We start from the raw sequence: 242,460 nt of genomic DNA, 5'->3' as shown, positions 1-242,460 counted from the left end.
CCAAATTTTCTATCTTGCAACATCCCCACTCTCATTATGGGGGACTTTAACATCCCAACTGGCGATCCCCTTTCCCCATCTGCCGCTCACCTTTTATCACTAACCTCCTCCTTCGGCCTTTCACAACTTACTAATACTCCTACACATGTAGACGGGAACACACTGGACCTGATCTTCTCCCGCCTCTGCTCAGTACATGACTTTACTAACTCTCCTCTTCCGCCCTCTGACCACAACCTTCTTTCGTTCTCTGTCAAGAATTGTAACCCTACTCATGACACCCCCACTTTCCACACTTATAGAAATATACGTGCCATTAACATAGTTACATAGTTTATAAGGCCGAAAAAAGACAAGCGTCCATCCAGTTCAGCCTATTTCTTGTGCACTGCAGCATTTCCGCAGCGTTGATCCAGGGGAAGGCAAAAAAAAACCATGCGGTATAGGCCAATTTACATCATTGAGGAAAAATTCACTTCCCGAATCCAATCTGGCAGTCAGATTAAATCCCTGGATTAATTAACTATCACTAAGCATAAGATGTAATTTTATTGTTCTCAAGAAAAGCGTCCAGGCCTCTCTTGAGAACATCACCACTTCCCCTCCCAGAGAGTTCCAGAGTCTCACGGCTCTGACCGTAAAGAATCCCCTTCTATGCTGGTGCAGGAACCTCCTTTCCTCCAGACGCATAGTGTGCCCCCTCGTCTTTGTCACCATCCTTGGTATAAACAGGTCATGGGAGAGATCTCTGTACTGCCCCCTGATGTATTTATACATGTTTATGAGGTCTCCCCTAAGCCTTCTCTTTTCCAACGTAAATAGGCCTAAATTTGACAACCTCTCTGGGTATTCTAGTCCCTCCATTCCCTTTATTACCTTAGTCGCCCTCCTTTGTACCCTCTCTAGCTCCAATATGTCTTTCCTGAGCACCGGATCCCAGAACTGTGCCCAATATTCTAAGTGCGGCCTTACCAGCGATTTATACAGAGGAAGAACTATGTTCTCATCATATGCCCCTATTCCTCTTCTGATGCATGCCATGACTCTATTTGCCTTCGCAGCTGCTGCCTGACACTGGGCACTCCAATTTAATTTGCTGTTAACCAAGACGCCCAGGTCCTTCTCCATGTCAGATTTCCCCAATTGTTTCCCATTTAATATGTATGGGTGACTGGTGTTTTTCTTTCCCATGTGCATGACCTTACATTTATCAGCATTGAACCCCATTTGCCATTTTTGGCCCAACTCCCCAATTTATCTAAATCCTCCTGTAGCTGTGCCCTATCCTCATCTGTATTAACTACTTTACAAAGTTTAGTATCATCTGCAAATATTGCTATTTTACTATGCAACCCTTCCACTAGATCATTAATAAATATATTAAATAATATAGCGCCCAAGACAGACCCTTGAGGCCCCCCGCTAGTAACCCTGACACACCCTGAGCTTACTCCATTGATAACCACCCTCTGCTTTCTATCACTCAGCCAGCTATTTACCCACTTGCACACATTATCCCCCAGACCAAGCATTCTCATTTTATATACCAACCTTTTGTGTGGCACGGTATCAAACTCTTTGGAGAAGTCCAGGTCTACAACATCCACTGACTCTCCCCGGTCCAGCTGTGAGCTCACCTCCTCGTAGAAGGCAATCAGGTTTGTTTGGCAGGAGCGATCCCTCATGAATCCATGTTGATATGGAGTTAGACAGTTATTATCATTAAGATATTCTACAATAACATCTCTAAGAAATCCTTCAAACAATTTACCCACAACAGACGTTAAGCTGACTGGTCTATAGTTCCCAGGGTCACTTTTAGACCCCTTTTTGAATATTGGTACCACATTTGCTTGGCGCCAGAGATTTATGAAAACGTTGCAATCATCATTGGCCACAATCTCCTTCCTCTCATGTCCTGACTCTGCATTGAAGCATTATAAGGAAATATTGCAATGCGCCCTGAATGGAGCCGCACCTCCTACATATAGAACAACTCGGCGCAGATGAGGACAACCCTGGCACACACCGCAAACACGTTTTCTCCAGCGGTGCTCCAGGTGTGCCGAACAGCTGTGAAGAATATCTAATCTGGCCGAAGATTTCATCTAGTATAAATTTATGCTTAAAACATATAACTCTGCGCTTCACCTCTCCAAACAAACCTACTTTAAGAACCTCATCATCTCATGGTCCAATAATCCTAAACGCCTCTTTGACACTTTTCACTCTCTCCTTACTCAAACAGCACAGGCCCGACCACCGACCTCAGCGCTAACGATCTGGTCAATTATTTCAATGAAAAATTTGATCATATCCGATAGGAAATTTTCTCCCAATCCCCAAATGTTATGCATGCTGCTCCCTCCCACAGTGCATCTTGCGCACTTTCTGACTTCAAACCAGTCACGGAAGAAAAAGTGACCAGGCTTCTTGCATCTTCTCACCCTACCACCTGCACCAGTGACCCTATTCCCTCACATCTCCTTCAGTCCCTTTCTCCAGCTGTCACCACTCACCTAACTAAAATATTCAACCTCTCCCTGTCATCTGGTATTTTTCCCTCCTCTTTTAAACATGCCAGCATACATCCATTAGTTAAAAATACTATTCCTTGACCAGAACAGCGCTACTATCTACAGACGTGTTTCCAATCTTCCCTTTATCTTTAAACTCCTGGAATGCCTGGTCCTCTCCCATCTAATCCGCTATCTCTCAGATAACTCTTTTCTAGAACCTTTACAATCTGGTTTCCGCTCTTTACATTCTACTGAAACTGCACTCACTAAAGTCTCTAATGATCTACTAACAGCTAAATCTAATGGTCACTACTCCCTGCTGATTCTCCTGGATCTCTCTGCAGCATTCGACACTGTGGATCACCAGTTCCTCCTCACTATACTCCGCACTATTGGCCTCAAGGACACGGTTCTCTCCTGGTTCTCCTCCTATCTCTCTGACCGCTCCTCTGTATCTTTTGCCTGCTCCTCCTCCTCTCTCCTTCCCCTTACTGTCGGGGTTCCTCAAGGATCAGTCCTAGAGGCCCTTCTTTTCTCCTTATACACTGCTCCTGTTGGACAAACAATCAGCAGATTTGGGTTTCAGTACCATCTCTATGCTGATGACACCCAATTATACACCTCTTCTCCAGACATCACCTCTGCATTATTACAAAATACCAGTGATTGTCATTCCGCTGTCTCTAACATTATGTCCTCCCTCTATCTAAAACTGAATCTGTTAAAAACTAAACTACTCCTATTTTCTCCCTCCACTAACCTACCTGTGCCAGATATTGCTATTTCCGTTTGTGGCTCCACCATTACTTTCTAGCAACAAGCCCGCTGTCTTGGGGTCATCCTTGATTCAGATCTTTCTTTCACTCCTCATATCAAATCACTTGCTCGCTCGTTCATGTCATCTACACCTCAAAAACATCTCTAGAATCAGGACTTTTCTTACCTTTGACTCGGCAAAAACTCTTACTGTAGTTCTTATTCATTCTCGTCTGGACTACTGCAACTCATTACTAATCGGTCTCCCTTTTACTAAACTTTCCCCTCTCCAATCCTTCCTGAATGCAGCAGCCAGGATCATATTCCTCGCCAACCGCTACACCGATGCCTCTTCCCTATGCCAGTCATTGCACTGGTTACCCATCCACTACAGAGTTCAATATAAACTTATCACGCTTACTCACAAAGCGTTCCATGCTTCAGCATCGTCCTACATCTCCTCCCTCGTCGCAGTCTACCACCCTACCTGGGCCCTCAATTCTGCCAATGACTTTAAACTAAAATCCTCCATAATCCGAACTTCCCACTCTCGTCTCCAAGATTTCTCATGTGCTGCACCAATTCTTTGGAATGCACTACCCAGGACAATTCGATTAATTCCCAATACCCACAGTTTTAAGCGTGCCCTAAAAACCCATTTCTTTAGACTGGCCTATCACCTCAATATACTTATCTAACTGTCCTAGTTTAGCCCATATTAAAATTTTCTTCAAATTCATGTTCATACCATCCATGCACTTAATAGTCTGTAATGTATACGTACTGGCTGGCGAACAGTTCATGTAGTGTTATGTACATACCCTATTTATACCAGCAGTTGGTGCCGAAAACCGGGACCTCACGCCGCTACTTTGGACGGGAGAATTGCAAGCTGTATGCTGGCTGGACAGGTGGATCACTACTACAAAAGCGCGCTGCAGGTGACAGTGGTATTAATATTGCACAGCACTCTGAGCAAACATATTGGAATAACCAGATAAAAATACGGTTATTGTCATTAATTGTTTGAACTAATAACTTAGTTTAGAAAAATAAGTTTGAAAAGTGATAAGAAACTTAGTATCATTCATATATATACAGTTACACTGAATATTGTTAACTCATAAGTTGGTCTGACGAGACCCACATTTATTTCCTGTAATAAAATAACTCCAAAGAGGAAATGGGGAATGTCCATAGCAATTGTGCTAAACCCGGCAAAACCCCACAGAAGGAAATTAAATGTGTACAATACTCAGAAGGGAGTTCCGATGATTTATATGATTGATACATATGGGCAACCAGCATTCAATATATGGACTAGATGGAGATCTGTTTTGCCTGATCTACCAATCGAAGGCACATTAGATGTTACTCTATTAAAGACTATATCACCTTGCTGTATCAGTGAGGAAGAACAGAAAATGTACTGTTCTTGGTTAGAAGTAGCTGCATCTACCACTAATCCAGTATCCGTGACTCCTCTTATGCCTCGTGCCCCACCATCATATTATTCTAGTAAACCAAAATTATTAAATATGATGGATTGTGATGATGAACAAATGATAGCCTGCGTGGCCCAGAGCCTGATAGACCAAGCCCGGGCTGCCAGAGTTGCACAAGCAGCTCAGCCTTATGCATCCGTAACCACACCTTCCCCATTGCAAGCTTCTGCCCCGATAGGTCCCGATGCACCTTTATCCATGATCACAGATACTGGTTTTATAAAAACGAGCCCATCATCATCATCTGGTGCTAGTATAGATGAGAAGGTGCAGGAAGGAACACTTGCTAGGACCACTGTAGTATGAGAAGAATTATACCCAAATAGGGAATTGGAAGAATATTCTGACAAAACACCAATAATAGATAAAAATTATACCAATGTAAGCACAGATAACATTATAACTGAAGGTAGAAGGCGCCTACAAAACAATCCCCCCTGCTCAAATGTACCCCATGCAAGAAATCACAGGCCCAGGTAACCAGTCATGGAAGATGAGAAAACCTTACACTTGCACTGATTTGTTTGAGATAAATAAGCAAGTGGGTGAATATAGGAAAAATCCCAGAAGATCTTGGGAAATGTTAGATAAGATCTTTCATACACATCAACTATATGGTCAAGATAGTCTACAAATCTTGCATACTGTATTTACACCTGCAGAGGTTGTAGAATTACTTAAGAATACTCAATATACTGGACCTAATCCAGAGTTCAAAATTGATGAGGTACAAAATCAGTGGGATAAAATTCGTCACAATTATAAGGAAATGTTTAAGCAAACCCCTGATTGGAATACTATAAGCAATATCCAACAGGGGTCAACTGAATCAGTAAGAGAGTATTCACACAGATTCAGTCAGTTGGTGAAAAAAAGTCTATTTGAAGTTCCTGAAGTAGCTATAATTCTTATCCAAACATTTGTTGATGGGTTAACTAAGGTGTTAAAAAGCAGATTAACCACTCATTGGAAAACTTTTAACTATGGATAGTGTGTTAGCGGATTTATATCATCACGAGAAAAATCTAGAGGGTGCACAAAAGAAAGATTAATGCAGTTACAAATATCTGCTGCAGAGAGGACTCTGAAAACCACAGGCACTGCTAACAAGGATGACAACTCGAAAAGAAGGGATTTTAGGTGTTTCAATTGCAATGGGAAGGGTCACATTGCCAGGTATTGCAAGAAACCAAAGAAACAACAAAAGCAGGAAGAAGATAAACAGAGTTGGACTAGACTCCTTGATTGTATGGGTCCCCCAACTCTGTGTATGCACTGCTCAACTGCCAGAGGACCAAGCATGTCACCCAGGCCAGACTTACCAGATGGGAAGTGACACTCTTACAGCCAAGTCCCATCACTTTACGCAGATGTTCCCAGTTGAACCCTTCTACTTTACTACCATATGAGACACTCTTGTCTCAGAGAGAGGGAGTGAATGGCGAGACTGGTGAATTTGACACAGACAGTGAGTTTGACAGAATGGCATGCCCGGATGAACATGATTGTGTACTTCACACGCAAACATTGACACTGCCTAGGGCAGATTTACAAGAAGAACCGCTGCAAAACCCAGATGTGGTGTTTTACGTTGATGGAAGTTGCCACAGGCAAACAGACACAGGAGAATTGAATTCTGGGCTTGCAGTAGTGGATGACCACCATGTGGTCCATGCTGAAGCATTAGGAACACCACACTCAGCACAAAGAGCAGAACTAATTGCACTCACAAAAGCATGCCAGCTAGCAGAAGGACAACGTGTTAACATTTATTCAGACTCAAGGTACGCATTTGGTGTAATACATGATTTTGGTACTATATGGAAAATGAGAAATTTTCTCACTACTAGTGGTTCTCCAATAAGCCACTCAGGAGAAATTGCTCAGTTACTTGATGCAGTGAATCTCCCAAAGGAGATTGCTGTCATCAAGTGTCAAGCTCATACCACTGGACAAGATCCAGTAGCAAAAGGAAACAACCGAGCTGATGCAGTTGCAAAAACGGCAGCAAGCAAAACTTTAAACACCCATATGATGAATCTGATTGAAATCCCAAATTGGGAAAAACTGCAAACAATGCAAAATAATTGTTCTCCTCAGGAAAAGGCCCGATGGAAGGAAAATAGGATGCACCCAGGATTCAGAAGGCCTCTGGAGAAACGGTGAAGGTAAACCAGTGGCCCCAAAATCTCTGCTGACAGCGTTAGCAGATGCTGCACATGGTTTAACCCATGGAGGTAAAACCGCGATGCGAAATTTGGTATATACGTACTGGTGTGCACCAGGTTTCACAGTTATTGCAAAAAGAAAATGTTTGTCTTGTCAAACATGTCTCCAGCAAAATGCTGGAGGAGCTGTGAAAGCCCCACCTTCTCACCTCCCATCCACCACGGGTCCTTTCCAAATTCTGCAGATTGATTACATTCAACTACCTAAAGTCGGTAGATTGCAATATGTCTTGGTATGTGTTGATCAATTCTCAGGGTGGGTAGAGGCTTATCCAACAGCCTCACAGACAGCAGAAGTAACTGCTTCAAAGATATGTAAGGAATTTGTGTGTAGATATGGTATTCCACAGATAATATCTAGTGATCAAGGTCCTGCATTTACAGGTAAAGTGTTCCAAAAAGTATGTTCAATGATAGGAGTAAAACAACAATTGCATACTCCTTATCACCCACAAGCTAGTGGGAAAGTGGAAAGGTATAACCGAACCATAAAAGAGAAACTAGCAAAATGTTGTAAAGAAACAGGTATGAAGTGGCCAGATGCCCTACCTTTGGTATTAATGGATATCAGAATAACACCACGAGGTCTTTTACAGTTATCACCTTTTGAGATTCTGTATGGCAAGATACCTAATCACCCACTTTCACCCCCAGAAACTGCCCAGGCTGCTCAGAATACCTTGAATGTGGACTACGTCTTACGCTTGCAAAAACAACTAAATGACATTGCCCAGAGTGTACATCTACAGCAACCACAAGTCACTTTGTCCTGTCACGAGGTGCAGCTGACGCGCCCCTGGGCCTGCTGTGTCGCGCAGCGTCTCGCGCACGGGGGCTTACCCGGAACCGGATCAGATGTGGGTTGTAGTCTCCGAGTGGCGGGGACCCGGTCCGTGCCCAGGGAGTCAACTCAGTGTGTGGCAGTCTTGATAGATGTTATTTGAGTGTCGACTACGCCACCCGTTGATTTGCAGCTATGGAGCTGCCGCTGCAGGGCAGACCGCTGAGGCCGGTGTAGAATTGTGCAGCATGATGGTATAACCCCCAACGGGAGGGGTATGGCCTCAGGGCAGCCAACGTGGAAGATGAGGGTAGCAGGAACCACTCAGAGACGGTGCGGTGTAATTCAGGGTCTTTACTGGTAACAACGATAGACCCTCCCGGAGTACTTGCTAGCGAACGGGGCCTGGTCAGTCCTTGAGCAGATGGGATCTCCCCTGGCCAGGCGGAGTTGTAGGCCTCCCAAACTGACTGTACTCTTCTGGCTACCTTGCTAGAAGCGGATATAAGTAGCCCACGTCCCTGAGTGTACCGTGTGGTGCTCACCCGTATGGCCGGTGACTCGCGGCCTTCTAATGGCTTCCGCTCCACGATGGCGGCGCTGGTCCCACGCGTGTGACCGTGCCTTCGGGTTTCTGGGCCTGAGGACCTGAAATCCCCTGCCGGTCGGCTTCTGCTGCTGGGTAAGAGTTAGTCCCCACAGCCTCGGACGCCGGGTCCGGTAAGAAAGCTTCTCAGTCAGGGCGAGCTCTGCAGCTGCCAGCCCCTGACTTGTAGTAGTATTGCTCCCACTGAGCTTCTGCTGTTTCTTCCTGTGACTGTTTCTTGTCTCTACTCTCCTTGACTCACTAACCCTGCTTCAGCCCCGGGTTTATATAGGGGAAGGTCTTCCCCTCCCAAGACTGGGCAGGAGGTGTGGCATGCACAGGATCCCTGGCCAAGAGACCTCCCACCTGCTCTCAGACATAACATTGCTTGTTACTGTGGAAACCAGACCCCTGGGGTGCCACATTCCCCCCTAGTGAAATTTAGTACTCCGGGACTAAACATATTTTAGAAAAACATAACAAGATATAACAATAACAATACAATAAAGAAACACATAAAGGTGGTCACGGCATGTCCGTAACCGGGTGCAGTCTTTGAAGAAACAAAGGTGTCCATTTCACCAAAACAGGGAGACGTAACCAGGTAGGGGTCTGTCCTACCCCGAGTCCTTAACAGTCTCTAGTCCATCCTGGGTTACGCTCCAACTAATTGTACAAGGATTCCCGGTAGATCCACCAAGGATTCCTAAAAATAACTAGAAACACAAAATTATACACAAGCAACAATACACAGGTAAACATAAATAAAACAATTTATACACTTTAAATCCTCCAGCGTGCGGGTAACTGGCCTCTAGTGGCCCTAGTGGACCTACGGAGCTGACTGTCTAGCCCTGAACTACTGTCAAGGGTAAACTGGGCAGCTGTCTACCGGCTCTTTGGCTCACTAGGGATATGGCAGGCTCACTGCAAGCAGAGGGTTGATCCTCCTGGTCTGCGGGTGTGGGGTCTTCTGCCTCCTGGACCGGCTGTTCTTCCAGCTCTACCTGTTGCTCCGTAGGTGCTTGGGATGCTGGTTGGAGGAAGGTGAGTACGGGTACCACAACTGCACCATCGACTTGAGTCCAAGACCGAGGGAAGTCCCCGAGCACAGTACTAACCATATCTTCCCTTTCCTCTACGGGTCGATGGTCTTCTTGTTCCTCTTCAGGGTTCCTCAGTTGTTCGGGACACTTCTTCAGGTGGTCCCGGGATACAATGGCTGTAGTTTCCCCTCCGTCTTTACTGATGGTACAAACCTTCGGGTTCTCGTGGCTTGAGGGCAGTACGGTGTACGGGTCCTTCTCCCACTGGTCGTCCAACTTGTGGAGCCGTCTCTTCCTCTTCAAGACCTGCTCTCCGGGTACCAGGGGAACAGCGGGAGCATACTGGTTGTAAGTTTTCTCTTGTCTTTCCCTAGCCTGACAGAGACTTCGCTCCACGCTCTCCTGTACTCTCCGGTACTGCTGCTGCCTCTCTGTGTCCCAGTCTGCTTCTGGTGAAGTGTCCTCGGGTGTCAGGACTCCCATTTCCAGGTCAACAGGTAACTTACCAGGTCTTGCCCTCATTAGGTAAGCCGGGGTACAGTTGGTGGAACCTACCGGGATGTGGTTGTATAGGTCCACCAGATCGGGCAGCTTCTCAGGCCACAGACTGCGTTCTTCCAGGGGCAACGTTTTCAGAAGATCCATTACCACCTGGTTCATTTTCTCACAAAGTCCATTAGTTTGCGGATGATAGGGTGTCGTCCTTATCTTCCGGCAGCCATACAGAGTGCAGAATTCTTGGAAGACCTCCGCTTCAAAGGCAGGTCCCTGGTCTGTCAACACTTGGTCCGGGTACCCGTGTGGACGGCAGAAATGCTGCTGGAAGGCTCTCGCTGCTGTTCGAGCTGTTAAGTCCTTGACGGGGACGACAACCAAGAACCGGGAGTAGTGATCCACGATGGTTAGTGCGTAGACGTAGCCACTTCTGCTTGGGGTCAGTTTTACATGATCCAAGGCTACCAGTTCCAACGGCTGCCGGGTGACGATGGACTGCAGGGGAGTCTTCTGGCTGACACGGTCCTTCCTTCTTAGGTTGCACGGGCCACAGTCTCTGCACCACTTCTCAATGGTTCCCCTCATGCCTACCCAGTGGAATCGCTCGCGCAGCAGGAACTCCAGCTTCTTCCACCCGAAGTGTCCAGCTCCGTCGTGGTATGCCTCCATCACCATGGCTGCGTCTCTTCGTGGCACCACTACTTGCCAGAGTAGTTCATGCGTCCGGGAGTTAACCATTCTGCGGCACAACTTCCCCTTGTAAAGGAACAGTCGACTCCTCTCTGCCCATAGTTGTTTGGCTTCCTCCGGAGCGTCTGGTTCAAGGCAAGCCTCCGGGCGAGTCAGCATCTCCTTCACCAGTCGGACGGCAGGGTCGCTGTCTTGCGTTTCCGCCCAGTTGTAGTGAGGTAAGGGGTTCAACGTAGCAGCCTGCTTACTCCTTACCCGGTGGGAGTACTGGATAGTCCCATGACGGTGGAACGCAGGGAGTTCAACTTCTTCCAGTCCCTCCGGATCTTCTCCTTCGTCCGGCAGGTTGGGCATCCTGGACAGGGCGTCCGCGTTGGTATTGGAGCGTCCGGCCCGGTATTTGATTGTGAACTCGTAGTTGGACAGACGGGCCATCCACCTCTGCTCCAGGGCACCGAGTCTTGCCGTGTCCAGGTGTGTCAACGGGTTGTTATCCGTGTACACGGTGAACCGGGAAGAAGCGAGGTAATGCTTAAAGCGCTCGGTGACTGCCCATACTACGGCCAGGAACTCTAGCTTAAATGAGCTGTAATTCTCGGGGTTCCTTTCGGTGGGTCGCAGCTTTCGGCTGGCGTAGGCGATTACTCGTTCCTTCCCCTGCTGGATCTGGGACAGTACGGCTCCTAGCCCGATGTTACTGGCGTCGGTGTAGAGGATAAAGGGCTGGCTATAATCCGGGTACGCCAGGATTTCGTCCCCCGTGAGGGCCATCTTCAGCTGGCGGAAGGACTCTTCTTCCAGCTCCTCCCATTTGAAGGGCGGCTTCTGGTTCTTGGCCTTCCGGGACTGGCCTATCAGGAGGTCCTGCATAGGTGCTGCCTTTTTGGTGAAACCGGGAATAAACCTTCGGTAGTAGCCTACCAACCCGAGGAACTGCCGCACTTCTTTTACGCTGGAGGGGCTTGGCCATTCCTTAATTGCGGTGATCTTATCAGGGTCGGGAGCCACTCCGTCAGCGCTCACCACGTGTCCCAGGTACTGCACCTTTGGTTTCAGGAGGTGACACTTGGAGGGTTTCACCTTTAGGCCGTAACTCGCCAGAGCTTCGAACACTTCCGCCAGGTGTTTCAGGTGGTCCTCATACGTCTTGGAATATACGATGACATCGTCCAGGTACAACAGGACCGTCTCGAAGTTTCTGTGGCCCAGACAACACTCCCTTAGTCGTTGGAAGGTTCCTGGTGCGTTGCAGAGTCCGAACGGCATGCAGGTGAACTCGCTAAGTCCCATCGGGGTGGTGAATGCGGTCTTCTCCCGGTCCGCCTCTGCTACAGGAACCTGCCAGTACCCGCTAGTGAGATCCAAGGTAGAGAAGAAGTTAGCAGATCTTAAAGCAGCCAATGACTCTATCCTTGGTAAGGGGTACGCATCCTTGTGTGTGATACGGTTGATTTTCCGGTAATCTACACACATCCTCATGGTGTTGTCTTTTTTTCTGACTAAGACTAGTGGAGCTGCCCAGGGGCTACAGCTATCCCTGATCACCCCAGCCTCCTTCATGTCTCTAAGCATCCCCTTGGCGTGTTGGTAGTGTGCAGGGGGTACGGGTCGATACCTCTCTTTTATGGGAGGATGGTCTCCCGTGGGGATGTGGTGTTCTACCCCCTTGACTCGCCCGAAGTCTAACGGGTGTTTACTAAACACTCTCTCGTACTCTTGAACCACCCGATAGACTCCCTGTTTCTGATGTGAGGGAGTGGAGTCAGTACCCAAATGTAGTTGCTGACACCAGTCCTCCATTGTTTTCTTAGAGCCGTTACCTTCCTCCGGGTGAGATGGAGGCAAGGGTTCCACAGATTGTATAGCATTTTGGTTAATGGTATATAATTTGGCTAGCGTGGCATACCGGGGCAGGTACACTTCCCTCTTCCCGATATTGATTATGCGAACGGGCACCCTCCCATGGCGTACATTAACCACCCCCCGTGCTGTCAAGATGGTGGGCCTACTGTCTGAGTAAACTGGTTCTACCATTGCCTGGTAATCTCTACCTCTCAGACCAATAGCTGCCCGGCACCAAATCATCATTTCACTTTTTGGGGGCATGGCAATAGGAAAAGGGTCACACATTCTTACGCTACCAATCTCACCGCCGGAGAGTTCCACCTGTTGCCGTCGCATCAGTGCCCGGATCTCTTTCTGGAGCACCCGCTGCTCGCCGGAGCTGGCGTTCTTGGCAACCTGCTGTAAAAGGAAAATCACCTCTGCAAGACAATTTTCAATTACATTAGTTCCTAGAGTTATTTTTGGGTGACTCTCATGTTTGTCAATATCTACAATGATCAGTCCCTGTGCTGCCAGTTCGACTCTACCGATTTTGATGGTCACCTCTTTAAATCCGATCTGTGGCACGGGCTGGCCATTGCTGGCGATGATACTCAAGTCGTCGTCAGGGTAGCGGGTAATATCCGAGTCATTCCAGTACTGCTTAAAGAGCACGTACGGGATGGTGGTGACCTGTGACCCGGTGTCCAGTAGGGCACTCATGGGAATGCCATCCAGTACCACAGGCAAGACTGGACGTCCTCCCACATATCTGTCGCGCCAGTTCGATGGGCCTGGTGATCTTTTTCCTGGGGGTTGGCCCTCTACCCCAGGTTGTGCCCGTTTAAAGAACAGTACCTTGCCATATGTCCGGGTTGATTGCAGCGGCGGCAGATGGGTCGTCCGTCTTCGCTGTATCGGTCACTGGGTCTTCCTCTGGCCGGTGGGGTCCTCCTTGGTCGACGCCACGGGATGTCCTCCGGTCCGGATGCCAGCTGGATCTTCCCTGGGGTGGAAACCTGTAAAGACTGCACAGTTCGGGTTAGCGCAGCAACGCTCTTAGCTAGCTCTTGGACCTGATGGTGTAGGTCTGGAGCCGGGTCATTGTCCAAAGCCTGCGCATTAGCTCCCACAGGCCCTGCCGACAAGGGCACCGCCTCCTGGTGGTAAGTGATAGCTGGGCGCCTGTGGGTCACAACGCCACCCGGTGCCGGTTCTCGGAGCACCCGGATGGCTCTGTCCTTGAACTGTGCAAAGCCCAGATGGGGATCCTGTAAGGCCATCGCCCGCAACTGGGTTCGGTGGGCATTACAATATAGTCCCTCTATAAATTGTTCGGTCAACAGCCTGTCCTCGTTTCCCACTCCATCAGGGTCGGTCTGCTTAATGGCCCTCAGGGCCTCTTGTGGGTTTAGTGCATAGTCCCTTATACTCTCATGCGCTCGCTGCTTGCACCCGTAGAATCTAAGCTTAATCTCGGCTGAGGTGCGGGTATCAAAGGTATCCTTCAGCCGGGTTAGTATCCCTGCGACAGTCTTCCTCCCAGGTGGCCAGGATTTTACTTCCCTTTTGGCTGCCCCGGTTAGTTGGGCCACCAGGATGCTCACTTTTTGCTCTTCTGTGAGGGGGTACACCTGGAAGAGGCTATCCAGCTTTTCTCTAAAGTCATGCAGGGTATGTGACTCCCCTGAGTACTGGGGTAGCCAAGCTGCTCCCGGGATATAGGGCATGGTGAAGGGCATAACTGCAGCAGCGGTGGCGCTGGCGGGGGTTGAGGCAATGAAGCTTTCCTCCGCATCCGACATCTTCTTCCCCCCTAGTGGACCGTGGCCTACCTTGCGATGATCCTGTTCCGTAGGCCGCGGCTCCGCAGTAGATCGTCAGGGTTGAGGACCTTCCGTCGCGCTCCGGTGACGTCGGCGTCTGCTGGGCTCCTTCCAGGACCTTACGCAACGTCCGGACGTGAGGCGGGGCTTCAGTTCTCGCGCGCTTTCGGAGTCCACGCCCCTCTTCTTCCCGCGCGGCGTCCTCAAGATGGCGTCCAACGGCGGGAAAACTCCACGGATGGCGGGAAGAAGGCAGAAGATGGCGCCGGATGGCGGGAATCTCCACAGATGGCGGGAAGAAGGCTGAAAATGGCGCCGGATGGCGGGAATCTTCACCGATGGCGGGAAAACTTCACGGATGGTAAGTTTTAAAAGTCTCTTTTTCAGGCACGCAGTACCCGGTGATTGCGAGCACGAAATCCTGCCGACTACGCCAAAGTTGACGCGCCCCTGGGCCTGCTGTGTCGTGCAGCGTCTCGCGCACGGGGGCTTACCCGGAACCGGATCAGATGTGGGTTGTAGTCTCCGAGTGGCGGGGACCCGGTCCGTGCCCAGGGAGTCAACTCAGTGTGTGGCAGTCTTGATAGATGTTATTTGAGTGTCGACTACACCACCCGTTGATTTGCAGCTATGGAGCTGCCGCTGCAGGGCAGACCGCTGAGGCCGGTGTAGAATTGTGCAGCATGATGGTATAACCCCCAACGGGAGGGGTATGGCCTCAGGGCAGCCAACGTGGAAGATGAGGGTAGCAGGAACCACTCAGAGACGGTGCGGTGTAATTCAGGGTCTTTACTGGTAACAACGATAGACCCTCCCGGAGTACTTGCTAGCGAACGGGGCCTGGTCAGTCCTTGAGCAGATGGGATCTCCCCTGGCCAGGCGGAGTTGTAGGCCTCCCAAACTGACTGTACTCTTCTGGCTACCTTGCTAGAAGCGGATATAAGTAGCCCACGTCCCTGAGTGTACCGTGTGGTGCTCACCCGTATGGCCGGTGACTCGCGGCCTTCTAATGGCTTCCGCTCCACGATGGCGGCGCTGGTCCCACGCGTGTGACCGTGCCTTTGGGTATCTGGGCCTGAGGACCTGAAATCCCCTGCCGGTCGGCTTCTGCTGCTGGGTAGGAGTTAGTCCCCACAGCCTCGGACGCCGGGTCTGGTAAGAAAGCTTCTCAGTCAGGGCGAGCTCTGCAGCTGCCAGCCCCTGACTTGTAGTAGTATTGCTCCCACTGAGCTTCTGCTGTTTCTTCCTGTGACTGTTTCTTGTCTCTACTCTCCTTGACTCACTAACCCTGCTTCAGCCCCGGGTTTATATAGGGGAAGGTCTTCCCCTCCCAAGACTGGGCAGGAGGTGTGGCATGCACAGGATCCCTGACCAAAGGACCTCCCACCTGCTCTCAGACATAACATTGCTTGTTACTGTGGAAACCAGACCCCTGGGGTGCCACACAGCCAGGAGACTACGTGTTGGTACGTAAATTCTTGAGATCTGGTTCCCTTACAGAACGGTGGGAAGGTCCATACCAAGTCCTGTTGACAACCCCTACCAGCGTTAAGGTAGAAGGAAGAGGGACGTGGATCCACGCATCTCACTGCAAAAGAGTGCAACCCACTGCCGAGACGACATCTTCATCTGCGCCAGATAAAGAAGATCCAGCTGACATCATCTGTACCACACACCCTGAGCTGCACCCCTAAGTAAGTTTTTGTGGTCTGAGACAAAGCAGAAATACGCTTCTCTCAGGCTGCCACCTAAGTCGCTGCTGTAACAGCTGAAGATAATTCCAGCGCTGTTCTTCCATCGTGTGAACAGGATAAAACAAAGAAGAAGATGTCACTCTATGAGCAGTTATATGGACCACATGCGAGCAAAAGACTCTGGGGAGCGGTGATCGGCCTATGTAGTCTTTTGGTGATAATGGTGTGTTTACACAGTTTAAGTGAATGTTCTACGTCCACAGATACTGATAATCCAATAATACCACTAGATCCATTCTTGGGAGGGAGGAAGAAAAGAGGTATCCCAGATGTTCATGACTGTATAGAATACTATTGTAAACCTAATGGTTATGAAGCCCGGTGCATAGTTTGGTGTTTTGATGATAGAGAATTCCTTCGAGGTAAACGGGAGTTACATGAACACCTACAAGAGCCCTGGGACAATAAATTGTTAAATATGCATGACACTATAGCCAAGCGCACAGGAACTAAAGATTGTTGGATATGCACTCATTCACCAATATCCTCAAAATCTATGCCTTTCTTAGCTACTCCTGTACCAATGGAGGAACTTATCCTGTCATTGGAAGAAACTTTCACATTCCCCACAAATCTAAGTGCTTCACGATATAACAACACTCGTGTGTCCCTTCCAATAGCAGGATGGACAGCTCCACCATGGTGGGTAGCGATTCGAGATCTATCCCTCATTACACCCCACAGCATAGCTATATGTGGCCCAGGATCTACCAGCATACGATGTAATAGAATTAATATTACAAATAATGAGTTGGGATCCATACCTGTTAATCTAGAATCATTACAGGTTATATTTCTACCAAGTCATGTCCCCTATACATCAGAAAATAATGAAGGATCTACTATATTCGGGGGCCTAGTATACGAATTAACCGAAGGAACATCAGGTTTGTTGCATGATTTAATAAATAGTTCAGGATATAATGAAGATACGAATACATGCAATCAAACAGTAAGAGGAATACTAAGACACCCCTGGTGCCCGTCCCCGAGGTTACAACCCCTCATATGGTATGCATCTGAAATTTCTTATAGGTTACTATCCCATTTAGGTGGAGAACATATCATTCTTCCAGAAAATATGTATTATGTTTGTGGAACTTTTGCTTACAAATTTCTACCTTATGATGGCGTTGGTACATGTACCCTAGCAAGATTGACCCTAGCTACATGGACCATCGCCCATGATGAGATAGACCTTGATCAGATACCAAGACATATGATGCAGAAGAGAAGAGCTAAAACCCAGCCTTTGATACACACTCCATGGTACACAAAGTTTGGACTCACTCTCACAATTACAGGATTGGCCATCCACAATTCTCATAACATTGAACAATTAGCAGAATTGTTTGATAATGTCACAGATGAAGTATTCGATGCCATCCTAATACTAAACAATCAAACTCGGTTTCATGCAAAAGTACTAAATCAACATACTATAGTATTGGACTATTTAACGGCCAGTCAAGGAGGTATGTGTCAGATAATCGGTCCTGCCTGTTGCAACTATATAGTGAGAGACAGAAACTCAGATGCAAACAACACAGTGAAGATAAATCTAATCCCAATGGACCCATGTTATTGCATATAGGACTAATAAAGAGAACGGGCCATCATCTTGTAACAATAAAGATAAGGGGGGATTGTTCCTCTGTGAAGCAGAGAAACAAAAAGATGGCCACACAAGTTCAAAATTGTAAAGAAGTAAGAAAATTCCTTTATTAACACATGTAGTAAACACAAATTACAAAGATAAATGCGGACGACAGAGTGGACACAGAGTGCTGGATCCACATGAATAAAACAATGTTAAAAACTGTGACACAGCGCCCGAAAGGTCAGCCTATATAGCAAGTGGAAATATAAGGGGGACAGCAACAGGGTCACATGTATTAATAAATATATACCACCCATCATGAATACCTTTTACAAATAGTACCCCCAAAGCAATAATATCCCATCACAATCAAAATACCCAGAAACAAAAGGGTTAAAACCCTTATACAGATGGAAGTAATACAACCAATTGGTCATAAATAAGCTAAAATAGCTATGTACCTGGGTAAGGCCACCAGACAGGCTCTGCTACCGTCACCCCGACGCACGTTTCGGTAGGAAAACCTTTTTCAAGGGAATTTTCTTACTTCTTTACAATTTTGAACTTGTGTGGCCATCTTTTTGTTTCTCTGCTTCACAGAGGAACAATCCCCCCCTTATCTCTGTTGCAACTATGTAGATGCCAAATTTTCAGTCAGAGTAGATAAACACATCGCCAAAGCCATGGAATTAAAAGAAAGATTCAGAGAAGAACATTCCCATGATGATGAAACCATTTTTAGCAGTTGGTTACAATGGTTGAACCCTGCTAACTGGTTTAAAGGTATAGGAGGATGGATTGTCGGTGTAGGTCACATGTTCCTACAAATTTGTCTGTTTGCGTTCATCATCATATTGCTCATAAAATTATGTAAGTGGGCCATAAAGAAAATCCGAAGACCCAAGAACGTCTTAAACGTTCATCTCCTTCCGGCAAATGAAAATTCTGAAATACCTCCTTTTCGGAGAGAGGGCAGAAGATACTATTCCTTTGGCTACAATAAAACTTTCTTTAATCTACAGAGAAAGTGTGTGCACTCATCCTTTGGGAGACTGAGACGTTATTCCATATCAGTATATTATGGCTATATTATATAACATATGTACATGATACCTTTTGTGTACCTCCTATGTCCTCATAGACTGTAAGCTTGCGAGCAGGGCCCTCACTCCTTTTGATATGAGTTATGCTTATTCTGTAACGTCTGTATTGTCTATATAAGTCCCCCCTAAAATTGTAAAGTGCTGCGGAACATGTTGGCGCTATAAAAATTATTATTATTATGGCAGTTATCACCAGCTGTAAACATTGCTACATACCCAGACATCGGCTTTGCCTCATTCCTGAGGAATCTTAGCCCAGTCTTTATCGTTAACTCCCTTCGGTTCATTAATATTCTTGTGTTCTCGAGAGTGGTCGAAAAAGTTGTGAAGAGACCATTGCTTATTAGAAACATGGATAAGAATACAAAGGGATTGCAAAGACGTTGAACTTGTAAAGACTGCTTCCAGCTGTAACTCTAAGAACATTCAAAGTCCCAGGAACACTGGCTACACTACCTGGACTTGAAGGAAACATGACCCATCTCCAAGAAGTACACCTTCACTGACCCAAAAGCACAAGAGTTGTCTGCTCTAATACTGTCAAAATCATGTCAATAAGTCACAGAAATTTGGGGATTCTGTCCTGTCGAGCGATGAAACAAAACTGAACATTTTCAGGCCTATGGATAAAAATATTATTGAAAGAGGATGAATGAAGCAAATGCTAAAAAGAACACCCTGCCTACGGTGAAGCATGGTGGTGGCTGGGGGGGCACTTCCAAAGATTTTACAGTACCAACCTTCAAAAATGATGGACACCTAGAAACTGTTGTGGAGTCATTCCCATTTAAACCATCAGGAACTGTTTGTGGAATGACTCTTTTGGTTGTACTTCATAAATACCTGTCTTTGTGGGAGTCAAAGCAGGATTTTGCCAACTTCCTTCTCAGATTTACCATTCCAAATTAATTTGATTCAGGTTTCCTCTCATCCAATGGTACTAGATTTCACCTCTGCAAAGCATCAGTAATGAAAGTTACAATCTTAGCTATGACTACTTTCTGCTCTTGCATATATTCTTGCCTCCTCTTGACGTACCATCCTACTCAAGTGAATGAGAGAACCATTACTATGAGAGAGAGTTCCACTGAGCAGCTGATTCTCTTAACCCTAATCAACATCTTCAATGGATATCGCGCTTTTCGCAAGGATCTTATGAACAAGTTTATTCGACCTGTACAGGTATTCGCACAATTTCTCCCTCTACATTTCCGCCCTCTGTCAGTCACTGCAATGGAGCTGAGCTGCAGTGGCCGCAAACAATAGTAGCCAAGCTTAAGTAGCTGGTGTTATATAGATTGTAAAAAAAAGACTCCGGTCCATCAAGTTCAACCTTCCTCCACCAGTTATACATTCTCTATCACTAGATTATGTAAAACCCACAATGCCATTTGTTGTGATAAAAATATTCAGCCATTTTTTAAAAACTGTTCTAGTGTCAGCCACAACTACCTCTTGTGGTCGGCATTCCACAGTCTGACTGCTCTAACTGTAAAGAACCCTTTCCTATTTAGCTGCCGGAATCTCCTTTCCTCCAAACGTAATGAGTGCCCGTGGTTCTTGGAAGGAATAAGCCATGTGCAAGTTGTACCGCCGGCATCTCTGCCTCCTGGCCCTCTCCCCCGGCAGAGACGCCGACCCCCTTACCGCTGCGGCCCCCGCCTAGAGTGTCCCACTCCTCCGTCCTCCTTACACACTGACACTGCCCGGGGTACACGCACAACTAACAGATCCCCGAGTACTGTGCTTGGGGGGCACGCGCACTCCCTGCTTCTTAAGGGGCCGCACGCAATTCTGAAGTGTCCCCGGCCAATGACTGGATTACACTAACTACTTAAGGCACCTCCTCCAACATGGAGGAGCCTGTGCAAAGTTGTAAGTTTGTTTGCTACACACTCTTGTTAGTTCTCAGGTCCCAGTGCATGTATCTCCATTTACCTGCCTGTTCATCAGCATGCCTGTCAACCTGCCATGCCCACCTGCCTGTCTATCAGCCTGCCTGTCTACCAACTGTGCCTGCCTGCCTGTCCACCAGCCGTGCCTGCCTCTTGTCACTTGGGGGTCATTTGCCATCCTCCCGGGGTCAGTCCTGGAGTAGCACGTTGTCCACATTCCTCGTCCCTCCTTGGGTCACGGAGTAGACAAGCCGCTGTAGATACCAAGTTGGATTTGGTGAGGTCTCTAGTTACACCCCTAGGCTCTCCTCACACCATGGCACAGTGGTTCCACCACCCGTCCCGTTACACAAGTCCTTTGTATTGATCTCACGTGTATTTATACATATAAGTGAGATCTCCTCTGCAGACGTCTTTTTTCTAAGCTAAACAAGCCCAACTGTTCCAACCCCTCATCATATGAGAGGCCTCCATCCCTTGTAATAATCTAGCTGCCGCCTTTGAACTAGCTCTAACTTCTGAATATCTGTTTTAAAATGCGAAGCCCAAAACTGGATCCCACATTCTAGATGTGGCCTCACAAGTAATTTGTAGTGACTACTACAGATTAAATGCAGCTATACTTTGCAGCTTTGCTCTTAGTGTTTCTAACCTGCAGACACCAGAACAAATAACAGTTGATTACGGGGTTGTTAGATGTTGAACCCTACCGATCTCCTATGGATGACCGATCCAATGAATCAGTATTCTGTGACCAAACAACCACTTTAATCATCTGTACTCCCCATCATGCTGAGTCTTCACAAGTTGATTCACAAGCTTGTGTATAATGGTGATGAACATCATCTGAGCTTGCCCATCATCTGAAGCCTCAGTTTTCCGCCACTGGACACAACTCTCCATATTCACCCCAGTTCTTTTGACACAGAGGTAACTTGAACATTCTTCAGTCTTGTAGCCATTGTGCAGGTTTGAGTCCTCTATCGGGGTCATTTCAGGAACCACTAAAGCTTATCTGAAGGTTTTATTATGGGGGGTATATGGTACAAGAAAACAAACTGGGACTTTATTGTTTAACCCCTTCTTGTGATGTTTATTACCAGATAAAGACAGTTTGGCAAAGTATATAATCCTGAGAACATTGCTGTAAGGCAGGGATGTCAAGATCCAACACACAGAGGCCCAAAATGAAAAAATAGGACAAAGTCACGGGTCAACCAGTATACAGTATGATGGGCTCCATATAGTTCTCCATACAAATAATAGCCCCACATGGGGGTGGCGGTTCTGGTGTTGCGAGCCAAATATAACAACCCTGCTGGCCAGATTTGGCCCACAAGCCAGAGTTTGACATGTATGCTGTAAGGCATATAATATTCACGGAGTATGGAAGGTACGATACAAGCTCATACAACAATGGCAGATGTGGTTGGGTTTTTCAGCTTTACAAAATTGGCTACGGGGCTCCGTACGCCTCGTACACGCACGCCTCTGCTCCGTACACATGCGGCTCCGCTCTGTACACCTCGTACACACGTGGCTCCGCTCCGTACGTCTCGTACACGCGCGGCTCCGCTCCGTACGCCTCGTACACGCGCGGCTCCGCTCCGTACGCCTCGTACACGCGCGGCCCCGCTCCGTACGCCTCGTACACGCGCGGCCCCGCTCCGTACGCCTCGTACACGCGCGGCCCCGCTCCGTACGCCTCGTACACGCGCGGCTCCGCTCCGTACACCTCGTACACGCGCGGCTCCGCTCCGTACACCTCGTACACGCGCGGCTCCGCTCCGTACACCTCGTACACACGCGGCTCTGCTCCGTACACCTCGTACACGTGCGGCTCTGCTCCGTACACCTCGTACACACACGGCTCTGCTCCGTACACCTCGTACACGTGCGGCTCTGCTCCGTACACCTCGTACACACGCGGCTCTGCTCCGTACACCTCGTACACACGGCTCCGCTCCGTAAACCTCGTACACACGCGGCTCTGCTCCGTACACCTCGTACACACGCGGCTCTGCTCCGTACACCTCGTACACACGGCTCTGCTCCGTACACCTCGTACACACACGGCTCTGCTCCGTACACCTCGTACACACGCGGCTCTGCTACATCCACACTGTAAACCCCTCCTGACCCCACACATAAACTTCAGCTCATCCAGCACCATGACAACCAGCACAGCAGAGTCCTGCATCCACTGAGGCCCCTGATCATGTGACCCCTGACTCCTCCCCTCCTGTGACCTCATCACAGCTCCTGTGCGCACAGAGCAGCCATCTTCCTTCCATTTAGGATCCTGTAGATTCAGTCGTTCTCATCATTATCTTCCATCTTCTAGAAAATTTACCTTAAACCTTAGTGGATGGAGAAGGAGAAGAAGAAGATGGCGGAGAGGATATTCCACCTCAGCCTAGAGATCCTCTTCCGGATTACTGGAGAGGTGAGAGATTCTGATGACGTCACATTACATCATTCTTATCTATGGGAATAACAGATGGACAGAACTGGAGAGGTGAGGACTCTGGAAATGTCTGGAGGGAGATTTATTAATGTGTCTCTCCATAACCAGGATTACACAGTAGTGAAGAAGACCTCTAGTGGGCGCTGTCAGGACCCTGTGTCTGAGGGATGGGAAAGACCTCTGAGCCCAATCACGGGGCCTCCACCTCACCCCCTGATACATGAGGACATTAATACCCAGAAGATCCTAGAACTCACCTACAAGATGATTGAGCTGCTGACTGGAGAGGTGACACTGCTGGGAATGCTGGGACATTATACAGTAACGCTATGAAGGGATCGGGGGGGTGACGGTATCATTGTATGTGTCAGGTTCCTATAAGATGTCAGGATGTCGCTGTCTATTTCTCCATGGAGGAGTGGGAGTATTTCGAAGAACACAAAGATCTGTACAAGGACGTCATGATGGGGGATCCCCAGCCCCTCACATCACCAGGTAATAATAATAATAATCTTTATTTATATAGCGCCGACATATTCCGCAGCGCTTAACAATTCACAGGTTCATATACAACAGTCATAAGTAACATAGCTAAAGATAATACAATAGTTACAGCAAAAATAATGACAACCCTGCTCGTAAGAGCTTACAATCTACAATGAGGTGGGGGTGACACAACGGACAATGGCTTATTTACAAGGATGGTCCGGCCATCTTGAGGGGATGAGGGATAGATAAAGGCTGCATGAGCTCATCACCAGCCAGTATCTGTAGTGCTTTTGGGTTCGGTGGAGACTTATGTTTGGAGAAATAAGGGATGGGCTATAAGAATATAAAAGGACTTCTATTAGGGAAGGTGATAGGCTGCTTTAAACAGGTGTGTTTTTAGGGAGCGCCAAAAACTGCGTAAGTTGTGGTTCATCCTAATTTCTTGGGGTAGAGCATTCCAAAAAATAGGTGCAGCTCGGGAGAAGTCTTGAAGCCGGGAGTGGGAGGTACGGATTAGTGCGGATGTTAGTCTAAAGTCGCTTGCGGAGCGTAGAGAACGGGTGGGCCCATAAACAGAAATGAGGGAAGAGATGTAGGGGGGTGCCACACTGTGGAGGGCTTTGTGGGTGAGAATAAGCAATTTAAGTTGGATCCTATAATTCATGGGTAGCCCGTGCAATGACTGGCACAGAGCGGAGGAGTCTGAGTAACAGTTAGCCAAATAGATGTTCCTGGCTGCAGCATTAAGGATGGACTGGAGGGGGGAGAGTCGAGTGTGGGGGGGGGGGGGGGCAATTAATAGAGAGTTACAGTAGTCAAGGCGGGAGTGGATCAGGGCAACAGTGAGGGTTTTTGTTGTTTCCAAGGTGAGAAAGGGGGGGATTCTAGAGATGTTCTTCAGGTGCAAGCGACAAGAGCGGGCAAGAGATTGTATGTGGAAGGTGAAGGAGAGATTGGTGTCAAACACAATGCCCAGACAACGCGCCTGCTGGCTCGGCATAATTGTGGTGCCACACAGAGAGAGAGAGATGTCAGATTTAGAGAGGTGAGTAGACGCCGGGAGTAGATGAAGTTCAGTTTTGGAAAGGTTCAGTTTCAGGTAGAGAGCGGACATGATGGTAGAAACTGCGGCCAGACAGTCCCTGGTGTTCTGTAGTACAGCAGGGGTAAGGTCAGGGTATGAGGTGTATAGTTGTGTGTCATCAGCATAAAGATGGTACTGCAAACCAAATTTGCTGATGGTCTGTCCAATTGGGGCTGTGTAGAGAGAGAAGAGAAGAGGGCCAAGGACTGAACCCTGAGGAAACCCAACAGTGAGCGGAAGAAGGGAAGAAGTGGAGCCAGCAAACGATACACTGAAAGAGCGGTCAGATAGGTAGGAGGAGAACCAGGAGAGAGCAGTGTCTTTTATGCCGATTGAGTGGAGCATAGAGAGTAGGAGGTGGTGGTCAACGGTGTCGAAGGCAGCAGAGAGGTCAAGAAGAATGAGCAGAGAGTGATCGCCATTACGTTTTGCTGTCAGAAGGTCATTGGTTACTTTGATGAGTGCAGTTTCTGTAGAATGTAGGGGGCGGAAGCCGGACTGTGATGGGTCTAGAAGAGAGTGAGTGGAGAGGTAACTGGTAAGGTGGGAGTAGACCAGGCGCTCCAAGAGTTTAGAGATGAAGGGAAGATTGGAGACTGGTCTGTAGTTGTTTGTTCAGGAAGGGTTAAGAGAGGGATTTTTTAATGATGGAGTGTTTGAAGGAGGAGGGGAAAATACCAGAAGAGACGGAGAGGTTGAAAATTTTAGTTAGGTGAGTAGTGACGACTGAAGAAAGACACTGGAGTAGATGAGAGGGGATGGGGTCAGTGGTGCATGTAGTGGGATGAGAAGAAGAGAGGAGCCTGGAGACTTCGTCTTCTGTGACTGGGTCAAATGTGGAGAGTGATCCAGAAGTGATGTGGGGGGGGATGGGAGTCAATGCACTTGGTGGCTGGGAGCTGATTTCCTGACGGATGGTGTCTATTTTCTCTGTGAAGTAGGAGGCCAAGTCCTCGGCACAAATGTCCGTGATGGGGGCCTGTGCTTTAGGACTGAGGAGGGAGTGAAAGGTATCAAAGAGTTTTTTGGGGTTGTTGGATAGTGAGGATATCAGGGTGGTGAAGTAGGTCTGTTTGGCGAGGTGAAGGGCAGAGTTATATGTTTTTAAAATAAATTTGTAGTGGATAAACTTTTATGGTGTCCGAGTTTTCCTCCATAGGCTTTCGGCACTTCTAGAGCAACGCTGGAGAAATCGGGTTTGCGGTGTGAACCAGGGCTGTTTTACTCTGTGTTTAGAGGTTCTGAGGGTGAGGGACGCTACTTGGTCCAGCGTGCTTCTGAGAGTGTCATTGTAGTGGTTTACAGCCAGATCAGGACAGGAAAAAGAGGAGATTGGGGACAGTGATGAGTGAAGGGAGTCTGTAAGTGTATGAGGGTTAATGGCTTATAGATTTCTGAATGTGTGATAGATAGGAGTGTGCTGGGGCGGGCGAGGATTTGTGAGCGTGGAGGAGAGAATGTTATGATCAGAGAGGGGAAGAGGAGAGTTATTTAGGTGGGGGATTGAACTAAGCCGGACAAAGACCAGATCAAGGGTGTTTCCATGTTTGTGTGTCACAGAGGTTGAAAGCTGTGAGAGGCCAAGAGAAGTGGTTAAAGATAGAAGCTGGGATGCGGATGAGGAGGTGGTGCTGTTTATGGGGATGTTGAAGTCTCCCAGGATAAGGGTCAGTAAATCTGAGGACATGAAGTGCGGCAGCCAGGCAGAAAAATGGTCAAGGAACTGGGTGGGTGAGCCTGGGGGACGGTATACGACCGCTACTCTGAGGGAGAGGGGATGGAAGAGCCTGATGGTGTGGACCTCAAAAGAAGGGAATGAGAGTGATGGTACAGGGGGGATGACCTGGAAGGTGCAATGTGGGGACAGGAGTATGCCGACCCCACCACCAAGTCTGTTTGCAGGTCTCGGGGAATGGGAAAAATGCAAGCTACCATGAGAAATAGCGGCAGGGGAGACAGTGTCAGAATCCTCGATCCCGGTTTCAGTGAGGGCCAGCAGATTGAGAGAGTTGGTCAGAAAGTAATTGTGCAGGAAAGGAAGCTTGTTGCATATAGACCGTGGATTCCACAGTGCGCAACTGAAGGAGGGAGACGAAGGAGTACAGCTGATGTTAATAAGGTTAGCAGGGTTTCGATATGAGGTGGGGGGAGGGTTCAGGTTGGCAGAGGGTGGTCCGGGGTTAGGAGAGATATCCCCTGAAATGAGTAGTAGCAGTAAAAAGAGAAAGAGCAGATAGTTTTTGGATTTGTGACATGGTTTCTTGTGCAATACCTTTGGATGAGACAGAGTGAGATTTGTCATGAAGTTCAAAAGAGCATGGGAGCTGTACATGGGAGAGGGAAGGAGAGTGGGGCAGATATGGATGAGTGGTGATGGAGGGAGGATAGGGCGGTGAATGTGGATGAAAAAAGCACACAGGAATATGGAGGCAGGAATAAAGTACATAGTTAGACGAGAGTACAAAGTGTGAGTTACCTGACTCCTGCCCTGAATGACTGCCATTGAAATGACTGTCAGACATTTGTCGAACAGGACACTTTGCTGAAGAAGACACGTGCATGCACCCCACACCAGGTAATAGACAGGACTAAATACACACGGCCTATAAGTATCTGAATGTAAAGAATGAATTCAGTCCCTGTATGTGTTTCCTCCAGATCTATCCAGTAAGAGGACAACACCAGAGAGATGTCCGCGTCCTCTTCTTCCACAGGACTGTAAACAAGAAGATCCCAATGTTCCTCAGGATCATCAGGTAGATGGAGAGAAGGTGTCATGAGATCTCCCCTATGATGTGTAGACGGCTGTGAAGGTCTTATTCTCAGTCTTGTTTTTCCCCTTCTCCCATGACAACACCACCTGAGAGAGAGGGTATCCGCTAATCAAGGACAGGAAACCTACTGAACAAAAGGATGGTACCTCTCCTCCGCGTCAGTTTGGCTTCCTGTCCTTGAAGGAACTTAAAGAGTAAAGGAACTCTACGATTGAACTTACCCAAGTCTGGTTAGTGTCCACAAGGATCCGGGATGCTGACAGGTATGGAGACGCCACTGCCGGCCAGGAGGTTGGGGTGTGTGGTTACATGACCTCATTGTTGACCTCCATCCGACACGCTGTCCCTTGTCTATGCATGCCGGGGCACCATGTGGTTGGCATGCCATGTGTTGAGTGCGCAGGCTCCACGGCAACCCGGGTCTGTGCAAGCGCGTGGCACGCTAGTGAGATATCCAGTGTGGCCCTGGTGATGAAGCGTGCCAGAAAGCAATGAAGCAGTAAAATGTTGGGTCTACGCATGCGCAAGGCTCGCCAGTCGGCTCCCTGCAAACGACGCGCCGAAAGGAAAAGTCTGACCCGGAAATAATGTGAGATTTCTGGGTGAGGTCGGGAGCGGACGTTGGAGATGTGGCTGTGGCGTCCCTCTGGTATATAATGGAGGGATGACTACCGGATGGTGGAGGTGTGCAACTTTCTTCCTGATGCCATAGACATGCTGGAAGAGCAGCCATAGCCACCATGGCAGCTGCAGCGTCATCATCAGAGACGCAGCAGCGGCGGCCATACAAGTGGCCAGAAGAACAAGGTAGATGGATTTGGATATATACGTCACTCTCTGTGGTATTTGGTGCACAGAAAGGAAACTACTCCTTATGATATAAAGGATAAAACTCTTTATGCAGAAGAGAAGATAATTTATTCGGAACCTGCAATCCATTATATGTGTAACGTTTCGGCCATAACATTCTGACCTTCATCAGACTACAAAAAACAAAATAGAAAATTAAACAAAGAAAAAGAGAAAAAAAATTAAATAAATATTACATAGGATAATGCGCTCCATCGAAACTATACAACTTCTTTTATTCAGTAGCAATATAGGCAAATGTTCATAGAAAATGATAGAATGCAGGTATTCTGATGGTAGGGACTTCAGGGTGCTGTAGATTTCCAGTCATTGTCAATCATGGCATGAAATGAATCAAGTGTTTGTTTAATCACATCATATGGGTGGGAGGCATGTAACTCAGGTCATTCTGAATATGTATGAAATATATTTATGAAAATTGCGGGTGTGATGAAAATTTTTTTTTGAAATACCATATTTTGCGGATTATAAGACGCATCGGGTTTATAAGATGCTCCCCAAATTTTGGGGAGAAGAATAGGAAAAAAATGTTTTTTAATAAACCAGTGCATGTTATAATGGGCTTACCTGGGGGGCTGAGGTGTTGGGTGGAGCGGGGTCCCAGGTGGCAGGGTTGAGGCAGGAGTCGGGAGATCGGTGCTGCCGGAAGTTTCAGCCTTCCGGCAGAGGCAGGAGTCGGAGGATGGCTGCGGTCCCCTGGCTTGCGATGCCCTGGGCTGCTGTCCCCTGACTTGCCTGCACTGTCTTGCGGTCCGGCAGGTGTCGTGTGGTTCGGGGGCGCCGCTGACATTTTGTAAACGCTGGAGCCCCGCACCTTCCATACTGTTACATGCGGCGGGAAATGGCCGCCTCAGGCGGCGCATGCTCAGATTGAGATCACGGCACCGAGATCTCGGTTGCGCATGCGCCGCCTCCTACGGCCATTTTCCCGGAGACCGCTGCATGTAACAGTATGGAAGGTGCGGGGCTCCTTTGTCTACAAAATGTCGGCCCGCACCACCAGGCTCCTACCAGACCGCAGCGCAGGGAACCGCAAGCGCAGGGCATCGCAAGTCATCTTCCGACTGCAGCGATCCTGGCTCCATCAATGCCGGTGATTTTGCATTATAAGACGCATCCCCATTTTCCCCCCAAATTTGGAGGGAAAAAAGTGCGTCTTATAATCCGAAAAATACGGTATATATAAAAAAAAAATAATAAATGGGATAATGATCTACGTATAGTAGTCTAGTTTGTTAGAAAAAGAAAGAAAAGGGGATAAAAATGGAGAGGGAGGAAAAAAAAGGGGGGGGGGGGTGGAGAGGGAAATCTCCAGGGGAGAACGGCCATGTGAACTGATCCAGCCTCCATCTCCGGTACCCTAGACTGAATGGCAGAGTGGTGAGTGATCTTCATATATGTTCACCATGTTAAATAGGTCCCCAGGCTTTCAGGAAAGATAGTTCCTTGTTTATCTCCTACCAAGGGGTTAAAACGGGGCTTAAGGTTGCTAAGTCCACCATAACTAGGTGGATCAGGGAGGCTATTACCCTAGCCTATGTCTCCAGCGGTGACAAAGCGCCACAGGGGTTGAAGGCTCACTCTACCCGAGCAGCGGCAACCTCATGGGCGATGGAAGACATATGTAAGGCTGCTACCTGGTCTTCTCCATCTACCTTCTATAGGCACTATAGACTGGATTTGGGTGTTTCATCTGACCTCACATTTGGGAGAAGGGTGCTCCAGGCTGTGGTCCCTCCCTAGACTTTTTTATCTCTGCAATTCTCTCGTGGTGCTGTCATGGTCGACCGATAAAGTCATAAGTTACTTACCGGTAACAGGATTTTTCGGAGACCATGACAGCACCCTTATATTCCCTCCCTTCACTTTATGGGAGCACTCCTCATCTATTAATTACAATTTTTCTCACTTAGTGGTGTTGTATAAAAATATTATTTCTATGATTGTTTGCTATGTCTACTAACCTGGTGGTCCTCTCAATGCTCTGTAATCCAAACTGAGGCGAGAGAGAGCGCCGCCCCCTTTTAAGCCTGTAGGTTTCCTGTCCTTGGTGGGCGGATCCCGTCTCTCGTGGTGCTGTCATGGTCTCCGAAAAATCCCGTTACCGGTGAGTAACTTATGACTTTCTCTCTGTGATCTTTGCTAGGAGGGGCCTAAGAAGGCGCTGTGCGGGGATAACTTACCCAGCACATATATGAAGAGACTCTGCCCTGATTGTATTCTGAAGACCATCTCCGAAGAAACCCCCAACTTTGCCATGGATTTAAAATCCGTAATTGGGGTGGAATTAATTCACTGATTCAGCAGGAAAGAGGTAAAAGGGAGAAAAGATCCAAACGGCAGGCAGCTGATTCAGAAGAGTCGGTAATATCTGAGGATAGAGAAGAATCGGACTCCTCTTCATCCTCCTACTCATCCATTGATAGTGAAAGACGGGGTAGGTCGTGTTTTCCTGCGTCACTTACAGATAGAAAACAGATAAGTTGGTAAAGGCCGTTAGAACCACTATGGGCATATCCGATCCTAAAACCCCAAGAACAGTCCACGACATTATGTTTCGGGGTTTAGAACAAAAGAAAAGAAGCAGATTTCCGAGAAAATTAAAATGTTCATTAATAGGGAATGGAGGAAGCCTCAGAAGAAGGATCCGCTGCCCTCGTCATCCAAAAGGAGGTGTCCGATTGTTGAGGAAGAAGCGGCCATGTGGGACAAAACCCCCTAAAATAGACATGATGGTGGCCAAGTCATCCAAAAGATCCACACTGCCCTTTGAAGATCTGGGAACTCTTAAGGATCCTCTTGATAAAAAAGTGAATGTGTATCTGAAGCAGACATGGATGTCTTCAGCAGGGGCATTAAAACCAGCAGTTTGGGCAACCTGCACGGCCAGATCAATGCTGATTTGGTTACAGCAGTTAGAGGATGAGATTAAGAACAACGTCCCTAGGGATAAGATCCTGTCTAATCTCCCGTTAATGTAAGAATCGGCTACCTTCCTCGCAGACGCCTTGGAAGATTCAGTGAGGTTTGCAGCCAGGTCGGCAAACCTGTCAAATGCTGCCCATAGAGCACTATGGCTCAAGAGCTGGCTGGGAGATGTTCAGTCCAAGGCCAAGCTATGCTTGATTCCATGCGAAGGAGAGTTTCTCTTTGACGAGTACTATATGATATACTGGACTAGGTGGGAGACAAGAAGAAAAGATTTCCCAGTGTGCCCATGCCACAATATAGGAAGTGCTTTCATAAAAGAAGGCATAATCGAAACAAATCCCCTAAGGAAAGATAGGAAACCAAAAAGTGGAAGTTTCATGTTTGGGGGCACTTCCTCTGAGACAAGGAAGACTTCCAAGTGGCAGGCTTCCCCAGGTAGGAGGAAGGCTGTCCCACTTACTGCGTGCCTGGGAGAAGATTTCATCCAGCACCTGGATTCTTGGGATAGTACGATCAGGGCTAAGACTGTGATTCAAATCTGATCCCCGGCACACCTTCAGAATATCATCTCCCTGGGGTCCCAGGGAATAATTGGTTCTGGAGGCGGAAGTTTTGAACCTGGTACAGAAGCAAGTGCTGACGGAGGTGCCAGTGCAGGAGCAGGGGAAGGGATTCTGTTCCCCTTATTCCTAATAAAAAAAGAAATAGATGGCACCTTCAGGACCATAGTGAACTTGAAAGAAAGGGGAGATCAAATTTCTAGTTTACAGGCCCTTCAAAATGGTGACCATAAAATCGGCCATAAAAATGCTATTTCCAGAGTGTTCTATGAGATTGCTAGACCAGAAGGACATGTATTACCACGTCTCAATCTATATGGAAGAACAGAAATTCTTGAGCTTGGCCTTGTATATAAACTAACAAGTCTGGCACTTCCAGTACAGAGCGCTACCCTTTGGCCTATCTATGGCTCAGAGGGTATTTACAAAAATTATACGGAAGTCGCAGCGCATCTTCGGGAGCAGAATCTATATATATAATTGTCTTATCCCTTCTGTCTGTCTGTCCAGGAAATCCCGCGTCGCTCATTGGTCCGGCCGCTGTCTGTCCAGGAAATCCCGCGTCGCTCATTGGTCCGGCCGCTGTCTGTCCAGGAAATCCCGCGTCGCTCGTTGGTCCGGCCGCGGCCAATCAGCGACGCGGGATTTCAGAAAAAAGATGGCGGCCGTTAGTGGCTCATCTGCCGCACGGAGCTCAGCGGCAATGCAGCCGGGAGATGAGCGGCGCTAGAAGCAGAACTACCCCGGCGGCGCCGCTAACCTCCATGTGGCTAAAGTCGGGAGATCAGCGGCTTGGCCCACTGATCTCCCGACGGCAAGTGCGAACGGAGGACCGGGGAGCGGCGCCGCCGGTCGAGATGCTTCTGCTGCGAGCAGCCGCTCATCTCCCAGCTGCTCGCAGCGGAAGTACCCGCACAGGCAGCGCCGCTCCCCGGTCCTCACTAATACGAAGCTGATTGGTCGCGGCCGCGATTAATCAGCGATATTGGCGTGAAATTTAAAAGCCCGCTTCTCTGATTGGTCGCGTCCAGCCGGCCGCGATCAATCAGCGACTCCCGCAGCACGGCCGCAAATTGGCGCCGGATTTTAAACACGCAGGCCACCGTCGGGAGATCAGCGGCACTAGTATTGGCGCCAAATTTAAACCCCGCGTTGCTGATTGGTCGCGACTAATCAGCGATTTTGGCACCAAATTTAAACATGCTCTCCAGTCCTCACTAACACGGTTCGCTGATGGGTCGCGGCCGCCGCCCGCAACCAATCAGCAGTATTGGTGCCAAATTTAAACACCGCTCTGCTGATTGGTCACGGCCAGCGAACGTGACCAATCAGCGATTATGGCGCCAAATTTAAACATGCTCTCCAGTCCTCACTAACACGGTTTGCTGATTGGTCGCGGCCGCCGCCTGCAACCAACCACCGATATTGCCGCCAAATTTAAACACCGCTCTGCTGTTAGCGCCCGGTCGGGCCACCATCTAGTACCCTAATAGTCCTGTACGTGGACGATATTCTAGTGGTGGGCAGGTCAATAGAGCACTGCCGTTGTCAACTGATAACAATCAGGACCATCCTGACCAGGCTGGGAGGACTACTAAACCTGAAAAAATCAAAACTGGAACCACAGAGGGTTCAATCTTTCTCAGGACTTATCTTGAACGCAAGGGAGCATACTTATCTACTGCCGGAAGAAAAGAAGGACAAGTTCATAGTCTAAGTCTCAGCAGCAGTCACAAAACCTGTTATGACTCTAAGAAGGACAATGTCACTACTAGGGACAGTGACTTACTGTATTCCAGCAGTTCAATGGGCCCAGATACACTCCAGGATTTTACAACAGGACATTCTAAGGGGCGAAAAAGACTCAAGGGCTGTTTGGAGGGAAACACTTTCCCCGGTGACTATCGATTCCATGACATTGTGGTCGGAACTAGAGAATCTGTCACAGGGAGTCCCTTGGCCATATCAGATCAAGGATACAATAACGACAGATGCAAGCTCGGATGGCTGGGGTGCACTTCTGAGGGATTGCGTAGTCCTGGGAGTCTGGTGAAAAACCGAAAAAGGTTATTCGTCAAATATGAAGGAGTTGCTTCATATTAAGGAAGTAAGGAACAGTAACAGTAAGGAACACAATAATGAAGTTCCTTTATTTCCTGCAAGGGCATCATGTTTGCATCATGACAGACAACCGGACAAGAGTCGCCTACATCAATCATGAAGAGGGCACAAGATCCCGCTCTCTAATGGTGGTGGCAGAAGAGATCCTTCAGTTTGCGGAACAACATTGGTTGATACTGACAGCACTTCACATAAAGGGGAAGGAAAACGAAAGAGCAGATTTCCTGAATCGAATCCCACTAAAACAAGGGGAATGAGAACTAAATACGGCAGTATTCCAACAGATTGTGGATCGTTGGGGTCAGCCAAATGTAGACCTGTTTGCAAACAGACAAAACAGGAAAATAGGGAAGTTCTGTTCTCTAGATCCAAGAAATAAAACCTACGCAGTGGATGCTCCGCAGATTCCTTGGGACTTCAACCTGTCCTCCGGATTTCTCCAATTGATGTTGATTCCCACGGTGTTGAGGAAAGTCAGGGAGGAGCAAGCGCGGATCATTCTGATTGCTCCATTCTGTCCCAAGAGACCAAGGTTCTTATGGATAAGGATGATGTCATTATCGGATCCATGGATCTTCCCAGATGTTCCAGATCTCCTCAGTCAGGGTCCAGTTTTCCATCCGCAGAGATCGAACCTTCATTTGACGTCCTGGAGTTTGAAAAGGCATTCTTGATTCACAAGGGTTTCTCTCTGAACTTAGTCACTACTCTGCTTAAAAGAAGAAAACCAGTAACAACTAAGATATATGGTAGAACCTTGGTAAAGCTTTGGGCTAGGTCGGGACAAAACTTGGGAGGTGAAATACCAATAAATGCCATATTACAATTTCTCCAGAAAGGTATGGAAATGGGCTTAGCTACTAGTACTCTTACGGTGCAGGTGTCGGCCCTATGGGGCCTTATATAACTATAATTAGGTGGCTAACAGGTGGATTATTAGATTCATCAAAGCATGTGACGGATGCAGGCCAAAACCTGCCCCAAGAATACCTCCCTGGGATTTACATCTTGTCTTGGAAGCATTAACTAAAGCCCCCTTTAAACCACTAAAAGGATTGCCAGTCAAGACAGATGGTGATATTGGTAGCTTCGACCCGTAGAATCAGCGACATACAGGCGTTATCGGTTAACCACTCGTTTACGCAGATTGCTGATGATAGGCTGGGTCTAGTCTTAATACAACTCTATCTTCTGAAAGTGGCCACCAAATTTCATAGAAGCCAAGAAATTGTTCTCCCCCCTCCTTTTTTTAGTAATCATTAAAATGCAGAGGAGCAGCGGCTTCACCCCCTAGATGCTAAACAGGTTCTGGTTGAGTACTTGGCTGTGACAAAACAGTAGAGAAAAAAATTAAACTTTGTTTGTTTCCTTCCAGGGAGTTAGGAAAGTAACAAGGGGTACCCTAGCTGGATGGATCAGGGAGGCCATTAGGTTAGCCTACTCCTCTAGTAATAGGTCAGTTCCAGAGAACTTGGAGGCTCATTCTACTAGGGTCGTAGCGACCTCCTGGGCAGAGGAGGAGGAAGTGTCTATCGGCAGGATATGTAAGGCGGTTACATGGTCCTCTCCTTCCACCTACTATAAGCATTACCGACTTGATGTCTTCCTCTGATGATCTATCCTTTGGAAGAAAGGTGTTATAAGCGTTGTGATCCCTCCCTAAGGTGTTTGTTCTATATAAATCTCTCAGGTGGTGCTGTCATGGGAGAAGGGGAAAAATTGTAGTTACTTACCGGTAACGGGATTTTACAGAGCCCATGACCGCACCCTTATATTCCCTCCCTTTTATCACTGGTTGGTGTGCTCTACGTTATTGGGTGTATAGTTGGGAATATTTTGGTTGGTGATGATTGTATTAGTAACTGTCTGGAGGTCCTCTCATGCTCTGAAACCCAACTGATGCGGAGGAGAGGTACCGCCTATTCAGTAGGTTTTCCGTCGTTGATGGGTGGATACCCTCTCTATCAGGTGGTGCTGTCATGGCCTCTGTAAAATCCCATTACCAGTAAGTAACTAAGATTTTATCCCCCAGTATTATATGTTTTATACTTGAGAACGGTGGAGATGGCAGGATTAGAGCTGATCATAGATGGGACTTCTCCATCTGTCTGTGACTTTTACAATATTTGTTTCAGGGTGAAGATCTGGCCCATATTAATACTACAGAGACATATGTGAGGGGTGATGAGCGGTGTAAAGAGGAGATTCCTACATATGACCACCCAGGTGAGTAGAGACCACTAAATGCATAGAGGTCACAGGTGAAATAAAATCATGTAATAATCTGTGTCCTGACCGGATTTGTTATCTGTATATTAATTGTTTCTTAAAGAATACTGCGACTTAGATGACTTTATAGAAGGCCGACATGGATACTGTTCTTGTGGCAAGTGCTGCAGGTCGAAAATATCTGGAATGAGTTTTGTAAACTTAATTGATGAATTATATAAAATGAATGCCCCTTCAGGGCCGGCTCAAGGTTTTTGTGGGCCCCAGGCAAAAGAGTCTCAGTGGCCCCTTTAACACATACCACGATTCATGATGCACAGATACCGCAGAGAAATATATATACAGTGGGTACGGAAAGTATTCAGACCCCTTTACATTTTTCACCCTTTGTTTCATTGCTGCTATTTGGTAAATTCTAAAAAGTTCATTTTTTTTCTCATTAAAGTCCACTCTGCACCCCATCTTGACTGAAAAAAACAGATGTAGAATTTTTTGCAAATTTATTAAAAAAGAAAAACTGAAATATCACATGGTCATAAGTATTATGACCCTTTGCTCAGACACTCACATTTAAGTCACATGCTGTCCATTTCCTTGTGATCCTCCTTGAGATGGTTCTACTCCTTCATTGGAGTCCAGCTGTGTTTAATTAAACTGATAGGACGTGATTTGGAAAGGCACACACCTGTCTATATAAGACCCCACAGCTCACAGTGCATGTCAGACCAAATGAGAATCATGAGCTCAAAGGAACTGCCCAAGGAGCTCAGAGACAGAATTGTGGCAAGGCACAGATCTGGCCAAGGTTACAAAAGAATTTCTGCGTTACTCAAGGTTCCTAAGAGCACAGTGGCCTCCATAATCCTTAAATGGAAGAAGTTTGGGACCACCAGAAGTCTTCCTAGACCTGGCCGTCCAGCCAAACTGAGTAATCGTGGGATAAGAGCGTTGGTGAGAGAGGTAAAGAAGAACCCCAAGATCACTGTGGCTGAGCTCCAGAGATGAAGTAGGTAGATGGGAGAAAGTTCCACAAAGTCAACTATCACTGCAGCCCTCCACTAGCCGGGACTTTATGGCAGAGTGGCCCGATGGAAGCCTCTCCTCAGTGCAAGACATATGAAAGCCCACATAGAGTTTGCTCAAAAGCCCATGAAGGACTCCCAGACTATGAGAAATAAGATTCTCTGGTCGGATGAATTGAAGATAGAGCTTTTTGGTGATAATTGTAAGCGGTATGTGTGGAGAACACCAGGCAATGCTCATCACCCGCCCAATACAATCCCAACAGTGAAACATGGTGGTGGCAGCATCATGCTATGGGGGTGTTTTTCAGCTGCAGGGACAAGACGACCGGTTGCAATTGAGGGAAACATGAATGTGGCCAAGTACAGAGATATCCTGGATGAAAACCTCTTCCAGAGTGCTCTGGACCTCAGACTTGGCCAAACGTTCACCTTCCAACAAGACAATGACCCTAAGCAGATGGCTAAAATAACAAAGGAGTGGCTTCAGAACATCTCTGTGACAATTCTTGACTGGCCCAGCCAGACCCCTGACCTAACCCAATTGAGCATCTCTGGAGAGACCTGATAATGGCTGTCCACCAACGTTCACCATCCAACCTGACGGAACTGGAGAAGATCTGCAAGGAAGAATGGCAGAGGATCCCCAAATCCAGGTGCGAAAAACTTGTTGCATCATTCCCAAGAAGACTCATGGCTGTACTAGCTCAAAAGGGGGCTTCTACTCAATGCTGAGCAAAGAGTCTGAATACTTATGACCATGTGATATTTCAGCTTTTATTTTTTAATAAATTTGCAAAAAGTTCTACATTTCTGTTTTTTTCAGTCAAGATGGGGTGCAGAGTGTACTTTAATGAGAAAAAAAATGAACTTTTTAGAATTTACCAAATGGCTGCAATGAAACAAAGAGTGAAAAATTGAAAGGGGTCTGAATACTTTCCATACCCACTGTATATATAGTACAATGCCAAAGATTTCACTTCTTACATTATATCAGTGATATCTATTGTAAATTCCACAATAGCTCAGAAACTGGCGAATCGTTCCATACAGAATACTGGTCCCCATAAAATGCTCCATACAGGATATTGGCCCCCATATAATGCTCCATGCAGGCTGTGCCCCCATATAATGCTCCATGCAGGCTGTTACCCCCCAATAATGCCCCATGCAGGATGTCACCCCCCCTTATAATGCCCCATACATTATGTCACCCCCCTTTATAATGCCCCATGTAGGATGTCCCCCCCCTTATAATGCCCCATGTAGGATGTCACCCCCCCTCCCTTATAATGCCCCATGCAGGATGTCACTTCCCCCCCCTTTTAATGCCCCATGCAGGATGTCACACCACCCCTCCGTTATAATGCCCCATGCAGGATGTCACTTCTCCCCCCATATATTGCCCCATGCAGGATGTGACTTCCCCCCCCCCCTTTCAATGCCCTATGCAGGATGTCACCGCCCTCCCTTATAATGCCTCATGCAGGATGTCACCCCCCCTTTTAATGCCCCATGCAGGATGTCACCTCTCCCCCCCCCTTATAGTGCCCCATGCAGGATGTCACTTCCCCACCTTTTAATGTCTCATGCAGGATGTCACACCCCACCTCCCTTATAATGCCCCATGCAGGATGTCACTTCCCCCATATAATGCCCCATGCAGGATGTCACTTCCCCCCTTTTAATGCCCCATGCAGGATGTCAACGCCCTCCCTTATAATGCTCCATGCAGGATGTCACTCCCCCCCCTCTTAATGCCCCATGCAGGATGTCACTTCCCCCCTCCTAATGCCCCATGCAGGATGTCCCTTCCCCCCCCCCCTTTTAATGCCCCGTGCAGGATGTCACTTCCCCCCCTCATAATGCCCCATGCAGGATGTCACTTCTCCCCCTCTTAATGCCCCATTCAGGATGTCACCCCCTCCCTTATAATGCCCCATGCAGGATGTCACTCCCCCCCTCCTAATGCCCCATGCAGGATGTCACTTCCCCCCCCTCTTAATGCCCCATGCAGGATGTCTCTTCCCCCCCTTTTAATGCCCCATGCAGGATGTCACTTCCCCCCCCTCTTAATGCCCCATGCAGGATGTCACTTCCCCCCTCTTAATGCCCCATGCAGGATGTCACCCCCCTCCCTTATAATGCTCCATGCAGGATGTCACTTCCCCCCTCTTAATGCCCCATGCAGGATGTCACCCCCCTCCCTTATAATGCTCCATGCAGGATGTCACTTCCCCCCTCTTAATGCCCCGTGCAGGATGTCACCCCCTCCCTTATAATGCCCCATGTAGAATGTCACTTACTCCCCCCCTCTTAATGCCCCATGCAGGATGTGACCCCCCTCCCTTATAATGCCCCATGCAGGATGTGACCCCCCTCCCTTATAATGCCCCCATGCAGGATGTCACTCCCCCCTCCTTTTAATGCCCCATGCAGGATGTCACCTCTCTACCCCCCCTTATAATGCCCCATGCAGGATGTCACTTCTCCCCCTCTTAATGCCCCATTCAGGATGTCACCCCCTCCCTTATAATGCCCCATGCAGGATGTCACTCCCCCCCTCCTAATGCCCCATGCAGGATGTCACTTCCCCCCCTCTTAATGCCCCATGCAGGATGTCTCTTCCCCCCCCTCTTAATGCCCCATGCAGGATATCACTCCCCCCCCTTTTAATGCCCCATGCAGGATGTCACTCCCCCCCCTCTTAATGCCCCATGCAGGATGTCACTTCCCCCCTCTTAATGCCCCATGCAGGATGTCACCCCCCTCCCTTATAATGCTCCATGCAGGATGTCACTTCCCCCCTCTTAATGCCCCATGCAGGATGTCACCCCCCTCCCTTATAATGCTCCATGCAGGATGTCACTTCCCCCCTCTTAATGCCCCGTGCAGGATGTCACCCCCTCCCTTATAATGCCCCCATGCAGGATGTCACTCCCCCCTCCTTTTAATGCCCCATGCAGGATGTCACCTCTCTACCCCCCCTTATAATGCCCCATGCAGGATGTCACTTCTCCCCCTCTTAATGCCCCATTCAGGATGTCACCCCCTCCCTTATAATGCCCCATGCAGGATGTCACTCCCCCCCTCCTAATGCCCCATGCAGGATGTCACTTCCCCCCCCTCTTAATGCCCCATGCAGGATGTCTCTTCCCCCCCCTCTTAATGCCCCATGCAGGATATCACTCCCCCCCTTTTAATGCCCCATGCAGGATGTCACTCCCCCCCCCTCTTAATGCCCCATGCAGGATGTCACTTCCCCCCTCTTAATGCCCCATGCAGGATGTCACCCCCTCCCTTATAATGCTCCATGCAGGATGTCACTTCCCCCCTCTTAATGCCCCATGCAGGATGTCACCCCCCTCCCTTATAATGCTCCATGCAGGATGTCACTTCCCCCCTCTTAATGCCCCGTGCAGGATGTCACCCCCTCCCTTATAATGCCCCATGTAGAATGTCACTTACTCCCCCCCTCTTAATGCCCCATGCAGGATGTGACCCCCCTCCCTTATAATGCCCCATGCAGGATGTGACCCCCCTCCCTTATAATGCCCCCATGCAGGATGTCACTCCCCCCTCCTTTTAATGCCCCATGCAGGATGTCACCTCTCTACCCCCCCCTTATAGTGCCCCATGCAGGATGTCACTTCCCCACCTTTTAATGCCCCATACAGGATGTCAGCCCCCCCCTCCATATAATGCCCCATGCATTAAATAAAAAAAAATCAAATACTCACCTCACTTCTCACTTGCTGCCGCTGCTCCAGACCCCTCAGCGTCGCCGGCGTCTTCCTGCTCTGCGCTGTGACTGCTCAGAAGAGAGCACGGTGTAAAGACGTCACCGCACCCTCTGACCTGAGACGACAGTCAGAGGACGCGGTAGAGACCGGAGCTGCTGCAGAGGCACGGGGAGAGGTAAATATTGTGCCGGGGCCCTGAGCTAGCGGGGGGTGGCGGGCGCTGACACCGCTCTCCTCCACTCATGGGTCCCATAGCTTGGCTGGGAGCCCGACGGCGAGTGGGCCCCCCCCCCCGCCTGCTCTGGGCCCCGGCACTTGCCCGGGTGCGCCGGGTGCTGACGCCGGCCCTGTGCCCCTCTATTGTGCCAATATATTTTTTCTAACTAAGAATCTATTCTGGTTCTGCGCTGTATTATCTAAACAATCAATTACATTATTCTGAAAATAAAATCTAAAAAAAATTGTTAAGCAATGTAGAAAAATGCCCAAATTCCCAATTCTGCCAATAAATTAAAAACCACAGCTCTTTATGCAAAAATAATTCCCCATATACAAGTAATAGATCACGTAGGCAGAGGCCTGTCAATCCAAGACAGCGGGCGGAGAGAAGCCGCCGGGAACCCGCCTGTCCGACTAGTCTATTAAAGTATGAATTTCTCTGAAATACTGCAGTGTTTCAGAATGAAACGTACCTGGCTGACATCATACAGCCAGTGTCTTCTGTACACTGTCCGCGCATTGGGAGCCACTGGGGACTGTGTAACAAAATTCCTACACCGCCTCGACCGCATGGCATAATTTTACATTATGTGATTGCAAATAGATTAAAAAATAAGTTCAGTCTTGCATCACGTTCAATGGCAGTGCTTCTCCATTCATTACCATACTGCTCCACCTCGCTGCCCAGCTCCACCGCTTCCCTGTCCCACCGCGCTGCCCTGCTCCACCGCGCTGCCCTGCCCCTCCGCTCTGCCCTGCTCCACCACACTACCCTGCCTCTCCGCTCTGCCCTGCTCCACCGCGCTGCCCTGCTCCACCACGCTGCCCTGCTCCACCACGCTGCCCTGCTCCACCGCGCTGCCCCTCCGCGCTGCCCTGCTCCACCGCGCTGCCCTGCTCCACCGCGCTGCCCTGCCCCTCCGCGCTGCCCTGCCCCTCCGCGCTGCCCTGCCCCTCCGCGCTGCCCTGCTCCACCGCGCTGCCCTGCTCCACCGCGCTGCCCTGCTCTCTGCTGAAGTGCATTTAACGGTCAACTGTGAAATCAGAAAACTGCTAGAAAACTGTGTAGTGCCCTAATATCAGTATCTTGCTCTATCGATAGATTGAGATCTATTTTGACATCACACTTTTAGTTGGTTAATAACTGAATTTTGCTATTTCATATAGAAATACTAATAAATATAACATTAACAATATAAAGATACAGTTACATTATTACAAATATATTTGTTTTATTCTTGGCAGATGTCTTTACCGGGAACTCAGAGAGACATATGATATCCTTAGATTTGAAAGCCGATGATCACGGTATCACACCAGATACATATGAAGAGCATGCCATTGCTTCAGATATAACCTCAGCTCTTCACAGAAAAGATCTATTTTATGATCAAGTGGTCTTATCTTCTGATTCATTACAGAATGCTGAGCAAAGTAAAAGTCACAGAAAGGAAGCTAAGGAGCGGAGAGCTCACTCAGGGGTGAAGCCACTATCATGTTCAGAATGTTGGAAACCTTTTCATTATAAATCAGATCTTGTTATGCATCAGAGAATTCACACAGGGGAGAAGCCATATTCATGTTCAGAATGTGGGAAATGTTTTATTCGGAAAGCGCATCTTAAGAACCACCAGAAAACCCACACAGGAGAGAAGCCTTTTTCATGTTCAGAATGTGGGAAATGTTTTATTCGGAAAGCGCATCTTAAGAACCACCAGAAAACCCACACAGGGGAGAAGCCTTTTTCATGTTCAGAATGTGGGAAATGTTTTACAGAGAAATCAAGTCTTATCAAACATCAGAGAACCCACACCAGGGAGAAGCCTTTTTCATGTTCAGAATGTGGGAAATGTTTTATTCTGAAAGCGCATCTTGATATCCACCAGAGAACCCACACAGGGGAGAAGCCTTTTTCATGTTCAGAATGTGGGAAATCTTTTATTCGGAAAGAGCATCTTGATTACCACCAGAAAACCCACACAGGGGAGGAGCCTTTTCCATGTTCAGAATGTGGGAAATGTTTTATTCGGAAAGCGATTCTTGATATCCACCAGAGAACCCACACAGGGGAGAAGCCTTTTTCATGTTCAGAATGTGGGAAATGTTTTATTCGGAAAGCACATCTTGATATCCACCAGAGAACCCACACAGGGGAGAAGCCTTTTTCATGTTCAGAATGTGGGAAATGTTTTATTCGGAAAGAACCACTTGATTACCACCAGAAAACCCACACAGGGGAGAAGCCTTTTCCATGTTCAGAATGTGGGAAATGTTTTATTCGGAAAGCGGATCTTGATATCCACCAGAGAACCCACACAGGGGAGAAGCCTTTTCCATGTTCAGAATGTGGGAAATGTTTTATTTGGAAAGCGAATCTTGATATCCACCAGAGAACCCACACAAGGGAGAAGCCTTTTTCATGCCCAGAATGTGGGAAATCTTTTACAGAGAAATCAACTCTTATCAAACATCAGAGAATCCACACAGGGGAGAAGCCTTTTTCATGTTCAGAATGTGGGAAATGTTTTATTCAGAAAGCGGATCTTGATATCCACCAGAGAACCCACACAGGGGAGAAGCCTTTTTCGTGTTCAGAATGTGGGAAATGTTTTATTCGGAAAGCGGATCTTGATATCCACCAGAGAACCCACACAGGGGAGAAGCCTTTTTCATGTTCAGAATGTGGGAAATGTTTTTATCGGAGATCAAATCTTGTTGAGCATGAGAAAACTCACACATAGGAGGAGCCTTTTTCATTTTCAGAATGTGGGAAATGGTTTCGCTGTCAATCAGATTTTGTTATACATCACAGAATTCATACGGGGAGAAGCCATAGTGATGTTCAGAATGTGGGAAATGTTACAGGGGTAAAGTAGATCTCGTTACACATCAAAGAAGCCACACAAGGGAAAAGCCATTTCATGCCCAGAATGTGAGAAATGTTTTAGCAGGAGATCAAGTCTTATACACCATCTTAAAATCTCACATTGTGGGTAAATCATAATTATGTTTAGTATGTTGGAAATGTTTACCCACACAACTTCATAGTATTCAAAGCGCTCACAAGGGGAAATAATCATTTTTATTTTTTTAAACGTATTCATTTGACAGATCATACAAAAAATACAATAGTTACCGGCAAAGTAGTCATATGCCAAAAAGGTTCTTAAACTGCAGGAGTCTAGAGGAACTGAAGAGGAGACGGGCTGGTATTGGAGGGAAGGGGGAGGACACACTGGGCAATTTTTCAAGGTTCTCACTCTCCTAGGAGCCATCAGTATTTCTGTTCTGAGGTTAAGACTGCTTAAAGACCTTTGGTGACATCACGGTCATGTGAGTCTATAGGGACTGAAGAGGAGATGGGCTGGTATGTACCGTATGTGCTATATGTGTGTGTACAGTGGGGAAAATAAGTATTTGATACACTTCCAATTTTGCAAGTTTGAGACTTGAGAGGTCTGTAATTTTTATCGTAGATACACTTCATCTGTAAGCGACAGAATCTAAAATTAAAAAACAGAAAATGACATTGTATGATTTTTACATAATTAATTTGCATTTTATTGCATGAAATAAGTATTTACTACAATAGAAAAACAGAACTTATTATTTGGTCCAGAAACCTTTATTTGCAATTACAGAGGTCAGACGTTTTCTGTAGTTCTTGACCAAGTTTGCACACACTGAAGCTAGGATTTTGGCTCACTCCTCCATACACATCTTCTCCAGATCTTTCATGTTTCAGGGCTGTCCCTGAGCAACATTGAGTTTCAGCTCCCTCCAAAGATTTTCTATTGGGTTCAGGTCTGGAGACTGGTTAGGCCACTCCATGACCTTGAAATACTTCTTACGGAGCCACTCCCTTCAAAACGGTGCAGTCGTCTTGTCCACTTTGCAGAAAAGCACTACCAAAGTATGATGTTTCCTCCACCATGCTTCACTGTTGGGACGATGTTCTTGGGGTTGTACTCATCCTTCTTCTTCCTCCAAACACAGTGAGTGAAGTTGATATCAAAAAGTTTTATTTTGGTCTCATCTGACCAAATGACATTCTCCGATGCCTCCTCTGGATCATCCAGATAGTCATTGGTGTCCTTCAAGGGGGCCTGGACATGTGAGGAGCCATCATCAAAATAGCCTGCTGGTCCCAATCTGGCTTCTCTGAATGTCTCCATGGGTTCCAGGTGACCTGAGGGTCCCACCAGGCAACCCCAAAAACATATCCATTGGGCCAGATGACTTCATCGCCCTAACCTGGTCTCCCAAATGTATCCATAGGCTCTCTGATGGTCAATGGAGCAGATCCGTATCTTTCCAGTCAGGGTAATTTACCGTTAAGCTGGAATCATGTAGAATCCAAATCTGTGTCTCTTTGGATAAAGCCATGCTATCAAGCTGATGGTCTGATAGCATAACCCTAACCCTTGTAAAGTCTCTTTCAATTCTCTGTTTCAAATATGGCTGCTACAGAGGCATATGTTACCTTAAATAGTTCACATTTGTTCTTCCAAGTACACATCCAAAGGGCAAGGGATGAGGAGGGTATTATTCCACAGGGCTCAGGTCTCATTGTTTGAGCGTTCAATAAACCCACACAGTCGTCATAGCAGGGGGGGCTCTTTAAATCAACATCTAGCAGGCTTTAGTATTATATGCAATTAGCATGGTAACAAACCTCATTGTTTCAGAACCAAGAGAAGACAACAATCAGGGTTATACAAATAGTGGTCTGTCCTTTTTTTTTTTTTTTTTAAATCAAATGTTTTTTTATTGATTTTTATAAAGATTCTCAAAAAGGTAAAAATAAAAAAAAACTCAACAAGACAAACATTGGAGAAGCACAGTTCTCCACCCCCAACATACAGAAACATTAAACATGAGTTATTTATACATCTTGGCTCTGCAAAACCAGCATAATTAGACTGACGAATATTTGAACATAATAACGATAGTCAATCCAACCAAACATAACTTGTGGAAGCAATAATAACATGCTTTTTAATATTCAGAGAAGTTTGATTTGAGGATCATATAAACGTAACTCAAAGCGAGCCAAGGTGACATCTCCTCAGTTCTCTAGACGTGAAACCAGAGCCATCTGTTACAGATCCGGGTGGTGGAACCTCTGTGCTGCGGTGCAAGGAGGGACCAGAGGGGCGTAACTAGGTATCAACTCAGACTGACCAAGGTCGCACGGCGGCTCAATAGACTCCATGAACCAGGGAAGGACCGAGCAGAGGGACCAGGTGCTACTCTGGGCCAGTTCTTGTATGAGAGCAGGTGACTCCCACGGGTAACTGGCAGAAGCCTCCAGGTAGGCTGGCTGGTAGGCACGGCAGGTAACTGGTAGGAGCCTCCAGGTAGGCTGGCTGGTAGGCACAGCAGGTAACTAGTAGGAGCCTCCAGGTAGGCTGGCTGGTAGGCACGGCAGGTAACTGGTAGGAGCCTCCAGGTAGGCTGACAGATAGGCACGGCAGGTAACTGGTAGGAGCCTCCAGGTAGGCTGGCTGGTAGGCACAGCAGGTAACTGGTACGTTCTCCGGGTAGGCAGGCAAACCTGGCCCATAGACAGACTGGCGTATTTGGATCGTAGGCCGACCGTTTGGCTGGAGAGTACACTTGGCTGGCGGAGACAGGTAGTCAGGCTGGCGGACAGGACTGGTAGTCAGGCTGGCGGACTGGACTGGTAGTCAGGCTGGCGGACTAAACTGGTAGACAGGCTGGTGGACTGGACTGGTAGTCAGACTAGCAGCGGGACCTGAGGGCTGAAGCAGAGTTTAGAACACAAAGCTACAACCTTGCACGGGCACCTCCATTTTGGAGGAGGTGCCTTTTATATGAGAGGTCCTCCAGCCATTGGCCGGGGACTCCTTAGGACGGCGCGCGCGGCCCCTTTAAGAGGGAGGGAGCGCACTAAGCACAGTGCCCGGGAAGCTGCGCGCCGGCAGCAGCAGGAGAGCTGGAAGACGCCGGGCAGGGAGCGCAGCGGTAAGGGGGACGGCGTCTCTGCCTGTCAGGGGGCAGAGACGTCGATGCTACAGTACCCCCCCCCTTTACACCCCCTCTTTTTAGGCCGGAAAGAAATTTTTTAAGGAGAAGCGGGGCTTGGATGTTCTCCCTGGGTTCGCAAGTTCTCTCCTCTGGGCCAAACCTCTTCCAATCCACCAGAAAAAAGGTTTTTCCTCTTACCCTCTTGGTGTCCAGAATGTTCTCTACCTCATAGACGTCCACAGCGGAGACCGGAGCTTGGGAGGTAGCTGGATTGTCGGAAAAAGAATTAAGCACAACTGGTTTGAGGAGAGATACGTGGAAGGAATTGGGAATCCGTAAGGAGGTGGCCGGGAGTTTTAACTTGTAGGCTACTGGATTGATTTGCTTGAGGACTTCAAATGGACCCATGAACCGTGGACCCAACTTATAGGAGGGTATTTTGAGAGTAACATGTTTGGAGGAGAGCCAAACCTAGTCTCCCGGATGGAATTGAGGTGGGTCCAGGCGTCTCTTATCAGCATGTTTCTTAATCCGCTCGGAGAATTGAAGAAGTGTGGATCTAGTGTCCTCCCAAATGGTGGAAAATTCGCTGACCGGAGACTCCGCGGCAGGGTTGTCCACTGAAGTGGAGACGGGAAACGGAATCCGGGGATGTTGACCGTAGACCACAAAGAACGGGGACTTGGAAGAAGATTCGCTCTCATGGTTGTTATAGGAGAACTCGGCCCATGGTAGGAGCTCTACCCAATCGGTATGGTGAGCGTTGACGAAGTGCCGGAGGAAGTTGGTAAGGATCTGGTTGATACGTCCCACTTGGCCATTGGCCTGTAGATGGTAAGCAGAGGAGAAATCCAGGGTGACATCTAGCAGCTTACATGTAGCTCTCCAGAAACGTGAAGTAAACTGGACCCCGCGATCAGACACAATGTGGAGGGGTAGGCCTTGAAGACGAAAGATATGATGGATGAAGTCCTTAGCCAGCACAGAAGCAGACGGGAGACCAGGCAGGGGGATGAAGTGGGCCATTTTAGAAAAGTGGTCAGCGACCGCCCAAATGACAGTACAACCGGCAGAAACAGGGAGATCAATAATAAAGTCCATAGCAATGTGTTGCCACGGGGCAGCAGGTACTGGAAGAGGCAGGAGACGGCCGGCTGGAAGATGTCTGGGAACCTTGTTGCAGGCACAGGACGAACAGGCCGTGACGAAGTCTACAACATCCTTGCACAGGGTAGGCCACCAGTAATGCCGGGTAATGAGCAGGAAGGTCTTCTTCTGGCCAGCATGGCCGGCTAGTTTAGATGAATGACCCCAGTGAAGAACCTTCTTACGATCCGGAACCGCTAAAAACGTCTTACCGGGTGGGAGACGAGACAGGTCCAAGGGAGCCACATTCATCACTTTGGAGGGATCGATGATATGCATAGGCTCCTCCTCTTGATCGGAAGACAGGAAGGATCGGGACAAGGCGTCGGCTTTAACGTTCTTGTCCGCAGGGCGGTAATGTAGGGTAAAGTTGAAGCGGACGAAGAACAAAGACCACCGGGCCTGACGCGGATTGAGTCTTTGGGCATTCTGTAGATATGCCAGGTTTTTGTGGTCAGTGTAGATGACCACCGGGTGCAGAGCCCCCTCAAGCAGGTAACACCACTCCTCCAGTGCCAATTTGATGGCTAGCAGTTCTCGGTCTCCTATGGAGTAGTTGTGCTCGGACGAGGAGAAGAGCTTGGAGAAGAAGCCGCAGGTTACAATTCTCCCGGACGGAGATTTCTGGGTGAGCACCGCTCCGGCTCCGGAAGAGGAAGCATCAACCTCCAGAAAGAACTGTTTGTTGCAATCCGGACGGTGCAGCACTGGGGCAGAAGAGAAGGCTTGTTCTAAGGAGAGGGAGGCCTCCTCCGCTTCGGGCGGCCATTCCTTAGGATTTGCTCCCTTACGGGTGAGCGCAGAGATGGGAGCAGTCCGGGAAGAGAAATGTGGGATGAAGAGACGGTAATAGTTGGCGAAGCCCAGGAATCGCTGAATCGCCTTCAACTCCTCCGGACGGGGCCACTTTAAGACGGCAGAGACCTTCTCGGGGTCCATCCGTAGACCTGTCTTAGAGATAATATAGCCCAGGAACGTAAGAGAGGTCTGCTCGAAGAGGCATTTCTCAAATTTTGCGTATAGGTGATTCGGCCTGAGCCTAAGCAGGACCTGACGAACATCCCTCCGGTGTGTGGGAAGATCCGGAGAGAAGACCAAGATGTCGTCCAGGTACACCACCACGCAAGAATATAAGGTCACGGAAGATGTCGTTAACTAATTCTTGGAAGACGGCTGGAGCATTACAGAGGCCGAAGGGCATCACACGGTATTCATAGTGGCCATCCCGGGTATTGAATGCCGTTTTCCACTCGTCTCCTTGGCGGATCTGGAACAAGTTATACGCCCCACGAAGATCGAGCTTGGTGAAGATCTTCACACCTTTAAGGCAGTCGAACAGCTCAGAGATGAGCGGCAGGGGGTATTTGTTTTTGATGGTAATCTGGTTGAGTCCTCTATAATCGATACAGGGGCGTAGTGAACCGTCTTTATTTTTTACGAAGAAGAATCCGACTCCAGCCGGGGAGGTAGATTTCTGGATGAATCCCCTAGCCAGATTTTCTTTGATGTACTCCGACATGGCCCGGGTTTCGGCCAACGACAACGGGTAGATATGCCCACGGGGTGGAGTGGCACCGGGTACCAGGTCGATAAGGCAATCATATGGCCTATGAGGTGGCAGTGTCTCTGCTTCCTTCTTGTTGAAGACATCTGCATAGGACCAGTAAGGTGCCGGTAGACGGAGGTCGAGCCGGGCGAACCGGGACCAGGCAGGTCTCATGGCAATCCTGCCCCCAATGGAGCACCTCACCAGATTGCCAATTCAGAACGGGTTCATGTCTCTGTAGCCAGGGTAGACCTAGCAAAAGGGAGTGAGAGAGTCCAGAAAGCACATGGAAGGAAATCCTCTCTGAGTGCAGCATTCCCACCTGAAGAGTTACGGGCTCAGTGATGAGCAAGATGGTCACCGGAAGGAGTCTTCCATCCACGGAAGCGACTGCCAATGGTTCAGCCAGAGGTTTGGTAGGAATCTGATACTTCTCTACAAGGGACTGGGAAATGAGATTCCCAGCGGCTCCGGAATCCAGATAGGCGGTTTCAAAGAAGCGGTTCTCTCCACAGGAAATAGAGATGGATAAAGTCAAGAACGGAGAGGATTTACTCTTGCCTAGGATGACCTCTCCGAGCGGTCCTAGACACTGGAGTTTCCCGGCTTCACCGGACAGGAACGGATCAGGTGCTCCTTACTACCACAGTAGAAACAGCTCCCCTCGGCTCGGCGTGTTTCTTGGCGAGACTTGACCATCTTGATCTGGTCGATCTGCATGGGTTCGGGCGAGCGTGCCCGGGGAGCTGCTGGTTGGGAGGCAGATTTCTGGAAAACAGGAGCAAGACAAGGAAATCTTCTCTCCCGGGTAGTCTCCTTAGCACGTTCTAGGAAACGGATGTCAATCCGGGTAGCTAGTGACACCAGGTCATCCAGGGTAGTAGGAATGTCCCGGCCGGTGGACACCAGGGCCTCGTTGTTCCAGGCAAGCTCAGAAGCGAGGGTATGGAACTGTATGGCATACTGGCCCACGGTGAGACTCCCTTGGCGGAGACGGAGCAATGAGGAGGCAGTAGAAGTCCTAAGTCCGGGCTCATTGAAGACCCTCCGGAAGGCAGTGAGGAAAGCCGGAAGATCAGACACCAGGGAATCCCCTCTATCCCATAGAGGGTTTAGCCATGCCAATGCTTCCCCGGTGAGGTGAGACATGATGAACGCCACCTTGGCCCGGTCGGAGGGAAACTGATGTGCCAGAAGTTCAAAGTGCAGCGTGCACTGGTTCAGAAAATCCCGACATAAGATGGGGTCACCCCCAAAACGAGGAGGCGCAGAAAGCCGGGGTCCTAAGCTGGATGCCGTGGTATTGGTAGGGAGAGGCGCTGACGGAGCGGGTGTCGCTCGGCTCAAGGCGGGCACAGGTGGGACAGACAGCGTGTCAAGGCGAGAGTTGACAGACCGCAGGTAGGTCAGGATGGTTTCTTGTTGGGATCTCTGACGAGAAACCTCCTGGTACAGGTTAGCAAGCGAAGGAGCCTGGGGGCCACCGGGTTCCATGGCCCGTGCAAACTGTTACGGATCCGGGTGGTGGAACCTCTGTGCTGCGGTGCAAGGAGGGACTAGAGGGGCGTAACTAGGTATCAACTTGGACTGACCAAGGTCGCACGGCGGCTCAATCGACTCCGTTAACCAGGGAAGGACCGAGCAGAGGGACCAGGTGCTACTCTGGGCCAGTCCTTGTATGAGAGCAGGTGACTCCCACGGGTAACTGGCAGAAGCCTCCAGGTAGGCTGGCTGGTAGGCACAGCAGGTAACTAGTAGGAGCCTCCAGGTAGGCTGGCTAGTAGGCACAGCAGGTAACTGGTAGGATCCTCCAGGTAGGTTGGCAGATAGGCACGGCAGGTAACTGGTAGGAGCCTCCAGGTAGGCTGGCTGGTAGGCACGGCATGTAACTGGTACGTTCTCCGGGTAGGGTGGCAAGCCTGGCCCATAGACAGACTGGCGGATTTGGATCGTAGGCAGACTGTCGGGCTGGAGAGTACATTTGGCTGGCGGAGACAGGTAGTCAGGCTGGCGGACTGGACTGGTAGTCAGGCTGGCAGACTGAACTGGTAGTTAGGCTGGCAGACTCAACTGGTAGTCAGGCTGACAGACTGGACTGGTAGTCAGGCTGGCGGGCTGGACTGGTAGTCAGGCTGGCGGGCTGGACTGGTAGTCAGACTAGCAGCGGGACTTGAGGGCTGAAGCAGAGTTTAGAACACAAAGCTACAACCTTGCACGGGCACCTCCATTTTGGAGGAGGTGCCTTTTATATGAGAGGTCCTCCGGCCATTGGCCAGGGACTCCTTAGGACGGCGCGTGCGGCCCCTTTAAGAGGGAGCGCGCATGCGCCCTAAGCACAGTGCCCGGGAAGCTGCGAGCGCTGGCAGCAGCAGCAGCAGGAGAGCAGGAAGACGCCGGGAGCACGGCGGTAAGGGGGGCGGCGTCTCTACCTGTCAGGGGGCAGAGACGCCGATGCTACACCATCAATCCATAAACACCATATCTTGTCAAATTTAGCATCTCTTTTTAGGTATATACCTTTTCCCAAATTTACTAGCCAGTTAACTTTATCAATAAATTCTGATATCATAGGCTCCTGATCTGCTATCCATTTTTGGGCTATCGATTTTCTTGCCATGTATAACATACCTTCCACCGCAATTGTGCCATACTCATCAGTAGTCAGATCTTCAACATATCCCAGTATACATACCAATGGTGAAAGTTCCACATCAGTTGAATAAACCCTGTTAATCATTGCTACAACACTCTTCCAAAAGGACACCAAGTTAGGACAGTTCCCCATCATATGAAGCATATCTGCTATGTTAGTCTTGCATCTAGGACAGTGGGGACTTGAGCGAAATCCTATGCTAAATAAGAATTGAGGTGTCCTGTATACCTGGTGTGTCACATATATATGGGACAGTCTATGGGATTCACTTAAAGACAGTTGTGGAACTCTTTCCAGTATATCTGACCAGTGATTTTCCTCTATGGGTCCCATTACACTCTCGATTTCTCTTTTGATCGCATCGGCTGGTTTGTCAATATAATGTCTAAGAGAATGTTATAAAGTAATGAGATCAGTCCACGAGAACTGTGTAGATTAGCTATTCTCTGTATTATTGAGTTTCGAGGTATCCCTCCTTCCAGAACAAAGCCTTCTGCATGCCTAAATTGTAAGTATTTATAGGATTCAGAGGGAGGTAACCCATATTCGTTTTGCAGCTGTGAGAAGTCCTTAATCACATCACCTGTCAGCACTTGATTAAGTCTGTTTAATCCCTTGGCGCTCCAGGAACCAAATCCCACCAATTGGTATAGGTTTGGATGCCATGGAGTGTTCCATAATGAAGTAAATTGCGAAACACCATTTTAATCCTTATAATTTTTTTACCTTCCCTCAAAGTTTGTGACATAACAGCATAGACGGTATTTTGGCTCCAAGTGTCCCAAACTTATGCGCCTCCAGTACCTCATAGAGTTTATCTGATTGGAAATAATGCTGTAGCAACGTATGCTGAGCTCCCCCTCCCCCAGGGTCGTCGCATCTTCACATACGCTGAGCTCCCCCTCCCCCAGGGTCGTCGCATCTTCACATACGCTGAGCTCCCGCTCCCCCAGGGTCGTCGCATCTTCACATACGCTGAGCTCCCCCTCCCCCAGGGTCGTCCCATCTCCACATACGCTGAGCTCCCCCTCCCCCAGGGTCGTCGCATCTTCACATACGCTGAGCTCCCGCTCCCCCAGGGTCGTCGCATCTTCACATACGCTGAGCTCCCCCTCCCCCAGGGTCGTCGCATCTTCACATACGCTGAGCTCCCCCTCCCCCAGGGTCGTCGCATCTTCACATACGCTGAGCTCCCGCTCCCCCAGGGTCGTCGCATCCCCGGATATGTTGAAGCTGAGATGTCATATAATATACCCATGGGTTAGGAAACGCAAGCCCTCCCATTGTTTTGTTTCTTTGCAATGTTTCCAGTTTAATTCTGAGTCTGTTTGACCCATATTAATTTTCTAAACTCCTGACTGACTGAAAAGTGTCCGATTTATCCATATTGGGGAGTTGTGTAGAACATACAGCAATTGTGGCATCCAGATCATTTTGACCAGTTCAGCACGGCCCACCACCGACAACGGTAACTTAGACCAGGCGCCTAGTTTACCTCTAAATTTAATTAAGACTGGATCAAGATTCAACTTCTCATAATCATTTATTTTTGCCGATATATTGAAGCCTAAACTCCGATACCACTTGTAAACCTGAGTTAATGTAGTGGGAAGCATTCTCATCTGTATTATCCAATGGAAGTATGACTGATTTGCTCCAGTTTATCTTCAGACCAGAGTATTTTCCAAATGTTTATATCGTTTCCATTGCTATAGGAAGGGACTCAGAAGTTTTAGCCAAAAATAATAGAGTGTCGTCAGCGTATAAAGTGACCTTATCTTCGCTGTTCCCTCTACGAAATCCAACTATTCCTGGATGCTCCCTGATAACCGATGCCAGGGGTTCAATGGCCATTGCAAAGAGCAGGGGGGACAATAGGCACCCCTGCCTCATTCCTCTACTCAATCCAAAAGCCAAATTCTAGCCACCGGCCTACCATACAGGTTAACCCATGAAATAAAACTAGGTCCTATACCAAACTTTTCCAACACCGCCCATAAATATTCCCACTCAACAGAATCGAATGCCTTAGCGGCATCCAGAGAATGTACAGCTCTATCACCATCCACCGGCAATTGAAGATTAAGAAACAATCTCCGGATGTTAAGAGCTGTGGATCTAGCCGGCATGAAGCCTGACTGGTCAGTATGGATAACTGTAGAAATTACTGTATTCAATCTAGATGCCAGAACCGTCGCAATAATTTTAACATCAGTTGATAACAAGGATATGGGCCTGTATGAGTCAGGGATTAAAGGGTCTTTACCTGGCTTAGGTATGACTACTATCACCGCCTCTTGCATTGAATGGGGTAGGGTTCCCCACCTCACCGCTTCCTCGAATGTAGCCAGTAAGTGGGGAAGTAGAATATCTCCAAATTTCTTATATATTTCTGTGGGAAGCCCGTCAAGTCCTGGCGATTTGATACTCACCAGCGACCACATAGTGACGCAGCAATGATCCTTGCCAGGTCGTATCGTTGTCGGCATCGCTGTAGCATCGCTAAGTGTGACGGTACCTTAAGTGTCCTGCCTTCTCCACCTCCTCGAAGAAGGACGTGGATGTGCTTGCTGAAGGTGCTAGTTGAGAGTGTGCAATGACAGGTGCAGGGCAGGAGGCATCTTCGCATGCGCCATGGACAGGGATTGGCTTGCACGCACAACAGCAGAAGAAGCAGTGATGCCACCCGCAGACACTGTTCCTGGACCCTGGGGTTCTGCCCACTTAGTGGGGTGCTTTGCTGCTATGTGCCGGATCATGCTGGTGGTGGTCAGGCTGCTAGTTTTGCTACCCCTGCTGATGCTAGCCTGGCAGGTGGTGCAAATGGCCTTTTGGGTTAAAAAAACAACCAAACTCAGGAAGACCTAACAGTTGTACTGGCAACTTCCGTCATGTTGATGTTACTGGGAACGGTTGCCCGCCTTCTGTCTTCAGCCACCACACTGCTTCTTCCTGCCTGTTGTGGTGCTACGCCTCCCTCCCCCATGTGTGCTGCTGTCCTCGCTCTGTATGTCTCCCTGCCAGGTTGGGTCAGTTACTATATCATCCACCACCTCGTCTTCCACTTCCGCACCCTGGTCCTCCTCCTGATTTTCTGGCAATTGTGTCTCATCATCGTCCACCTCTTGTGACAGTTTCCCACCGTCGCCTTCGTGTGACCGTGGCTGCTCAAATATTTGGGCATCACTCCATGCAATCTCCTCTTGCCTTGCTTCAAGTGGACCGCACGAGAGGCCCGTATCTATAAATGGGAAAAGTGAACAGCTCTTCGGAGTGTCCAAATGTGGGATCAGTTGTCTCCTGGCACTCGGCATGGTGGGAGGAAGGAGCATGAGGGTGAGGAATATGCGGTCCAGACTCACGGCTACTGACACTTGACCGTGTGGAAGACAGGGTGGTGGTGGTGGCTAAGTGACTGAAAGCATTATCTGCTATCCAACCAATAACCTTTTGACACTGCTCTGGGTTCAATAGTGGTGTCCTGCGGTCCCCTATTAATTGGGACAGGAAGGTCGAGCGAGAAGATGTGGGTGTTTGTTGTGGTACAATTTCAGCTAGTCCACTGCCTCTTCTTCTGCATGCACCATCATCACCATCACATCCACTTCCCCGTCCCTTGCCACGCGCCTTGCCCATTTTAAATGGAGGACAATATTTTCCACATTCACTACAAGTGGCTGGATTTGAACCACAGTGATATGTGATACATGTGATGGAAAACCACAGTTTTAAATAGCCTGTAGGTAACTATTTTTCACAGCAGACTGGTGTCAATAACTTTGCTGACACACTGCAACAAAATTTCAATGGAGGCCAGAAATGGCAGAATTTTCAGCGCAATTATATGTGATCCGTGTGATGGACAAACCACAGTTTTAAATAGCTGGATTTCTAGCGCTGTAATATGGAAAGGACCTGGCTGTATTCTGCAGTGCCAACAAGCAAATGGTGCAGAAAAATCATGTTCTCTGGATTGCTTTTTAAGCAAATGATCAGGATTAAGATCCCAAAAGAAAAATTTCTGACCCTTGATACCTGGGGCTATTTCTAGAAATATCTGTAAAAGCACCAGCAGCAGACAGAACTGGAGCTCTTTTATTATAAAAATATAAAACAAACCATAAAAACACACTACACAAATAACCAAGACACAAACCCCAATGAAACACAAACAAATCCAAAATTATAATGTCCAGTATAAATTATAAAGCAAAGCAAAAATGTCCTACAATGTTCATAATATAAAGTCCATTTCCCAAAATCCCCCCAGCAAGGGAAGACCTTAAACCTTTTTTTTCCAAAAATATCCCCTTCACTCCACATTCATACCTAAACCCCCAAAACAAAACAACAAACTGGCCCACTGCCAAAAACAAAGAAATAGGCCACCTGGCCGAAACAAAACTTACACAGCAAACCTTTTTTTTTTTGTAGTTTTTTTATTTATTTTTTTTTTTTTTTCCACCACCATTTTTTAAAACACCCAAGGTCCCACGAAAGTCTGTGGCCTTATCACAGCATCTCTTTTTAGGTCCCACGAAAGTTTGTGGCCCACAAATAACGGGTCCTTTTTCCCGCATCCCGTAGGACGTCCATTCTCCCAAAAACCCCTCCCCCTCCCCCCCTGAAACCCCCCACCCAACCTACACTAAACCCCCCCGTGCGCAAATTACACATACATACAATACACAAAACTATACATATATATATACAGTACTCAACATAACCAAAGCAAGCACAACATAACAATAGCACAATATAAACAAATGACCATAACCATGAACAAAAGTCAGACCCAAGTTCAGTACTTGCAAGCCCTATATTCGGGTTTCCAATACCGTAAAACAAAAAACTATAATGTGAGGGGAGCAGCCCACCACCAGGAAACTGGAGACTACCGAGGTTCTCACCCTAATCTAGCACACAAACACCCTGTCCCTCCCTATTAAAGAAAAAGAAAAACCTGTCCCTACCGCCCTACCAATCTATCCCTACCTGTCCCTACCTGTCCCTCTCTGACCCTCACTACCAACCTAATGCTAACTACCTATCCCTAAAGACTGTCCCTACCTGTCCCTCCCTGACCCTACACATCCATCTGACCCTACAAATAAATATAAAATATAGAAAGGACTAAACTAACCCTATCACAGACACACATACCCTAACTCTCCCTAGGGCACATTAAATGAGAACCCCCTCCATAGAAGGGAAGCCCTCCCTGCACCCAGCCTCTCATACTCCAGCGAGCGCACTTTTGCCAGGTCACCCAGGATGTTCCTAATCACCTCTTCCCGGGGGAGGACTTTATGCTGGGTGGACACTAAACACCGTGCATTCCACGTGTAAAACCTAGTCACTAAACTAACTAAGAAGACAGTGCCCCGATCTCGGCCACCAAGGGACCTGAATGCCCCATAGGCCCACTCCGCATAGGAAAGGCCTGCCAGCCTAGGCCAGCCAATGGAAGCACCCACCCTACTGTAGACCTCTGTATTAAAGGGACATTGAAGCAGGAAGTGCTCCATGCTTTCAAGCATGCCGCCACACTCCTCGCGGGGACAATCCCGGTCATCAGAGTTCCTGTACTTCAGGTTGCCCCTCACATACAGTCTCCCATGGAAGCAGCGCCAAGTCAAGTCCCAAAACTTCAAGGGGATCCGCTTAGAGTTTAATAACCCGAGCCCCACCTCCAGATCCCGGCTTGGGCAATCCTTGAGGGCCAGGGGCTTCTGGAAGTGGGTCAACAGAACCCTATTGTCAAGTAACCTCCTTGACAAGGTCCTGATCTCCCACACTCCCAGACCCCACCGGCGGATTGCCTTCACAACCAGGGTAGCATAAGCCGGAAGATGCCCATGAGGCGTGCGAAGGTCCTTCACCCGCCCTCCTGTCTCCCATTCCTGGAAGAAAGGCCGAAACCACCCCCTACAGGAGAATACCCACGGAGGAGCCCTCTCTAACCAGAGGTTGGCGATGTTTGCCTTAAGAAAGGTGTTTACTAGAAACACCACCGGGTTGACCATACCCAACCCTCCTAGTCTCCTCGTGCGGTACGTGACCTCCCTCTTGATCAGGTTCAGCCTATTCCCCCATAATAGTTGGAAGAACAGGCTGTAGACCCGTGTCCAAAGAGGTTCTGGCAAGATGCAGACGCTGCCCAGGTATATTAATAAAGGGAGCAAAAACCCCTTGGCCAGGTTAACCCTTTCCCTCAGGGTCAAGGACCAACCCTTCCACTGATCCACCTTCTGGGCGGCAATCTTAAGTCTGCCCTCCCAGTTTTGCTGGGGATAGTCCCCCGGGCCGAAACTGATGCCTAAAATTTTTGCTGTGGCCTGAGGCCCTGGAAGGGTGTCCGGGAGATCGAAACTTGGATCTCCCCCTCCCAGCCAGAGACTCTCACACTTATCCCGGTTGATCATGGACCCAGAAGCCACCGAGTAGCGCTCAACTTCAGACATGACCCAGTCCGCCTCCTCTCTCGAGGATACAAAGAGGGAAACGTCGTCGGCGTACGCCACTACCCTCAAGGTGGCCTCTGGCTCCGCCCGGTCCATCCCGACTCCCACCAACGGTCCGCGTTCCACTCTCCTTAAAAAGGGGTCGATCGCGAACACGTATAACAGTGGGCTCAGAGGACAGCCCTGGCGGACACCAGACCTCACCTCAAAAGGGGGTCCGACCCAACCGTTCACAAGCGGAAAAGTCTCTGCCCCATTGTATAATACTCTCAACCAATCAACAAACCTCCCGGGCAGACCGTACCTCAGAAGGACGGACCAGAGGTACTCATGGTTAACCCGGTCAAAGGCCTTCGCCTGGTCTAAGGACAGCAAGTACCCCTTCCAGAGACCTGCCCTGCCCTGCTCCACTGCCTCTCGGACACCGAGCACAGCACTAAAAGTACTGCGGCCTGGAACAGAGCAGTGCTGGGCCCCCGAAAGGAGCCGGGGTGCAAACTTCACCAACCGATTGAAAAGCACCTTTGCCAGAACCTTTCGGTCCGTATCGAGAAGCGCTATGGGACGCCAATTCTCAATACGGGACGAGTCTTTACCCTTTGACAGGATAATCAGGGCGGACTTCCTCATTGAACCGGGAAGAATGTCCGAGGAGAGACATTCATTAAAAACCTCAGTCATGAGGGGGACCAAAGAGTCCCTAAAAGTCCTGTAAAACTCGGATGTTAAGCCATCCGGACCGGGCGATTTTTTGGGCCGGAGCCCATCAATGGCCCGTCTCACTTCCTCTTCCCTGATTGCTTCTGCCAAACCATGAAGAGAGGGGTCATCCCCTGGTTCAGGGATGGTTTCAGCCAGGAAAGCCGACATCTCATCCCGATCTGGATCCCTCCTTCCCAAGAGATGCGAGTAGAAGGATCTGACCACCTCCAGGATCCCTGATTTGGATCTGTTCAGGGAACCTGTACTGTCGATCAGTCCTGTTACCATCTTGCAACTCACTGACATCCTGCAGTTCCTGTAGGGGTCGGGCGAGCGGTACCTCCCGAAATCCCTCTCAAAAACTAAGGATGTGTGCCTATCATACTGGCACCCCTTGAGCAAGGCCTTCACCCTGGAGATTTCCTCACGGTCCCCTCCAGTTGAGACGAGCTGCTCGAGTTTCCTCCCCAGCTCCCGATACAGGCGGTACCTGTTCAGGCCTCTGAGGCTCGAAAGCTGACGGAAGAACCCCGCAACCCTTGTTTTGAAGATCTCCCACCACTCAGACTTACTGCTACAGAGACCCAAGAGAGGTACCTGGCTCTGAAGAAATTCCTCAAAGGATTGTCTCACATCCGCTTCTTCCAACAGGGACGAATTCAGCTTCCATAGGCCTCTCCCTATCCGGGGAGTCTCTGCAACATTCAAAGAAAAGGAAATGAAACAGTGATCGGAGAATTCCACCTCAACAGCGGACACTGCAGAAGAGACGGCTTCCTCCTTTAAAAAAAACCTATCTATCCTAGACCTACAACTACCCCTATGAAAGGTGAAACCCCCGTGACCTGGGGTGTGCCGGATGTGGACATCCACCAGGCGAGCTTCGCTTGCTATGCTGTTAAGGGTATTACTATCAAAAGCCAGCCTTCGGTCTCCGGGGCCTCCCCTATCACGGGGTCTAGTTATAGTATTAAAGTCCCCACCGAAGACCACCTGTCGGCTGGTAAAAAGATAGGGCTTGATCTTCAGGAAGAGACATTTACGGTCCCACTCTGACTGTGGACCATAGATGTTAATGAGCCGGAGCTCCTGTCCCCCCATGAAGACGTCAAGGACCAAGCACCTCCCCATTTCTACCTCGATCACCCGTCTGCATTCCACCGAAGCGGCCTTAAAAAGGACCGCTACCCCGCTATACAGCTCGGCCGCAAGAGACCAGTATGAGGGCCCGCACCTCCACTCCCTCCTTGCTTTGTAAATGGCCCCCATGTCCGTTAGTCTGGTCTCCTGCAAAAATAAAATGTCAGCCTCAACTCGGTTGAAAAAATCAAAGGCCATAAATCTGGCCGCATCTGACTTTATACTGGCGACATTAATCGACGCCAGAGTCAACGGGGTAGGTTCCGCCATCATGGGTGATTGAGTTAGACGGCCTTTTTTTTAACCGTACCCCCAGATTTTTTGTGCTCACCTTCAGAGGAGGAGCCAGACTCTCCCCTCCTCTTTAGTGACACCGAGGTGTCCATAGCACCCGTCACCACCTTCCCAGTACCGGGTTCCTCACCCCTGGACCCCAGAGCAGTCCCCCCCCCAGAGGAAAGTGAGCCCTCCGGAGGACGGACCCCGCCGCTCCCTGAAGGCACCTCAGATGTTACCGCCGGTCCCTCACCCCCGACCTCCGACACAGCAGAGTCATCGAGGGCATGGAACCGGTTGGAGAGGGGGATCAGAGGGGAGCCGGTGAGCCCTTCCGTAGGCACCTTAGTGGCCAGGGGGGGGGCCTTAGATGTTTTTGCCCCCTTTCGGTTCCTCCTCCGACTCTTACTGGTCTTACTGTCACCTTTTGTTTTAGGCTGCTCCACCACCTCCTCGTCCAGACTTTCATACTGGGAGGAGTCATCAGAAGCAGCCACCTCCTCCCTCTCCATCCTCCTGATCTCCTCGCTCACCGCCTCCTCCCCCAGGGCCTCAGGGGCACTGGCTGCCGCTTCCGAGGAGGGTACAGACATCACCCCAGTCGCCTGGGGCTTATCCTGCCCCCTACCCCCACGGCGCCTCACCTGATGCCACTGGTGGGCAGATGTACTGGCCACGCCTTCCTTCACCGGCCCCTCAGCTCCTCTCCCGCCCCCACCTCCGGCTCCAGCAGAGGATGCACCACTGGGGACCCCCCCATGGCTCTCCCCCGCCTGACCAGAGATGGTGTTAGAAAAGGAGCGGGGGCAGCGGCTGTACGGGTGACCTAGGTCACCACATAGGTGACACCTAATGTCACCACAGGCCGCGGCAAGATGACCTACCCCGCCACACAAGGCACATTTCTGCACCTTGCAGCCCGCGCTGAAGTGGCGGGGATCACCGCACCTGTGGCAGACCTTTGGTTGCCCCTGGTAGAAGATCAGGATCCTGTCCCTCCCCAGGAATGCTGAGGAGGGGATGTGGGTGACAGTACCGCCTGAGACCTTCAACCTCATCATGAAGGTCCAGCCCCCTGACCAGATGCCAAACTCGTCCCTGTTCTTTTTTGGGACGTCCGTGACCTCCCCATAGCGGGAAAGCCACGTCATAATATCGACCCCAGAGAGCGACTCGTTACTAGTTAGAACGGTCACTCTCTTTACTCCATTTTGGCGAGACACCGCCTGCACGGCAAAGTCTCGCCAGCCGGGCTCCCCCTTCACCAGTTCAAAATTCGACCAAAAAAGCTCTAGGCCCTCCGGCCGAACAAAACTGATGTCGAAGATGGGGGTACCAAAAGGATGGATCAGGGCAAAGATGTCAGTCGCCCTGAAGTTCATCTTCAGGAGGAGCTCCACGACCCTTGCTCTTGGCGGGCACGCTTCACTGCCCCTCCACCGAAGACGAACTACATTCCTCCTGGCCACCCCCTGCCCGGCTGTCGGGAGGGACCACGCTGTCTCCCCCTCCTTTTTATCTTGGAAGGCGGCCAGGCCATGTCTATCTAGCCAAAAGGCCAGGTCCACCTCTCTTCCCTCTACCTGGATCGTCCGTTCTCCCTTCTTGAGGGCCTCCAGGAAACGGCGTCGCAAGTCACCATCCCTGAGGTCCAGAGGTGAGGAAGCCCCCCGAGAAGACCCCGAGGCCCCGGCTACTACCCCCGCAAAACTCCGGGGACCAGCAGCCGGGGGGGCAGATGGACCAGCCCCACCCCCACTCCCCCCACTAGCAACAGACACGCCAGCACTTGCTTCCTCCACCACAGACACATCCATACCGACAGTCACCCCACTTGCCCCACTCCCACTCACATGCACACTGGGGTCACAGTTGTTTTTCTTCTCCACACACTTTCTGCCAGCAGGTTTTTCAACAGCATTACTACTGCTGCCACCTGCTGGCAGCACCTTCCCTGCCGGGGGGTTTTGGGAGCCTGGTGCTGCAGCTATTTTTGCCGGCGCCCCTGCCCCAGATAAGCCCGTGGGCACAGAGGACACCGGCAGGCAGGCACCACCTCCATTTTTAGCCACAGCTGTGGCACTACTGCTCCCAGCAGCTGCCGGCGCTAAGCCCCGCCCCTTTTCGGGTGAAGCCACGCCCATTTGTGCGGGATTTACCCGCGAGGACACGCCCCCTGCACCAGGCAGCACAGTGGGGGCCCCAGAGGCCACTCCCACCGGTGCCTTGGGTGACAGGGAGGCCACGCCCCCCGCACCAGGCAGCACAGTGGGGGCCCCAGAGGCCACTCCCACCGGTGCCGTGGATGACAGGGAGGCCACACCCCCCACACCAGGCAGCACGGTGGGGGCCCCGGAGGCCACCCCCCCTCGTGCCGTGGACGGCTGGGAGGCCACGCCCCCCGAAGCCGGCCGCGCCGGGACCCCCGAAGCCGACCCGGAACTGGGTCTACTCACAGGGGCCCCTGGACCAGCGGCACCAGCTCTCAGGGGCATAGCACCCCCTACCGTCACACCCTTTACGACAAACAGCCTGGCCACCCCAGCTCCGGCGGCCGGCCCCAGGCTAGGCCACTCCCCCTCGGCACCCAGCGGCGGTGGAGCCCCCCGCGCTGACCCATTACTGGGCCCCTGCGCAGGGGGCCCCGACCTCGCCACGGATTTTGCCAGGGGAGCAAGCCCCACCTTTCCTTTATGAGCCGGCTCTGCCGGAGCCGCAGGCCCCGCGCCCTTCACCTTACCAGGTCTCTGGGTCCCTGAAAGTGATCCAGATTTAGTGGATCCGTGCGTGAGGGACCCAGACACCCCAGCACACGCCGCCGGAGATGCGGCCCCGGCTGTCGGTGCGCCGCCAGCAGAGCAGGAGGCAGCGGCAGATGTACAAGCCGCCCCCTGCACGCCAGCAGGCGCACCAGGTGCCAGGCCAGACCTCCCTTTTACAGGGGATCCAGCCTGAGCACCACCACAGATCACACCCACCGTTGGGCCGCCCTCCGCGCCATGCTCCATATCAGACACCTTGGACCCACTGCCTCCATTACCACAAACAGAGGCAGCGCTCTGCGTGCCATGGCCTATGTTCTCCCCGCTCCCTCGCTGTGGACCCACAACAGAGTCCAAGCCGGGGTGGGTGGCGGGTGCCGCACAACGGGACAGGGGGGCCCCAGAGAGGGGGACATACACAAACTTGTGCGCAACAGTTGTTTTTCTCTTTTTTTTTGCTTTTCTCTTCATCCCCCTCACGGGTGCCTCATCCTCGCAGATCTCATCCCCGAACGTAAGCTGACCAAAACGTACCGGGGACTCGATCTGCTGGATCTGCTGCATGATAAGGCAGCCCCCCTCACTGCTACTGCTCCCATCCTCCTCATCCTCCCCCTCGCTCCCGCTGCCCTCTGAAGGGCTAGAATCAGACGGGAGAGCCATCTGCTCAGGGGCTATCCCGCTATGCGATGCCTGGAGATCACTTACCAGGCCACCAGGCGGTGGGTAGGGTGCAGCCTCCTCCACGCATACCTCTTCTTCCTCCTCCTCCACCGCCTGGCTGGGGCCCTGCGACCCCTCCAGAGCCCCACCGGTCATGGCTCTGAACCGGTCATCATTAAGCAGCTTCTCCATGAAGGGTCCACTTCCTGCCAGTATGGTGCTCCTGCGGTCTTCCAGGTCTTGAATGGCCCGCTTGATCTTCCGGACCGCGGCGGATAGCTCAGGCTTCTTACTGCCAGAGGCCCTCACGGACCTCTCCTGAGCCACCCTCAACTCCCCCCAGAGGGAACTTAGCTTCTTTGTGGCGTCCTCATACTCGCAGAGGTGCGCATGTATACGGGAGGCATAGGTGACGGTTGCCTCCCTCGACGCCTTGGTACCCCAATCAGGGGGCACCGCTGCAGCACCTCCGCTCGTACTCGACCCACCTCCGGAGGGAGGAGCCGCCGCGGTCATAGCCTCGGGGGTCCTCCGGGTCCTCATGCTGGAACCCCTGCTGCCTTGGCCAGATCTTGTTGCCTTAGCCGGCTTGGTGTTTCTCCCACCCCCCGCCAGCTTGGACCGGGAGGTGGGAGCCGGGGGCCCAGCCCCGGAGGCCAGTCCCACCACAAGCTTTCCTTCCTGGGAAGGGGGCAGACAAAAAGTCCCAGATAGAAAAAAAAAAACCTCCCTTCCCAGGAGCTCTCTCCACAGCAGCACTCAGTCCAGGAAGCACACTCAGCACAGCTCACTGCAGGCTCCACCTCCACCACTTCCTGTAGGGAACTGCAACAGGCTGAACTGGAATGGAGCCTCTTGCTATGTGCACTGCAGTCTGCTATATACCGTGCCTGCCTGCCTAGCACTGATATCTATGCAGCTGGATTAGTCCTCAGAAGGACTGTTAGTTGCGATGGATATGTGTCTCTAATATAGTTTGATACACCTACACTAACTAGAAACAAGTGAATCTCTCCCTAGCTCAGCAGCAGCTCTCCTTACACTGTCTGATCCGGAGTGACTGTGATGAGCATGGCGGCGCCAGGTCTGATATAGAACTGACGACGCTGTGCGGCCAGCCAATCACTGTAATGCCCACAACCAACATGGCTATGGCATTACAGTGCATGGCAGGCAATCCCTGCATGTTCATTGGCTCTCTAAACAGCACCAAACATGCAGGGAGGGGACCCGAGCTCCTGCGCGAACAACCCCGGAAATTCTCGGCGAGCTCCGAGCATCTCGAGTAGTGAGATACTCGGGCGAGTAGCGAGCATGCTCGCTCATCACTAGTTAGAAGCTGTGATCCCTCCCTAAGGTGTTTGTTCTATATAAATCTCTCAGGTGGCGCTATCATGCGAGAAGGGGAAAAATATTAGTTACTTACTGATAACGGGATTTCACAAAGCCCATGACCGCACCCTTATATTCCCTGCCTTTTATCACTGCTTGGTGTGCTCTACGTTATTGGGTGTATAGTTAGGAATGTTTTGGTTGGTGATGATTGTATTAGTAACTGTCTGGAGGTCCTCTCATGCTCTGAAACCCAACTGATGCGGAGGAAAGGTACTGCCATCCCTGATTTGCCATGCTGTCACGCAGAAGTTATCTATTCTGAGGTTAAGACTGCTAAAGACCTTTTGGTGACATCACGGTCATGTGACCATAATGTCACCCAAGGTCCTTTAACTGCAGGAGTCTAGGAACTGAAGAGGAGCCAGGCTGGTATGTACCGTATGTGCTGTATGTGTGTACAGTGGGGAAAATAAGTATTTGATACATTTCCGATTTTGCAGGTTTTCCAACCTCCAAAGAATGGAGAGGTCTGTAATTTTTATCGTAGGTCACTTCATCTGTGAGAGACAGAATCTAAAAATAAAATCCAGAAAATCACATTGTAGGATTTTTACATAATTAATTAGCATTTTATTGTATGAAATAAGTATTTGATACAATAGAAAGCAGAACTTAATATTTGGCCCAGAAACCTTTGTTACAATTACAGAGCTCAGACGTTTCCTGTAGATCTTGACCAGGTTTGCACACACCGCAGCAGGGATTTTGGCCCCCTCCTCCATACGGATCTTTTCCAGATCTTTCAGGTTTCGGGGCTGTCGCTGAGCAACATTGAATTTCAGCTCCCTCCAAAGATTTTCTATTGGATTCAGGTCTGGAGACTGGTTAGGCCACTCCAGGACCTTGAAATGCTTCTTACGGAGCCACTCCTTAGTTGCCCAGGTATGTGTTTCGGGTCATTGTCATGCAGAAAGAGGAGGGAAGGAGGTTTTTGGCCAAAATCTCCCCATCCATCCTCCCTTCAATACAGTTCAGTCGTGCTGTCCCCTTTGCGGAAGAGTACCCCCAAAGTATGGTGTTTCCCCCACCATACATCCCGGTTGGGACGGTGTTCTTGGGGTTGTACTCGTCCTTCTTCTTCCAAACATGGCGAGTGGAGTTGATACCAAATAGTTCTATTTTGGTCTCATCTGACCACATGACCTTCTCCCATGCCTCCTCTGGATCATCCATACGGTCATTTGTGAACTTCAAACAGGCCTGAACATGTGCTGACGTGACCAGGGGGATCTTGGGTGCCCTGCAGGATTTTAATTTTAATCCATGACGGCGTAGTGTGTCACTAACAGTAATGTTTGAGACTGTGGTCCCAGCTCTCTTCAGGTCATTGACCAGATCCTCCCATGTAGTTCTGGGCTGATTACTGACCTCTCTCAGAATAATACTTACTCCATGAGGTGAGTCCCAGACCAAGGAAGATTGAGGTCATCTTGTGTTTCTTCCATTTTCTAATAATTGTGCCAAAAAATGTTGCCTTCTCACCAAGCTGCTTGCCTATTGTCCTGTAGCCCAACCCAACCTTGTGCAGTTCTACAATTTTGTCCCTGGTGTCCTTGCACAACTCTTAGGTCTTGGCCATGGAGGAGAGGTTGGAGTATGATTGAGTGTGCGGACAGGCGTCTTTTATACAGATAACGAGTTCAAACAGGTGTAATTAATACAGGTAATGAATGCAGAGTAGGAGGGCTTCTTAAACCAAAAAAAACAGCAGAATTCTTTCTGGTTGGTAGGTGATCAAATACTTATATCATGCAATAAAATGCAAATTAATTATGCAAAAATCGTACAATGGGATTTTCTGTTTTTTATTTTTAGATTCTGTCTCTACCATTTTATGAGCTGCCTTGAATAATAACCAAGCTTATTCTATGGAAAAGTCTTATTTGTACAAGTACCCTGTGAATTGTAAAGTGCTGCCAAATATAAAAGTACTTATTATACATATAGTTGCATTAAAAATTATTCACCTTCCTTTCCAAATTCCGTTTATTTCCAAAATTTACAAACGTTTTGCTGTTTGCAATAAACTAATAAAACAAGAACAATATAAAAAGCTCAACACAACTAATATAACATGTGGTTTCTCTAAATTCACCACAAAATTGGACGTTTAATGATTCCTGCCATCCAAGAATGATTCCATCCCTTCATGAGCTGCATCTTGAGTACTTAGTAGAACCCTTTCCCTGCTACATTCAGAAACCCTGCTAACCTCATTAATATTCCTTGCATGCCTTCTGTCTCTTTCAATTGTGCCCTTTGAAATGTGCAGTCAGCATGTAATAAACTCTCCTACATCCATGACTTTTTCCTCTCAATTCCCTCAACCTTCTGGTTCTCACTGAAACATGGATCCCAGCAGTTGGATACTGTCACGCTGTCTCTGTATACTGGAGGTAGGGGGCCTAAGCTGACCCTAAGCTGGGGCCCTGACTAATCCCTCAACCTGGAGGTACTGTTAAAGGTACAGAGGTCCAGGCCGCCAGCGTAACCCCTACCTCCTGAGGATCCCTGCACCTAAGTAATCTAGTCCTGAGAAGGACCCCGATCACAACAAAAGGGGACAAGTAATAATATGCCCACACACAGTACTTAGACGAACGAGACAGTACAAGGGAAAAACCAAAACCACCTTGCATACAAAAACTACACAACTACAACAGAGGGAACACCAACGGGAAAGGAGATAAATGATAAAGCGAGGAAGGGAAAAAACACTCCAAATACACTTATCTCTGAAACTCCAAATACCACGATCCGCTCTGTTAGTCTGCATGAAATGCTTTCACCGACACTTCCCTAACAGACCAGCAGGCATTTGAAGGAGTCTCACTACAGCAGCATTGATTGCAGCTGGGCGAGGCTGGACCTCGTCTAGCACAGAGAGAGAGAGAATTAACTCCCTCACTGCCGAAAAACACAAAGTACCAAAAAGTCAGCTGCGAGAAGTCAGGCTGTGTAATCGTGACGATCTTCGTGGCGACACACCCGTGACAGATACCACGGCCGCTGCTGCTCTCTCTCATATGGTGACCTACACTTTTCTCATACCCCGAGAACTGACAACAGATCAGGCGGAGGTGTTGGTCTGCTCCTTTCAACAAAATGTACTTTTCCCCCCCAGTACCCTCCCTTATCTTCCCTTTTTTTGAGGTCCAGACTGTCAGACTCTACCGGCCTTTCTCCCTGCGAGTGGCGGTTGTTTATCACCCTCCGGGCACCTCCAGTCAGTTTCTGGATCACTTTTCCACTTGGCTTCCAAATTTTCTATCTTGCGACATCTCCACTCTCATCGTGGGGGACTTTAACATCCCAATTGTCGATCCCCTTTCCCCATCTGTCGCTCATCTTTTATCGCTAACATTCTCCTTCGGCCTTTCACAACTTACTAATTCTCCTACACATGAAGACGGGAACACACTGGACCTGATCTTCTCCCGGCTATGCTCAGTACATGACTTTACTAACTCTCCTCTTCCGCCCTCTGACCACAACCTTCTTTCGTTCTCTGTCAAGAACTGTAACCCTACTCATGACACCCCCACTTTCCACACTTATAGAAATATACGCGCCATTAACACCCAGAGATTTATGAAAACGTTGCAATCATCATTGGCCCCAATCTCCTCCCTCTCATGTTCTGACCCTGCACTGATGCACTATAACGAAATATTGCAATGCGCCCTGAATGAAGCCGCACCTCTTACACATAGAACAACTCGGCACAGACGGCGACAACCCTGGCACATGCCGCAAACACGTTTTCTCCAGCGGTGCTCCAGGTGTGCCGAACAGCTGTGGAGAATATCTAATCTGGCCAAAGATTTCATCCAGTCTAAATTTATGCTTAAAACATATAACTCTGCCCTTCACCTCTCCAAACAAACCTACTTTAACAACTTCATCATCTTACTGTCCAATAATCCTGAACACCTCTATGACACTTTTCATTCTCTCCTTAATCAAACAGCACAGGCCCCGACCACCGACCTCAGCACTGACAATCTGGCCAACTATTTCAAAGAAAAATTTGACCATATCCGATAGGAAATTTTCTCCTAATCCCCAAATGTTATGCATGCTCCTCCCTCCAACATTGGTATGAAGTCAGAAAATGAGCAAGATGCAGTCATGGAAAAAGAAGTGACCAGGCTCCTTGCATCTTCTCGCCCTACCACCTGCACCAGTAACCCTATTCCCTCACATCTCCTTCAGTCCCTTTCTCCAGCTGTCACCACTCACCTACCTAAAATATTCAACCTCTCCCTCTCATCTGGTATTTTTCCCCTCCTCTTTTAAACATGCCAGCATACATCCGTTACATAAAAAACTATCCCTTGACCAGAACTGCGCTGCTAACTACAGACCAGTTGCCAATGTTCCCTTTATCTCTAAACTCCTGGAATGCCTGGTCCACTCCCGTCTAATCCGCTATCTCTCAGACAACTCTCTTCTTGACCCTTACCATTCTGGTTTCCGCTCTTTAGACTCTACTGAAACTGCACTCCCTAAAGTCTCTAATGATCTACTAACAGCTAAATCTAATGGTCACTACTCCCTGCTGATTCTCCTGGATCTCTCTGCAGCATTCGACACTGTGGATCACCAGCTCCTGCTCCCTATGCTCCGCTCTATTGGCCTCAAGGACACTGTTCTCTCCTGGTTCTCCTCCTATCTCTCTGACCGCTCCTTCTCTGTGTCATTCGCGGGCTCCTCTTCCTCTCCCCTTCCCCTTACTGTCGCGGTTCCTCAAGGATCAGTCATAGGCCCCCTTCTTTTCTCTCTATACACTGCTCCTATTGGACAAACAATCAGCAGATTTGAGTTTCAGTACCATCTCTATGCTGATGACACCCAATTATACACCTCTTCTCTGGACATCACCCCTGCATTACTACAAAAGACCAGTGATTGTCTTTCTGCTGTCTCTAACACTATGTCCTCCCTCTATCTAAAACTGAATCTGGCAAAAACTGAACTCCTCGTATTTCCTCCCTCCACTAACCTACCTGTGCCCGATATTGCCATTTCCGTTTGTGGCTCTACCATTACTCCCAGCAACATGCCCGCTGTCTTGGGGTCATATTTGATTCAGATTTTTTCCTCTCTCCTCACATCAAATCACTCGTTCGTTCATGTCATCTACACCTCAAAAACATCTCTAGACTCAGGACTTTTCTTACCTTTGACTCGGCAAAAACTCTTACTGTAGCTCTTATTCATTCTCGCCTGGACTACTGCAACTCTTTACTAATCGGTCTCCCTCTTTCTAAACTCTCCCCTCTCCAATCCGTCCTGAATGCAGCAGCCAGGATCATATTCCTCACCAACTGCTACACCGATGCCTCTTCCCTGTGCCAGTCATTGCACTGGTTGCCCATCCAATACAGAATTCAATATAAACCTATCACGCTTACTCACAAAGTGCTCCATGCTTCAGCACCGCCCTACATCTCCTCCCTCGTCGCAGTCTACCACCCTACCCGGGCCCTCCGTTCTGCCAATGACTTTAAACTAAAATCCTCCATAATCCGAACTTCCCACTCTCGTCTCCAAGGTTTCTCATGTGCTGCGCCAATTCTTTGGAATGCACTACCCAGGACAATTCGAAGCAGGATTTTGCCAACTCCCTTCTCAGATTCACAGATTTTCCATTCTCTTGAAAATTAATTTGATTCCTCCCAGAGTCTCCCATCCAATGGTACTAGATTTCACCTCTGCGAAGCATCAGTAATAAAAGTTACAATCTTAGCTATGACTACTTTCTGTTCTTGTATATGTTCTTGTCTCCTCTTGACGTACCATCCTACTCAAGTGAATGAGAGAACCATTACTATGAGAGAGAGTTCCACTGAGCAGCTGATTTACTTAACCCTAATCAACATCTTCAATGGATATCGCGCTATTCGCAAGGATTTTATGAACAAGTTTATTTGACCAGTACAGGCATTCGCACAATTTCTCCCTCTACATTTCCGCCCTCTGTCAGTCACTGCAATGGAGCTGAGCTGCAGTGGCCGCAAAGAATAAGCTGAGCTGCAGTGGCCGCAAAAGTGGCTGAGCTTAAGTAGCTGGTGTTATATAGATTGTAAAAAAAAGACTCCGGTCCATCGAATTCAACCTTCCTCCACCAGTTATACATTCTCTATCACTAGATTATGTAAAACCCACAATGCCATTTGTTGTGATAAAAATATTCAGCCATTTTTTAAAAACTGTTCTAGTGTCTGCCATTACTACCTCTTGTGATCGGCATTCCACAGTCTCACTGCTCTAACTGTAAAGAACCCTTTCCTATTTAGCTGCCGGAATCTCCTTTACCCCAAACGTAATGAGTACCCCTGGTTCTTGGAAGGAATAAGTCATGGGCAAGTTGTAGAGCCTGCGTCTCAACCTCCTGCCCCTCTCCCGCGGCAGAGACGCCGACCGCCTTACAGCCACGGCCGCCGGCTAGAGTGTCCCACTCCTCCGTCCTCCTTACACACTGACACTGCCCGGGGTACACGCACAGCTAACAGATCCCCGAGTACTGTGCTTGTGAGGGGGGGGGGGCACGCCATTCTGAAGTGTCCCTGGCCAATGGTTGGATTACACTAAAAGGACAACATCTGCAAGGAGTTTGTGTGGGTTTCCTCCGGGTTCTCCTATTTCCTCCCACACTCCAAAAGACATAATGATAGGGAATGTAGATTGTGAGCCCCAATGGGGACAGTGCCCATAATGTCTGTAAAGCGCTGTGGAATTAATGGCGCTATGTAAGTGAGTAAAATAAATAAATAAAATAAACTACTTAAGGCACCTCCTCCAACTCGGAGGTGCCTGTGCAACGTTGTAAATTTGTTTGCTAAACACTCTTGTTAGTTCTCAGGTCCCAGTGCATGTATCTCCATTTACCTGCCTGTCCGTCAGCCTGTCTACCAGCCGTGCCCGCCTGCCAGTCTACCAGCCATGCCCGCCTGTTCCTGCCTCCTGTCCCTTGGGGGTCAGTTGCTATCTTCCCGAGGTCAGACCCGGATTAGCACCTGGTCCACCTTCCTTGTCCCTCCTTGGGTCATGGAGTAGTGAAACCGCTGTACATCCGAAGTCTGATTTGGTGAGGTCCATAGGTTATGCCCCGAGTCTCTCCTTGCACCACGGCACTGTGGTTCCACCACCCATCCCGTTACACAAGTCCTTTTATTGATCTCACATGTATTTATACATATAAGTGAGATCTCCTCTGAGGTTTCATTTTTGTAAGCTAAAAAAGCCCTACTTTTCCAACCTCTCATCATATGAGAGGCCTCCGTCCCTTGTAATAATCTAGCTGCCGCCTTTGAACTGACTCTGTTTTAAAATGTGAAGCCCAAAACTGGATCCCACATTCTAGATGTGGCCTCACAAGTAATTTGTAGTGACTACTACAGATTAAATGCAGCTATACTTTGCAGCTTTGCTCTTAGTGTTTCTAACCTGCAGACACCAGAACAAATAACAGTTGATTACGGGGTTGTTAGATGTTGGACCCTACCGATCTCCTATGGATGACCGATCCAATGAATCAGTATTCTGTGACCAAACAACCACTTTAATCATCTGTACTCCCCATCATGCTGTCTTCACAAGTTGATTCACAAGCTTGTGTATAACGGTGATGAACATCATCTGAGCTTGCCCATCATCTGAAGCCTCAGTTTTACGCCACTGGATACAACTCTGGTAGACTCCATACTAAATAAGGAAGGAGTCACTGACTGTGGTGGCCCCTCCCCGGGCCGTGGCGATTGGTGACCCCCCTTCGCTGCCCCTTACTGACCAGTGATCCTGAAGTCCCCGGAAGGGTCCAATAGAGCGGAAGGGATGGCTGCTACAAGCCGTCCCATGGATACATAAACACCGGGACATCCCACCTTCCTCCCTTTCTTTGTTGGTCCCGGAGTCGAACATCGATATGGACAATCCTGGATCAGGTCAGATTGCTGAGGCCCTCCAGGCTGGGTTTGCACAGGGGGGCGAGCGCTGGTTACAGGCCCTAATGTCTGGGCTCAGCGCTCATCCTCCTGGCCCCAGCTTTAAATCCCCGATCACCCTGCTCCAGGCCCTCAACCTCTCATGGGACTATCTTGCTCCCCAGACCCAGTCCCCTCTCCCCTTGGGCCCACTCACCCACTCCAGCAGGAGGAATTACCCACAGTTTGCCGATTCCCACACCTGGGACTTGGGGCTTCATTCCTGTCCCCCGTTCTCGCCTGGCCACTGTAGCCACACAGCGGCAGAGGTCTCAGGTGGCTGCGCGCCCCGGCGCTGGGGAGCTGGCGGCCGTTTTGAAGCGTCGTGCGCGCGCTGGTGCCGGGGAGCGGGCGGCCGCGTCGGTCCGACGGGCGCATGCCGGCGGGGGCGCTCAGCTGCGGCGGTGCGACGGGCACTGTTCGGCGAGGTGCTGGGGGGTTTTGCGCCGCGGTCACGCGCAGGAACTGGGGAGCGGGCGCGCGACTCCTCTGGCCCGGATATGCTTCCTGGGGGAGGCGTGACTAGAGAGCCTGTAGCGCATCACGTGACTCGGCAGGCCGCGCTCCCCAGTCCAGGATGCTGCGGGGCAGAGGAGGAGGCTGCTCCTCATGCGGCGGCGGGCCCTGCGCCTCACTCACAGCGGGCGCAGGGCTCCGCTGCACTAATACCTGAAGGTGTGCTGTCTGCAGGGTCTGCGGCGGGCGCAGAGCGGATTCAGGGCTCCTGCCCGCCGCCAGCTCTGGGGACAGCACAGAGCCCATTGTTCCCCACCCCCAAGACCACTCCTGTCCCACATCCTGCCGAGGAGCGCCCTGGAGAGCAGAGGTCCAGCCGGCACTCCCGCCCTCCAGAGCGCTTTAGGCACAGCACCTCGCAGCCTCACAGAAAAAGCTGCTGGCCAGATATTACACAGTCCTCACCCCCTCAGCACACAGCAGGGGCTGTGGCAGAGCAGAGCCCCAGACAGGAATCCTCTGCCGGGGGCTGTGCTCTGCCTCCCCCCCAAACACTCCCCCGCAGAAACCCCTCTAATAAAAATAACAGAAAAAGTTCCCAAAACAGAACACATGACATTACACAACCAGGGGACATAGCGGCCCCTGTAATCACCGCAGCCCATCTATCGCCCATTCCCGGTATCAATACCCCCCTGATGGACACTACGCGCAGCTTAAACGCTTCAGCGCCCATCCTCGCCTCCTCCATGTACCCCTATAATAGCGCAGCGACGCACGCGCCTGACACCGCTATAGCATCGCAGCGCCCATTTGATCATTTATCAGTTAATGTTCCCCTGACCCCCTCCAGCTGGCCACAAATAGCACCAACATGTCCCGGCGGGACGCTTGTAAATGGCGCAGAACCCCCCATACACCCTCAGGCACAGAGAGACTCCAGGCATACTCGCTCCAGGCGAACTCGCTGTAGTTCCTCCTCCGACAGATCTACGCCATCGCACACAAGTCACCGGCGAAGGAAGCGGTCGTATCAAACAAAGCGGAGATCGGCATCCCACAGGAGGGGTCGCAGGTCAAGGTCCTCAAGGTGGCGCTCACCATCCTCCATTTCAGAGATGTCGAGCGCATCGTCAAGCCCCTATAGCCGCCTGCTCCGATCCCGTCCTCCGTGGGACAGAAATAGTACAATGGCACCCTCCAGAGCTTACAGCCTGCACGATGCATCGATTTCACGCAGGTCTGCGAGCAGAGGCACGCCGCTCACCCCTCTCGAGTCTGGTGCCGGAGTTCCTCCACACATCGGAGTCCCTCCTCCAGCCGCAGGAATTGGTGAGTGCAATATGATGATAACTGAAATGGGAAATAGTAACAGCAACTTAATAGCGGCCCTTAAGGCCCTGGTCGAACAACTATCCGCGCCACCAGGAGCAATACATAATTCTACGAAAACAACTCCACCATTAGCCAGTATACACAAGGACGCATTCTTTTGCGGGATTAGCCCACTAGGTTCACACATAGACGAGGAAACAAGAATTAAAATTTGGAATAATGACTACATCGACATTTGGTCACTAGTATCCACGGACCAACATACTATAGACAAAGAGAGAAGGATAGATGACAGACCATTCGACAGAAACAGGCAAAGGGTCGCAAAGACAATGAGTAACTGGTTACAAGTGTTCTCAGTGCTGGGTTGTATAATGGGCCAAAAGCATCCGGAACGCTGCTCGGAACTATTCATACACCAGGATACAGTGTATAACTCGTACAAAGCCCACGGCGGTTCAGCATGGTGGCGCTACGATGAAGAGTTCCGGAGGCGGTTGGCCCTGCAACCACAGCTGGGCTGGGGGGTAAAAGCTACAGACGTATGGTTGCGACTAATGCTGTCACAGAAACACCATCCCTTTCCAACTACGACTACTGGACAACCGGCAACAGCAGGCCAAAATTCAGTGGTCGTACGTAGACCAGGGGCCTGCTGGAAGTACAACGAGGGACATTGTCGCTTTTACGCCTTATCCAGATACAAGCATGAATGCTCAGCCTGCGGAGGAGCCCACCCTGCAGCGAGATGTTCTCGCCCCGCAAGCAAATTATCAATTAAACTCCCACAGTCAGAATCCAAGGACCCCGGTGAGCGTAAACGCGATGGGCCCCTGGCTAGACCAATATCCTAAGAAAGACGCGGCGGGGCAGTTACGTTTTGGTTTCACATACGGTTTTTTCATCCCCTTCAAACTTAATAAAATGTCCACCTTTGCAAATAACCTTAAATCTGCAAGAGAGCACCCCGAAATACTTAGGAAAAAAATACAAAAAGAAGTAGCCCTAGGCAGAATAGCGGGCCCCTTCCCAACACCACCATTCAGTAATCTAAGAGTTTCCCCTCTGGGATTAATCCCCAAAAAAGAGGCTCATTCCGTCTAATCCATCATTTATCTTACCCGAAAGGAGAGTCTATAAATGACGGTATTTCGTCTGAAGACGCCTCGGTCTCCTACGCGTCGTTCGACAGAGCAGTAATGTTAGTACGCGATGCGGGGCCCGGAGCGCTGCTCGCTAAATCCGACATAGAATCCGCCTTTCGCCTACTTCCGGTGCACCCAGATTGCTACCACCTGTTAGGATGCCAAGTGGACAACGACTACTTCTACGACACTTGCCTCCCAATGGGTTGTTCAATATCTTGCTATTACTTCGAGTTATTCAGTTCCATCCTGGAATGGGTGCTGAGGTATGAAACTGGCAATAGGTCCGTCACACATTACCTAGATGACTTCCTATTCGTCGGACCCAAAGACTCAAATCAATGCCAATCACTACTGAACTAATTCACAAACATCTCGTGAAGGTTCGGAGTCCCTTTATGCCCAACAAAAACCATAGGCCCCACAACAAAGCTTTCGTTCTTAGGCATCGAAATCGACACAACGGAAAGGTTGTTCCACCTCCCAACAGAAAAAATTCAAAAAACGCTGCACCTCATCGAGGGATTTTGCGCGGTACGGAAAGTAACACTACAGCAGATGCAAGTGTTACTAGGCCTCCTCGTGTTCGCGAGCCGGGTGATGCCAGTCGGAAGGGTTTTTTCTCGTCGCTTATCCCTCGCAACAAAACGTGCATTAAAACCGAGTCATAGAATCAGAATCACCAGGCAGCTTCGGGCGGACTTAGAGGTGTGGAAAAACTTCTTACAATCATTCAACTGGCACATGTTATTTATGTCAGAGGAGCAGTCCAACATTGAATTAAGATTATTCACCGGGACGGCAGAATCAGGCGGATATGCAGCGATACTAGAAAACCAATGGAGCACAGGCTTATGGCCTCCGTATTGGTCTGAACAAGGGTTTAGAAGTAACCACACACTACTAGAACTCTTCTCAATAGTGGTAACAATAGAAATATGGAGTACGCACCTGGCGAACAAAAATATACGCTTCATAACAAGAAACACCAGCCTAGCGCACTTCATTATTAATATGGCATCATCGTCTCTCCCAGTGCTAGGCCTACTACACCGGCTAGCATTCCTGTGCCTAAAACATAATGTATGGGTCCGCGCAAGCCACGATGCTGAGGGGTCTAACGCTGCTGCTAACGCTTTATCACAATTCAATTGGCAGGTTTTCAGAGAGCTCCTCCCCAACGCACATCCGTCGGGCACCACTTGCCCCCAATCCCTCTGGGATTTAGTGGCGAACAGCTGATGCCATTAATAAGAGCGTCAGTTGCCCCGTCGATGTGGCAAGCATACGGTAAGGCATGGGAAGAGTGGACACGACTAGTAGCATGCAGACGGGTTGACCAATGTGAACAAGCCAGATCACAAGTCACCATAGAATTTCTCCACCAGTTAGTGATGAGGGGCATATCAGGGGCGTCAGCGCAGCGGAGTCTGACCGGAGTAGCATTTCACTTTCAACTACTGAATTGGGGAGATGTGACAAAGAGATTCATCATTAGACAATCCATAAAAGGGTGGAAAAGGGGTCAGCCAAGTCAGGAGTGTAGACGTCCCGTCCCGTGTCACTAAAACTGATTTCTCACATCATATCCCTAACACCATTAACATGACACTCACAATTTGAAGCAACACTACTGTCTACTGCAATTGCGATCGCCTTCTTCGGGGCGCTACGCATAAACGAATTAGTCCTTCAATCCAAAATCATCACCAGTGGAGGCTTATTACACCAGGACGTAGTCATAGCCAATAATGCAATATGCATACGCATGCGCAAATCCAAAACGGACCCAGCGGGCAGGGGCACTTGGGTACTTCTACAACCCACAAACGGTACGCTGAGTCGGGTAACAATAGTAAAAAACATATACAGCCATCAGGCCACAAAGTAATTTCTTCCTATCACACATTGACGGAACTCCATTATCAAGATACCAGTTCCAATCTATATTTAATAAATGCCTAACATCGGCAGGGAACCACCCCAAAGATTACGGGACACACTCATTTCGCATAGGCGCAGCCACGGATGCAGCAAGAGCAGGACTGTCAGAAACGGAAGTGCAGAGGATAGGGAGATGGCAATCCGCGTGTTTTGCGAGATACATAAGACCGGACTTGTTGTCCTAACGTCATTTGTTTCTTTTACAGGTCACACAAAGCCAACAGTTTGGGTGATAGGCCATTCGTATATATACTGGGCAGAAAAAAGGGCGAGTCCGCCCAGGCGGGAGGAATATGGGGTTTCATAACACATATTTCAACTGGAGAGATATTAGAGGCCTGCTATGGCCACAGGTGCTAATGGAGGTGATCGAGATAGGGAGAGAAGCGACAGGTCCGGTCATATTAGTGATACATGCCGGGGGAAACGACCTAGGTCATCACAAGAGCGCAGAACTAATGGCAATAATGAAGCTAGACACTGAGCGCTTCAAATAATTTTTTAGAAAACTAACGATAGTATGGTCTGAGATGGTGCCGAGAGCGGTATGGTGAGGTGCGCGAGACATCACGGCCATCGAACGGACAAGGCGGGTAATAAATATTCGGATGGCAAAATTTGTAAAAGAAAGAGGTGGTGTAGTGATAAGACACCGACAACTGGAAGGAGATAAAGCAGGCCTCATACGGCCCGACGGTGTTCACTTAACAGATATTGGACTGGACATATTTCTGTCAGGACTCCAGGACGGAGTGGAACAAGCGTTAAGAGTGATGGATGGGGGTCAGAGTCCTGCATACGAGTACGCTGGATCCTCTGTGGCCTGGAAATAGAAAGGACATGTTGGAGAGTTACACTTGTTGGCCAACTTGCCGGTGTGGAGACACAGGGCATGCTGCAACAAGCCGAATTATTGTGGAATAAAATGCCTTTCTAATGGAATGAGTATAAAGAATTAATAAAGCTGTGACCGATCCTCACCCATCCAGTTGTAAGAGTTACATTATTGTATTGTTAAAGGGGGGAGAGCGGTAGGGGGGCTGAGCGTCGGGGTTTGGTTTGGGGTCCTCACAGTCTCCATATTCACCCCAGTTCTTTTGACACAGAGGTAACTTGAACATTCTTCAGTCTTGTAGCCATTGTGCAGGTTTGAGTCCTCTATCGGGGTCATTTCAGGAACCACTAAAGCTTATCTGAAGGTTTTATTATGGGGGGTATATGGTACAAGAAAATAAACTGGGACTCTATTGTTTAACCCCTTCTTGTGATGTGCATTACCAGATAAAGACAGTTTGGCAAAGTACACTGCTCAAAAAAATAAAGGGAACACTTAACACAATGTAACTTCAAGTCAATAACACTTCTGTGAAATCTACCTGTCCAGTTATGAAGCGACTGATTGTGAATCAATTTCTCCTGCTGTTGTGCAAATGGAACAGACAACCGGTAGAAATGATCGGCAATTAGCTAGATAAAGGAGCGGTTCTGCAGGTGGTGACCACAGACCATTTCTCTGTTCTCATCCTTTTTAGATGTTGTTTTGATCACTTTTTCATATTGTCATTGCTCTCACCCCTAGAGGTACAGTAGCATGAGACGGTGTCTACAGTACAACCCACAGAAGTTGCTCAGGTAGTGTAGTTCATCCAGGATGGCACATCAGTTCTAGCTGTGGAAAGAAGGTTAGCTGTGTCTGTCAGCACAGTGTCCAGATCATGGAGCAGATACCAGGAGATGTGGAGGGAGCCATAGGAGGGCAACAACCCAGGAGCAGGACCACTACCTCCTCCTTTGTGCAAGGAGGAACAGGAGGAGCACTGCCAGAGCTCTGCAAAATGACCTCCAGCAGGCCATAAATGTGCATGTGTCTGCACAAACGGTTAGAAACCGACTCCATGAGGGTGGTATGAGGGCCCGACGTCCACAGATGGAGGTTGTGCTCACAGCCCAACACCGTGCAGGACGCTTGACATTTGCCACAGAACACCAGGATTGGCAAAGTCGCCACTGGCGCCCTGTGCTCTTCACAGATGAAAGCAGGTTCACACTGAGCACATGTGACAGACGTGACAGAGTCTGGAGACGCCGTGGAGAGCAATCTGCTGCCTGCAACATCCTTCAGCATGACCGGTCTGGCAGTGGGTCAGTAATGGTGTGGGGTGGCATTTCTTTGGAGGGCCGCACAGCCCTCCATGTGCTCACCAGAGGTAGCCTGACTGCCATTAGGTACCGAGATGAGATCCTCAGACCCCTTGTGAGACCATATGCTGGTGCGGTTGGCCCTGGGTTCCTCCTAATGCAGGACAATGCCAGACCTCATGTGGCTGGAGTGTGTCAGGAGTTCCTGCAAGATGAAGGCATTGAAGCTATGGACTGGCCCGCCCGTTCCCCAGACCTGAATCCGATTGAGCACATCTGGGATATCATGTCTCGCTCCATCCACCAACGTCACGTTGCACCACAGACTGTCCAGGAGTTGGCGGATGCTTTAGTCCAGGTCTGGGAGGAGATCCCACAGGAGACCATCCGCAACCTCATCAGGAGCATGCCCAGGCATTGTAGGGAGGTCATACAGGCACGTGGAGGCCACACACAATACTCAGCCTCATCAGGAGCATGCCTAGGCGTTGCAGGGAGGTCATACAGGCACGTAGAGGCCACACACAATACTCAGCCTCATCAGGAGCATGCCCAGGCGTTGTAGGGAGGTCATACAGGCACGTGGAGGCCACACACAATACTGAGCCTCATCAGGAGTATGCCCAGGCGTTGTAGGGAGGTCATACAGGCACGTGGAGGCCACACACAATACTCAGCCTCATCAGGAGCATGCCCAGGCGTTGTAGGGAGGTCATACAGGCACGTGGAGGCCACACACAATACTCAGCCTCATTGTGACTTGTTTTAAGAACATTACATCACAGTTGGATCGGCCTGTAGTGAGTTTTTCCACTTTAATTTTGGGGGTGACTCCAAATCCAGGCCTCCATTGGTTAATAAATGTGATTTCCATTGATGATTTTTGTGTGATTTTGTTGTCAGCACATTCAACTTTGTACAGAACAAAGTATTCAATGAGAAGATTTTATTCATTCAGATCTAGGATGGGTTACTTGAGTGTTCCCTTTATTTTTTTGAGCAGTGTATATAATCCTGAGAACATAAGGCAGGGATGTCAAGCTCCAACACACAGAGGGTCAAAATGAAAAACTTGGACAAAGTCACGGGTCAACCAATATACAGTATGATGGGTCCCACCTAGTCCTCCATAGAAATAATAGCCCCACATGGGGTTGGCATGTCAGAGTGAGGAGACTTATAAGCCATGCATGCTCCTCTGGGAAATTGTGGAGCTAGAGCTCTAGTCCTCTTCCTCTCTGAAGAGGCTGCTTTACAAAAGTAATTGATAAGTAACACCAGAACTTTCCTGGCACAGTCAAAAGTGTTTAATCCACGAAAGTGTGTAAAATGACCAGACCGCGCTCCTAAAGTTAACTTACACCCAGCTCACTTCAAGAGGTTGCACTAAATTGCGGAGGAGCCATCATCAAAATGATTGGGGCGACAATAGACTACCGTAAGTGCGTTGTGCATCATTTGATGATACAGGGGCAAGTAAACAGAAGACCCGACCAGAAGCGCACTAATGCTTAAGAAACAAGCATTCCTTACATGTATTAAAGCTGTCAAACAGTCGCAAATCATGCACACGGGAGTGATACGCTGAAAATACTCGGTACTCGCCCGAGCATACTCGCCGAAAGGGTTAACTGAACATACTCGCTCATCACTAGTCAGCACACTACGGCCCCCTCCAGGGCTCAACACCCTTATCGACCCATCTTTCCAACACAAGGTTTGGCACATAGAGAGGTAGGACATATAGTCGTTAGGGACCATCCATATTAAAAGGTCACCTTGACGTGGTTGGAAGCTTTGTGCTTGTTGATCAAAAACCACTAACTAAGCACCTAATGTTTACAGAAATATTGGAGTTCATGTAATCAGTAGTCGCAGTGCGCTGACACATCGAGTATTAGTATGTTGGTATATTGGCCACATAGAGGATTAATTAAATACTAAAGGTGTGCGGGTCCTATTTTTTTTGTATTATCCATTGTACAATATTCCACAGCTACGACTCTCTCATTTCATTCAACAGAAGCCGCCTATGTGGTCAATTCGTTTCATCATTTATACCTTATTCAGGACATTCTGCAACAACTGGGCGTCGCCTTACTGGAAAGGGGCGTGGTCTAGAGCGAGGCACCGCGCACTGAAAGATGCTGCAAAACGGAAGCACACATTCCTGGCACAAAGGAAGCGCCACCTAGTGGTTTGTGTAAACTTAGCCTAAACACGTGCACATTGATCAAACAGCATGAACCTGCGATAAATCTGCCCCATCGTCTCCACTGCCTCAATGAAGAGCTCAGCATGGATGAAATAAAGGAGGCGCAGTGTCAGGCCTAGGGCTCGTTCACACCTCTGCTGTTCACGTTCATGTTCTATCCATGTTTTTGACAGACAGAATATAAACACACGTGGCTCCGCTCCGTACACCTCGTACACACACGGCTCCGCTCCGTACACCCCGTACACACACGGCTCCGCTCCATACACCTCGTACACACACGGCTCCGTACAGCTCGTACACACACGGCTCTGCTCCGTACAGCTCGTACACACACGGCTCCGCTCCGTACACCTCGTACACACGCGGCTCCGCTCAGTACATCTCGTACACACACGGCTCTGCTCCGTACACCTCGTACACACGCGGCTCCTCTCCGTACACCTCGTACACACGCGGCTCCTCTCCGTACGCCTCGTACACACACGGCTCTGCTCTGTACACCTCGTACACACGTGGCTCTGCTCCGTACACCTCGTACACACACGGCTCTGCTCTGTACACCTCGTACACACACGGCTCTGCTCCGTACACCTCGTACACACGTGGCTCCTCTCCGTACGCCTCGTACACACACGGCTCCTCTCCATACACCTCGTACACACATGTGTGACGCCTACTCACTCGCTAGCCCACCCTGAGAGACGGGGGTACTCGGAACCGGGCCTCCAGGTAGAGGGTGGATGCAGTCGTGGCCTAGGCCCGGCCCGTGCCCAGGGTTGTCACATCAAAATAAGGGCCAGGAGGGACGGTGGTAATCGAGTGGATGTATTGACTACTCCACCTGTGGAGTCCGGTGATTCGCCACCAGCGCTGCAGCAGTCCTCTGAGGTGGGGATGTAGTGGCAGCAGAAGATGGTACTACTCCCCACAGGCGGAGCAGGGCCTGAGGGCAGAGAGGACGGATCAGAGGGAGTCGTAGTGGGTGGTGCGGTGTTGCGCTGAAATAAGGGACCGGAGGCTGTCTTCCAAGCTTTACTCACGTTGTTAGATGTCAGCTGCAAGGCTTCTCCTTGCTCCTCGCGGCGCGCTGCGGCCACCAGGAAGGGGTTCAGCACACTCCGGGTAGTTCGGGTGCATCAATCAGTACCCCCTGCACCAGAGTGTTCCTAGACTTTCCCACTAGGTCCTCTCCTGTCCGTATGTGGTGCGTGTTGTAAGGCTGGGTCTCCCTCTGGCTATACACAGAACAAGGGTACGGGTAGCGACTCCGCTCCATCCGTTACCCAGCGGGATCCTCTAAGCCTCCGGGCTTTTCTGACTAGGACATGAAGTAGCAAAGCCAGATTTCGGGGGGCGGTACCCCTTTTGCAGCAGGAATCCCTCTGACTAGGCCAGAATAGTGAGGACAGGTGGCGTATGCCGAAATGTCTGCATCCCCCTGGGATCCTTTTGCCTGTGGAGCTTGTCTCCTCTGCTCCCCTCCAGGCCTTCTTAGGTAGGGACCTTGACCGGGTAGAGACAGCCTTTAACTCTAGCCCGCTCCTCGTCTCAAGGCCAGAGAACGAGGACCGTTTATCTTCAATAGGCTGCAGGTTCACACAGAAAGCCACGTTCAGTGATGAAGATCACAGTCAAAGACCATGAACTTAAGATGGCCGTTTATTAAATATGAATTTTGTGGTGTAACCTAAAGTGCGTCCTCCACTACATGGTTCCCCCTATCTTTTGGTTCCCCCCATCTCCTCTTATCCCGGCTGGGGCAGCACCCAGGTGCATATAAGCCCCCCCTCAGGTGGGAGAGGTGTAGTGTTGGATGGATGGCTGAGTCCTGAGAGGTGCTCCTTCCTTACCTCGGAGAGGAGATACCACACCTCGGTCTGAGGTGCAGTACTCCTGTGGTGACTGAACCCTCAGGGGCGCCACAATGGCTCCGCTCCGTACGCCTCGTACACACGCGGCTCCTCTCCGCACACCTCGTACACACGCAACTCTGCTCCGCACACACACGGCTCCTCTCCGTTCACCTCGTACATGCGCGGCTCCGCTCCGTACGCCTCGTACACGCGCTGCTCCGCTCCGTACGCCTCGTACACGCGCCGCTCCGTACGCCTCGTACACGCGCCGATCCGCACGCCTCGTACACGCGCGGCTCCACACACCTCGTACACGCGCGGCTCCACACACCTCGTACACACGCGGCTCTGCTCCGTACACATCGTACACGGGCGGCTCCGATCCGTACACCTAGTACACACTTGGTTCTGCTCCGTACACTTCATACACACATGGCTCTGCTCCGTACACCTCGTACACATGGCTCTGCTCCGTACACCTCGTACACACACGGCTCCGCTCCGTACACCTTGCACACACACGGCTCTGCTACATCCACACTGTAAACCCCTCCTGACCCCACACATAAACTTCAGCTCATCCAGCACCATGACAACCAGCACAGCAGAGTCCTGCATCCACTGAGGCCCCTGATCATGTGACCCCTGACTCCTCCCCTCCTGTGACCTCATCACAGGTCCTGTGCGCACAGAGCAGCCATATATGTGGTGGCGGCTCTGCAGGTGGAGGTATGTGGAGTCTCCATTATTCGCAATCAGGATTAGCCGTTATTCACACTCGTGCGTCTATTTTGTGTCTGCTTTTCTTGCATGGTGACATAAATCATCCCTCTGATTGACAGCTGGCTGCTCGCAGGGAGGCTGCTGACAATCAGTGTGATGTCGTCAGTCACGTCCCATCAAGAAGCAGAGCCAAAGAGAAGCCGCTGCTCTGTCTACGTGACTCATCAGGAGCCGCAGGAGCAGTCCATCACCGCTCTGTTCTCGCAGACATTGAGACAGGCTGTTAGGAACTATCTGCCTTTTACTTTTAATATGTCCGTGTTCACACCACGAGTGCAGCGTTCAGGCCAAACCTCCTCTGGTCCTCAAAGCGAAGCTCATTAATGGCCGCCATAAAAATCCACTTCTTCTTCTTCTTCCGACATCATCCAGGATCAGATCCACAGATTACTGCTTTATACCAGAATCAGTGATTGTATTATTACATAGAATTATTGATGACGTTACATCTTCTCATCTTCTTCTCATTCAGGTCTCTACAATATCGGATCCTCTCAGTGAATATCTTCTATAGAAGAGAAGTCTCCTCGACGGATAGGGACAGAGACAAGATGGTGGAGAGGATATTCCACCTCACCCTAGAGATCCTCTTCCGGCTTACTGGAGAGGTGAGAGATTCTGATGACGTCACATTACATCATTCTTATCTATGGGAATAACAGATGGACAGAACTGGAGAGGTGAGGACTCTGGAAATGTCTGGAGGGAGATTTATTAATGTGTCTCTCCATAACCAGGATTACACAGTAGTGAAGAAGACCTCTAGTGGGCGCTGTCAGGACACTGTGTCTGAGGGATGGGGAAGACCCCTGAGCCCAATCATGGGACCTCCACCTCACCCCCTGATACATGAGGACATCAATGACCAGAAGATCCTAGAACTCACCTACAAGATGATTGAGCTGCTGACTGGAGAGGTGACACTGCTGGGAATGCTGGGACATTATACAGTAATGCTATGGAGGGATCGGGGGGATGACGGTATCATTGTATGTGTCAGGTTCCTATAAGGTGTCAGGATGTCGCTGTCTATTTCTCCATGGAGGAGTGGGAGTATTTAGAAGGACACAAAGATCTGTACAAGGACGTCATGATGGAGGTTCCCCAGCCCCTCACATCACCAGGTAATAGACAGGACTAAATACACACGGCCTATAATTATCTGTATGTAAAGAATGAATTCAGTCCCTGTATGTGTTTCCTCCAGATCTATCCAGTAAGAGGACAACACCAGAGAGATGTCCCCGTTCTCTTCTTCCCCAGGACTGTAAACAAGAAGATCCCGATGTTTCTCAGGATCATCAGGTAGATGGAGAGAAGGTGTCATGAGCTCTCCCCTATGATGTGTAGACGGCTGTGAAGGTCTTGTGGTCAGTCTTGTTTTTCCCCTTCTCCCATGACAGCACCACCTGAGAAGAGAGGGTATCCGCTAATCAAGGACAGGAAACCTACTGAACAAAAGGGTGGTACCTCTCCTATGCATCAGTATCGTTTCCGGTCCTTGAAGGAACCTAAAGAGTAAAGGAACGGTACGATTGAACTTGCCCAAGTCTGGTTGGTGTCTGCAAGGATCTGGGATGCTGACAGATCTGGAGACACGACCGCCGGCCAGGACGTTGGGTGTGCGGTTACATGACCACTTTGTTGAACGTGGTTGGCGTGCCCCGTGTCGAGTGTGCTGGAGTTATGTCCACCCAGATCTGCGCAAGCGCGAGGCGCACTAGTGAGGTGGTGCTTAGGAAGTGTGCGAGAAAGCAATGCGGCAGTAAAATACAGGGGCTGTTTATGAACAGGGCTCGCCGGTATGCTCCCTGCACACAGCTCGCTGGAAGGAAAAGTCTGACCCGGAAATAATGTGAGATTTCTTGGGGAGGTCGGCAGCAGACGCTGGAGCTGTGGCGTCCCTCCGGTATATAGTGGACGGATGACTACCAGATGGTGGAGGCTTGCAGCTTTCCTCTTGATGCCATGGATATGCTGGAAGAGTAGCAGCAGCCACAGCCACCACGGTAGCAGTGTTATCGTCAGAGACGCAGCAGTGACAGCTGTACAAGTGACAGATTAACCGGAAGAACTAGGCAGTTTGTGAGTCCACCACCTCCAGGGGAGAACGGTCATGTGAACTGATCCAGCCTCCATCTCCGGTACCCTAGACTGAACGGCAGAGTGGTGAGTGATCTTCGTATATGTTCATCATGTTGAATAGGTCCTTTTCTCTCTGTGTTCTTTGCTAGGAGGGGCCTAAGAAGTGTAGCGCCAAGCTAAAAGATAAAGAATGTGCGGCGATAACTTACCCAGCACATATATGAAGAGACTCTTGTATTCTGAAGACCACCTCTAAAGAAACCCCCAACTTTGCCATGGATTTAAAATCCATAATTAGAAGTCAAAGACTCCATTAATTCACTGATTCAGCAGGAAAGTGGTAAAAGACCCAAACGGCAGGCCGCTGATTCAGATGAGTTGGTAATAACTGAGAATACAGACGAATCAGACTCCTCTTCTTCCTCCTCCCCATCCTCTGATAGTGATACAAGGGGTAGGCCGTGTTTTCCTACGGAAGACACAGATAAGTTGGTAAAGGCCTTTAGAACCATTATGGGCATATCAGATACTAAAACCCCAAGAACAGTCCAGGACATTATGTTTCGGGGGTTTGGAATAAAAGAAAAATTGCATATTTCCCGTTAGTGAGAAAATTTAAATGTTCATTAATAGGGAATGGAGGAAGCCTGAGAAAAGGGATCCACTGCCCTCATCATCCAAAAGGAGGTGTCTGTTTGATGAGGAAGAAGCGGCCATGTGGGACAAAACCCCTAAAATAGACATTGCGGTGGCCAAGTCATCCAAAATATCCACACTGCCCTTTTGAAGATTTGGGAACTCTTAAGGATCCTCTTGATAAAAAAGTGGACGTGTATCTGAAACAGACATGGAAGTCTTCAGCAGGGGCAATAAAACCAGCAGTTTGGGCAACCTGCATGGCCAGATCCATGATGATTTGGTTACAGCAGTTAGAGGATAAGATTAAGAACAACGTCCCTAAGGATATAATTCAAGGAGCAGCTACCTTCCTTGCAGACGCCTCGACAGACTCAGTGAGGTTTGCAAACAGATCGGCAAACCTATAAAATGTTGCACGTAGAGCACTATGGCTCAAGAGCTGGCTAGGGGATGTTCAGTCCAAGGTCAAGCTATGCCCAATTCCATGCGAAGGAGAATTTCTCTTTGGACTGGCACTAGATGATATACTGGACTAGGCAGGAGATAAGAGAATTTCCCAGTGTGCCCATGCCACAATATAGGAAGTCCTTTCATATAAGAAGGTATAATCGAAACAAATCCCCTAGGGATCAGGGGAAATGGAAAGATAGGAAACCAAAAAGTGGCAGTTTCATTTTTGGGGACCCTTCCTCTGAGTCCAGGAAGACTTGCAAGTGACGGGCTTCCTCGGGTAGGAGGAAGGCTGTCCCACTTCCTGCCTGCCTGGGAGAAGATTTCATCCAGCATCTGGATTCTTGGGATAGTACGATCAGGACTAAAAGTGGAATTCAAATCTGTTCCCCGACACACCTTCAGAGTATCCTCTCCCATGTGTCCCAGGGAACAATAGGCTCTGGAGGCGGAAGTTTTAAACCTGGTGCAGGAGCAAATCCCGACGGAGGTGCCAGTGCAGGAGCAAGGGAAGGGATTCTATTCCCCCTATTCCTAATAAAAAAAAAAACAGATGGCACCTTCAGGACCATAGTGAACCTGAAAGAAAGGGGTGAACAAATTTCTAGTCTTCTGGCCTTTCAAAATGGAGACCATAAAATGTTATTTCCAGAGTGCTTTATATGAGATTGCTAGACCTGAAGGACGTCTATTACCACATCCCAATCTATATGGAAGATCAGAAATATCTTGAGGGTGGCCTTGTATGTAAACGAACAAGTCGGGCACTTCTAGTACAGAGCGCAACCCTTTGGCCTATCTATGGCTCTGAGGGTATTTACAAAAGTTATATAGAAGTCGCAGCCCGTCTCCGGTAGCAGAATACCCTAATAATCCTCTACTTGGACGATATTCTAGTGGTGGGCAGGTCAATAGAGCACTGCAGTTGTCAACTGATAACAATCAGGACCATCCTGACCAGGCTGGATTGACTGCTCAACCTAGAAAAATCAAAACTGGAACCACAGAGGGTTCAGTCATTCTTAGGACTTATCTTGAGCGCAAGAAAGCAGACTTGTCTACTGCCGGAAATAAAGAAGGACAAGGTCATGGTTAGTGATGAGCGAATTTGTTCGGCATGTCAAATTCGGGTTCGTATTCGGGGTTCCGACTTTTTCGCGCCAAAAAATCGTCTCTGCCCACGAACATCCCTGATTTGCTATGCTGTCACGCAGATGTTATCTCCGGTGGGGCGTAATCTCGGCCTCCCAGGTTTCCTTGGCGATGTCTAGGAGACCCCTTGGATGCCGGCCATATAGAAGCTCGAATGGAGAGAAGCCAGTGGAGGCTTGGGGAACTTCTCTAACGGAGAAAAGTAGAAACGGAAGCAGGTAGTCCCAGTCTCGACCATCCTTCTCAATGACCTTTTTGAGCATCGCTTTCAGGGTCTTATTGAAGCGCTCCACCAGGCCATCAGTTTGCGGATGGCAAACGCAGGTTCGCAGCTGAGCAATCTAAAGCACTTTACACAGCTCCTTCATCACCTTGCTCATGAATGGGGTTCCTTGGTCCGTCAAGATTTCCTTCAGCAGGCTGGTCCTAGCAAAGATGTTGACAAGTTCCCGAGCTAAGTTCCTTAAGGGTACCGCTTCGGGGTACTGGGTCGCATAGTCCATGATGACCAAGATGTATTGATGGCCCTGGGCCGATTTAAATAAGGGACCCACGAGGTACATGGCAATCTTCTCAAAGAGAACTTCTATCACAGGTAGTGGAACTAGGGGACTACGGATGTGGGAGGTGGGCGCGGTTATCTGGCAGGTGGGGCAGGACTTACAATAGTTTAAGATCTCCCGGTAGCATTCTGGCCAATAAAACCTCCTCACTATTCGCTCCTGAGTTTTTTCAACCCCTAGATGTCCCCCCCTCCCCCAGAATATGTGAGTGGGCCATGTCTAATACCCTCCGATGGTATGGCTCAGGAACTAACAGCTGTTCCACTACCTCTTCACCTTTCAGTTTGGTTACCCGGTATAACAGCTCCCCCTGAACGGCAAAATGTGGGTACCGCCCCCGACTCTTGGGCAACACCATTACAAACCGTAACATTGTCCCACGCCCCTTTCAAGGTCAAGTCCCGAACTTGAGCTGCCCCAAAGTTCTCTCCGGGCACCTCTAACTCAGGGAGGTCGGCCTCCTCAGTCACAGTCTCGTCCTCCTCACCGACAAGGACACACAGTGGAAACCCATCCACTTCCGATGTCGACCGAGGTATTTCTAGGGTCCTGGCTATTGTCTCCGGATGGAGTCTGGATCTTTTCCCCCACAAATCCCAGAACAAGGGAAAATCACGCCCCAATATGACAGAATGTATCAGGTCCTTGACCACCCCGACCTTGTGGGATTGGGCGCCACAGTCTGTTTCGACTGTCACTCTGGCCACCGGGTAGTTCTTAGCGTCCCCATGTATGGAGCGGATGCCCAAAGATCTGGCGGGGATCAGCTGATGGGGAAGGGTGGCACTGATCAAGGTCACCAGAATCCCGGAGTCCAACAGCCCCAGGTTCATCATTCCTTTAACGGACACGGCACACACCTGCGGCCCCTCGGCGGGTTGACAGTCCACACTGCAGGCTGGGTAAGCATAGTATGAACATCGTCTGCCTAGACTGCAGTCCATTGGCTCAGCAGACGTATGACACTGGGTGGCTACGTGTCCGGATTGTGACATCGCCAACAGATCACATCCTTCACAACAGACCTTGCAGCCCCTTCAGTGGAAGTGGAATGCCCCCCAGTTGTGGCTCTTAACCCCTTCCGTGGTGAACCCACTCCCTTTTGGGCACTCCAGTAAGGGGAGCTGGCTATCTCGGGTATCCCCAGGGATTTTTGGACCACTTGGAATCTCTCTACCAGACCTATGAGGTCGTCTGCATTCCGAGGGTCGCCCTGGGCAACCCAGGTCTGCACCGGCCTGGGTAGCGAATGGATGAACCTGTCCATCACCACACGCTCAACCATCTGGGCAGGAGAGGAAGACTCTGGCTGCAGCCATTTCTGGACAAGATGTAACAAGTCAAACATTTGTGAGCGTGGAGGTCTGTCGCCAGCATACGCCCAGTGGTGGACCCTTTGTGCTCTGACAGACATAGTCACTCCTGAGCGTGCCAATATTTTGGTTTTTAATTTGGCATATTCCTTTGCGTCCTGTAATGTCAAATTGTAATAAGCCTTCTGAGGCTCCCCAGTCAAATATGGCGCCAGAACCTCCACCCTCTGCTCCAGCGGCAATTTCTCCCGTTTCGCTACCCTCTCAAAAACAGTCAGGAACCCCTCAATATCATGCCCCAGGGTCATCTACTGTAACGCTCTCCTTACTGTCTTCCTGACGTATGCGTCATCACCCGGACTTGACGGAGCCGTCGCCTTGCCACGGATTGACTCTGCAAGTAACTCGATCTGCTGTTGCTGTTGGTGATGCTGATCCTGTTGCTGCTGTTTCTGGAGCTGAACTTGTTGTATCAGCAGCTTAGTGGTCTCTTGTTGCTGCTGTAGCTGCTCACGGTGCTGCTGCTGCTGCATGCTCTGCTGCATGCTCTGCTGGCTCTGCACCAGGTGCTTAATTAGCTCTTCCATGCTGCCGGATGTCTCCTACTGGCTGGCAGCCTTTACCCAAAACATCCACTGGTCTCTGTAGCAGGTACACGTGTTCCTGGAATCTTGCCCGCATTCTCCACCAGTTGTGGTAAGATAAGACGCCTCACTCGGTCGCTTCTGGAAGTAGACTCAGGAACCATGTTTTCTCTGCAGGCTTTATTTAGTGGCATAAAACTCTGCAGCTCCAGCAAAAATAAACACAGCCTTACTTGCAAAACAACAAAACAAAATATAAACGATAGCACAGTCCATAGCAGTGTGGGATTAGCCACACAGGTTGTAGTCCCAGCATTCAGCTCCTCTCTGAGCTGTGGTCTTTCAGTCTGGAGTCTTTGCCACTCCAAACTCACAACAGAGAAAAAAACAGGACTGAACATTTAAACGTTGTTCAGCCACACCCTGAGGTGGAGGTATGGGGAATGACATCCCTCCCATCTCTATGTCATTCCCATAAAACCACGCTTTTTAAAAGAGTCAACCCCCCAGCATATAAAATGCTGGCAGAAATTTTATTGGTTCTAGTTCACACAGGCTAGCAACCTGTGTGACACATACCTCCCTTCATATACCATACCAGTGACTCTGGTACAATAGTTAGATCTTTGTCTCAACACTGGTCCAAGTTTCACGCTATGGGAGGAACTTGTCAATCACTGGGAAAGTCCTGGGCCAAATCTTCTTTTTTTGGGGGGGGGGGGGGGAGTGTGAAGACACGAGGGTCTGTGGGTGGTCTCGTTCACTGGCCCGGCTGTCTTTAGATAGACCGCATGGGCCAGGGCTCATCCCATTGAACTCCCACACTCCTTCCCCATGAGCATAATATTACTGAAACATAGGGTAGGGTAAAACAGTGTGGCAATACTTTATTGAACCACCAAACTCGCCGGGATTAGAGCAGCTGTGACTTCAGGGCATCCAAGGCCTACTAACCCAACCAGTAGCACCCAGCTTTTACCGGGCACCCACAGAGAGGACGTAGCGGCAAGTTTAGGAAGCTAACCGAGTGCAGTGAGGTATGTGGCCAGGTGACCTGATTATCAAAAAAAATCACAGAAAAAGAAAAAAACAGCCTTACCAACACCAGGTCAGATCACCAAAGCACAAGCCGGATGCGGCAGACCCCATGATAAAGGTGGGGGCCGCACAGTTGCAAAACACCGATGCAACAGCCACCCCCTCCATGAATTGGCAGATATGTGAGTGGCTGTGTAGCATCAACATTGCACACAAATGCAGCATTTGGTGATCTGACCTGGTGTTGGTAAGGCTGTGACCTGATTGTCCCAACCTGGATTCTTAAAAACGTTTTTTAAGGGTTAGGTGATGGTCAATTGAGCAGATCTGAATTCTTCCAGCTAGGGCTGTAGTCCCTTAAGCTGGCATCCTGTAGATTCTCTGTCTGGGGAACAGAGGCAGATTCCCCCCCCCCCCCCTTCAATAGGTCACAACTATCCTTCAGGCCATCATCCACAGGTCCGGGGGAAGGTGAGATGTGGTCAACTCTCATTGTTTGAGCATTTAATCAATCTGCATAATTTGTCCTTCCCTGCTTGCAAGTAAACAAGTTGCATGGACTGATACAATGGTAACAACATATTAGCAAAAATCTATTGTTCAATGACCTGCGCTCCTGTCATCCAAGGATAGCAAGACAATACGTATGCTGAAACAAAATTCAGCTCAAGAGTCAACGTTAAGGCTCATATAACAATGGCCTATGTCTCTTGACCCACCGAACAAACATGTCTGGCCTAATCAAGAACAAATGCTGTGTTGTCACATTGTACAAGAGCTCGGGAGAGAAAGTGCGATAGGGTCTTATCCGGTATGAAATAAAATATTTTTAACAGGGTTATGCTAACCTGGTATGGCTGTGTTCACAAAACGGTTATCAAGACGTGGGTAATCAGCTGCTGCAGATCCACAGGTTGTCAGACCAAATCAAAAGAGATGGAGGAAAAACATGGATTGTCCGCGCTGCTGGTAGATTGGCGAAAGGATCCAGGATACACAGAACTGTATTAATTGTCGTTTTATTATCGACACCTTTCGAAGTTGACACTTCTTAAGGATATAACCACATGTAGACACATATAACAGTCAGACAGCTTTATAAGAGGGGCATTCAAATAATGGCGCCAAAGAGGCCCATGATGTGTCAAGGTTCACCTTTTACCGTTATGACAACTCTGAAAAACCAAACGCTGATGAAAATCTGATCCAAAACACTGAGGAAAATAAGACTGGATTGTTAAGTATGAGAAAAATCACTGACGTCTGAATGAGGCCCTACACTGAAAAACCTGTGAAAGCCTACCTGAGATAAAATGGAGGAGGCTCTCCTGGTGTACCTGAGATAAAATGGAGGAGGCTCTCCCGATGTACCTCGGATAAAATGGAGGAGGCTCTCCCTGTGTACCTCAGGTAAAATGGAAGAGGCGCTCCCCATGTACCTCAGGTAAAATGGAGGAGGCGCTCCCCGTGTACCTCAGGTAAAATGGAGGAGGCTCTCCCTATGTACCTCAGGTAAAATGGAGGAGGCTCTACCGATGTACCTCAGGTAAAATGGAGGAGGCTCTCCCGGTGTACCTTAGATAAAATGGAGGAGGCTCTTGGTGTACTTCAGATAAAATGGAGGAGGCTCTCCTGATGTACCTCAGCTAAAAAGGAGGAGGCTCTCCCGGTGTACCTCAGGTAAAATGGAGGAGGCTCTCCCGGTGTACCTTAGATAAAATGGAGGAGGCTCTTGGTGTACTTCAGATAAAATGGAGGAGGCTCTCCCGATGTACCTCAGCTAAAATGGAGGAGGCTCTCCCGGTGTACCTCAGGTAAAATGGTGGAGGCGCTTCCGATGTACCTCAGGTAAAATGGAGCAGGCGCTCCCGGTGTACCTCAGGTAAAATGGAGCAGGCGCTCCCGGTGTACCTCAGGTAAAATGGAGCAGGCGCTCCCGATGTACCTCAGGTAAAATGGAGCAGGCGCTCCCGATGTACCTCAGGTAAAATGGAGCAGGCGCTCCCGATGTACCTCAGGTAAAATGGAGAAGGTGCTCCCGATGCACCTCAGATAAAATGGAGGAGGCTCTCTCCTGGTGTAAAACCAGCTCACCATAAAAGCCAGTAAAGTAAATAATATAATTAAGTGGAGGAGGCTCTCTTTCTTTCTTTGAGCAACTCAAATAAAATCTCTCTGTTTACAATTGAAAGAAAGAAGGAGGCGACGTAACATGGCTCCGCTCCGTACACGCGCGGCTCCGCACGCCTCGTACACACGCGGCTCCGCTCCGTACGCCTCGTACACGTGCGGCTCCTCTCCGTATGCCTCGTACACGCGCGGCTCCGCTCCGTATGCCTCGTACACGCGCGGCTCCGCTCCGTACGACTCGTACACGCGCGGCTCTGCTCCGTACGCCTCATAAACTTGCAGCTCCGCTCCGTTCGCTCTACCTCCATCCCTCAAACCTTCTACAGTCCCACCGCCTACTCTTGGAAAAACTCCACTTCTGCACCCCGTCCTCAACAATCTCACATGAACAGTTCCCAGTGATCACCAGATCACATAAAGTGGGGAAAAATAGTATTTAGTCAACCCCCAATTGTGCAAGTTCTACCCCTTAAACAGATGAGGTCGGCCTGTAATTCACATCATAGGTCGACCTCGACTATGAGAGACAAAATGAGAAAACAAATCCTGAAAATCACATTGTCTGATTTGGGAAGAAATTTTTTGCAAATTTTGGTGGAAAATAAGTATTTGGTCAATTACAAAAGTTCATCTCAATACTTTGACATTTATCCTTTGTTGGCAATGACAGAGGTCAAACGTTTTCTGTAAGCCTTCACAAGGTTGGCACACACTGTTGCTGTTATTTTGGCCCATTCCTCCATGCAGATCTCCTCTAGGGCAGTGATGTTTGGGGCTGTCACTGGGCAACATGGACTTTCAACTCCCTCCAAAGGTTTTCTATAGGGTTTAGATCTGGAGACTGGCTAGGCCACTCCAGGACCTTGAAATGCTTCTTACGAAGCCACTCCTTCGTTGCCTTGGCGGTGTGCTTGGGATCATTGTCATGCTGGAAGACCCAGCCACGTTTCATCTTCAATGCCCTTGCTGATGGAAGGAGGTTTGCACTCAAAATCTCACGATACCTGGCCCCATTCATTCTTTCATGTACATGGATCAGTCGTCCTGGTCCCTTGGCAGAGAAATAGCCACAAAGCATGATGTTGCCACCCCGATGCTTCACAGTAGGTATGGTGTTCTCTGGATGCAACTCAGCATTCTTTCTCCTCCAAACATGACGAGTTGTGTTTCTAACCAAACAGTTCAACTTTGGTTTCATCTGACCATATGACATTCTCCCTATACTCTTCTGGATCATCCAAATGCTCTCTAGCAAACTTCAGACGGGCCCGGATATGTAATGGCTTAAGCAGGGGGACACCTCTAGCACTGCAGGATCTGAGTCCCTGGCGGCGTAGTGTGTTACTGATGGTATCCTGTGTAACGTTGGTCCCAGCTCTCTGCAGGTTATTCACTAGGTCCCCCCGTGTGGTTCTGAGATTTTTGTTCACCGTTCTTGAGATCATTTTGACCCCACGAGGTGAGATCTTGTGTGCAGCCCCAGATCGAGGGAGATTATCAGTGGTCTTGTATGTCTCCCATTTTCTAATTATTGCTCCCACAGTTGATTTCTTTACACCAAGCTGCTTTGGTCTTCGCCATAGTGGAGTTTGGAGTGTGACTGTTTGAGGTGGCGGACAGGTGTCTTTTATACTGATAACAAGTTCAAACAGGTGCCAGTACTACAGGTAATGAGTGGAGGACAGAGGATCCCTGTACATAGTATATAATGTCAGTGTACATGTAATACACTGACTCACCGGTGACGTCTCTAGGTGAAGTCGTTCATCTTCTCTTTTCTCCTTCATCCAGCACAGACCGTCATCACTTCTTCCAGCCAGGACTTGTCTTTGAATAAAATAACACAGTTATCTAGAGCACATTCCCCAACTTCTACATTACACAGCTGAATACGGATGTGCACCCACCATTAATATATAATTAGTCATTATGCAACCCACCATTCCAAATATAATTGTAATCCACCCCTGCGCCCCCACTAACTGTAACTAGACACTTTCCCCACCTAATAAATATATAAATTAATTAGAGCCTTTACTCTTTCCCCCAATTTATTACCAGTCATACTCCTTCATCCACAACGCCCCCCACTCTATACCTCCTGCTCCCCCGATTCATTATATTTACATGCACCCTCTGCCCCAATTCATTATGTCCTGCTCTCCCCACCCCCACCCTCTATTCATCATTTACTCTCCCTCATTCCCCATTCACCATTTGCTTTCCCCACTGCATTCCCAAGTCATCATGTGCTTTCCCCACTCCCATTTTCCAATTCACCATTTGCACTCCCCACCCCTAATTCACCATGCGCTCTTCCCACCCACCACTCCCAAACCACCATGCGCTCATCCTCCCCCCACTCACAATCCTCCATGTGTAGCTCACCCCCCCCACTCCCAATTCCCCATGTGCAGCTCATCCCGGCCCACTGCCAATTCCCCATGTGCAGTTCATCCTCCTCCCCACTCCCCATCATGTGCAGCTCATCCCCCCGTCACTCCCAATTCCCCATCACGTGCAGATCACCCCCCCCCCATTGCTAATTTTCCATGTGCAGCTCATCCTCCCACTCCAAATTCCCCATCATGTGCAGCTCATCCTCCCCCCACTCCATTTAATTAAAAAAAATAAAATAAAATTGTCATACTTACCCCTCATACGATCCCTGCAGCATCCTGGCGCTCCTGTTGCGACGAGGAGATGCACGCCGTTACTGGGTCCTCCTGACTCCTGAAGTCTGAAGGAGCTGCTTCAGCTGCGCAGCTCCAGTAAGGAACTCGGCGCCAAGATGTGCGCCGTCTAAGGCGGTGCGCGCCCCAGTGCTCGGCACTTTATTACAGCATGGAGTGCCGTGATCATAAGCACAAGAGGGGGGCCCTGACTGGACCCAGCCCCCCTCTGTACTGCTGCTCATGGGGCCCCAAACAGCAGTAAGGGCAGTGATGCCCTGATGGCGGCCCTGTCTGCAGGTGGAGGTATGTGCAGATTCCCCATTATTCTCTCTCAGAATTTGCCGTTATTCACACTATGCGTCTATTTTGTGTCTGTTTTTCTTGCATGGTGAAATAAATCATCCCTCTGATTGACAGCTGGCTGCTCGCAGGGAGGCAGCAGGGAGGCGGCTGACAATCAGTGTGATGTCGTCAGTCACGTCCCATCAAGAAAGCAGAGCCAAAGAGAAGCCACTGCTCCGTCTACGTGACTCATCAGAAGCCGCAGAGTCACCGTCAGGAGCAGTCCATCACCGCTCTGTTCCCCAGACATTGAGGCAGGGCAGGCAGGCAGTTAGGAACTATCTGCCTTTTACTTCTTCGGCCCATAGTTATAATAATAATATAGTCCTGGATAAACTCTTTAACACACAGATATCATCCGTGGACAGGCTGCTCTTTTTCGTGGACCTATTCACTTGAATAAGCGAGTTTAGGGCAGGACAAGAAAATATCCCTAAATAATCTACTATGTCCGTGTTCACACCACGAGTGCGGCGTTCAGGCTGAACCTCCTCCGGTCCTCAGAGCGAAGCTCATTAACGGCCGCCATAAAAATCCACTTCTTCTTCTTCTTCCGGCATCATCCAGGATCAGATCCACAGATTACTGCTTTATACCAGAATCAGTGATTGTATTATTACATAGAATTATTGATGACGTTACATCTTCTCATCTTCTTCTCATTCAGGTCTCTACAATATCGGATCCTCTCAGTGAAGATCTTCTATATAAGAGACGTTTCCTGTCAAAGGTTGATGTGGACAGAGACAAGATGGCGGAGAGGATATTCCACCTCACCCTAGAGATCCTCTTCCGGATTACTGGAGAGGTGAGAGATTCTGATGACGTCACATTACATCATTCTTATCTATGGGAATAACAGATGGACAGAACTGGAGAGGTGAGGACTCTGGAAATGTCTGGAGTGAGATTTATTAACGTGTCTCTCCATAACCAGGATTACACAGTAGTGAAGAAGACCTCTAGTGAGCGCTGTCAGGTCCCTGTGTCTGAGGGATGGGGAAGACCCCTGAGCCCAATCACGGGACCTCCACCTCACCCCCTGATACATGAGGACATCAATGACCAGAAGATCCTAGAGTTCACCTACAAGATGATTGAGCTGCTGACTGGAGAGGTGACACTGCTGGGAATGCTGGGACATTATACAGTAACGCTATGAAGGGATCGGGGGGATGACGGTATCATTGTATGTGTCAGGTTCCTATAAGGTGTCAGGATGTCGCCGTCTATTTCTCCATGGAGGAGTGGGAGTATTTAGAAGGACACACAGATCTGTACAAGGACGTCATGATGGAGGTTCCCCAGCCCCTCACATCACCAGGTAATAGACAGGACTAAATACACACGGCCTATAATTATCTGTATGTAAAGAATGAATTCAGTCCCTGTATGTGTTTCCTCCAGATCTATCCAGTAAGAGGACAACACCAGAGAGATGTCCCCGTCCTCTTCTTCCACAGGACTGTAAACAAGAAGATCCCAATGTTCCTCAGGATCATCAGGTAGATGGAGAGAAGGTGTCATGAGATCTCCCCTATGATGTGTAGACGGCTGTGAAGGTCTTGTGCTTAGTCTTGTTTTTCCCCTTCTCCCATGACAGCTCCACCTGAGAGAGAGGGTATCCACCCATCAAGGACAGGAAACCTACTGAACAAAAGGGTGGTACCTCTCCTATGCATCAGTATGGTTTCCGGTCCTTGAAGGAACCTAAAGAGTAAAGGAACGGTACGATTGAACTTACCCAAGTCTGGTTGGTGCCTGCAAGGATCCGGGATGCTGACCGATCTGGAGACACCACCGCCGGCCAGGAGGTTGGGGTGTGCGGTACCTCTTTGTTGAACTGTCTCCAGCAGGCACGCTGTCCCGGATCTACGCAAACCGGGGCACGTGGTTGCCGGGTCTGCGCAGGGCTCGCCAGTAGGCTCCCTGTACACAGCTCGCTGGAAGGAAAAGTCTGACGCGGAAATAATGTAAGATTTCTGGGGGAGTTCGGGAACGGACGCTGGAGCTGTGGCGTCCCTCCGGTATATAGTGGACGGTTGACCAACAGATGGTGGAGGCTTGCAGCTTTCCTCTTGATGCCATGGATATGCTGGAAGAGTACCAGCAGCCACAGCCACCACGGCTGCAGCGTTATCGTCAGAGACGCAGCAGTGGCAGCCATACAAGTGGCAGTAAGATTAAGAAGAAGAACAAGGCAGTCCATGAGTCCACCACCTCGAGGGGAGAACGGCCATGTGAACTGATCCAGCCTCCATCTCCGGTACGCTTGACTGAACGAAAGAGTGGTGAGTGATCTTCGTATAAGTTAAATAGGTCCTTTTCTCTCTGTATTCTTTGCTAGGAGGGGCCTAAGAAGTGTAGCACCAAGCTAAAAGATAAGGAATGTGCGGCGATAACTTACCCAGCACATATATGAAGAGACTCTTGTATTCTGAAGACCACCTCTGAAGAAACCCCCAACTTTGCCATGGATTTAAAATCCATAATTAGGGTAGAAGTTACAGACTCCATTAATTCACTGATTCAGAGGGAAAGGGGTAAAAGACCCAAACAGCAGGCTGCTGATTCAGAAGAGTCGGTAATATCTGAGGATAGAGACGAATCGGACTCCTCTTCTTCCTCCTCCTCATCCTCTGATAGTGATACAGGGGGTAGGCCGTGTTGTCCTGCAGAAGACACAGATACGTTGGTAAAGAACTACTATGGGCATGTCAGATACTAAAACCCCAAGAACAGTCCAGGACATTATGTTTCGGAACAAAAGAAAAGTTGCATATTTCCGGTTATTGAGAAAATTAAAATGTTCATTAATAAGGAATGGAGGAAGCCTGAGAAGAAGGATCCGCTGCCCTCGTCATCCGAAAGGAGGTGTCTGTTTGATGAGGATGAAGCCATCATATGGGATAAAACCCCCTAAAATAGACATGGCGGTGGCCAAGTCATCCAAAAGATCTACCCCACCCTTTGAAGATCTGGGAACTCTTAAGGATCCTCTTGATAAAAAAGTGGATGTGTATCTGAAGCAGATATGGATGTCTTTGGCGGGGGCATTAAAACCAGCAGTTTGGGCAACCTGCACGGCCAGATCCATGATGATTTGGTTACAGCAGTTAGAGGATGAGATTAAGAACAACGTCCCTAGGGGTAAGATCCTGTCTAATCTCCCGTTAAAAGAAATTTGTCACCCCCCGGGACCTATCAGACCTCTAATATGGGCATACAGGTGATAGACATGTGAATCTATACTTATGAAAGCAGCAATAGGAGTTTCGTAAAGCAACCACACAAGCCAAAGCAAAACAAGTGGTGAAAAAGTTAAAACGTAACCTTCACTAATAAATAGACAAAATATTACACCAAATATAAAAATTCACACTGACCATAAGTGCAAAAATGTTCCTGGTACACTACCCTAATAAAATATATTTTCTTCTGTATCAAGAAAGTGGCATAGGATAGATACATATGTACAGCCCACCTGAACGACGGATGAAAGAATGGCAGATGTTAATAGAGCAGCTGTGAGGAGCATAAAAAAAACAAGAACCATATGTGACATGCGATAGTCAAACATGAGAGTTCACACTTTAGCTTAATAATGGAACAATCTCACCATTTTTCGATGTCTGTTCAAGATATTGCTCTAAACAGCTCTCAGAACTGGGGCATTACATATCCTCAGCCACCAGTTGTATATGGGACCCCACTCCCGACGCGTGTCTTCACATCAATGGATCATCAGGGGAGATGAGAGGTGGTGTGTCATAACACGCATAGTGTTCCTTACAGTCTGTCGCCGGTCATCCCAAAAATACGGCGCAACTTATGGATAGTATCCATCCTCTTTTTATAGCTCATAGGCAGCGGTTGCGTCACTTCCGGTTGCGGACCATTCACTTCCGGTCTGTGGAATGCATATCCCGTCGGTGACACGCACTAGTCCGGTCCTATGTTGGATAAATAATAGCCACGTGATAACATGATTAAGGGTTGAACAATTTAATCAAAACAATATCCCAATCTAATTTATAGTCATCACCCTAAAAACCAGAGTTTCACCCCTCCTCTCGTGCACGTCACAGGGCCCTGTGACATGCAGGGAAGGTGGGGTGAGTATGGAAATGTAGCTGGTAGGCGGGGATTTCTTGGCGTCCCCCAGACGCGAAGCTTGGCAGAACAAATTTAATAAAAAAGTATTTCACAGCAATCAGACTGCTAATATGGGACATACAGGTAAGTATAGATTCACATTTCTATCACCTGTATGCCCATATTAACGGTCTGATAGGTCCCAGGGGGTGACAGATTCCCTTTAATGCAAGGAGCAGCTACTTTCCTCGGAGACGCCTTGACAGACTCAGTGAGGTTTGCAGCCAGGTCGGCAAACCTATAAAATGCTGCACATAGAGCACTATGGCTCAAGAGCTGGCCGGGGGATGTTCAGTCCAAGGCCAAGATATGCTCAATTCCATGGGAAGGAGAATTTCTCTTCGGACGGGCATTAGATGATATACTGGACTAGGCGGGAAATAAGAGAATTTCCCAGTGTGCCCATGCCACAATATAGGAAGTCCTTTCATATGAGAAGGTATAATCGAAACAAATACCCTAGGGATCAGTGGAAAAGGGAAGATAGGAAACCAAAAAGTGGCAGTTTCATGTTTGAGAGGACTTCCTCTGAGTCAAGGAAGACTTCCAAGTGACGGGCTTCCCCGGGTAGAAGGAAGGCTGTCCCACTTCCTACCTGCCTGGGAGAAGATTTCAACCAGCATCTGGATTCTTGGGATAGTACGATCAAGGCTAAGACTGGAATTCAAATCCGTTCCCCGGCACACCTTCAGAGTATCATCTCCCTGGGGTCCCAGGGAACAATTGGCTCTGGAGGCGGAAGTTTTAAACCTGGTAGAGAAGCAAGTCCTGACGGAGGTGCCAGTGCAGGAGCAGGGGAAGGGATTCTATTCTCCCTATTCCTAATTAAAGCAAAAGATGGCACCTTCAGGACCATAGTGAACCTGAAAGAAAGGGGTGAACAAATTTCTAGTCTTCAGACCCTTCAAAATGGAGACCATAAAATGCTATTTCCAGTGTGTTATATGAGTGTGCTAGACCTGAAGGACGCCTATTACCACGTCCCAATCTATATGGAAGATCAGAAATTCTTGAGGGTGGCCTTGTATGTAAACGAACAAGTCAGGCACTTCCAGTACAGAGCGCTACCCTTTGGCCTATCTATGGCTCAGAGGGTATTTGCAAAAATTATACTGAAGTCGCAGCGCATCTCCGGTAGCAGAATACCCTAATAATCCTCTACTTGGGTGATATTCTAGTGGTGGGCCAGTCAGTAGAGCACTGCCGTTGTCAACTGATAACAATCAAGACCAGCCTAACCAGGCTGGGAGGACTACTAAATTTGAAAAAATCAAAACTGGAACCACTGAGGGTTCAGTCATTCTTAGGACTTATCTTGAACGCAAGAGAGCAGACTTGTCTACTGCCGGAAGAAAAGAAGGACAAGGTCATAGTCTTTAAGTCTCAGCAGCAGTCACAAAACCTGTTATGACTCTAAGAAGGGCAATGTCACTACTAGGGACAGTGACTTCCTGTATTCCAGCAGTTCAATGGGTCCAGATACACTCCGAGTTTTTGCAACAGGACATTCTAAGTGGCGAAAAAGACTCAAGGGCTGTTTGGAGGGAAACACTTTCCCCGGTGACTATCGATTCCATGACATGGTGGTCGGAACTAGAGAATCTGTCACAGGAAGTCCCTTGGCCATATCAGATCAAGGATACAATAACGACAGACGCAAGCGCGGATGGATGGGGAGCACTTCTGAGGGATTGCGTAGTCCTGGGAGTCTGGTGAAAAACCGAAAAAGGTTATTCGTCAAATATGAAGGAGTTGCTGGCAGTAAGGAACGCAATAATGAAATTCCTTTATTTCCTGCAAGGGCATCATGTTTGCATCATGTCAACAGTCGCCTACATCAACCATCAAGGGGGCACGAGATCCCGCTCTCTAATGTTTGTGGCGGAAGAGATCATTCAGTTTGCGGAACATTGCTTGATGCTGACAACACTTCACATAAAGGGGAAGGAAAACGAAAGAGCAGATTTCCTGAATCGAATCCCACTAAAACAAGGGGAATGGGAAGTAATCCGGCAATCTTCTAACAGCTTGTGGACCGTTGGGGTCAGCCAAATGTAGACCTGTTTGCAAACAGACAAAACGGGAAAATAGGGAAGTTCTGCTCTCTGGATCCAAGAAAAACACCCTATGCAGTGGATGCTCCGCAGATTCCTTGGGACTTCAACCTGGTCTACGCCTTACTCCCATTGATGTTGATTCCCGCAGTGTTGAGGAAAGTCAGGGAGGAGCAAGCGAGGATCATTCTGATTGCTCCATTCTGGCCCAAGAGACCAAGGTTCTTATGGATAAGGATGATGTCATTATCGGACTCATGGATCTTCCCAGATGTTCTGGATCTCCTCAGTCAGAGATCGAGCCTTCATTTGACGGCCTGGAGTTTGAAAGGGCATTATTGATTCAGAAGGGTTTCTCTCTGAACGTAGTCTCTACTCTGCTTAAAAGCAGATAACCAGTAACAATTAAGATATGTGGTAGAACGTGGGCAAAGTTTTAGGCTAGTTCGGGACAAACCTTGGAAGGTGAAATACCAATAAATGTCATATTACAATTTCTCCAGAAAGGTATGGAAATGGGCTTATCTACTAGTACTCTTAGGATATCGGCCCTAGGGGCCTGGTATAACTAGGTGGTTAATAGGTGAATTATTAGATTCATCAAAGCATGTGACAGATGCTGGCCAATACCTGCCCCAAGAATACCTCCCTGGGATTTAAATCTGGTCTTAGAAGCATTAACTAAACTAACTTTGAACCACTAAAAGTATTGCCAGTCAAGACACTCACCTTAAATATGGTGATATTTGTAGCTCTAACATCGGCGATGTACAGGCGTTATCGGTTAACCATCCATTTACGCAGATTGCTAATGATAGGCTGGGTCTAGTCTTAATACAACTCTATCTCCTGAAAGTGGCCACCAAATTTCATGAAAGCCAAGAAATTGCTCTCCCCCCTTTTTTAGTAGTCCTAAAGATGCAGAGGAGTAGAGGCTTCACCCCCTAGATGTTAAACAGGTTCTGATAGGGTACTTGGCTGTGACGAAACAGTGGAGAAAGAGTGAAGCCTTGTGTGAAGACCCGGGGTCTTCCGTGGGCGTAATACTACTCAGACAACAGGGGGTGAGGGTAAAGCAGAGTGGCAATACTTTATTGAACCACTAAACGGACAATAAACACATAAACAGTCCCAGCTAATACCCAAGATGGTACAACATTACACAGTCTCAATCTTCTGCTGGCCCGCCTGGGATAGAACAGCTGCGACTTTGGGACTTTCAGGGCCAGCTTTCTCTACCAGTGGCCCCCTGCTTTTGGCGGACCCCCATAGAGAGGAGGTAGCAGCAAACTTAGGAAGCCGACAGTCCATCGAGGTACAAGGCCAGGAGACCCGAGGGTCCCAACCTGGCCTCTCCGAGAGTTTCCATTGGGCCAGATGACCGGCTAGTCCCAATCTGGCTTTTCCGAATGTCTCCATGGGTTCCAGGCGACCGGAGGGTCCCACCTGGCAACCCCTAAAAACATATCCATGGGGTCAGATGACTTCATCGTCCTCACCTGGTCTCCCCAAATGTATCCATAGGCTCTCTGATGGTCAATGGAGCACATCCGTATCTTTCCAGTCAGGGTCATATACCCTTAGGCTGGAATCATGTAGAATCCAAATCTGTGTCTCTCCTTCTATTAAGCCATGCTACCAAGCTGATGGTTTGAAGAGAGTCTGATCTTTGATTCTCCTTGTAAAGTCTCTTTTTCAATTCTCTGTTTCAATTGTGCCTGCTACAGAGGCATATGTTTCTTTAAATAGTTCCCATTTGTTCTTCCAAGTATACATCCACAGGGCAAGGGTTAGGGAGGGTATTATTCCACAGGGCTCAGTTCTCATTGTTTGAGCGTTCAATCAACCCACACAGCCGTCATAGCAGGGGGGGGCTCTTTAAATCAACATCTAGCTGGCTTTAGTTTAATATGCAATTAGGATAGGAACAAACCTCATTGTTTCAGATCCAAGAGAAGACAACAATCAGGGTTATACAAATACTGGTCTGTCCTTTCTTTTCTTTTTTTTTTTTTTAATCAAATGTTTTTTATTGATTTTTTTATAAAGATTTTCAAAAGGAAAAAATTTAAAAAAACTCAACAAGAAAAACATTGGAGAAGCACAGTTCTCCACCCCTTTAACATTCAGAAACATTAAATATGAGTTATTTATACATCTTGGCTCTGCAAAACCAGCATAACTTGGTGGACGAATATTTGAACATAATAACGATAGTCAATCCAACCAAACATAACTTGTGGAAGCAATAATAACATGCTTTTTAATTTTCAGAGAAGTTTGATTTGAGGGATCATATAAGCGTAACTCAAAGCGAGCCAAGGCGAAATCTCCTCAGTTCTCTAGATGTCAAACCAGAGCCATCAATCCATAGACCCCATATCTTGTCAAATTTAGAGATAGCATCTCTTTTTAGGTATATACCTTTTTCCAGTCAACTTTATCAATATATTTTGATATCATAGGCTCCTGATCTTTTATCCATTTTTGGGCTATCAATTTTTCTTGCCTTGTATAATGTACGTGCCACCGCAATTTTGTCATACTCATCAGTGGTAGTAGTAGGCCACGCCCTCCACTGTTCTGCTCTTCTTGACCAGCCACAGAAATACACTTACATTCACAAGTCAACGCAAACACGATAGGGTATTTCTCTTGGCTTAACAAATCTAGAAGTCTGGCTGATTAAGATTAGAAGCTGTGTCGTCACACCTTGTTTGTTTCCTTCCAGGGAGTTAGGAAAGGCCTCAAAGTAACAAGGGGTACCCTAGGTAGATAGATCAGGGAGGCCATTAGGCTGACCTACTTCTCTAGTAATGTCCCAGTTTCAGATAACTTGAAAGCTTATTCTACCAGGGTCGTTGCGACCTCCTGGGCAGAGGAGGAAGTGTCTATCGAAAGGATATGTAAGACGGTTACACGGTCCTCTTCTTCCATCTTCTATAAGCATTACCGACTTGATTTGTCTTCCTCTGATGATCTATCCTTTGGGAGAAAGGTGTTAGAAGCTGACCATAGATGGGACTTCTCCATCTGTCTGTGACTTTTACAATATTTGTTTCAGGGTGAAGATCTGATCCATATTGATACTACAGAGACATATGTGAGGGGTGATGAGCGGTGTAAAGAGGAGATTCCTACATATGACCACCCAGGTGAGTAGAGACCACTAAATGCAGAGAAGTCACAGGTGAAATAAAATCATGTAATAATCTGTGTCCTGACCGGATTTGTTATCTGTATATTAATTGTTTATTAAAGAATTCTGCGACTTAGATGACTTTATATAAGGCCGACATGGATACTGTTCTTGTGGCAAGTGCTGCAGGTCGAAAATATCTGGAATGAGTTTTGTAAACTTAATTGATGAATTATATAAAATGAATGCCCCTTTATTCTGCCAATACATTTTTTATAACAAAGAATCTTTGTGAACTTTTCTGGTTCCGCACTGTATTATCTAAACTGTCAATTATATTATTCTGAAAATAAAGTCTAAAAAAAAAAGTGCTAAACAATGCAAGGAAAATCCCCAAATTCCCAATTCTGCTCCACCGCGCTGCCCTGCCCCACCGCGCTGCCCTGCTCCACCGCGCTGCCCTGTTCCACCACGCTGCCCTGCCCCACCGCGCTGCCCTGCCCCACCGCGCTGCCCTGCCCCACCGCGCTGCCCTGCTCCACCACGCTGCCCTGCCCCATCGCGCTGCCCTGCCCCGCCCCATCGCGCTGCCCTGCCCCACTGCGCTGCCCTGCTCTACCGCGCTGCCCTGCCCCACTGCGCTGCTCTGCTCCACTGTGCTGCCCTGCCCCTTCGCGCTGCCCTGCCCCTTCGCGCTGCCCTGCCCCACCGCGCTGCCCTGCTCCACCGCGCTGCCCTGCTCTGTGATGAAGTGCATTTACGGATCAACACTAAAATCAGAAAACTGCTGAAAAACTGTGTAGTGCCCTAATATCAGTATCTTGCTCTATCGATAGATTGAGATCTATTTTGACATCACACTTTTAGTTGGTTAATGACTGAATTTTGCTATTTCATATAGAAATCCTAATAAATATAACATTAACAATATAAAGATACAGTTACATTATTACAAATATATTTGTTTTATTCTTGGCAGACGTCTTTACCGGGAACTCAGAGAGACATATGATATCCTCAGATTTGAAAGCAGATGATCATGGTATCACACCAGATACATGTGAAGATCTATTTTATGATCAAGTGGTCCTATCTTCTGATTCGTTACAGAATGCTGAGCAAAGTAAAAGTCACAGAAAGGGAGTTAAGGAGCTTCACTCAGAGGTGAAGCCATTTTCATGTTCAGAATGTTGTAAACATTTTAATTATAAATCAGATCTTGTTATGCATCAGAGAATTCACACAGGGGAGAAGCCATATTCATGTTCAGAATGTGGGAAATGTTTTATTCGGAAAGCGCATCTTCAGAACCACCAGAAAACCCACACAGGGGAGAAGCCTTTTTCATGTTCAGAATGTGGGAAATGTTTTACAGACAAATCAAATCTTATCAAACATCAGAAAACCCACACCGGGGAGAAGCCTTTTTCATGTTCAGAATGTGGGAAATGTTTTATTCGGAAAGAGTATCTTGATAGCCACCGGAAAACCCACACAGGGGAGAAGTCTTTTTCATGTTCAGAATGTGGGAAATGTTTTAATTGGAAAGCGCATCTTGATATCCACCAGAGAACCCACACAGGGGAGAAGCCTTTTTCATGTTCAGAATGTGGGAAATGTTTTATTCGGAAAGAGCATCTTGATAACCACCAGAAAACCCACACAGGGGAGAAGCCTTTTTCATGTTCAGAATGTAGGAAATGTTTTATTCGGAAAGAGCATCTTGATAACCACCAGAAAACCCACACAGGGGAGAAGCCTTTTTCATGTTCAGAATGTGGGAAATGTTTTATTCGGAAAGCGGATCTTGATAGACACCAGAGAACCCACACAGGGGAGAAGCCTTTTTCATGCTCAGAATGTGGGAAATGTTTTTATCGGAGATCAAATCTTGTTGAGCATGTGAAAACTCACACACGGGAGAAGACATATTGATGTTCAGAATGTGGGAAATGTTACAGGGGTAAAGTAGATCTCGTTAGACATCAAAGAAGCCACACAAGGGAAAATCCATTTTCATGCCCAGATTGTGAGAAATGTTTTATCGGAGATCAAATCTTGTTGAGCATGTAAAAACTCACACAGGGGAGAAGCCATATTCATGTTCAGAATGTGGGAAATGTTTTAATTCAAGATTATATCTTGTTAATCATCAAAAAAAATCACACAGTAGAGAAGCTGCATTCATGTTTAGATTGCGGAAAATGTTTTAAACAGAAATCAACTCTTACTATACATCAGAGAATTCACACGGGGGAAAAACCATTTTCATGTTCAGAATGTGGGAAATGTTTTAGCCATAAATCCACTTTTGTTATACATCAGAGAAGCCATACAGGGGAGAAGCCGTATTTATGCTCAGAATGTGGAAAATCTTATAGGGCTAAAATAGATCTTGTCAGACATCAAAGAAGTCACACAGGGGAGAAGCCATACTCCTGTTTAGATTGCGGAAAATGTTTTAAACAGAAATCAACTCTTACTATACATCAGAGAATTCACATGGGGGGAAAACCATTTTCATGTTCAGAATGTGGGAAATGTTTTAGCCATAAATCAGCCTTGGTTATACATCAGAGAAGCCACACCGGGGAGAAGCCGTATTCATGTTCAGAATGTGGGAAATGTTATAGGGCTAAAATAGATCTCGTCAGACATCAAAGAAGTCACACAGGGATGAAGTCATTTTCATGCACAGAATGTCAGAAAAATAGGAGATCAGATCTTATTGACCATCAAAAAAACTCGCATAGGTGCTATGTTATGATTATATTCGGGATGTTTAGAAATGTTTTACCCACATATAACTTCATGAACATCAAAGAGCTCACACAGGAAAGTATGTTTTGTTTTTCTACTCTTGGACAATGAAATCACTTTGTTTCTTCTGCTACATTTAAAGACCCACAACATTTTTATGTTTCGATCGATTGAAATGTATGGTGGCTTTCGTATGAATAGTTTTTATTGGTTGCATTTTAGGAAAAGTATAACTTTTTGATCAGTTTTTATTCTGTTTTCCCGATAAACTGATTCAGCTGTAATAATTTTTTTTTAGCTGGACAAAACCGTTGTCTGCTCTAGAACTAAGACAGCCGGTATGGTTAAAATTTCAATTGTGATGCTTGTTTGGCTATGTGCACATGGTGTCTTTAAGATGCCGTCCAAGTCATTTCAAGAAAAATCTGGCTGTCTTTTTCTTGAAGCAGCTTTGCCATAGATTTTTTTGCAGTGGCTCAGCCACTGGCATCTGTGATCTGTACTTTCAAGTATATAAAGTGGGCATCTTGCAAACAGCTGATGAATAAACATGTTACATCTTTTATTCAAGATTTCCGAACCCTGAAGTGGTTAAAAGAAGTGACGCGAGACAGAACAGTTGTGGTCAAAATTATTCAACCTTCATTGCGAATTAGGTTTATTGGCAAAATGTAGTCTTGTAAACAAAGCGCAGATTAGAGGTCATTTTGGGAGAACCAATAAAGCCTAGCTGATGTTTTTGGTGGGGGAAGAAAACACACCGGGATTCTATAGTTAAACGTTGTCTTAGGATGTGTATTACCAGATGAAAACAGTTTGCCAAGGCATATACTGCTGACAACATTGCTGTAAGGCATCTGTGACGATACAGCTTATAATCTTAATCAGCCAGACGATAAGATTTGTTAGTCCAAAAGAAATACACTATTGTGTTTATGATAAAATGTGAAGACCCGGGGTCTTCCTTGGGCATAATACTACTCAGACAACACAAAATTCACCAAATTTCATGAAAGCCAAGAAATTGCTCTCCCCCCTTTTCTAGCAATCCTAAAAATGCAGAGGAGCAGAGGCTTCACACCCTAGGTGTTAAACAGGTTCTGATGGGGTACTTGGCTGTGACGAAACAGTGGAGAAAGAGTGAAGCCTTGTGTGAAGACCCGGGGTCTTCCGTGGGCGTAATACTACTCAGACAACAGGGGGTGAGGGTAAAACAGCGTGGCAATACTTTATTGAATCACAAAACGGACAATAAACACATAGAACAGTCCAAGCAAATACCCAAGATGGTACAAAATTACACAGTCTCACCCTTCTGCTGGCCCACCTGGGAATGGAACAGGTGTGATTTTGGGACTTCCAGGGCCAACTACCTCAACCAGTGGCCCCCCCGCTTTTGGAGGGGCCACCACAGAGAGAAGGTAGCGGCAAGCTTAGGAAGCTGACAGTTCATCAAGGTACAAGGCCAGGAGACCCAAGGGTTCCACCCTGGCCTATCTGAGAGTTTACATGGGGCCGGATGACCAGCTGGTCCCATTCTCGCTTCTTCGAATGTCTCCATGGGTTCCAGGCGACCGGAGGGTCCCATTGGCAAACCCATACAACATTTCAATGGGGCCAGGTGACTTCATAGTCCCAAACTGGTCTCCCCAAATGTATCCATGGGCTCTTTGATGGTCAATGGAGTATATCCGTATCTTTCCAGGCAGGGCCATATACCCTTAGGCTGAAATCATGTAGAATCCAAATCTATGTCTCTTTGGTTAAAGCCATGCTTCCAAACTGATGGTCTGATTAGTTTCCCTCTGATTCTCTGTTTCAAATCTTTTTTCACAAGGATAGAAAACCCCTTTTTATATTTAAATATGTGGCTAAGGTAATCAGTCACAGGTCAGAGGTAAAGGTGCAGGGCTCACTCAAGTCTCATTGTTTGAGCTAATCAATTTACATGGTTGGTATAGCAGGGGGCTCTTAAAATCAACATTCAGCTGGCTTTAGTATAATATGCAATTAGCATAGTAACAAACATCATTGTTCACAAACCAATAGAAGACAACATTCAGGATTATACAAATACTGGTCTGTCCTTGACCCAAAGAAACACACAGCAAGTTCTAAAGTCTACACAAACACAATAGTGTATTTCTTTTGGCTTAACAAATGTAACCGTCTGGCTGAGTAAGATTATAAGCTGTATCGTCACAGCTGCTTTCAACTATCCTTGCTGGCCACTGGGTATTTTAGGAGTCTGACACGAGTCTAGGAAAGTCTAGGAGAATAAAGTTCTCTTAGCTACTGATCTACAGTCTAGAGATGAGTAAATCAATTCAAGGTAAGGAAGGAGATAAAAACAAAATCTCACCTTTCTCAGGTCTTTGCACATATATTCCTTTATAGGGTTTTCATCTTCCTTCTGGGTCTCTAGCTATTCCCGTTCCCTAGGCCCCATGCCCACACTTTGGGAGAGAAGCATGTCAATGACGTATGCTACACCACACGTGACTGTATGCAGTGTGGCTCACAATATTAACATGCCATGTGCCTGAAGTGATGTTGTGAAGATATGAGGTTGTGGGATGTAAATATTCACCTAGGCAGGTTAACGATGCAACAATATTTTATTCCTTACATCAAAGTTTTACAACAACTCCAGATAAATGTCCAAAATACAGTTGTCTCAGTCCACAAGATCCCCTCCCCGGGACGGTAGTTCCATTGCCTTTGTACCATGTGATACTCACTGTCTTCCAACTTTTGGTTGGCCCACAGATTTCGTATCTCCAGCCAGTATAGTCTGTATTCACATTCCACAGTCCTCCAGACGACCTATAAAATGATGGAAGAACAGGTATCCAGTTGCAACAGTTCTTTAAGAAAGTTTAAATCCAAACAACAGATCCCACAACTGTAGCACGTTTATCCAGCCCAGTCGGTAACTGATCTCCAACACTCCATAGGCCATCCATCCCTGGGCTCCAAGACCTCAGCCTCGATCCTATCCCTTCCACATCATTACACCAACTCACGACTAAACATGTGGCTTATTGTCCTGCCTCCCTGGGATCAGCCCCCTGGGTGGGCAGAAGTGTTCTCCCTCTCCCCCCAAAACTAACTGTGTAGTAGTGGAGGTATTTTTTCTCAGACCGAACCCATCGCCTGGGTCTGCATCTGAGACTTCCTGTGGTGACGGCTCTGCTGGGTCTACTTTTTCCATCCACACAATGGGACTAGTGGCTGATAGAACAATAGCTTAAGGCTCCTGAGATACGGCCCAATCAGAAGAGACCCAAATGAAAGATAGAAGATCCGATTGACATGACCTATGGTAGTGAGACAAGTATGGGGAAGGCTGCGTATAAAGGTGTGGGGTTTTTTTTTGCTGAGTTTTTAAGTGCAGAAACTCTTTAAAGTTGCAGAGTTTCTGCTGTGAATTTGGTTAAGGAGTCAATTTTTACCATCGGTTTTTCATCACTGATTTTCTTGAATGAGAAAATAACTAAATTGCAAAGCTTCTCCTCTCAAATATACAGTGAAGGAAATAATTATTTGATCCCTTGCTGTTTTTTGTAAGTTTGCCCACTGACAAAGACATGAACAGTCTATAATTTTAAGGGTAGGTTAATTTTAACATTGAGAGATAGAATATCCCCCCAAAAAATCAAGAAAATCACATTGTATAAATTAGATCAATTTATGTGCATTTTGCAGTGAGAAATAAGTATTTAATTCCTCTGGCAAACAACACTTAATACTTGGTGGCAAAGCCCTTGTTGACAAGCACAGCAGTCAGACGCTTTTTGTAGTTGATGATGAGGTTTGCGCACATGTCAGGAGGAGTTTTGGTTCACTCCTCTTTGCAGATCATCTCTAAATCATTAAGATTTTGAGGCTGTCGCTTGGCAACTCGGAGCTTCAACTCCCTCCATAAGTTTTCTATGGGATTAAAGTCTGGAGACTGGCTAGACCACTCCATGGCCTTAATGTGCTTCTTTTTGAGCCACTCCTTTCTTGCCTTGGCTGTATGTTTTGGGTCATTGTCTTGCTGGAAGACCGAGCCTCGACCCATTTTTAATGTCCTGGCGGAGGGAAGGGAGGTTGTCACTCAGGATTTTACGGTACATGGCTCCATCCATTCTCCTATTGATGTGGTGAAGTAGTCCTGTGCCCTTTACAGAGAAACACCCCCAAAACATAATGTTTCCACCTCCATGCTTGACAGTGGGGATGGTGTTCTTTGGGTCATAGGCAACATTTCTCTTCCTCCAAACACGGCGAGTTGAGTTAATGCCAAAGAGCTAAAATTTTGTCTCATCTGACCACAGCACCTTCTCCCAATAACTCACAGAATCATCCTGGTGTTCAATGGCAAACTTCAGACGGGCCTGCACATGTGCTTTCTTGAGCAGGGGGACCTTGCGGGCACTGCAAGATTTTAATCCTTTAAGGCATAATGTTTACCAATGGTTTTCTTGGTGACTGTGGTCCCAGTTGCCTTTAGATCATTAACAAGTTCTGTCCGTGTAGTTTTAGGCTGATCTCTCACCTTCCTCATGATCAAGGATACCCCACGAGGTGAGATTTTACATGGTGCCCCATATCGATGTCGATTGACAGTCATTTTGTATTTCTTCCATTTTCTTACTATTGCTCCAACAGTTGTCTCCTTCTCACCCAGCGTCTTACTTATGGTTTTGTAGCCCATTCCAGCTTTGTGCAGGTCTATGATCTTGTCCCTGACATCCTTTAGAAAGCTCTTTGGTCTTGCCCATGTTGTAGAGGTGAGAGTCTGACTGATTAATTGAGTCTGTGGACAGGAGTCTTTTATACAGGTGACTATGTAAGACAGCTGTCTATAATGCAGGTAACGAGTTAATTAGGAGCGTCTAACTGGTCTGTAGGAGCCAGAACTCATAATGGTTTGTAGGGGATCAAATACTTATTTCTCACTGCAAAATGCAAAAAAAATTATCTAATTTATACAATGTGATTTTCTTGATTTTTTGGGGGGGATATTCTATCTATCAATGTTAAAATTAATCTACCCTTAAAATTATAGACTGTTCATGTCTTTGTCAGTGGGCAAACTTACAAAAACAGCAAGGGGTCAAATAATTATTTCCTTCACTGTAATGTTAAAAACAGAGCACATGGATGGCAGACCAGTAGACTTGTGTGAGTAATATTGCTCTCAGACTTGGATCAAAAACTGACCTGTCGCTGTCATTTTTTTTGCACACACGATCAGCAAAAAAACAATTAACAAATATTGGAACGAGGCTTAAAAGTTTATTTTCTTTAACCCTTTGCTGGTGGATTAAATTTTCATCAAATTTATTCAGTGCAAATCAAATTTTCCACCTGAAGTGAGTAAATTTAGAGGAATTAAATTTTGGAAGATTCAAACTTACTCCAGTCACTGGTGTTATATGCGAGGGGAGGTATGTGTCACTCCGGCTGCTAGCCTGTGTGAACTGAAACCTACAAACGTTCCTCCAACATGTTACATGTTGGGAGTTAATTCCCTAAAGGGTGTGGTTTTATGTGAATGGCAAAGAGGGTGGGAAGTCATTCACCCTACCTCCCCTCAGGGTGTGGCTGAGTAAGCTTAAATGCTCAGTCACTATTTTTTTTCTGTTATGTTGGAGAGGCATGGTCTCCAGACTGGGAGGCCATAGCTGAGGAAGGAGCTGAAGGCTGTGATACAACCAGTGTGGGTGAACCCCACAATCCTATGGACTGAGCTATTGTTTATCTTTTGTTTTGGCGTTTTGACAGTAAGGCCGTGTTTGTTTTTGCTGGAGCTGCAGAGCTTTATGCCACATAATAAAGCCTGCAGAGAAAAACCCGGTTCCTGAGTCTACTACCGAAAGCAGCCAAGTGAGTCGTCTTACCACAGTTTGTGGAGAATGCGGGCAAGATTGTCCGGCATCATGGAGGATCTAATTAAACACCTGGTGCAAAGCCAGCAAGCACAACACCAGCAATTATTGCAGCAGCAACAAATGGTGCAACAAGAGATCACCAAGCTGTTGATGCAATACATCTGGCTCCAGAAACAGCAGCAACAGGAGTAGCATCGTCAACAGCAACAGCAGATTGAATTACTTGCAGAGGCGGTCTGTGGCAGGGCGACGACTCTGACAAGTTCAGGTGATGACTCACACATCAGGATGACTGTAAGGAGAGCGTTACAGCAGATGACCCCGGGGGATGATGTTGAGGCGTTCCTGACCGTTTTTGACAGGGTGGCGGAATGGGAGAGATTGCCGCGAGGTTCTGGTGCTATATTTGACTGGGGAGCCATAGAAGGCCTATTACGACCTGACTTTACAAGACGCAAAGGAATACGCCAAATTTAAAAACGAGATATTGGCATGCTCAGGAGTGCTATGTTTGTCAGAGCGCGAAGGGTCCACCACTGTGTGTATGCTGTCGACAAACCCCCACGCTCACAGATGTTTGACTTGCTACATCTAGTCCAGAAGTGGCTGCAGCTAGAGTCTTCCTCTCTCGCTCAGATGGTTGAGTGTGTGGTGATGGACAGGTTCATCCATTGCCTATCCAGGCCAGTGCAGACCTGGGTTGCCCAGGGCGACCCTCGGAACTAAGACGACCTCGTGGGTCTGGTAGAGAGGTACCAAGTGGTCGAAAAATCCCTAGGGAAACCAGACATAGCCACCTCCTCGTATTAGAGTGCCCAAAAGGGAGCGGGTTCACCATTGAAGGGCGTCAGAGACAAAACTGGGGGGCGTCCCACTTCCACTGAATTTGCTGCAAGGACTGTTGTTAAGGATGTGGTCTGTTGGCAGTGTCACAATTCCGGGACACACAGCCGCCCAGTGTCATATGTCTGCTGAACCAATGGACTGCAGCCTAGTCAGACGATGTTCATATTATGCTTACCCAGCCTGCAGTGTGGACTGTCAACCTGGCAAGGGGCCGCAGGCGAGTGTTGTATCCGTTGGAGTACCATGGAGTGATGGTTCTAGGGTTGTTGGACTCCGGGAGTCTGGTAACCTTAATCAGTGCTACCCTTCCCTCCAGCTGATCCCTACCAAATCTGTGGGCATCCGCTGCATACATGGGGACGCCAAGAACTACCTGGTGGCCAGAGTGACAGTCGAAGCAAACAGTGGCGCCCAATCCGACTAGGTCGGGGTGGTCAAGGACCTGATACATCCCGTCATATTGGGGTGCGATTTTCTCTTGTTCTGGGACTTGTGGGAGAAGGGATCCAGGTTGAGTCATGTGGACAAAAGCCAGGACCCTAAAGAAATACCCTGGTCGACATTGGAAGTGGATGAGTTCCCACTGTGTGTCCTTATCGGTGACTTGGACGAGACTGTAACCAATGTGGCCGATCTCCCTGAATTAGAGGTGCCCGGAGAGAACTTTGGGTCAGCTCAAGTTCGGGACTTGGCCTTGAAAGGGGCGTGGGATGTTACTGTTTGTAATGATGTTGCTCAAGAGGCGGAGGCAGACACCAGGTGACCACACTTTCCAGTTCAGGGGGAGCTATTATACCGGGTGACCAAACTAAAAGGTGACGAAGTAGTGGAACAGCTGTTAGTTCCAGGGCCATACCATCGGAAGGGTATTAGACATGGCCCACTCACATATTCTGGGGGGACACCTAGGGGTTGAAAAAACCCAGTAGAGAATAATGAGGAGATTCTATTGGCCAGGATGTTACCGGGAAATATTAAACTATTGTAGGTTCTGCCCCACCTGCCAGATAACCATGAGCCACCTCCCACTTCAGTAGTCCCTTAGCTCCACTACCTGTGATAGAGGTTCCCTTTGAGAAGATTGCTATGGACCTTGTGGGTCCCTTAGTTAAATAGGCCCGGGGCCACCTATACATCCTGGTGTTCATGGACTATGCGACCCGGTACCCCTAAGGAACTCATCCAGTAAAAGTATTGCCTGAGAGCTGGTCCATATTTTTGTTCAGACAGGTCTGCCAAAAGAGATTTTGACAGACCAAGGAATCCCCTCCGTGAGCAAGGTGATGAAGGAGCTATGCAGAGTCCTTTAGATTGCCCAGATTCGGACCTCAGTTTACCATCTGCAGACGAACGGCCTAGTGGAACACTTCAACACAACCTTAAAGGCGATGCTCAGGAAGGTGGTTAAAAGGGATGGGCGAGACTGGGACTACCTGCTCCCATTTCTACACTGCTCAAAAAAATAAAGGGAACACTTAAACAACAGAATATAACTCCAAGTAAATCAAACTTCTGTGAAATCAAACTGTCCACTTAGGAAGCAACACTGATTGACAATCAATTTCACATGCTGTTGTGCAAATGGAATAGACAATAGATTAAATTATTGTCAATTATCAAAACACCCTCAATAAAGGAGTGATTCTGCAGGTGGGGACAACAGACCACATCTCAGTACCAATCCTTTCTGGCTGATGTTTTGGTCACTTTTGAATGTTGGTTGTGCTTTCACACTCGTGGTAGCATGAGACGGACTCTACAACCCACAGAAGTTGCTCAGGTAGTGCAGCTCATCCAGGAGGGCACATCAATGCGAGCTGTGGCAAGAAGGTTTGCTGTGTCTGTCAGCATGGTGTCCAGAGGCTGGAGGCGCTACCAGGAGACAGGCCAGTACACTAGGAGACGTGGAGGGGGCCGTAGGAGGGCAACAACCCAGCAGCAGGACCGCTACCTCTGCCTTTGTGCAAGGAGGAACAGGATGAGCACTGCCAGAGCCCTGTAAAATGACCTCCAGCAGGCCACAATTGGGGCCTGACGTCCACAGATGGGGGTTGTGCTCACAGCCCAACACCCTGCAGGATGCTTGGCATTTGCCACAGAACACCGGGATTGGCAAAGTCGCCACTGGCGCCCCGTGCTCTTCACAGATGAAAGCAGATTCACACTGAGCACATGTGACAGATGTGACAGAGTCTGGAGACGCCGTGGAGAGAAATCTGCTGCCTGCAACATCCATCAGCATGACCGGATTGGCAGTGGGTCAGTAATGGTGTGGGGTGGCATTTCTTTGGAGGGCCGCACAGCCCTCCATGTGCTCGCCAGAGGTAGCCTGACTGCCATTAGGTACCGAGATGAGATCCTCAGAACCCTTGTGAGACCATATGCTGGTGCGATTAGCCCTGGGTTCCTCCTAATGCAGGAACAATGACAGACCTCATGTGGCTGGAGTGTGTCCGCAGCTCCTGCAAGATGAAGGCATTGAAGCTATGGACTGACCAGCCCGTTCCCCAGACCTGAATCCGATTGAGCACATCTAGGACATCATGTCTCACTCCATCCACCAACGTCATGTTGCGCCACAGACTGTCCAGGAGTTGGCGGATGCTTTAGTCCAGGTCTGGGAGGAGATCCCACAGGAGACCATCCGCAACCTCATCAGGAGCATGCCCAGGCATTGTAGGGAGGTCATACAGGCACGTGGTGGCCACACACAATACTGAGCCTCATCAGGAGCATGCCCAGGCCTTGTAGGGAGGTCATACAGGCACGTGGAGGCCACACACAATACTCAGCCTCATCAGGAGCATGCCCAGGCATTGTAGGGAGGTCATACAGGCACGTGGAGGCCACACACAATACTCAGCCTCATCAGGAGCATGCCCAGGCGTTGTAGGGAGGTCATACAGGCACGTGGAGGCCACACACAATATTGAGCCTCATTTTGACTTGTTTTAAGGACATTACATCAAAGTTGGATCAGCCTGTAGTGTGTTTTTCCACTTTAATTTTGGGGGTGACTCCAAATCCAGGCCTCCAGTGGTTAATAAATTTGATTTCCATTGATGATTTTTTGTGTGATTTTGTTGTCAGCGCATTCAACTTTGTACAGAACAAAGTATTCAATGAGAATATTTCATTCATTCAGATCTAGGATGTGTTATTTGAGTGTTCCCTTTATTTTTTTTGAGCAGTGTACTTTTCTCCGTCAGAGTAGTTCCTCGAGCCTCCACTGGCTTCTCTCCATTTGAGCTCCTGTATGGACGGGATCCAAGAGGTCTCCTAGACATCGCCAAGGAAACCTGGGAGGCCGAAGTCACGCCCCACCAGAGTATCATCGAATATGTCGCCCAGTTGCAGGAGAGAATGGTGAAGGTGATGCCCATTGTGAAGGAACATCTCCTCCAGGCGCAGGAAGCCCAGGCGAGGGTGTATAACCAGTCGGCAAGACTGAGTCCGTTACGCTTGGGGATCGCGTTCTGTTTCTCATTCCCACCGTTGAAAGTAAGTTCCTGGCCAAGTGGCAAGGCCCGTATGAGGTGGTGGAGAAACTCGGTGAAGTGAACTACGGAGTCCACCAGCTTGGCCAAAGAAAGCTGCACCAGGTGAACCGTGTAAACCTGCTCAAGCCGTGGGGAGATCGGGAACCCGTGGGAACTCCTTCCCTGGGAGCCACCCCCGAAAGCCAGGTGGAAGGTGTCATGATACCGGAGATCCTTTTCGCCAGCCCAGAAGCAACAGTGTCGGCAACAGCTCCAGCAGTATGGGGACCTGTTCACAGAGTTGCCGGGGCATACTCAGGTTGTAGAACATGACGTGCTAACAGAGCCGCATGTAAGGGTGAACCTGAAGCCGTACAGGATTCCTGAAGCACGCCGGGAGGTGATCTCAGCCGAGGTGAAGAGGATGTTAGACCTCCATGTGATAGAGGAATCAAAGAGTGGATGGTCGAGCCCCATCGTCCTCATGCCAAAACCCAACGGCGAGTAAAGGTTTTGTAACGACTACCGCCGGCTGAATGAGGTGTCCAAGTGCGATGCATACCCGATGACCCGCGTTGAGGAGCTCATCGAGAGGCTGGGAACAGTGAGGTATATTACCACCCTCGACCTGACGAAGGGTTATTGGCAGATCCCCATATCCCAGACAGCCAAGGAGAAGATGGCTTTCTCGACACCTGATGGATGCTTTCAATACACTTGGATGTCGTTTGGACTACAGGTGGCCCCAGCCACCTTCCAGATGGCTATGGATCGGATCCTAGTCCCACATAAGAAGTATGCCACAGGCTACCTTGACGACATTGTAGTCTTTAGCCCAGACTGGGCTAGCCATCTACCTAAACTACAGGCCGATCTGGATGCTCTGAAGAAGGTGGAATTTACTATAAATCTCGAAAAAAATGTGCAGTTGGAAAGGAGGAGGCCAAGTACTTGGGCTATGTCGTCGGGAGAGGCGAAATAAAGCCACGAGTCAATAAAGTGGAGGCAATCCAGACCTGGCTGCAACCACTCCAAGAAGCAAATGAGAGAGTTCCTGGTAATGGTGGGATATTACTGGCGGTTTATCCCAAATTTTGCCATGATGGCCGCATCACGTATGGATCTCCTAAAAGGTACCAAATCAACCATTGTGAAGTGGACAGAGGAAATAGAGACGGCGTTTCAACAGTTGAAGTTAGCACTATGTAAGTAGCCGGTTCTGGTCACACCTGACTTTAAGAAAGAATTCGTGGTCCAGATGGATGTTTCAGAAGTTGGCCTAGGAGCCGTACTCTCTCAGGAGATAAATGGAGAAGAACATCCCATCCTCTATCCGAGATGGAAACTCTCGTCCTGCGAGAAAAACTACTCAATAGTAGAAAGAGATACACCGTAGATACACTGAGATACTAACTACTAGGCCGGAAATTTAAACTGGTATCAGACCATGCCTCTTTGAGATGGTTGAGAGAAAAGAGAGGTAAAAATGCCAGGGTAACTAGATGTTTCTTAGGTCTCCAGGACTTTAATTTTCAGGTGGAGCATTGGCCTGGGAAGTTACACGGGAACGCTGATGCCCTCTCTAAAATCCCCTGCCTGGTGTCTGAAGGTGCCCAAACCCCCAGCTTTGGGTTGAAGGGGGGAATATGTGACAGACTCACTGGTGTTATATGCGAGGGGAGGTATGTGTCACTCCGGCTGCTAGCCTGTGTGAACTGAAACCTACAAACTTTACTCCAGCATGTTATATGTTGGGGGTTAATTCCCTAAAGGGTGTGATTTTATGTGAATGGCAAAGACGGTGGGAAGTCATTCACCCTACCTCCCCTCAGGGTGTGGCTGAGCAAGCTTAAATGCTCAGTCACTATTTTTTTTCTGTTGTTGTGTTTGGAGAGGCAAGGTCTCCAGAATGGGAGGCCATAGCTCAGGAAGGAGCTGAAGGCTGTGATACAATCCCATGGACTATGCTATCGTTTATCTTTTCTTTTGTTGTTTTGCCAGTAAGGCAGAGTTTGTTTTTGCTGGACCTGCAAAGCTTTATGCCACATAATAAAGCCTGCAGAGAAAACTTGGTTTCTGAGTCTACTTCGGAAAGCAGCCAAGTGAGTCGTCTTACCACATGCTCTATGGAACTCATACACCAGCCTTGAGCTAAATACTTGTTGAAATAAGGTAAAAGTTATTACAGTAACTTGATTTTCAATTCTTCATACAAAAAACACTCGTGGTCAACGTGTTTCATCAGTTATGCATTATTCATGTTGTTTTAGGCCGGTTTGCTCGGCTGTACACGGAGGTAGACATGGAACACTTTAAGGTTTGGATTGGTTTACTAAAAATGTCATAAACCAACCTAGAGTTCATAAAGTAAACACAGCCCAATTGGCATAGCGGCAAAGCAAAATAAAAAAATACAGCACAGTCCTTATATCGGCCGGGGTTCGGCCACTCAGGGTTAACAATAGTACACAGTCGAGGTTAGCACAAAACACAAGCTCCTCTCTCTCAGGAGCTAGCTTCTCCATACACTGAACAACACCTGAGGCAAAAGGCTGGCTATATAATAGCCCAGACCACACCCTGGGGTGGAGATATGGTGAATGGCCTCCCGCCCGTTCACAAGCAAAACATGCCCTGATTAACACTCTCTGCACATACCATGCAGAAGACTTCCACATTTCACATCACTGAAGCCAATAGCCTCAGTGAAACATATCTCCCCTCCAGCACTCTGCCAGTGACTGTCACAATGCCCAGTCTTCCATGCACAATATTTATTATGAGATTTAGACACTTTCTGTGCCGTGTCAAACACATAGGCAAAGCCTTGGTGGGAAAAGCATGGCCTAGAGTGAGATACCACCGGCTTTATTCATTCATTTGTTCATGATTAAAAGAGTTTGAAAAATCACACAATTTTTGCGAAATATGAGACTTGTCATTCACCACCAGCAGGTGGAGACACGAGGGCCAGACGGTGCTCTCGTCCACTGGCCCGGCTGTCTTTAGAAAGACCATATGGACCAGGGCTCGTCACACTGAACTCCCACACTCCTTCCCCATGGGCATAATATTACTCAAATGACATAGAAAATACACACGCGGCTCCGCTCCGTCCACCTCGTACACACGCGGCTCCGCTCCGTACACCTCGTACACACGCGCCTCCTCCCCGTACACCTCGTACACACTCGGCTCCGCTCCGTACACCTCGTACACACGCGGCTCTGCTCCATACACCTCGTACACACGCGGCTCTGCTCCATACACCTCGTACACACACGGCTCTGCTCCGTACACCTCGTACACACACGGCTCCGCTCCGTACACCTCGTACACACGCGGCTCCGCTCCGTACCCCTCGTACACACACAGCTCCGCTCCGTACACCTCGTACACACGCGCCTCCTCCCCGTACACCTCGTACACACGCGGCTCCGCTCCGTACACCTCGTACACACGCGGCTCCGCTCCGTACACCTCGTACACGCGCGGCTCCGCTCCGTACACCTCGTACACACGCGGCTCCTCCCCGTACACCTCGTACACACACGGCTCCGCTCCGTACACCTCGTACACACGCGGCTCCGCTCCGTACACCTTGTACACACGCGGCTCTGCTCCGTACACCTCGTACACACACGGCTCCGCTCCGTACACCTCGTACACACGCGGCTCCTCCCCGTACACCTCGTACACACACGGCTCCGCTCCGTACACCTCGTACACACACGGCTCCGCTCCGTACACCTCGTACACACGCGGCTCCGTTCCGTACACCTCGTACACACACGGCTCTGCTCCGTACACCTTGTACACACGCGGCTCTGCTCCGTACACCTCGTACACACGCGGCTCCGCTCCATACACCTCGTACACACGCGGCTCTGCTCCGTACACCTTGTACACACGCGGCTCTGCTCCGTACACCTCGTACACACGCGGCTCCGCTCCATACACCTCGTACACACGCGGCTCTGCTCCGTACACCTCGTACACACGCGGCTCTGCTCCGTACACCTCGTACACACACGGCTCTGCTCCGTACACCTCGTACACACGCGGCTCTGCTCCGTACACCTCGTACACACGCGGCTCTGCTACATCCACACTGTAAACCCCTCCTGACCCCACACATAAACTTCAGCTCATCCAGCACCATGACAACCAGCACAGCAGAGTCCTGCATCCACTGAGGCCCCTGATCATGTGACCCCTGACTCCTCCCCTCCTGTGACCTCATCACAGCTCCTGTGCGCACAGAGCAGCCATATATGTGGAGGCGGCTCTGCAGGTGGAGGTATGTGGAGTCTCCATTACTCTCTATCAGGATTAGCCGTTATTCACACTCGTGCGTCTATTTTGTGTCTGCTTTTCTTGCATGGTGGAATAAATCATCGCTCTGATTGACAGCTGGCTGCTCGCAGGGAGGCTGCTGACAATCAGTGTGATGTCGTCAGTCACGTCCCAACAAGAAAGCAGAGCCAAAGAGAAGCTGCTGCTCCGTCTATGTGACTTGTCGCGCCCCCGGGGCCGTGGGGTACTCAGCAGCCGGGCCGTCAGATGCTTGGGGGATTTTCACGGTGGCTGGCCCGGTCCGTGGCCCAGGGCGGACAACTGAAAAGAGGGGAATGTATATTGGGATAATAGGTTTGTAAATGTTTGTGACGCCACCTGTGGTGTCTGGTGAGGATCACCAGCGCTGCGGCAGTCCGCTGAGGCCGGTGTTGTGGCAGCTTAGATGGTATCGCTCCCCACAGGTGGAGCAGGGCCTCAGGGCAGCGTAGGAGGGGGGGGACCCAGCCGGGTCAGAGCAAGAATAGGAGCACACACGAAAGTCACTTCAGTACCTTTTACTGATGGAAATTCAGGCACGTCCCAGAGCACTGTAGGGTGAGGGGGTGCACGTCCGGATTCTCCCCAGTGAGCGGGTGTACGGCCTCCTGTCTCTTGCCTTTCTGTAGTAAGTTTCTGACCTGCCTGGAGCTAGGCCTAACTTGGTTTCTGTTCAGCACCTGCTAACTTGGTGATAGGGCCTTCTGTTGGAGATCACTCTCCCTATTCTTTGGGGTCTCCGTGATTCCTGACCCTGGTACGTATCAGCTTTTGGTGATCCTGGGACATGTAGTTCGCCAGGGGTTCCGGTTGTTTTCTACTGGTCATGAAGATCCACGTAGACTCGGACCCGGTGTCCGGTATATGCCTCGGGGTGAGCTGGTTAAGCTCCTCTGCCCCCTATGTTACTCACTTTCCACTCGCCTTCGGCCCCACTCGGGTCCTCACTAGGCTACACACACTGCAGCTGGGACGCTGCTCTTCTTCGCCGCTCTCAGAGTGTCGGCACACTCCTAGCTCTCTATCCTGAGCTCTGTGAGTTCTAGTCTGGACTCACTCTACAGACTATACTGAACTCTTTCTGCAGGAACTGCTAGGCTCTGGCTCGACTGCACTGACTCCTTCTGTGTCTGAGCAGGAACTGGTGAATCACTGAGCTGCCTAGCTCCACCTTCCCTATTTATATCCCTATTGGGCTCCCTCTGGTGGTCTGAGGTGGAAGGTGGAGGTGTGTGTATGCTGTGGGGGCCTCTTGTGGAGAAATCCGGTAATGCACCCCTCTAGGATCTGTGGTACCAAGCGCAGCTGGGTGCCACAAACTCATCAGGAGCCGCAGAGTCACCGGCAGGAGCAGTCCGTGACCACTCTGTTCCAGGCAGACATTGAAGCAGGGCAAGCAGGCAGTTAGGAACTATCTGCATTTTACTTTTAATATGTCTGTGTCCACTTCTTCTTCTTCCGACATCATCCAGGATCAGATCCACAGATTACTGCTTTATACCAGAATCAGTAATTGTATTATTACATAGAATTATTGATGACGTTACATCTTCTCATCTTCTTCTCATTCAGGTCTCTACAATATCGGATCCTCTCAGTGAAGATCTTCTATAGAAGAGAATTTTCCTTGATGGATAGGGAGCGAGACAAGATGGCGGAGAGGATATGCCACCTCACCTTAGAGATCCTCTTCCGGCTTACTGGAGAGGTGAGAGATTCTGATGACGTCACATTACATCATTCTTATCTATGGGAATAACAGATGGACAGAACTGGAGAGGTGAGGACTCTGGAAATGTCTGGAGGGAGATTTATTAATGTGTCTCTCCATAACCAGGATTACACAGTAGTGAAGAAGACCTCTAGTGGGCGCTGTCAAGACCCTGTGTCTGAGGGATGGGAAAGACCCCTGAGCCCAATCACGGGTCCTCCACCTCACCCCCTGATACATGAGGACATCAATGACCAGAAGATCCTAGAACTCACCTACAAGATGATTGAGCTGCTGACTGGAGAGGTGACACTGCTGGGAATGCTGGGACATTATACAGTAACGCTATGAAGGGATCGGGAGGATGACGGTATCATTGTATGTGTCAGGTTCCTATAAGGTGTCAGGATGTCGCCGTCTATTTCTCCATGGAGGAGTGGGAGTATTTAGAAGGACACAAAGATCTGTACAAGGACGTCATGATGGAGGTTCCACAGCCCCTCACATCACCAGGTAATAGACAGGACTAAATACACACGGCCTATAATTATCTGTATGTAAAGAATGGATTCAGTCCCTGTATGTGTTTCCTCCAGATCTATCCAGTAAGAGGACAACACCAGAGAGATGTCCCCGTCCTCTTCTTCCACAGGACTGTAAACAAGAAGACCCCAATGTTCCTCAGGATCATCAGGTAGATGGAGAGAAGGTGTCATGAGATCTCCCCTATGATGTGTAGACGGCTGTGAAGGTCTTGTGTTCAGTCTTGTTTTATCCACCAGTATTATATGTTTTATACTTGTGTAATGAGAACGGTGGAGATGGCAGGATTAGAGCTGATCATAGATGGGACTTCTCCATCTGTCTGTGACTTTTACAATATTTGTTTCAGGGTGAAGATCTGACCCATATTAATACTGCAGAGACATATGTGAGGGGTGATGAGCGGTGTAAAGAGGAGATTCCTACATATGACCACCCAGGTGAGTAGTGACCACTAAATGCAGAGAAGTCACAGATTCTTCTCAGTCACCAGCTGAAATTATTTAGTTACATTTTTTATTCTGCGTCTGTGATGCCGAGTCACTTCTCGGACAAGCCGTGAGGCGGGGAAGTCAAGGAGTCAGAGGTCAAAGACACAGGGATAAGACAAGAAGATAGTCAGAGGCAAAGTCCAGGGTCAGGAAACTAAGGTCAGAGTACGTCAAAGGCAAAAGGGATAATACAAACAAGTAGCCAAAAGGCAAATCCAAGGTCTAGCAACAAAGATCAGAAAATGAGAACAAACACACCACAGAGCTTAGCTACAACTGGCAATGTTCTGACCCTTGCCAGCCAGGTAATCATCCTGGTGATACCTGGAGGAAACCCCACTGGCCCGGCCGGATTGGAGAGCTGGATTGAAAGAAGAAACCCCTTTTAATATGCTCCTCTATGACCTTGGTCTCTTCACAGAGAGGAGAAAGTCACAATAGGAAGAGGAGAGGAACAATGAGGACACGGCCTTAGTGTGGACTCGTAAGAACAAGGACAACTTAGGTGTGATATATGATGGGAATCTTGACAGAAATTTGACTGAGCTCATTATAGTCAGTGGGGAGAGTCGGGCTTCGCTCCTGTGCATCTAGTGATGAATCCGTCCCCAGTCTGTTTTGCATTGCTTTGCTCCTATAAAAGAACAGGGTAACAAGAGGGTTTAGCAGTAGTGTGAACATGGCCTTAAAGGGGTTGTCCATTATTTTCTAACATTTTCCTTATGTGGGCAAGGTAGAATGAAATGGTAAGCGGGTGTGGTCAACAGCGTGGTCGGAAATTTAGCCTCATAATTTGTCCCACTTTCTCTTCTTTGAAAGTCGGGAAGTATTTGGCCCCATTCTAGAAGTAATACCCCCACGGTGCTCCTCTTACAACTATTTTGAAAAAAAACAATCGATTCTCTCACCTGTCCCAGCAGCTACTGCAAATGGCTCAGCCTTCTTCCTTCTACTCCCGACTGGCTCCCGACCCCTCAATTCCTCTACTGCTGCAGTCCTATCAGTCGTCCAAGAATTTCTGCAGGCCTAACTGGATTCTTTAGTTGAAATTAAAACATGTTTTTATAAAGCTGATGTATCCAGGATATAACATATCAAATTATAGATTATAATATATATAATATATTCTCCCCTTGGAGCTCAACTCCTAACTCTGTATAATGTAGTGTGTAGGGAAAAGTATAAGTGACCACGCCATTTTTGTATCCACTTTTGCATCTAATTGAATAAATAAATTCTGTATTATAACATATATTTAACGGTTTATTCCCACAATCACCATGAAGTTTCACTTAGCTGGCTTACTGCTTTGTTTCGGGACATGTATAGCACAGAGCTTGTATTGTGAAGGATGATATCATGAAAAAGCTTACTTCATACCAGGAAACAACAATGTGCTGGTAACTAAGCGAACGATATACTGCAGGATGGGGCTGTATATAGAGGTGCTGAGAGGATAGCTATGCTGCAGGAGGGGGCTCTGTATAAAGGGAAGAGAGCTAAGATTATAATGCAGGAGGGGACTTTGAGAGTTAAGATGAGAGATCTACTGCAGAATGAGGCTATACTTAGGGGGGCTAAGAAGAAAGATATACTTCAGGAGTGGGCTGTATACAGGGGACAATAAAGATACATACTGCGAGAGGTGGCTCTGTGTACAGGGGGCTAAAAGAAAAGATCTACTGCAGAATGGGGCTCTAGAGATAAGCTGAGATTAATTGAGCTGTGTTTTTTTTTTGCCTGCTGCCTAGGGACTTCAGATACTGCTCTGTTGATGCATATAGCAAAGGATTATCTTCTGTAAAGCTTCATTTTTAGTTTCACAAATTGATCTGTCATCAGCAGGCAGCTCTACACTGCCATTGTGGAGGATTACAGTTGAGTTGAGCTGTGCTGTAACCAGCGGCAGATGTAAAACCACACAGCCAGCTTTAGTGTTTTAGGTGTCAGAAGATAAAATCGATCAGGCAGGGTTCTGTACCGGAGCAGAGAGTGCACATTATTACAAAATAAGTCTGTTTTATTTTTGGTAGATGTCTTCACTAGGAACTCGGAGAGACGTCTGATCTCTTCAGAACTTAAAGCAGGAGATTGTCGTATCACATCAGATACATATGAAGACAATGCCATTATCTCAGATATACCCTCAACCCTCGACAGCAAAGATCCATCATCTGATCAACAGGTCCTATCTTCTGATTCATTACGGGATGATAAGCAAAGTAAAAGTCAAAGAAAGGGCGTTAAAGAGAGAAGAGGTCGCACTGGGGTGAAGCAATTTTCATGTTCAGAATGTGGGAAATGTTTTAATCAGAAGTCAAATCTTTTTACACATCATAAAATTCACATAGGGGATAAATCATTTTTATGCCCAGTGTGTGGCAAATGTTTTCACGTCAAATCTACTTTTGTTTCACATCAGAGAATTCACACAAGGAAAAAGTCATATGAATGTTCAGAATGTAGGAAATGTTTTCATAGGAGAGCTGATCTTGTTAAGCATCAACATGTTCACACAGGAGAGAAGCCATACTCATGTTTAGATTGCGGAAAATGTTTTAAGCAGAAAGGAACTCTTACTATACATCAGAGAATTCACACGGGGGAAAAACCATTTTCATGTTTAGATTGTGGCAAATTTTTTAGCCATAAATCAGCTTTTGTTATACATCAGAGAAGCCACACTGGGGAGAAGCCGTATTCATGTTCAGAATGTGGGAAATGTTTTATCCAGAAATCAGATCTTATGAGACATCATCAAATTCATACGAAAAAAAAGCTATCTTCATTTTCACGCTCTGAACGTGTGAAATGTCTTAATCAGAAGTCAGATATTGATGAGCATCAAAAAATTAACACAGGGGAGAAGCCATATTCATGTTCAGAATGTGGGAAATGTTTTAAACAGAAATCAAATCTTATTACACATTATCAAACTCACACTCAGAAACAGCCATCCACATTTTCATGCTCAGAATGTGAGGCACTATTTAAATGCAAATCAGATCTTTTTACACACCAGAGAATTCACACAAGGGATAAACCATTTTTATGCCCAGTGTGTGGGAAATGTTTTCAAGATAAATCTACTTTTGTTTCACATCAGAGAATTCACACAGGGAAAAAGCCATATGCATGTTCTGAATGTAGGAAATGTTTTCATTGGAAATCAGATCTTGTTATACATCAGAGAACTCACACAGGGGAGAAGCCATATTCATGTTTAGATTGCGGAAAATGTTTTATCCAGAAAGGAACTCTTTATATACATCAGAGAATTCACACGGGGGAGAAACCATTTTCATGTTCAGAATGTGGGAAATGTTTTAGCCATAAATCAACTTTTGTTATACATCAGAGAGGCCACACAGGGGAGAAGCCGTATACATGTTCAGAATGTGGGAAATGTTTTACCTGTAAATCATCTTTGGTTACGCATCAGAAAAGCCACACCGGGGAGAAGCCATATTCATGCTCAGAATGTGGGAAATGTTTTACCCAGAAATCAGATCTTATTAGACATCATCAAATTCACACCAAGAATAAGCCAACGTAATTTTCATGTTCAGAAAGTAGGGCATTATTTAAATGGAAATCAGATCTTTTTACACATCAGAGGATTCACGCAGAGGAAAAGCCATATTCATGTTCAGAATGTGGGAAATGTTTTAAGGGGAAATCAACTCTTGTTATGCATCAGAGAATTAATGTTCAGAACGTGGGAAAAGTTTTAAGGGGAAATCAACTCTTGTTATGCATCAGAGAATTCACATAGGAGAAAAACAACTTTCGTGTTTAGAATGTAGCAAATGATTTAGCCATAAATCAGCTTTAGTTATGGATCAGAGAAGCCACACTGGGGAGAAGCCGTATTCATGTTCAGAATGTGGGAAATGTTTTAATAAGAGATCAAGCCTTACTGATCGTCAAAAAACTCACATAATGGCTTAGCCACAATTATATTCTAGATTTTGGTAATGTTTCCCTCATGCGTAACAACTTTATAAGCTTTAAAGAGCGCACACAGATATGTTTATCTACTTACGTACAATAAAACCAGACCTTTCGCTGCATTGAAAGACTCAAAACACTTTTTATTTTTGAATTGATGGAAATTCATGGTGGCAGAAGCTGCCCAAGGAATGAACGTGCTTCTTCTTTTAACAGCTCCATGGTTTCCGAACTCTGAAGCGCTCACAAGAAGTAAAACAACTCAACATAGCACAGCAATATCATTTCTACATTGCTGTGCACTATGCTCATTTTCTGCGGTACTTTTAAGGCGCTTTTTAAGGCTGGTTCCTGGTGGAATCCACCTGAGAAAGACTGTGTATAAGGTATTTTAGGTAGATTCCATTTATTTTCCACCCCATCCAATGAACATAATGGACATTATTGTCAAACGAAACCCTGGTAGCCACCCAGCTCGCAGCATTCCATACTTACCCCTTCGCTCCCCTGATGAGTGTTTACCACGAAACGCGTCGGGAGTTGGTGGTCTATACACGGGTGAACATCCACGATTATGTCGTCGTAATAGTAGATGTAGCAAGTGTACTAATGTGCACCACCTCCAGGACGATGGATGAGACTGTTCCATCTTTATAATTCCTCTGCTGTTCGTTTCTGTGCCGATATTGGTGAGAATACGCACAGGGATTTATTTTATTGCACATAAGCATATGTATTGTGTATATCACCGAGAACCTGCCTTTTGGTGATTATATTTACTGTGAGACATTGCATTGTAAGAGACGTGTACATGTCGAATATCACCAAAAACCTGAGGTCACAGGTTATTGAGGGCTTTGCTGTGGTCATGGTGTATAGCCACTGGTCTAGATGTCACCAGGGACTACGGAAAATCTAAGTTTATTGCTATGCGGGCAATACTATGAATGTTATGGTTGACCAAGTTATCGATTGAATGCTAAGCACACTGCTCAAAAAAATAAAGGGAACACTTAAACAACAGAATATAACTCCAAGTAAATCAAACTTCTGTGAAATCAAACTGTCCACTTAGGAAGCAACACTGATTGACAATCAATTTCACATGCTGTTGTGCAAATGGAATAGACAATAGATGTCAATTATTGGCAATTATCAGCACACTCAATAAAGGAGTGGTTCTGCAGGTGGGGACCACAGACCACATCTCAGTACCAATGCTTTCTGGCTGATGTTTTGGTCACTTTTGAATGTTGGTTGTGCTTTCACACTCGTGGTAGCATGAGACGGACTCTACAACCCACAGAAGTTGCTCAGGTAGTGCAGCTCATCCAGGAGGGCACATCAATGCGAGCTGTGGCAAGAAGGTTTGCTGTGTCTGTCAGCGTAGTGTCCAGAGGCGCTACCAGGAGACAGGCCAGTACACCAGGAGACGTGGAGGGGGCCGTAGGAGGGCGACAACCCAGCAGCAGGACCGTTACCTCCACCTTTGTGCAAGGAGGAACAGGAGGAGCACTGCCAGAGCCCTGCAAAATGACCTCCAGCAGGCCACAAATGTGCATGTGTCTGCACAAACGGTTACAAACCGACTCCATGAGGGTGGTATGAGGGCCTGACGTCCACAGATGGGGGTCGTGCTCACAGCCCAACACCGTGCAGGAAAACCATTCAACTGCACTAGTCCTCGACATTTCATTATTAATCGGCAAGGGCTGTGAATGCCACTTTATTCTTTAAAATGAAGGCAGTAAAGACATTATTCTACTTTTGTCAAGTCTCCTCTCCGTGTTGTGAAACCTTCAGTTTCAAAATGTCGTTTCACAATGAGGTTACATACAAATCTATTTAGAACTAAAAAATTGAAGGCGCCGCTGGAGGAAAAGGCACCTTATTCAGCGTTTGTCTCAATCTGCAAAAATGCAGATTGAGATTTCCCCCAAAAGGGCCAAATAATCAGCCAAAGATCTAAATTCCATCCAATAATACCAGGTTTGGTAGAAACGATCATAAAAGTTATTAATCTTTGAAGTGAGCTCCTCCATTAACACCTCGGTCATCTTCGTAAACCAGAGGATTGTCGGAGCGGTATCTTTTTTTCCACAGTAGATGGATGTACGATCTTGCAGTCGCGATTAAGTGTCTCAATATCGAATGTTTGTAGGTTTTCATTGGGATGTCTCAGTGATGGAGAAGGATGAGAGCCAGGTCTGTAATCAGATCTTTGATTTTCCGTATCACTTTCTGTAATTTTTCCCAAAAAGGAGAGAAAAGCCTCCAAGACCAGAAAATGTGGTCACCCTCCTCCTCCCCACATCTCCAGCACATAGGACTTGGCTCCAGAAAGATGAAGTGTAGTCCAATTGGGACCCTTCTATACCACCGTGAGAGCAATTTGTAACCGGCCTCATGAAAACTAGAGCAGATTTATGCGTTAAGGTGAAACTACGCCTCCACTGCTTCATCGATAGGGAGAGGCCCAAATCGTCTTCACATTGAGTTTGAAATCTGGTAATAGGTGGGTCTGGGGGTTCAATCAGCAGGGAATATGGGAAAGGTTATCATGGAAGAACAGAGATTTCTAGATTTTATTGAATAAACAACATAAGCGACAAGATAAAATCATCATAAAACCTATTATAGCAGACAAAGTGCGCTTCTGATAAAGTGCATAGTGGGAATGCTCACGTAGGCGACCATATATTGCACCCAGCCCTAGATATACATATAGCAATAAATAACATGCATAGGGTTAATAAACCGAAAAGTGCAGGTACAATAATATAAATTGTATGGAATATAAATAGATGCCAATATCTCTTAGTACACAAATATAATAGTAATAGATGATACCTATATTTCCACCATCTCATTCACCCCCCCCAACTGACCTATCTATCAACGTCCATGGCTGTTCACTCTCCCCAGTCCCACAAGCTCGCTGCCTTGGGGTAACCCTGGACTCCGACCTCTCCTTCACACCACATATCCTAGCTCTTTCCACTTCCTGCAGACTCCAACTCAAAAACATCTCCCGCATCCGTGCATTCTTCAACCACGAATCTGCAAAAACACTAGTGCACGCCCTCATCATCTCCCGCCTCGACTACTGCAACCTCCTGCTCTGTGGCCTCCCCTCCAACACTCTCGCAACCCTCCAATCTATCCTGCTGCCCGACTAATCCACCTGTCCCCCCGCTATTCCCCGGCCTCTCCTCTCTGTCAATCCCTTCACTGGCTCCCCATTGCCCAGAGACTCCAGTTCAAAATCCTAACCCTGGCATATAAAGCCATTCGCAACCTGTCTCCTCCATATATCTCTGACCCAGTCTCCCGGTACCTACCTGCACGCAACCTCCGATCCTCACAAGATCTCCTTCTCTACTCCCCTCTTTTCTCCTCTTCCCACAATCACATAAAAGATTTCTCCCGTGCATCCCCCTACTCTGGAACTCTCTACTCCAACACGTCAGACTCTGGAAACCTTCAAAAGGAACCTGAAGACCCACCTCTTCCAACAAGCCTACAACCTGCAGTAACCAGAGCTCCACCATACCGCTGCACGACCAGCTCTACCCTCATCTACTGTATCCTCACCCATCCCCTGTAGATTGTGAGCCCTCGCGGGCAGGGTCCTCGCTCCTCCTGTACCAGTCGCCGTCACGTTTTGTTAAAGATCATTGTAATTGTTCATGTATGTATACCCCTTGTTTCACATGCAAAGCGCCATGGAATAAATGGCGCTATAATAATATTAGTACAATAATGATTTAGCCACATACGCCTAAACCCTGATACCAAATCCACAATAAAAGTCAGACTGATGTCAATATGACTTGACCATGCATACAAGTATAAACAACCCAGCATCTATTGGTTACCTGCTAATAGGATCCCCTATAAATGTAGTATATTACCTTAAATGCCATGGCCATGCATTGTGCGCTCTATAATCTCAAAAGTCACCACAGGACAACCCACAAAGTCTACTCCCACAACACCCATGACGAGATGAAAGGGGTTAATTCCACCTGATGAAGGCAGCAGACCGCTGCAGAAACGCGTTGTGGGCATAAGAATGTCTAAATAAAGAGGTTCGTTTCTTTTAAGTAATCTGTCCCAGGTGCTTAATTCAGTGTCCGGCGCCCGAACTGACCACAATACTTTGCACATTGAGACGAAAGGGGTGTCCTCATCTGTCGGAAGTGCCAGTATTGTGGATCTTTGCCAGTAGTGGTTGCAGTAGATGCCTCATGTATAGAGTAAGGGCCCCGTCACACTAAGCGATGCAGCAGCGATCCCGACAACGATACGACCTGTCAGGGATCGTTGCTGCATCGCTAATACATCGCTGGTGAGCTGTCAAACAGGCAGGCTCACCAGCGATCAGGGGAGCAGCGATATCGTGGAAAGAATCGTTCCACGATGTCCTGCTCCCGTTACCAGCCTGCTGCAAGCAGGAGCAGGCTGGTAACTATGGTAAACATCGGGTTACTAAGTGCGCGTGTGCCCCTAGTAACCCGCTGTTTACCATGGATACCACTCTGCTACGGTGCGCGGGAGCCTCCGTGCACCGTAGCAGAGTGGTATCCATGGTAAACAGCAGGTTACTAAGTGCGCGCGTGCCCCTAGTAACCCGATGTTTACCATAGTTACCAGCCAGATCGTTGGTCCCGCTGGTCACACACAGCGATGTGTGCTGGCCAGCGGGAGGGCAACGACCAAAAAATGATCCAGGACACTTTGCAACGATCAGCGACCTCACAGCAGGGGCCTGATCGTTGCAAAGTGTCACACACAGCGACATCGCTGGTGAGGTCGCTGGTGAGTCACCAAAACCGTGACTCAGCAGCGATATCGCTAGCGATATCGCTATGTGAGACGGGGGCTTTAGACTGGAGACGTCAGAGAAGAGGTTGATCACAGCATCATCCATGAAAATAGAGTTAATGGCCCAAGCACAGGGTATCTTCCTTATCAGTGTAGTAGGGGAGTCTGCACAAAGCATTTCTTGGTTTGTTACGGTCAAGAGGCCCCATTCTGTCGATAACATAGGAAGCGACTAGAGTCTCTGTGTAACCTTGTTAAATAGGGGAGTAATCTATAGTCTGAGATCTTCCTGGCCTTTTATGTAACCCTTTTATGCGAGTGTTGTATTTTCGCCCCCTAACTTCTTGAACGTTGAGGAGCAGGGTTAGGTTTTGTACTTGAGAGTTGAGGGTCTCATGTTTACCCTCCAGGGTTTAGATTCGGTCCGACAAATCCCTAGCTCTATTCTGTTGTCCTGGAGGATAAAAGGTTAATATTCTCCCGTATTGAATCAATAGCCGGTTGGTGTGAGGCTTCAATTTCTCTAGACTAAGGAGTCAATGTCCTGCTTTGTTGGTAGGGCTTGTGTTAGATCTCTGAAGATCTGAGTGCATCGGAGAGAATGTCGTTTCTCTGTGAGAGGTCACGGGGCGCTGCATTCTTGTCTGTGAGGACTGCAATGTGTCAAAGCCCCCCATGTCAACTGCGCGGGAAGAGGCATCCAAGGATAAGGGAGAAGAGGTGCCTCCTACAAAAGTGTCACTTGCTGTCTTGTGAGGGGTGTTTTTGGGTAATTTGGCAACTCCTCGCGAGTGAGCTGGCGGGTTAGGCATCAGTACCATTTGGCCAAAGAGGAACTAGCCGCTTCCCGGGTGGCACATTTGAAGAACCGTCCAATAATGTTATTCTGCAAGTCTTCAGGATAATAAATTGATGACGAGGGTATTAAACCATAATCTCAGAGTTTTCTGGGCATCCCCGAGGGTATTGTTAGATGAGAAAGTCCATGTCAGGTGTCTGGACCCATTGAGCACCAGTAGTGTGTTGTCACTCCATAGCGGTTATGCCCTGTATCCAGTCCAGCTTATTTTCAAGGTAGAGGTGGTTATGGTTAATTTATTCTGACAGTTAAGAGTTAACAGTGTAGTTCAGGGGACGCCACTAGGAGGCAGCATCACAGATCTTGCAGCTTAGGACAATTGTATTTGAAGGTGTAATTAGACAGGACAGCCACGAGATGTCAGTGGTGTGTTGTAAAGGCAATGCTAGCGTTAATTAGTTAACCCTTAGAAAGTATGAAAGGTCCCAGGTCTGTTCTAGAACTGTAGGTTAAGTCCAGCTTGTAAGGGGATGGCCGTGACTGGGTTATGCCTCCAAGCCTGAGGAGGGCTCCCAAATGAATGGCGGCGTTCCCGACTGTCACCCTATCAGAGATGTCCGGCAGTATGGCAGCTGATGGAAACAGGGGAATTTCAGCCCTAAGCAGGGCTCTCCGGGTGCCCTGGGAGGATCAGAACAGGGGAGCTTCAGGCTAAGAGCTCTCCATCAGTAGTGCAGAGAAGGGGGAGACTCCCGACAACAGGCAGCATGCGCTCGTTGCGAGATGCGGGGGCCTCGGCCACACGTCAGGGCCGGAGACCACTCAGCCTTCACATAAAGAGGCGCGAGAATTCCTCGCTTGGGATATCAGGGTATCTCCTACTCCCGGGACTCCTCGTCGCTGATCGGTTCCACACCACAGATGGAGCAAAGTAACTGTTGCTTGACCAGAAGTGAGCAGAGGCCGGCAAGAAAGTCTGTGGTGGCTTCAGGGCCCAAGTAGGCCTCGACTTGTAGGGAAGGAGCAGAGACGTCGGGGTGAGAACAAATGGGTGCTCTTGGTGCAGTGGGGTCAGGGAAGGTGCCCAGATCGGTAGATGGGGTCTCAACCCAGCCGGATTGAGACGACTGATATTGATGGTCACAGAGCTCCTTCAAACACGTCCAGCTCTCACAGCTTTTGGACATGCCCCGCTTCTGAGACATTTGATAAAATCATCTGTCCTCCTTCCTCTCTGTCTTCCTTACTTCTTATTCTTTTTCCTTAAAGGGTTATATGTTATAGGAAATTTTTATTAAGCTTTTTTTTTATTTCATATTTAGATACAAAATATTGTTTTCTTCAGGCAGCGATCAGAGAGAGATAAGGGGTCTGAGAAGTGCAGCACAGTAATCTCCGGTTACCATTGCTGTAAAGTCATCTTATAATGATAGGTGGAGGATTAGAATAAAGGTGCGTTCACACTGTTTGATCCATGGCAGTTTTCTTAGCATTTGCAGCACTTTTTGTACTTATTATCATTGAAGTGCAAGCCAACTTTCCTAGTATTCTCAGAATGTCCAGTCGTGGTCAAGAGTTTTGAGACTTACACAAATTTTCGCAAAATTTGCTACTTCAATATTTTTAGATCTTTTCATCCATTTTTTCTATGGCATAGTCATTCCCCAACTTGGGAACATCCAACTTACAAGCTATTAAAAAGAAGAAAAATTAAGGTTCACATAATCACTCACCTCTCAGATCCTCTTCCATCCATTGTTACGTGACGCATCTCCAGCCTTTGAGTAACCTCTGAGGCCTGAACGCAACTGGAAGTCCTGGCCTATAGTGAAGAGGACATGGATGCAACGCACAACAGATGAAAGAAAAGTCCCGGACAGAGCGCAGTAAGGCGGCCAGAGAAATGAGGTGAGTATTGGTAAAAAAATAATAATGCTTCTTCGTCTACCCCGCTGCTTTCTGTCTGGTTCTCTTCTTTCCGCCATCGCTTACCACATCTCGGTCATCTTGAGTATAGGCCAGGACTTCTTGATGTGTTCAGGCCTCAATGGTCACAGCGTGTTGTAAGGCCACAAATGTCTAGATGTGCGCCGTGACCTTAGGACGCAAAGTGACTTTTGAGGCCTCGACGCAGGAGGAAATCCTGGCCTATAGTGATGAGGACTGAGACGTTGAGCGCTACAGCAGAAAGAAGAGCAACTTCTATAGACAAAGGCATCAAGTTTATTCAATGTTTACTGTGTTGATCCTTTTTTGTCAAGACTTTTGCAATTTACCCTGAGATGCTGGATATCAGCTTTTAGGCCAAAAACCTTGACTGATGACCACCCATTCTTACCTAATCCGTTTTTGGAGTTTACGACAATTTCTGTATTTTTGTTTGTGCACCGGCTTTTTGAGGATCGACCTCAGGTTCTCAATGGGATTGAAATATGGGGAGTTTCCTGGCCATGGACCCAAAATGTCAATGTTTTGTTTACCAAGCCACTTCTCCATCATACTGGAAAAAGGATTGTTCATCACTAAATTGCTCCTGGACCTTTGGCAGAAGTTGCTCTTGGAGGCTGTTTATGTACAATTTTTTATTCATGGCAGTGTTCTCGTGAGTGAGCCCACTCCCTTGGATGAAAATCAAAACTACACATGGATGGTCGCAGGATGCTTTACTGTTGGCGTGGAACACAACTCATGGTTTCTCTCACCTTTTCTTGTCTGGAAAATTATTTTTGCAGAAGTCGCAAACAATCTGAAGGAGCCACATCAAAGAAAACAACTTTACTTCAGTCCTCTGCAGTCCAATCCTTGCACTTCCTCTAGTATGTCAGTCTGTCCTTGATTTTTTTTCTTGGAGAGAAGTGTCTTATTTGCCTCCTTTCTTGACACCAAAGTCTCCAAAAGCCTTCACCTCACTCTATGCGCAGATGCCTGCCTGCTACCATTCCTAAGCAAGCTCTGCACTGGTGTTGAATCAATCCCGTAGCTGAGTACTCTTTAAGAGACGGTCCTGGCACTTACTGGACTATTTTGGATGTTTTGAAGCCTTCTTCACAGCAATTGATTATTTCTCTTTGAAGTTCTTGATCAGCTGATCAGTGGTTGATATGGGGGCAATCTTACAGGGAGCAATGTCCTTGCCTGTAAAGCCCTTTTGCAAAGTAATGATGACTGCACGTTTCCTTGGATGTATCCATGGTTAACAGAAAAATACAACGATTAAAAGCACCAGCACCCTTTCAAAGCAACCAGCATGCTCTTCTAAATCAATCAGCTTGACAGAGTGATATCAACTGATTTATCCTGAGTCAATGGCATGATGTAAGTAGGTCATTTTGTGGCAAGGCTGAAATTTAGTGAAAATGGGTTTTATTTTATGAATTCATTTTTATGACAAGGAAGGAGTTTGGAACTTTTTCTGCAATTCATCTTATCACTCTTCATATCAATCCAGAGTTAAATGACTTGTCCCACGAACAAAGTACATTTTAATTAATAAATCTTGAAATAATAATAATAAATTCTACAATTGGATGTGTTAAAAAAATGTTCCTGTGCTGCGATAATCTTATAAATGTGTCCTTGCTATGTACTGTGTAATGGCTGTGTCCAACTATGCAGAGCTGCTCCAGTTCGTGGTCAGCACATAAAACAACTCCTGGCCAGGGATGGGTAAGAGTAATTCACTTAAGTGAGTATACAGACAAAACAGCAGTAGAGTGCACAGGATCGGGCTGGGCCCTGGGGGCAGAGAGGCAAATTCCCACCAGGTCACCACCCAAGCAGCTGTACAGGGCCTCTAGGCCACCTGTTGTTTCATCGGCCCGGGTCAGCACTGCACCTTTAAATGTGTTTGCTGCATCACAGTTCAGCAGACACGACTGCGCAGTACGCTGTGCGGTCGCGTGACCTGCCACATGACTCACTGACGTCATCGCAGGTCCTTCACACCACCGCGAGACACACCGGGAGACCCGACGGAGCGGAGAAGGAGACCGCGGGCCATCGGAAGGTAAGTATAATCTTTATTTTTTACCATTCTTATTCATTTTTTTAACTATTACTTGGTCACACTATATAAAACCATGCCGGTTGCATGGATTTATATAGTGTGACCAATTTGTCAAGCACTTTTCCAAGTGATGCTAAAATCGCTTGTCAACCCGCATGCGGAAATGCAAGTGAAGAACGCTTGACAAACGCTTCTACCTGGTGGGAAAAATGCATGTAATATCCGCATGCGTTTTTCCTGCCAGGGAGAAGCGTAAAAAATATGCAGCATTTCTGCATCGTGGGCACATAGCCTTAGATAAGATAGAGGATGCTCTGTCTTCTTCAGATAAAATGGAAGATGTTCTGTTTTTTTCAGATAAAATGGAGGATGCGTGGTTTTCTTTAGATAAGATGGAGGATGCGTGGTTTTCTTCAGATAAAATGGAGGATGTTCTGTTTTCTTCAGATAAAATGGAGGATGCGCGGTTTTCTTCAGATAAAATGGAGGATGTTCTGTTTTCTTCAGATAAAATGGAGGATGCGCTGTTTTCTTCAGATAAAATGGTGGATGTTCTGTTTTCTTCAGATAAAATGGAGGATGCTCTGTTTTCTTTAGATAAGATGGAGGATGCTCTGTTTTCTTCAGATAAGATGGAGGATGCGCTGTTTTCTTCAGATAAGATGGAGGATGCTGTTTTCTTCAGATAAAATGGAGGATGCGCTGTTTCCTTCAGATAAAATGGAGGATGCGCTGTTTCCTTCAGATAAAAAGGAGGATGCGCTGTATTCTTCAGATAAAATGGAGGATGCGCGGTTTTCTTCAGATAAAATGGAGGATGCTCTGTTTTCTTCAGATAAAATGGAGGATGCGCTGTTTTCTTCAGATAAAATGGAGGATGCGCTGTTTTCTTCAGATAAAATGGAGGATGCGCGGTTTTCTTCAGATAAAATGGAGGATGTTCTGTTTTCTTCAGATAAAATGGAGGATGCGCTGTTTTCTTCAGATAAAATGGTGGATGTTCTGTTTTCTTCAGATAAAATGGAGGATGCTCTGTTTTCTTTAGATAAGATGGAGGATGCTCTGTTTTCTTCAGATAAGATGGAGGATGCGCTGTTTTCTTCAGATAAGATGGAGGATGCTGTTTTCTTCAGATAAAATGGAGGATGCGCTGTTTCCTTCAGATAAAATGGAGGATGCGCTGTTTCCTTCAGATAAAAAGGAGGATGCGCTGTATTCTTCAGATAAAATGGAGGATGCGCGGTTTTCTTCAGATAAAATGGAGGATGCTCTGTTTTCTTCAGATAAAATGGAGGATGCGCTGTTTTCTTCAGATAAAATGGAGGATGCGCTGTTTTCTTCAGATAAAATGGAGGATGCGCGGTTTTCTTCAGATAAAATGGAGGATGTTCTGTTTTCTTCAGATAAAATGGAGGATGCGCTGTTTTCTTCAGATAAAATGGTGGATGTTCTGTTTTCTTCAGATAAAATGGAGGATGCTCTGTTTTCTTCAGATAAGATGGAGGATGCTCTGTTTTCTTCAGATAAAATGGAGGATGCTCTGTTTTCTTCAGATAAAATGGAGGAGGCTCTGTTTTCTTCAGATAAAATGGAGGAGGCTCTGTTTTCTTCAGATAAAATGGAGGATGCGCTGTTTTCTTCAGATAAAATGGAGGATGCCTTGTTTTCTTCAGATAAAATGGAGGATGCGCTGTTTCCTTCAGATAAAATGGAGGATGCGCTGTTTGCTTCAGATAAAATGGAGGATGCGCTGTTTTCTTCAGATAAAATGGAGGATGCGTGGTTTTCTTCAGATAAAATGGAGGATGTTCTGTTTTCTTCAGATAAAATAGAGGATGCGCTGTTTTCTTCAGATAAAATGGTGGATGCGCTGTTTTCTTCAGATAAAATGGTGGATGCGCTGGTTTCTTCAGATAAAATAGAGGATGTTCTGTTTTCTTCAGATAAGATGGAGCATGCTCTGTTTTCTTCAGATAAAATGGAGGATGAGCTGTTTTCTTCAGATAAAATGGAGGAGGCTCTGTTTTCTTCAGATAAATTGGAGGATGCGCTGTTTTCTTCAGATAAAATGGAGGATGTGCTGTTTTCTTCAGATAAAATGGAGGATGCTCTGTTTTCTTCAGATAAAATGGAGGATGCGCGGTTTTCTTCAGATAAAATGGAGGATGTTCTGTTTTCTTCAGATAAAATGGAGGATGCGCTGTTTTCTTCAGATAAAATGGTGGATGTTCTGTTTTCTTCAGATAAAATGGAGGATGCGCGGTTTTCTTCAGATAAAATGGAGGATGCGCTGTTTTCTTCATGAAAATGGAGGATGCGCGGTTTTCTTCAGATAAAATGGAGGATGTTCTGTTTTCTTCAGATAAAATGGAGGATGCGCTGTTTTCTTCAGATAAAATGGAGGATGCGCTGTTTTCTTCAGATAAAATGGTGGATGTTCTGTTTTCTTCAGATAAAATGGAGGATGCTCTGTTTTCTTTAGATAAAATGGAGGATGCTCTGTTTTCTTCAGATAAAATGGAGGATGCGCTGTTTTCTTCAGATAAAATGGAGGATGAGCTGTTTTCTTCAGATAAAATGGAGGATGTTCTGTTTTCTTCAGATAAAATGGAGGATGCGCTGTTTTCTTCAGATAAATTGGAGCATGCTCTGTTTTCTTCAGATAAAATGGAGGATGAGCTGTTTTCTTCAGATAAAATGGAGGATGAGCTGTTTTCTTCAGATAAAATGGAGGAGGCGCTGTTTTCTTCAGATAAAATGGAGGATGAGCTGTTTTCTTCAGATAAAATGGAGGATGCGTGGTTTTCTTCAGATAAAATGGAGGATGTTCTGTTTTCTTCAGATAAAATGGAGGATGCGCTGTTTTCTTCAGATAAAATGGTGGATGTTCTGTTTTCTTCAGATAAAATGGAGGATGCTCTGTTTTCTTCAGATAAAATGGAGGATGCTCTGTTTTCTTCAGATAAAATGGAGGATGCGCTGTTTTCTTCAGATAAAATGGAGGATGAGCTGTTTTCTTCAGATAAAATGGAGGATGAGCTGTTTTCTTCAGATAAAATGGAGGATGCGCTGTTTTCTTCAGATAAAATGGAGGATGAGCTGTTTTCTTCAGATAAAATGGAGGATGTTCTGTTTTCTTCAGATAAAATGGAGGATGCGCTGTTTTCTTCAGATAAATTGGAGCATGCTCTGTTTTCTTCAGATAAAATGGAGGATGAGCTGTTTTCTTCAGATAAAATGGAGGATGAGCTGTTTTCTTCAGATAAAATGGAGGAGGCTCTGTTTTCTTCAGATAAATTGGAGGATGCGCTGTTTTCTTCAGACAAAATGGAGGATGCGCTGTTTTCTTCAGATAAAATGGAGGATGCGTGGTTTTCTTCAGATAAAATGGAGGATGCTCTGTTTTCTTCAGATAAAATGGAGGATGCGCTGTTTTCTTCAGATAAAATGGAGGATGCGCTGTTTTCTTCAGATAAAATGGTGGATGTTCTGTTTTCTTCAGATAAAATGGAGGATGCTCTGTTTTCTTTAGATAAAATGGAGGATGCTCTGTTTTCTTCAGATAAAATGGAGGATGCGCTGTTTTCTTCAGATAAAATGGAGGATGAGCTGTTTTCTTCAGATAAAATGGAGGATGTTCTGTTTTCTTCAGATAAAATGGAGGATGCGCTGTTTTCTTCAGATAAATTGGAGCATGCTCTGTTTTCTTCAGATAAAATGGAGGATGAGCTGTTTTCTTCAGATAAAATGGAGGATGAGCTGTTTTCTTCAGATAAAATGGAGGAGGCGCTGTTTTCTTCAGATAAAATGGAGGATGAGCTGTTTTCTTCAGATAAAATGGAGGATGCGTGGTTTTCTTCAGATAAAATGGAGGATGCGTGGTTTTCTTCAGATAAAATGGAGGATGTTCTGTTTTCTTCAGATAAAATGGAGGATGCGCTGTTTTCTTCAGATAAAATGGTGGATGTTCTGTTTTCTTCAGATAAAATGGAGGATGCTCTGTTTTCTTCAGATAAAATGGAGGATGCGCTGTTTTCTTCAGATAAAATGGAGGATGAGCTGTTTTCTTCAGATAAAATGGAGGATGAGCTGTTTTCTTCAGATAAAATGGAGGATGAGCTGTTTTCTTCAGATAAAATGGAGGATGCGCTGTTTTCTTCAGATAAAATGGAGGATGAGCTGTTTTCTTCAGATAAAATGGAGGATGTTCTGTTTTCTTCAGATAAAATGGAGGATGCGCTGTTTTCTTCAGATAAATTGGAGCATGCTCTGTTTTCTTCAGATAAAATGGAGGATGAGCTGTTTTCTTCAGATAAAATGGAGGATGAGCTGTTTTCTTCAGATAAAATGGAGGATGAGCTGTTTTCTTCAGATAAAATGGAGGATGCCCTGTTTTCTTCAGATAAAATGGAGGATGCCCTGTTTTCTTCAGATAAAATGGAGGATGCGCTGTTTTCTTCAGATAAAATGGAGGATGCGCTGTTTTCTTCAGATAAAATGGAGGATGCGCTGTTTTCTTCAGATAAAATGGAGGATGCGCTGTTTTCTTCAGATAAAATGGAGGATGCCTTGTTTTCTTCAGATAAAATGGAAGATGCGCTGTTTTCTTCAGATAAAATGGAGGATGCCTTGTTTTCTTCAGATAAAATGGAAGATGCTCTGTTTTCTTAAGATAAAATGGAGGATGCTTTCTTTCTCTATCTGCCTTAAATAATTCGCTTTAGCTCTGTCTACCTCAGATGAGGTTCTCTAGTTTTCACTCTTCTTGATATAAGATGGCGCTCTCTTTCTCTCTCCCTCGGTTTACCTCAGATGTCATGGAGGACGCTGTCTTTCCACCTCAGATACGATGAAGGATTCGCTTTTTTAGTCGGCCTCAAATAATATGAACGACGCTCTTTCTCTGTCTACCTCGGCTAATATGGAGGTCACTCAGACAGACGACTATAGTGGATTATCTCATAATCTTCCTGACAGGACTGACATCTATTCAGCTTTTCTCTTTTCCCTCACTTTTCTACCTCCCGGGGGATGATGGGAGATGTAGTTCTGTTCACTGCAGGTTTAGAGAAGTAACACAAGTCCTTTCCCTCCACTAAATGTTTGTGACAGGACTGAGGACTCATCTGGTTGTTATATATACTCCTCCCCTGACTCCTCCCCTCCTGACCCCACACATAAACTTCAGCTCATCCAGCACCATGACAACCAGCACAGCAGAGTCCTGCATCCACTGAGGCCCCTGATCATGTGACCCCTGACTCCTCCCCTCCTGTGACCTCATCACAGCTCCTGTGCGCACAGAGCAGCCATATGTGTGGTGGCGGCTCTGCAGGTGGAGGTATGTGGAGACCCCATTACTGGGCGCAGGGGGCATTAACCCCTTCAGCATGGAGACTCTTTTGGGGTCTTGTGTTGCCCTTTTATAAGAATCATAAGGTTTTTGTTCTGTTTCCTGTAATAGATACATACGACCCAACTATGGAGACAGGAAGGCAGGAAACGTATTGTGCTCATAGTACAGGACCCCTTTACTGGCCCCACAGTGTAATGCCCCCATTATGCCCCTTATGCAGGATGTATGATGCCCCCACACAGTGTAATGCCCCAATTATGCCCCTTATGCAGGATGTATGATGCCCCCACACAGTGTAATGCCTCCATTATGCCCCTTATGCAGGATGTATGATGCCCCACACAGTGTAATGCCCCCATTATGCCCCTTATGCAGGATGTATGATGCCCCCACACAGTGTAATGCCCCCATTATGCCCCTTTTGCAGGATGTATGATGCCCCCATTATGCCCCTTATGCAGGATGTATGATGCCCCCACACAGTGTAATGCCCCCATTATGCCCCTTATGCAGTATGTATGATGCCCCCATTATGCCCCTTATGCAGGATGTTTGATGCCCCCATTATGCCCCTTATGCAGGATGTATGATGCCCCCACACAGTGTAATGCCCCCATTATGCCCCTTATGCAGGATGTATGATGCCCCCATTATGCCCCTTTTGCAGGATGTATGATGCCCCCCACAGTGTAATGCCTCCATTATGCCCCTTATGCAGGATGTATGATGCCCCCACACAGTGTAATGCCCCCATTATGCCCCTTATGCAGGATGTATGATGCCCCCACACAGTGTAATGCCCCCATTATGCCCCTTTTGCAGGATGTATGATGCCCCCCACAGTGTAATGCCCCCATTATGCCCCTTATGCAGGATGTATGATGCCCCCACACAGTGTAATGCCCCCATTATGCCCCTTATGCAGGATGTATGATGCCCCCACACAGTGTAATGCCCCCATTATGCCCCTTTTGCAGGATGTATGATGCCCCCATTATGCCCCTTATGCAGGATGTATGATGCCCCCACACAGTGTAATGCCCCCATTATGCCCCTTATGCAGTATGTATGATGCCCCCACACAGTGTAATGCCCCCATTATGCCCCTTATGCAGGATGTTTGATGCCCCCATTATGCCCCTTATGCAGGATGTATGATGCCCCCACACAGTGTAATGCCCCCATTATGCCCCTTATGCAGGATGTATGATGCCCCCACACAGTGTAATGCCCCCATTATGCCCCTTTTGCAGGATGTATGATGCCCCCCACAGTGTAATGCCCCCATTATGCCCCTTATGCAGGATGTATGATGCCCCCACACAGTGTAATGCCCCCATTATGCCCCTTATACAGTATGTATGATGCCCCCCACAGTGTAATGCCCCCATTATGCCCCTTATGCAGTATGTATGATGCCCCCACACAGTGTAATGCCCCCATTATGCCCCTTATGCAGGATGTATGATTCCCCCACACAGTGTAATGCCCCCATTATGCCCCTTATGCAGGATGTATGATGCCGCCACACAGTGTAATGCCCCCATTATGCCCCTTATACAGTATGTATGATGCCCCCATTATGCCCCTTATGCAGTATGTATGATGCCCCCCACAGTGTAATGCCCCCATTATGCCCCTTATGCAGTATGTATGATGCCCCCACACAGTGTAATGTCCCCATTATGCCCCTTATGCAGGATGTATGATGCCCCCACACAGTGTAATGTCCCCATTATGCCCCTTATGCGGGATGTATGATGCCCCCACACAGTGTAATGCCCCCATTATGCCCCTTATACAGGATGTATGATGCCCCCACACAGTGTAATGCCCCCATTATGCCCCTTATGCAGGATGTATGATGCCCCCACACACTGTAATGCCCCCATTATGCCCCTTATGCAGTATGTATGATGCCCCCACACAGTGTAATGTCCCCATTATGCCCCTTATGCAGGATGTATGATGCCCCCACACAGTGTAATGCCCCTTATGCAGGATGTATGATGTCCCCACACAGTGTCATGCCCCCATTATGCCCCTTATGCTGGATGTATGATGCCCCCACACAGTGTAATGCCCTCATTATGCCCCTTATGCAGTATGTATGATGCCCCACACAGTGTAATGCCCCCATTATGCCCCTTATACAGTATGTATGATGCCCCCACACAGTGTAATGCCCCCATTATGCCCCCTATCCAGTGTGTATGATGCCCCCACACAGTGTAATGCCCCCATTATGCCCCTTATACTGGATGTATGATGCCCCCACACAGTGTAATGCCCCCATTATGCCCCTTATGCAGGATGTATGATGCCCCCACACAGTGTAATGCCCCCATTATGCCCCTTATGCAGGATGTATGATGCCTCCACACAGTGTAATGCCCCCATTATGCCCCTTATGCAGGATGTATGATGCCCCCACACAGTGTAATGCCCCCATTATGCCCCTTATACAGTATGTATGGTGCCCCCACAGTGTAATGCCCCCATTATGCCCCTTATGCAGGATGTATGATGCCCCCCACACAGTGTAATGCCCCCATTATGCCCCTTATGCAGTATGTATGATGCCCCCACACAGTGTAATGCCCCCATTATGCCCCTTTTGCAGGATGTATGATGCCCCCCACAGTGTAATGCCCCCATTATGCCCCTTATGCAGGATGTATGATGCCCCCACACAGTGTAATGCCCCCATTATGCCCCTTATACAGTATGTATGATGCCCCACACAGTGTAATGCCCCCATTATGCCCCTTATGCAGGATGTATGATGCCCCCACACCGTGTAATGCCCCCATTATACCCCTTATGCAGGATGTATGATGCCCCCACACAGTGTAATGCCCCCATTATGTCCCTTATGCAGGATGTATGATGCCCCCACACAGTGTAATGCCCCCATTATGCCCCTTTTGCAGGATGTATGATGCCCCCCACAGTGTAATGCCCCCATTATGCCCCTTATGCAGGATGTATGATGCCCCCACACAGTGTAATGCCCCCATTATGCCCCTTATACAGTATGTATGATGCCCCCCTTATGCAGTATGTATGATGCCCCCACACAGTGTAATGCCCCCATTATGCCCCTTATGCAGTATGTATGATGCCCACCACACAGTGTAATGCCGCCATTATGCCCCTTATGCAGGATGTATGATTCCCCCACACAGTGTAATGCCCCCATTATGCCCCTTATGCAGGATGTATGATGCCACCACACAGTGTAATGCCCCCATTATGCCCCTTATACAGTATGTATGATGCCCCCATTATGCCCCTTATGCAGTATGTATGATGCCCCCCACAGTGTAATGCCCCCATTATGCCCCTTATGCAGTATGTATGATGCCCCCACACAGTGTAATGCCCCCATTATGCCCCTTATGCAGGATGTATGATGCCCCCATTATGCCCCTTATGCAGGATGTATGATGCCCCCACACAGTGTAATGTCCCCATTATGCCCCTTATGCAGGATGTATGATGCCCCCATTATGCCCCTTATGCAGGATGTATGATGCCCCCACACAGTGTAATGCCCCCATTATGCCCCTTATGCAGGATGTATGATGCTCCCACACAGTGTAATGCCCCCATTATGCCCCTTATGCAGGATGTATGATGCCCCCACACAGTGTAATGCCCCCATTATGCCCCTTATGCAGGATGTATGATGCCCCCACACAGTGTAATGCCCCCATTATGCCCCTTATGCAGGATGTATGATGCCCCCACACAGTGTAATGCCCCCATTATGCCCCTTATGCAGGATGTATGATGCCCCCACAGTGTAATGCCCCCATTATGCCCCTTATGTAGTATGTATGATGCCCCCACACAGTGTAATGCCCCCATTATGCCCCTTATACAGGATGTATGATGTGGTAGCGGCTCTGCAGGTGGAGGTACGTGGAGATTCCCCATTACTGTCTGTCAGGATTAGGCTTCATTCACACGTGCATGTCTCCAAAAAAAATATTTTTTTAACCCTTTTTTCACATACATTACTTTTACACAAAAATTACAATTGATCCGTATATAATAGACCACACACAGATGTCGGACACAGTCCATCACCTTCACGGACCCTTTCACTTCAGTAAACGAGCTGGTCAACTAGTTTCCCAGAAATGTCAATATCCCCAAATAATATAATATGTCCTTGTAAGGTCACACCGCGAGTGATCGGACCTCATCGAGTCCTCAGAGACGTCTTTTCGGTCCTTATTCTTCGGAGTTCATCCTTTGTTCTGTTCACTGCATGGTACAAATCACAGGAGGACATTGATTTCCACATATTCATTATCTCCATGATCTAAATCTTTTGTGACCCAACCGATAAGACAAAGGCACTTTGTGTCTGAGATCTTCATTTATGGGTCACTTCACCAGATTTTATAAGCATCACCGTTCCAATAATGGTTTTTTTTTTTTGCCTATTTTGTATGAATTTATCAATCAGGTTTCTGATAAATGCTAACTTTTTTAGTTGATATCTTCTCCAAAATTTACATTGATGCTTCAAGGATGGATATGGACAGAGACAAGATGGCGGAGAGGATATTACACCTCACCCTGGAGATCCTCTTCCGGCTTACTGGAGAGGTGAGAGATTCTGATGACGTCACATTACATCATTCTTATCTATGGGAATAACAGATGGACAGAACTGGAGAGGTGAGGACTCTGGAAATGTCTGGAGTGAGATTTATTAATGTGTCTCTCCATAACCAGGATTACACAGTAGTGAAGAAGACCTCTAGTGGGCGCTGTCAGGACCCTGTGTCTGAGGGATGGGGAAGACCCCTGAGCCAAATCACGGGGTGTCCACCCCTTCCCCTGATACATGAGGACATCAATGACCAGAAGATCCTAGAACTCACCTACAAGATGATTGAGCTGCTGACTGGAGAGGTGACACTGCTGGGAATGCTGGGACATTATACAGTAACACTATGAAGGGATCGGGGGGATGACGGTATCATTGTATGTGTCAGGTTCCTATAAGGTGTCGGGATGTCGCCGTCTATTTCTCCATGGAGGAGTGGGAGTATTTAGAAGAACACAAAGATCTGTACAAGGACGTCACGATGGAGGTTCCCCAGCCCCTCACATCACCAGGTAATAGACAGGACTAAATACACACGGCCTATAATTATCTGTATGTAAAGAATGAATTCAGCAATTGGTTAATTTTATATTTTTACATATTGGTCTTATATGGATGTGACGAGACCAATTATATACTTTTTTTTTTTTTTACAGTTTATTATTTTTAACAGGTGAAAAATGGGGTAATTCAAATTTTTATATAATTTGTGCCCTGATGTGCCTTGTTATAAATGCCGCCCTGGTGACGTCACATCTGAGCACATGAGTTCCCTGAGCTCAGCGCTGAGGCCGATTTAGTCAGCACAAGACATAGAGATCAGTGATCGGCTGCAGCGGTCACAGACGCTACAGACGTGATTTCACTGGATCAGCCTGTAAATAAGACCGGAGCAGCAGTAGAGAGCCAGCGCTGGATCGGGGGGAAGGTAATGCTGATTATATTATTTGTAACTCAGGGACAGGAGATTGTACAGAAGATTGAAAGAAGGAAGCCCTTTTAAGATGCTCCTCTATGACCTTGGTCCTGGGTATATTGTGACGTTCATATTTACAATGTTCCTTGGCCTGAGGACAGCGAGGAACTCTGAGGAGACATCCTGAGGACAGCGAGGAACTCTGAGGAGACATCCTGAGGACAGCGAGGAACTCTGAGGAGACGGCCTGAGGACAGCGAGGAACTCTGAGGAGACGGCCTGAGGACAGCGAGGAACTCTGAGGAGACGGCCTGAGGACAGCGAGGAACTCTGAGGAGACGGCCTGAGGACAGCGAGGAACTCTGAGGAGACGGCCTGAGGACAGCGAGGAACTCTGAGGAGACGGCCTGAGGACAGCGAGGAACTCTGAGGAGACGGCCTGAGGACAGCGAGGAACTCTGAGGAGACGGCCTGAGGACAGCGAGGAACTCTGAGGAGACGGCCTGAGGACAGCGAGGAACTCTGAGGAGAAATATGATGGGAATCTTGACAGAAAGTTGACAGAACTCATTATCGTCAGTGGTGACAGTTGGGCTCCGCTCCTGGGCTTCTAGTGGTGAATCCGTCCCCAGTCTGTTTTCCATAGTTCTGTTCCTACAAAGGAAAAGGACAACAAATAGGTTTAGCAGTTTTTAAGGTTTTGTCCATCATTTTCTTTGTGTGGAAGGTAGAATGAAATGGTAAGAGGGTGTGCTTAAAGGCGTGCCCAAAAATTTTGTCTCATAATCTTTCCCTCTTTCTCTTCTTTGAAAGTTGGGAAGTATTTGGCCCCATTCTAGAAGTAATACCCCCACGGTGCTCCTCTTATAACTACGCGTCGGGAGGGATTTTTTTCTGGGGTAAACATCATTAGAGCTCTACTTGGGTGCAGTTCTTGTTCGGATGCGGCACGACAGGATCATTATTTTTGCTACCAGAGGAACCCCATGGAACGTGACATCCGTACAGCTTGTAATTGATGTGTTCTATACCCACACATAGGCTTATCATTTACCAATATATTGATGTAGGCCTTATTTTTGGGTCAATTTTGTTGTCATGGTCTTTTCTGGCTTGGGTAACTCTTAATTATATAATTATTAAAAGTTATGTTTTAAGGAATCTTGGAATGCCGTATGGATTATATATCCTGAGAGTTTAGCTCCTGTAGGTATTAACAGGTATCCAAGCTATACACCAGTTCTTACTCTACTTCTGTATGGAGATTATCTTTGTTGAAATGTTATAAAACATAATATAAACCTTAAAAGGATTGTTCCCTTTTCGAAAATCCCAGACCACAGATGCAGTTTGTTATAAAAAAATAAATAATAACCGTCCCCTTGTTCACCGGTGAGTTTTTGTCAATGGTCCAAGAGTCTGATATTAGCTATAATACTAACGTCACGTCATCAGTGCTGCAGCCAATCAGTGAGAACAGAAGTGCTGAGCAGGGCATGCCGTCAACACGAGCAGAGCCAACGAGATTGTCAACTTGGCGTCAACGCTGCGGCCAATATCAGACCCCGCGATCGGAAGAAAATAATCACCCTTGGTATTAGAGATGGTGCTTAAAGAACACTTTGCTGGGATCGTGAGTAAAATGCACAAACTGCACCCAACGATCAGGCTTTTCTGAAAGGTGACAACCCCTTTAACAATAAAAAATTACGGTTACGTTATTACAAACTAACTCTGTTCTACTTTTGGTAGATGTCTTCAGTAGGAACTCAAAGAGACATCTTATATCTTCAGAACATAAAGCAGGAGATCATGGTATCACACCAGATACACATGAAGAGCATACCATTATCCAAGATATACCCTCAATCCTCGACAGCAAAAATCTATTGTCTGGTCAACAGGTCCTATCTTCTTCATTACCGACTGTTAAGCAAAGTAAAAGTCACAGAAAGGGTGTTAAAGAGAGAAGAGGTCGCACACGGGTGAAGCGATTTTCATGTTCAGAATGTGGGAAATGTTTTAATTATAAATCAGATTTTCTTATGCATCAGAGAATTCACACAGGGGAGAAGCCATATTCATGTACAGAATGTGGGAAATGTTTTAAACAGAAATCAACTCTTACTGTACATCAGAGAATTCATACGGGGGAAAAACCATTTTCATGTTTAGAATGTGGGAAATGTTTTAGTAATAAACCAGCTTCTGTTATACATCAGAGAAGCCACACTGGGGAGAAGCCGTATTCATGTTCAGAATGTGGGAAATGTTATAGCACTAGAATAAATCTTGTTCGACATCAAAGAAGTCACACAGGGGAGAAGCCGTATTCATGTTCAGAATGTGGGAAATGTTTTATCCGGAAAGCAAAGCTTATTAGACATCTTCAAATTCACACCAAGATTAAGCCATCTGCATTTTCTTGTGATCTATTTACACATCAGAGCATACACCCAGAGGAGAAGCCAAATTCATGTTCAAAGTGTGGGAAATGTTTTAATTCAAGATCAGACCTTGTTAGGCATCAAAAAAATCACACGGTGGAAAAGCCACATTCATGTTTAGATTGCGGACAATGTTTTAGGTGGAGATCAGCTCTTGTTATACATCAGAGAATTCACACGGGGGAAAAACCATTTTCATGTTCAGAATGTGGGAAATGTTTTAGCCGTAGATCATCTTTGGTTACGCATCAGAGAAGCCACACTGGGGAGAAGCCGTATTCGTGTTCAGAATGTGGGAAATGTTATAGGGCTAAAATAAATCTTGTTAAACATCAAAGAAGTCACACAGGGGAGAAGCCATTTTCATGATCAGAAAGCAAAAATTTTTTTACGATCGTGTCTTACTGACCATCAAAAACCTCACATAAGGGTTCAGCCATAATTATATTATGGTGCTTTTTTTAAGGGGGGCTGGAACAGTTTTTATTGGTTCCATAATGGAGAAAGTATAACTCAATTTTTTATTCTGTTTTACTGATACTGAGGTGTGTCTGCCTAAGATTTTTGTCCGGTGGAAAAAAAACTGAATGCTGCTGGATCCATTTGTTACATTCTCTTTGACTGCAATGATTTATTAGTTTTATAGTATATAAATTTTTTCATTAGTTTGAAATTGATCTAGTTTTTTTAGTTCACTGGATCCATTTCTAATGGATGAATACTGGACATGTAAATTATAGAACAAGGACAGCATGTGTGGGGAAAAATTATATTATAATGATAAGGTAAAGAATATTTATACCGTGTTAGCCAGTAGATAGAACAATGTTGGAATCTGAGAGTCCTCAGTGGTTGATACCTTTTAATGGCTAACTGAAAAGATGGTAAACATAGCAAGCTTTCGAGACAACTCGGGTCTCTTCTTCAGGCTAATAATCTATTATTAGCCTGAAGAAGAGACCTGAGTGGTCTCGAAAGCTTGCTATGTTTACCATCTTTTCAGTTAGCCATTAAAAGGTATCAACCACTGAGGACTCTCAGATTCCAACATTATTATAATGATAGTTACTGATGTATTCAGAAAAAGAAAAACTTCAAAAAGTTCCCAAAGGTGGAGCATTTCCCCAAGCAGTTTTTATTTGAAAAGTTGTCTTTTTCTTCATGTCAAAATGCCCAAGGAAACACCATGGCTCCGATTCATCAGAGCAGTTAAACTAGAATTCTGGTGTAAATTTCTTTGAAAAATTTTTGCGCAATGTGGAGTTGCACAAAATTTTTTGATACTTTTGTAATTTTCTCACCAGTTTTGCCCAGCTGCACCGAAATGGGCTGAGCAGGGGTGTGACGCCACCGCTCATTTAATTCATGATGACATGTGTCTTTTTTACATTAGAAAGAGTAAGATTTGTGGCTAGACGCGCAACAGTTTTCACACGAGCCGGATTCATCAAGACCGACATAAACATCGCAGGTCTTCTTTTAGCCACTTGATGTTTTCCGAAGCGGAAAAAGAAGTACCAAAAGTCAACATGTGCACACAATATCGTTATGCTCATTTTGGGCGTCAGTTTTGAGGCACTTTTTCAGGCTGGTTCCTGGTGGAATCCACCTAAAGAAAGGATTTTGTGTTCTCATACCTGAAAGCTATGTGTCCACAACGTCTTTTTTTTAGACAGATTCCACCCAAAATCCACCTAAAAAAGTGCCGCAAAAGCACTCCATCAAATTAACAAACATAATGGACAGCTATGCCAAAATGAAACTCTGGAGCTTAATTGTAGTGACTCTTGAACCAGTCCACTGCATCAGTCCTTGACGGGACCGGATAGAAATGTGACTTTGATATCCGAAAATGTTCCGCATCAACATTTCATTGTTAATCGGTTAGGGCCAATTATTCTTTAAAATGAAGACAATAAAGGCATTATTCTTCTTTTTGTCAATCTCCTCTCCGTGTTATGAAATCTTCATTCCAAAAATGTCGCTTTACCGTGAGATTACGTACAAATCTATTTGACTATAAAATTGGCAAATAAATGAAAGGGCGTTTGCACTACATTCTTAATGAAGGTAGCGCATGTAATTCTTTAAGAGGCGCACAAGGCACCTGAAGGCAGGCAAACAGACGTTTCTTAATTGACATATGCTTTTCTCCCTGGCCAGGAGCTGTGGTATGTGCCGACCATGAACTGGAGCAGCTCTACGTGATCAGACACAGCCATTACACAGTACACAGCAGGGGCACATTTATAAGATTATCTCGGCACAGGAACTTGTGGAACTTTTTATTCTTCCAAGATCCGTTGATACTTTGTTCGTGGAAACACCCTTCTAATGCAAATTGCCGCTATAAAATCGGAAGCTGCAAAGTTTGTGTAAACCAAAATTTGTGTCGGTCTCCAAACTTTTGGCCATGACTGTTTCATAACGGAGATGTAACCCACCTTTCACAGGATCAATGTCAGTCTCAGAACATATCACATTACATTATTTTATTAACAGATACAAATATTTTGGCAAGGCTTATAGTATTCCTGAGAACATTGGTGTAAGGCAGTCACCATCTACCGTGTACAAAGGGTACGTTACAAGCTTATGAAACAATGGCAGATGCTGCGGTCTCTATGCAGTTGTGCTTTTCAGCACAATTGATAAGTAGCATTGGATGATTCCCAGCACTGCTCAGCCATGGACATTATTGATAAGCACATTGTATGATATCCCATGAATAGGACTCCGCGATCAGCTTACTTAGCTCACTACTATTACAGTCTATTTCAATTGAGTTTTCCAGAGCAGTATGCATGGCCTATAAGTCTCTTCACTCTGACATGCCAGGCCTGGCGTGTCACTCTCCACAAGGAGAAACGTTACCCCAATCCAGAGCCTCTCACCTAGCCAAATCAGATCTCACACTTTGTACTGATGATGGGCAACACCCCGAAACACTGTGTCTTCAAATTGAGATTCAGTTTTGGCTTTTATCCAAGGATCGTTAAACAATCAATATTGGCTTTTAGGATCACTGTTTCCAGTAGGTGATGCTAGAGTTCTAGTTCTCTTCCTTTCTGAAGAGGCAATTGGCATGGTCTATTTCAATGCAACTCATACGCCAGTCTTGAACCTGAAGCCTGCTAGACGAAGGTAAACCTGTCGCCCACGTCTCCTCCTTCTAAGCCATACTTTTTCTTATAGTAAAATGATGGGGGTGGCAAAAAAAAGTACACTTTTAACGTAAATGTGGCAGAAATCTGAAGCAGTGTCTCGCCTGCCCCCCCCCCCCAAAAAAAAACCTGTCTTGCTTGACGTAGGAACATCACATTAATCCAGCGACAAGGTATGTTCCATTAAAACTTTATTTAAATAGAAGCCACATATATGGTCAAAGTATTTCATTAATTGTGCCTAGTTCATGACCAGTCGTTCATGATTTACACCATATTTATTATGAGAACAGGACTCAACTTACTCAGAATTAGCAGATTAAGATGGACTCAAAAGATATTGATTACGGCCAGGTACGACTGGGACACATTTGAATTAGACATTGACGAACTGGAGTTGTGAAGGACGTCAACCTACTCGAATGATCACTCAAGATGTAACGGCCACACCGGAAGTCAATAGGAGAATAGCTATGGGCAAGTCAACAATGAAGTCACTGGACAGGGTCTTCAAATCGAGGAAGACACGGCTCTTTCATACAGTAGTTTGGTCTTTTCTGTGGAAACATATGGATGCGAAACCTGGACGATTAAGAAACAAGACAGAAGAAGAATCGATGCCTTCAAAATGTGGTGCTGGAGAAGGATGTTATCGATACCATGGATGGCAAGAAGGACAAACAAATCAATTTTGGAACAAATCAAGCAAAACATGTCACTCGAAGCAAGGATCACCAAGCTACGACTTGCCTACTTTGGACACATCATACAAAGAGAGCGATCACTGGAGAAGGACATCATGGTTGGAAGAAGGTGAAGAGGAAGGCCAGCAACCCGATGGCATATTAACAAGATAACGGTGGAGAAGACTCTATCTAGGCTTGCAGAAGATTGATCCATCAAGTCGTTATGGCTCAAGATCGAGTCGAAGCCTGCTAAATAATAATAAGATTATGAGATTTTAGGTACTTTCAGAGTCTTGTCCAGTGAAAAGCATTGTGGTCTACAGTGATAAAGTGTGTGATAATATTTGGCGGGGTCACAGAAGAGCATATCTCACAACTATGCAGTCTTTACAAAGTAATTGTCCTATTGAAGCCCCTAGATTGCTCCCTTTCATTGCACCCATAAAGTATGATGTCAACAATAGTGACCCCCCGAAACACAGTATGATACACCCACAGTGACTTCTTCCACAGTACCCTCCACACACACGGCATGATGACCTTACTGTACCACCCTCCCCGAAAAAGAATGGTGACCCTAACACAATATGATGCCCCAACTGTGACTGACACATAGCCCTCCATACAGTATAATGGCCCCCACTCCCCTCCACTCAGTATGATGGCCCGAACCCAACCATCCACACTGTATAATGGCTCCCAATAGCCCTCCAAATAGTTCAATGGCCCCCACCTAGCCCTCCAAACAGTATACTGGCCTTTACACAGCCTTCTACACAGTATGATGGACCCCCAAAAACCTTCACACTGTATAATTGCTTGCATACAGTATAATGGCCCCCCTGCAAAGAGTATAATCCCCCCTACATAGACCTGCAAACAGTATAATGGCCCCCCACATAGACCTGCAAACAATATAACAGCACTCATATAGTCCTGTAAACAGTATAATGGGCTCCACATAGTCCTCCATATATGAAATTGTATAATACCAAAACAATGAGCATGTAAGGGGACCACAGTCCCACAATTATTATGGGGAACCCCAAAATAGATAGATCCTACAGAGAAATTGAGTGATTACCCCCAAAAATCGGACAAACGAATTACATCCATTGTAAAGACGTGGGTAAAAAATATCAATTTTATTACAAATATCAAACAGATAAAAAATATATAAAATATATAATAATGAATGGACAATATAAGCAGTTGAATCAATAATTAAAAACCAGAAAGTTGGTGGTGATGACACAAGAAAAAGTATAAGGGTAGCTCGAGGTACATCACCAACCATGGTAGGTAGTAAAATTGCAGGACAATTCCCAAACAATGATAGGTAGTATTGTAATATGGCCACAAGATGGCACTAAAGTCAAAAACCAAAAATCCACATTTTAATCCTATCACAGTATTCAGTGGGGTAAAAGAGTCCAGGTATGCAAACCACTAGGTGGAAAGTAACCATATGTACATGGTTTACCCATAAAGTCACGTGTCCTGGTACACGTCAGCAGCCCCGACACACATTTCACATAGGCTTCCTCGGGAGCTGCGTGTGGGCATGTGTGGAATATTGTCGGTCTTATATATGCTTCCTAAACAGGTGTAAAGAATCCAAGCCACAGTAACTGAGCGCATGGGGGGTGGGGCTCCGTCCGTGGTCATGTCATTTCCGGCAATCCAAGTGACAACGCGGGTCAATGAAATGTGTCATCAAAGACCCGCTATGCCCCGTGTGGCTGCCTTGAGAGACGAGGGTGAACCGGAGCACCGACATGCACACAAAAACTTACTTACAAAAATTGTAAGGCTCGTTTTGAGTTTTCCAAAAGACTTGTGAGAGACTCCCCAAATGTATAGAGGAAGATGCTGTGGTCAGATGAGACCAAAATTTAACTTTTTGGCCACCAAGGTAAATGCTATGTCTGGCGTCAAACCAACACTGCTCATCACCCCAAGAACACCATCCCCACAGTGAAACACGGTGGTGGCAGCATCATGCGGTGTGGATGTTTTTCGGCAGCAGGGACAGGGAAAATAGTCCAGGGGAAGATGGATGGTGCGAAATACAGGGATATTCTGAAGCAAAACCTGTTTCAGTCTGCCAGTGATCTGACTGGGATGGAGGTTCACCTTCCAACAAGACAGTGACCCAAAGCATTTTGTGTAAATGTTCTGGGGTGGCCTAGTCACAATCCAGACCTTAATCCAATGGAAAATCTGTGGTCAGACTTGAAGATTGCTGTTCACCAGAGGAAACCATCTAACTTGAAGGAGCTGGAGCAGTTTTGCCTTGAGGAATGGGCAAAAATTCCAGTGTCGAGATGTGGAAAGCTCATAGAGACTTATCCAAAGCGACTTGCAGCTGTAATTGCCGCAAAAGGAGGCTCTACAAAGTACTGACTTTAGGAAAGGTGAATAGTTATGCACACTGAGGTTTTCAGTTATTTTGTCCTATTTGTTGTTTGCTTCACAATAAAAAGAAAAACAAATGTTGTCGGCATGTCCTTTACATGGACTGATGCAAACCCTCAAAAAAACTAGTGAACATCCAGGTTGTGAGGCAGCAAAACAAGAAAAATGCCAAGGGGGCGGGGGTTGAATACCTTCCCAAGGCACTGTACAACTGTACATAATAATAATAATTTTTATTTATATAGCGCCAACATATTCCGCTGCACTTTACAATTAAGCGGGGACATGTACAGACAATAAATTCAATACAAGGTGAGACAGTTTAAACAGTTACATTAGGAGTGAGGGTCCGGCTGCTCGCTGCTTACAATCTACAAGGAAATGGGGGGGACACAATAGGTGAAAAGTGGTTGTTATTTCAGTTCAGGCAATTATAATAAGTAGGGATTTTCATATAAGGCTGCATGATCCAGTCATCAGCCCAGATGTTTAAGTGCAATAATCAAGTATTGAGTGCAGTTATCTTGTGCATGGATGGTGTGGAGACAGATGAAGAGTAGGGAACAGATTCTGAATGATATTTAGAAGGAGGGAACAGGGGAAAGTTAGTTTACTGAGTAGTTGAGGTGGTGGGCTTGTTTAAAGAGATGGGTTTTTAAAGCACGCTCAAAGGGGGGCTAGGCATCAGTCGGATCGTCTTGGGTAGTGCATTCCAGAGAACTGGCGCAGCACGAGAGAAGTCTTGGAGACTGAGGTGCGTCTCCAAGACTTCTCCAAGGTACATAATCTTCTCCAAGGTACATAAGTGAACATTAGTTACAGTGATTATAAATATGCACGCATGTGACGGTACCGCTTCTAATCTTAATCAGCCAGACGTTTAGATTTGTTAATCCAAGAGAAAAACACGATTATCTTTGTGATGACTTGTAAATGTACGTTTGATTCTTTGGTGGGTCAAGGAGGACAGACCAGTATTTGTATAAAACAGAATGTTGACTTCTCTTCATTTGGAAACAATGATGTTTGTTAATATGATAATGACATATTGTACTAAGCCAGCTAGATATTGATTTAAAAAGCAGGATAAATACAAACTACTGTATGTAAATTGATTAAATGCACAAACAATGAGACCTGAGCCCTGTCTAGTAATATCACCCCTAAACCTTAACCTGTGTATGTGTACTTAAAAAGGACATGTGGCTCTGTAGCATGCAGACTTTACAAGGAGAATTAAAGATCAGACTCTCTCAGACCATCAGCTTGGAAGCATGGCTTTTACCAAAGAGACACAGATTTGGATTGTACATAAGATACGGATCTGCTCCACTGACCATCAGAGAGCCCATGGATACATTTGGGGAGACCAGGTTGGGACGATGAAGTCACCTGGCCCATGGATATGTTGTTTGTGGTTGCCAGGTGGGACCCTCCGGTCGCCTGGAACCCATGCAAACATTTGGAGAAGCCAGATTGGGACCAGCCTGTCATCTGGCCCCATGGAAACTCTCGGAGAGGCCAGGCTGGGACCCTCGGGTCTCCTGGCCTTGTACCTCAATGGACTGTCGGCTTCCTAAGCTTGCCGCTACCTTCTCTATGTGGGGGCCACTGATTGAGGTAGTTGGCCCTGGAAGTCCCAAAGTCGCAGCTGTTCTATCCCAGGCGGGCCAGCGGATGGGTGACACTGTCTAATGTTGTACCATCTTGGGTACTTTCTGGGACTGTTCTATGTGTTTATTGTCCGCTTTGTGGTTCAATAAAGTATTGCCACACTGTTTTATCCTCACCCTGTGTTGTCTGAGTGGTATTATGCCCACGGAAGACCCCGGGTCTTCACAACGCACATTAAATCCCAGATGGATGAGCAGGCCAACTGTATAACATGCAATATGGATAATCCAACGGGAAGATGGGGAAAAAAGGCAGTGTCCTGGCCATGGATCAATCGGTGAACCACTACTAGATTAGGAAAAAAAATAAAAAACACAATTAAAATCCAGAGAAAATAAAGAAACTGCCTTTCGAAAAGGTGAAACGAAGCTTCTCATTTAAACCGGAGTTAAAGTTGTCAGGGTCGCAGTTGTGGCACAGTTTGAAGTCTTTAGAGATAGTCTTAAGAGTTGCAATATCTTCAGTATCCCGTGCTGCCCTGATATCCCTAACATGCTCTGTTGTACGGACCCGGAGTTCACGTAATGTAAGTCCCAAATATATCAAATTGCAGATGCATGTGGCATAATATACTACATAGCTGGTACCGTCCGCTAATGTGAATGTGGTCGTATGAACGATGTTTCTACATGCCACACATGAACCGCAGGGATAGCAGCCCCACCTCTGTTTACTAGCATTAAATGGCTCCATTCATTGTTTTGTACTATTTATCTGTTTGATATTTGTAATAAAAATGTATATATTTTATCCACACATCTTTATAATAGATGTAATTTGTTTATTGTTCGATTTTTGGGGATAATCACTCCATTTCTCTTTAATATCTATAGTCCTCCATATAGTATAATGGTCCCCACATAGCCCTCCAAATAGTATAATAGCCCCCACATAGCCCTCCAAATAGTATAATGGCCCCCACATAGCCCTCCATATAGTATAATGGCCCCCACATAGCCCTCCAAATAGTATAATGGCCCCCACATAGCCCTCCAAAAAGGATAATGGCCCCCACATAGTATAATGGTCCCCACATGGCCCTCCAAAAAGGATAATGGCCCCCACATAGTATAATGATCCCCACATGGCCCTCCAAATAGTATAATGGCCCCCACATAGCCCTCCAAATAGGATAATGGCAATGCGTTGCCCTCAAAATGGTATAATGATAATGGCCCCCACATGGCCCTCAAAATAGTATAATGGCCCCACATAGTATAATGGTCCCCACATAGCCCTCCATATAGTATAATGGCCCCCACATAGCCCTCCAAAAAGGATAATGGCCCCCACATAGTATAATGGTCCCCACATGGCCCTCCAAATAGTATAATGGCCCCCACATAGTATAGTGGTACCCACATAGCCATCCAAATAGTATAATGGCCCCCACATAGTATAATGGTCCCCACATAGCCCTCCAAATAGTATAATGGCCCCACATAGTATAATGGTTCCCACATAGCTCTCGAAATAGTATAATGGCCCCCACATAGCCCTCCAAAAAGGATAATGGCCCCCACATTGTATAATGGTCCCCACATGGCCCTCCAAATAGTATAATGGCCCCCACATAGTATAATGGTCCCCACATGGCCCTCCAAATGTTATAATGGCCCCCACATAGTATAATGGTTCCCACATGGCCCTCCAAATGTTATAATGGCCCCCACATAGTATAATGGTCCCCACATGGCCCTCCAAATAGTATAATGGCCCCCACATAGTATAATGGTACCCACATAGCCATCCAAATAGTATAATGGCCCCCACATAGTATAATGGTCCGCACATGGCCCTCTAAATAGTATAATGGCAATGCGTAGCCCTCCAAATAGTATAATGGTAATGGTCCCCACATGGCCCTCCAAATAGTATAATGGCCCGCACTTAGTATAATGGTCTCCACATAGCCCTCCAAATAGAATAATGGCCCCCACATAGTATAATGGTCCCCACATAGACATCCAAATAGTATAATGGCCCCCACATAGTATAATGGTCCCCACATAGCCCTCCAAATAGTATAATGGCCCCACATAGTATAATGGTTCCCACATAGCTCTCGAAATAGTATAATGGCCCCCACATAGTATAATGGTCCCCACATAGCCCTCCAAATAGTATAATGGCCCCCACATAGTATAATGGTCCCCACATGGCCCTCTAAATAGTATAATGGCTCCCACATAGTATAATGGTCCCCACATGGCCCTCTAAATAGTAAAATGGCTCCCACATAGTATAATGGTCCCCACATGGCCCTCTAAATAGTAAAATGGCTCCCACATAGTATAATGGTCCCCACATGGCCCTCCAAATAGTATAATGGCCCCCACATAGTATAATGGTCTCCACATAGCCCTCCAAATAGTATAATGGCCCCCACATAGTATAATGGTCCCCACATAGCCCTCCAAATAGTATAATGGCCCCCACATAGTATAATGGTCCCCACATGGCCCTCCAAATAGTATAAAGGCCCCCACATAGCCCTCCAAATAGTATAATGGCCCCACATAGTATAATGGTCCCCACATAGCCAGCGAAATAGTATAATGGCTCCCACAAAGCCCTCCAAATAGTATAATGGCCCCCACATAGCCTTCTAAATAGTATAATGGTCCCCACATGGCCCTCCAAATAGTATAATGGCCCCCACATAGTATAATGGTCTCCACATAGCCCTCCAAATAGTATAATGGCCCCCACATAGTATAATGGTCCCCACATAGCCCTCCAAATAGTATAATGGCCCCCACATAGTATAATGGTCCCCACATGGCCCTCCAAATAGTATACAGGCCCCCACATAGTATAATGGTCCCCACATAGCCCTCCAAATAGTATAATGGCCCCACATAGTATAATGGTCCCCACATAGCCATCGAAATAGTATAATGGCTCCCACAAAGCACTCCAAATAGTATAATGGCCCCCACATAGCCCTCCAAATAGTGTAATGGGCCCCACATAGCCCTCCAAATAGTATAATGGCTCCCACATAGCCTTCCAAATAGTATAATGGACCCCTCATACCCCTCCAAATAGTATAATTGCCCCCACAGAGCCCTCCAAATAGTACAATGGTCCCCATATAGCCCTCCAAATTGTATAATGGCTCCCACATAGCCCTCCAAATAGTATAATGGCCCCCACATAGTCCTGCATACAGTATAATGGCTCCCACATAGCCCCCCAAATAGTATAATGGTCCCCACATAGCCCTCCAAATAGTATAATGGCTCCCACATAGCCCTCCAAATACTATAATGGCTCCCACATAGCCCTCCAAATAGTATAATGGCCCCTACATAGCCCTTCATACAGTATAATGTGCCCCACATATTCCTCCATGCAGTATAATGGACCCCACATAGTCCTCCATACAGTATAATGGCTCCACATATTCCTCCATGCAGTATAATGGACCCCAGGTAGTCCTCCATACAGTATTATGGACCCGACATAGTCCTCCATGCAGTATTATGGGCCCCACATAGCCCTCCATACAGTATTATTGGCCTAATATAGTGCTCCATACAGTATTATGGGCCCCTATAATCCTTACAGTATTATGGGCCCCATATAGTCCTCAATACAGTATTATAGGCTCCATATAGTCCTCCATAAAGTATAATAGCCCGATGATGTCCTCCATACATTATTATGTGTCCCATATAGTGCTCCATACAGTATTATGGGCCCCATATAGTCATCCATACAGTATAATGGAGCCCACATAGTCTTCCATACAATATAATGGGCCCCATGAAGTCCTCCATACAGTATAATGGGCCCCACATTAAAAATAAATACTCACCTCTCCCCGTTCCCCTTGTCTCTGCAGCACATCTTCTGACTCTCAGCACTGCTAAGCACAGAGGGCGTGCTGTAGTGACGTTATTGCGTCCTATGCGCTGAGATGTCACAGAGATCAGACACAGAGGGGGAATGATGGGAGAGTGAGCATCAGCTGATGTCTCCCTCTCCCATCATTGTTTCCAAATGTATCGACATCCAGGCTGCCGATACAGCCGAAAGTACTATACCAGTTGGTGGGGCCCGGTGCCAGCACTGGCACGGGACCCCTGGACTCACGAGCCCTATAGCGGCAGTGTGGTCTGCTGCCATTGGTGGTACACCACTGCATGGGTAGGGTGATAGACAGAGATGAGGGAGGAGATATAGGATGGTGCAGATCTGTGAAGAGCTTTGTGGATGATAGAGATACCTTTGTATTGTATTCTGTAGCGAATGGGCAACCAGTGCAGTGACTGGAACAGCATGGCACCGGTGAAGCAGCTGGTTATTTACGTATGGTGTAATTGTTTACATATGAGACTAAATTCTACATTTGTACATTATATTAAAGCTGATGTATAAAAACATATGCTATGGATTTAAAAACAGACATAGAGATGGAATATCGATGAAAATCAGACAAAATTTCATATGCTTGCCTGAATCTGGCCTTACTCAGATAAAATGGTGAATTTTCTGCCAGATTACCTCACATAAAATGGAGGCTCCTCTGATTTCTTCAGATAAGATGGAGGATGTGCTGTGTTATTCAGATAAAATGGAGGATTTGCGGTTTTCTTCAGATAAGATGGAGGATTTGCGGTTTTCTTCAGATAAGATGGAGGATGCGCGGTTTTCTTCAGATAAAATGGAGGATGCTCTGTTTTCTTCAGATAAAATGGAGGATGCGCTGTTTTCTTCAGATAAAATGGAGGATGCGCTGTTTTCTTCAGATAAAATGGAGGATGCGCAGTTTTCTTCAGATAAAATGGAGGATGCGTTGTTTTCTTCAGATAAAATGGAGGATGCGCTGTTTTCTTCAGTTAAAATGGAGGATGCGCTGTTTTCTTCAGATAAAATGGAGGATGTTCTGTTTTCTTCAGATAAAATGGAGGATGCGCTGTTTTCTTCAGATAAAATGGAGGATTTGCGGTTTTCTTCAGATAAAATGGAGGATGCGCTGTTTTCTTCAGATAAAATGGAGGATGCGCTGTTTTCTTCAGATAAAATGGAGGATGCACTGTTTTCTTCAGATAAAATGGAGGATGCTCTGTTTTCTTCAGATAAAATGGAGGATGCTCTGTTTTCTTCAGATAAAATGGAGGATGCACTGTTTTCTTCAGATAAAATGGAGGATGCCTTGTTTTCTTCAGATAAAATGGAGGATGTTCTGTTTTCTTCAGATAAAATGGAGGATGTTCTGTTTTCTTCAGATAAAATGGAGGATGCTCTGTTTTCTTCAGATAAAATGGAGGATGCGTTGTTTTCTTCAGATAAAATGGAGGATGCGCGGTTTTCTTCAGATAAAATGGAGGATGTTCTGTTTTCTTCAGATAAAATGGAGAATGTTCTGTTTTCTTCAGATAAAATGGAGGATGCTCTGTTTTCTTCAGATAAAATGGAGGATGCTCTGTTTTCTTCAGATAAAATGGAGGATGTTCTGTTTTCTTCAGATAAAATGGAGAATGTTCTGTTTTCTTCAGATAAAATGGAGGATGCTCTGTTTTCTTCAGATAAAATGGAGAATGTTCTGTTTTCTTCAGATAAAATGGAGGATGCTCTGTTTTCTTCAGATAAAATGGAGGATGCGCTGTTTTCTTCAGATAAAATGGAGGATGCTCTGTTTTCTTCAGATAAAATGGAGGATGTTCTGTTTTCTTCAGATTAAATGGAGGATGCGCTGTTTTCTTCAGATAAAATGGAGGATGTTCTGTTTTCTTCAGATAAAATGGAGGATTCGCGGTTTTCTTCAGATAAAATGGAGGATGCGCAGTTTTCTTCAGATAAAATGGAGGATTCGTGGTTTTCTTCAGATAAAATGGAGGATGTTCTGTTTTCTTCAGATTAAATGGAGGATGCGCTGTTTTCTTCAGATAAAATGGAGGATGCGCTGTTTTCTTCAGATAAAATGGAGGATGCGCTGTTTTCTTCAGATAAAATGGAAGATGCTCTCTTTTTCAGATAAAATGGAAGATGCTCTGTTTTCTTCAGATAAAATGGAAGATGCTCTGTTTTCTTGAGATAAAATGAAGGATGTTCTGTTTTCTTCAGATAAAATGGAGGATGCGCTGTTTTCTTCAGATAAAATGGAGGATGCGCTGTTTTCTTCAGATAAGATGGAGGATGTGCTGTTTTCTTCAGATAAAATGGAGGATGCTCTGTTTTCTTCAGATAAAATGGAGGATGCTCTGTTTTCTTCAGATAAAATGGAGGATGCGCTGTTTTCTTCAGATAAGATGGAGGATGCGCTGTTTTCTTCAGATAAAATGGAGGATGTTCTGTTTTCTTCAGATAAAATGGAGGATTCGCGGTTTTCTTCAGATAAAATGGAGGATGCGCAGTTTTCTTCAGATAAAATGGAGGATTCGTGGTTTTCTTCAGATAAAATGGAGGATGTTCTGTTTTCTTCAGATTAAATGGAGGATGCGCTGTTTTCTTCAGATAAAATGGATGATGCGCTGTTTTCTTCAGATAAAATGGAGGATGCGCTGTTTTCTTCAGATAAAATGGAGGATGCGCTGTTTTCTTCAGATAAAATGGAGCATGCTCTGTTTTCTTCAGATAAAATGGAGCATGCTCTGTTTTCTTCAGATAAAATGGAGGATTTGCGGGTTTTCTTCAGATAAAATGGAGGATGCGCTGTTTCTGCTCTCATTTGTCTCAGATAAATCGATGATGCTTATTCTGTGTCTACCTCCGATAAAATGGAGTATCCTGTTGTCTTTAGAAAGAATGGAGGATGCCCTCTCTAAGTCATCCTCAAACAAAATGAAGGCTGCTCTATTTCTTCGAAATCGAGGATGTTTTAGCTCTGTCTACCTCAGCTCTATTTTTCAATCTTCTTGATATAAGATGGCGCTCTCTTTCTCTCTCCCTCAGTTTACCTCAGATGTCATGGAGGACGCTGTCTTTGTACCTCAGATACGATGAAGGATTCTCTCTTTTAGTCGGCCTCAAATAATATGAACGACGCCATTTCTCAGTCTACCTCGGCTAATATGGAGGTCACTCAGAGAGACGACTATAGTGGATTATCTCATAATCTTCCTGACAGGACTGAAAACTGTCCAGTTTTTCTCTTTTCCCTCACTTTTCTAGCTTGTCTCACTCCCGGGTGTTGATGGGAGATGTACTGTAGTTCTGCCCCCGACAGATTTATATAAAGTAGAGAAGTAACGAGAAAAGTCCTTTCCCTCCACTAGACGGGACGCCGGTCACTTCTGGTCTGCTGGAATAACAGGCTCCATATTGTTATATATACTCCTCCCCTGGTCACATGACTGTGACCTCATCACAGGTCCTGTGCGCACAGAACGAGCTATATATCCAGCGAGCGGCTCTGCAGGTGGAGGTATGTGCTCGAGATTCCCCATTACTGTCTGTCGGTATTAGGCGTTATTCACACACGCACGTCCAAAAAAATATATGTTTTTTTTATTTCATGCGTTTTTCACATATATTACATTTGCACAAAAATGTAAGGACAATTCCAGATGCCGTCCGTGGACAGTCCCATTTTCTTCGCGGACTCGTTCACTTGAATAAACGAGTTCTTGTGGTACTCGTTGACATTATTTTCACCAAATTCTTCAAAACGGTGCATAAATTTTGCTCAAAATTACAAATGCTCTTTATTTTTTTGTCTTTTATTGGTTTGAACCTTTTTTTTCAGAGCAAAAAGTCGCATGTTCCGCTAAAATTAGCAGAAAAAAAATTAAGATGTACCTAAAGGAAGGCAGGGGGTGGAGGGGGGAGGAATGTAGTAAAATTGCACTAACAGTGGCAATTAATGAATCAGTTGGAAAGTTTGGAGACCCCGAAGAGAAAGGAAAACATAAAAAATACATCTAAAAAGGCGCAAATTAGAAGAATAAAAAAATAATGAAAAAAAAGAGGTGAAAAACTAGACATAAAAGTCTGGACTGGGTCCTTTAAGTATGTTCAGGCAGAAGTTTTCTGTTTCGCTTTAGGTGGAAAAATCGGAGAATTCCATGCAGTTTTTCAACAATTTTTTTTCAGTTCTGACACTTGTTTTAAAGGGTTTGTGAACTACTCTGACAACTCTTTCTTAATCTCTATGTTTCACCCAGTAAAATTAAAAAAAAAACACAAATACAGTGGTGTCGCCATTCCAGCAGTGTCAGCACTGGCTCTCCTGGGGCTCACGTGACATTGTTATGTCACGCAATCCCTGCAGCCAATCAGCGCTGGCTTCACTCTCCTCTCTCTACAGACAAAATTGTCATCCAGTGGAAGTGAGAGAACAGCCGCAGAGAGGAGAGTGAATCCAGTCCTGATTGGCTGCAGGGATTGCCTTACATAGTGTCACGTGAGCCCCGGGAGAGCGAGTGCTGACACCGCAGGAATGTCGGGTTTAGGTTTTCAGCTGATTCATCAATTGTGACTTTTTAAAAAGTCGATTTTTTTTTTGTGTGCAAATTCTAATCAACCCCCTCCTCCTTGGAGTGATTTTATGTGCATCTGACATTTTTGTTCAAATTTTGTCACATTTTATCAGAATATGAAACTTTTTTGTTTTAAAGATTAAAGACAAAAATAAAGAGCATTGTTTTATTTTGCGCAAAATTCATGAACTGGGTGCGCCAATTTTGAAGAATTTGGTTACAAAAAATTAACGAAAAAGATGAAACCTTTTCAGGAGTTCGTGTAAAGTCGTAAGATTTATATATATTGATCAATCCCATTTTTATTGACTGTAAAATGACCTTTGATGCTTGTTCCTCGAGTTCCCCATATTATTCATTATATGATTTTTTTCATGATCTAAATCTTTTGTGATCCCAACTGACAGAACAAAGGCACAAATCTATAGATCTATGAGGCGCTTTACTAGATTATACAAGCATTGCCGATCTACTAGTGGGTTGTTTTTTTTTGCCTATTTTGTGTGTTTGTAAACTTTTTACTTGATATCTTCTCCAAAATTGACCTTGGCCGCAGAATGGATATGGACAGGGAGAAGATGGTGGAGAGGATATTACACCTCACCCTAGAGATCCTCTTCCGGCTTACTGGAGAGGTGAGAGATTCTGATGACGTCACATTACATCATTCTTATCTATGGGAATAACAGATGGACAGAACTGGAGAGGTGAGGACTCTGGAAATGTCTGGAGTGAGATTTATTAATGTGTCTCTCCATAACCAGGATTACACAGTAGTGAAGAAGACCTCTAGTGAGCGCTGTCAGGACCCTGTGTCTGAGGGATGGGGAAGACCCCTGAGCCCAATCACGGGGCCTCCACCTCACCCCCTGATACATGAGGACATCAATGACCAGAAGATCCTAGAACTCACCTACAAGATGATTGAGCTGCTGACTGGAGAGGTGACACTGCTGGGAATGCTGGGATATTATACAGTAACGCTATGAAGGGATCGGGGGGATGACGGTATCATTGTATGTGTCAGGTTCCTATAAGGTGTCAGGATGTCGCCGTCTATTTCTCCATGGAGGAGTGGGAGTATTTAGAAGGACACAAAGATCTGTACAAGGACGTCATGATGGAGGTTCCCCAGCCCCTCACATCTCCAGGTAATAGACAGGACTAAATACACATGGCCTATAATTATCTGTATGTAAAGAATGGATTCAGTCCCTGTATGTGTTTCCTCCAGATCTATCCAGTAAGAGGACAACACCAGAGAGATGTCCCCGTCCTCTTCTTCCACAGGACTGTAAACAAGAAGATCCCAGTGTTCCTCAGGATCATCAGGTAGATGGAGAGAAGGTGTCATGAGATCTCCCCTATGATGTGTAGACGGCTGTGAAGGTCTTGTGTTCAGTCTTGTTTTATCCACCAGTATTATATGTTTTATACTTGTGTAATGAGAACGGTGGAGATGGCAGGATTAGAGCTGATCATAGATGGGACTTCTCCATCTGTCTGTGACTTTTACAATATTTGTTTCAGGGTGAAGATCTGACCCATATTAATACTACAGAGACATATGTGAGGGGTGATGAGCGGTGTAAAGAGGAGATTCCTACATATGACCACCCAGGTGAGTAGTGACCACTAAATGCTGAGAAGCCACAGATTATTCTCACTCCTTAACTATAATAATTTTAAGCTACATTTTTTAAGATGTCAATTTTATTTGTTACCTCTATATAAATGGTTTCCTAAAGAATGCTTCCACTTATCAGAATTAGGAGCCCGATATACAGAACCGGCGGTCAAAGAGAGGCATTTGACAGAGGGAGAGCTCTCCTTCTGTCAGCACATCAACCCACCCACTACTCAATTGCAGGGTGCCAAAGGTTTGCTATGGAAACCTGAGGCCAAACAAAGGCCTTAGTGTCTACCATATACCTATACACCAACCTATACACCTATTCAATGATTGACAGTTTTCCTTGTATGATTGTGCATGCAGAGATAGCTGTCAATCACTAAGTAGAACTGCCCACTTAACTAAGATGCATACAAACGCCAGGGATTTCAAAGAATAAAATTCAAGTTATACTAAATCTTTTCCAATATTGTTCTGCTCAGTTTTTCCTCTGTCCAAAGTCCGGACTGCATGCACAATGTGACAGGCTCCCCAGTTATATTATCACAAAGTAAATCTGTTGTATTCTTGGCAGATGTCTTTACGAGGAACTCAGAGAGATCTCCGATATCCTCAGAATTTAAAGCTGAAGGTTGTGGTATCAGCCTAGATACATACGAAGAGCGTGCCATTATTCCAGATATACCCTCACCCTTTCACAACAAAGATCTATCTTCAGATTCATCACAGACTGTTAAGCAAAAGAAAAGTAACAGAAAGGGAGTTAAAGAGCGAAGATCTCACGCAAGGTTGAAGACATTTATATGCTCAGAATGTGGGAAATATTTTAATCATAATTCCGATCTTGTTACACATCAGAGAACTCACACAGGGGAGAAGCCATACTCATGTTCAGAATGCGGGAAATGTTTTAATCGAAAGTCAAATCTTGTTGAGCATCAAAGAATTCACACAGGGGAGAAGCCGTACTCATGTTCAGAATGTGGGAAATGCTTTACATGGAAGCCAACTCTTGCTATACATCAGAGAATTCACACAGGAGATAAGCCATTTGCATGTTCAGAATGTGGGAAATGTTTTGTTCAGAAATCAGATCTTATTAGACATCATCGAATTCACACAAGGAAAAAGCCACCGTCATTTTCATGCTCAGAATGTGAGGCGTTTTTTAAATGGAAATCAGATCTTGTTACACATCAAAGAATTCACACAGGGGAGAAACCATTTTTATGCCCAGTGTGTGGAAAATGTTTTAACGACAAATCTAATCTTGTTAATCACCAGAGAACTCACACAGGGGAAAAGCCATTTTCATGTTCAGAATGTGGGAAATGTTATAGGACTAAAGTAGATGTCATAAAACATCAAAGAAATCACACAGATGAAAAGCCATTTTCATGCCCAGAATGTGGAAAATGTTTTAATTGGAGATCAAATCTGGTTAAGCATCAAAAAATTCACACAGGGGAGAAGCCGTACTCATGTTTAGAATGCGGAAAATGTTTTAAGCAGAAATCAACTCTTACTATACATGAGAGAATTCACACGGGAGAGAAGCCTTTTTCATGTTTAGAATGTGGCAAATGTTTTAGCCATAAATCAGCTTTTGTTATACATCAGAGAAGCCACACCGGGGAGAAGCCGTATTCATGTCCGGAATGTGGGAAATGTTATAGGGCTAAAGTAGATCTCGTTAGACATCAAAGATGTCATAAAAGGGAAATGCCAATAGATAACAAGTTCATAAACATCAAAGAGCTCACACCGAAGTAATTTTTGGTCTTCTACTCGTACAATAAACCTACTGTATTTATGACTTTTATTTCTTTTGCTGCATTAAAAGACCCATAACATTTTTATTTTTTAGTTAATGGAACTTTATGGTGGCTTTTTTGTGGGTTGTGGGGTGTTGATAAAGTTATTAGTACTCTAAAAGAATCACTGAAACTGTGATGGTCCTTTATTGGTCATAATGCGCTGTGACAAAGTCACTGACAGAGTGCTGGAAAGGAGATATGTTTCACTTAGGCTGTTGGCTTGTTATGTGCCGAGAGGGTTAATCAGCCATTTTTAATGGGTCAGGTTTTATGTGAACAGCTGTAGAGCAGGTGCGAGGCTATTCACCATATCTCCACCCGAGGTGAGGTCTGAGATATAAATAGCCACCCTGTTGAGTCATGTGGTTTTCATAATCTGGAGAGGCTAGCTCCAGACAGGAGATGTTTGGTTTTAGCTAAACCTGAACAGTGTGTTTGCTGAACCCTGAAAGGGTGAATCTCCGATACCACAAAGACTGTGTGTGGTATTACCACTGAGTTTTGTTTGTTTTCCTGTTTTTGTCCAAAGGGCTGTATTTATTTTTACTTCACCACGGTTTATGCCACCTGTATAATAAACCTGGCAAGAACTTTAAGAGACAGAGTTCCCGTGTCTACCTCCATGTATAGCTGAGTGAGCTCATCTACCACAGGTGGTGCTAGAAGTGAGGGCAATTTCCCTAGGGAGCACTCGTTACGGCAGTGGATAAACTGCATGTCTTGGGTGAAGTCGGCAGTGAGCCAGGAAGTGAAGTTAGGCAGCATGGAGGACCTGATTAAGCACCTTGTGAAAGCACAACAGCAGCAACAGCTGGCCCAACAGCAGCAACAGCTGGCACATCAGGAGACAATTAAGCTGCTGATGCAACAGATCCAACAACAGCAGCATCAGCACCTGCAGCAGCAGCAACAAGACCAGTACCGACAACAGCAGCAGCAGATTGAGTTGCTCACAAAGGCGGTTTGTGTGTGGCCGGCAGCCACTCCCCCAAGTCTAGGTAACGACACATGCGTCCAGAAGGAGGTAAGACGAGCAATGCAAAAAATGACCCCGGGCGATGATGCGGAAAGCGGGGGTACCAAGTGACTCAGACAGGAGCTGGTTACACCATGATGGATCCCCGTCGCAGTAAGAGGCGGATGAGTTTACCCTGTGTGTCTTTGCTGGTGACTAGGACGAGATGGTGACCCAGTAGACCGAGATTCCTGAATTGGGGGATTCTGGGGGAAATATTGGTACTGCTCAAATGCAGGATGTTACCTTGAAGAATGCATTCGATAATGAATCTGTAATAAATGTGGTTGCTCAAGAGCCAGGGACAGACACCAGGTTCCCATATTTCACAATAAATGAGGAGCTGCTTTATCGGGTCACTAAACCCACAGTGGAAGTGATAGAGTAGTTGTTGGTGCCGGGTGCCTATTGGCATAGAGTATTAGATTTGGCCCATGCTCATGTCTTGGGGGGGCATCTGGGAGTAGAGAAAACACAAGAGCGGGTCCTGCAGAGGTTCTACTGACCTGGATGTCACCGAGACATTGTAAATTTCTGTCGATCTTGCCCTACCTGTCAGCTAACTGCTTCAGTAACTCACTTTCGTAGTCCCCTAGTGCTGTTGCCCATTATAAAGGTCCCGTTCAACCGGATTGCCATGGACCTTGTCAGGCCCCTGGTTAAGTCCGCCAGGGGGCACCAGTACATTTTAGTGGTGATAGACTACGCAACACGGTACCATTGAGAAACTCCTCTGCCAAAATTATAGTCTGAGAGCTAGTGCATATTTTCTCCCGGACGGGCCTGCCAAAGGAGATCCTGACAAGGAGCTCCTTTCATGTCAAAAGTGATGAGGGAGTTGTGTAAGGCTCTCTAAATTACACAACTCAGGACCTCCGTGTACCATCCGCAGATGGACAGCCTCGTGGAGCGGTTAGACCCTAAAATCCATGCTGAAGAAGGTTGTGGAAAAGGATGGCCGACACTGGGATTGCCTACTCCCCTACCTGCTATTCTCTGTTAGGGAAGTTCCCCAGGCCTCTGCGGGATTCTCCCCCTTGGAGCTGCTATATGGACGGCACCCTCGCGAACTTCTCGACATTGCAAAGGAGACATGGGAATCCGAGGTGACACCCCAAAAAAGCGTCATCGAGCATGTGGCCCAGATGCAGAACTGGTCTGCGAGACTGAGACAGTTTAGGTGTGTTGGTGTTAATCCCCAGGGTGGAAAGTAAATTCCTGGCCAAGTAGCAGGGGCCATACGAGGTGGTCAAAAAGTTCAGTGACATCAACCACAAGGTCCACCAACCAGGAAGAAGAAAGCCGGTCCAGGTGTACCACATTAACCTGCTCAAACCATGGTGGGACAGGAAACCGGTGGAAACTACGTGCCTGGGGGCCCATCCTGAAGCCAGGGCCAAGGATGTTACAGTAGCAGAGACACTGTCACCGGCCCAGAAGCAACAATGTCGAGGGCTGCTTCAGCGGAATTGGGACCTGTTTTCAGAGTTGCCAGGTTGTGCGCAGGTGGTGGACCATGAAATCTGACCGAACCACATGTGAGGGTGAACCAAAAGCCGTACCGGATTCCCAAAGCGAGGTGATCTCCAAGGAGGTAATGTTGATCCTGGCATTGTCAAGGAGTTAAAGAGCGGCTGGTCCAGCCCCATTGTCCTTATGCCAAAGCCGGACGGAGAGTGGCATTTCTGTAACAACTACAGGAAGCTAAATGAGGTGTCCAAGTTCGACACATATCCGATGCCCCGGGCCGATGAACTTATTGAGAGGCTAGAGCCAGACAGATATATCACCACCCTGGACCTGACAAAAGGGTACTGGCAAATTCTCCTGTCTCCAAGGGCCAAGGCGTAAATGGCCTTTTCTACACCTGAAGGGTGCTTTCAGTACACCAGGATGCCATTCGATGTGCAGGGAGCCCCAGCTACCTTCCAGAGGGCCATGGACCGGATCCTAGCCTCGCACAAGAAGTATACCGCCGTTTATCTGGACGACATTGTAATCTTCAGCCCGGATTGGGGAAGTCACCTGCAGAAGGTCCCAGCAGTACTGGATGTGCTGAGGAAGGCCGGGTTTGCAATAAACCCAAAGAAGTGCACCATGGGAAAAGAAGAGGTGAAATACTTGGGCTACAATGTCGGAAGAGGCAATATAAAGCCACAAGTGAATAAGGTGGAAGCAATCCAAAATTGGCCACATCCGGCCTCCAAGAAACAGGATCGGGCGTGTCTGGGAATTGGGGGATACTATTGGCGTTTTATCCCCAATTTTGCCATGATGGCTGCACCCCTGACTGACCTGCTGAAAGGTACGAAGACGGTGATGGCCAAATGGTCTTCTAAAGCTTAGGGAGAGTTCCAGGAATTGAAGCTCACAATGTGTAAGCAGCCGGTCTTGATTGCTCCTGACTTCAGCAAGGAGTTTGTGGTCCAGGTGGATGCATCAGAGGTCGGGTTAGGAGCTGTGTTGTCCCAATAAGTAAACGGGGAGGAACATCCCATCCTGTATCTAAGCAGAAAACTCTCTGCCTGTGAGAAAAGCTATGCCATCATAGAAAAAGAGTGCTTGGCTGTCAAATGGGCAGTTGACACCCTGAGGTATTACCTTTTAGGCTAGAAGTTCAGGTTAATGTCAGATCATGCACCCCTGAGATGGATGAGGGAACGAACAGGGGAGAATGCCCAGGTGACTAAGAGGTTTCTAGCCCTCCAGAACTTTAGTTTTCATGTGGAGCACAGGCCCGGGAAATTACATGGTAATGCAGATGCCCTTCCAGACTTCCCTGTTTAGTGAATGAAGGTGCCAAAACCCCCGACTTTGGTCAGGCAGGGGGATATGTGATAAAGTCACTGGCAGAGTACTGGAGGGGAGATATGTTTCACTGAGGCAGTTGGCTTCAGTGATGTGAAACCTGGAAGTTTTCTCCAGCATGTTATGTGCCAAGAGGGTTAATCAACCATTTTAAATCTGCCAGGTGTTATGTGAACAGCTGTAGAGCAGGTGGGAGGCTGTTCACCATATCTCCACCCCAAGTTGTGGTCTGAGATATAAATAGCCAGCCTGTTGAGTCATGTGGTGTTCAGTATCTGGAGAGGCTAGCTTCAGACAGGAGATGTTTGGTTTTAGCTAAACCTGAACAATGTGTTTACTGAACCCTGAGAGGGTGGATCCCCGATACCACAAGGACTGTGCATGGTATTACCACTGAGTTTTGTTTGTTTTCCTGTTTTTGCCCAAAGGGCCATGTTTAGTTTTACTTCACCCCGGTTTATGCCGCCTGTATAATAAACCAGGGAAGAACTTAAAGAGGCAGTGTTCCCGTGTCTACCACCATGTATAGCTGAGTGAGCCGATCTACCACACCGCATACAAATAAAGGTAAGAAACTATTTTTTTGGCTTTAAATAAACTTTCTTAAATTATAAAACCAAAAAAAACATGAATCCATTGAAATTGAATCTCATCACCACATATAATAGATCAGATAAACATATTTATAAAATTCTAGAAAAAAAATGCAACATACCTCTTCCTACAAGATCCTTCATGAAAGGTCATATTCTGAAAAAAAGTTACAACTACATTTCTTCAAAACTCCCAACAAATATATTTTGGCACCAAATAAATTAAAGCAATGTCACAAAAGATCCTCTAATGGATATATTACCTAAAAAGAAAGCTATAAATGTGGGACCCCACGATCTGTAACAATACCTCCGAACTTAGACGACTCCTCTGCATCAGTTACCATCTCGTATTTTGTAAATTTTCATCATTTCAAAAGATTTTTTGAGTTTCGGTTAAAATGTAATAATCAGATGGGGTCAAATCAGAAGAATATGGTGGATGATCAACACTTTCATTGGAGTTTTTGAAAGGCAGTTCGAGACTTGTGGTCAGGCGCATTATCCTGCAAAAACAAGACGCCTTCGGAAAATTTTCCTTGTCATGTTTGCACAATTTTGGCCCAAACTTTGGTTAATAGAGATGCGTAATATTCTCCAGTGATTGACTTATCAAACTCCAATAGAAAAAAATTATTAAGAACCCAGTGTTCGAAACGCGTCAGTTGCATGCTCCTGACAAATAGCGGAAAAACCTTTATACAAGGACTGGTGAGCTGATACACTAACTTCATTTAGTACGTTTGATATCAAACTCCAAGTATTCAGCGAAAAATCTTAGTTACTTACCGGTAACGGGATTTTACAGAGCCCATGGCAGCACCACCTGAGAGATGGTATCCGCCCATCAAGGACAGGAAACCTACTGATGTAAAAGGGCGGAAACTCTCCTCCGCATCAGTTGGGTTTCAGAGCATGAGAGGACCTCCAGACAGTATGTTAGTATACAACTACCACCAATAAAATATTTCTAACTATACCGCCATAGATAGTGCACACCATTTAGTGATAAAAAAGGGAGGGAATATAAGGGTGCTGTCATGGGTTCTGTAAAATCCCGTTACCGGTAAGTACGTAAGATTTTTCCCCTTCTCCCATGACAGCACCACCTGAGAGATTTATATAGAACAGACACCTTAGGGATGGATCACAGCTTCTAACACCTTTCTCCCAAAGGATAGATCAACAGATGAAGATAGATCAAGTCGGTAATGCTTATAGAAGGTGGAAGTGGATGATCATGTCGCTGCCTTACATATCTTGTCGATAGACACTTCCGTCTTCTCAGCCCAGGAGATCGCCATGACCCTGGTGGAATGAGCCCTCAAGTTCTCTGGAACTGACACATTACTGGAAGAATATGCTAAGCCAATGGCGTCCTTGATCCATCTAGCTATAGTGCCCTTTGTTACTTTGAGACCCTTCTTAGCTCCCCGGAAGGACACAAACAAGGCTTCTTTCTTCCTCCATTGCTTGGTCACAGCCAAATATTCTATCAAGACCTGCCTAATGTCTAGTGTGTGGAGTCTCTGCTCTTCTGAATTCTTAGGATTATTATAGAGCGAAAGGAGAATGATTTCCGGGGTTCAATGGAATTTAGAGGTGACCTTCGGGAGATAGGTCGGGTCTGGTCTTAATGTAACCCTATCTTCAGTGAACAGATGATTAACTGATAGTGCCTGTAAGTCGCTAACTCTACTGGCTGATGTCAGAGCTACCAGTATTACCGTCTTCAAGGTGAGTGCCCTGACTGTCAGCTCTTCTAATGGCTTAAAGGGAGACTTAGTCAGGGCTTCCAAGACCAGGTTCAGATCCCAGGGAGGCATTCTCGGGGTGGTAATCGGTCTGGATCTGTCACATGCTTCTATGAATCTAATGACCCACCTATCTGCCGCCAAGTTGTAATTATACAGGGCTCCTAGAGCCGACACTTGCACCCTCTGGAGAAACTCTTGATTGGCCTTTATTAAATTCTACCTTTCGCTCATTGGCTTGAACTGGACAAGAATTTTGCCCACATCCTATCATAAATTTTAGCCGTTATTGGCTTTCTGTTTTAAGCAGAGTAGTGACCAGGTTCAGAGAAAATCATTCTTGGATCAGAAATGACCTCTTAAACTTCAAGTCATCAAATGCAGGCCCGGCATCTGAGGATGGAAGATTGGACCCTGCTTGAGGAGATCCGGAACATCAAGAAGGACCCATGGATCTGATCCGGACATCATCCTTATCCAGGTGAACCATTTGTCTCCGGGGCCAAAACAGAGTGATCAAAATAACTCTTGCTCGCTCTTCTCGGACCTTCCTCAACACTGCTGGAATCAACATTAGCGGGTGGAAGCGTAGGCCAGGTTGAAGTTCCAGGGGATCTGCAGTGCATCCTCTAAATAAGGTTTTTCCTTTAGATTCAAAGAGCAAAAGTTCTTGTTTTTCTGTTCTGACTGCTTGCGAACAGGTCTATCTCTGGGCAACTCCAGCGGTTCACCATCTGTTGGATTACCGCCAGAATTAGCTCTCATTCTCCCTGTCTCAGTGTATTCCGACTCAAGAAATCTGCCCTTTCGTTTTCTTCTCCTCGTATATGCAGCGCTGATACTGTTAACTGGTGTTGCTCTGCAAATTGCAGGATTTCTTCCGTCACCAACATCAGAGGACGGGATCTCGAGCCTCCTTGATGGTTGATATAGGCGACTGTCATGCAGTTGTCCGACATGATGCGAACATGATGCCCTTGCAGGTGGAACCTCCCTAAGACAGGTTCTCTAAATCCAACCACCATGTAACTAAAATGATAGTTGACTTGGAAAGCGTTATCTTTCCCTCTAAATATCCTGAGTCGTTTTTCTGCTGCTAGGATATCCTGCTGCAAATGTCGGGAGTGTATTTGAGCCCACTGCACTGCTAGAATATATATTAAGACATTGTCCCTAGTAGAGACATTGCCTTCCTTAGGCCATAGATGGCCTTGTGACTGCTGCTGAAACCAAGGTCACGATCTTGTCCTCTTTCTCTTCCAGCAGCAGACAAGTCTGTTCCCCTGAGTCCAAGGTAAGCCCTAAGAAAGACTGAACCCTCTACGGCTCCAGTCTTGATTTCTCAAGATTCAGTATCCACCCAAGTTCTGCCAGACTGGTTCTGACCTCGGTCATCTTGAGATTGTAGAGGTTTACTGGCTTGCCTACTTCTAGAAAATCGTCCAAGTACGGGACTACCAGGGTATCCCGTTCCCGCAGGTGCACCATGACTTCCAGGATGATCTTCGTAAAGATCCGAAGGGCAAAGCTGTGTATTGAAAATGCCTGACTCACTTGTTGATATACAAGTGCTTCTTACTAAATTAGAATATCATCAAAAAGTTAAGTTATTTCAGTTGTTCAACTCAAAAAGTGAAACTCATATATTATATAGAGTCATTACACACAGAGGGATCTATTTCAAGTGTTTATTTCTGTTAATCTTGATGATTATGGTTTACAGCAAATGAAAACACAAAAGTCATTATCTCAGTAAATTAGAATAATCAACAAAAAACATCTGCAAAGGCTTCCGAAGCAGTTAAAAAGGTCCCTTAGTCTGTTTCAGTAGGATCCACAATCATGGGGAAGACTGCTGACTTGACAGATGTCCAGAAGGCAGTCATTGACACACTCCACAAGGAGGGTAAGCCACAAAAGGTTATTAAGAAGCTGGCTGTTCACAGAGTGCTGTATCCGAGCATATTAATGGAAAGTTGAGTGGAACGAAAAAGTGTGGTAGAAAAAGATGCACAAGCAACCGGGATAACCGCAGCTTTGAAAGGATTGTTAAGAAAAGGCCATTCAAAAATTTGGTGGAGATTCACAAGGAGTGGACTGCTGCTGGAGTCATTGCTTCAAGAGCCACCACACACAGACGTATCCAGGACATGGGCTACAAGTGTCGCATTCCTTGTGTCAAGGCACTCATGACCAATAGACAACGCCAGAAGCATCTTACCTGGTCCAAGGAGAAAAACACCTGGACTGATGCTCAGTGGTCTGAGGTGGTGTTTTCAGATGAAAGTAAATTTTGCATTTCATTTGGGAATCAAGGTCCCAGAGTCTGGAGGAAGAGTGGAGAGGCCACAATCCAAGCTGCTGGAGGTCTAGTGTGAAGTCTCCACAATCAGTGATGGTTTGGGGGGCCATGTCATCTGCTGGTGAAGGTCCACTGTGTTTTATCAAGACCAAAGTCAGCTCAGCCGTCTACCAGGACATTAGAGCACTTCATGCTTCCCTCTGCCCACAAGCTTTATGGAGATGGAAATGTCATTCTCCAGCAGGACTTGGCCCCTGTCCACACGGCCAAAAGTACCAATACCTGGTTTACACACAACAGTATCACTGTGCTTGATTGGCAGCAAACTCACCTGACCTTAACTCCATAGAGAATCAACATTAACAGAAATAAACAGTTTAAATAGATCACTCTGTGGGTAATGACTCTATATAATATAGGAGCTTCACTTTTTGTATTGAAGAACTGAAATAAATTAACTTTTTGATGATATTCTAATTTTGTGAGAAGCGCCTGTATATAGCCACTCTCAGGAATTGCTGATCCTTCGCATGGATTGGGACGTGGTAATAGGCGTCCTTCAGATCCAGGACACTCATATAGAATCTGGGGAACAGCATTTTTAAGGCCGATCTTATAGACTCCATCTTGAAGGGTTTGTAGATCAAGAATTTATTCAGGCCATTCCAGTTGACTATGGTTCTGAAGGTGCCGTCTGTTCTTTTTATTAGAAACAAAGGAGAATAAAATCCCTTCCCTTGTTCCTTTACCGGTGTTTCCTTCAGAACCTGTTTTTTTACTAAGCTTAAAAACTTCCTTTTCTAGGGCCGCTTGTTCCCTGGGACCCCTGGGAGATGAAATCCCGAAAGTTTGCCGAGGGACAGATATGAACTCTACTTTCAGTCCTTGTGAAGACCCAGGGTCTTCCATGCGCGTAATACTACTCAGACAACACAGCGTGAGGGTAAAACTGTGTGGCAATACTTTATTGAACCACAAAGCGGACAATAAACAGATAGAACAGTCCCAGCAACTACCCGAGATGGTACAACATTACACATTCTCACCCTTCCGCTGGCCCCCCTGGGATAGAACAGCTGCGACTTTGGGACTTCCAGGGCCAACTACCTCAACCAGTGGTCCCCCGCTTCTGGTGAGCCTCCACAGAGAAAAGGTAGCGGCAAGCTTAGGAAGCTAGCAGTCCATCGAGGTACAAGGCCAGAAGACCTGAGGGTCCCACCCTGGCCTCTCCGAGAGTTTCCATGGGGCCAGATGAGCGGCTCGTCCCAATCTGGCTTCTCCGAATGTCTCCATGGGTTCCAGGTGACCAGAGGGTCCCACCCCACCTGGCAACTCCAAACAACATATCCATGGGGTCAGGTGACTTCATCATCCCAACCTGGTGTCCCCAAATGTATCGATGGGCTCTATGATGGTCAATGGAGAAGATCAGTATCTTTCCAGTCAGGGCTATATACCCTTAGGCTAGAATCATGTAGAATCCAAATCTGTGTCTCTTTGGGTAAAGCCATCCTACCAAGCTGATGGTGTGAAGAGAGTCTTTGATTCTCCTTGTAAAGTCTCTTTTCAATCTCTGTTTCAAGTCTGACTGCTACAGAAGCACATGCCCCTTAAAATAGTTACAGTTGTCCTTGCGAGTGCACATTCACAGGTAAGGGGTTAGGGAGGGCATTACTCACAGGGCTCAGCGATCATTGTTTTGAGCTTATCTATTTACATAGTTGGTATAGTAGGGGGTTCTTTAAATCAACATAATTGTTTCAGAATCAAAGAGGAGACAACAATCAGGGTTGTACAAATACTGGTCTGTTCTTCTTGACCAGCCACATGAATACACATACATTTACAAGTCAACACAAAGATAATAGTGTATTTCTCTTGGATTAACAAATCTAAACATATGGCTTATTGGCTTATTAAAATTATATGCTGTATTGTCACAGTCCTGATTTCATCATCCCCGAAATCCAGGCACTGGATGTAATTTTTTCCCAGCCGGGCAGGAAGTGGGACAGTCTTCCTCATACTTGGGGAGGCCGGTCACTTAAAGGTTTTTCTATTCTCAGAGGAAGGACCACCGAACATGAAGCCTCCACTTTTTGGCTTCCTGTCCTTCCATTTTCCCTGTTCTCTGGAGAATTTGTTCCTGTTATATCTCATTTTAAGAAAGGAGTTCTTGTACTACAGCATAGATATACAGGAAAACCCTTTCTTTTTATCTGTTGACTTGTTCAGTATGTCATCCGGTGCTCGACCGAAGAGAAATTCACCTTCATACTGGATTGAGCACAACTTGATTTTGGACTGGACATCTCCTGGCCAACTTTTGAGCCACAGTGCTCTGCGGACTGCATCGGACAAATTCGCTGACCTGGCTGCCAGTCTCACCGAATCCGCCGATGCATCCGCGAGGAAGGCAGCAGCTCCTTGCATCAGTGGGAGATTGGCCAGGATCTTCTCCCTAGGAATGTCATCCTTTATCTGATTCTCTAATTGTTGTAACCAGATCATCATTGACCTAGCTGTGCAAGTGACTGTGACTGCTGGTTTTAATGCTCCAGCTGAGGACTCCCATGTTTGTTTTAGATAAGTTTCAGCTTTTTTTGTCCAGAGGATCTTTGAAAGTACCCAGATCCTCAAATGGCAGGGTGGATCTTTTAGACGATTTCGCCACTGCCATATCAATTTTAGGGGTTTTATCCCACCTATCTGTATTCTCTTCATCAAATGGGTACCTCCTCCCCTTCTTTTCAGGTCTTCTCCACTCCTTATCAATGAGCATCCACCGTATCACTCTCTGAGGAAGATGAGGAGGAGGGCGAAGAGGAGGCAGAAGAGGAGTTAGATTCCTCCCTGTCGTCTAATATGAACGATTCCACAGAATCAGATGTCTCTAACCTCAGTTTTGATTATAGACTTTAAATCCATGGCGAAGCTGGGGCTTTCTTCCGGTATGGTATCGGGCAGAGTCTTTGGGTATATGTGCTGGGTAGACTATCCCCACACAGTCACATTCCTTGTTTTTCTGTTTGGCTCTACATTTCATGGACCTCCTCTAGTAAAAAAATACACAGAGAAAGGGACCTGTTTAATATGGTGAACTTTCACGAAGATTACTCACCACTCTGCCGTTCAGTCTAGGGTACCAGAGATGGAGGCTGGATCAGTTCACATGATCTTTCTCTCCTGGAGGTGGTGTTCATCTGGCTGGTCTTGCTGCCACTTGTCCGAGTGCCACTGCTGCGTCCCTGATGGTGGCGCTGATGCTGTGGTTGCTGCTCAGGTGACTGCTGCTTCTGATCCATTGGTGTGAATAAGATGTGCGGGCACTGCCACTCTGTGATTTTCCCTCTATTTTATACCTTAGGGACGCCACTCCACCTCCAGTCTGGCCCTCCCTCGGATATCCCGGTTATACATACTTCGGACGCTCTTTGCACAGAGAGACCCAGCTGGCTCTGCAAACGTGCAGACCCAAAACGCAGCTTATTCTCTGGCGCATTTCGTCATCAAGGCGCGCTGGATATTTCCTCTCACGTGCCCTGCTTTCCTACGCACCTCATCATTGGGAGCGCTGGATATGAACACCAGCGTGCCTGCGCGTGCGCAGCTCCGAATGCAGGTCCCGGCTCACTCCACCAGAGGTCTCCTGCCCAGCCTACCTGCACAGACCCGGAGTCATGTCCTGGTGCGCTTGGCCTGGCATGCAGGCAGACCCCGGGTGCGCAGTCCCGGCTGGGGACATTAACAGAGAACCTCGCCAGCACGCCACTGCACCGCCGACCTCCTGGCCAGCAACACATCACCAGACCAGAAGGCATCCTCCATCCATGGACACCCTCCAGCCTGGGTAAGTTCCACGAAGCACTGCTCTTCAAAGGTTTCCTTCAAGGACAGGAAACCAAACTGATGCGGAGGAGAGGTAGTTCCCTTTTATATCAGTAGGTTTCCTGTTCTTGATGGGCGGATACCCTCTCTCAGGTGGTGCTGTCATGGAAGAAGGGGAAAAAGTATTCAATCATTGTCAGGTATTCCACAGAGACGACACGCAATATCTCACCGTGCCGTCACTGTGTCACGGATTTCGTCCGGAATCACGAGCACACGATCCAGACTACTCATTACTTAGGTATCGGCAAGCGACCAGTGAGCATATGGCGCCACACCTCTGGATTCCAAAGCATGGAATACGTGTTTACGCCCGAAGTACGATCACTGTAGGCTTCACGATAGCCCAATTACTAGAGAAGGGAAGGGGATGCAACTGCTACATGTATAGTAATGTCCCAGATAAAAAATATTAAAACACTCAGTCTGATTTCTTAAAACTCTGCACAGAATTCTCGCAAGAACCGTGCAAGTTTTCAGTGACAGGAATGATTGCTCAGTCCAGCCACTCATGTTCTGTAATATCCCACTGCTTGCTACCAATTTGTCAGGTATTCCACAGAGACGACACCGGGGAGATCACGCAATATCTGACCGTGCCGTCACTGTGTCACGGATTTCGTCCGGAATCGCGGGCACACGATCCAGACTACTCATTACTTAGGTATCAGCAAGCGACCAGTGAGCGTATGGCGTCACACCTCTGGATTCCAACGCATGGAATACATGTTTACGCCTTCCGTACGGCCACTATCAGCTTTACGATAGCTCAGTTATTAATATTCTCTGCCACTACCGTCCAGATTTGAAATATAATACAGGCCTGGATGGACGCCTGCGTTGTTGTAGCGTATGGCTTTGGGGGAGGGAACGATTACAGGACAAAAGAAACAGGACTATTCAATTTTATATTTAATCCAAAAGGGAGGCATTGTTTAGGAAAAATATATACAAGGATTTTACAAAGGAGACATTACAATACATGAGCAGTTACACAAAATAATAAGGATTAAAGAAGAGACTTACTATAAGATCACTGAGACGATTCAATATAGGTGGAGGAGGGGATCCCCGATTTAATTTGAACGTTATTAAACGTGACTCATTGCTTATAGTATCTAAACCCCCTGGCAATGGGTACTATTCCAACCTCAGCAGACTATTTTATGCTGAAGGGAGAGACCTACCCACACCCCCCTATGACGACATCACAGGGGCTAGGGCTCCACCCTTCATGTTTGAATTAAAAATCTTTTTTTGGGATAACTTATCGCTGGTTGATCCCAGAAGCCCAAAAGTGATACCAAATTTTCTATTAAGATTTTACCTTTATTTACAGACCACACATGATATAGTTGCAGTCTGCTATTTTGCTACTTTTGTGCCACAGCTCCCTGGTTTGGCTTACAGCAATGAGAAAATATGCACATCGCTCCTTGGCCTCGTACACATGCGGCTCCGCTCCGTACGCCTCGTACACGCGCGGCTCCGCTCCGTACGCCTCGTACACACGCGGCTCTGCTCCGTACACCTCGTACACACGCGGCTCTGCTCCGTACGCCTCGTACACACGCGGCTCTGCTCCGTACGCCTCGTACACGCGCGGCTCCGCTCCGTACGCCTCGTACACGCGCGGCTCTGCTCCGTACACCTCGTACACACGCGGCTCCGCTCCGTACACCTCGTACACACGCGGCTCTGCTCCGTACACCTCGTACACACGCGGCTCTGCTCCGTACACCTCGTACACACGCGGCTCCGCTCCGTACGCCTCGTACACGCGCGGCTCTGCTCCGTACACCTCGTACACACGCGGCTCTGCTCCGTACACCTCGTACACACGCGGCTCCGCTCCGTACACCTCGTACACACGCGGCTCTGCTCCGTACACCTCGTACACACGCGGCTCTGCTCCGTACACCTCGTACACGCGCGGCTCCGCTCCGTACGCCTCGTACACGCGCGGCTCTGCTCCGTACACCTCGTACACACGCGGCTCTGCTCCGTACACCTCGTACACACGCGGCTCCGCTCCGTACACCTCGTACACACGCGGCTCCGCTCCGTACGCCTCGTACACGCGCGGCTCTGCTCCGTACACCTCGTACACACGCGGCTCTGCTCCGTACACCTCGTACACACGCGGCTCTGCTCCGTACACCTCGTACACACGCGGCTCTGCTCCGTACACCTCGTACACGCGCGGCTCTGCTCCGTACACCTCGTACACACACGGCTCTGCTACATCCACACTGTAAACCCCTCCTGACCCCACACATAAACTTCAGCTCATCCAGCACCATGACAACCAGCACAGCAGAGTCCTGCATCCACTGAGGCCCCTGATCATGTGACCCCTGACTCCTCCCCTCCTGTGACCTCATCACAGGTCCTGTGCGCACAGAGCGGCCATATGTGTGGTGGCGGCTCTGCAGGTGGAGGTATGTGCCGTCTCCATGACATCTTTCTATCTTTAGGAATATAATGTCTCTTCTGTCTTTGGAGTATATTACGTTTGACCATGAGGTGGTCTCCAGCCGCTGACCTGTATGTACGGACAGCACCAGGGGCTGCAGTGGTAATATTTCTCCTTGGTGAGGAGTGTGGACCCCTGAGCCGTCCCGCCATATACAACCAGCTGGCCGCAGCCGTTAACCTGTTATATCCCGCTTTCAATGTCTGACAGCGTCATTAACACTCACTGACGGACGAGTGTCCTTCCACGCTCCGCTCGGTGCCCCTGTCACAGGGCGCTGATGGGTTGTAATGAAAGCCAGGGGTCTGCAGAAGACCCCCATGTTTGTCATCATGATCCTACTGTGAACGCCATATACATAGCTATATATAGCTGCCTTCTAACACTCTCGCACCCCTCCAGTCTATCCTAACCTCTGCTGCCCGACTAATCCAGCTGTCCACCTCTCCTCTCTGTCTCTGGTTCCCCATTACCCAGAGACTCCAGTTCAAAACCCTAACCTTGGCATACAAAGCCATCCACAACCTGTCTCCTCTATATATCTGTGACCTAGTCTCCCTGTACATACCTGCACGCAGCCTCCGATCCTCACAAGATCTTCTTCTCTACTCCCCTCTTATCTCATCTTCCCATAATCGCATACAAGATTTCTCCCGCGCTTCCCCCCTACTCTGGAACTTTCTACCCCAACACATCAGACTCTCGCCGACCGTGGAAACCTTCAAAAAGAACCTGAAGACCCACCTCTCCCGACAAGCCTACAACCTGCATTAACCACCGCCCCACCATACTGCTGCACGACCAGCTCTACCCCCACCTACTGTATCCTCACCCATCCCTTGTAGATTGTGAGCCCTTGCAGGTAGGGTCCTCGCTCCTCCTATACCAGTCGTTGACTTGTATTGTTCATGATTACTGTAATTGTGCTACGTATACCCCTTTTCAAATGTAGCTTAGGGGGAGGGGCGGCGGTGGAGCAGGGTCACAGGAGGCAGGGTCGCTGCCGAAGGAAGCCGGCGGTAGCAGGGGTGGTGTGTTGCTGCGGGCCCTGAGCTGGGAAGCGGGAGTGTCCCGGCGATGCAAGGCTGGAGCCATTGAACTTCCGGTGGAGGGATTCCGGAACATGTTGGCGGTGCGAGGCAGGAGCTGAGCCCCCGCTGCACACCTTGATCTCCCGGCGGTGTGCTTCAGGAAAATGGTGTCGGCGCATGCGCAGGTTTAGAGCTCAGCTCAATGACAAACCGAGATCTTAATCTGTGCATGCTCCGCCTTCGACACTTTCCTGAAGGCCACCGCCAGGAGATCAATGTGTGCAGTGGGGTCTCAGCTTCTGCCTCGCACTGCCAACATTTTCCTGAAGCCCACAGCCGGCAGATCAATGTGTGCAGCGAGGACTCAGCTTCTGCCTCGCACCGCCGACATTTTCCTGGACCCCACACCAGGGAGATCAATGTGTGCAGCGGGGACTCAGCTTCTGCCTCGCACTGCCAACATATTTCCCTGAACTGAAGCCCACCGCCGGGAGATCAATGTGTGCAGGGGGGACTCAGCTTCTGCCTCGCACCGCCGACATTTTCCTGGAGCCCACCGCCGGGAGATCAATGTGTGCAGCGGGGACTCAGCTTCTGCCTCGCACTTCCGACATTTTCCTGAAGCCCACGGCCAGGAGATCAATGTGTGCAGCGGGGACTCAGCTTCTGCCTCGCACCGTCGACATTTTCCTGAAGCACACGGCCGGGAGATCAATGTGTGCAGCGGGGACTCGGCTTCGGCCTCGCACTTCCGACATTTTCCTGAAGCCCACGGCCAGGAGATCAATGTGTGCAGCGGGGACTCAGCTTCTGCCTCGCACCGCTGACATTTTCCTGAAGCCCACGGCCGGGAGATCAGTGTGTGCAGCGGGGACTCAGCTTCTGCCTCGCACCGCCGACATTTTCCTGAAGCCCACGGCCGGGAGATCAATGTGTGCAGCGGGGACTCAGCTTCTGCCTCGCACCGCCGACATTTTCCTGAAGCCCACGGCCAGGAGATCAATGTGTGCAGCGAGGACTCCGCTTCTGCCTCGCACTTCCGACATTTTCCTGAAGCCCACGGCCAGGAGATCAATGTGTGCAGCGGGGACTCCGCTTCTGCCTCGCACTTCCGACATTTTCCTGAAGCCCACGGCCAGGAGATCAATGTGTGCAGCGGGGACTCCGCTTCTGCCTCGCACTTCCGACATTTTCCTGAAGCCCACGGCCGGGAGATCAGTGTGTGCAGCGGGGACTCAGCTTCTGCCTCGCACCGCCGACATTTTCCTGAAGCCCATGGCCGGGAGATCAATTGCCACGCACCGTCAGGACACAACCATTAAATCCAATCCTTCCATTAGCTGTGTGGTCTCATGCAGTTCTGATACTTTTTCGTCAGCAGCATTTAAGAATCCGGCATTTATTATATATATTTTATCTCTTTTTTTATTTTTATCATTTTTGTAGTATTTTGTTTTCTGTGATGTCTTAAGCACGCCGATAACGATCTTGTGTTTTCTAGTCTATCCTGTCATTATGTTACTACCAGCTTTTTTACAACCCGCATCTTATTCACGCTCTTTCTTTGAATAGTGAGGCCCCTTCTGTGTATATAAACCCCCTCTTGTTGTATTGATCTTCATCTGTAGTTCAGTTTTGAGAAAGGGTTTGGTACAAACCTGAAACGCGTTAATATAAACTACTTGAAGTATTACCACACGTGGGGCTCCTCCTTTCCTACCAGAACAATTGCCTTCTACTACTCTTCAATTAAAGGGAACCTGTAAGATTTCTTTATCCTTTGTTCTTTTTGTTTTTTTTATTTTAAAGCCACTTTTCTTTTTTATAGTCTTGTGGTATTGGTTGACATTTTTGTGCCAAATTGTTCAAAATGGCCACAGGCAGTTAATGTATTTTGCGCAAAATCAAAACTGCTTTTTATTTTTTTGCTTTTTTACTAATTTTTCACATCAAAAAGTAGCTTTCAAAATCACTTTGGAGGGGGATAGCAAGGTGTAAAGACCCGGTGTCTTCCGTGGGCGTACTACTACTCAGACAACTCAGGGTGAGGGTTAAACAGCGTGGCAATACTTTATTGAACCACCAAACGGACAATAAACACATAGAACAGTCCCAGCAAGTACCCAAGATGGTAAAACATTACACAGTCTCACCCTTCCACTGACCTTCCGAAAATAGAGCAGCTGCGACTTTGGGACTTCCAGGGCCAACTACCTCAACCAGTGGCCCCCCAGCTTCTGGCAGGCCCTCACAGGAGGTATCGGCAAGCTTAGGAAGCTAACAGTCAATGGAGGTACAAGGCCAGGAGACCTGAGGGTCCCACCCTGCCCTCTCCGAGAGTTTCCATGGGGCCAGATGACCAGCTGGTCCCAATCTGGCTTCTCCAAACATCTCCATGGGTTCCAGGCGACCAGAAGGTGCCACCTGTCAACCCCAAACAACATATCCATGGGGCCAGGTGACCTCACTGTCCCTACCTTTTTTTTCCCAAATGTGTCCATGAGTTCTCTGATGGTCAATGGAGCAGATCTGTATCCTTCCAGTCAGGGCTGTATACCCTTAGGCTGGAATCATGTAGAATCCAAATCTGTGTCTCTCTGGATGGAGCCATGCTATTCATCTACTGTCCTGAAAAGTCGCTCTGATCTTTGATTCCCTTTGCAGCAGAATTTACATATTTTATATTTACATATGTGGCTAAGGTCATCAGTCACAGGTTGGGGGGAAAGGTGCAAGGATCAGGTCTCATTGTTTGAGCATTTAATCAATTTACATAGCTGGTTCTCTTGTAAATCAACAACTAGCTGGTTTAGTACAATATGCAATTAGCATAGTAACAAAACATCATTGATCGCAGACCAGAAGAAGTCAACATTCAGGATTATACAAATACTGGTCTGTCTTTTTTGACCCACCAAAGAAACACACAAGTTCTAAAGTCAACACAAACACAATAGTGTATTTCTCTTGGCTTAACAAATCTAGACGTCTGGCTAATTAAGATAAGAAGCTGTGTCATCACATAAGGCGGGACTGGGCTAGTAAGGCGGGACTGAGATAGCAAGGCGGGACTGGAGTACATTTGCACTAAATGTCTCGATTTGTTAAACAGTTGTAATTGATGAATCCGCAAAAAAAAAATCTGCAAACCCCAAACCCTCATCCCCATGGTGATGAACATAAAGAAAAAAAATAGGCAAATGCTTCTAAAATTAGAAGAATAAGGCGCCAAATAGAAAAACAGGCAATAAAAAAATAATTGATAATAAACTTGAGAAATCCATGTAGTTTTTTATGCATTTTTTCAGTCTTCTATCCATGGATAGGGGATAACTTTCAAACCTGAGTATACCCCTTTAATGGCCGCCATAAAAAAAAGCATCACATAGGGGTTAAAACTTACTTCATGGCATATATGGATCAAAATGGAGTCAAGCTCGGGATAATAGTCCGTTGTTTCACCTTCTGGCCTCGTCCAGGATCAGTAACAAAATCTGTGTTCTGAGAACGGAGGGACGTTTGGCCGGAAGTGAAACCATAGTTTACAACAAGCGTCTTTCTTGGTCTGGATTTATGAAGCGCTTCCTCAGATTATTGCTTTATACTAGAATCATCACTCCAGAATTTTCGAACATTTTTTAACCGAGTATTTTGTCATTTATCATCTTTCCATTCAGGTTCCTGATAAATGGAAACTTTTTAGTTTAATATCTTCTACAAAATTTACCTTGACCCAAGGATGGGTATGGACAGGGACAAGATGGTGGAGAGGATATTCCACCTCACCCTAGAGATCCTCTTCCGGCTTACTGCAGAGGTGAGAGATTCTGATGACGTCACATTACATCATTCTTATCTATGGGAATAACAGATGGACAGAACTGGAGAGGTGAGGACTCTGGAAATGTCTGGAGGGAGATTTATTAATGTGTCTCTCCATAACCAGGATTACACAGTAGTGAAGAAGACCTCTAGTGGGCGCTGTCAGGACCCTGTGTCTGAGGGATGGGAAAGACCCCTGAGCCCAATCACGGGACCTCCACCTCACCCCCTGATACATGAGGACATCAATAACCAGAAGATCCTAGAACTCGCCTACAAGATGATTGAGCTGCTGACTGGAGAGGTGACACTGCTGGGAATGCTGGGACATTATACAGTAACGCTATGGAGGGATCGGGGGGATGACGGTATCATTGTATGTGTCAGGTTCCTATAAGGTGTCAGGATGTCGCCGTCTATTTCTCCATGGAGGAGTGGGAGTATTTAGAAGGACACAAAGATCTGTACAAGGACGTCATGATGGAGGTTCCCCAGCCCCTCACATCACCAGGTAATAGACAGGACTAAATACACACGGCCTATAATTATCTGTATGGAAAGAATGAATTCAGTCCCTGTATGTGTTTCCTCCAGATCTATCCAGTAAGAGGACAACACCAGAGAGATGTCCCCGTCCTCTTCTTCCACAGGACTGTAAACAAGAAGACCCCAATGTTCCTCAGGATCATCAGGTAGATGGAGAGAAGGTGTCATGAGATCTCCCCTATGATGTGTAGACGGCTGTGAAGGTCTTGTGCTCAGTCTTGTTTTATCCACCAGTATTATATGTTTTCTACTTGTGTAATGAGAACGGTGGAGATGGCAGGATTAGAGCTGATCATAGATGGGACTTCTCCATCTGTCTGTGACTTTTACAATATTTGTTTCAGGGTGAAGATCTGACCCATATTAATACTGCAGAGACATATGTGAGGGGTGATGAGCGGTGTAAAGAGGAGATTCCTACATATGACCACCCAGGTGAGTAGTGACCACTAAATGCAGAGAAGCCACAGATTCGCTGGTTGTAATAATTGTAGTTTGTGTTTTATAAGCTGTTGCCCTCCCGAAGCGCAATTGCAAGGTCCCAATGGGTTATTGTGCCAACCCGAGTCCCATCAAAGGCCTCTGTGTCTTTTATATACTCAATCACCCCCCAGATAGATTCTAATTTAATAGAATCACTTTAACGGTGACAGGTCAACATCATGAAAAAAAAAATCCCCAAATTCCCAATCTTACAAATAAAAAATGGTTCCATTTGGAGAGGAAAAAAACAAAAACATAGTTTATTTGATCCCATTATGTTCATAATGACCGGCACTGTAAAACTGTTTCAATATTTATCCTGAACGGTGACAAAAGAAAGAAATTTTGGCAGAATTTTTCTGTTAATTTTTTATGAGATTAAAAAAAAAAAAAAAAAAAAAAATCAAAACATAATTTGTATTACAATAAAAATAAAAACACCATTGAAAGGAATCTGGCACCATTTTTTTTTTCCTATGGAATCTGGAATGGTGAGAGAACCTGATTCCAGATTAGAGAGGGGATGGGAAAGGGGAAGGGAAGGGGATAAGTGAAGAGGAAAGAGGAAAGGGTGTGGAGAGGGGAAGTGTAAGGGGAGAAGTGGAGAGGGGAAGTGTAAGGGGAGAAGTGGAGAGGAAAGTGGAAGGGGGCAGAGAGGGGAAGTGGAGAAGTGAAGAGGGAAGGGGAGCGGAAGGGGAGAAGAGGAGAGGGAAAGGGGAGAAGTGGAGAGGGAAAGGGGAGAAGTGGAGAGGGAAAGGGGAGAAGTGGAGAGGGAAAGGTGTGGAAAAAGGAAGTGGAGAGGGGAAGGGGAGAAGTGAAGAGGAAAGAGGAAGGGGAGAAGTGGAGAGGGGAAGGGGAGAAGTGAAGAGGAAAGGGTGTGGAAAGGGGAAGTGGAGAGGGGAAGGGGAGAAGTGGAGTGGAAAGCAGAAGGGGAGAAGTGAAGAGGAAAGGGTGTGGAAAGGGGAAGTGGAGAGGGGAAGGGGGGAAGTGGAGAGGGGAAGGGGGGAAGTGGAGAGGAAAGCAGAAGGGGAGAAGTGAAGTGGAGAGGGGAAGGGGAGAAGTGGCGAGGAAAGCAGAAGGGGAGAAGTGAAGAGGAAAGGGTGTGGAGAGGGGAAGTGGAGAAGTGAAGAGGGAAGGGGAGCGGAAGGGGAGAAGTGGAGAGGGAAAGGGGAGAAGTGGAGAGGGAAAGGGGAGAAGTGGAGAGGGAAGGGTGTGGAAAAAGGAAGTGGAGAGGGGAAGGGGAGAAGTGAAGAGGAAAGAGGAAGGGGAGAAGTGGAGAGGGGAAGGGGAGAAGTAAAGAGGAAGAGGAGAAGTGGAGAGGGGAAGGGGAGAAGTGGAGAGGGGAAGGGGAGAACTGAAGAGGAAAGGGTGTGGAAATGGGAAGTGGAGAGGGGAAGTGTAAGGGGAGAAGTGGAGAGGAAAGTGGAAGGGGGCAGAGAGGGGAAGTGGAGAAGTGAAGAGGGAAGGGGAGCGGAAGGGGAGAAGAGGAGAGGGAAAGGGGAGAAGTGGAGAGGGAAAGGGGAGAAGTGGAGAGGGAAAGGGGAGAAGTGGAGAGGGAAGGGTGTGGAAAAAGGAAGTGGAGAGGGGAAGGGGAGAAGTAAAGAGGAAGGGGAGAAGTGGAGAGGGGAAGGGGAGAAGTGAAGAGGAAAGGGTGTGGAAAGGGGAAGTGGAGAGGGGAAGGGGAGAAGTGGAGTGGAAAGCAGAAGGGGAGAAGTGAAGAGGAAAGGGTGTGGAAAGGGGAAGTGGAGAGGGGAAGGGGGGAAGTGGAGAGGAAAGCAGAAGGGGAGAAGTGGAGAGGAAAGCAGAAGGGGAGAAGTGAAGAGGAAAGGGTGTGAAAAGGGTAAGTGGAGAGGGGAAGGGGAGAAGTGGAGAGGAAAGAGGAAAGGGGAAGTGGAGAAGTGAAGAGGGAAGGGGAGCGGAAGGGGAGAAGTGGAGAGGGAAAGGGGAGAAGTGGAGAGGGAAAGGGGAGAAGTGGAGAGGGAAGGGTGTGGAAAAAGGAAGTGGAGAGGGGGAGAGGGGAAGGGGAGAAGTGAAGAGGAAAGAGGAAGGGGAGAAGTGGAGAGGGGAAGGGGAGAAGTAAAGAGGAAGAGGAGAAGTGGAGAGGGGAAGGGGAGAAGTGGAGAGGGGAAGGGGAGAACTGAAGAGGAAAGGGTGTGGAAATGGGAAGTGGAGAGGGGAAGGGGAGAAGTGGAGTGGAAAGCAGAAGGTGAGAAGTGAAGAGGAAAGGGTGTGGAAAGGGGAAGTGGAGAGGGGAAGTGGAGAGGGGAAGGGGAGAAGTGGAGAGGAAAGCAGAAGGGGAGAAGTGAAGAGGAAAGGGTGTAGAGAGGGGAAGGGGAGAAGTGGAGAGGAAAGCAGAAGGGGAGAAGTGAAGAGGAAAGGGTGTGGAAAGGGGAAGTGGAGAGGGGAAGGGGAGAAGTGGAGAGGAAAGCAGAAGGGGAGAAGTGAAGAGGAAAGGGTGTGGAAAGGGGAAGTGGAGAGGGGAAGGGGAGAAGTGGAGAGGAAAGCAGAAGGGGAGAAGTGAAGAGGAAAGGGTGTGGAAAGGGGAAGTGGAGAGGGGAAGGGGAGAAGTGGCGAGGAAAGCAGAAGGGGAGAAGTGAAGAGGAAAGGGGAAGTGGAGAGGGGAAGGGGAGAAGTGAAGAGGAAAGGGTGTGGAGAGGGGAAGGGGAGGTGGGAAGGGGAGAAGTGAAGAGGGAAGGGGGCGGAGAGGGTAAGGGGAGAAGTGAAGAGGAAAGGGGAAGGGGGCTGAGAGGGGAAGGAGAGAAGTGAAGAGGAAGGAGGTGGGGAGGGGAAGGGGAGAAGTGAAGAGGAAAGAGGAAGGGGAGAAGTGGAGAGGGGAAGGGGAGAAGTAAAGAGGAAGAGGAGAAGTGGAGAGGGGAAGGGGAGAAGTGGAGAGGGGAAGGGGAGAACTGAAGAGGAAAGGGTGTGGAAATGGGAAGTGGAGAGGGGAAGGGGAGAAGTGGAGTGGAAAGCAGAAGGTGAGAAGTGAAGAGGAAAGGGTGTGGAAAGGGGAAGTGGAGAGGGGAAGGGGAGAAGTGGAGAGGAAAGCAGAAGGGGAGAAGTGAAGAGGAAAGGGTGTAGAGAGGGGAAGGGGAGAAGTGGAGAGGAAAGCAGAAGGGGAGAAGTGAAGAGGAAAGGGTGTGGAAAGGGGAAGTGGAGAGGGGAAGGGGAGAAGTGGAGAGGAAAGCAGAAGGGGAGAAGTGAAGAGGAAAGGGTGTGGAAAGGGGAAGTGGAGAGGGGAAGGGGAGAAGTGGAGAGGAAAGCAGAAGGGGAGAAGTGAAGAGGAAAGGGTGTGGAAAGGGGAAGTGGAGAGGGGAAGGGGAGAAGTGGCGAGGAAAGCACAAGGGGAGAAGTGAAGAGGAAAGGGTGTGGAAAGGGGAAGTGGAGAGGGGCAGGGGAGAAGTGGAGAGGGGAAGGGGAGAAGTGAAGAGGAAAGGGTGTGGAGAGGGGAAGGGGAGGTGGGAAGGGGAGAAGTGAAGAGGGAAGGGGGCGGAGAGGGTAAGGGGAGAAGTGAAGAGGAAAGGGGAAGGGGGCTGAGAGGGGAAGGAGAGAAGTGAAGAGGAAGGAGGTGGGGAGGGGAAGGGGAGAAGTGAAGAGGAAAGGGGAAGGAGAGAAGTGAAGAGGAAGGAGGTGGAGAGGGGAAGGGGAGAAGTGAAGAGGAAAGGGGGAAGGGGGCGGAGAGGTGAAGGATAAGTAAAAGTGGTAAAGAATTGTATCCAACCTATAGTGTAGAGGGAGAGACAGGTGCTTGAGCTCTGTGGATGGCAGTATCAATGCAGAAGTGTAGTTTTATGGGAAAAAGGTGAGTGGAGTGGTGAAAGAATGAATTGTAAAAAAAAAATTACCTAAAGGAAGATAGTAAATACCAGGAAAAATTGAACCGGAAAAGTGAAAAACGAAAAAAATTGTGTGAAAGAAAGTTATGTGCTTTAGAAAGTGGTAAGTGAAAATTCATCAGGGCTACAGTCTGAGGATATAGGGGAGACATGAAAGGTAAATGGTAAAATCTGCCTATATCGTACGGTCCAACCATAATATACTAAATAGGGTATGCACATAAGGCTTCATGAACCGGTCAGTAGCCAGTATGTGTACAGGACAGATACAGAGGGCTATTAAGTGCATGGACGGTGTGTGAACAAATGCTACAAAGGTCATGATTTAAGAAAAATTTTTATGGGCAAAACAGGAATAGACAAGTGAGGTGAGGCGATAGGTCAGTCTAAGGAAATAAATTTTTAGGCCACGCTTAAAATTGTGGGTATTGGGGATTAATCAATTTGTCCTGGGTAGTGCATTCCAGAGAATTGGCGCAGCTCAAGAGAAGTCTTGGAAACGGGAGTGGGAGTTTCGGGTTATTGAGGATTTTAGTTTTAAGTCATTAGCAGGACAGAGGGCACGGGTAGGGTGGTAGACTGAGATGAGGGAGGAGATATAGGGTGGTGCTGAACTGTGGAGAGCTTTGTGGGTGAGAGTGATAAGTTTATATAGGATCTTACAGCGGATGGGCAACCAGTGCAATGACTGGCGCAGTGTAGAGGCTTTGGTGTAGCAGCTGGAGAGGAATATGATCTTGGCTGCTACATTTAGAACGGATTGGAGAGGGGAAAGTTTAATACGAGGGAGACCGATCACTAGAGAGTTACAGTAGTCCAGGCGAGAATGAATAAGAGCAACAGTGAGAGTTGTTGCAGAGTCAGTGTGATCGGATGTGGGGAGTGAAGGAAAGATCTAAATCAAGGATGACCCCAAGACAGCGGGCATGTTGCTGGGGAGTAATGGTAGAGCCACACACGGAGATGGCAATATCGGGCATAGGTAGGTTAGTGGAGGGAGGAAACAGAAGGAGTTCAGTTTTAGATAAAGGGAGGACATGATAGAGACAGCGGACAGACAATTACTGTCAAGAGATGATGTGTATAATGTGGTGTCATCAGCCTAGAGATGGTACTGAAAACCGAATCTACTGATTGTTTGTCCAATGGGGGGCGGTGTATAGAGAGTAGAGGAGGGGGCCTAGGACTGATCCTTGAGGAACCCCAACAGGAAGGGGAAGGAGAGAGGAGGAGGAGCCCGCGAATGACACAGAGAAGGAGCGGTCAGAGAGATAGGAGGAGAACCAATAGAGACCAGTGTCCTTGAGGCCAATAGAGCGGAGCATAGTGAGGAGGAGCTGGTGATCCACAGTGTCGAATGCTGCAGAGAGATCCAGGAGAAACAGCAGGGAGTAGTGACCATTAGATTTAGCTGTTAGTAGATCATTAGAGACTTTAGTGAGGGCAGTTTCAGTGGAGTGTAAGGAGCGGAAACCAGATTGTAAAGGTTCAAGAAGAGAAGAAGAGCATTATTTATGAGAAGGCAGTTTAGACGGAAGTGAACCAAATGTTCCGGGAGTATAGCGATAAAGGGAAGATTAGAGATCGGTCTTTAGTTAGTAGGTTCTGGTCGAGGAATGTTTTTTTTAAGTAATGGGTGTATGCCAGTGTGTTTGAAGGAGGAGTGAAAGTTACCATATGAGAGAAAGAGGCTAAATATTTTAGTTAGGTGAGTGGTGACAGCCAGTAAAGGGACTGAAGGAGATATGAGGAAATAGGGTCACTGGTGCAAGTAGTAGGGCGAGAAGATGCGAGGTGTCGGGTATCCTTTTCTATGAATGGTTGAAAGAGAGAAAGTGAGCTAGATGCAGTGCAGGAGGGAAAAGATTGCAGGATATTTGGGGATTGGGAGAAAATTTCCTGTCGGATATGGTCAATTTTTTTGTTTGAAATAATTGGCCAGGTCGTCAGTGCTGAGTTCGGTGGTCGGGGCCTGCAAAATGAAAAGTGTCAAAGAATTGTTGGCTAGTGCAGTGATAAGGGTCTTGAAGTAGGTTTGTTTGGAAAGGTGAAGGGCAGAGTTGTATGTTTTTAGCATAAACTTATAATACACTGCTCAAAAAAATAAAGGGAACAGTGAAATCCCCCCTCCTAGATGTGAATGAATGAAATCTTCTCATTGAATACTTTGTTCTGTAGAAAGCTGAATGTGCTGACAACAAAATCACATAAAAATCATCAATGGAAATCACATTTATTAACCAATGGAGGCCTGGATTTGGAGTCACCCCCAAAATTAAAGTGGAAAAACACACTACAGGCTGATCCAACTGTGATGTAATGTCCTTAAAACAAGTCAAAATGAGGCTCAGTATTGTGTGTGGCCTCCACGGGCCTGTATGACCTCCCTACAATGCCTGGGCATGCTCCTGATGAGGCTGAGTATTGTGTGTGGCCTCCACGTGCCTGTATGACCTCCCTACAACGCCTGGGCATGCTCCTGATGAGGCTGAGTATTGTGTGTGGCCTCCACGTGCCTGTATGACCTCCCTACAACGCCTGAGCATGCTCCTGATGAGGCTGAGTATTGTGTGTGGCCTCCACGTGACTGTATGACCTCCCTACAACGCCTGGGCATGCTCCTGATGAGGCTGAGTATTGTGTGTGGCCTCCACGTGCCTATATGACCTCCCTACAACGCCTGGGCATGCTCCTGATGAGGCTGAGTATTGTGTGTGGCCTCCACGGGCCTGTATGACCTCCCTACAACGCCTGGGCATGCTCCTGATGAGGCTGAGCATTGTGTGTGGCCTCCACGTACCTGTATGACCTCCCTACAACGCCTGGGCATGCTCCTGATGAGGCTCAGTATTGTGTGTGGCCTCCACGTGCCTGTATGACCTCCCTACAACGCCTGGGCATGCTCCTGATGAGGCTGAGTATTGTGTGTGGCCTCCACGTGCCTGTATGACCTCCCTACAACGCCTGGGCATGCTCCTGATGAGGCTGAGTATTGTGTGTGGCCTCCACGTGCCTGTATGACCTCCCTACAATGCCTGGGCATGCTCCTGATAAGGCTGAGTATTGTGTGAGGCCTCCACGTGCCTGTATGATCTCCCTACAACGCCTGGGCATGCTCCTGATGAGGGTGAGCATTGTGTGTGGCCTCCACGTGCCTGTATGACCTCCCTACAACGCCTGGGCATGCTCCTGATGAGGCTGAGTATTGTGTGTGGCCTCCACGTGCCTGTATGACCTCCCTACAACGCCTGGGCATGCTCCTGATGAGGCTGAGCATTGTGTGTGGCCTCCACGTACCTGTATGACCTCCCTACAACGCCTGGGCATGCTCCTGATGAGGCTGAGTATTGTGCGTGGCCTCCACGTACCTGTATGACCTCCCTACAACGCCTGGGTATGCTCCTGATGAGGGTGAGTATTGTGTGTGGCCTCCACGTGCCTGTATGACCTCCCTACAACGCCTGGGCATGCTCCTGATGAGGCTGAGCATTGTGTGTGGCCTCCACGTACCTGTATGACCTCCCTACAACGCCTGGGCATGCTCCTGATGAGGGTGAGTATTGTGTGTGGCCTCCACGTGCCTGTATGACCTCCCTACAACGCCTGGGCATGCTCCTGATGAGGCTGAGTATTGTGCGTGGCCTCCACGTGCCTGTATGAGCTCCCTACAACGCCTGGGCATGCTCCTGATGAGGCTGAGTATTGTGTGTGGCCTCCACGTGCCTGTATGTCCTCCCTACAACGCCTGGGCATGCTCCTGATGAGGCTGAGTATTGTGTGTGGCCTCCACGTGCCTGTATGACCTCCCTACAATGCCTGGACATGCTCCTGATGAGGCTGTGCATTGTGTGTGGCCTCCACGTGCCTGTATGACCTCCCTACAACGCCTGGGCATGCTCCTGATGAGGCCGAGTATTGTGTGTGGCCTCCACGTGCCTGTATGACCTCCCTACAACGCCTGGGCATGCTCCTGATGAGGCTGAGTATTGTGTGTGGCCTGCACGTGGCTGTATGACCTCCCTACAACGCCTGGGCATGCTCCTGATGAGGCTGAGTATTGTGTGTGGCCTGCACGTGCCTGTATGACCTCCCTACAACGCCTGGGCATGCTCCTGATGAGGCTGAGTATTGTGTGTGGCCTGCACGTGGCTGTATGACCTCCCTACAACGCCTGGGCATGCTCCTGATGAGGCTGAGTATTGTGTGTGGCCTCCACGTGCCTGTATGACCTCCCTACAACGCCTGGGCATGCTCCTGATGAGGCTGAGTATTGTGTGTGGCCTCCACGTGCCTGTATGACCTCCCTACAATGCCTGGACATGCTCCTGATGAGGCTGTGCATTGTGTGTGGCCTCCACGTGCCTGTATGACCTCCCTACAACGCCTGGGCATGCTCCTGATGAGGCCGAGTATTGTGTGTGGCCTCCACGTGCCTGTATGACCTCCCTACAACGCCTGGGCATGCTCCTGATGAGGCTGAGTATTGTGTGTGGCCTGCACGTGGCTGTATGACCTCCCTACAACGCCTGGGCATGCTCCTGATGAGGCTGAGTATTGTGTGTGGCCTCCACGTGTCTGTATGACCTCCCTACAACGCCTGGGCATGCTCCTGATGAGGCTGAGTATTGTGTGTGGCCTGCACGTGGCTGTATGACCTCCCTACAACGCCTGGGCATGCTCCTGATGAGGCTGAGTATTGCGTGTGGCCTCCACGTGCCTGTATGACCTCCCTACAATGCCTGGGCATGCTCCTGATGAGGCTGAGTTATGACCTCCCTACAACGCCTGGGCATGCTCCTGATGAGGCTGAGTATTGTGTGTGGCCTCCACGTGCCTGTATGACCCCCCTACAACGCCTGGGCATGCTCCTGATGAGGCTCAGTATTGTGTGTGGCCTCCACGTGCCTGTATGACCTCCCTACAACACCTGGGCATGCTCCTGATGAGGCTGAGTATTGTGTGTGGCCTCCACGTGCCTGTATGACCTCCCTACAACGCCTGGGCATGCTCCTGATGAGGTTGCGGATGGTCTCCTGTGGGATCTCCTCCCAGACCTGGACTAAAGCATCCGCCAACTCCTGGACAGTCTGTGGTGCAACGTGACGTTGGCGGATGGAGCGAGACATGATGTCCCAGATGTGCTCAATCGGATTCAGGTCTGGGGAACGGGCGGCCAGTCCATAGCTTCAATGCCTTCATCTTGCAGGAACTGCTGACACACTCCAGCCACATGAGGTCTGGCATTGTCCTGCATTAGGAGTAACCCAGGGCCAACCGCACCAGCATATGGTCTCACAAGGGGTCTGAGGATCTCATCTCGGTACCTAATGGCAGTCAGGCTACCTCTGGCGAGCACATGGAGGGCCACCCGACACCATTACTGACCCACTGCCGAACCGGTCATGCTGAAGGATGTTGCAGGCAGCAGATCGCTCTCCTCAGCGTCTCCAGACTCTGTCACGTCTGTCACATGTGCTCAGTGTGAACCTGCTTTCATCTGTGAAGAGCACAGGGCGCCAGGGGCGACTTTGCCAATCCTGGTGTTCTGTGGCAAATGCCAAGCGTCCTGCACGGTGTTGAGCTGTGAGCACAACCCCCATCTGTGGACGTCGGGCCCTCATACCACCCTCATGGAGTCAGTTTCTAACCGTTTTTGCAGACACATGCACATTTGTGGCCTGCTGGAGGTCATTTTGCAGGGCTCTGGCAGTGCTCCTCCTGTTCCTCCTTGCACAAAGGCGGAGGTAGCTTTCCTGCTGCTGGGTTGTTGCCCTCGTACGGCCTCCTCCACGTCTCCTGGTGTACTGGCCTGTCTCCTGATAGCGCCTCCAGCCTCTGGACACTACGCTGACAGACACAGCAAACCTTCTTGCCACAGCTCGCATTGATGTGCCATCCTGGATGAGCTGCACTACCTGAGCAACTTCTGTGGGTTGTAGAGTCCGTCTCATGCTACCACAAGTGTGAAAGCACAACCAACATTCAAAAGTGACCAAAACATCAGCCAGAAAGCATTGGTACTAAGATGTGGTCTGTGGTCCCCACCTGCAGAGCCACTCCTTTATTGAGGGTGTCTTGATAATTGCCAATAATTTCCATCTATCGTCTATTCCATTTGCACAACAGCATGTGAAATTGATTGTCAATCAGTGTTGCTTCCTAAGTGGACAGTTTGATTTCACAGAAGTTTGATTTACTTGGAGTTATATTCTGTTCTGTTAAGTGTTCCCTTTATTTTTTTGAGCAGTGTAGATGAAATCTTCGGCTGGATGGGATTTTCTCCACAGGCGTTCGGTCACCACTCCTAATAATGAACCGGTCATCAGTGAAGCGTCTGTAGAGCTTTATATTGGTAGCGTATTTAGAATTGTAAATATATTTCTTTTCGAACATCCCCATGAATAAATTTGCACAACTTGCTGCGACTCTCGTCCCGTCAGTCCTACCAAAGTAGACCGGAGTTGATCCGATTGTTCTCCCCTCTCTTCTGTTAAAGACTTCAGCATTGTCTCAGTTCTACTATTAGAGATTTGTTTTAGCATCTGCGTTTGCTATTTTATGTAGAAATGTTAAAAAGTTCCTGTTACATTATTACAAAATAAAAAACTTTTGTATTTTTGGCAGATATCTTTACTGGGAACTCGGATAGACATCTGATATCTTCAGAATTTAAAATGGAAGGTTGTGGTATCACAACAGATACATATGAAGAACCCTCACCCCGTAGCGGGAACGATCTAGGATCTGGTCAACTGGTCTTCTCTTCTAATTCATCACAGAAGAGTCACAGAAGAGGTGTTAAAGAACAAAAAGCTAACACCGGGGAGAACCCATTTTTATGTTCAGAATGTGGGAAATGTTTTAATTACAAATCAAAACTTGTTATCCATGAGAAAACCCACACAGGGGAGAAGCCGTATTCATGTTCAGAATGTGGGAAATGTTTTAATTTTAAATCGAAACTTGTTATCCATGAGAAAATACACACAGGGGAGAAGCCGTATTCCTGTTCAGAATGTGGGAAATGTTTTAATTACAAATCAAAACTTGTTATCCATGAGAAAACCCACACAGGGGAGAAGCCGTATTCATGTTCAGAATGTGGGAAATGTTTTAATTTTAAATCGAAACTTGTTATCCATGAGAAAATACACACAGGGGAGAAGCCGTATTCCTGTTCAGAATGTGGGAAATGTTTTAATTACAAATCAAAACTTGTTATCCATGAGAAAACCCACACAGGGGAGAAGCCGTATTCATGTTCAGAATGTGGGAAATGTTTTAATTACAAATCAAAACTTGTTATCCATGAGAAAACCCACACAGGGGAGAAGCCGTATTCATGTTCAGAATGTGGGAAATGTTTTAATTTTAAATCGAAACTTGTTATACATCAGAGGACTCACACAGGGGAGAAGCCGTATTCATGCTCAGATTGCGAGAAATGTTTTAATCGGAAATCAAACCTTGTTCAGCATCAAAGAATCCACACGGGGGAGAAGCCGTATTCGTGCTCAGAATGTGGGAAATCCTTTACGTGTAAGCCAAAGCTTGCTATACATCAGAGAAGTCACACAGGAGAGAAGCCATTTACATGTTCAGAATGTGGGAAATGTTTTAACCAGAAATCAATTCTTATTAGACATCATCAAATTCATACATGGCAAAAGCCACCTTCAACGTTCAACGACAAATCCAATCTCGTTACACATCAGAGCGTCCACACAGAGGAGAAATCGTTTTTATGCCCAGAATGCGGGAAATGTTTTAATTGGAAATCAGATCTTGTTAAGCATCAAAAAACTCACACAGGGGAGAAGCCGTACTCCTGTTTGGAATGCGGAAAATGTTTCAAGCAGAAATCAACTCTCAGGACACATGAGAGAATTCACACGGGGGAAAAACCATTTTCATGTTCGGAATGTGGGAAATGTTTTAGCCATAAATTTGCTTTCGACGTACATCAGAGCTGTCACACGGGGGAGAAGCCGTATTCGTGTTTAGAATGTGGGAAATGTTATAGGGTTAAAGTAGATCTCGTTAGACATCAAAAATGTCATAAAGGCGAGAAGCCGTATTCATGCTCTGACTGTGAGAAATCTTTTAGTTGGAGGTCCAGTCTTATTGTCCATCAAAAAACTCATATGGGGGAGAAGTCATAATGATGTTCTGAATGTCGAAATGTTCACTTTGAACTCGCACAGTTTTTTTTTTTTCTACTCTTATAAAATGAAACCGTTTCCAAATTTTTTTTTTAAGCTATATTCAAAGACCCAATTATGCAAAAGCATGAAAATCTGAGGCGGACGAAGCCTGCCCGGCCAATTCATCCAAATTTTCGCCACGTGACCCCCTGACTGGAGCAAGATTTCTGTGGTGCCCAAGATGCACCTTATCAAGAGATGAATTGACCACAGAGAAGTGGACTATTTTCCTATGACTTCTTCACGAATTCTGTATTTTCCAACTTTATGAAAAGATTCAATAAACTGCTGTATTTTTTTTTTTTTTATAAGAATTATTGTGAAGTCCCAGTGTACCAAAATATATGCATATCGTCCGTTTTGCTTCGTGGCATGGGTTTTTTTTTTTTTTTTTTGGGGCCGAGAAGCTACATGCAGTCGTACATCACCAAGCAGAATGCCAGGCGTTGGATGAAGTGGTGTAAAGCCACCACTGGACTCTGGAACGGTGGAAATTTGTTCTGTGCAGTGTCGGATCACGCTTCTCTATTTGACATATGATGTAGGAGTCTGTGTTTGGCGAATGCTAGAACTTTACCCACCTGACTCCATGGTACCAGCTGTAAAGTTTGGTGCAGGGACATTGTGGTCCCTAGCTATGGCATCTTTGTTACCACATGCTATATGTAGCTCCTTCTCCGGTGAGAAGTCTGCGTAAAGTGCTACCATTGCTGCAGCTTCTCTAGACTTGTCTCCGATGTGCTCGATGGAGACATCATTGGTCGGTGATTATACAAGAGCTGCCAGCAGCAGATCTTGATGATTTGTTCTTCAGAACCTTCCTCAGACGACCATCAATAACCTCAGTCATAGTAGCCGAGGCTGGAAGTGCCGGGATTTCTGCACATAGCTCTCGATCTTGAGCCATGGCGACTTGATGGATGAACGATCTGTAGGAATATCGATCTTGTGAAAGCCAAGATCCACCTGGGTCCTCTCCACCGTTATCTTGATTGTATCAAGCCATCGGACGGTCAGTCTTCTTCGCCTTGTTCCTTCTATTCTTCCAACCATGATGTCCTTCTTCAGTGATTGGACACAGCATACGAAGAGAGCAAGTAGGCAAGTCGTAGCTTGATGATCCTTGCTTCGAGTGACATGTCTGGTTTGATTTGTTTATTCTTTTTTGCCATTGATGGTATCGATACCATCCTTTCTCCAGAACCACATTTTGAAGTCATCGATTCTTCTTCTGTCTTGTTTCTTTATCGTCCAGGTTTTGCATTCATTACTACAGAAAGGACCAGACTATGTACGAGTCGTGTCTTCGTTACCAGTGAAATGTTACTCAATTTGAAGACCTTGTCCAATGACTTCATTGTTGATTTTGCCCGCAGCTATTCTCCTATTGACTTCCGGTGTCGTCGCTGCATCTTGAGTGATCATTGATCCGAGTTGGTTGAAGTCCTTTACAACTCAAAGTTTGTCGGCAAATAAGTCCCAGTCGTACGTGGCAGTAGTCAATATCTTTATTTTCCTTGTATTGAGTTGGAGTCCCATTCTCGAGCTTTCCATCTTTACACTCCGTAATAAGCCCCTTCATTCCAGCTACGCTTGTTACTATCAATGTCGTATTGTTGGATGAATCATCAACAATCTTGAGTCTTTCTTCTTTTTCGGCAAGTCTAGCCTTCCTGAAAAAATAGCTTTTGCATATAAATTTAAAGAGAAATGGTGACCGGACGCAGCCTTGCTCTACTTTGAACCATGCCATGTCTCATTCGGACTGTTGCTTCTTGGTTGATGTAAGAGTTCCTAATGAGGCGGCTCAGATGGTTCAGCATACCCATATCCTTCATGGTATTCCAAAGTTTCTGGTGATCAACGATCGAAGGCTTTTCTGTAGTTGATGAACCAAAAATAGATCTTGTTGTGTTCTTTGGCCTTTTCCATTATCCATCTAATGTTAGCAATTACTAGTGATGATCAAGCACTAAAATGATAGAGTACTCGAATTGAGCAGCTCGACTCGAATACCGAGTATAATGGAAGTCAATAGGAAACTCGAGCATTTTTCCAGAAGACCATAACAGGAGGGCTGGGGAGCCAGGAAAATCGCTGAAGTGGATGGAAACAGTGCTCAAATGGAATGGGAACAGCATGGGGAAGATGTCTGGATGCATCTCTGCCTCCCGCGTTGCTTCTGGGAACAATGTTGTCAGCGTATTATTATTATGCCATTTATTCCATGGCGCTTTACATTTGAGGTATACATAGCAAAAACAATTACAGTAATCATGAACAATACAAGTCTCTGACTGGTACAGGAGGAGAGAGGACCCTGCCCGCGAGGGCTCACAGTCTACAAGGGATGGGTGAGGATACAGTAGGTGAGGGTAGAGCTGGTCATGCAGCGGTATGGTGGAGCGAGGACCCTGCCCGCGAGGGCTCACAGTCTACAAGGGATGGGTGAGGATACAGTAGGTGAGGGTAGAGCTGGTCGTGCAGCGGTATGGTGGAGCGAGGATCCTGCCCGCGAGGGCTCACAGTCTACAAGGGATGGGTGAGGATACAGTAGGTGAGGGTAGAGCTGGTCGTGCAGCGGTATGGTGGAGAGAGGATCCTGCCCGCGAGGGCTCACAGTCTACAAGGGATGGGTGAGGATACAGTAGGTGAGGGTAGAGCTGGTCGTGCAGCGGTATGGTGGAGCGAGGATCCTGCCCGCGAGGGCTCACAGTCTACAAGGGATGGGTGAGGATACAGTAGGTGAGGGTAGAGCTGGTCGTGCAGCGGTATGGTGGAGCGAGGATCCTGCCCGCGAGGGCTCACAGTCTACAAGGGATGGGTGAGGATACAGTAGGTGAGGGTAGAGCTGGTCGTGCAGCGGTATGGTGGAGCGAGGATCCTGCCCGCGAGGGCTCACAGTCTACAAGGGATGGGTGAGGATACAGTAGGTGAGGGTAGAGCTGGTCGTGCAGCAGTATGGTGGAGCGAGGACCCTGCCCGCGAGGGCTCAGTCTACAAGGGATGGGTGAGGATACAGTAGGTGAGGGTAGAACTGGTCGTGCAGTGGTATGGTGGAGCGAGGATCCTGCCCGCGAGGGCTCACAGTCTACAAAGGATGGGTGAGGATACAGTAGGTGAGGGTAGAGCTGGTCGTGCAGCGGTATGGTGGAGCGAGGACCCTGCCCGCGAGGGCTCAGTCTACAAGGGATGGGTGAGGATACAGTAGGTGGAGGTAGAGCTGGTCGTGGAGCGAGGACCCAGCCCGCGAGGGCTCACAATCTACAAGGGATGGGTGAGGATACAGTAGGTGAAGGTAGAGCTGGTCGTGTGGTGGAGCGAGTGTTACTGCAAGTTGTTGGCTTGTCGGAAGAGGTGGGTCTTTAGGTTCCTTTTGAAGGTTTCCACGGTAGGCGAGAGTCTGATGTGTTTGGGTAGAGAGTTCCAGAGTAGGGGGGAAGCACGGGAGAAATCTTGTATACGGTTGTGGGAGGAGGAGATGGGAGTAGAGAAGGAGATCTTGTGAGGATCGGAGGTTGCATGCGGGTATGTAACGGGAGACTAGGTCACAGATGTATGGAGGAGACAGGTTGTGGATGGCTTTGTATGTCATGCTTAGGGTTTTGAACTAGAGTCTCTGGGTAATGGGGAGCCAGTGAAGAGATTGCAAGAGGGGAGAGGCCGGGGAATAGCGGGGGGTCAGGTGGATTAGTCTGGCAGCAGAGTTTAGGATCGATTGGAGGGGTGCGAGAGTGTTAGAGGGGAGGCCACAGAGCAGGAGGTTGCAGTAGTCGAGGCGGGAGATGATGAGGGCGTGCACTAGTGTTTTTGCAGATTCGTGGTTGAGGAATGTGTGGATCGGGGAGATATTTTTGAGTTGGGGTCGGCAGGAAGTTGAAAGGGCTTCGATATGTGGTTTGAAGAAGAGGAGTGTCCAGGGTTACTCCAAGGCAGCGAGCTTGCAGGACTGGGGAGAGTGGGCAGCCATTGACTATGATGGATAGGTCAGATGGGGGTTGTGTGAGATGGTGGAAAGATGATGAATTCTGTTTTATCCATGTTAGATTTCTAAAACTTATCAGAGAAGAAGGATGAAATAGCGGACAGACATTGTCCCACTATGACGACACAGCATTTATTCTTAATTATGCCAGACGTATTTTTCAGTAGGTAAAAGAGACATATGCCATTGTTTATTTGAAAAAGCACACAGAAAATCAATGACTAATCCGGTCCCAATACTTCAAAAAATACATAAAAGAAAACCCTCCTACTATATACAAAACACGATAATTATTTACCGTTCAGAAAGCGGTGGCTTATACGCAGAGATAGGCAAGTATGGTAGGAGGGTAGGGATATTTTGGCCCTAATGAAGGCCTGACAGTTTCCCTACCTTGTCGCGGAGGTTGGCACCCTATGGGGAATATGTGTGCTTGCTGTTTGACATTTATGGTGGTGCTATTCCCTTGCAGGATGTAACAGGGTGAGTAAGGGAGAGCGGGGGCGCCACATCGTTCCCCCTAGGGTGCCAACCTCCGCGGCAAGGTAGGGAAACTAACAGGCCTTCATTAGGGTCAAAATATCCTTACCCTCTCACCATACTTACCTATCTCTGTCCATTGTTCATATGAGCCTGAATGTTGAATCTTGAATTGAGATTGTTGACTACCTATTGTATCTGCCCCTGTAGCTTATTGTTCTGCTGTTCTTGAGGGACAGAGACGCAGGTGAATTGAACAATTGATGTTTGTTAATGCCTGCTGACTACCTATTGTATCTGCCCCTGCAGCTTATTGTTCTGCTATTCTTGAGGGACAGAGACGCAGGTGAATTGAACAATTGATGTTTGTTAATTTGGTTAATGCCTACTGACTACCTATTGTATCAGTCCATGCAGCAGCTTGTTCTGCAAACACTGAAAGACAAAATATGCATGTTATTCAAACAATGAGGGATGACCTCCCACCTCTCCCAAACCTGTGGATAATGACCTGAATAAGAGCTGTGGACTGTAAAAGAGGGATCTGCCTCTGTTTCCACAGACTCTACTGGACAGCAACCAAAGAACCATGGCTCTAACTGGAGGAATGCAGATTTGATCCACTGCCCATCACTGGACCCATGGAGATGTTTGCAGAACCCAGCTTGGGAGTCAGTTTACCTGGCCACATACCACAATAGCCTGTGAGCTTCCTAGGCTTGCCGCTACCTCCTGTCTGTGGGTGCCCACCAAGAGTGGGGCGCTACTGGTTGGGGTAGTTGTCCCTGGAAGCCCCGAAGTCACAGATGTTCTAATTCCCAGCGAGCCAGCGGAAGGGTGAGACTGTCATTTGCACCATCTTATGTAGTTGCTGGAACTGTACTATATGTTATTTTCTGTTCTTGATCCAATAAAGTATCACCCCATTGAGTTACCCTCATCCTGTGTTGTCTGCGTAGTATTCTGTCCATGCGAAAGGAGCATGAGCGTTCAGTGGGATAAGCCCTGGTCCATCCGGTCTTTCTAAAGACAGTCAGGCCAGCTGACGAGAGCACCCACTGACCCTCCTGTCTCCACACTTGGTGGCAGCTGTGGGATACTACTCAACCCGGCAGAGCTGCATGGGATTGGTGTTTGTAGACACCGTCCAAGGGCTCCACAATAGGGAGGCATATAAACAGAACCGGCAAACCATAGGTGTGGCATACACAGCAGGTTCCAGACGCCACCATGTCCAACCCCACCAGCTCGGACTTGGGAGGAGGACCAGAGGGGATATACAGCCACAAGAAACAGCAACTATAGGAGCTGTGTCCGCTTAATAAGGGGCAACCAACACTTAGTCGGATTTGATACAGGAATTGGTCCGTTGGGATGCCCAGAACATCGTGGAGGACAATGAAAACTCCGCTGAGGTTGACCCAGAGGAATTAAACTGTTGCCAAATCAAGGATCCAGTGGTAGTCTGGAATCAAATAGCAAGCAGCCCCAATCCAGAAACTGTTGATCACATTGGGACACGGAGCCTCAAGCAAGGAGAGGGCTTGTGTTATGGAATCAGTTTTGGGAGTTCCAGTACCTCTACCGGCAGCGCCAGACCCTATCTCCATGATGGCCCACCACCAAGGAAATCATCTCCACTACAGAGACGTGCCAGGGTTGAATGAGTCCATCACCGAAGTTGATGAACATCTGCAACATTTTGAGACCATGATGACGAGATTGGGCCAAATACCTGTGGACTAGTTTGACTGGCCAGGCATGGGATGCTGTAAGTCGCTTGGGCCTCAGGACTGCCTGGACTATTAAGGACACCCTGCTAGTCCTTTTTACCATCACCCTCGAGAGAAATCGCACCAAGATCCGGACTTTGTATCGCCAGGAGGCCTCCTATGTAGAATTAGGTAGTCAACTCCGACAGCACTGCAACTGCTGGCTCGATGGTCGAGCTGCCCACTCCGCTAATGCCCTCCGGGACGTGATCGTGCTCAAGCAACTTATGGAGAAAATGGTCCCAGAAATACAAGAGTGGGTAGCCGACACCCCAGATCAAGCAGCCCAATTGGCTGTAAACTCGTCAGCCAATCGACCCCACTGGAGACTCGATATGCCCACCAATCCCAGGAGACCCCTCAATCAAGGATTCGAGTGGCCACCAGTCATTCGAGCAGGACTATCCCGCTACCCAGCAGAAACCCCACCAAGACAAAGGTATACAAACAGGACCCATGTGATTTGCCCAACATACGCTGCTGTTACAGGTGCAGGCACCCTGGGCATATGGCCAAAGATTGTCTACAGGGCATGGGCCCCATGCCTGGAGCCCGTCTGCAGGCCCATCTGGTCAACGTCTGTCAATACGAGCCATCAGGGTCTTACGGACACTACCCCCAGGATACAGCAGCAGCGGATGATGTGATATACCCTGTCCACTCTATATGGCAGATTGACCACCCTACACTAGCTAACCTCCATCCAGACAAGGTCAGTGATATCCAGGCTCAGGGACCTCAGAACACTGGGTCTTCCATGACCCTGGTCAGCACAGATATTGTCCCCCCAGAACACCATTTACCAGGCCGCCAAGGGGCCATCTACTGGGCTGCAGGTTACCTCTTGAGGAATGGGCGCATTTATGTGGGTAATTTACCGGTCAATATACAGAAGCTGGAGAAATTGTGCCATCGGTATGGGCGGATCTGTACCATCCAGCTAAAGAATGGCTGGGGAGGCGATGCCACACAGTTCGCCTTCATCAGCTTCCAGGAACCACAGGATGCGGAGGACCCTGGGGATATAATATATATGTAAGAGAATTGTAGCGATAGGACTCGTACACATCCTGTAAAAATTTTGAAGGGCATCATACACACCCTAGAAAAATTAAGAGCGAGGGTCGCATGACCCTCTAAAAATTATGAGCGAGGGTCGCCTGTTTACCGTCTAAAAATTATGAGTGAGGGTCGCCTGTTTACCGTCTAAAAATTATGAGTGAGGGTCGCCTGTTTACCGTCTAAAAATTATGAGTGAGGGCCACCTGATGACCCTCTAAAAACTATGAGCGAGGGTCGCCTGTTTACCCTCTAAAAATTATTAACGAGGGCCACGTGATGACCCTCGAAAAATTTGGAGGGCTGCCTGATCACCCTGTTTAAGGTGAAGGAGGACAAGTAAAAGAAGAAACCATGAACCGTATACCCTTTTTTTGGGTGGGAAGGGGTGCATGGGAATACACCAGAAAAAGAAGGAACATTTAAATTGGCTTTATGTTCCGCTACTGTCATCTGGTGGGGTTGAGAAGTCTGGGCCCACGGTCTCTGCATGCACCATCAGCAGCACGTCCAATTCCCCGTAAAATTAGGTATACAGTATATGCCTGCAAACTTTCCGGTATTAGTAGGGAAAAAAGAAAATATGTAGCCTTGAAAAGGACCTTTGTTTTTAGGTTGAGCAGCAGTATACCTATTGAAAGCCTGTAAGGCAATAAACCCTGCCTATATGCCTCTAATCCAAAACTATCCCTTCTCCACCAGCTATCCCTTCACCGAATGCAGGTAACAGCGGTTTTACTAGAGAAAGGAAAATATGTAGCCCTGACAAGGACTTTTGTTTTAATGGTGCTGCAGCGGTATACAAGTACTGCAATAGCAATTAAACACTGCCTGTATGCCTGCTATAAAATAAGCTCTCCCATTTATAACTGCTTCCTGAACTGCTTTTTTCTCGTTAAAAGTATCAAACCCTTCGGAGGACATTCTCATTTCTCAGTCACTCACTTGATACCCTGCATTTATGTGTCCCCCATCCCTCCCCCCGTTAGGAGGGCTCATTTTTTTGAAGGTCTGGTTGTTATTTTGAATGTATCGTGTACTTAGAGTTGGTTTGGATCCCTGACTGTGTTTTTTCTTATTGTAAAGGCTTCGGTCTTTTCAGAGGGCGTTTCCCGTTTCTCACCTGATATATATTTGTGTGCCCCCGTTACGAGGGCTCATTTTTTTGAAGGTCGGGTTGTTATTTTGAATGTATCATGTACTTACAGTTGGTTTGGATCCCTGACTGTGTTTTTTTCTTACTGTAAAGGCTTTGGTCTTTTCAGGAGGGCGTTTCCAGTTTCCCACCTGATATATATTTGTGTGCCCCCATTACGGGGGCTCATTTTTTTGAAGGTCTGGTTGTTATTTTGAATGTATCGTGTACTTAGAGTTGGCTTGGATCCCTGACTGTGTTTTTTCTTATTGTAAAGGCTTCGGTCTTTTCAGAGGGCGTTTCCCGTTTCTCACCTGATTTGTGTGTCCCCGTTACGAGGGCTCATGCTTTTGCAGGTCGAGTTGTAGTTTTAAATGACACCATTTATTTTACCATACAACGTACTGGAAAAACAGGAAACAATTTGCAAGTGTGGTGAAAACAATAATAATTTGGTTCGTGTCACCACTTTCTCAGACCCGAAACTCTTGTATTTTTCCGTTGACGGATCGGTGTGAGCTCTTGTTTTTTTGCGCTGATGTTTTTGTTGACCATTATATACAATATTTTGAGCGTGGTTTGATTTTTTTTTTTATTCTACTTTACGGAGGAGTTTCCTGTACAGGATGATTAATTTTATTTTCAAAACGTAGGGTGTACGACTCTCAGTCCTTGACGGAAATAGATAGAGGATATTGCTTATTTACTACGAGCCAAAAAAGGAAGACGTGATCCACCACAGACTAAGAAGAACATGATTTTATTACACAGCAGCCATGATTAGCATTCAGCGCCCCCCGCTGGCCACCACCAGGACTGCGCGCACTGCTTCCTCTTCTGGTCCCTACAGACAGTCTTTGTAAACCTCGTTCCGTCCATCGAGATTTCTTCTGCGGTTTCATGACTGTGGGACCTGCAGGAAATATATTATTAATTCATATGTATGCAGGCACCGTGCAAGGTAATGTGTATATACTTGACGTTTGCATTATTAACCCATGCTCTCCCGTACACATCAGCCATACGACACCTCACACACATGGAGATGACCCTGCAGGATTCTGGAGTGACGTCTCCACTCACCTTGGACACCAGGGTGGGTTTCGGCACCTTCAGCAGGTCGCACAGCGAGTTGCGTTGCTCACGGACGAGGGTCAGGTCGGCGTCCCTGCGTGGAGGAAGAGAAATGGAGGTCGGGAGGGGGTATAGATAACCTCTCCACCAGTCTTAACTCCTTACACTCCATCCATCCAGTCCATGAACGAGAGAGGAGTGTTTGTTATGGTATGCTCTGAGCTCACGTCACGTCCCGCCGCTCAGTACTCACCAGCTGGTGTCGCTCAGCACGGTCATCACTTCATCCAGGACGTCCGCATCCACGACATCATCGTACGTGATCAGCATCTCGTACACCTCGCTGGCTGTGGATTTCCTCACCTGCCGGGAAACAGTCGGAAAGACGATGTAAACAATACGCGAGATCCGGAGTCCACAAAGGACTGAATAGCGGCGGTGTCGGCTCCGGGGTTATGCCTGGTCGTGGCGGTGCCGGCTCCAGGGTTATGCCTGGTCGTGGCGGTGCCGGCTCCAAGGTTATGCCTGGTCGTGGCGGTGCCGGCTCCAGGGTTATGCCTGGTCGTGGCGGTGCCGGCTCCAGGGTTATGCCTGGTCGTGGCGGTGCCGGCTCCAGGGTTATGCCTGGTCGTGGCGGTGCCGGCTCCAGGGTTATGCCTGGTCGTGGCGGTGCCGGCTCCAGGGTTATGCCTGGTCGTGGCGGTGCCGGCTCCAGGGTTATGCCTGGTCGTGGCGGTGCCGGCTCCAGGGTTATGCCTGGTCGTGGCGGTGCCGGCTCCAGGGTTATGCCTGGTCGTGGCGGTGCCGGCTCCAGGGTTATGCCTGGTCGTGGCGGTGCCGGCTCCAGGGTTATGCCTGGTCGTGGCGGTGCCGGCTCCAGGGTTATGCCTGGTCGTGGCGGTGCCGGCTCCAGGGTTATGCCTGGTCGCTTTCTCTTCTTCGTGTTCTAAAAGTTTTATTTTTTGGGTGATGAATGAGGGGCATAGAAGTGTATCGCTGCTGTCTGGAGCCTGACGTCAGGCAGAGGTAATGCAGGCTGCCAGGCCATGCTGGGTGTTATAGTTCCACAGCATCTGTACGGCGAAAAGGTACTTACCACAGGGAACGGGTGACAAACCAAGAGGAGAAGCTGAAACCAGACCTTCCTCCGGATCTCTCCAGGGAATTGGATCAGACCACAGAATCTGCAGAAAACAAGGAAGAATGAGAAGAATTCGTGTCGGACGTAACATGGCGGCTGCTGGGATCGCAGTCCATGTTACGGCCAGGGGACATCTCTCAATGCTCGACGATACCAGTCTTAGGTGATCACCTACTGTAGCATCATAAGGTCTCACCCCATGCTTTACACTGCAGCTCTGCGGACTCAAGTTTGTTGCCAAGAATTTAAAGGAAATGTCGCCTCGTACCGATGTGCTATAGAAGCTCAGAGAGGGGAGCGAGCGGTGTACGGATCTATAGAAGCTCAGAGAGGGGAGCGAGCGGTGTACGGATCTATAGAAGCTCAGAGAGGGGAGCGAGCGGTGTACGGATCTATAGAAGCTCAGAGAGGGGAGCGAGCGGTGTACGGATCTATAGAAGCTCAGAGAGGGGAGCGAGCGGTGTACGGATCTATAGAAGCTCAGAGAGGGGAGCGAGCGGTGTACGGATCTATAGAAGCTCAGAGAGGGGAGCGAGCGGTGTACGGATCTATAGAAGATCAGAGAGGGGAGCGAGCGGTGTACGGATCTATAGAAGATCAGAGAGGGGAGCGAGCGGTGTACGGATCTATAGAAGATCAGAGAGGGGAGCGAGCGGTGTACAGATCTATAGAAGCTCAGAGAGGGGAGCGAGCGGTGTACGGATCTATAGAAGCTCAGAGAGGGGAGCGAGCGGTGTACGGATCTATAGAAGCTCAGAGAGGGGAGCGAGCGGTGTACGGATCTATAGAAGCTCAGAGAGGGGAGCGAGCGGTGTACGGATCTATAGAAGCTCAGAGAGGGGAGCGAGCGGTGTACGGATCTATAGAAGATCAGAGAGGGGAGCGAGCGGTGTACGGATCTATAGAAGATCAGAGAGGGGAGCGAGCGGTGTACGGATCTATAGAACAGCAGAGAGGGGAGCGAGCGGTGTACGGATCTATAGAAGCTCAGAGAGGGGAGCGAGCGGTGTACGGATCTATAGAAGATCAGAGAGGGGAGCGAGCGGTGTACGGATCTATAGAAGATCAGAGAGGGGAGCGAGCGGTGTACGGATCTATAGAAGCTCAGAGGGGAGCGAGCGGTGTACGGATCTATAGAAGCTCAGAGAGGGGAGCGAGCGGTGTACGGATCTATAGAAGATCAGAGAGGGGAGCGAGCGGTGTACAGATCTATAGAAGCTCAGAGAGGGGAGCGAGCGGTGTACTGATCTATAGAAGATCAGAGAGGGGAGCGAGCGGTGAACGGATCTATAGAAGATCAGAGAGGGGAGCGAGCGGTGTACGGATCTATAGAAGCTCAGAGAGGGGAGCGAGCGGTGTACGGATCTATAGAAGATCAGAGAGGGGAGCGAGCGGTGTACGGATCTATAGAAGATCAGAGAGGGGAGCGAGCGGTGTACAGATCTATAGAAGATCAGAGAGGGGAGCGAGCGGTGTACGGATCTATAGAAGATCAGAGAGGGGAGCGAGCGGTGTACAGATCTATAGAAGATCAGAGAGGGGAGCGAGCGGTGTACGGATCTATAGAAGATCAGAGAGGGGAGCGAGCGGTGTACAGATCTATAGAAGCTCAGAGAGGGGAGCGAGCGGTGTACTGATCTATAGAAGATCAGAGAGGGGAGCGAGCGGTGAACGGATCTATAGAAGATCAGAGAGGGGAGCGAGCGGTGTACGGATCTATAGAAGATCAGAGAGGGGAGCGAGCGGTGTACGGATCTATAGAAGCTCAGAGAGGGGAGCGAGCGGTGTACGGATCTATAGAAGCTCAGAGAGGGGAGCGAGCGGTGTACGGATCTATAGAAGATCAGAGAGGGGAGCGAGCGGTGTACAGATCTATAGAAGCTCAGAGAGGGGAGCGAGCGGTGTACTGATCTATAGAAGATCAGAGAGGGGAGCGAGCGGTGAACGGATCTATAGAAGATCAGAGAGGGGAGCGAGCGGTGTACGGATCTATAGAAGATCAGAGAGGGGAGCGAGCGGTGTACGGATCTATAGAAGCTCAGAGAGGGGAGCGAGCGGTGTACAGATCTATAGAAGCTCAGAGAGGGGAGCGAGCGGTGTACGGGTCTATAGAAGATCAGAGAGGGGAGCGAGCGGTGTACGGATCTATAGAAGCTCAGAGAGGGGAGCGAGCGGTGTACGGATCTATAGAAGATCAGAGAGGGGAGCGAGCGGTGAACGGATCTATAGAAGATCAGAGAGGGGAGCGAGCGGTGTACGGATCTATAGAAGATCAGAGAGGGGAGCGAGCGGTGTACTGATCTATAGAAGATCAGAGAGGGGAGCGAGCGGTGAACGGATCTATAGAAGATCAGAGAGGGGAGCGAGCGGTGTACGGATCTATAGAAGCTCAGAGAGGGGAGCGAGCGGTGTACGGATCTATAGAAGATCAGAGAGGGGAGCGAGCGGTGTACGGATCTATAGAAGATCAGAGAGGGGAGCGAGCGGTGTACAGATCTATAGAAGATCAGAGAGGGGAGCGAGCGGTGTACGGATCTATAGAAGATCAGAGAGGGGAGCGAGCGGTGTACAGATCTATAGAAGATCAGAGAGGGGAGCGAGCGGTGTACGGATCTATAGAAGATCAGAGAGGGGAGCGAGCGGTGTACAGATCTATAGAAGCTCAGAGAGGGGAGCGAGCGGTGTACTGATCTATAGAAGATCAGAGAGGGGAGCGAGCGGTGAACGGATCTATAGAAGATCAGAGAGGGGAGCGAGCGGTGTACGGATCTATAGAAGATCAGAGAGGGGAGCGAGCGGTGTACGGATCTATAGAAGCTCAGAGAGGGGAGCGAGCGGTGTACGGATCTATAGAAGCTCAGAGAGGGGAGCGAGCGGTGTACGGATCTATAGAAGATCAGAGAGGGGAGCGAGCGGTGTACAGATCTATAGAAGCTCAGAGAGGGGAGCGAGCGGTGTACTGATCTATAGAAGATCAGAGAGGGGAGCGAGCGGTGAACGGATCTATAGAAGATCAGAGAGGGGAGCGAGCGGTGTACGGATCTATAGAAGATCAGAGAGGGGAGCGAGCGGTGTACGGATCTATAGAAGCTCAGAGAGGGGAGCGAGCGGTGTACAGATCTATAGAAGCTCAGAGAGGGGAGCGAGCGGTGTACGGGTCTATAGAAGATCAGAGAGGGGAGCGAGCGGTGTACGGATCTATAGAAGCTCAGAGAGGGGAGCGAGCGGTGTACGGATCTATAGAAGATCAGAGAGGGGAGCGAGCGGTGAACGGATCTATAGAAGATCAGAGAGGGGAGCGAGCGGTGTACGGATCTATAGAAGATCAGAGAGGGGAGCGAGCGGTGTACAGATCTATAGAAGCTCAGAGAGGGGAGCGAGCGGTGTACAGATCTATAGAAGATCAGAGAGGGGAGCGAGCGGTGTACGGATCTATAGAAGCTCAGAGAGGGGAGCGAGCGGTGTACGGATCTATAGAAGATCAGAGAGGGGAGCGAGCGGTGAACGGATCTATAGAAGATCAGAGAGGGGAGCGAGCGGTGTACGGATCTATAGAAGCTCAGAGAGGGGAGCGAGCGGTGTACGGATCTATAGAAGATCAGAGAGGGGAGCGAGCGGTGAACGGATCTATAGAAGCTCAGAGAGGGGAGCGAGCGGTGTACGGATCTATAGAAGATCAGAGAGGGGAGCGAGCGGTGTACGGATCTATAGAAGCTCAGAGAGGGGAGCGAGCGGTGTACAGATCTATAGAAGCTCAGAGAGGGGAGCGAGCGGTGTACAGATCTATAGAAGATCAGAGAGGGGAGCGAGCGGTGTACGGATCTATAGAAGCTCAGAGAGGGGAGCGAGCGGTGTACGGATCTATAGAAGATCAGAGAGGGGAGCGAGCGGTGAACGGATCTATAGAAGATCAGAGAGGGGAGCGAGCGGTGTACGGATCTATAGAAGATCAGAGAGGGGAGCGAGCGGTGTACGGATCTATAGAAGCTCAGAGAGGGGAGCGAGCGGTGTACAGATCTATAGAAGCTCAGAGAGGGGAGCGAGCGGTGTACGGGTCTATAGAAGATCAGAGAGGGGAGCGAGCGGTGTACGGATCTATAGAAGCTCAGAGAGGGGAGCGAGCGGTGTACGGATCTATAGAAGCTCAGAGAGGGGAGCGAGCGGTGTACGGATCTATAGAAGCTCAGAGAGGGGAGCGAGCGGTGTACGGATCTATAGAAGCTCAGAGAGGGGAGCGAGCCTGATTCAGGTGTTTGTGCAGGTGTGGGACTTACACGGCGGTGCTGGACCTCAGCTTCTGGATGTCCTTGGACCTCTTAATCTCCTCTTTACAAAGTTCAAGTAATTCGGAGGCGAAGGGGTGACTGCGGGGGACAAAACCACAGGGGGTGAGCACCCTGCCCGCGGGGTAATAGCTAGCAAGGGGTGAAGACATCCTGGCAGCACAGGCACCACGTGACTGAGACACGTAGCCTTAGTCTTGGCGCCGGGTGTAATACAAGTTCTTACTTTTCTTCCTGCGTGAAGGGCTCGAAGCAGCCATTGGCCAACATCTGATCCACCATCTTCAGCAGAGGGATGGACACCCTGCGTATAAGGAGAGAGGGGAGTACTAGAAAGAGACAGTCCTGTAATCACTTCACTATTCAAGGAAAATAAAAGAGTGCCCCTAGAGGGCAACCACTGCATTGCAGCAGATAAACATTACAGAAGACTCCATATCTCCAATACGAGGGTGATGCACTTTGACCGACACTGATGGAGCAGGCTAAGACTTAGTCGTTTTTTATTTCCCCTCTCTTTACGGACCACTCAGCAATATTGGGATCTGTACATCATCTATCCGTACCGGTCGTTGCGCTGGTTGTCCCTGAAGACTTGGAGCAGCGTCTTGGAGAAGTCGTCCATGCCTTGAACGTCGCTCTGAATGGACCGTAAGTAATCAAAGAGGCTCTGAGCAGAGTATCGGACCTACAGACAGAGGGATAAGCTATAATGAAAACTATTCATAAAAATGAATGAAAAAATATAAGGTTTACTGGAAAGAGCTGTACATACAGGTGCCAGAAAGGAGCTCTGCACATACAGGTGCCAGAAAGGAGCTCTGCACATACAGGTGCCAGAAAGGAGCTCTGCACATACAGGTGCCAGAAAGGAGCTCTGCACATACAGGTGCCAGAAAGGAGCTCTGCACATACAGGTGCCAGAAAGGAGCTCTGCACATACAGGTGCCAGAAAGGAGCTCTGTACATACAGGTGGCAGAAAGGAGCTCTGTACATACAGGTGGCAGAAAGGAGCTCTGCACATACAGGACCAGAAAGGAGCTCTGTACATACAGGTGCCAGAAAGTAGCACTGTACATACAGGTGCCAGAAAGGAGCTCTGTACATACAGATGCCAGAAAGGACCTCTATACATATAGAAGCCAGAAAGGAGCTCTGCACATATAGGTGCCAGAAAGGAGCTCTGCACATATAGGTGCCAGAAAGGAGCTCTGCACATACAGGTGCCAGAAAGGAGCTCTGCACATACAGGTGCCAGAAAGGAGCTCTGTACATATAGGTGCCAGAAAGGAGCTCTGTATATACAGGTGGCAGAAAGGAGCTCTGTACATACAGGTGGCAGAAAGGAGCTCTGTACATACAGGTGGCAGAAAGGAGCTCTGTACATACAGGTGGCAGAAAGGAGCTCTCTACATACAGGTGGCAGAAAGGAGCTCTCTACATACAGGTGCCAGAAAGGAGCTCTGTACATACAGATGCCAGAAAGGACCTCTATACATATAGGAGCCAGAAAGCTCTGTACATATAGGTGCCAGAAAGAAGCTCTGTACATATAGGTGCCAGAAAGAAGCTCTGTACATATAGGTGCCAGAAAGAAGCTCTGTACATATAGGTGCCAGAAAGGAGCTCTGTACATATAGGTGCCAGAAAGGAGCTCTGTACATATAGGTGCCAGAAAGGAGCTCTGTACATATAGGTGCCAGAAAGGAGCTCTGTACATACAGGTGCCAGAAAGGAGCTCTGTACATACAGGTGCCAGAAAGGAGCTCTGTACATACAGGTGCCAGAAAGGAGCTCTGTACATACAGGTGCCAGAAAGGAGCTCTGCACATACAGGTGCCAGAAAGGAGCTCTGTACATACAGGTGCCAGAAAGGAGCTCTGCACATACAGGTGTCAGAAAGGAGCTCTGCACATACAGGTGTCAGAAAGGAGCTCTGCACATACAGATGCCAGAAAAGAGCATATAACTCAGGATCAGAATAGGATCAGTAATGTAATGTATGTACACAGTGACTGCACCAGCAGAATAGTGAGTGCAGCTCTGGAGTATAATACAGGATGTAACTCAGGATCAGTAATGTAATGTATGTACACAGTGACTGCACCAGCAGAATAGTGAGTGCAGCTCTGGAGAATAATACAGGAGGTAACTCAGGATCAGTAATGTAATGAATGTACACAGTGACTGCACCAGCAGAATAGTGAGTGCAGCTCTGGAGTATAATACAGGAGGTAACTCAGGATCAGTAATGTAATGTATGTACACAGTGACTGCACCAGCAGAATAGTGAGTGCAGCTCAGGAGTATAATACAGGAGGTAACTCAGGATCAGTAATGTAATGAATGTACACAGTGACTGCACCAGCAGAATAGTGAGTGCAGCTCTGGAGTATAATACAGGAAGTAACTCAGGATCAGTAATGTAATGTATGTACACAGTGACTGCACCAGCAGAATAGTGAGTGCAGCTCAGGAGTATAATACAGGAGGTAACTCAGGATCAGTAATGTAATGTATGTACACAGTGACTGCACCAGCAGAATAGTGAGTGCAGCTCTGGAGTATAATACAGGATGTAACTCAGGATCAGTAATGTAATGTATGTACACAGTGACTGCACCAGTAGAATAGTGAGTGCAGCTCTGGAGAATAATACAGGAGGTAACTCAGGATCAGTAATGTAATGAATGTACACAGTGACTGCACCAGCAGAATAGTGAGTGCAGCTCTGGAGAATAATACAGGAGGTAACTCAGGATCAGTAATGTAATGAATGTACACAGTGACTGCACCAGCAGAATAGTGAGTGCAGCTCTGGAGTATAATACAGGAAGTAACTCAGGATCAGTAATGTAATGAATGTACACAGTGACTGCACCAGCAGAATAGTGAGTGCAGCTCTGGAGTATAATACAGGATGTAACTCAGGATCAGTAATGTAATGTATGTACACAGTGACTGCACCAGCAGAATAGTGAGTGCAGCTCTGGAGTATAATACAGGATGTAACTCAGGATCAGTAATGTAATGTATGTACACAGTGACTGCACCAGCAGAATAGTGAGTGCAGCTCTGGAGTATAATACAGGATGTAACTCAGGATCAGTAATGTAATGTATGTACACAGTGACTGCACCAGTAGAATAGTGAGTGCAGCTCTGGAGTATAATACAGGAGGTAACTCAGGATCAGTAATGTAATGAATGTACACAGTGACTGCACCAGCAGAATAGTGAGTGCAGCTCTGGAGTATAATACAGGAAGTAACTCAGGATCAGTAATGTAATGTATGTACACAGTGACTGCACCAGCAGAATAGTGAGTGCAGCTCTGGAGCATAATACAGGATGTAACTCAGGATCAGTAATTTAATGTATGTACACAGTGACTGCACCAGCAGAATAGTGAGTGCAGCTCTGGAGTATAATGCAGGAGGTAACTCAGGATCAGTAATGTAATGTATGTACACAGTGACTGCACCAGCAGATTAGTGAGTGCAGCTCTGGAGTATAATACAGGAGGTAACTCAGGATCAGTAATGTAATGTATGTACACAGTGACTGCACCAGCAGAATAGTGAGTGCAGCTCTGGAGTATAATACAGGAGGTAACTCAGGATCAGTAATGTAATGTATGTACACAGTGACTGCACCAGCAGAATAGTGAGTGCAGCTCTGGAGTATAATACAGGAGGTAACTCAGGATCAGTAATGTAATGTATATACACAGTGACTGCACCAGCAGAATAGTGAGTGCAGCTCTGGAGTATAATACAGGATGTAACTCAGGTTCAGTAATGTAATGTATGTACACAGTGACTGCACCAGCAGAATAGTGAGTGCAGCTCTGGAGTATAATACAGGATGTAACTCAGGATCAGTAATGTAATGTATGTACACAGTGACTGCACCAGCAGAATAGTGAGTGCAGCTCTGGAGTATAATACAGGATGTATCTCAGGATCAGTAATGTAATGTATGTACACAGTGACTGCACCAGCAGAATAGTGAGTGCAGCTCTGGAGGATAATACAGGATGTAACTCAGGATCAGTAATGTAATGTATGTACACAGTGACTGCACCAGCAGAATAGTGAGTGCAGCTCTGGAGTATAATACAGGATGTAACTCAGGATCAGTAATGTAATGTATGTACACAGTGACTGCACCAGCAGAATAGTGAGTGCAGCTCTGGGGTATAATACAGGATGTAGCTCGGGATCAGTAATGTAATGTATGTACACAGTGACTGCACCAGCAGAATAGTGAGTGCAGCTCTGGAGTATAATACAGGAGGTAACGCAGGATCAGTAATGTAATGTATGTACACAGTGACTGCACCAGCAGAATAGTGAGTGCAGCTCTGGAGTATAATACAGGAGGTAACTCAGGATCAGTAATGTAATGTATGTACACAGTGACTGCACCAGCAGAATAGTGAGTGCAGCTCTGGAGTATAATACAGGATGTAACTCAGGATCAGTAATGTAATGTATGTACACAGTGACTGCACCAGCAGAATAGTGAGTGCAGCTCTGGAGTATAATACAGGATGTAACTCAGGATCAGTAATGTAATGTATGTACACAGTGACTGCACCAGCAGAATAGTGAGTGCAGCTCTGGAGTATAATACAGGAGGTAACTCAGGATCAGTAATGTAATGTATGTACACAGTGACTGCACCAGCAGAATAGTGAGTGCAGCTCTGGAGTATAATACAGGATGTAACTCAGGATCAGTAATGTAATGTATGTACACAGTGACTGCACCAGCAGAATAGTGAGTGCAGCTCTGGAGTATAATACAGGATGTAACCCAGGATCAGTAATGTAATGTATGTACACAGTGACTGCACCAGCAGAATAGTGAGTGCAGCTCTGGAGTATAACACAGGAGGTAACTCAGGATCAGTAATGTAATGTATGTACACAGTGACTGCACCAGCAGAATAGTGAGTGCAGCTCTGGAGTATAATACAGGATGTAACTCAGGATCAGTAATGTAATGTATGTACACAGTGACTGCACCAGCAGAATAGTGAGTGCAGCTCAGGAGTATAATACAGGATGTAACCCAGGATCAGTAATGTAATGTATGTACACAGTGACTGCACCAGCAGAATAGTGAGTGCAGCTCTGGAGTATAACACAGGAGGTAACTCAGGATCAGTAATGTAATGTATGTACACAGTGACTGCACCAGCAGAATAGTGAGTGCAGCTCTGGAGTATAATACAGGATGTAACTCAGGATCAGTAATGTAATGTATGTACACAGTGACTGCACCAGCAGAATAGTGAGTGCAGCTCTGGAGTATAATACAGGATGTAACTCAGGATCAGTAATGTAATGTATGTACACAGTGACTGCACCAGCAGAATAGTGAGTGCAGCTCTGGAGTATAATACAGGATGTAACTCAGGATCAGTAATGTAATGTATGTACACAGTGACTGCACCAGCAAAATAGTGAGTGCAGCTCTGGAGTATAATACAGGATGTAACTCAGGATCAGTAATGTAATGTATGTACACAGTGACTGCACCAGCAGAATAGTGAGTGCAGCTCTGGAGTATAATACAGGATGTAACTCAGGATCAGTAATGTAATGTATGTACACAGTGACTGCACCAGCAGAATAGTGAGTGCAGCTCTGGAGTATAATACAGGATGTAACTCAGGATCAGTAATGTAATGTATGCACACAGTGACTGCACCAGCAGAATAGTGAGTGCAGCTCTGGGGTATAATACAGGATGTAACTCAGGATCAGTAATGTAATGTATGTACACAGTGACTGCACCAGCAGAATAGTGAGTGCAGCTCTGGAGTATAATACAGGATGTAACTCAGGATCAGTAATGTAATGTATGTACACAGTGACTGCACCAGCAGAATAGTGAGTGCAGCTCTGGAGTATAATACAGGATGTAACTCAGGATCAGTAATGTAATGTATGTACACAGTGACTGCACCAGCAGAATAGTGAGTGCAGCTCTGGAGTATAATACAGGATGTAACTCAGGATCAGTAATGTAATGTATGTACACAGTGACTGCACCAGCAGAATAGTGAGTGCAGCTCTGGAGTATAATACAGGATGTAACTCAGGATCAGTAATGTAATGTATGTACACGGTGACTGCACCAGCAGAATAGTGAGTGCAGCTCTGGAGTATAATACAGGATGTAACTCAGGATCAGTAATGTAATGTATGTACATAGTGACTGCACCAGCAGAATAGTGAGTGCAGCTCTGGAGTATAATACAGGATGTAACTCAGGATCAGTAATGTAATGTATGTACACAGCGACTGCACCAGCAGAATAGTGAGTGCAGCTCTGGAGTATAATACAGGAGGTAACTCAGGATCAGTAATGTAATGTATATACACAGTGACTGCACCAGCAGAATAGTGAGTGCAGCTCTGGAGTATAATACAGGAGGTAACTCAGGATCAGTAATGTAATGTATGTACACGGTGACTGCACCAGCAGAATAGTGAGTGCAGCTCTGGAGTATAATACAGGATGTAACTCAGGATCAGTAATGTAATGTATGTACACAGTGACTGCACCAGCAGAATAGTGAGTGCAGCTCTGGAGTATAATACAGGAGGTAACTCAGGATCAGTAATGTAATGTATGTACACAGTGACTGCACCAGCAGAATAGTGAGTGCAGCTCAGGGGTATAATACAGGATGTAACTCAGGATCAGTAATGTATGTACACAGTGACTGCACCAGCAGAATAGTGAGTGCAGCTCTGGAGTATAATACAGGATGTAACTCAGGATCAGTAATGTAATGTATATACACAGTGACTGCACCAGCAGAATAGTGAGTGCAGCTCTGGAGTATAATACAGGAGGTAACTCAGGATCAGTAATGTAATGTATGTACACAGTGACTGCACCAGCAGAATAGTGAGTGCAGCTCTGGGGTATAATACAGGATGTAACTCAGGATCAGTAATGTAATGTATGTACACAGTGACTGCACCAGCAGAATAGTGAGTGCAGCTCTGGAGTATAATACAGGAGGTAACTCAGGATCAGTAATGTAATGTATGTACACAGTGACTGCACCAGCAGAATAGTGAGTGCAGCTCTGGAGTATAATACAGGATGTAACTCAGGATCAGTAATGTAATGTATATACACAGTGACTGCACCAGCAGAATAGTGAGTGCAGCTCTGGAGTATAATACAGGAGGTAACTCAGGATCAGTAATGTAATGTATGTACACAGTGACTGCACCAGCAGAATAGTGAGTGCAGCTCTGGAGTATAATACAGGAGGTAACTCAGGATCAGTAATGTAATGTATGTACACAGTGACTGCACCAGCAGAATAGTGAGTGCAGCTCTGGGGTATAATACAGCAGGTCACTCAGGATCAGTAATGTAATGTATGTACACAGTGACTGCACCAGCAGAATAGTGAGTGCAGCTCTGGAGTATAATACAGGAGGTAACTCAGGATCAGTAATGTAATGTATGTACACAGTGACTGCACCAGCAGAATAGTGAGTGCAGCTCTGGGGTATAATACAGCAGGTCACTCAGGATCAGTAATGTAATGTATGTACACAGTGACTGCACCAGCAGAATAGTGAGTGCAGCTCTGGAGTATAATACAGGAGGTAACTCAGGATAAGTAATGTATGTATGTACACAGTGACTGCACCAGCAGAATAGTGAGTGCAGCTCTGGAGTATAATACAGGATGTAACTCAGGATCAGTAATGTAATGTATGTACACAGTGACTGCCCCAGCAGAATAGTGAGTGCAGCTCTGGAGTATAATACAGGATGTAACTCAGGATCAGTAATGTAATTTATGTATACAGTGACTGCCCCAGCAGAATAGTGAGCGCAGCTCTGGAGTATAATACAGGATGTAACTCAGGATCAGTAATGTAATGTATATACACAGTGACTGCACCAGCAGAATAGTGAGTGCAGCTCTGGAGTATAATACAGGAGGTAACTCAGGATCAGTAATGTAATGTATGTACACAGTGACTGCACCAGCAGAATAGTGAGTGCAGCTCAGGAGTATAATACAGGATGTAACCCAGGATCAGTAATGTAATGTATGTACACAGTGACTGCACCAGCAGAATAGTGAGTGCAGCTCTGGAGTATAACACAGGAGGTAACTCAGGATCAGTAATGTAATGTATGTACACAGTGACTGCACCAGCAGAATAGTGAGTGCAGCTCTGGAGTATAATACAGGATGTAACTCAGGATCAGTAATGTAATTTATGTATACAGTGACTGCCCCAGCAGAATAGTGAGTGCAGCTCTGGAGTATAATACAGGATGTAACTCAGGATCAGTAATGTAATGTATGTACACAGTGACTGCCCCAGCAGAATAGTGAGTGCAGCTCTGGAGTATAATACAGGATGTAACTCAGGATCAATAATGTAATGTATGTACACAGTGACTGCACAAGCAGAATAGTGAGTGCAGCTCTGGAGTATAATACAGGAGGTAACTCAGGATCAGTAATGTAATGTATGTACACAGTGACTGCACCAGCAGAATAGTGAGTGCAGCTCTGGGGTATAATACAGGAGGTAACTCAGGATCAGTAATGTATGTACACAGTGACTGCACCAGCAGAATAGTGAGTGCAGCTCTGGAGTATAATACAGGAGGTAACTCAGGATCAGTAATGTATGTACACAGTGACTGCACAAGCAGAATAGTGAGTGCAGCTCTGGAGTATAATACAGGAGGTAACTCAGGATCAGTAATGTAATGTATGTACACAGTGACTGCACCAGCAGAATAGTGAGTGCAGCTCTGGAGTATAATACAGGATGTAACTCAGGATCAGTAATGTAATGTATGTACACAGTGACTGCACCAGCAGAATAGTGAGTGCAGCTCTGGAGTATAATACAGGATGTAACTCAGGATCAGTAATGTAATGTATGTACACAGTGACTGCACCAGCAGAATAATGAGTGCAGCTCTGGAGTATAATACAGGAGGTAACTCAGGATCAGTAATGTAATGTATGTACACAGTGACTGCACCAGCAGAATAGTGAGTGCAGCTCTGGAGTATAATACAGGATGTAACTCAGGATCAGTAATGTAATGTATGTACACGGTGACTGCACCAGCAGAATAGTGAGTGCAGCTCTGGAGTATAATACAGGATGTAACTCAGGATTAGTAATGTAATGTATGTACATAGTGACTGCACCAGCAGAATAGTGAGTGCAGCTCTGGAGTATAATACAGGATGTAACTCAGGATCAGTAATGTAATGTATGTACACAGTGACTGCACCAGCAGAATAGTGAGTGCAGCTCTGGAGTATAATACAGGATGTAACTCAGGATCAGTAATGTAATGTATGTACACAGTGACTGCACCAGCAGAATAGTGAGTGCAGCTCTGGAGTATAATACAGGAGGTAACTCAGGATCAGTAATGTAATGTATGTACACAGTGACTGCACCAGCAGAATAGTGAGTGCAGCTCTGGGGTATAATACAGGATGTAACTCAGGATCAGTAATGTATGTATGTACACAGTGACTGCACCAGCAGAATAGTGAGTGCAGCTCTGGAGTATAATACAGGAGGTAACTCAGGATCAGTAATGTAATGTATGTACACAGTGACTGCACCAGCAGAATAGTGAGTGCAGCTCTGGAGTATAATACAGGATGTAACTCAGGATCAGTAATGTAATGTATATACACAGTGACTGCACCAGCAGAATAGTGAGTGCAGCTCTGCAGTATAATACAGGAGGTAACTCAGGATCAGTAATGTAATGTATGTACACAGTGACTGCACCAGCAGAATAGTGAGTGCAGCTCTGGGGTATAATACAGCAGGTCACTCAGGATCAGTAATGTAATGTATGTACACAGTGACTGCACCAGCAGAATAGTGAGTGCAGCTCTGGAGTATAATACAGGAGGTAACTCAGGATCAGTAATGTAATGTATGTACACAGTGACTGCACCAGCAGAATAGTGAGTGCAGCTCTGGAGTATAATACAGGATGTAACTCAGGATCAGTAATGTAATGTATGTACACAGTGACTGCACCAGCAGAATAGTGAGTGCAGCTCTGGAGTATAATACAGGAGGTAACTCAGGATCAGTAATGTAATGTATGTACACAGTGACTCCACCAGCAGAATAGTGAGTGCAGCTCTGGAGTATAATACAGGATGTAACTCAGGATCAGTAATGTATGTATGTACACAGTGACTGCACCAGCAGAATAGTGAGTGCAGCTCTGGAGTATAATACAGGATGTAACTCAGGATCAGTAATGTAATGTATGTACACAGTGACTGCCCCAGCAGAATAGTGAGTGCAGCTCTGGAGTATAATACAGGATGTAACTCAGGATCAGTAATGTAATTTATGTATACAGTGACTGCCCCAGCAGAATAGTGAGTGCAGCTCTGGAGTATAATACAGGATGTAACTCAGGATCAGTAATGTAATGTATGTACACAGTGACTGCCCCAGCAGAATAGTGAGTGCAGCTCTGGAGTATAATACAGGAGGTAACTCAGGATCAATAATGTAATGTATGTACACAGTGACTGCACAAGCAGAATAGTGAGTGCAGCTCTGGAGTATAATACAGGAGGTAACTCAGGATCAGTAATGTAATGTATGTACACAGTGACTGCACCAGCAGAATAGTGAGTGCAGCTCTGGGGTATAATACATGAGGTAACTCAGGATCAGTAATGTATGTACACAGTGACTGCACCAGCAGAATAGTGAGTGCAGCTCTGGAGTATAATACAGGATGTAACTCAGGATCAGTAATGTAATGTATGTACACAGTGACTGCACCAGCAGAATAGTGAGTGCAGCTCTGGAGTATAATACAGGAGGTAACTCAGGATCAGTAATGTAATGTATGTACACAGTGACTGCACCAGCAGAATAGTGAGTGCAGCTCTGGAGTATAATACAGGATGTAACTCAGGATCAGTAATGTAATGTATGTACACAGTGACTGCACCACCAGAATAGTGAGTGCAGCTCTGGAGTATAATACAGGATGTAACTCAGGATCAGTAATGTAATGTATGTACACAGTGACTGCACCAGCAGAATAGTGAGTGCAGCTCTGGAGTATAATACAGGAGGTAACTCAGGATCAGTAATGTAATGTATGTACACAGTGACTCCACCAGCAGAATAGTGAGTGCAGCTCTGGAGTATAATACAGGATGTAACTCAGGATCAGTAATGTATGTATGTACACAGTGACTGCACCAGCAGAATAGTGAGTGCAGCTCTGGAGTATAATACAGGATGTAACTCAGGATCAGTAATGTAATGTATGTACACTGTGACTGCACCAGCAGAATAGTGAGTGCAGCTCTGGAGTATAATACAGGATGTAACTCAGGATCAGTAATGTAATGTATGTACACAGTAACTGCACCAGCAGAATAGTGAGTGCAGCTCTGGAGTATAATACAGGATGTAACTCAGGATCAGTAATGTAATGTATGTACATAGTGACTGCACCAGCAGAATAGTGAGTGCAGCTCTGGAGTATAATACAGGATGTAACTCAGGATCAGTAATGTAATGTATGTACACAGTGACTGCACCAGCAGAATAGTGAGTGCAGCTCTGGAGTATAATACAGGATGTAACTCAGGATCAGTAATGTAATGTATGTACACAGTGACTGCACCAGCAGAATAATGAGTGCAGCTCTGGAGTATAATACAGGATGTAACTCAGGATCAGTAATGTAATGTATGTACACAGTGACTGCACCAGCAGAATAGTGAGTGCAGCTCTGGAGTATAATACAGGAGGTAACTCAGGATCAGTAATGTAATGTATGTACACAGTGACTGCACCAGCAGAATAGTGAGTGCAGCTCTGGAGTATAATACAGGATGTAACTCAGGATCAGTAATGTAATGTATGTACACAGTGACTGCACCAGCAGAATAGTGAGTGCAGCTCTGTAGTATAATACAGGAGGTAACTCAGGATCAGTAATGTAATGTATGTACACAGTGACTGCACCAGCAGAATAGTGAGTGCAGCTCTGGAGTATAATACAGGATGTAACTCAGGATCAGTAATGTAATGTATGTACACAGTGACTGCACCAGCAGAATAGTGAGTGCAGCTCTGGAGGATAATACAGGATGTAACTCAGGATCAGTAATGTAATGTATGTACACAGTGACTCCACCAGCAGAATAGTGAGTGCAGCTCTGGAGTATAATACAGGATGTAACTCAGGATCAGTAATGTAATGTATGTACACAGTGACTGCACCAGCAGAATAGTGAGTGCAGCTCTGGAGTATAATACAGGATGTAACTCAGGATCAGTAATGTAATGTATGTACACAGTGACTGCACCAGCAGAATAGTGAGTGCAGCTCTGGGGTATAATACAGGATGTAACTCAGGATCAGTAATGTAATGTATGTACACAGTAACTGCACCAGCAGAATAGTGAGTGCAGCTCTGGGGTATAATACAGGATGTAACTCAGGATCAGTAATGTAATGTATGTACACAGTGACTGCACCAGCAGAATAGTGAGTGCAGCTCTGGAATATAATACAGGATATAACTCAGGATCAGTAATGTACTGTATGTACACAGTGACTGCACCAGCAGAATAGTGAGTGCAGCTCTGGAGTATAATACAGGATTTATCTCAGGATCAGTAATGTAATGTATGTACACAGTGACTGCACCAGCAGAATAGTGAGTGTAGCTCTGGAGGATAATACAGGATGTAACTCAGGATCAGTAATGTAATGTATGTACACAGTGACTGCACCAGCAGAATAGTGAGTGCAGCTCTGGAGTATAATACAGGATGTAACTCAGGATCAGTAATGTAATGTATGTACACAGTGACTGCACCAGCAGAATAGTGAGTGCAGCTCTGGAGTATAATACAGGAGGTAACTCAGGATCAGTAATGTAATGTATGTACACAGTGACTCCACCAGCAGAATAGTGAGTGCAGCTCTGGAGTATAATACAGGATGTAACTCAGGATCAGTAATGTATGTATGTACACAGTGACTGCACCAGCAGAATAGTGAGTGCAGCTCTGGAGTATAATACAGGATGTAACTCAGGATCAGTAATGTAATGTATGTACACTGTGACTGCACCAGCAGAATAGTGAGTGCAGCTCTGGAGTATAATACAGGATGTAACTCAGGATCAGTAATGTAATGTATGTACACAGTAACTGCACCAGCAGAATAGTGAGTGCAGCTCTGGAGTATAATACAGGATGTAACTCAGGATCAGTAATGTAATGTATGTACATAGTGACTGCACCAGCAGAATAGTGAGTGCAGCTCTGGAGTATAATACAGGATGTAACTCAGGATCAGTAATGTAATGTATGTACACAGTGACTGCACCAGCAGAATAGTGAGTGCAGCTCTGGAGTATAATACAGGATGTAACTCAGGATCAGTAATGTAATGTATGTACACAGTGACTGCACCAGCAGAATAATGAGTGCAGCTCTGGAGTATAATACAGGATGTAACTCAGGATCAGTAATGTAATGTATGTACACAGTGACTGCACCAGCAGAATAGTGAGTGCAGCTCTGGAGTATAATACAGGATGTAACTCAGGATCAGTAATGTAATGTATGTACACAGTGACTGCACCAGCAGAATAGTGAGTGCAGCTCTGGAGTATAATACAGGATGTAACTCAGGATCAGTAATGTAATGTATGTACACAGTGACTGCACCAGCAGAATAGTGAGTGCAGCTCTGGAGTATAATACAGGAGGTAACTCAGGATCAGTAATGTAATGTATGTACACAGTGACTGCACCAGCAGAATAGTGAGTGCAGCTCTGGAGTATAATACAGGATGTAACTCAGGATCAGTAATGTAATGTATGTACACAGTGACTGCACCAGCAGAATAGTGAGTGCAGCTCTGTAGTATAATACAGGAGGTAACTCAGGATCAGTAATGTAATGTATGTACACAGTGACTGCACCAGCAGAATAGTGAGTGCAGCTCTGGAGTATAATACAGGATGTAACTCAGGATCAGTAATGTAATGTATGTACACAGTGACTGCACCAGCAGAATAGTGAGTGCAGCTCTGGAGGATAATACAGGATGTAACTCAGGATCAGTAATGTAATGTATGTACACAGTGACTCCACCAGCAGAATAGTGAGTGCAGCTCTGGAGTATAATACAGGATGTAACTCAGGATCAGTAATGTAATGTATGTACACAGTGACTGCACCAGCAGAATAGTGAGTGCAGCTCTGGAGTATAATACAGGATGTAACTCAGGATCAGTAATGTAATGTATGTACACAGTGACTGCACCAGCAGAATAGTGAGTGCAGCTCTGGGGTATAATACAGGATGTAACTCAGGATCAGTAATGTAATGTATGTAACACAGTAACTGCACCAGCAGAATAGTGAGTGCAGCTCTGGGGTATAATACAGGATGTAACTCAGGATCAGTAATGTAATGTATGTACACAGTGACTGCACCAGCAGAATAGTGAGTGCAGCTCTGGAATATAATACAGGATATAACTCAGGATCAGTAATGTACTGTATGTACACAGTGACTGCACCAGCAGAATAGTGAGTGCAGCTCTGGAGTATAATACAGGATTTATCTCAGGATCAGTAATGTAATGTATGTACACAGTGACTGCACCAGCAGAATAGTGAGTGTAGCTCTGGAGGATAATACAGGATGTAACTCAGGATCAGTAATGTAATGTATGTACACAGTGACTGCACCAGCAGAATAGTGAGTGCAGCTCTGGAGTATAATACAGGAGGTAACTCAGGATCAGTAATGTAATGTATGTACACAGCGACTGCACCAGCAGAATAGTGAGTGCAGCTCAGGGGTATAATACAGGATGTAACTCAGGATCAGTAATGTATGTATGTACACAGTGACTGCACCAGCAGAATAGTGAGTGCAGCTCTGGAGTATAATACAGGAGGTAACTCAGGATCAGTAATGTAATGTATGTACACAGTGACTGCACCAGCAGAATAGTGAGTGCAGCTCTGGAGTATAATACAGGATGTAACTCAGGATCAGTAATGTAATGTATATACACAGTGACTGCACCAGCAGAATAGTGAGTGCAGCTCTGGAGTATAATACAGGAGGTAACTCAGGATCAGTAATGTAATGTATGTACACAGTGACTGCACCAGCAGAATAGTGAGTGCAGCTCTGGGGTATAATACAGCAGGTCACTCAGGATCAGTAATGTAATGTATGTACACAGTGACTGCACCAGCAGAATAGTGAGTGCAGCTCTGGAGTATAATACAGGAGGTAACTCAGGATCAGTAATGTAATGTATGTACACAGTGACTCCACCAGCAGAATAGTGAGTGCAGCTCTGGAGTATAATACAGGATGTAACTCAGGATCAGTAATGTATGTATGTACACAGTGACTGCACCAGCAGAATAGTGAGTGCAGCTCTGGAGTATAATACAGGATGTAACTCAGGATCAGTAATGTAATGTATGTACACAGTGACTGCCCCAGCAGAATAGTGAGTGCAGCTCTGGAGTATAATACAGGATGTAACTCAGGATCAGTAATGTAATTTATGTATACAGTGACTGCCCCAGCAGAATAGTGAGTGCAGCTCTGGAGTATAATACAGGATGTAACTCAGGATCAGTAATGTAATGTATGTACACAGTGACTGCCCCAGCAGAATAGTGAGTGCAGCTCTGGAGTATAATATAGGAGGTAACTCAGGATCAATAATGTAATGTATGTACACAGTGACTGCACAAGCAGAATAGTGAGTGCAGCTCTGGAGTATAATACAGGAGGTAACTCAGGATCAGTAATGTAATGTATGTACACAGTGACTGCACCAGCAGAATAGTGAGTGCAGCTCTGGGGTATAATACAGGAGGTAACTCAGGATCAGTAATGTATGTACACAGTGACTGCACCAGCAGAATAGTGAGTGCAGCTCTGGAGTATAATACAGGAGGTAACTCAGGATCAGTAATGTATGTACACAGTGACTGCACAAGCAGAATAGTGAGTGCAGCTCTGGAGTATAATACAGGAGGTAACTCAGGATCAGTTATGTAATGTATGTGCACAGTGACTGCACCAGCAGAATAGTGAGTGCAGCTCTGGAGTATAATACAGGATGTAACTCAGGATCAGTAATGTAATGTATGTACACAGTGACTGCACCAGCAGAATAGTGAGTGCAGCTCTGGAGTATAATACAGGAGGTAACTCAGGATCAGTAATGTAATGTATGTACACAGTGACTGCACCAGCAGAATAGTGAGTGCAGCTCTGGAGTATAATACAGGATGTAACTCAGGATCAGTAATGTAATGTATGTACACAGTGACTGCACCAGCAGAATAGTGAGTGCAGCTCTGGAGTATAATACAGGATGTAACTCAGGATCAGTAATGTAATGTATGTACACAGTGACTGCACCAGCAGAATAGTGAGTGCAGCTCTGGAGTATAATACAGGAAGTAACTCAGGATCAGTAATGTAATGTATGTACACAGTGACTCCACCAGCAGAATAGTGAGTGCAGCTCTGGAGTATAATACAGGATGTAACTCAGGATCAGTAATGTATGTATGTACACAGTGACTGCACCAGCAGAATAGTGAGTGCAGCTCTGGAGTATAATACAGGATGTAACTCAGGATCAGTAATGTAATGTATGTACACTGTGACTGCACCAGCAGAATAGTGAGTGCAGCTCTGGAGTATAATACAGGATGTAACTCAGGATCAGTAATGTAATGTATGTACACAGTAACTGCACCAGCAGAATAGTGAGTGCAGCTCTGGAGTATAATACAGGATGTAACTCAGGATCAGTAATGTAATGTATGTACATAGTGACTGCACCAGCAGAATAGTGAGTGCAGCTCTGGAGTATAATACAGGATGTAACTCAGGATCAGTAATGTAATGTATGTACACAGTGACTGCACCAGCAGAATAGTGAGTGCAGCTCTGGAGTATAATACAGGATGTAACTCAGGATCAGTAATGTAATGTATGTACACAGTGACTGCACCAGCAGAATAATGAGTGCAGCTCTGGGGTATAATACAGGATGTAACTCAGGATCAGTAATGTAATGTATGTACACAGTGACTGCACCAGCAGAATAGTGAGTGCAGCTCTGGAGTATAATACAGGATGTAACTCAGGATCAGTAATGTAATGTATGTACACAGTGACTGCACCAGCAGAATAGTGAGTGCAGCTCTGGAGTATAATACAGGATGTAACTCAGGATCAGTAATGTAATGTATGTACACAGTGACTGCACCAGCAGAATAGTGAGTGCAGCTCTGGAGTATAATACAGGAGGTAACTCAGGATCAGTAATGTAATGTATGTACACAGTGACTGCACCAGCAGAATAGTGAGTGCAGCTCTGGAGTATAATACAGGATGTAACTCAGGATCAGTAATGTAATGTATGTACACAGTGACTGCACCAGCAGAATAGTGAGTGCAGCTCTGTAGTATAATACAGGAGGTAACTCAGGATCAGTAATGTAATGTATGTACACAGTGACTGCACCAGCAGAATAGTGAGTGCAGCTCTGGAGTATAATACAGGATGTAACTCAGGATCAGTAATGTAATGTATGTACACAGTGACTGCACCAGCAGAATAGTGAGTGCAGCTCTGGAGGATAATACAGGATGTAACTCAGGATCAGTAATGTAATGTATGTACACAGTGACTGCACCAGCAGAATAGTGAGTGCAGCTCTGGAGTATAATACAGGATGTAACTCAGGATCAGTAATGTAATGTATGTACACAGTGACTGCACCAGCAGAATAGTGAGTGCAGCTCTGGAGTATAATACAGGATGTAACTCAGGATCAGTAATGTAATGTATGTACACAGTGACTGCACCAGCAGAATAGTGAGTGCAGCTCTGGGGTATAATACAGGATGTAACTCAGGATCAGTAATGTAATGTATGTACACAGTAACTGCACCAGCAGAATAGTGAGTGCAGCTCTGGATATAATACAGGATGTAACTCAGGATCAGTAATGTAATGTATGTACACAGTGACTGCACCAGCAGAATAGTGAGTGCAGCTCTGGAATATAATACAGGATATAACTCAGGATCAGTAATGTACTGTATGTACACAGTGACTGCACCAGCAGAATAGTGAGTGCAGCTCTGGAGTATAATACAGGATTTATCTCAGGATCAGTAATGTAATGTATGTACACAGTGACTGCACCAGCAGAATAGTGAGTGTAGCTCTGGAGGATAATACAGGATGTAACTCAGGATCAGTAATGTAATGTATGTACACAGTGACTGCACCAGCAGAATAGTGAGTGCAGCTCTGGAGTATAATACAGGAGGTAACTCAGGATCAGTAATGTAATGTATGTATGTACACAGCGACTGCACCAGCAGAATAGTGAGTGCAGCTCAGGGGTATAATACAGGATGTAACTCAGGATCAGTAATGTATGTATGTACACAGTGACTGCACCAGCAGAATAGTGAGTGCAGCTCTGGAGTATAATACAGGAGGTAACTCAGGATCAGTAATGTAATGTATGTACACAGTGACTGCACCAGCAGAATAGTGAGTGCAGCTCTGGAGTATAATACAGGATGTAACTCAGGATCAGTAATGTAATGTATATACACAGTGACTGCACCAGCAGAATAGTGAGTGCAGCTCTGGAGTATAATACAGGATGTAACTCAGGATCAGTAATGTAATGTATGTACACAGTGACTGCACCAGCAGAATAGTGAGTGCAGCTCTGGAGTATAATACAGGATGTAACTCAGGATCAGTAATGTAATGTATGTACACAGTGACTGCCCCAGCAGAATAGTGAGTGCAGCTCTGGAGTATAATACAGGATGTAACTCAGGATCAGTAATGTAATTTATGTATACAGTGACTGCCCCAGCAGAATAGTGAGTGCAGCTCTGGAGTATAATACAGGATGTAACTCAGGATCAGTAATGTAATGTATGTACACAGTGACTGCACCAGCAGAATAGTGAGTGCAGCTCTGGAGTATAATACAGGAGGTAACTCAGGATCAGTAATGTAATGTATGTACACAGTGACTGCACAAGCAGAATAGTGAGTGCAGCTCTGGAGTATAATACAGGAGGTAACTCAGGATCAGTAATGTAATGTATGTACACAGTGACTGCACCAGCAGAATAGTGAGTGCAGCTCTGGGGTATAATACAGGAGGTAACTCAGGATCAGTAATGTATGTACACAGTGACTGCACCAGCAGAATAGTGAGTGCAGCTCTGGAGTATAATACAGGAGGTAACTCAGGATCAGTAATGTATGTACACAGTGACTGCACAAGCAGAATAGTGAGTGCAGCTCTGGAGTATAATACAGGAGGTAACTCAGGATCAGTTATGTAATGTATGTGCACAGTGACTGCACCAGCAGAATAGTGAGTGCAGCTCTGGAGTATAATACAGGATGTAACTCAGGATCAGTAATGTAATGTATGTACACAGTGACTGCACCAGCAGAATAGTGAGTGCAGCTCTGGAGTATAATACAGGATGTAACTCAGGATCAGTAATGTAATGTATGTACACAGTGACTGCACCAGCAGAATAGTGAGTGCAGCTCTGGAGTATAATACAGGATGTAACTCAGGATCAGTAATGTAATGTATGTACACAGTGACTGCACCAGCAGAATAGTGAGTGCAGCTCTGGAGTATAATACAGGAGGTAACTCAGGATCAGTAATGTAATGTATGTACACAGTGACTCCACCAGCAGAATAGTGAGTGCAGCTCTGGAGTATAATACAGGATGTAACTCAGGATCAGTAATGTATGTATGTACACAGTGA

At 47.2% G+C, this 242,460-nt stretch overlaps 5 protein-coding genes across 5 annotated transcripts; 4 read left to right on the top strand and 1 right to left on the bottom strand.

Moving 5' to 3' along the window:
- Nucleotides 1-22,866: 22,866 nt before the first annotated feature.
- On the top strand, nucleotides 22,867-45,849 carry LOC141204971 (uncharacterized). Its single transcript, XM_073664011.1, has 5 exons — nucleotides 22,867-23,363; nucleotides 23,447-23,570; nucleotides 27,307-27,404; nucleotides 36,040-36,130; nucleotides 42,363-45,849. Exons 1-5 carry the CDS (start codon nucleotides 23,109-23,111, stop codon nucleotides 43,856-43,858), a joined length of 2,064 nt encoding a protein of 687 aa, XP_073520112.1. The 5' UTR covers nucleotides 22,867-23,108; the 3' UTR covers nucleotides 43,859-45,849.
- Nucleotides 45,850-85,600: 39,751 nt separating this feature from the next.
- LOC141204983 (uncharacterized) lies at nucleotides 85,601-155,876 on the top strand. The gene is made up of 5 exons (XM_073664029.1): nucleotides 85,601-85,662; nucleotides 151,529-151,644; nucleotides 151,774-151,953; nucleotides 152,037-152,160; nucleotides 154,317-155,876. Exons 2-5 carry the CDS (start codon nucleotides 151,567-151,569, stop codon nucleotides 155,378-155,380), a joined length of 1,446 nt encoding a protein of 481 aa, XP_073520130.1. The 5' UTR covers nucleotides 85,601-85,662; nucleotides 151,529-151,566; the 3' UTR covers nucleotides 155,381-155,876.
- LOC141204997 (uncharacterized) lies at nucleotides 86,193-212,085 on the top strand. Its single transcript, XM_073664053.1, has 11 exons — nucleotides 86,193-86,324; nucleotides 86,454-86,633; nucleotides 86,717-86,840; nucleotides 86,924-87,021; nucleotides 99,355-99,495; nucleotides 99,625-99,804; nucleotides 127,438-127,561; nucleotides 127,645-127,742; nucleotides 172,913-173,003; nucleotides 173,590-174,723; nucleotides 206,197-212,085. The coding sequence occupies exons 1-11, from the start codon at nucleotides 86,268-86,270 to the stop codon at nucleotides 207,543-207,545; spliced, it is 3,576 nt and encodes a 1,191-aa protein (XP_073520154.1). The 5' UTR covers nucleotides 86,193-86,267; the 3' UTR covers nucleotides 207,546-212,085.
- Nucleotides 110,109-111,307, top strand: LOC141204994 (uncharacterized; the record flags this gene model as incomplete). Its single annotated transcript, XM_073664049.1, has 1 exon — nucleotides 110,109-111,307. A coding segment is annotated over one exon (798 nt), but the record flags the coding sequence as incomplete, so codon positions are not given.
- Nucleotides 212,086-216,762: 4,677 nt separating the features above from the next.
- Nucleotides 216,763-223,200, bottom strand: LOC141204955 (tubulin-specific chaperone D-like). The gene is made up of 7 exons (XM_073663990.1): nucleotides 223,083-223,200; nucleotides 222,743-222,820; nucleotides 222,508-222,597; nucleotides 218,189-218,276; nucleotides 217,346-217,455; nucleotides 217,102-217,186; nucleotides 216,763-216,931 (listed from the first exon to the last, which is right to left on the bottom strand). The coding sequence occupies exons 1-7, from the start codon at nucleotides 223,139-223,141 to the stop codon at nucleotides 216,917-216,919; spliced, it is 525 nt and encodes a 174-aa protein (XP_073520091.1). The 5' UTR covers nucleotides 223,142-223,200; the 3' UTR covers nucleotides 216,763-216,916.
- Between the last annotated feature and the right edge of the window lie 19,260 nt (nucleotides 223,201-242,460).

Source organism: Phyllobates terribilis, unplaced genomic scaffold (genome assembly GCF_046119375.1).
Source record: "Phyllobates terribilis strain yellow unplaced genomic scaffold, ASM4611937v1 Scaffold_136__1_contigs__length_4911898, whole genome shotgun sequence".
In the NCBI taxonomy this organism is placed as follows: Eukaryota; Metazoa; Chordata; class Amphibia; order Anura; family Dendrobatidae; genus Phyllobates; species Phyllobates terribilis.
This window is presented reverse-complemented; position numbering and strand designations above follow the sequence as displayed.

Coding starts and splice junctions, on each gene's coding strand:
- LOC141204997 (XM_073664053.1), top strand. CDS start 86,268: ATGGTGGAGAGGATATTCCACCTCACCCTAGAGATCCTCTTCCGGCTT. Junction 127,743..172,912: donor ATGTTCCTCAGGATCATCAG/GTAGATGGAGAG, acceptor TATTTGTTTCAG/GGTGAAGATCTGACCCATAT. Junction 173,004..173,589: donor TCCTACATATGACCACCCAG/GTGAGTAGTGAC, acceptor TATTCTTGGCAG/ATGTCTTTACGAGGAACTCA.
- LOC141204955 (XM_073663990.1), bottom strand. CDS start 223,141: ATGGACGACTTCTCCAAGACGCTGCTCCAAGTCTTCAGGGACAACCAG. Junction 222,821..223,082: donor GACAACCAGCGCAACGACCG/GTACGGATAGAT, acceptor CCTTATACGCAG/GGTGTCCATCCCTCTGCTGA. Junction 218,277..222,507: donor CTGAGGTCCAGCACCGCCGT/GTAAGTCCCACA, acceptor TGTTTTCTGCAG/ATTCTGTGGTCTGATCCAAT.
- LOC141204983 (XM_073664029.1), top strand. CDS start 151,567: ATGGATATGGACAGAGACAAGATGGCGGAGAGGATATTACACCTCACC. Junction 151,645..151,773: donor TCTTCCGGCTTACTGGAGAG/GTGAGAGATTCT, acceptor CTCCATAACCAG/GATTACACAGTAGTGAAGAA. Junction 151,954..152,036: donor TTGAGCTGCTGACTGGAGAG/GTGACACTGCTG, acceptor TGTATGTGTCAG/GTTCCTATAAGGTGTCGGGA.
- LOC141204971 (XM_073664011.1), top strand. CDS start 23,109: ATGGACAGAACTGGAGAGGTGAGGACTCTGGAAATGTCTGGAGGGAGA. Junction 23,571..27,306: donor CCAGCCCCTCACATCACCAG/GTAATAATAATA, acceptor TGTTTCCTCCAG/ATCTATCCAGTAAGAGGACA. Junction 36,131..42,362: donor TCCTACATATGACCACCCAG/GTGAGTAGAGAC, acceptor TATTCTTGGCAG/ATGTCTTTACCGGGAACTCA.